The sequence below is a fragment of the Equus caballus genome, chromosome 9 (assembly GCF_041296265.1).
Source record: "Equus caballus isolate H_3958 breed thoroughbred chromosome 9, TB-T2T, whole genome shotgun sequence".
NCBI classification, from domain to species: domain Eukaryota; kingdom Metazoa; phylum Chordata; class Mammalia; order Perissodactyla; family Equidae; genus Equus; species Equus caballus.
In genome coordinates, this window is record NC_091692.1 from 56,268,635 (window position 1) to 56,556,992 (window position 288,358).

General features: G+C 38.3%; 4 protein-coding genes, 1 long non-coding RNA gene and 1 pseudogene across 37 annotated transcripts in view; 3 read left to right on the top strand and 3 right to left on the bottom strand.

The window, feature by feature from the left end:
* Nucleotides 1-200: 200 nt before the first annotated feature.
* On the bottom strand, nucleotides 201-26,966 carry LOC138915600 (uncharacterized). The gene is made up of 3 exons (XR_011421630.1): nucleotides 26,819-26,966; nucleotides 20,483-20,575; nucleotides 201-282 (listed from the first exon to the last, which is right to left on the bottom strand). It is a non-coding gene; the product is annotated as an uncharacterized lncRNA (long non-coding RNA).
* A 2,400-nt stretch (nucleotides 26,967-29,366) lies between these two features.
* On the bottom strand, nucleotides 29,367-36,907 carry LOC100058511 (large ribosomal subunit protein uL11 pseudogene; annotated as a pseudogene).
* Nucleotides 36,581-38,295, bottom strand: LOC111774978 (uncharacterized). 2 transcript variants are annotated; one of them, XM_023648704.2, is made up of 3 exons: nucleotides 37,145-38,295; nucleotides 36,851-36,921; nucleotides 36,581-36,739 (listed from the first exon to the last, which is right to left on the bottom strand). In XM_023648704.2, exon 1 carries the CDS (start codon nucleotides 38,293-38,295, stop codon nucleotides 37,573-37,575), a length of 723 nt encoding a protein of 240 aa, XP_023504472.2. In that variant the 3' UTR covers nucleotides 36,581-36,739; nucleotides 36,851-36,921; nucleotides 37,145-37,572. The 2 variants fall into 2 exon arrangements, with proteins under 2 accessions (XP_023504472.2, XP_023504471.2); XM_023648703.2 differs by having other exon boundaries at nucleotides 36,832-36,921.
* ESRP1 (epithelial splicing regulatory protein 1) lies at nucleotides 37,565-94,310 on the top strand. 17 transcript variants are annotated; one of them, XM_005613206.4, is made up of 16 exons: nucleotides 38,407-40,103; nucleotides 40,616-40,744; nucleotides 41,990-42,103; nucleotides 44,963-45,077; nucleotides 55,682-55,780; nucleotides 55,917-55,971; nucleotides 57,237-57,347; nucleotides 57,471-57,603; nucleotides 57,698-57,740; nucleotides 59,717-60,018; nucleotides 63,210-63,428; nucleotides 65,778-65,976; nucleotides 69,200-69,368; nucleotides 82,666-82,816; nucleotides 86,194-86,302; nucleotides 92,762-94,310. In XM_005613206.4, the coding sequence occupies exons 1-15, from the start codon at nucleotides 39,972-39,974 to the stop codon at nucleotides 86,266-86,268; spliced, it is 2,046 nt and encodes a 681-aa protein (XP_005613263.2). In that variant the 5' UTR covers nucleotides 38,407-39,971; the 3' UTR covers nucleotides 86,269-86,302; nucleotides 92,762-94,310. The 17 variants fall into 17 exon arrangements, with proteins under 17 accessions (XP_070078437.1, XP_005613263.2, XP_023504469.2 ...); XM_023648701.2 differs by having other exon boundaries at nucleotides 69,230-69,368; XM_001915021.6 differs by having other exon boundaries at nucleotides 65,778-65,964.
* A 7,296-nt stretch (nucleotides 94,311-101,606) lies between these two features.
* On the top strand, nucleotides 101,607-167,002 carry DPY19L4 (dpy-19 like 4). 14 transcript variants are annotated; one of them, XM_014728207.3, is made up of 19 exons: nucleotides 101,607-104,982; nucleotides 110,254-110,364; nucleotides 115,957-116,081; nucleotides 119,754-119,844; nucleotides 120,326-120,447; nucleotides 120,560-120,705; nucleotides 128,660-128,783; nucleotides 133,644-133,778; nucleotides 136,320-136,451; nucleotides 136,550-136,642; nucleotides 137,201-137,274; nucleotides 141,453-141,611; nucleotides 142,648-142,767; nucleotides 147,813-147,933; nucleotides 150,041-150,097; nucleotides 151,070-151,152; nucleotides 153,585-153,717; nucleotides 160,299-160,457; nucleotides 162,391-167,002. In XM_014728207.3, exons 1-19 carry the CDS (start codon nucleotides 104,967-104,969, stop codon nucleotides 162,553-162,555), a joined length of 2,166 nt encoding a protein of 721 aa, XP_014583693.2. In that variant the 5' UTR covers nucleotides 101,607-104,966; the 3' UTR covers nucleotides 162,556-167,002. The 14 variants fall into 14 exon arrangements, with proteins under 14 accessions (XP_014583693.2, XP_070078441.1, XP_070078440.1 ...); XM_070222347.1 differs by lacking the exons at nucleotides 101,607-104,982; nucleotides 128,660-128,783 and adding exons at nucleotides 105,904-105,980; nucleotides 107,161-107,318 and having other exon boundaries at nucleotides 133,646-133,778; XM_070222340.1 differs by lacking the exon at nucleotides 142,648-142,767.
* A 55,333-nt stretch (nucleotides 167,003-222,335) lies between these two features.
* The window catches only part of INTS8 (integrator complex subunit 8), a 66,361-nt gene continuing 338 nt past the window's right edge, over nucleotides 222,336-288,358 (top strand). Inside the window, exons 1-26 of one of the 3 annotated variants that reach the window (XM_023648705.2) lie at nucleotides 222,336-222,978; nucleotides 224,433-224,607; nucleotides 230,450-230,590; nucleotides 230,913-230,984; nucleotides 231,963-232,014; nucleotides 232,935-233,117; nucleotides 237,977-238,084; nucleotides 240,094-240,249; nucleotides 242,267-242,367; nucleotides 242,820-242,961; nucleotides 247,765-247,835; nucleotides 248,216-248,391; nucleotides 249,930-250,063; nucleotides 251,291-251,401; nucleotides 260,772-260,973; nucleotides 262,772-262,893; nucleotides 265,546-265,730; nucleotides 266,168-266,201; nucleotides 266,859-266,915; nucleotides 266,993-267,054; nucleotides 269,853-269,971; nucleotides 279,607-279,710; nucleotides 280,482-280,532; nucleotides 282,046-282,119; nucleotides 282,198-282,262; nucleotides 282,424-282,467. In XM_023648705.2, coding sequence (XP_023504473.2) covers nucleotides 222,579-222,978; nucleotides 224,433-224,607; nucleotides 230,450-230,590; nucleotides 230,913-230,984; nucleotides 231,963-232,014; nucleotides 232,935-233,117; nucleotides 237,977-238,084; nucleotides 240,094-240,249; nucleotides 242,267-242,367; nucleotides 242,820-242,961; nucleotides 247,765-247,835; nucleotides 248,216-248,391; nucleotides 249,930-250,063; nucleotides 251,291-251,401; nucleotides 260,772-260,973; nucleotides 262,772-262,893; nucleotides 265,546-265,730; nucleotides 266,168-266,201; nucleotides 266,859-266,915; nucleotides 266,993-267,054; nucleotides 269,853-269,971; nucleotides 279,607-279,710; nucleotides 280,482-280,532; nucleotides 282,046-282,119; nucleotides 282,198-282,262; nucleotides 282,424-282,467 — 3,141 coding nt within the window. In that variant the 5' untranslated portion in view covers nucleotides 222,336-222,578. Of the gene's footprint in view, nucleotides 224,034-224,432; nucleotides 224,608-230,449; nucleotides 230,591-230,912; nucleotides 230,985-231,962; nucleotides 232,015-232,934; nucleotides 233,118-237,976; nucleotides 238,085-240,093; nucleotides 240,250-242,266; nucleotides 242,368-242,819; nucleotides 242,962-247,764; nucleotides 247,836-248,215; nucleotides 248,392-249,929; nucleotides 250,064-251,290; nucleotides 251,402-260,771; nucleotides 260,974-262,771; nucleotides 262,894-265,545; nucleotides 265,731-266,167; nucleotides 266,202-266,858; nucleotides 266,916-266,992; nucleotides 267,055-269,852; nucleotides 269,972-279,606; nucleotides 279,711-280,481; nucleotides 280,533-282,045; nucleotides 282,120-282,197; nucleotides 282,263-282,423; nucleotides 282,468-288,358 lie in introns of all 3 variants that reach the window. The other 2 variants (XM_023648707.2, XM_070222352.1) reach the window with 2 other exon arrangements.

Genomic DNA, 288,358 nt, shown 5'->3' on the forward strand with positions numbered 1-288,358 from the left:
CTTTCAACCTTCCCATGTCCATGACTTGTCCAAGACTAGCCCACTTCTTTCACTAAACATTTCTGACCTCCCAAATGGACTCACTACATCCCTTTGTTCTTTTCTTACATGGTTATTGTAATTTGCCCTGAACTATTGGGGTTTATATACTTGTATTACCTCCTCAGTAGACTGAGAATTCTTTGGGGACGAGCCTGCAACTTACTTATTTTTGCATCCTCTAGAATATCTTGGCCAAAAAAATACTTGTTTTACATGCAATGTGATATTCCAGATTGGATCCTAGAACAGAAAAAGGAGATTAATCGAAAAATTAGTGAAATTCAAATAAATTCTGCAGTTTAGTAATGTACCAAGATGAATTTATTATTTTTGACAAATGTGTCAAGGTCATGTAAGATGTTAGCATTAGGGGAAGCTGGGTGAAGGATGTACAGGAACTCTCTATACCACCTTTGCAACTTTTCTGTAAATCTAAAATTATTCCAGAATAAAAGTTTATTTAAAGCCAAAAAAAACTTGATAGAACAAATTTAATTAAATAACCATCTAATAGTTTATCTAAATGTTTCCCCTCAAAAGATATTTATAATAAATTGTTAAATTCAAAAAGGAGGGGCCTGCCCGGTGGCGCAGTGGTTAAGTGCACCTGTTCCACTTCGGCAGCCCGGAGTTTGCCAGTTTGGATCTCGGGTGCGGACATGGCACCACTTGGCAAGCCATGCTGTGGCAGGTGTCCCACATATAAAGTAGAGGAAGATGGGTACGGATGTTAGCTCAGGGCCAGTCTTCCTCAGCAACAAGAGGAGGATTGGCAGCAGATGTTAGCTCAGGGCTAATCTTCCCCCCCAAAAAAAAATTCAAAAAGGAGCTTATAAAACAGTTATACATATTTTTATAGCTAGAGATATTAGATATAGATATAGAATTATTTCAAATAATTGAAAGGATATCCAACAAAATGTTATAGTTACCTGTCTTTGGACAATGGGATTATAAGTGATTTTTATTTCCTGGTTACTTTTATTTTCTAAATTTTCTATAATAAAACAGGTGTTATTTTGGCAATAAAAGTAAGAGTTTTTTTATAATTTAATATTCTTCAATATATTAACTCTAGAAAAGTCACATATTACAAACAGTTATAATGCACGGCTCTGAGCTTTTCCCAAAGCTCTGATTCTTATTTAATAGCTCTTTCTTGAAACTGCTCCACTTAATGACAGTATTTCCCACTCTAGAGAGGTTAGGGAAGACACATTTGATCTTCTCTAGGTCCTTAGAGTCAAAGCAGATACAGAGCTGGCTCAGAAAGCCCAAAGATGGCCCTCATGAGGAAAAAGTACTTTAGCGGAACCCAGTCTGGGATGGCCACAAACACCTACATTTTTTTGTGCGTAGTAAGATATCCATAACATAAAATTTACCATTGTAATCACTTTTGAGTAAACAATTCAGCGGCATTAAGTAAGTACATTAACGATGTGATGTAACCATCACCACTATCCATTTCCAGAACTTTTTCATCATCCCAAACAGAAACTTTATACTCATTAAGCACTACTTCTTCATATGTCCTTACCCCCAGGCCTTGGCAACCACCTTTCTTCTTTCTGTCTCCATGAACTGAACTACTCCGGGTACCTCATATAAGTGGAATCATACAATATTTGTCCCTTTGTGTCTGGTTTACTTCACTTAGCATAATGTTTTCAAGGTTTATCCATGTTGTAGCATGTGTCAGAATTTCATAACTTTTTATGGCTGAATAATATTCCATTGTGTATATACATACATACCCATATATGTATCACATTTTGTTTACCTATTCATCAGTTGATGGACACTTGGGTTGTTTCCACCTTTTGGCCATTGTGAATAATGCTACTATAACCACTGGTGTGCAAGTACCTGTTCAAGTCCCTGCATTTAATTCTTCTGGGTATATACCTAGAAGTGGAGTTGCTGGGTCATAGGGTAATTCTATGTTAACTTTTTGAGGAACTGCCAAACTGTTGTCTACAGTAGCTACACCATTTTACATTCCCACCAGCAATGCACACCCTTGCCAACACTTGTTATTTTCCTTTTTTTTAAATAATGTCACTCTACTGGGTGTGAGAGCCACCCACATATTGTATATCTTGTGTACCCTTAGCAAGCACACTACCAACAAACAATTATACTTGTTTATTAAGATTTGTCACACTAATTAACATTTGACCCAGGACAGTGGAAAACAAAGTATGCTATTTACTTTTCCACCCCTGGACACCTCCTAAACACTTTGTGTAGGAAAACAGGCATGGAACTAGATGGCTGTGGGAAAGCATGGCAAGTGAGGGAAGGAGGTGTTCTGAGGGAAATGCTAGAGAGGGCAAGCACAGAACCCAGAGGAAACCAAGCAAAGCCAAAGGACATGACAAAGAGCTAAAAGTAGAAAAAAGAGAAAAATTAAAGAGTTAAGATTAAAAGTTAAGAGTTAATGGGAGCAAGAGACCAAAAATTCAAATGAGATTTTACCCAAACAGAAATATCACCGTCACTCATCCAGACCAAACCTGCCTCCAGAAAAGCCAGTTTGGCAGCTTGGAAAGAGGATAGGGTAAAAGTCAAAGCTCCTGCTTTGAGAATTAAAAAACATATATGGACATGACCCTTTTATATTTTGGTCTTTTTTGGTTACCTTGCTAATCCCCACCCTGCTTTAAGCGATTTCTGAAATTAACCTGGGCATAGCATAGTCAAAATTATGCAGGTCTTTGCAGTGAAACTCCTTTCACTAGTTTTGAAAATAGATGTCTGGGTGTGTGCAATCAGGTGATTACCAAACTTGCATGTCTCAATCACCATTCTATCCCACAAAATTATTTTGTGGATCAACAACATACTTTACATTTTAAAAGATTATAAAAAGATTTTCACTTTCTATTTTTTGCTAGAATTCTTAGGTTTTAATAGAAGCCTATAATTTTTTTCTCTCTTTTTTTTTTTTTTTGCTTTTTCTCCCCAAATCCCCCCAGTACATAGCTGTGTATTTCAGTTGTGGGTCCTTCTAGTTGTGGCATGTGGGATGCCACCTCAACATGGCCTGATGAGTGGTGCCATGTCTGCGCCCAGGATCTGAACCGGCGAAAACCTGGGCCACCGAAGCAGAGCACACAAACTTAACCACTTGGCCATGGAGCTGGCCCCATAGAAGCCTTTATTTTAACTGTAAAGGATTAACCTTTAAGCTTCAAATAAAAAATTTTACAGTACATATAATATTTTTTGTTGTAAAAATTAACTCCTATTCCTAATGACTCATTTTCTCCATTTCACACCTGAACTTGGTGGTCTGAAAAGAGATTTTTATTTTTTAACCTTAAAATTAAAAATAACACTTGTGAAAAATATTCTTCCCGAAAAATGTTCTATAGTCTCTTGAAATGTTTGTCATTGAAAAACAACTTAATGAAAAATAGAAAAATTCTAAATGGAATCCTGATCTATTATACTATTCTCCCCAATTAATTCATTCTAAATGGATGCCTTTAGAAACCTTCAGGGAAAACCTAGTGTGCTCAGGGACATAATATAGGGGGTTTAGTAAGAGAAAATTTCCTTCTGAGTCAGCACTGGGACAATATTGTTTATACTTAAAATGACACATTAGGCATAAGCAGGAATCTCAGGCTGAAATTTTAAGGTGCCCAGTAAGCATTATCTCATCCATTACTATATGACATTTCAAGAACATATTTATTTACAACTCCTCCCTTTCTTAATCTCTGCTGAGGCACCTTTTATACCATCAACCAATTTCTCAATACCCGAGAATTAATCAAACACTGTTCATTGAGCCTCTTTTGTGAACATCACACTGGCAGGCATCCTGAAGGACGGAAATGAGGTAAAGCATAATTCTTGGTCCTTAGAGAACTGACTTTTTTAAAAAAGTATTTCACAAGAGCCATGTGGCCTGTGTTTGTGTACGTCTGTTTTGCCTTCAGTTATAATTAGGTATTTAAAAGCCTGTCTTTCCCAATAGAATCTACATGTAAATTCCTGAGCTCAGAAACAAAAATTGTCCAGGAAGTAGGTTTTATTCTTCCACAGATCCCTCACAGTGCAATAAATATTTGTTGAAATATATAAGTAGATGGGACACAACTTACAATATCATATGTTTCTATAGTTTATTAGTTAGTTTTAGGTACTCAGCACAAGATTTCCAATAGAAAGTTTTTAAATTGGTGATTTGATGACCAAACTGATAAAAATGGGAATTTAGTGACCAAACCCACAACACTGGAAGCCGAATTTTGCTACCAGATAGGTCTCCTTCTAGAATGTAAGGTGTAGAACAGGAGATGTGCCTGTCTTGGTCTATCAGTAAGGACGTTTTTGCTATGAGCACCAGTAATTAACTCTGGGGAAGCCTGTTGTGTAAAGGAAAGTTATCAAGGAAGCAGTGTGACAGAGGAACACAGAGTCTACTGTAAGAGCACGAGATGGAGAAAGGACATGAAAAGTCTCCAAGAGGTTGTTTCATTTAAGGTGAATCATAGAGAACACATTCCCAGGCAGACAAGAGGAGAGCAAACCATCCCAATGGAGGTGGCATGCAAAAGTGGGAAAGCAAGAGGTTATCTAAGACATCCAGTGAATGGCTGCAGTTTAGTACAGCAGGAAATAAAAATTTCAAGTATTCATTCATTGATTCACATTAAAATATTTATTGAGCACTTACTATGCACTAGTATAATGAATGCTGTCTTTTTAGCTACTAGGTATCCATTTTCTCTTCCCAGTATCATGTTATTTCCTTTCAAGAAATTACCTCATCCCCATTGGCCAGTTATATAGGACTTCATCAGGGGCCTTGTTCTCATTGCTAGAGAAGGACATAGCTATTACAATTGGACACTCCTTTCTTGAACTTTGCCCATCCAGAGACAGAAAATTGTTGAAGTTCATCCAGTTTGCTCACCTTACTGTTCTTATTGATGCAGTACTGTTCTCTCCACTTCTGTCTCCTATCTCTCAAGAACAGCCCTGGATCCTTCCTACTTCCAAATCTGGCCCTCTATCCTTCCCATTGGTTCTATAAGCTGATATCCCTCTTATAAATTCACTTTGGGTTAGGTTAATCAGAATCAGGCTTCCATTGTTAATAACAGAAGACTCTAACTGATGTAGCCCATCTCCATGTTAGAAAAGAGAATATAGTACTAAAAAAGATGTAGTTCTTATTCTGAAGAAGCACAATTTCCAGAATGAGGTGAGGGGAGTAGTGAGGATTATATAAACAAACATAATTGAGTTATGTAAAGGATATAAGGAGAGCAATCCTAAGTCTCTCTGGGAAAATCAAGGCAGGCTTCACAGAAGAGGAAGCTCCTGCTCAGTCTCCTGAAGGAGAGGTAGGATATTTATGGATATTTATGGATAAAGAAATGTGGAAGGGCATACCAAGAAAAGAGAACCATAAGCAGGAAGGAAAAATCATGGCTTATTTGGGGGAAATGCAAGTATATTTTAGAATGTGAAAATGTCACTGTATAGGATTCAAATATGTTTGGATTTTATCCTATAAACAGAGGCAAGTAATTCAAGAATTTTAGGTGCAGAATTGTATGATCTGATTTCTATTTTGAAGTATAATTCTGCAGACTCTTGAGGATAGAAAGACAGTAAGAGATGGGAAGGAGGAAGAAGTGTGAGAAGGAGGGGAGGGATGGAGAGGAGGGAAGAATTAGACTGGAAGGAGAAACTACAGAAACAAAAAGGTCTTTAGATGAGAGATGAAAAGAGCACAAACTCAAAAAATTGTAGTGGGAAGGACTAAGTCCAGAGATATTTCAAAAGAGAATTGACAGATTTGAAACCTGTTGGCTGTAGGAATTGAAGTAGAAGTGAGGGAGAGGTAGTATGGTGTAAGATGAAAGATAAATCACTGGGTAATTGGTAATAACTAAGATAAGGCAGGAGAGGAGCAGATTTGGGAAAAGATAATGTGTCACCTTCAGGAGGCCATGTCTGCAGGTCAGGTCTAGAGCTCAGGAAATATGGATTTGGAAGTTGTCATGAGCCAGTAATTAAAGGAATGGAAATAGATTAAATTGCCTGGGAGAGTATGTGAACGAGAAGGAAAGAAGAGGGCCCCAAATGGAAGCTTGACATGTAGCAAGTCTCCAAAGATGGCTCCAATGAACCATGCCTCCCACTATTCATGCCCTTGTGTAGTCCCCTCTCACATTGAGTCTGAGCTGGCAATGTCCTATATCTTGTATTGTGATGATGGCTACACAACTATACATATTTGTCAAAACTCATCAAATTGTATACCTAAAATAAGTGAATTTAATGTAAGTCAATTATACTTCAATAAACCTGAATTTTAAAAAAAATAAAGAAGAGGAATAAAACAAATGAGAAATTACATGGTATTCTATTTCCATTATCTCCAGTGTCCTTGAGAATCAGGAGTTTTAGTGATGAGAAAATAAGGCACAGATGTAATATATAAGGTTATGTAAAACTCTTATACTCCTGAATGTGAATTGAAAGTATCAGTATGACTCATGAAGTATTTTACCAAAAAAAGAAAGGAAGGAAGGGAGAAAGGAAAGGAGGGAGGAAGAAGAAAGAAAGAAAGAAAGAATGATAAACCCAATAGCGATTAATAACTCTAACAGCCAAATGTTGTCTTGAAATACCATTTCCCACTAAAAAGCAAAGCTTCCTAGGAAAAAAAAAGCTGATCCCAGGACTAAGGCAGGAAATGTGGAGATGATCCTGGGAAATCATGTCATACCAGAGAGAAAAAAAAAAATCTGTCAAATATTGATAGAGTCATGTTAAAAGATTTGGGAGGTAATTCGAAGAGGTTGCCACTGGCCGAAGATAGGACAGTTTGAGTATCAATAAAGATACAAATATGTTCAAATTCATGTTTCACAATAATATTAAAGAAAAATTTGGTCATCTTGGGACTCTTCTTGGGAACTAACTCTTTACAGTATTTTGAAAACTGGTGAATAAAGAGAAAGACTCAAGAAATTTATCTTGCCTTCCCTTGAATGTATCACTGTAGCCAGGGAAGATGGGGGAAGTTTCTCTGTATAGAAGCATTTCAACAATAAATGAAGAAGAGATGATAGAATTGGAATATCATCATTTTGCAACCCTTGATGAATTAAACCTCAGTGGCTGCTAGCAACACAAAAACAGAGCCACTTGGACACTATGTTCTTCTTGATGAAGAAGACAACACCACCTACAAAAGAGTCTTCCTCCCAAAATGTCAAACTTGAGTCTGATGAAGCCTCTAGGTTCAACTATCAATTTGCAGGACGTGCAGAGGGTAGGGGATAATGATAAATAACTACATAAAAATCCTGACTCTGGGAAATTCTATAGAACAAATGATCCAGTTTCTTCAACAAATAAATTGTGAAGGGGAAAAAACAGATAAAGGGCAATCTATAGATTTAGAGGTGTAAAAGACATATTTTACAGAAAAAAAATCACCTTCATGGAGGGTGATTACAAGAGTATTTGCCTTATAATAATTCACTAAGCTGTATGCTTGTTTTATGCTTTTAAAAAATATTTCTGTTATAACTTAAAAAGATTTTGGGTTTTAGATGGTACAGTAGAGGTATTTCCATCCCCATCTCCTAAAACAAAAGAACAATAAGAGAAACACACACATATGCCCTGAATTTTCCAAGCAGTGACCTTTATGGGACACTAAAAACATCACTAGAATAAATCTGAAATATTATACCTGTTAACTTGGGCTTCCACCTGACTCCTTACAGAACTGAACAGAAGAACACAGTATTTTTTGGAGAAATAAAAAGCCACGCCTTGCTAGAACTGGCCAATCTTGAGTGACTCATTTTGCAACCTGAATGTACAGTTTGTGCAATACAACTAAAAGATGAGCCTCCAGCCCCAAGACCTTCCAGCTGACAGTTTCCTGGAGTCTGGTGGTCACAACTGATGACATTCTCATACTGAATAAAGCATAGTATAGGGCTAGTCACTGAGGGTGTTATTTTATTATCCAAATTTTAAATAGTTTTGTATGTCTCCCAGAATGCAAAATGACACAATCACTTAGGAAAACTGGCAGTTTCTAACAAACTTAAATATATGCCCTACGACCCAGCAATTCTACTTCTAAATAACTTCCCAAGAGAAATTAATACATATGTCCATGAAAAGTGCTGTACACAAATGTTCATAGTAGCTTTATTCATAATGGCCTGAAAATATCTAGAAACAGTCTAAATGTCCATGAGTGGATAAACAATGGATATTTAGGGGAATAAATAAACAAATTATGGTATATCTATATGATGGAATACTATTCAGCATTAAAAGGGACTATTACATGCAACAACATGGATAAATCCCAAAAACATGCTGAGCGAAAGAAGTCAGACAAAAGAAATTACATATCATATAATTCCATTTATATGAAGTTCAACAATAGGAAAATCTAGTCTATTGTAATAGAAGTCAAATTGTGGTTATCTCTATTCTTCCCAGGAAGTTTTCTGGTTTAGAAAATTACACGCTATAAATCCTTTAGTTTGAGGAATTTATATTAACAGAAAACTAGTTTGTCTATACCCTCATTAAATAAATGTTGAACATTTAGAATATCTGCTAATTTGATGGGGTACCAGATTCTCAGTCCAGCCCTGGGGGTAACTGCCATCCCTGTCATGAACAAGGGACAGGAAGAAATAAAAGGGAATATACCATTGATGGGGTGAGGTGGAGAGAGTGACTTGTAGACAGAAACACCTTGGGCTTCAGCTTGCCGTGGAGAAAGCCAGTTCTCCTGAACCCCCTTGAGTTGAGAGATTCTCCAGCAATTGGGTCCTTCTGGAAATGAAAGCTGATGATGGAGAGAACTGCTCTAGAAAGAGCGAATGCTGTGATTCCCATCAGAGGTGTGTGTTTCTAGTTTCAGCTACTAGGGGGCAGAATTGCAACAGTAATGATGAAATGTTTCCAGAAATGCAGAAGTTGGAAGCAGAATTTAGGCATCTAGCTGGTAAAAAAGCAAGAAAAGGTACAGGCCAGAAAAGGCACAGGAAACATGGGCTCAGCAGAGCTGGTAGGTGGGAATGAGGTGTGGACACACCAAAAGCACAACGCTGAGGTGGCAGTAGGCTACTGCAAACTGCTGACATGCAAGGGCTCAACTGACCCCATAACCTGGCGTTGCCTCTGCCAAGGGACCAAGGTATCACTACCGCACACAAGAATCTATAAGCCTGGATGCTTAAACATCTACTAAAAAAGGAAGGGGGTCAACTAGAGAAGGACAGTTTTCTGAGGTAACCTCCCAGGAAAGTTGGAGGGGATCCAGAAGCAAGTACAGACAGAAAATGGGGGCGGCCCATAAAATAGAGACGATTTTTCAGGGGAGTGGTGAAGAAATTCTCCTCAGTCAGTAAATTGATTGAAATCTTACTAGCTTGCTTTTTCCCGATCTTAAAGATTTGAACCCAGTTCAAAGCAATGCCTAAGAAAAATGGAATACTTAGAGTACCTGTCAGTCATTTATACCATGGTGAATGAGTGATTTATTATTAAACAAATGCTAATTGAACATCTGCTTTGTGGAGCTAGAGCTTGCATTCTAGTGAGGCTGTACCAGCAATAAACAAGTAAACAAATACATACAAAAAATTGGGTTGGTTAAAAGGCAATGGAGAAAACAGAGAAAGAGAAAGAGAAAGAGAAAGAGAAAGACTGGGCAGGTTAAGTCTTCAGATAAGATGCTCAGGAGAAGTCTCTCTAAGGGTGATGCCCTCCAAGACCTAAATGATGAGGAGCCAGCAATGCAAAGATCTGTGGGAAGAACCTTCCAGGCAGACAGGACAGCAACATGAGTGTTCAGGGCTGTGTTGTTTAGACTTTGTAAGCTCTAAAATAAGGGGTTAGATTTTATTCTGTTTGCAATGAAAATTCATTAGAGAGTTTTAGGTAAGAGAGTGGTCTACCTCATTTACATAGTTAAGTTTTCTTTTTTTTTAGGTTTTATTCTTTCCTTTTTCTCCCCAAAGCCCAGCCACCCCCCCTTACATAGTTGTATATTTTTAGTTGTGGGTCCTCCTAGTTGTGACATGTGGGACACTGCCTCAGCATAGCTTGATGAACAGTGCCATGTCCGCGCCCAGGATCCGAACTGGCGAAACCCTGCTCCGCTTAAGCGGAATGCATGCAGAAACGTAACCACTCCGCCACGCCAGGGGCCGGGCCGTCATTTACATTTTTGATAGTGCTTGACGGAGCATCAGCACAAAGGAGGTAAAAATGGAAACAGAGAGACCAAATAGGGAGAAATTGCAATAGTTTCCCATGAGAGAGGATGTTGGCATGGACTAGAGAAATAGAGTTGAGAATTGGAAGGATTTTGACTATGTTTGGTAGGTGAATGAGGGAGGTAAGCGGAAGCACAGACGACAGCTAAATGTTTAGCTTGAACAACTCCATGGATGGTGGTGCTGTTAAATGAAATGAGGACTGCAGAACCAGCTGGTAGTGTGGGTGTGCGGGTGGGGCATCAAAAGGTTCTATTTTGGACGTGCTAAGTTTGAGATGCCTATTAGATATCCAATGGAGATATCAAACTACGCAGCTCTGGAAGAAGGGCAGGGGTGGAACTATAAACACAATTAACATATGGATAGTATTTAAAGCCATCCGCCTAAATGAGATCATCTAGGGACTGAGAGCAGAGGGGCAGAAAAGGGAGGGCAGCCAGAGCTCTAGGCATACACCTTGAGGAGTGAGGCAGGGGAGGTGCAGCTAGCAAAGGAGCTGAGAAAGAAGAATCTGAGAGGTAGGACAGCCCAACATCGCAGAAATCGAGTTGAAAGTATTTTAAGCTGAGAGGGTGTGCCACCATGACAAATGCTGCTGAGTTGTTGAGTAAACTGAGAAAGAGAAGTGATGATGACCTGGACAAAGATAGTTACAGAGAGTGAGGAGGCTGAAACCCCACTGGAAACCAGGTTTTGGTAAAAAAGAAAACTTGTGAAGACAGACCTTACAGGAGGAATATACAGAGATGTCAGCAAAAGTCCATCAGGGGGCACTGAAGACAAATCCTAAATAGAAGAGGTTCCCAACCTGGCTGAATGTTAGAATCACCCGGGGAAATTAAAAACAAAACAAGCTTCCTGGTCAGATCTACTGAATTAGTAGGAGTGGGAATTGGAATATATATATTTGTAAATTATTATTTTTATTATCATTAGTTTTGAATTTAGTTTTTACTAATGGAATCTATATTTTTTTAAAAGCTCCTCATGTAATCCTGATTTAGCTGATTAGAGTAGACAGTGAGCTGGGCGGAAATATTCCCACCAAAACAGAGTAAATACTTTCTCCTGGTTTGAAAAAAAAACGTTAATTCGTAGAACTTTCAAATTTTAAGTTTATCTCCCCTGAATTTTCTTTCAACCTTTAGAGCTTGCTATCACTTGTCTTCTGATGAACTTTAGAACACAAAATGAACATTTACAGAAAAACTCAGAGACAGGTAACCATGCTTAGATATCTAACTCTTTCTAATGGATATGTGTGCTCATGACTATGATTTCATACTGCACAGGAAGAATTAGAGGTAATTTTTTCTGCCATTGATATTGTTTTTTGTGCTGAATAGTGGAGTCATTTTTAGCAATGTTGACAGTGTTATGCAAATTACATGTAGACTTTTATGTACTCTGTCATCAGAACAGGTTTGAGAATGCTTGAAAAACGTCCTGAAAACTTCATGCTCTGTCTGTCTATCCCTCTCTCTCCCTCCTCCTACATCCTCCTCTCTCTCTTTCCTTCTGTCTCTCTCTCCGCACCCCTCACTCCCTCTCTCTGTAATTCTTTCTCCCTCTCTCTCTTCTTCTCTCTTTCATTCTCCCTCCCCACCCCCACCACCTCTGTCTAGGTAAGCAATTTCCTCAAGGGAGGCCTGACAGTTAAATCCCTGCCCCTTGAGCTTAGCTGGCTGGAAGAAAATCTCAAAATGGGAGTAATTTGATATGTCTGAAAGAAGCAGGAAAAACAAAATTTAAAACAGTAGCTTCCCTCAAACAGCCCATTATAGTAACTTAGTCTTACATGTGCACGTGACTTTACAGTTCACAATGCGTCATTATGTCTACGACTTCACTTGAACTTTATATCAATCTTGGGAGAAACTATGCTCTTATCAACTTCCCACTGTTTAAAACAAAACAAAGCAAAACATAACAAAAAACAGATGAATAAATGGAGGCTTAAAAGGGTTAAGACAATTTCCAGGGTCCTTCATGCAGAAAAGTACAAACATCTAAGCGATTTTGTTCATGATCACAGAGTGAAAAGGTGAATACACTCAGCAATGAAAAGGAACAAACTAGTGATACATGCAACAATTTGGATGACTCTTCAAGGAATTATACTGAGTGAAAAAACCCAACCCCAAAAGATTACATACTCTCTGATTCCATTTATATAAAATTTTTGACTTGACGAAATTGTAGAAACACAATACAATAGTGGTTGCCAAGGGGTTAGGTATGGTAGAAGGTGAGGCTGGAGGGAGGAGGGTGTGGTGATAATAAAGGAACACAAGGGATCTTTGTGGTGATGGAGCTGCTCAGTATCTACACTGTAATGGTGGACACATGAACCTTCACGTGCGATAAAAGTGCATAGATCTAGATATACATGCACACACAAATGAGTACAAGTAAAACTGGAGAAGTCTGATTAATGGATTACATCAATGTCAACCTCCTGGTTATGATATTGTACTATAGTTTTGCAAAATGTTACCATTGGGAAACACTGGGTAAAGGGTACACAGGATCTTTCTGTTTAATTTCTTACAACTACATATGAATCTATAATTATTGCAATAAAAACTTCAATTAAAAAAAAATGAATGAGTCAGAGCGTGTCTCTGGCTCCTGGTTCTTGCCTGTGTATTACTTCCCTTCCCAAAGGGTAATGGAATGAGATATGGCCTTGTTCTTGGAATCCCCAGTTTGACTCAATGCCCTTTGAGTGAGTGGGTTAGAGATTGAGGTATATCCATATTTGACCCTGATTATTAAATCAGGCAGAGAATTATTTCCCCAGAATAATTCAATTCCCAGAGGGTTTCCTATGTTGAGAGCCAGGGGAAACTAACTTCTATACTGAGCATCGCAACATTTTTATTTTCCTGAGCCAGCTATTCCAACACATAAACCCTGAGTTTTCCCTGATTCTTTGGGCTCGGCTACTGAAAGGGGACAGTATTAAGGGTGGGGGGGGGGGGGGAAGGGAACAGTAATAGAGCCTTAGATCTGTGGTGTGCGGCAGTTGGGTTGGGTGGGAACTCGACGGTGGGAAAGGAGATGTTCTCAGTGATTATGTGTGCAACACAACCAGAAACCGGGGGTCCACCTCTGACCAACAAGGTTGGTGCCGGTTGCTCATGCATTCCATGCCTCAGATTTGATTTGCCATTTTCCTTCTCTTCTCTTCCTGCCGCATAATTTTAGCTGCTTCTCTCTCCATCCCACCTTCTTTTCTGTCTCTTTCTCTTGATTTTTACTTTTCTTCTTTTTGTTGCATTTTTCTACTGTGATCACATTTTAATTAATACACAATTTAAAATATTATCCAAAAAAATTGCAAGAAAGTCCCTGAAGCCTAGTAAGGTCACAGGACTGCGAGTCTAGTCCAGAGCAGTCTCCACTATGAAATAGCTTCCTGATGCAGGTGTGCTTTGTCGGGGGTAAGAAAACCTGAGCTACAGTCTGGGGCTCCACCACCAACTTTCCACTTGACCTAGAGCAGTTTGTTTTCTCACCTACAAAACAAAAGAGATGGACTCAAAATTCCCTCTTTAAGTTTTGCCTGAGTCTAGAGAAACAAGCCTTTTTAGCCAGGAGTAGTGGGATGCTGAATAAAGACTGGTGAATCTAGGTGGAGAATGAGAAGTTAGAAGGTCAATTCAGTTGGAGCCTTTCCAGAGGCTAGATATTCTTAGGGACCAGGAGATTATGATCAAAGCATGTGCTCTCGGCCCAAGGATGTGCAGGACAACATTGTAATTACACTTAGGCCTCAATGGCAGGCAAGACCTTGTAGGCATTGGACCATAGAGATGGGGCGGTTAAGCAGGAAAGGAGGAGGGACCTGACTTGTGCATAATGACTGTCAAACTAGAAAAGGGAGGTGCTTTGTTTCACACATTTCGGCAAAGGTTTGGGTGGAGTGATTCAAACAGTGGCAAGGAGAGGGAAGAATTGACTGAGGCAAGGAGAAGGAAGAATTGACTGAGGGAAGAATAGAAAATGTAAATAGAGTCACTTATTGGAAAACATGGAAGAAAGAGAAATTGCTATTTCCAAGGCTGATTCCTGTGGACATAACAACCTCCACCCCCTAGGCGCTAACAATTAGGGTCAAAGTGGAGGAGTAATTCGTCATCCAGGATGGGGTAAACAAACATTTATTGTGCTCTTAGTCTGTACAGACACTATCATGGGTGTTATCTCATTTGATCTTCACAGCAACTCTACAAAGTATTAATATCTCCATTTTATACCTGAAGAAACTGATGCTCAGGGAGGTTAAGTCACAAAGTAGGACCTTAGGCAGAGCCAGCATTAAAGCTGGGTTAGTCTGCGTCCTAAGCCTAAGTTCTTCCACCAGGATTGCTGAATGCTTCTCTGTAGGTTCTTTTTAGCAATTGCTGAGCCACCACCTACAATGAAGTCTCTAGTCTCACCTTGCTACTGACCACGCTTGCTCATACACTAATGATAGTTCCAAGAGTGCTGTATATCTGGCAGTGGGTAGGGAGCTGCAGCCCAGATTTTGAGTCAGAAAATCCTGAGTTTGAATCCTGACTCTGCCAAATTAGTGCAGGTGGGCAAGATGCAAATCTTTATCTTAAGCCTCAATATTAATTTCTTTAAAGTAGGAATAATAATATGCTAAAGTCTTAGAGTTGTTGTGAGGATGATATGTAAATGTAAATAAGAAGCTCAATGTTGGCACATTTTAAGTGCTTAATAAATGATGGCCATGACATTATATTAGTGTGAATGTAAGCAATGGCTATCTTGGCTGCACACTGGAATCACCTGGGAAGCACTAACATCATGGCCGGGACTGGCTCCACTTCCAGAGATTCTGGTTTTATAGGTCTGTGGTGCAGTCAGGGTATGGGAGTTTTGCAAACTCTCCAGGTAATTCTATTGTGGTCCTCAAGACTCTTCAGAATCACTGGAGGGCTTGTTAAAACATAGTTCACTGGGCCCCATCCTCCAAGATTTCCAGCTTCCTTAATGAAAAATAGCATTTAAAAAAATTATTTTATTGAGGTCATATTAGTTTATAACACTGTTTCATTTCAGATGTACATTACTGTATATCAGTTTCTGTATAGACTGCATTGTGCTCACCACCAATAGTCTAGTTTTTAACCATCACCATGCATATGAGCCCTTTTAGTGCTTTCGCCCACTCCCTCACCCTCTTCCCCTCTAGTAACGACTAATCTGTTCTCTTTGTCCTTTTTTTAATCTTCCTCATATGAGTGAAATCATACAGTGTTTGTCTGTCTCTGTCTGGCTTATTTTGTTTAACATACTACCCTCAAATTCCATCCACATTGTTGCAAATGGGACGATTTTGTCTTTTTTATGACTGAGTAGTATTCCATTGCACATATATGCCACATCTTTATCTGTTCATCAGTTAATGGGCAGTTGGGTTGCTTCCACGTCTGGGCTATTGTGAATAATGCTGCAACAAACATAGGGGTGCATAAATCTCTTTGTGTTGTGGATTTCATGTTCTTTGAATAAATACCCAGTAGTGGGATAACTAGATCTTATGATAGTTCTAATTTTAATTTTTTGAGAAATCTCCATACTGTTTTCCATAGTGGCTGCACCAGTTTGCATTCCCAACAGCAGTGTATAACCATTCTCTTTTCTCCACATCCTTTCCAACACTTATTTCTTGTCTTGTTAATTATAGCCATTCTGAGGGGTGTGAGGTGATATCTTGTAATTTTGATTTACATTTCCCTAATAATTAGTGATATTGAACATCTTTTCATGTGCCTGTTGGCCATCCACATATCTTCTTTGGAAAAATGTCTGTTCATATGCTCTGCCCAGTTTTTGATTGGGTTTTTTGTTGTTGTTGAGTTGTATGAGTTCTTTATATATTTTGGAAATTAATCTCTTGTCAGATACATGATTTAAAAATATTTTTTTCCCAGTTGGTGGGTAGTCTTTTCTTTTTGTTCATGGTTTCCTTTGCCTTGCAGAAGCTTTTTAGTCTGATATAGTCCCATTTGTTTATTTTTTCTTTTGTTTCCTTTGCCTGAGTAGACATCATATTCAAAAAGATGCCACTAAGACTGATGCCAAACAGTGCACTGCCTATGTTTTCTCCTAGGAGTTTTATGGTTTCAAGTTTTACATTCAAATCTTTAATCCATTTTGAGTTAATTTTTGTGTATGGTGTAAGATAATGGTCTACTTTCATTCTTTGGCATGTGGCTGTCCAGTTTTCCCAACACCATTTATTGAAGAGATTTTCCTTTCTCCATTGTGTATTCTTGGCTCCTTTGTCGAAGATTAGCCGTCCATAGATGTGTGGTTTTATTTCTGGGCTTTCAATTCTGTTCCATTAATTTGTGTGTCTGTTTTTGTGCCATTACCATGCTGATTTGATTACTATAGCTTTGTAGTGTGTTTTGAAGTCAGGGGTTGTGATGCCTTCAGCTTTGTTCTTTTTTCTCAGGATTGCTTTGGCTATTCAGGGTCTTTTGTTGTTCCATATAAATTGTAGGACTCTTTGTTCTGTTTCCATGAAGAATGTCATTGGGATTCTGATTGGGATTGCACTGAATGTATAGATTGCTTTAGGTAATATGGACATTTTAACTGTGTTTATTCTTCCAACCCATGAGCATGGAATATCTTTCCATTTCTTGATGTCTTCCTCAATTTCTTTCCATAATGTCTTGTAGTTTTCAGTGTATAGGTCTTTCACTTCCTTGGTTAAGTTTATTCCTAGATATTTTATTCTTTTCATTGCAATTGTAAATAGGATTGTATCCTTGTCTTCTCTTTCTGCTAGTTCATTATTAGTGTATAGAAATGCAACTGATTGGGGCCGGCCCAGTGGTGCAGTGGTTAAGTTCACACATTCCACTTCGGCGGCCCAGGGTTTGCCAGTTTGGATCCAGGGTGAGGACATGGCACCACTTGGCAAAAAGCCATGCTTTTATACGTAGGCATCCCACGTATAAAGTAGAGGAAGATGGGCATGGATGGTAGCTCAGGGCCAGTCTTCCTCAGCAAAAAGAGGAGGATTGGCAGCAGATTTTAGCGCAAGGATAATCTTCCTCAAAGAAAAAAGAAATGAAACTGATCTTTGTAAGTTGATTTTGTACCTCACAACTTTGCTGTAGTTGTTGATTATTTCTAGTAGTTTTCTGGTGGATTCTTTATGGTTTTCTATATATAGGACGATGTCATCTGTAAACAGTGAGAGTTTTACTTCTTCCTTTCCAATTTAGATACCTTTTATTTCTTTTTTCTCACCTAATTGCTCTGGCCAAAACCTTCAGTACTATATTGAATAGGAGTGGTGAAGAGTGGGCACCTTTGTCCTGTTCCTGTTCTCATAGGGATGGCTTTCAGTTTTTCACTGTTATGTATGATGTTGGCTATGGGCTTGCCATATATGGCCTTTATTATGTTGCGGTTCTTTCCTTCTATATCCATTTTATTGAGAGTTTTTATCACAAATGGAGGTTGGATTTTGTCAAATGCTTTCTCTGCATCTATTGAGACAATCATGTGATTTTTAGTCCTCGTTTTGTTCATGTGGGGTATCACACTGATTGTCTTGCGGATGTTGAACCCTCCTGTGTCCCTGGTATAAATCCCACTTGATCATGGTGTGTGATCCTTTTAATGGATTGCTGTATTCGATTTGCCAATATTTTGTTGAGGGTTTTTGCATCTATGTTCCTCGGTGATATGGGCCTGTAATTCTCCTTCGTTGTAATGTCCTTGCCTGGTTTTGGTATCAGGGTGATGTTGGCGATCAGAATAAGTTAGGAAGCATTCCTTCTTCTTCAATTTTTTGGAATAGTTTGAGAAAGGTAGGTATTAAATCTGTGAATGTTTGGTAGAATTCTCCAGAGAAGCCATCTGGTCCTGGACTTTTGTTTTGGGGGAGGTTTTTGATTACTATCTCAATCTCTTTACTTGTGATTGATCTATTCATATTCTTTATTTCTTCTTGATTCAGTTTTGGAAGGTTGTATGATTCTAAGAATTTACTTATTTCTTCTAGGTTAGCCAATTTGTTGGCATATACTTTTTCATAGTATTCTCTTATAATCCTCTGTATTTCTGTGGTATCCATTGTAATTTCTCCTCTTTCATTTCTAACTTCATTTATTTGAGACTTCTCTCTTTCTTTCTTAGTGAGTCTGGCTAAGGGTTTGTCAATTTTGTTTATCTTCTCAAAGAACCAGGTCATAGTTTCATTGATCCTTTCTACTGTTTTTTGTTTGTTTGTTTGTTTCAATTTCATTTATTTCTGCCGTAATTTTTATTATTTCCCTCCTTCTGCTGACTTTGGGCTTTGTTTCTTCTTCTTTTTCTAGCTACTTTAGGCATAGTTTAAGATTACTTATTTAAGATTTTTCTTGTTTATTGAGGTGGGCCTGTATTGCTATGAATTTCCCTCTTAATACCACTTTTGCTGCATCCCATAAGAGTTGGTATTATATATTTTCATTTTCATTTGTCTCCAGGTACTTTTTTATTTCTCCTTTGATTTCTTCATTGATCTAATGGTTGTTCAGTAACATGTTGTTTAGTCTCCAGATATTTTTGACTTTACCAGCTTTTTTCTTGTAGTTGATTTCTAGTTTCATAGCATTGTGGTCAGAAAAGATGCTTCATATGATTTCAATCTTCCTATATTTATTGAGGCTTGCCTTGTTTCCCAACATATGGTCTATCTTTGAGAATGTTCCATGTGCACTTGAGAAGAAGTTTTTGGATGGAATGTTCTATATATATCTAGTAAATCCATCTGGTCTAGTATTTCATTTAATTTGACTGTTTCCTTGTCGACTCTGTCTGGATGATCTATCATTGATGATTACCATTGATGTAAGTGGGGTGCTGAAAACGTGATAGGGGTTCCTTTGTAGGTTATTTTCTTCTGCCTTGCTGCCCTTAATATTTTTTCTTTGTCATTGACTTTTGCCAGTTTTAATATTATATGCCTTGGAGAAGGTCTTTTTGCATTGATGTAATTAGGAGTTACAGTGGCTTCAAGTACTTGTAAGTCTAGTTCTTTCCCCAGGTATGGGAAGTTCTCAACTGTTATTTCTTTGAACAAGCTCCTTTCTCTCTTTTTTCTCCCTCTTGAATACCTATAATCCTTATGTTGCTTTTCCTAATTGAGTTGGATATATCTCAAAGAATTTCTTCATTTAAAAAAAAACTTTAGTTCTCTCTCCTCTTTCACCTGATGAATTTCTATATTTCTATCCTCTAAATCACTAATTCTGTCCTCCATAATATCAGCTCTATTTTTTTTATGGTTTCTAGATTATTTTTTATCTTATTAACTGTGTTCTTCATATCCAGAATTTCTGTTTGGTCTTCTTTTAGAGCTTCAATCTCTTTGGTAAAGTATTCCTTCTGCTCATTAATTTTATTCCTGAGCTCATTGGCTGTCTTTCTGAGTTTTCTCATAATTTGTTGAGTTTCTTTATGACAACCATTTTGAATTCTCTCTCATTTAGATTGTAAGTTTCTGTGATTTCAGGATTGGTTTCTGGAGACTTGTCATTTTCCTTCTACTCTGAAGTGTTATGTAGTTCTTCATGGCATTTCATGAATTGATCCTTTGCTGGTACATTTGTGGTAGTATCAGGTCACAGATTCCACCTGCCACTGCTAGGAGTTGGGCAGGAGCTGTGTTTTCTGATCCTGCCCTGTCTGCCGGAAGTTATGCCAGTAGGGCTGCTCTGTATTTGTGTGCTGGCCACAGCCACTTGGTGGGTCATGCACACACATGCAGGTGGGGCCTCTATGCTCCACTGGCAGGTCGCTTTCATGGCGGCAGAATCACTGTGCTAGGGACAGGACCAGCTGAGCTGCTAGGTGGGAGGGGCTCCTTTGTGGGGGCTGAGCTGCTGCCACTTGGTGGGGAGCATTCCCATGGGTAGGGCTAGTGTGGCCAAGTAGGCATTCCTGAGGGATAGGTTACCACTCAGAAAGCATTTGCATGCAAGCCAGGCTGCCCCTGCCTTCTCTTACAGTTGCACTAGCTGCTGTGTGAGGACCTGCAACCTGGATAGCTGTCACCAGGGATGCAGAGGGTTCTGCTCAGCTAGTTCCACTGCTTCCCAGGGATCCAGTTCACTCACCTTCAGCTGTATGGCTGCACAGATCTTTTAGGCATCCTGTTGTGCTGGGTAGGGAATCCTCTATTGGTTAATGAATGTCCACTTAGTTGTAACCTAGAGGGGAGAGACAAAGGGAATAACTCACTCTGCCATGATGCTGATGTCACCTCACCCTGAAAATAGCATTTTTATTGAATACCTGTTATGTGCTGGACATTATGCTAACTGCTCTATAGGTAGTTTATCTCGTTTAATCCTCACAACAACCCTATGATTATTTTTCATTTAATAGATAAGAAATTTGAGGCTCAGAGAGGTTAAGTGACTTGTTCCAGGTCCCACAGCTGCTAAATAGAGCCAGGTTGGGCTCCCAAGTGCACCCTCTTAATCAAGACCCCATAGGGCCTCTTGTCATTCTAATGTAGCTGTTCTCTGATCTTAGTTTGATCCTCCAGGCCTTGGCCTCTTTTTTTTTCCCAGTATCTCAGCCATCATCCTCCCCTCCTTCTCTCTCTATCCTCCAGCCACACCAAGGGTGGGGCCTGAGAATTTATGTTTCTGAAAAGTTCCCAAGGTGATGGTAATGCTGCTGGTCTGGGGATCACACTTTGAGAACCACTAGCCTAGAGGAAGTGGAGAAGGGATTGAAAGGTGAAAGAGCACTTGTTTTGGAATCCCACACCCAGGAATCATGTTTAGGTCTTGAGTGATTCAGAAACTATTTGCTTCTAAGAGCAGAACAGGGTTACAAGCCTGAGGTTCCTCACTGATTAAATGAGTTGGTTCAGAGTTGTTGGGAGATGTGGATAAAAAGCCTAGGATCTGGTAGGGGGTACTGAGTGGGCATCCGACATCTATTCTAGTATGTGATCAAAGGGCCACCTTTGCCCAAAGCCCCAATATATTTAGAAGAGGTAGTCCAATCAGGAAAGGAACATTCTTTCAAATTCTTTATACATTGCTAGACAAAAACTCCTGCCCTCAGTAAAACTTGTCCTCAGTGGCCCCATTCAGAGAGTCTCATACAGTGGCCTTCTCTCTCAAACTGCACAGTAAAGCATCAAGGGTTTACTCTATTATCACTCCCTGGAATATTTGCAATTTAAAAGAGATTTATGGGGAGTGTGAAATTAATCACAAAGAACTGAATTGCTATTAGATGGAACTATCTAAAACTAACAAATATGCCTTTCAATGTGGAGAGAGAGAGCTCAGTGAGAAACCACCAAACTGTACCACTGGGCAGGGTTCTTCCCTTTGCTCAGTTTCCTTGTTAACTCAAAAACACTGTTAGGGTTTGGAGAGGAGCTGACCCAGTCAGAGTAATGTTTTAGCAAGGTCACTAGGGGTGGGGGTGGGGGGTACAGGATGGAGTTAAGAGGGCAACTCTGGAGCCAGTGAGACGAGTTCGGAGGTTCTTGGAGTAGCTAAGATGAGCAACTAGAGGGCCTGAACCAGCCAAGAGGAAACAGGGATGGAGAAGAGGCACTGGGGATGAGATTTTAAGAAACAAGAATCTGTAAGGCCATGCGATATATTGAAAGTGAGGAGTGACAGAGAAGGAGAAAAGTCTGGCGTGATGCAGGATTCTACATAGTGCAGCTCAGAAGGGAGTTTAGAAGGATGAGTGGATTTACAAGTAGAGAAAATAGCAAGTTAGTTTGGGACATACGGAGCTTTTGTCATGTATTCAGAACAATTGAATGTAGGTGGCAAGTAGCTAACATTTATTGATCAAATATGATAGATACTGTGATCAGTGCTTTACAAACCTAATTTCTCAACTCTTTTGGAGGGTACTTTATTTTCAGATGAGACAAATAATTAATAGATAAGCTAAATAAATTGCCTAAAGTGGGTGGCAGAATTAGGATTGAAGCCCAGGTCTGAACTAGAGGATGTAAACATTGGGAGGAGAGGTCTACATTGAAGACCGGAGACTTGGGTATGTGTATATCAAAACATCACGTTGTATATCTTAAATATATATACTTGTCACTCATACCTCAATAAAGCTGGAAAAAATTAGAAATAACATTAATCTCATAAAATAAGTAAAATTGTAAAATATGTTGCCATCTTCTAAAAAAAAGTAATGTAATATAATATGAGGATTATGTAATATAATATAATATGAGGATTGTACAGTTTTTGAAAGTTTGGAAAAGCTTTCTAAGAATCTTTTGAGTCAAGTGACCATTTTTCCCTAAACAGAAATATCTTCATTGATTTTACCAATTTTAGTCACTGTAAAAAAAAAAAAGGACAATTGAAATGTTTTAAGTAAAAGTGAAGTCTTCAAATCTCACTCACTAGAGATAAACACTGTTACCAGTTTCATATACATCCTCCCAGCCTTTTTTTATTGGGTAATACACAGATACCTTTTATAACTTGTAATTTTATTTTATCAATAGAATTCTGGCATCACGTATGTCAATACATATAAAATTGTACTGTTTCTATGCCACATCAAATTTAGATAGTTTCTAAATTTTTTTATTCTCAAAAATTATCTCTGGTGAACAATCTCTTTTTTTTTGAACCATTCATATTTAAACACTTCTTTAGTAAAAATATCTAAAGTATAATTGCTGGATCAAATGGTAGCCACAAAAAAATCTTGATATTTCTAAATGGTATTCCAGAAAAGTTCTACTAGTTTACATTCCCAGAAATAGTGCATGAAATGGTGGCTTTTTTGTTGTTGTTCTATTAATCATTTGAAGTAAGCACCTACTTCTTTGTCTGCTGTGTTTGTCTTCATGGTTTCTCTTTGGCTACCTTGAATTTGGTATCTTTACACTACTAGACACAGTTATCCTCTTCCACTTCTTTAGCACATTTTATAAGCTTGTGGCTTAAAATAACATTCCTGTCATTTAAAAAAAATATGTTTGAGTTGTATCACCTTTTTTCTGTCTATGATTTTCTTAATTTGAATTTTCCTTTTATTTTATTAACTAAGCTGGTGGTTTCTCAATTTTTTCCTAAGCAGACTGTTGATTTGTCATCAATTATATAAAATAAAGACAAAAAATAGAAGTGATAAGCAAACCAATATGGTTCTTTAAAAATTAACAAAACTGGGGCCGTCCCCATGGCCAAGTGGTTAAGTTCATGTGCTCCACTTTGGTGGCCCAGGGTTTTGCTGGTTCAGATCCTGGGCACGGACAGGCCATGCTGAGGTGGCGTCCCACATGCCACAACTAGAAGGACCCACAACTAAAAATATACAACTATGTACTGGGGGGTTTTGGTGAGAAAAAGGAAAAAATAAAATCTTAAAAAAAATTAAAACTGATTCTTCAAATCCCTAATTTTACATAAAATATGGTAAAATGTTAACATATGACAGAACTGGATTGTAAAAAAAACAGTTTGTGTTTAAAATGTTAACATATGACAGAACTGGATTGTAAAAAAAACAGTTTGTGTTTTTTGTAGTCTTTAGACAGAGACTTAATTCATCACATTTCTTTTTTTATTATTTTTTTGAGGAAGATTAGCCTGAGCTAACATCTGCTGCCAATCCTCCTCTTTTCGCTGAGGAAGACCCACCCTGAGCTCACATCCGTGCCCATCTTCCTCTACTTTATATGTGGGACGCCTACCACAGCATGGCTTGCCAAGCAGTGCCATGTCCACACCCGGGATCTGAACTGGCGAATCCTGGGCTGCCAAAGCAGAACGTGCGCACTTAACGCTGCACCACTGGGCCCACCCTCATGTTTCTTTCTTAAAAATTTTTTTACTACTATAAGTATTTAATGGCAAAGATGTTTTCCTCTAATATTGAGTTAACAGCATCTGATATGTATCTTATATTTTAATTTTGGTTGTTTGGAAAACTGATGATATTGTGATCTAGATTTGCTTCATAACTTAGGTTTTATTTATTAGAATATATATGTTTATATACATATATATACACACACATACATATGCACATACATTTGTATATGAATTTATTTTAAAAGATATTGCATTAAAAACATTAAAAAAATTTTTGTCATTGTCTAAGAATGCCATATAAAGAAGTAATATCCTAAGGTATTAACTATGTGTAGCTGTCCTATAATACAGGATTAAATTATGTGAATCTTACAACTATGCTTGGAGAAAGTGTATTCCCCACATTGTACCAGTAAAATCTTTTCATCTGTAAAGTCTGCCATGAATGTTCCAGTTCTGTAATTTCTTTAATTCTTTCACTATTATGAGAGTGACATATTAACTTTTCAAATATACTCTACCATTATGGTTCCTGTCCATCTTTCACCCTGCCAGATTTCAAAATGGGTTTGGTGGCTCTGTGATTTGGCTCATCCAAGCAGTGGGAACCCTGTGCACAAAGAAAAAGAGGTGCCACTCCACACACCAGTGGGGTGACTGTTAGTGGTTTGGCGTGGCTGGATCACAGCAGCTGTAGGACCTGGAACAAGTCATTTAAGCTCTCTGAGGCTCAGATTTCTTATTTGCAAAATGAAAAATAATCATAGGGTTGTTATGAGGATTAAATGAGATATACCACCAGTAAAGCAGTTAGCATAATGTCTAGTACATAATAGTTGGTCAATAAAAATGTTATTCTCATTAAGGAAGCTGGAAAGCTTGGAGGATGTCTGAAAGATTTCAGATGTAGAATTATTCTTAAGTATAAGTAATTGTTTCCTACTCATAAGTAATTGTTCCCTAACTTTGTTTCTTAAGAATATTCTATATCATTACAGCACTTGCCCATTATAATGTATATTAATATTGTATTCTTTTTTTTAATTTTTTTTAAATTAAAAAAAAAATTTTCCTTTTTCTCCCCAAAGCCCCCTGGCACATAGTTGCATATTTCTAGTTGTGAGTCCTTCCAGCTGCAGCATGCGGGACACTGCCTCAGCACAGCCTCACGAGCAGTGCCACATCCGTGCCCAGGATCCGAACCCCGACACCCCTGCGGCTGAAGCAGAGTGAGTGGGAACCCAACCACTAGGTCACGCTGCCGGCCCCTCACATTGTATTCTGATTCTTTGTTTCCCTAATGTAGATTAGGCACTCTGAAAGCTGGGGTGGGGCCTCATTCTTGATTATGTTCTTACTACACAGGCGTTTTGTCACTCCCATAACATTTGTTGAATTGAATTTGGAAGTCGTTCCCACAGAGGCCGATAGCTGAGGTAAATGAGAAAGAACTCCAGGACAGAACCTTGTGTCAGGAACTGCACATATTGCTAGAGACTAAGTCTAAAGATTCGATTACTGTTCTGATTAACTGTGCGCTTACAAGTCTCACAGAAACATATTTTCACAATGTCCCCATCTGCTGGGTTCATTACTTTGCTCCTTGACAGCTGCCTGTTTATAAAATTGATAATAAGCACAGTGATGGTTTATCAAAAATTTAAAAAGAGCAAACCTAACAGTTCTCTGCTACTTTATTGTTTACACACAGACAGGGCAGCTGCCCCCGCCCCCACCCTGCCCCCTGCAGACCTCCCAGTCTCAGTAAGGGGTAATAGAAAAAGCAAGCCAGGAGAAGGAGCAGCTGGCTTCCTAAGCGGAGTTTGCTGCTTACTATACATGTGAGCTTGAAGGAATCCTTTAACCTACCCAACTTTCATTAGTCTTATCTGCAAAATGAAGATAATACTTGCCTTATCCTTTTTCTTTTTAATAGATTTGCGTATCAAACTTTTTTTTTAGTACTGAAAGCATTTAAGAGCAAAGAGGTTTTCCTCTAAATACTGAATTAACAACATCTGATATGTGAAATCCTTGAAAACGGCATAGTTCTATTCAAATACAAGATTGCATTCTCACACATTCATTAGAGTCTGGTTTTTAAGCTCTTTCTAGAACATTGCTACTAATAGTCCAATAGAAACACTTTGACTCAACACTGGATACCATGACATATACTGAGGGCACAGTTTACGTATTCAATGCCATATCCAGTGCCTGGCACGATACACGGCAAAAAGCAAGTGCTTGATAAATATCTGTTGGATGAATGAAGGAAGGAATGAAACTGGGCAGATAGGTGCAAACATTAGGTTCCTGGCTTTAGAGCTGTGTGAAAGTAGGGCAGAATAGTTATGTGAATGAGGCATGATGAACACCTTAGGCTTTTTATTTATTTATTTATTTATTTTTTGAGGAAGATTAGCCCTGCGCTAACATCGGCTGCCAATCCTCCTCTTTTTGCTGAGGAAGCCTGACCCTGAGCTAACATCTGTGCCCATCTTGCTCTACTTTATATGTGGGACGCCTAACACAGCATGGCTTGGCAAGCGCTGCTATGTCCACACCCGGGATCGGAACTGGCGAACCCCGTGCCATTGAAACAGAACGTGTTTACTTAACCGCTGCGCCACCAGGCTGGCCCCACACGTTAGGCTTTTAAAGCAGGATTTCCAGACTGGGCAGAGCTGGTTGTGGTAGCCAAAGATGAAACCACTTTCCTCCTGTTTTGTTCCAATTGGAGCAACTTCCCTGGTAGCTTTTGACTGAACTGAGGAGATAGGAAAAAGTGTAGGGGAGAGAGGTTGAATCAGCATTTTGTCTGAAAATATTTTTTGTTAGCAAACATCATCAATTAACAACATTTAACAACAATGAAGAATGAAACAAACTTCGTAGGTAGTACTGCCCTTACCACTTGCATCTGGACTACTTCCTCTCCGGTGTCTCCTAGCCAGATGGGAATGGCTGGCTGCTCAGACCCGGTGCTCTGCCTTCTCCACACCTCTGCTCAGCAGCCAATAGTCTTTCCTTCCAACTGCCTGTCAATGTCTTAAACTTCTTTCAAAGATTTCACTAAATTAATTACTGGATCAAGTAATTATTGTGTTCATTGAGTATCTACAATGTGTAAGGATGAAGAGAGTTCATGGTCTAATTCTAGTAAGAGGAGAAATACATAGAAACTCATAATATTACTGTTATATGATAGGTTCCTTTTTTATATAATAGCTTTATTGGCATATAATTCACACACCATAAAATTCATTCTTTCACAGTGTACAGTTCAGTGGTTTTCAGTATATCACAGAGTTGTAAAACCAACATCATTATCTAAATTTAGAACATTTCATCATCCCAAGAAGAAATCCCATGTTCCTTATCTGAAATTCCCCATTTCTCCCTCCCTTCCAGCCCCTGGCAACCACTAATCAACTTTCTCTCTATATAAACTTGCCTATTCTGGACATTTCATATAAATAGAATCATACAGTAGGTGGCCTTTTGTGTCTGGCTTCTTTCACTTAACATAATGTTTTCAAGTTTCACCCAGGTTGTAGCATGTATCAGTACTTCATTCCTTTTTATAGTTGAATAAAATTCCATGGTATGAATATACCACATTTTTTACATTTAGGTATACGATCCATTTGAGTTAATTTTTGTGTATAGTATACAGTATAGCTTCATTCTTTTGCATATGGCTATCTAGTTGTCCCCACACCATTTTTGAAAAGACTATTCTTTCCCTACTGAATAGTCTTGACATCCCTGTAGAAGATCAATTGACCATAAATTTAAGGATTTCTTTTTTGACTCTCAATTCTATTGATCTATGTTTATCCATAAACCAGTCCCACGCTGTCTTGATTACTATAGCTTTGTATTAAGCTTTGAAGTCAGGAAGTGAGAGTACTCAAAGTATTTTCTTCTTGTTCAAGATTGTTTTAACTATTCTAGTTCCTTGGCCTTCCCTCTGAATTGTAGGATCAGCCTGCCAGTTTCTGCAAAAAAGGCCACTAGGATTTTGATAGGGATTGCATTGAATCCACAGATCACTTCGAAGAGTATTTCCATCTTAACAACATTGAGTCTTCCAATCCATGAACATGAAATGTCTTTCCATTTATTTAGGTCTTCTCTAATTTCTTTCAACAATGTTTCATGGTTTTCAGCGTACTAATCTTGCACTTCTTTTGTTAAATTTATTCCTAATTATTTTATTCTTTATGATGCAATTGTAAATGGAATTGTTTTTTTAATTCCATTTTTGGATTTTTCATTGCTACTGTATAGAAATACAATTGATTTTTGTATATCAATCTTGTAGCCTGCAACCTTGTTGATAGTTTTTTAGTTCTAATATTTTCTTGTGCTAATTCCTTAGGATTTCTGTATACAATATCATGTCATCTGTGAATAGTTTTATTTCTTCCTTTTCCATCTGGATGCCTTTTATTTTTCGCAACTAATTTCCTGAGCTAAAACTTCCTGTATAGTGTTGAATAGAACTGGCAAGAACAGACATTCCTGTCTTGTTCCTGATCTTAGGGAGAAAGTATCCAGTCTTTCACCATTAAATATGAGGTTGGCTGTGGGTTTTTCATAGATGCTTTTTATCAGGTTGAGGAAGTTCCCTTCTATTCCTAGTTTTTGAGTGTTTTTCTATTATAAAAGTGTGGTGGATTTTGTCAAATGCTTTTTCTGTGTTAATTCAGACAATCATGTGAATCTAGTCCTTTATTCTATTAATATGATGTATTGCATTGATTTTTGCATGTTGATCCAACCTGGCATTCCTGGGATAAATTCCATTGATCAAGGTGTATAATCTATTTAATATGTTTCTGGATTCAACTTGCTTTATTTTCTTTCTTTTTTTTTTCTTTGGTTGTCAAGTGATCCTTTATTAAAGTATTTTCTGGGGCCAGCCCGCTGGCGCAGTGGTTAAGTTCGCACGTTCCGCTTCTTGGCAGCCCAGGGTTCACCAGTTTGGATCCTGGGTGCGGACATGGCACTGCTTGGCAAAAGCCACGCTGTGGTAGGCGTCCCACATATAAAGTAGAGGAAGATGGGCATGGATGTTAGCTCAGGGCCAGTCTTCCTCAGCAAAGAGAAGGACTGGCAGTAGTTAGCTCAGGGCTAATCTTCCTCAAAAAAAAAAAAAGTATTTTCCTTAGTGATTCTTAACTAGCTGGGTATTCCACTGCACCATTATTGATGTCATCTATGACAACATGAGGGTGTCAGCCAACAACATGGCAGCCCAGACTGGGCTGTCCCCCGGATCTCTTTAACAGTTCCAAGGAGTTCTCTGGCCAATGATCAGTACCACATCTGTCAGGCAATGCTGACAGTCTTATCAAACATGACATTTCCATTGTGCTTAATGTTTCTCTGCTTCTTCCTGTCTCTTGGCAGTTCCTTGAGGTCTTTGATGATCAGGGCAGAGGAGAAGGTACCACCTCAATCTGAGCCTGTTGGTTCTGGATGGTCAGTTTTGGTCTAATCCTCAGACCCTTCCAATTACTAGTTTCATTGGCATCACCAGGCTTTTTTGGAGACAGACTCAGGGGGTTGAACTTGGGGGCCAGGGTAGACGCGGCACCCACTTCCCCACTGGTGCAGCTCAGGTACATGACTTTGATGTCACTGGGGTTGAACTTAGGCGGCTTGGTGGAGGTGGCTGGTGTTGCATGAACCTGGATTCGGGACAACCAAAGGAATGTTGTACCTTGGCTACCTCCAAGCTGAAAGCCAAAAGCCCATTTGCTTTATTTTGTATATTCATAAGAGATATTGGTCTGTAGTTTTCTTTTCGTGTGATGTCTGTCGGGTTTTGGTATCAGGGTAATACCAGCCTCATAGAATGAGTTGGGAACGTGTTCCCTCCTCTTTTATTTTTTGGAAGTGTTTGTCAAGGGTTGGTGTCAATTCTTCTTTAATTATTTGGTGAAGCCATCTGGGCTGATAGGGTCTTAAATACTATATGATAGAAAGTGTGGACAGTTGTGAGAGGTTAGAGGAGCAAGTGACCAACTCTGTCTAAACGAGTAGGATGCTGGGAGAAGAGGAAACAGTAAGGCTGTCATTTATATGGCTGATATGTTAGGGGTAAGGAGAATGAGAGAAAAGGAGCTGGAAAGACAGGCTGGAGAGAGATAAGAAAGGACACTGAATGCCTGATCCAGCCCCTCACCACACATAATCTTCTACTTCTACGTGGTTGTTGTCATTTTTTTGAGGGCAGGGGAGGTAGGGAAGTTAGTTGAGGGTTTTATACCAAAGAAGAATAGAGCCACTGACTAAACCATGGGAGGAATCTTGCTAGCCAACTGTCAGTCAGTAGAGATCACACTTCAGGGTAAAGAATGTAGTTGAAGCCTGAGCGTTCAATAAGGAAGATGGAGAGCTGATAGGGTAGGTACAAGTTGGAGGAGGTAACAAAGCGAGGATAGAAATGGGATAGCCATATTGGTGACCCAGCAGTTCAGAAAAGCATTCCTGTACAGACCATCTGCTGTAGCATCCTTTTTATGCTTGTTCTGGGCCAAGGCCATGTTCTTTTTTTTTTTTTTTTTTTTGAGGAAGATTAGCCCTAACTGCTGCCAATCCTCCTCTTTTTGCTGAGGAAGACTGGCCCTGAGCTAATATCCATGCCCATCCTCCTCTACTTTATATGTGGGACACCTACCACAGCATGGCATGCCAAGCAGTGCCATGTCCGCACCTGGGATCTGAACTGGCGAACCCCAGGCTGCCAAAGCATAACGTACACACTTAACTGCGCCACTGGGCCGGCCCCTAAGGGCATGTTCTTAAGGCGTTCACACCACATCAGGCAGCCAAGTTCTTTGAGCTTTGCCTTTTATTGGATTTCAAGCTCCTCAACAGCAGAGATCATGTCCTGCATATCTGTGTCTTTTACAGAGAGATTTACCAAAATCAAAAGAATGTATCCATTAAAATTTCTTTGGACAGTTTTTAAAAAAAGAATGGCTCATCTAAATTCCACCTCCCACCTCCTGTCCCCCCACGAAAACTCTTCTAAATTCTCAATGTGTCATGTGGTAGCCCTAAAAGCAGACTCCAGGATAGCAAGAAGAGGTGTGTCAGCATCAGAGTCGGACATCCAAGTCCTCTTTCCATCCCCTAAGCTGCAAAGAAGATCTCTCAACCAGGATGTCTTTCTCCTACCAAAACTTTAACAAGAGACATCATTTTAATCAAAGCCAGCTACACAGGCACCTCCCAGTCCCATCTAGAAAGCCTGTCATATTCTCAGAGGGAGCACACGGTCTGGGTAGTCATGGACACAACAGGGGGAGAGCACTGGGCTGGGAGCCAGGAGACTTGAGCTCTGAGTAGAGTGCTGCCGCCAATTAGCTGTGTCACCTTGGTTAGGCAAGTCACTTAACTTCCTTGGCCTCTTGTGAAACAAAGGAATTGGACTAAAATTTACAAAAGTCTCTTCCAAATATGAAAACAGTAAGCTTTGATGACATATTTAATACATATTTTAACTACCATGCTATTTATAACTATTGTACAATGTTACCTCTTTAAGGGATCTCAAAAATACTTCATAAATTGTGGTTATCTTAAAACAAGCTAAGATATAAAATGCAGGTTATTTTATAAAATTTAAGCTGTAATACTGTTTTTGTGGTGTATTATTGGTCATATGTATGTCTTGTAGCCCAGCTCTCATAGGGAGAAATGTTTTACTCTGTGACAGTCTGCCCTATTTTAGTCTATTAATAAGATTTTCTAAAGTATAAAAGTGGTTCATGTTCAGTATAATGCAGTGGCTAAAAGCATAGTTTCTGGAGTCAGACTTCCTAGATATAAGTCCCAGCTCCGTCAGTGCCACCCATGTCATTGCTACCAAGTTATTCTTAATTGCCAGTTTCCTCAGTTTTAAAGTAAGGTAAAAAACTACTTTTACATCATTTGGCTGTTGTAAGAATTAAATGAGACAATACTTGCAAGGGCTTTGAATGGTGCTTGGTATATAGCGTCGATTCAATAAATAAAAACTATTTTATTATTGTTATTTATGTATGTAAAGAGAAAGATCTCCTTTCTGCTCTCCCCCCATCAACTCCGTGGACCCACTCCTCAGAGAGAATAAGTGCTAGTGGTCTTTTATGTTGCCTTTCAGAGTGATCTGATTCAAAATCTTGTTTGCAAAAATGGATTCTGATTAAAATCAGATTATTTCCTCTACCAGCTAAAGCAGGGATACAGATTTGGACAAGAAAGGGATGTCTATTACGGAGAGCAGTTCTTCTATTTCAGAAGTGTTTATTCTTCCCTCTAAGGCTGGCATAATTGGTGGATACCCTCTCCTAGCCCCTTCCCAAGCTCTGACATGAACGAGTTCCACTGGTTTTGAAAGTACACATAGGAGATTACAACAATGGGAATGAAAGCAGCCATAAAGTGACCATTAGTTGGGAGAGTCTAGAATTTTAAGAAATAAAACTCATTGCCTACTTGAAATAAATAATACAGGACAGTGTTTTAAGTATATAGTCTGTAGTGGTAATCACTGAGGGCTTAACTATCTGGGAAGCACCATAGATAGATTTAGATTTGAGCTAGAGTATGTATTTTATTCCATAGCTCCAATTCAGTTTGAGGAGGGAAGCAACAAGATTAAAGTAGGCTTTTATACTTAAAAAAAGGTAATTTTTAATATTAGTAAGTACATGTTATTTACAAATAAGGTGGTAATTACAAGAACAGAAAAGCAGCTGAAAGTGGATAGTAGCTGCCTCTGGGAAACAGGAATCAGAGTTCGGGGGAGGAGAGACAGGTGATTGTAGGTTTCTTTATTATAAATCATGTAGAACTATTAGATTTGTAAAGTGTGATAAATTTGTATTACTTTGATTTAAATAAATATAAATTAACTTTAAAAACAGAAGTGAATTTTAGAAAAATATTGATAATTGGTTTGATAATTGATCAATTGAGCACCAAATTAACAATTTTTGGAATTGGCTCCCAAATCCTGGTACATGATTTTCTCCAATGTGCAGTGGAATGAGACAAACTACAATGTGGCAAATGTTTAATAAAGCTGATCCATATAATATAAAAGTGTCCTTTTTTCTGAGATTAGTCTACCTTTCTTTTCAATGCTAAAATAGCCTTCTTTTATGAAATGAAAGAGACAGTAAATGGTAATTGGTTTTGTTTTGTTTTTACGTATCCTTCTTAGCAAAATTAGAGATTGAAATCCTTTCTATACCCTTCCCTCCTTTTTGGTTAAATTTTAAAGAACTGTGAAATCCAGTATTCCTAGAAACCACCAAATGGATGCATGGGAAAGGTTAGTATATACAATGGTAGGCAGTTGCAGCCATTGGAAAGATTCTATAGTTCTGTGCAAGAGGGGTCACCTGAGGAATGGAGGAGGAGTGATCCAAGCATGTTATCCCTGGGGAAAACTCCAAGGGACTTGGTGACCAACTGGACATTAGGAGAAGTCAAGGCGGATTCTTGAGATCTCACTTCTCCTGCTCAAGCATCTTCAATCTTTGGCCATTCCTCAGTTATTTCCACTGCCAAGTGCCTTCCCACCATGGACCTTTGCACATCTGCTGCTGAGAAGGTTCTTTCCGTATTCCTTACCTGTTCCTACCTCTTTGCTTATTTGACCTCTACGTGCAGATTTTAATTCACATGCCACTGCTCATTGAACTCTTCCTGATCTCCCTGGTGCTGTTCAGTACTCTTGTTGTGCAATCCCAGAGCACTGTGTAACGTTAGAACACTTATCACTGTTTGTATTGATACATTTGTTTTTGTGATTATCTGTGTCCCCTAATAAGGGCAAGGATCCATGCTTGTGTTTATTTCCTGTTGTGTTTCCAGTGCCTAACACCTTCCTTGCCTGGTACATACTATGGTGTCAATAAGTATTTTAGATAAAGACTGAATGTATCCATCAGTTCCAACACTTTGTATAGATTTTATAATCACTTAGAAATCTATACGTGAGAATGCAGTGACATGCAAATGGAAGAGATACAGGCTTATCATAAAAATTGTCTTCACTGTATCCAAATGACCGTTTCCACCAAGTATACTATCTCAACTTCATAACACTTTAAATACTTCAAACAGAAAGCATGGCTACAATTTCCTGGTCTTTTGGCAGAATAAGAAAATTGGTCCTTTATCAGCCAAATGGGTGAATGAGCAGGCACGCTACAGGAAAACAGGGGAACTTAGGAAATAGAAATAAGAGAAACAAAACTTCTTTTCCTTCTTAAAATCTTTCTTTAAACACTCACTCCTGTCAACCCATCCTGAGATGAAAGACAAGGTTTGCTGCAGTGCTCCCCTCTCTGACTGGATTTTGGGAGAGGCAGGGATGCACTCCTGAGCAAAGGGCATGAGGCCAGGAACAAGGAGGGAGGAATTCCTCAGGTGGCATTTCCCTGGATGCCCAGTTAAATCAGTTCTGTGGTCCCCAAGAAGAAGGCATATCTTGTGCAGATTCATGGAGCATTTCCATATGCGTAATTTTTCTGTGTATTTCCCCATGACATGGCAGTGAGTAAAGTCATGTTTAAATATTCCAGACTGCCTTGATGGTGTCTTTAGACTAAGCTAAGGTTGGAGGGTTACCAGCCTTTGTGGTTGTTGTCTGAAGAGAGCCCTCGTCACTTGGAGATGCCTCTTGAGTAGTAATCTTCCTGGTTCTCAGGTTTGTTATCTTTAAAGAAGACGCATCTTTACACACTTCCTCTCCCCTTAAAACCTATGAAGTGTACGTTATCATCATCCCCATTTTTACAGGTGAGAAACTGAGTCTTGTGAGGGTAAGGAACACGCCCAAGGCCACAAGGCAGCAAATGGCAGGGCCAATTATTAAACCCATACTTTTTCCACACAGACCATCTATAATAATTGCTATAATAAATGTTCAGACCAGTAATTTGGTTAAGTGTGTAATGCACAGAGTAATTCAGAGAAAATTATAATGTATTTAGTTATCCTGACCATCACTTCCCCCTACCTCTCCACTTCAGAGGTTGCACTTGTCCAAGGAGCATAAAACATGATGTCTTTTACAAGTGCACCTAATACAAATAACTAAGAAATACCAATGGTTGTGATAGCCTCAGAACAGGCTTTTAACTTTGGTTAGCATTTTTAAAAACTGAGATATAATTCACATACCATAATATTCACCCTTTTAAAATGTACACTTTAGTGGTTTTTAGTATATTCGTGTTTATGTGACCATCACCACTAATTCGGTACCATTTTCATACTTTGATTCACTTTTGAAGGCTCTTTTTTTACAGGTACAAGAGAACAACTGAGTATGTGCAAGCGAGAACTCCAAGAAAGATCTAGAGATCTCAAACAAAACTGGAGCCAGTAAAGGTAGTCCTGCTACCATAGTCTTAAAAAGGGAACTTCACGACAAATTAGAAGACATATAGGTACCATTGTGTCAACGGACAGGCCACAGAGGACACATTTGTCTTTTGTCCAGTTCAAGAGCTGCTCTCTAAAAGTGATGCGAGCAAAAGGATCCAAGGAAGGTAATGAAGATAAGTAAAGAGCAGGAAAGTAAGATTGACAAGGAAAGCTTTAAAGAACTTGCAGTAATTTAGTCTAGGAAAGTTAAGAACAACCTTAAAGTATATGAAAGGATTGTTATACAAAAAATGGTGACCTTTTGTTCTCCTTCTTTCACTAAGGAAAGGACAAATGGGTTCATTCTACAGTATGGAGGATTAGGTTAGCATAAAAAGTCACGAGACAGAGCTTTGTTAAACACCAAATGGTGGTGGCAGCAAAAAGTCCTCCGATACTTTTGGGACTGGCCCCAGACGGAGTGGTTAAGTTTGCTCCCTCAGCTTTGGCAGCCCAGGGTTTTGCCAGTTCGGATCCTGGGCGAGGACACGGCACCGCTCGTCAGGCCATGCTGAGGCGGCATCCCACATGCCACAACTTAGAAGGACCCACAACTAAAATATACAACTATGTACTGGGGGGATTTGGGAAGAAGAAGAAGAAGAAGAAGAAAAGATTGGCAATAGATATTAGCTCAGGTGCCAATCTTTAAAAAAAAGAAAAGTCCTCATGCTTTTAAAAAACTTTTTAAAAGGTGCAAAGAATAGTATAAAGAATTCCTTCACTCATATTCCCCAATGTTAACACTTTACCACATTTGCTTTATCATTTTCTCTGTCTATATACATATGTGTATATTTTGTCAGAATTGTAAGGGTAAGTTATAGACACAATTCTCATTTATCCCTAAATCCTGTGTACTTCCTAAAACAAAGGACATTTTTCCTGCTGAACCACAGTAATATTACAAAAATTGAGAAATTAAAACTGATATGATACTAATATTTAACCTGCAGATCTTATTCAAATTTCTCCTATTGTCCCAATAATGTCTCTTAAAGCAAAAAAATGTTTTCATCCAGGTTCCATGTTGCATTTAGTTGTGATGCCTCACAAGTTCCTTTATTCTGGAACAGTTCTTCAGTTGCCTTTCATGACCTTAATAGATTTAAGAATAGAAGCCAGTTATTTTGCAGCCTGTCCCTCAACTCTGGTCTCTGCTGTTTTTTAATAAAAAAAAAGGTTCTTACTTGTTTTGGGGAGTTTTACCTGAAGCCCACAGGTAGAATGAGCCACTCTTCTCAAGGTTCTTCCCAGGCACCTCATCCTGATTATTCTTACTGTATTAGAATAATTTACAGATCGTAGGATGGACAAGAAAACATTTTTTGTTATCAGAACAGATCTGCTTGTATTACATAGATTTTTTTTTCTCAGCATTCCTGCATTTTACGACAGTTTAATTTCTTTAACAAAAATAAGTTTGTCTGTTAAAGAATTAGCACCAACTCTTTTTAAACACTGAGACAAATTACCTGCAGACTCCCATTTTCAGAATCTCACCTTTGCGGTGATGAACTCTGCCCAGCTCAGGAGACAAAGAACTACAAAAATGGTTGGGTGTTACTCACTAAAATCATTCAACAAATATTTGTTGAATGCCTAGTATATTTCTGGCTCTGTTCCAAGCCCCGGGAATACATTAGAAAACAAAATAAAACAAAAAAATCCTGTCCGTGTAACCTAGTTAGGCAGATTAAACTTTAAATTTAAAAAAATCAGACACCAGGGATCCGACTTCCTTAAAAAAGAAAAGGCAAGCCTCTGTGAAAAGGGGGAGCTCTGAGATTCGATTCTAACACGGATGACGCTGCAGAATCCCTGGCAAACGCGCTCATAAAGTTCTCAGTTTATCCAAACGCGCTATACAAATGATTAATCCGAACACCAGGCGCCAAAAAGGACGGCGGGGCGCGACTTCCTGAGCTGTTCTAACCATTCGCAGCAACAGTCGCACGCCGGGCCTTGGGCCTCCGGGCAGCCGCCGCGCGCGCTCGGGGCCGCTCCGCGGGGCCACGCAGCGGGTCCCGCGTCCCTGCGAGGCGGCACTCCCTGGCCCAGGTAGGATAGAGCACCTGGGAACAGCGCACCGAAAAAGCCCCGCAGGGAGGTGGCTCAGGAGAACCGGCTCTCCGGGCTGCCTCACCCACTGCAATGCAATCTGGGTGGTTTTTCCAGGTCCCTCCCCGCCTCGATCCGCGCCCAGTCCCTGGCCCCGCGGCGCCTGTAGGCCCAGGAGGGTGGCTCCGAGATAGGGGGACTGGGGGCGGGGCGAGGTTGCTGCTGCGAGCCAACCAGGACGACGGGGGCCCTTTTGCGACCCTGCTCCCTGAAGTCCCAGAGCGAAAAGCACGCGCCGCTGAAACTCGAGCTGCAGACAAGGGTGGCACAGTGCACCTTCGAGCGCCCTTGCAGCGCTGCCTGGCCCCGGCAGAGCCCGGCCTCCGCCCGCTCTCGGGGGACGCAAGGTGCCACCTGCGCCGCGGGCGGCAGCGCCTCCGCCGGCACCATCTCCTGCGAAGGAGGAACTCGGCGGCGCCGGCCTCGGGCTCCTCAAACCCCTGCTCCCCTCCTTCCCTCAGCCTCAGCTCGTCCCCGCTAAGTCCGCGCTTCCTCCGGGTCCGAGAAGCGTCGTCTCCAGCTTCCCCTGACATGCATCCTGAAAGGTTCTCGGATGTGTCCCTGGAGTGGGTTACTGTAGCGATAGGCGTGTGTTGCCTAATTTCACATCATGAATATGCAGCGTTGGACACCTGGAGCCGGATTAGTAATACTTCAGAAGGAATTTTGTTCTCAAGAATAGAGCACTTTGAAATATAAAACTCGAGGAAACCACCTCTGGCGCTTTTCTCTCTGTCAACAGGCCCACCACATTGCCGTCCAACTGGTGGCTGGGGGTGATGGTGAGCGCACAAGCCTCGGCGCAGACCTAGCTGAGCAGAGTAGAGAGGCTGCTCGGCAACCTGGCCAAAAATCGACACATAAGTACAAAGGCAAAAGTATGAGTAGAGGGCGTGTGACTGGAGTGGGGAACTGAGGAAAAAGCTTGTTTACAAAAGCTTGATTTAGACAAACACCTACGCGGAGTAGATGCGTTTTATTTAGAGCTCAGGGCAAGTCAAGGGGAGTGGGTTCCCGCCCCGGAGGACGTACTAGTCTCGAACTAGCCCTCAGGACGAAACAGGACGTAGCAATTAAGGGAGTGGTTGCGAGAAAAGAGAGTGGGGTCCTCCTGCTGCTTCGCGCGCCGCAACTGCGTCTTTGGGCGTAACTTGGGCTGGGCATCCAGCCCCGGGCGTCTGGTTCGGCGGCGCGTCGGGGTTTCACTCCCCAAGGTGGGCAGCGCCTCCGGGTTTGGAGGAGCGTGCGCCCCGGCTCCCGCCCGGAGAGGGGGTGGGCCTGCAGGGTTTGGCCTGCTGTTTGCATTTAAAGGTGTGTTGGGCTCGGGAGCGGCTTTTCCGGTGCTTGGCAATTGCCCCCGTCACCTCCCCGAGGCCGTTGGCCAGTCCCTCCCTCCGTGGCTTGCTCTCTCGGGGCGCCGCGCCCTGGGCTGCTCCGCACCCCAGGCCTCGCCCCTTGCCTCCTTTCGCCTCCCCGCGCCAGGCCTTTTCGTTTGACCCTTTAGAACCTCCGGCCTCGTTCCCCACAGCCGGCATTTCTCCAAGCCCCCCACACCTATTGGTTACCTCCAAAGGGGTACCCCCCACAAGCGAGTCCAGCCGCCCCTTTACCCCTCACCCCTTTCCCTCTACCCACTACCCTCCGGGTGGCAACTGCTTCTCCCCCGCCCCTCGGGTCTCTTCCTCCTCCTTTCTCGCCCTCCCCTCTCCATTCATCCAGCCATTGTCTCCCGCCCCCTCCTCCCCTTTCCCCAAGCGGCCTCCTCCCCCACCGCTGCCACGTCGTGGTTTGAAGGAGCCAATGGGCCGGCGCCGCCAGGTGTCTCTTACCTGCACCACGTGGGGGAGGGGGAAGGGGCGGGCAGGTAGAGCCACATCCCAAAACAGAAAAGCTTTCAGCCATTGCACGCGCCTCCCGGGGGTGCAGCCCTGCTCCTTGCTTTTTGCATAGACGCACCGGCAATTGAATACAAAAAGGGCAGGCCTCCTTCGCCCTTCTTCCCACCCCCCTTCCTGCCCAGGGTGTGGAGCTCGGGCCAGGTGTGGGCTTAGGTGGTTGGTTACCGCCTTTTGCACTGGCGGTGAGGAGGGGGGGGTGGGCGTTCTTTCTTTTTCTCTTAGAAGAGGTTTTAGCACAGGTTTTCTCGTTCTCACTTCCACCCCACCTCGTCGCCTCCCGACCCCCCTTCTCCCCCTCCCCACCTATCGTCATGACGGCGTCTCCGGATTACTTGGTGGTGCTTTTTGGGATCACTGCTGGGGCCACCGGGGCCAAGCTGGGCTCGGATGAGAAGGAGCTGATCCTGCTGTTGTGGAAAGTGGTGGATCTGGCCAACAAGAAGGTATTTCTCCACGTTTCTGTCCGAACGATAGGAGTAGGGAAGGAAGTTTGTTGTAGAAGTTTGAGGAGTCGGTAAACAAGTGCTCTTGTTTGCCCACTTGTGAGGCTGGACCCGAGGCCTAGAGAATCCAGAGTAAAACCAAACTTGTTGGCCAAGCGCCTTGGAGCCATTTCAGTCCGTCGAAATCTGGCTCAGGTGGGGAGGCCGGGAGCAGCGGAGCCAGGTTTTCCGCCGGTCGCCGGACGCCCGGCGGAGCTGGGGTGGGATCCCTGGGGGCCTGGTGCCCACTTCCAGGGCCTTTCCGACCTGGTCGCGTGGGGGTGGGCCGGGGGCAGGACCGCGCCGACCTCCCGGCCGCCGGAGCCGCCGGTGACAAGTGAGCTTTGATTTTGCGGCCAGAACCCTTGAGAGGTGCGGGTCGCCCCAGAAGGGGAGCGAGGGAGGAAGGTGAAGATAGAGGCTCCCAAACTGATGAAAGGAGAAACTGACCCCTGCTGCTTTTCTCCCCGAAGGTGGGACAGTTGCACGAAGTACTAGTTAGACCGGATCAATTGGAGCTGACGGAGGATTGTAAAGAAGAAACTAAGATCGACATCGAAAGCTTGTCCTCGGCGCCGCAGCTGGACCAAGCCCTCCGACAGGTGACAGCCCTGGGCCGCGCCACGCACCCCCATCCAAGCCGCCCAGGCAGCCCTCAAGCCGGCCAGCCCTACCAGGCCCCACGCCCTCGCCGGGCGGTCCACGCGCGTCCTCGGGGAGGGTGGCCAGACGCCCGGCGGCGTGGGTGGAAACCCGGCCTGGAGGCTTGGGTGGACCTTTTGGGAAGAGGTGGCTGCTCCTCTTCGCCTCCTAACCCCCAGGGTCTTGGGCCAAAATTCGCTAGTTTTCGAGTTGCCTCCTGAGTCATTCTTGAGGCCAGAGAATCAGCCGAGTTTGAATCCTAGCGCCCCCATCCCCCGGCCCAGACCGCAGATGCGTCTGTGCTCTGCCGGGGTTTGGGTCTGTGACTCAGCCCTGGGGCAGGGGGCGCTGTGGCGTAGAGGAGCGGGCGGGCCCCGCGCTGAGGGCCAGAGCCGGGCCCAGTTTAGTGGGAATCCGAAGGTGCCTGCTTGGTTTCAGGCTTCTGAACTCCTAAAGGCTCGATTCCGGTGCCCTTCTTACTTCTTCAGTCGCCTTTGTCCTGGCGCCGGGGAGGGTTTGCAGGCCCGAACATGTAGGGCTTCTCTTTGGGTCACCGTGAAACTAGTGGAATCCCCTTGCTGGAATTGAGGTGACCTAAAAACCGGCTGCCCCAGGGTGCTGGCGGGTAGTGCATTGGGGATAGGGCGGGGCGCTAAACACCTATGCACAGGTGAGTGGCGCTCTCACGGCCCCTTCGCACACTTGGTGCGAATTGTAGGAGGAAGTATCATTTCTGGGTTGTGTTCTAGGAAACGTTACCAGACTTTCCAGAAGTCTATATACTCATTACCCACAATTGTTTATCAAAAACTGGTATCTTTCTTAAGCCTGGAATATCCAAACATTTAAAAAAAAAAAAAAGGCATCAAGAAATGATGTAATCTGAAGGCAACCTGCTGATGAAATGAGACCTGACTTAAAAGTCTTGAATGGATTTATCGCAAGAATAGAGGGGGAACAGAAGGAAGAATGCATTTACTAAGTTCTTCTGTATGTAAATTGCAGGTTGATTGGAAAGCTTCCCTGTCTAAAGGAAGCAAGCAGTTTGTGGCAACAGTCTCTCTTTCTAATGTTGCCCCCAACACCGGGATCCCCCTTCAAGGCAGTTAGTGCCATTTTCTCTGGTTACAGCTAAGTGGGGCCACTTTGCAGAGTTTGTAAATCCTACATTGGTTCTGTCCCTATGTGTGTCTTGTTCTTTTCAGTTTAACCAATCAGTGAGCAATGAACTGAATATTGGGGTAGGAACCTCCTTCTGTCTCTGTACTGATGGGCAGCTTCATGTCAGGCAAATCCTACATCCTGAGGCTTCTAAGAAGGTAAGAGTGCTGGCTTCTCAAAAAATGATTTGGGGTGCCTGCAGGCTTTTCTTAAAAAAATGGTTTATCCAAGTTTCTCTATTTTAAAAACATGCATATGCTGAGTTACTGTTTCATGGGTACATAATTTCAGTTTGAGAAGATGACAAAAGGATGGTTGTGATAGTTACACAACAATGAGAGTATACTTAATGCCACTTAACTGTATACTTTAAAATTGGTAAATACTGTGTTGTGTATATTTTACCACAATAAAAAATTCAAGACACTTTCATAGAGATGTCTGAGATTACAGTAATTTTATGGATATCCCTTGGTGACTTAATAAAAACAGTTTCTGTTTTTGTTTATGGCAAGTTTCTGAGATGCTCGACAGTCTCCCTTTTCCAAAGCATATTAGCTGACTTTTTGACACTTAAAGTAACTGCAAGTAGGTAGGAGAGAACTGTATTTTAATACATTGTAATATCCCTATGCATGTGGCAAATACTTTATCCTAGAAAGGACAGAGCAAAGAAAAAACTTCAATCAAACCTTTTTCATTGTAATTCTAATAATTTTATTGAAAAGCTTTGTGCTGTAAGCACAGAGTAAAGCACTGTACTGTAAAGTAAGACAACCGTGTAATTAGTGAAACAATTAGAGCTTGCTGTGCTGTGTCTGACTTAAAGTGAATGTCCAAACTGATTGAATCTGTGTCAAAATGATAGAGTCAGCTTATCTTTCTGATATGGAAAAGAGTATGGAACAAGAAAAATACAATCTTACTGTAGATATAATGTGATTTCTATCTCTAGGAAGAACACTGAGGTCTATGAGAAAATGGAGAGCATAGACAGCAGACCCAGTGTAGCCAATCATTGCTAATATAGTTGATCTTATCAACTTAATTAGTTTGAGCTGTAAATTTTTATTGTGGTAGACAGATACTGAACTTGAAAAGGTGGAAGTAAAATATTTTTGAGGAAACTGTGCGAGGCAAGTCTTATAATGAAGGGTTTAGACTGACAATTGACATCACAAGTAAGTGAGTAGTCGTGCAATTTTTCTTTGTTTTTACTCCAGTAGGGAAAAGGGAAGAAATGAGTTAAATGGATAGTGGCTATTTTAAAAGTTTGAAGGAGAAACTCAAGTTCCTATGTCACTCTTTTTTTTACAGCAACCTTAATACTTATTTGATTAAAAAAGTGGAGTAATTTTTGTTGATTAAATGCTAGGTCAATTGCTATACCCTTGATCGAGAAATAGATACATATAAGGATTTTTTTCCCCCTCAAACTCAAGAGGAGGGATACAACTTAATCCCTTCCCTATTGGGCTGGAGGAAAACGGCTGTTTTTGTTATTTTAGATGGACTGCTTTGGATATGGGAAAACCTCCAGAGAAAAACTGAGTTACTTCTACTAGGATTTGATAAAGAAAACTAAAACAATTTAGTATCATAAAACAATTTAGTACCATGATGAAAATAATTCATTAAAGAAAAATAGGGAAAATGGGAAAACATAAAACAATCCTGCCACTCAGAAAACAATATGTTGAAGTATTTTTCTCTGATATGAACATATTTGGATATATTCTTCCAAATTTTTGTAGAAAAGCCAAACTTTTACAAGGAGCAGTCGTGCTACATTAACCTTTTAGTGTACTTTATAATTTAATATAGCATCAATATCTTTTGTAAGCACTAAATAAAATATTTTAAATGGATATAGATATTTAAGCCAATATTTTATTGCTGGACTTGAGTTATTTTCATTATAAACAGCTTTTAAATGAGCTTTTTTGTAGGTAATCTTGAGGATTCATGATTCTTTTGGTAACTATTATGAAAACTGACCATGAGACAGTGATATCTGTTTCAAATATAGCATGAGCAGCTCACATCTAATAGAATCCATTAGAGGAAGTTTGGACAGAAAGAGACATTATTGCATAGGTGTTATGGGTCACAAACATTTAAAGGTATTCATTTCCTTGACATTCTAGTGTATAAATGGGTAGAAATTCCCAGTAAGTAAAAACAGACAATTTTGAAATTTTAAGAAAAATCTAAATTTAGTTTAAAAAAAATTAATCTTTGAAAGTTATTCATTGAGGGATTTTTTTTCAGGAAAGGAATGGAACACTAGTGTAATAAATTTCTCCAGTTGAGCTTTGTTTAATAACTATAAGAATGGTTCTGGTAGCTAAGAGCAGCAGGTAGCTATTTCTCCTTTGTCTCTGAGATTTGTAATATCTTCTTTTAAATCTAATTTGAGTTGTTAGATATGGCCAGAATATTGGTAAGGAAAACTAATGTAGGACTATAATTTAGCACAAAAATAATCCTGTTCAGGTAATCAGGAATTTACTTTCTTAATCTGACTTTAATACAGAAAATATGCATTATCAGAACCCAGTATTTAAAACTACTATGTTTTATAACTGAATCCTTTGTCCAGGTGTACACTGTAAACATATGGATCTGTATGAGCACAGAGAGGGCTAAGATTGCTGCCTGAAAATACAAGTAGTCTAAAATGATTATGGCTGGAAAAGAGTGAGTTTCATCAACCAGAAATATAAAATATAACAGCCCAAATGTATTATAGCTTTAGAAGTATTTTGAATGGAATGCATAATAGATCACAAGCATTATAATCCACTACCTTAAAATAAGATGAATTTTTTTCTGTGAGACTTGTATATAGGATATAATACTGTAACAAAATAAAGTCAATCTTACATTCGATTTAAAAAAAATTTTTTTTTATTTGTGGTAAAATATACTTACACTCAATTCTTAGGTTCCTAATTATTAGGAAAACACTGAACTAAATTCATCTAGTTAACAGTGTCTACCTTGTCCTTCCTCAGAATGTATTATTGCCTGAATGCTTCTATTCCTTTTTTGATCTTCGGAAAGAATTCAAGAAGTCTTGCCCTGGTTCACCAGATATGGATAAACTGGATGTTGCAGCGATGACAGAGTGTATCCTTTAAGTAATTACCCAAGAATCATTCAAAAAGGTAGCTCCAGAAAAAATGGCAATTTAAGAAACTTTAAAACATTTTTAACTTTGTCAGTGTATGAATGAAATTGGCCTGTTTAAAATTTGTCTACTAGGCTAGTAAGAACTAATAGTACAGTTATAGGCATCTTTCAAAGTAGTTATAATTTACTGAATTTGAATAGTGACTTAGATGGACTTAGAGATGAATTTTTGTGAGTTGAACACATCCAAAATAGAATTCAATTTCAGATTATGGGAGTGGTTTGTGGTGGTTTTTTTTTTGGTTGTTGATGAATTGAATGTGAAGACTCCTTTCTTTGCTGACTCCAGGGTTTCTTGTTCTCGATTATTTTGGTTTTAGGGTTTATTTTGGCTTCTTTTGAATGGATAAGAATTTTTTTAAGTAGTGGATATATGCTCTTCACAAATGGCTGTTCATTGATATCTCTTTTAATCTTTCCTGATGATAAAATGAAGTTGGGATTTTACCTCAAATTCTTTCATTACCAAGATAGTATATCTGATGCACTATGTGTTGTAAAAGTAAATTTTATAATCACAAATCATGTAGTCATGAATGACCCATCATCTTTCAACTAGTAAGTCTTTAAAGTTCTCACTAACAAGCAATCATGTGCTAACATATCAGATGTAACACTGAGTAGTAGAAGAATTAGGTGACTTGCCCAAAGCTGCTATAAGAATCGTCATGAAATCAGATTTAAGTTACTTCCAGGAATTGTGGGTTATAGATATTTATTCTTAAACTTTCTAGTTCTTTTTCCAAAGCTAAAGTCTGGTTTTTGTTTTATTTCAGAATTTCTCTTCGTGATTGGAAAAGGTGATTTACACATTTTTCCTAACCACTTGTAAGCAGATCAAATCCATTTTATTTGCCTTCTTCATAGAAGTAATTAGCTGGAATTTTGGTTTAGCTATTGGTTAGTTACTAGTTTAGCTCCCGATAGTGCTGGGAGAAGGGTGGACTGATCTCATTTTGAGGGAATTGTAAGAATTTCATTGGAATGTTGGGACAGCAGAAAAATTCTTACTATTTGTTTTGATGGTTTGAAAATTGTATTAGTTAGCTTGGGCTGCTGTAACAAATACCATGGACTTGTTGGCTTAAACAACAGGAATTTATTTTCTCACACTTCGGGAGTCTGGCAAGTCCAAGATGAAGGTGCCAGCGTGGTCAGATTCTGGTGAGGGCTCTTTGGCTTGCAGATGGCTACCTCCTTGCTGTGTCTCACATGTATCTTTCTTTTCCTCTCTTTATAAGGCCACAGGCTTAACAGATTAGAGCCCCTTCCTTATGGCTTCATTTAACCTTAATTGCCTCCTAAACACTCTATCTCCTGATACAGTCACATTAGGGTTACGGATTCAACATAAGAATTCTGGGGAGGGACAAAATTCAGTCCATAGCAAATGCTAAACTATTTGATGCCTTGGTACAAAATAGAAAACCAAAAAAATCAGCAAATAGTGGAGGGAATGTCTAGTAAGTTCTCTTAATTTAGAAAGACAGTTTGAGTGAAAGGCAGTATATTTTAAGAATTATTTATCCCTGATTATTCAGTTGCATCTTTTATAGCAAAGAAAATCTTTTCCTAGTGACTACAGGTCAGATACTAGGAGAAATTTCCATAGCTATAAATGGGATGTTTTTGTGTTCAGGTATTTTGGTTTTCTCAATGTTTTGACAGTTTAGAGAAAGCTTATTAAAAGTTTATCCTTTTTTTTTCTCCTTGATTTCTTCTTAAGAGCATCACAAATATAAGATTTTGGGTTATTAGTAAACATTTTCAATATGGTAACCTGGGCTTGCTCTATGCTGTATTATCTACATACTAGTATATAGTAAATTCTAAAATAAAAAGTTGCATTATCTGACCTTTAGGTGAACCGGTAGGATGTTAGATGCCAATTATTTTTTCTGTAATTCCTTTCAGTCCTAGCTTTTTAACTATTTGGTGGTGGTTCTTTTCCAAGTGCCATGGATATGAAAATCAGAAATACTTGACTACAGTAAACAGATGAATTGTGAATAAAGCTGAGTTGGGCGCCATTTCAGGCACATCACACCTGCAATTTGTGGAAGGATCTCATGGCTATTAAATAATTCATTTGTTGAAAAACTAGGGAATTTTGTATTTCTTAGAGCCAACCCTGATGGTCTAATGGTTAAAATCTGGTGTTCACTGCTTCGGCGGCCCAGGTTCATTTCCTGGTCATGGAACCACACCACCCATCTGTCTGTTGCCGTGCTGTGGTGGCAGCTTACATAGAACTAGAAGGACTTACAGCTGGGATATACAACCATCCACTGGGACTTTGGGGAGGGGAAAAAGAAGGAAGACTGGGAACAGATGTTAGCTCAGGGCGAATCTTTCCCTGAAAAGCAAAATTCATTATAGCCTAATTTCTTTGGCCTTAAACTGGAAAAGTCTTAGAGTTATAGTTTTATTGCCAATCAAAAAGTGGATTTTAATTTTAAATGTTTTTATTAATGTTAAATTTGCGTGTTTCCTTCCCATTTTATTACAGCTAAGAAACGTTATTAAGCTTTCCCAGCAGTGGTTTTTATTTTACATTGCTGCTATGATCATTTTATGACTCCTATTCAGAGGAATCATTATTTCCCTGACTGGGCAACCAAAACAATTCCTCAGATCAAAAGCAATCATATCAAATTTAACTATCAACTTGTCCTTATCTATGCAAAGAGTTTCTACAACGTCTGAACTGATGAGTTAATCCTTTTCTTGCAGACCACTAAACATATTCCTTTCTAATATGGAAATTACACTGAATTTGGAAAGATAAAGATGGTCAATACTACATCCATGATGGTTTTGCCAAGTAGATGGAGAGTCATTTGCTCCTAAGGGATTATCTGTTCCACCAGGTCAATTAGCAGGGGAGGGAAAGAGACTCTTGCCAATCTTTGGAAAGGAAGAAGTAAGAGAACGTGCAGCTTCACTTCCCTGGGAAAGTTACCTTCCTCCTCCAAGCCTCACTTTACCTCAGGTATTGCCAAAGAAAAGGTTTGTAAGCCATCAGGTGCTATGTAAATGAAAAAGTATGACCACTTTGGTAAAAGAAAGGGTTGAGGAAGTTCTTGAATGCAGTTCTGGTTCTTATTTTAGCACTTATTTCCCTCTTTTGTCCTTGTGTCAGTTCTGAAACCACTTCTGGTGTTAGTATTGGGCCTCTCTGGGTTATTCCAGTTGTAGTTTTGTTACCTGCCTTTGAAGTACGCAGTCCCAGCTGGAGAGAAGACCTCATTTAGCAGGTGAACTGTGGGTGGCATTTTGTAAGCTTTTTACTTAATCAGGTGAGGTGGTGAGGGTGTGATAAGGATTGGTGCCCTCTGTGGTTTTTTTGGTTTGAGGAAGAAATTTTCTTAGATCCCTAGCGGAAATTAATAGTAGCTGTCTCCTGCTGAAAGGACATTTTGATTGTGGGACTATTTGTATAAATGACTTCTTTTATCCATTTTTTTGAAAAAGCAACCCTATTCTCCCCCCACCCCCCAAGTTGGATAGAAGTACTTCCTGCTGGTTTCTTAACCTATTGTTTGTTAGCTTTGTTATTTGTGAACTGATTTATTCTCATTAATCAAGACCTCTGCCAGTGTGTTTACTTCACTTTGCCAAGCCTCTGCTAAAGTATGGCCTTGTAAGGAGAGCAGGTGAAAGAAGAGAACTGTCAATTGAGTGCTTACTATATATTGCATCAATAGCCTCACAACAGCCCAGTGGAGGAGGTGTCACTCCCTTTTTATAGCTGGGGAAACTGAGGCTTGGAGGTTTTGTCTTAAGTTAGTTGGAAGTGCCAGCATTTGAACCTGAGTCTATCTGATGCAAAAATCCTGCTTGTTAACTAGGGGGTAGTAGTCTAGAATTCATAAATAGCATTTGAGGGTGGGGTTGGCTATTTACATAGATTATCTCCCTTATAAACTTATAGTCTGTATTTCCTGAGCACATACTGGCTAAGCTATTCAGCAGGAAAGGGAATTTAATTTTGTAAAATTTCTATCCAGTTGTGTGGGATATTGCATCCATATGTGCTGTTTGACGTTATTAGCAAATGCCATTTCACTAGTGCAGCTTTCCATTGTCAGTAAAAAAAAATCACCAAACCACTCTTGTCTGTCCATCCAAGGGTTAGTTGGTGTGTGTGTGCGTGTTTCATCACATCTTGGTGGGGGTAAAGGATACGTGTGTGTGCACATGCACGTGCTACCAACAAAATGACTTTGGCCTGTTTCTCCCCTATCTTAAAGATGGATATAATAGCCTTAATAGCACAGTGGTTAAGAACGTGAGCTCTACAGTCAGATTTATTGGGGGTGAATTTACTGCACCTCTCGGCCTTAGTTTCCCCGTCTTAGAATGGGCGTGACTCTTGTAAGGAATAATGAGATAGTATATGCAGCCACTTAGCGAGTGCCTTTCCAATGTTGACTGTGACCCTTTGAACCTCACCAGGTTGTTGGGTGTCTCAGATGAAGAAAAACAGCTCCCAATGACTTTGAAAAGGACTTCCTTATTGAAAAGGACTTCCTTATTTAAACTATTTTACACTTAAAATTTTTTTAAACTGGATATAGATCTTTTAAAGCATCAGCTACACATCAATACAGGTAAACTTCAAGGTTAATTTTGCTTCTCCAATGGTAAAATATCACGAGCGTGGTTCATGCCTGTGCTTATTCTGGTTATTTGAATAGGCCCTTTGCAATCTCACAAACATTCATTGCCCTGCTTAAAAAGCTGAGGGAGGTGCTGAATCCTACTTGGTACTTTTCTGACTATGAAAGGGATTTTAAATAGCACTAAGTGTACAGTTAAGCTGGGTTAGTAGTTGACCTTGTTAGCTGGAGTGGGGAAGAAATTATCTTTGGCATCGCATTGGCATGATGGGAGCCAAATCGGCAAATACTCGGGTTTGTGGGTCAGTAATAAGGTAAGTGACAAAAAATACTGTATATTCTTGGCCAACACTCAGTCGTTATATTAATTTTGTGTGGTTTATTTTAATTATAAAATAAATTTGCTTTCAAAATGTGAGTTTTGGAATTTCAGGATAATTTGTTTTAGGGGGCTTTAAAAGATTTGTTATAATGATGTCTACCTTTCCTAATTTATTTCATATAAATGTTTTTTCTAAAGTAAAAAATTTTCATCTCTTGTTACATTAGCCCCGTCTTCCATCTTATTTCCTTGAGGGTATAACTGAGTTGTCATTTTTGTGCTTTGTCATAATAACACCTCCTGAAGTAGGGTGCGGGCCTCATGGCCCAGTGGTTAAGTTCCCATGCTCCGCTTTGGTGGCCCAGGGTTTCGTGGGTTCTGATCCTGGGCACTGGCATGGCACCACTCATCAGGCCATGCTGAGGTGGCGTCCCACACAGCACAACCAGAGGCGGTCACAACCAGAATATACAACAGTGTGCTAGGGGGCTTTGGGAAGAAGAAGAAAAAAAAGAAGATTGGCACCTGTGCTAACATCTGTTGCCAATCTTCAATTAAATAAATAAAGATAACTTCTAAAAATAATAATAATAATACCTCCTGAAGTAATATTTGTTAGGATGAGTCTCATTCTTTTCCTCTTGGAAAGAGTAAGCTTCTGTGGAATAAGAGTTAAAACTATGGTTTCAGATTCTTTTCCCGGCATTTTGTTAGTACTGGTATAAAAAAGTTTTTGTTGCCTTGACTCGTAGTTATTTTTTTACGGTGGCATCTTGATTTGCTTCTTTGGAAGCTCACTTTAAAATATAGCAGATTATTTGTAGAACCTATTTTTTAAACTATGCAACTCATTTAATGATAATCTATCACTTCTTTCCTTCACATAATTGTAGGAAATTCAGTCATAGGTATTTTATTTTAATATCTCTGTCAATATAGGCAATTGTGTTATAAATGGAGAAGTAAACAGAGGGAGAAGAAATAAACTTGCCGTCTGTGCAGCAAAAAGTGCCTGAGTTGGAATTTTGAATTGGGATGCAATTATAATGTAGTTAGCAAGGTATTTGTTATTTTAAATGTGTAATTCTCTTAAATAGAAACAAGATTTAGTCAAAAAAGATGTTATTTACAAGTGAAAATTGGGTGTTTTGCAATCAAATGTGTCCATTTTTAGGCAGTTGGAAAAGAACTTTTTTCAGTGGGTAGGCTAATATTGATGAACTTGTCAAGTTTCTCTCTGAATTCCTCCTTCAGCTGATATAAGCATGGGTTAAATCCTAAAGTCTGTTTCACTAAAGGTGGCACTTAGGAAGATGTTCCTCCTCTTCAAATACAGGCCGAGTGTCTGGACTTCTTGAAGCTCTGTATAAATGCAGCACTTTGCTCAATTGTACCTTGAAATGTTAGTATTGTTCCCACCATGTCTGGCTCTACCCTTCCTCATTTCCTCATGGCATCTCTCGTATGTATAAAGCTGGCTAAGCCTGTTCGTGCTGTTGTGGCTGCCTCAAGGGCAGAATGAGTAAGCTGCATGAAGAGCCATAAATCAGGAGGCACAGACTCATCTTTCCTTCTCTCAAGATCAGACGTACAGTAAATAATTCGATATATAATTATAAATTGATAGGGGAAAGAACTGGTACTAAAACTTTTTTCTCACTCATCTTTATTTGTTATTCATGTTAAGTTCTGGTAGCGGCTATGGTTTAAATGAATCTTCCAAAGAGAAGGGTGTGTGTGGAAGGGGGTGGTTTGGGCATGCAGGAGGTTGGGTGACTTTTGAAAGTTGTTAGGAGCTTAGAGCTGCTGATCTTGGTGTGTGATGACTTGAAGGGAAACTTGTTGGGACGTGTTTTGTGGAACCAAGTTAGTCAAATGTCCAGAACATATTCTTAATTAAAAAGTAGAATTCAGTAAAATAATATTTCTCTACAAATCTGTCTACAGAGACAAGTACTTTACATTTTGACTTTTGCTCTATCTCTTTTACTTAGTGTTGATATATGCATTTAGAAAGCTTCTCACTAAGTATTGCCCAAAACAAAACCAATTAAGTAACTTATCTTGCTGCTGGGAATTATGTACACACAGTCAAATCAAAGCTGTCTTAGAATTCCAGCTCCATTACCCACCAGCCAGGAGACTGGGTGAGTTACAGAACTTCTCTAAATCCTTGTTTCTTCATCTGTTTGGTTTTACGCTTAGCTACCTGGCAGGGCTATTGTGAAAACTGGAGGAAATAAATGATGTTTGGCACAAAATGGTGTTTAATAGATGTCTTCATTTATGTCAATGATCTTTAGAAGTGATAGGGGCTGTGGTAGATAGAGATCAGAGGAAGGTAGGGGCCTATGCTCAGGAAATGTATAATACAGCTAAGAAGAGAGTAATATATTATAGGAATAGTATCTACTTAACTCTTTTTCTTCTTCTTTTTTTTTTTTTTTTTTGAGGAAGATCAGCACTGAGCTAACATCAGCTGCCAATCCTCCTCTTTTTGCTGAGGAAGACTGGCCCTGAGCTAACATCCGTGCCCATCTTCCTCTACTTTATATGTGGGACGCCTGCCACAGCATGGCTTGCCAAGGGGTGCCATGTCTGCACCCAGGATCCGAACTGGCAAACCTCAGGCCGCCAAAGCGGAATGTGCAAACCCAACCGCTGTACCACCGGGCTGGCCCCAGTATCTACTTAACTCTTAAATTGATGGTTGTGGCCTAGAGCAGTTAGGGAAGGCTTTGGAGCTGGGCGGGAGTTACCCAGGATCTAATTTGGTTAGGGGATTAGGGAGATAAGAAGGCTTTTAGGGGAGTTACCTGAGCAAAGGTGAGAAGGCTAGATACCTCTTGTCACTTATGGAAGAGAAAAAGCAGTTGGTTTAAAAGGAATTAACTTTCCCACTCCTTTTCCTCTAAAGCTTACTTTTTCCCCAATATTTTGTTTTGGGATAGAAAGTTATGATGTGGCAAACTCTATTACTCTATCTCTATTACTCTAGGTTAGAGGTCAGCACACCTTTTCAGTAAAGGGTCAGACAGTCAAGATTTTAGGCTTTTGTGGCCCACAGGTGGTCTCTGCTCATATTCTTTTTACAATCCTTTAAAAAGGTAAAATCCATACTTTTCTCTGGGCTGCGCAAAAAGAGGCTGAGGATTCCTGCTGTGAGCATTTTTCTTCCATGTTCCCTAAGGGTGTGTGTATCTGTCTGTCTGCTGATTGGGGTTCTAACACAGCATCACATTGGTCCTTACGCAGTGTTGCCTTGGCCAATTTTCTTCAAAATCTCTGGCCAATAATGGTCTCTTACATGTAAATGTTTTCTCTGAAGGACTGATAGATGGTAGGAGGTGAAGTTGGAGCTATTGGGAACTGTTTGCTTACCCCAGTGGTTCTGAACCTGGAGTGGTTTTGCCCACCTGGGGACATATGGCAATGTCTAGAGACATTTTAATTATCGTAACTGTGTGGTAGGTAGAGGCCAGCATAGTATTAAAAATCCTATGGTACACAGGAACTGCCCCCCCAACCCCGCTGACAAAGAATTATCTACCCTACATGCCAATAGTGCCAAGGTTGAGAAACTGGCTTATACAATGAGATTGGTCTCCATTTCTTGGATCCTGTGCCACTGTAGGCCCTGACAAAACTCAAAGTGTTATTAGACTTGCAGGATTCCAGATGATTGTTCAGTCGCAGAGTTTGCATGATAAACTATGGCTAGTCACAGCTAATCTTAGTTCTGTAAGGATCCTGAAAGCACTGCCCGCACCCCGCCCCCCCCCCCCCCCCGAAAATTTAGCACAGTTGTCTTCATTTTAATGACCGCAATTGGTGGTCATTGCTCTGTTGCTTGAACATCTCTGGGATTGATTTTCTTATCCCTCAATAGGCACACATTTATTTCATCACTAGATGAGGTAGAGTGGGATTGTGGAGATAAAATTACTTACCGTTTTAGCTCTATGATTCTCCTATGAGTATACAAATAGGCATCTGGTGAGTTCAGATGTTTGAGTCATAAATGTGACCCTCCAAGTGTGATTATTGAGGGTTATGAAAGTTGGTCACCTGAGGGCTCTAGGAAGAAGGGAGAGGACATCACTTGTTAAATGCCTGCTTTGTGGCCTGGGCTTGTTTTACCTCATTTAATCTTCACAAGAAAGCCCAGGGAAGTAAAGGTTATCACAGCTTTGGCTTTACAGATAAGCTAAAGTTTAGTAGGGTTAAGTAATTTGCCAAGGAACATATGGCTGCATTTCTACACATAGTATAATTGAACTACAGAGGAATGTAGCTAGTTGAGGGAAAACACAAAAATTAATTTGCCTAGTGCAGTGGGAAAGCAAAGCAATGTCTCTTTACTGGAGAAAGGAAGGAGGAAGCTAGGAGATGAAACAAAGGGATTTTGAATTGACAATGGAAAAGGATATTACTCTTTGAATTAACTCTTCAGATGACTGGCTTTAATTCTTGGTGAGAGGGAGCTCTTTGAATTGTTTTAACATTGTATCCTCTGAGTTTGCAGTTAAATAGAACACAAGGACTTTTTCTTAATATCTGTCTTCATATTTTACCTTTATAAAATACCAGTGATAAAACTATAAAATAAGGCAAACATTCTAATAACCACCACTTAGATGGCTGTTTTCATTTTAAACTCAAGAAAAAATAGAGTCCTATAGTACTATCTGTTATATGCATTGTACTACATCACAAAATTCATGCAAATTTATACATAATACAAAGTATGACTATAGCACTGAAACATAAACATAAAGAAATTAAGCATTTCAATGACTGTTAGCTTCCTAAAGTAACTATTTTGACAAAGATACAAGCTTAGAGAGTTTGCAAATTTGTAAAACTTGATGAAAATCTCTTTTGGTTTCACACTCAAACCCAATTTGAGCCATGCATTTCTTAAAAGCCCCGTTTCGTGGCTTACCCAAACAGTGTACTCACTTGATCAAGAGCTACAGCAGCCAATGTTGGCTCTGACTGCTTGAATTCTTTCTACAAATTTACTCATAAAGGTCAAGCATTTGCTGCCATCCAAGATGGTTATACTGTGGGGCTCCAAAAACCTAGAAGGAAAGTTTGAGTAAAAGTGACATAGAAATAGTGTCGTCAGTAATCTGAGGCGTCTTAAACGTTTATTAGGCTAAAAGTAGCCATTTATACCTCATGGTCTTGACTGATGTAACCATATCTTTAGTCATCATGGTCATTGCCTTTTGTGTGCTGGGAAGATAGACAGAATGAAGGATTTTGTTAACTTTGTTGCATACTTCATGGTTTGAAACCAGAAAAAGTGCTCAGTATTCATGCATTTCCTACTACTCTGTAAACAGAAATTTGATTACTGGTAGTACTTCAGGATAGGGTTGATTGGCCATTTTACCCAAGAGGGCAATTGGAGACTTAGGAGGTGTGGGTGAATTCCCAACTGACGGGAAGCAGCCATTCTGAGATTTCAAACAATTGCCGATCTAGATGCATTTTACTTGTCATCTTTCTTGCTCCATGTGATTGTAATTTTGCCTTAGAAGCAATCTTATTTTACCTCCCCAAAATGTTTCCTTAACTTAATCTCCCAGATTTACATTTTGAGAAGAATAGCTCAGTTTCCCGGTATGGAGCCTCTCAAGTTGAAGATATGGGGAATATAATTTTAGCAATGATTTCAGAGCCTTATAGTAAGTATTGCTCTTGTAAAAACACAGACATAGAATTTGATCCTACCCTCTTCCCCTCACCTATACTTTTGAATTTCCTACCACAGCTTTGTCTCTCTAAAAGCTAAAATGATGACCTATATGTTCTCATTTTTAGACCACAAGTTTTCAGATCCTGAGAGAGTAAATTACAAATTTGAAAGTGGCACTTGGTAAGCACTCAACTACTATTCCATCTGAGCCCTTAGATTTGTTTTTATTCATATTGTGATATTTAACTCCCCTTATGTTTTAGTAACTTTACTAAACCTTTTGGCATCCATTTTTTAATATTGGGTTAATTTATAAAAGAAGAGTATATTTTAAAGTAAGCTTGGATGTTGGGATTAACATTTAATGAAATATCTGCATCCTTGGTCATTGTGGCCCTAGGTACATTATGTGTTCGCATCTGTGATTCTTATTTTAGCCTCTCTGAACTGTCCATCCTCTCACTGGAAAACTTCCAAAGGAAAAATCATAGGTTTTAAAAGAGTTCACAAGATTTTTACTGAGATAATTTTAAGTATGTTCTATCAGCATTGACTTTAAAGCAAAGGAAATAACTGAGGAGGAGTATGAAATGGTGGTATCTCTGTTTGTGATCACAGGGAGACCTGTTTCAGTTTGTGATTCACTGTAGTGAATTGCGTGAGATTGCCTGGTGCCTAAAGTGAATAGAATCATCTGACATCTTCGCTCATAGAGAGACTTTGAAGCCTATTTAGTTGTGGAGAAAGTGAGTCATTAGGAAAATGTCCTAGGAGTACTGGAAATATGAATATGGGAGGAATAAAACATCTAATGTAGTTAAGATATATAATAGATGATTTGCAAATGACTCATTAAGGTGTGGGGACTCCCAAGCATTTCCATAAACACTCTCTGAAGGCTCTCATGTTTGCTCCCCTGTTTAATAGGGGAGATAATTTAATGGCAGACTTCTGACCACGTGCTCACATTCCTGATGTGAGTTAATTGCCAGCTTTATACGGATCCTAAATTTTGCTGTCAAACTGGATTTAAACCCTACTTGTGTACTGGCTACCTCTGAGAGTGAATTTAAACCTATCATTCTTGGTTCTAGGAACTTACAGGCCATCAGGGTATTGGGAGACTTTGCTTCCTATGAATTGATCCTGGATCCTTTAGCATTTGTGGCAAGCAGGCAGCAACTTGATGGAGATAGATGGTTTGCTGGGTGAGCCAGCTGTGTTGGACCTGCATGGGCAGTCACCTTTCTATAGTAAACTGCCTAAAGAATTCTTTGAACTGTGACCAGATAATTTTTGAGGTTGTGAGGTAAATCAGGCAGTATTACAAGTCTGTCTGAACTCCAAATAAATAATACCTCATGTGTAAATAGGCAAATTGTCTTATTAGGGGGTCAGACTCACTAGTGTCAATCAGGCAACCTGAAGTTTTGCTTGATCCACAGCAGCAAGATGGAACTTATTGATGACAACACTGTAGTTCGGGCACGAGGTTTACCATGGCAGTCTTCGGATCAAGATATCGCAAGATTCTTCAAAGGACTCAATATTGCCAAGTTGGTTTTCTTTAGTCTTATTTTACTTAATAATCCCAAAGGGAGGATGGGTTCCCTATTATGTTTTGCTCACTGTATTTTTTTTCCCCTATGTCTATCCTATCTGTTCTATTCTTTTCAAAGGGGTGGTGCAGCACTTTGTCTCAATGCCCAGGGTCGAAGGAATGGAGAAGCTCTGGTTAGGTTTGTAAGTGAGGAGCACAGAGACCTAGCACTACAGAGGCACAAACATCACATGGGGACCCGGTACATTGAGGTATGTCCTCAAAACCTGAGACCCTTGATGTCTTGAATGAGTGTTAACATTAGAAGACTCAGAAACTGTATTTAATTTCTTTTTCTTTTCTTAGGTTTACAAAGCAACAGGTGAAGATTTTCTTAAAATTGCTGGTGGTGAGTACCTTTTATATAATGTGGCTATAAGAAGAATCTTAAATAAATAGGATCATGAATGGTTTTTATTTCTCAATGAAATGTAGGAATTGATTTTTTTTTTTTTTTAAATGGAAGGCAGAAATGTCCAATAGTATCAGTGAGTGTAATATATAACACTTGCCCTAAGGCTTGAGTCAATCAACTGTAGTTAAATAGCCATTAAAAATAGTACTATACAGAGGTGAAAGGGTCATATAAAGTTGTGCACAAAGGGAAAGAGTAGTTCTTGTAAGAAATTAAATAGTCTGAAAACTACTTTGAAACAGCCACACCAGAATACCTAGAGTTGTTGCATATGTGCTTCTAGTTTTTCTCTTAAACTTCCTTAACTCATCAGTGGCCAGGAAGATGGTAGTTTTCTGGCTTCTGATATTTTTGGATATGTAGTGTTTGCAGTAATATGGTCAGAAAGAAAGGGAACAGATATAGTCTTTGTCCAATTCTTGAGTGATTTGTAACTTTAAAACCTGAAAGTAACAGGTGCATAAAAAATATTAACTGGTCTTTCCGACAGATTTCTTTCTATACAGGTAATTACTTTTAAGTTTCTATTGCTTTGTTCATACTGCTTTGTAACTTCCTTTCTCCTTTTAGTTTATTATGAATATCTTCCTATATTACTCAGTTTTCAACACTGTATTACAAGTGTTAATTGCTATACAATGTTACATGTACCGTACATTTTTCTTAAACATCCCTGTTGGGCATTTAGCGCTTCTTTCCATCTCTTCACTCTAAGTATGTTGCAGTGAATAATTTTGTATCTCTGTATACGCCACTCGTTAGGATAAATCTCTAAAAGTAAGAGAGCTGAATCAAAGAATCTGTGTGGACCTTTTAAGAGGCTTTTGACACCTATTGCCAAAATATACTTAAATCCAGAGAATTTAAATGCGTTTAAATACAGAGGACGTTTGTATCCCTGCATTATATAACCCTGGTGAAAATCTCTCTGACTGTAGAACTTATAGTAAAAGCATCCTCTTTGCACAATTTGCTGGTATATTTCTATTCTGGTACTTATTTCTTTAGATAAACGAAGGCCTCCAAATTCAGAGCTTCAAGTTTCATAGTGTTTCCAAAGTTCCAAAGCAATGTTTGATATTGGTTGGGGATAAAGTATATTTGGATTTGCTATGGTTCTGAGGTTCCATGGTATGTAACATTGTAAACTGCAGATGGCAAAGTTAACTAATAACTCACATTAATGCCTGGGATTTCATGGTATGTGGGCAGTATGATAACAGTTTACTCTTAAGGGAAAATGTTACAGTGTATGAGTTTCAAGGATGTGCATATGAGTATTTGCTACATGGCAGTACTGTACAGAATGCTTTCTGTTTGGCAGAATGTTGATAAATGTTGAAACTGGTTGCCAAGTATGTTCATTATACTCTTCTCTTTGCTTGGGTATGTTTGAACTTTTATTTCTCAATAAAAAGTAAATCAGGAATATAATAACAAAAATCAGCAAAGTGCTTTATATGTAATAACTTATTTAATTATCATAATTTATGAGGTAGGTAATTTTACCCCCATTTTACAGATGAGGAAACTAAGACACAGAGGTTAAACTTGACTAAGATCATACTCTAGTAGCCAAGATTGGACCTAGGCGTTCTAGCTCCAGGACCTGTGCCCTTACCCACTGTGATTACTTACTGCCTCTCCATAAGAGGCATACAGTGGTTGAACCATGCTTTAATTATCTGACCACCTTTCTAAATCAAGAGAGGTGTTTTATGACAGTGGTGGGGGAAAGTTTCTAATTTATAGGAAGAGAATTCTGATTCCTGGGATGTTATGAATTCAGTGGGAGTGTGGGTTTTAATTATGAACTCAAGATGTTGCCAAGAATTTTACCATTTTAAATTTGGTAAAGTTGATATCTTAACCATTTCTCCCCATGCTTTCCTGATGTTTGTATTCCACAGGTACATCCAATGAAGTAGCCCAATTTCTCTCCAAAGAAAATCAAGTCATTGTCCGCATGCGGGGGCTCCCTTTCACAGCCACAGCTGATGAAGTGGTGGCCTTCTTTGGACAGCATTGCCCCATCACTGGGGGGAAGGAAGGCATCCTCTTTGTTACCTACCCAGACGGTAGACCAACAGGGGATGCTTTTGTCCTTTTTGCCTGTGAGGAATATGCACAGAATGCATTGAGGAAGCATAAGGACTTGTTGGGTAAAAGATACATTGAACTCTTCAGGAGCACAGCAGCTGAAGTTCAGCAGGTTGGTTTTTAAAAGAATGTTGATGGCTTTGCGTGAATTTCCTTTCTTTATTTCCGAGAACAATCCTACATTATTCACTGCATTAAAATAAAACTTGGAAGATACAAAAAGTGTAAATGCATGAAAAAAATCTCATTCTTAACCAAAAGATAGCCATTATTATCTTGTATACACACAGAAAAAATATTATGTGTTTTTATATAACTGGAATACTGCTATAGATATACTTTTATATTCTGTTTGAAAACTACATATCTTGAATGATTACCCATGTCTAAAAATTCATCTTTAAGTTAATATTAGGTCTCACAGAGTACATAATTTATTTACAAATTCCACTGTACATGTGGAGTTTTTGTCCTCCCGTATGAGAAATTTCTTGGGCTGGCCCTGTTGCCTAGTGGGTGAGTTCCATGTTCTCTGCTTCGGCGGCCTGGGTTTGGTTCCAGGGCACAGAGCTACACCATTCATCGGCGGCCATGCTGTGGCAGCAATCCACATACAAAAACAGAGGAAGATTAGCACAGATGTTAGCTTAGGGTGAATCTTCCTTAAGCAAAAAGGAAGACTGGCAACAGATGTTAACTGCAGGGCAAGTCATCATCAGCAAAAAGAAAAAAAAATTCTTGATAAACTTGCTTATAAAGTCTGTTTCTGATTGATTTCTTTAGCGCTGGCTAGAGGGGTGTGAGCTTTTAAGATTTTTAATGTCTTGCTAAATTTATTTCCCAAAATGATTGATCAGTTCCATATTGCTGGTGAAAATGTGAAGTACCCTTTCGTCCTGTTACTACCTTTCAGAACTCAGAGTTGTTTTTGAGGCACAATGGGAAAATTAGTTCCCCAGAATGTGCTAAGATCCAGGCATAAAACTGTTTTTAGGGTCTCAAGCCTTTTGACTGTTCTTGAGTTACTGGCTGAACATTCTTCTTCAAGGGTTAGTTCGTGTTTCCTTTTAACTGAGACCATGTAGACTGCTTCACATGGCTCTTCCAACTTACTCTGCTTGGATCCCATGGTAGAACAGAGTCACTTTTATGATTCCTTTGGTCTTTTTTTTTTTTTACAAGCACTAGGATACTGACTCTACTGTTATTTCTGTGAGTTCATAAAATGATTTTGCCTAGCTTCTGCAAACCCCATTTTATATTAATATTTAAAATAATTGCCCAAAGTTAAAAAGAACCTTTTGCCTTCTAGGTTACCAAAATTATTTTTTTTCTTTCAGAGATTGGCACCTGAGCTAACATCTGTTGCCAATCTTCTTCTTCTTCTTTTTCTTCTTCTTCTTCTCCCCAAAGCCCCAGAGTACATAGTTGTATATTCTAGTTGTAGGTCCTTATGGTTGTGCTATGTGGACGCCACCTCAGCATGGCTTGATGAGCAGTGCCACGTCCGCGCCTAGGATCTGAACCGGTGCAACCCCAGGATGCCGCAGCAGAGCACACTAACTTAACCACTCAGCCATGGGGCCGGCCCCCAAAATGATTTTTATATCTAGAATAAATATCGGTGAACTTTAAGTTAGTTATGCATTCTGTTGTATCAATGCTCTTGAACCCTAGACTCTGAATATATTTGCAGTTAAACAATTCTGTACCTTGTTGAAAATAAGTATCATAAATTCTGTATCTAAAATATGCTAAACATGCTTGAGGCTTTAAACGTTATATACATCTGTCCCAAACTAGAGGGGGAAAAAATGAGACTTTCTATCTTTAATCGGAAGAACAGTTTTTATGGAAATCATGGCCTAGAATGGACCACCTCAGGGCTTGGCTACTGTATATTGGTAGGTTTGGGTACAAGCAAATGCTGCCTCTTTATGGCTTTACCAAAAGGTGGTTTTGGGTATTGATGAGCTTCCTCTTCAGCGCCCATCCCTACTGACTTACTTAACAAATGTTGAAATGGTCATAGGCTATGCACTGTCTTCTTGTCATTATTAACAATCGTTTTGATCAATAACTATGGAACTGTAACTATTGCTCACCTCCTATTTGGCAGGTACTATAAGGTTCTTGACCATTTCCTCTCCCAAGTTTGTCTATAATCACATTTCTATTCGTGTTCATCCTCTAATGTTTGTGCTGTGTCTGGACAGTCTGTACAATTTTTAAAGGCCTTGCCTCTTTGTCATGAAATTTCTTTGGCTGTGTTGTCTTCTTTGATTTTCATCACCTTTTATTTAGATAGCAACTGGAGAGGGTGTGAGTGAGGAAATTAGGGTAAATTTTTGGGAGGGATTCAATTCTTGTGTATTTTCAGTTCATGGGATGATGAAGGCTACCGTGGTAAGTTGTTCAAAATACCTAGGGATGCTCTCCATGGTATTTGCACAAGGACCTCCTAGTAGTATGAACTAGGAGGCATGTCCTAAACTGAGACAAAAGTCGACAAGAACCTTGTAATACGAGTTTTGCCTGGGAGTAATCCTTTCTCCAAAATGTATCTGACCTCTCATCCATTCTCAAGATGGCTGAACTCCATGAATTTAAAAGATAGTCGAGATCCTCTGTCTTACAACTTTCTCAAATTCACGCAGAAACTAAGTAATTATTTTCATGGTAACTAAATAATTTTTTTCTCTTTTACATTCAGCCATTCTGTCTTGAGCTTTATATATCATTATACATGTGGCATTATATTTTAATATAACCCAGAGTCATTGTTTGACCTGTGGTTCCTTACTAGGTCATTCTCTTTCTTTGGATTTGGAGGAGGAATGTGAAGATGATATTAAGGGAAACACTGTACTTAGTGAAATGAAATCTAATAGATTGCTACAAAAGTCTACATTTTAACAATATGTCCAGATTTTTATGAAGGTGACGGACTTGAAGGATATTTGTCCCAAGGCAGATAGTGATGCATCTGTCTAGTAGACAAATCTTTAATCTAAGCACACTGTGTTGTGTGTGGTGTATGCCTCAGCATGCATTTGACAAAAGTGGGTATGATGCTTTCCAAGGTGAAAAGCATGAGTCCCTTTCTCTATGAGTGCTTCTAAACTTTAATATGCCTATGAATCACCTGGGGATCCTGTTAAAACGCAGATTCATATGGACTAGGTCTGGGGTGGAGCTGAGATCATGCATTTCTAACAGGCTCCCCAGTGATGCCAGTGCTGATCTGCAGACAGCATTGGAGGAGCAAGGCTCTAAATCACTTCTGTTTTGCTTTGAGTACAGGTGCTGAATCGATTCTCCTCGGCCCCTCTCATTCCACTTCCAACCCCTCCCATTATTCCAGTACTACCTCAGCAATTTGTGCCTCCTACAAATGTTAGAGACTGTATACGCCTTCGAGGTCTTCCCTACGCGGCCACAATTGAGGATATCCTGGACTTTCTGGGGGAGTTTTCCACAGACATTCGAACTCACGGGGTTCATATGGTATTGAATCACCAGGTAAGAAAGTTGCTTATTGGAAAACTGATTTGCTTATTCTTCTCAAAAACTCTTCCAATAAAAAAGTACAAATGTTCAGCAGTAGTATACTAAGTCTTAAAGGAAAGCTTTAGCTATAAATGCAATAGGTCTTTAGGATGAACTCCACAAAGAATGCTATCATTGGTATGGTATTCAAATTCAGCTCTGATTCTGTCATCACATATATCCATCAAATTATCAATAGCACCAGGTAGGAGACAAATACATTATCAGTCTAATACAACGTTTTACTGTTGCAACTACTGAACTCTGTAACTCGGCTGTTGTAGTGTAAAAGCAATCATTGACAATATATAAATCAATGAGCGTGTCTGTGTTCCAGAGTGTTTTGTATCCATAGACTGTTTAGAAATGCCTTATTCCATATATATATGTTAGGCATCAAATTACATTCAGTAGAGTACAAACTCAGTAAGGACTTGTATCTGCACTACCTGGAACACTATGTGATCATAACAGGCATTCAAATGTATTAATGAATTATCGTTGGGAAGCCTCTATCTAACCAAATTATTATGGTATGTAAGTATATATTCAAAGCATATTAAAAGTAGTTCCTGGGGCCAGCCTGGTGGCACTGTGGTTAAGTGCGCATGTTCTGCTTTGGTGGCCCGGGGCTCGCAGGTTTGGATCCCGGGTGTGGACATGGCACCGATTGGCAAGCCATCTTGTGGTAGGCGTCCCACATATAAAGTAGAGGAAGATGGGCATGGATGTTAGCTCAGGGCTAATGTTCCTCAAAAAAACAAACAAAAGTAGTTCCTGGCTTGATGTCTCTTGATTTTGGCTAAATAAAATTCATATTAGTTGCTGGACAATTTGCCAGTATTTTGTGCTATCACAAGCAGGATAGAGTTCTAAAAATCGGTAAACCAAGTAGTACTAACTAAAATTTTAGAACTCTTTATTAAAAGCAAAGTTGTATTAAGTTTTGAAAATAAGATGTTTTCTGAACATTATGGGTTGAATTAGGTTTGTATTGGAAATACAAAGTACATGCCACTGGGGACAAGGAATCAGAAAACATCCTGAGCCCCTGCTTGGTTTTCCACACCAGCACATGCTCGTTCTAACTCTTAAGTTAATAATAAGCTATGCAACTTTTATCTGACTAGGTACTCTCTCAGCATGCTTTACTGGTGGGAGTCCTTTCAAATAAAACTCCCCACAATTCAGCATCACCAGGGAATTGTTTGGTTTCTCTTTGAGTCACCATTTCTAATAACCTAGGGGCTATTATTACTCTTTGATTAACAACAGTAGACAGATTTGCCTCTCATTGACCCATGTGACCTGTTGACCTATTGTGATTGCACTTGGGAGGAATGCCTCTTTGATAATGGATGAGCTCTTAGCTGCCTCGAAGATGTTAGGTTTCCATCTTGGACTGGGTTTCCCTGGTATCCCTAATTTCCCTTGTATGTTAACTCTTATGGTAACTTGCATGGTAATAATTTGCACAAAACGATCCCCTAGAGACTTAAACCCATAAAATAAGAAAGGAGTCTTATAAGCTGGTTGTGTCTTTTTCTCCCTTATAAAATGTCCATGTTAAATAAATTTAAGCCATTCTGGTTCTGTGGAACAGAAATCTATCAGCTTGGTTTTAAATAGGGTTTTTTTAGTGAGCTATTAGTAACAGAGGAAATGTCTATAAACGCCTGTTTGACCAACGTTTAAGGTGGCAGTGCAAGGGAAGAGATGAGAGAAGGGCTTTCAAGCAAAGCTGGTGATATAGCTCTCACCAGCCTTTGCTGTGCTTTGCAGCTCCCAATTCCTTATCCCCCTTCCCTATGCCCAAGCCATGTCCAACTTAGGCTTTAGGGAATGGAGAAAGGGATGTTGCAGACCAGTGAGAGCCAAAAGAGAACACTGGTTTGTTCAGTTTCATGCAGGAGGATACATAAAGCTCTAATACTGGTTCTGTTACTAGCTTTTCTCAATCAAATAAGATTTAATCAGATTTTTCAGAAAGGAAAAACCCAATATACAGTGCTATACTTTGAAACCACAGTCACAAGGAGACCCTTTCAAAATTCCATAAATCTGATACTAATTAATAGAAACCAAAAAGGATCACTTTCAGCTATGAGCTCTCAAAACTGCTTCTTCAAAGTTTTGTGGGCCATTCTGGTGATTAGGTGATGAAATGCAAGTCAGATATCAGTAGATCATACTGTCACCCAGATTTTGTGGCTAAAATATCTATACTGTGGGTGATTGTCACTTTGCATGTTTTGTAAGTAACCATTTCCTTGTTGAAGGAGACAGTCTCCTTTTGTTTCTATTCTTCCCCCACACGCTCAGGGCCGCCCATCAGGAGATGCCTTTATCCAGATGAAGTCTGCCGACAGAGCATTTATGGCTGCACAGAAGTGTCATAAAAAAACCATGAAGGACAGATATGTTGAAGTCTTTCAGTGTTCAGCTGAGGAGATGAACTTTGTGTTAATGGGGGGCACTTTAAATCGAAATGGCTTATCCCCACCGCCATGTAAGTTACCATGTAAGTTTTTCTTGGGTCTTGGCGCTATTCTACGCTATATGCTGGTAGGTGCTTAAGCTGCTTTCATAACTTTCTGTGCCCCTGGTTCTTTCTGAGGCAGGCAAGGTGGTTACGGTTACATAAGGCTTTCCCATCTGAAATCGGTAGTATCTGGTAATCATTTAAGACCTTGGTTGTGGACACCCATAATTAGAGATGCTACAAATACCTCCTTTCAAATTATATTCTTGCTTTTCCAGTGATAAGCACTTGATTTCTGAAGCTTAGTGTCCTCAAGATAAGCACTGACTCTGGGAGGCAACCTGGCTATGTAGATATTTTAATACGCATTTAAAGGTAAAATAAATATGGCTGGATCTTTTTTTTTTCCTTTCTGTAGCACATTTAGCTTTTTAGAAGGGTGATTTGATGCCCATTTTACATTTTTCAATTTTTTGAGCATTAAGTATTTTTGGAAAGGATAACCTGGGGAGCACTTCTCTTGCTCTCCAGAATATCTGGAATGAGCAAGTTAGTAAAAAATACAAATGCGTAAATAAGTTAGCCAAAGTTTCCACTGGACCACAGGATCAGTGCTTAATTTCAAGCCATGCTCTTGCTCATTGGCACCTGGGTGCAAGCCATCTGGAATCCTGTTTGAGAGGAATAAGCCCTTTAGTTTGGAGACCAAGTTCTGGTTAGTGATTAAGGAATATTTGGGGATCTGATGTTTAAAACTTGAATCTTTTTGATGCAGTTTTCACTTTTGAATAAGACATACCTTGTTAGGAGGCATGTTTTGTGTGTTTAAAGACTGTAGCAACTGGAATACAGTCCAAAGATAACTGAGAAAGTAAACTGGATTATGTACTCGATTTCCAGAAAATGGGGAGTGTTAGGACATCACTTTCTAGTAAAGAGGAATCTATACCAATGTACCTATTTGATAAAGTATTATTCATAGAACATTCAGTGGGGCTTAATCCTTTTTATTCCTTGGAATTTCTAAATGCTAATAGTCCATTTATCTGCTGCTTGCTGTTGGTGAATATGTAAGAGTTGATCACTAATGACTGTCATGTTTTGCAAATTTATGATTAGGCTTAAGTGAATATCCTAAAGTCATCTTAGTCATATGCATTCTGCCCATAAAACACTGATAATGTCAGTGACTTCTACAGTTTCCTTTAATGAAAATCTATCAAGCACATTGAGATAGGGGAATTTCTCTATCATGTGTAACCCAAATTCTTCTGCTGGGATATCCTTTTTCTTCTCTCTCTTCCTGGGGGAAAACTGGTCATTACAGACTTTCTTCATAAGACTTCAGTTTCTTCCCCTTTCTTCTCACAAGTCCTAAAATAATAGAAAAAATTTAAAATGCATTTTTCAAAACATAAAAATAAATTTCTATATCCTTTAATACTTTCCAAAAATTTTAACTAAAATTTGGCTGCTTTTTATTTCAGTGGAAGAGATTACTCATTTAAAAAAAAAAAATCAGAATTCCAATTTATACATGCTAATATTACGCCTGTTCTACTGAACTTTCTTTCCTGCCAGCTCATTTTAGGTGATTGCCTATTTATACAGCAGCCAAAAAATTTACAGAAATTGCGGGATTTTGATCTAATCTGAAGGACTAAAGCAGTTAAAAGTAATTGGTTATTCCCCACTGAGGGGTTTATTAAATTTGGGAAAGAAATTCTGTTAAAGTCTCATTGTTTTGAAGTTTTAAACTTTAATTTGTTTATTTTTTAACTTTTTGAAAAAGTTAAAATTTTAAGGTCAACTCCATTTTTCTAATCTATGAATATGTAAGTCTGATTCTCTTCTAGGAATACTGGAATAGCTGTCCTTTCGTTTGAGGAATACTCAAATCTGAGCAGCCCAATCTGTTTAGTTATCAAAAATTTCTGCTTCTTTGTTTTGAGGCAGGACAGATTGACACTTTCTATATACGTGTCTTATTGGTGTGAAGGACTGTCGGATAATGAATTGTTTGATAGTTTTGAAAGCAGGATATAGGCACAGGCTTTATAATTTTCTATGTGACTTGGGAGCCTCGAATTGTCATTTGCCATTTTGTGGACTCTTTAAGGCCAGGGATCATAATTTAAAAGTTCATCTACATTTGGTATCTAACATGTAGCACAGTTTTTGGTGAATATGAAGGACCCAAATGTTGAATATAAGATCAATATGTTGGTCTTTGGTGTTAGTACTCAATTCCATTGACATAGAAACTCATAAGAAGAGCAAAAGACAATAGAGATTTTCATGTGAAAAGTTATCCTTTGGTCCTCTGGTATTTGCAAAATATGTTAGGTAGTTCTAAGTGTGAAAATTAAAGTCAGGGACCCCAAATTCGGGCAACCTCTCAGTTATCTCTTCTGTTGGGTACAGATGGCCTGGATAGTTGTGTTCATCCCACATGTTAAAGCTGGTGACCAGCAACTGGTCTGACTTAAGTGTGTTATTGGGCCTGGAAGAAGTTGAGTAGCCAGAAGACAAAGGAATTTCATCTTTTCTATTTTCTTTTCAACCTGAGTTGAGTTTTTATCAGTTGACTCTCAGGGAGACTTATACATATATTAATTTGGGTTATTTTTCAGGTTAGATTTTTTTTTTTTAACGCGTGTGAAGATGTAGATTAGCTTCAAAGCCCATCTTCTGGATTGCCTTTAGGTGAAAATAATGCAGAGTTAATATCCTTTTGGGTCAGTTCACTTTGGCACAATCTATGCTTTGGTATAATACATAGTACTGGCAAATAGCATTTTATAGCCTTTTTCATTTTATGTTGTACTGTGGAGTAGATAGCAAGATGGAATAGCAGCATGGCTCTCAACAACAAAAAAAAGAGAACCCAGCTTTTGGTTTAAAGTTACACTAAATGTCAGTCCCATGTTTCTTTCCTCAAAGGGTTAGTTTACGGTACCTGGCACTCAAGATTCGGGGAAAAAAATCACATGTCATGAAATGGTTGAGAAGGCTTGAAAGTCTACTCGATGTTGGTTTTTCCAAATTTCAGAGTAAAAACGTTTCTTTAGGTTGATGGAGTGTGAGAGATGAGATTACTTCTAAGTGATATCTAATCAAAAGGAGGTTGCTTGGGATGATATAAGGAACTGATTTCTTTCTTCAAAATGTGCATATGGAATGGTGACCTTACAGCTTTAGTGCCAGCACATGTGTCAGCTGTTACAAATGTGTCTCAAAGTCTCTCTCTTTGCTTATTTAGGCCTGTCTCCTCCTTCCTACACATTTCCAGCTCCTGCAGCAGTTATTCCTACCGAAGCTGCCATTTATCAGCCCTCTGTGCTTTTGAATCCACGAGCACTGCAGCCCTCCACAGCGTACTACCCAGCGGGCACTCAGCTCTTCATGAACTACACAGCATACTATCCTAGGTAAGGCTCTGATGGAGGGGGAATGAGGGACAGAAACAAAAGACTCCCTTGATGGCCAGTGCCTGAGTTCACAAAAGAACACTGTCGGCCACATTGAAGGTTAGCAAGGCAGGTAACAGCCTCTGGTCGTATCTGTGACCAAGAAAGTTGTTTCAAGACAAACTGAAATAAGTTTATTTTTTAACCATGTAGTATTGACAGCATGATCTTTTAGGTTACCTATGTATACAACTTTCCTTTTTTCCTTTTCCTATCTTAGGGCCATTAGTGAGTAGCACAGTAATCACTGTAATAGGATGGCAGTATCATGTGAATGAATTATAAAATAGGAAAATACGTAACGAGAATAATTATATTTTTAAGTAGCATGAATTCATATGTCAAGCCACAATAAATGCAAATTGTTGTTTTAAATTTTACAGGGCTTGTATTCTTTCCCCTCTAAATCTTAACAAACAAGTCCAGAATGAGATTATTCAATATATTTTTAATCTGATTCTTTTGAGTTGTGCTCAATTTCTGGGAGGCAGCAGGGTATAATGGAGAGAAAGTTATCAGTGTGGACTTAGGAGACCTGAGTTTTAGTTTCATCTCTTCTTCTAACTGGGACAAGTCACTTAACCTTTCTGGCTCTTATAAAATAATGGGAGTGGGGGGCCAGCCCCATGGCCAAGTGGTTAAGCTCTTGCGCTCTGCTTCAGCAGCCCGAGGTTTCATCAGTTCAGATCCTGGGTGTGGATCTAGCACCACTCGTCAAGCCATACGGAGGTGGCATCCCATATGCCACAACTACAATATACAATTATGTGCTGGGGGGCTTTGGGGAGAAGAAGGAAAAATTAAATCTAAACAAAACCTTTAATAAAATGATGGGATTGGTCAAGTTTTTGGAGTCCTTTCAGGTCTGAATGCCTGTGATTCTAACTTGGATATATAATGACTTCTCGTTCTCAATTTTCTTTTCAAAAAATTTTTAAAAAACTTTATTTAGGGGCTGGCCCCATGCCTGAGTGGTTAAAGTTCGGCATGCTCTCCTTCAGTGGCCTGGATTTACAGATCCCGGGCACGGACCTACTCCACTCATCAGTCATGCTGTGGAAGCATCCCACCTACAAAGTAGAGGAAAACTGCCACAGATGTTAGCTCAGGGCTAATATTCCTCAAGCAAAAAAAGAGGATTAGTAACGTATGTTAGCTCAGGGCAAATCTTCCTAATCCAAAAAAAAAGCAAAAAAACTTTTTAGCAAGTAACCAGTCACTTTATTAAAATAAGATTTTACTTTGGCACAAGCAATATTGCTCAAAATTTTAAAAATTATACCAGGCCTTATTTTTTCTTCTCAAGCTTATTTAGACTAAATCTTTTGAGTACATCCAATATGTAAGTGAAGTTTTTGATAAGTGGCCTGGAACTAACCTATCTGATCCCTACAGTTGCTGTGCCACATTGTTATTTTCTTCTCTCTCCATCTATAGTTTTCCATTAGGGATAAAGAACTTTGGAATCACAGCAATGAAGTTTGTAGCCACTGTTAATTACATTTGTTTATTTTTTTAGGAATTTTTAAAACACTGATTAATGCTATTGGAGATATTCTTTATTCTACTGGGGAACAAGAATAGGGAGAAAGCCATGATAATCCTCAGCATGAGTAATTGTTCATGGTTGAGTGCCACGTCAGGCACCTAGCCCAATCCCAATCTGTCACCTTCTCTGGATTCTGTAAACAATCACTTGCAGGTAGTGGATTCTGGTTATAAGAGCAATCTTTGTCTACCTTTCTTACACTATCAGAATGTCAGGAATGGAATGCACTGTGCCACTGGAAGCCTGGTGCACTTTCTCTTGCCTACAATACATTTGCAGTGTATCCGGTTTCACCATTGACTTGCTATCTGGACAGTGTTAAAAGAAGGGATCTCTTAGAAATAGTTTCCCATCACAGTGAGATGGGAACTCATGTCTTGAATCGAAGCCCCAAAGGCAGGAGAACCTGACATTTGTGGTTTAATGATTCCTGTAACTTTGGGCTCCTGACTGTACTTAATTTTTTTCTACTAGTAGTTTTAAAGTTTGTAATGTCCCCTTTGTTGAGTCTAGGAGTGTAGAAGTGTAGTGGGTAAAATTAGGCTCCCATTTTACACACCTCCAAGTCCAGTAGTAATCGCTGTTGGCAGTTTAGTAACACGCATATGTGTCTGCTTCTAAATAATGTGGCGTACTTAACATGTACTGCCCCCCTTGTTCTTTTATTTTTTTTTGTAACTTGCCAGCATGTCATTGACTTCTTCCCTAAGGAATATTTATATATTTACCTTACTCTTCTAACTTCCACATGATGTCCCAACAGTGAAAATACATCATAACTTAACAATTCCTTTATTTTTAGACAACTCATTTCATTTTTCTCTATTAAGTAAAGCTCATATTCATCTTTAAATACTTATATTTCTGGTCAAATACCATATGATCTCATTCAGAAATAGAAGATAACAACAAACACACACGTAGAGACAGAGATTGGTTTGTTGGCTACCAGAGGGGCAGGGCGGAGGGGGGGGGGGGGGGGAAAGGGGTGATTAGGCACATGTGTGTGGTGATGGATGTTGAACATCACATCACCTGCACAGAAATCAAAATACATGATATATACCTGAAATTTATATAATGCTATAAACCAATGTTACTGTAATAAAAAAAAATGAATAATCTATTTCAAGCTGAAAAATAATGCTTATATTTCTGTAGGATGATTTTACAGAAGTGGAATTTTTAAATCGAAGGTCATGTGCATTATATTTAAATTGATGCTTCCAAATAACCTCTGATTTGTTTCATTAATGTACATTTCCCTAATTCTAGTGAAATTACCCACACAAATGCATAAAAGTGTTCAAACATGGCACCATGCTGTTATACTGTAAAATCTGGAATAATTTAAAAAACAAATTCCAAAAACAATAAAAAGATTTTATGCTTTTGGCAGAACACCGTTAATCTCTAACCGCACATGACTATGTGTCTTTTGAGGCTATTGGAAAACTGTTATGTAAATATTCAAGGATATTGTGGCCTATTCTTTGATAAGTAGGAAAGGCTGAGATACCATACTTTAGGCTAAAAAAAGATACTAAATCAGAGGCTTTGGAGTTTGTCTCTTTTTAAATTAAAATTTTTTAATTCCCTCCACTTTTTAAATGAAATATGTCAGTTTGACTTCATATTAATGCAATGTGTTCATTAATTTAAAACATCAAGATGTTAACGTGTTTTGCAGATTTCTGAAACCATGTCCTTCAAAAAAAGTGATTGGTTCTAACTGTTCTTAACTTTCGATTTAACTGAACAAACTGTTATTTAGTACCTGTGTGTGTGCGCCATATTGGGAATAGTAGGATTAATAGGACCCGGACACTTTCTGGTCCCAAGTAGCTGACAGAGTTCGTCTCTGCGAAGTCAGTGACTTCAAAGGACTCCTTCAGCTAGGTGGCATTTGTCCTTATTTATTTCCTCTAACTTGTTATATTTGAAAATTTGGAGATAAATTCTATAGTGGGCATTGCTCCGAGAATATAGTATCTTTCATCATTAAGGATTTAGGTTACTTGAGGAACATTTAAGGAGAAAATGTGAACCAAAGAATTGGTTTTCATTTGTTGTTAGATGAGTTTTTAGCATTCTAGAGGAGTAGGTGTGACAACAGCATGTTGAAGAGCAAGTTCCTCAAGTGGTTCTGTTTTCTGCTTATGGACCTTTTTTTCCTTTCCTCTCTTGGGAGAAGATTTCAGTTACCCAGTATCCCAGAGCATAGCCTAGGATACAAAAGAATTAGAAGAGGCTCTCTGTTCATGCCCACCTGCTCATCACTCAAAACTCTGTTATATCACACCCTTTCTCTCCCATTACATAAAGCCCTCCCTTTTATTCTGATCTCTTATTTTTCTCAGAAAAGAATATTCTCCCTTGCATCAGAGCTGTAGCACAGTTGAGAAGCATGCTGATTCTTCAATTAAATGTCATCTAATTTAAGGAAAGAGGGACTAACGTAAATGCCTTGTATGCATCACCTCACCTTTTGTAGGACACTAGACATTAACAAGTAACATGACATTGAACCAAAAAAGATGGCAAGGGATATTTGACTTTCTTCATGAGTAATGCGTCATTTGCATGCCTATTTGAAAGGTTTATGGTGGGGGGAAATTCTTTTTGCCTTGGGATAACCATTTCTTGTAAAATCAGCTTATTTCTACCTAAGCAATGAATATGAGTATTTAGTAATATTGAGGCCTTCTGCAGTGTTTGCTTTGTTGTATAATGTTGTATTTTATTCTGGAATTCTTTGCACTTAAACCACAAGGATACTAAGCCTCTGAGAGATGCCAGCATTTCTTATTTTGAACACTTTGCTTTCTAGTTCAAGTTTACTTTTTCTATTTGTGTTTTTAATAAGTATAGGTATGCTTATCTTTAATAAGATATGTTCACATGCAGTTATAACAAATAGTACAGAGAGATCCCATATACAATTACCTAGTTTCTCCCAATAGTAACATTTGGCAACCAGCTTACTTTCTAATTTACCTGTTGAAAGTTTCCTAATAGGACTAAGAAAAAATATATCCTTAGTATGGGGTTATATTCGTCTTGGTTAAAATTTTTTTTACAACTTAGTACCACAAATGCAAACTGGAATTCAGCATACAATGAAATGATACTAGAATATTGTGATAATGCAATATCAAGCATTATATTATTGTAATTCAATTGTAATATTGTAGTAATGAAGAAGAGTCAGATAAGTTTTGTTGGTGGGGATGATTGTCACTCAGTTTTTCAGTTGGGATGATATTTCTAAATGATGTAACCAAGAAGAACTGCTGTGGGCAATTCGGTCTTTCCTGTCAGTCAGTGAGAAATCAGCATAGCTTCCATAGAGGACATAGTCACTTGCTAGTCTAAGGACCTTATTCATATAATGAGCAGTTCCAGGAATTAAAATGAAAAAATGCCTAAAATTCTTCTTCGCATTGCAGAAAATTATCAAGCGCAGCAAACCTCAAGGAAAAATAATCACTCAAACACCTTATAACATTATGATATTATGATATAACATATAATATGTATCATTTTATATTATGTTATATATATTACCATTATATATATTATTATCTTGTATATATAATATATATTATGATATTAACAATATCAATATTTTGCCAGTATTGTTTCATTTATTTCCACTGTTTACCCTACAACACTCCTACTCCCAGAACATTTTAAAGCACAAGACCTAGAGATCATTTCTTTCACCTGCTATTATTTATGTGCCAAATGTATCTTTAAATTAAGCACCTTATTCTTAAAGCATTAATGACTTTAGTTAAAGCAGGAGAACTTAATAAAACATGTGTCCAACCTTGATAAACAAAATAACCCTACTTTGCCTCTATTGCCCCATTTAAACATGTCCTTTGTCTGTCTTTACGAGATTACACTAAAGGAAGCCTAAAGGAAGAATTGAGATTTGTCTGTGACTTTTGTTCAACAATGCAAATTAATGACTTTTGACTTTGATTTTCTTTACCGTATGTTGTGTCTTTTAAAATACCTCATTTTTTGGTCTTTTTAATTTCACCAAAAGCAAAATGGCTTTATTAGGAAACATTTTCCATTGAAGTTTGAAATAATTAATAAACAGTCTCTGAAAAGACAGCCAATAATAACCAAGAAGTGGGAAAACAGTTGCTTCCAGAGAGAGGTTCCGATTTGTAAAGGTAAATGGTGTAATGGAGTCGTGCTACTTGCTCTGTATTTGCACCTTGCCATGTTGTCTCTATTCTTATTAAAAAATAAGACAAAAATGCATTTCAAAAACAGTGACCCAAAAATACCTTCAAAAGTAATTTTTGTAAATGAGCCCCTCTGGAAATTGTCTTCTTTTGTATCTTTCCCAAGGAGAAAGATGTCCATGGATCACAGTGTGTTTTGCTTGCTTTCTTCATCTAGATTTTTTTTATCAAGACACTACGTTTTTTTCCTAAACATGTAAGAGGATCAGCTATGCTATTATTTTGTACCTTGAGCAACAAGATTACTTTCAAAATAATTTCTAGTATAGGATTCAGTTTTCAAATTAGAAGTTGGTCTTTATCAGGGCTATCTTTGTTTTGAGTAAGCAGTCTACTATGTTTTTGGAGCATATTATAACTGTAGTAGAGGGTTACTTTTTATAATCTTTGACATAACTGGAGTAAATTTAAGTTTAGCTACCAAACTGTTCTGAAAGTACATAAATTTGCTGACTGTTTAGGTGAAATAGATCCTTGAAAGATTTCTTTATTTGTTCCTATGTGTTTTTATATTTGTTGGCTACTTAAACTTTCTACAAGAGATAGATGCACGTATGTAGAGAAGCTTGTCTGGCCTTTAAAAAGCTAACAGAAATCCAGGATCCAGATGTAGTAATCAGTCTGTGGGCAGCTGCAATATTCACAAAGAATGCTAAGTTAACCTTGAGATTGTTGATGTCAGATGAAAACTTAAAGTTCAAAAATTTCCTCCGTGAAAGTTGACTCCAGCCTTCACACTTGCCAGGAATGAAACAATATTTCTCCTTTTACTTCCAAAATATATGGTCTTTGCAACGCTAGAAGTTTTAGTGAATGTTAGTACAAAGCCTCTGTGCAGCAATTTTACAAGGCATTGGAAATAGATTTCTTTCTGCAGGACTTCTCAGAGTGCTTCCTATGTTAATGTGTTGTGACTCATCCAGAGGGAAGAATACAGTTCTCTGATCTTCTTTCACTTAACCTAATTCTCTAACAGGATAAACTTTGATCTTCTCTTCTATAGAGAAATGTGACAAGTCCTCAAATTATGAATATGATAACATTGTGTTACCAATGTTTAGTAATTTCTAATTATTAAGTAAATGAAGAAGGGTATGATGAACTTAGTTTTCAATAGTGTGTATTATGAGTGTTTAGATATGGTAGGTATCATGGCCCCCAGTATTTTCATATACCTTTCCTTGTTCTACAAAGAATTTTGTCACACTTATTAGGATGTGTTGAATATTATAAAATTAGATGAGATAAATTAGGATCTGGGAAAATATAGGATAGGAAGAAACATTTGGATAGTCTGGCAACAGAAAATTAGACAATTAAATTAATAATTGGCATAACAGTCATGGCCTCTGCCCAGGTAGTCAGACAAAAGGAAACTTAAATTGCAAAACTCATAACTTCAAAGGAAAGGAAGTCATAACTTCTCAGCGAAATAGTTTTTCTCTACATTGGGTTTGAAAATTTTTACCTAAATATGTAGAGAGGACACGGAGCGCTGCAGTGGAGGAAATCGTCATCAACTTTATAATACATTCAGTCACTTGTTTCGTTCAGCAGTTTCTTAACGTGATCTCAGTGCAACTTGCTGAAGGAGCCTCAGCAGTAATGTCTTCACGGCTGTGATGCTCTGGCGGTTTTCTGAGTGTAAAGCTTTAGAAAAGCCCCTCTCGTGCTATTTACTGTTTCCTTCATTTCCTCCCACCTCCCCTCAGTTCTTTGTTCAGGCAACCCCAACGGGCTTTCTCATCAGCTCACGTACACTCCCCTGGTTGGTTTACTTGAAGTGATACAATCTCTTCAACACTGTGGGACTTTTGGATTCAGTGTTAAATTGACTTGTTCATTTGGCCCTAACCCTTTGGTTCCTTTGTAGTCCTATCAATTTGTGAACTTTTGTAGCATTTGAGTAGAAGTTACATTATTGACATCATGCACACCTGAGACGTTGATAAATACTGGTACTTGAGAATCTGAAACCTAACTAAAGATATTAATGGAAGTGAGAACCCAAAACAGTGACTAACAATTGAACATAAAGATTAGGACGAGCTACTGATGTGGCCTGGTTTTGATGGGCAGCTCTCTTTTATTCTCTTATTTGGAGTGAGGATAGAAAATTTCCTGTTTGAATTCCTTATCTATCTCTAAACCACTGCCATAAAGCACACACATGATTTTTATGTTATCCTTATTCTGTGGTGTCAGAAAAATCCATACATACTTTGAAGCTATTCTTGTGTTTAAAGTTGTATCCCTTATCCTATAACATACGGCACTCACTAACATTCCTTAAACTACGTGCAATCTGAAAAAGACTAAGGTTTTCTGATAACTGAGTAATGTATTTTTCATGAAAAGCATTACATTTCTCAAACATTGACTGTAAATTGATGGTTAACTGAATTGAATTAGTTCAAAAGTTAATTTTGAGATTTGGTTTTTAGGTTTTTAAAACAATTTTATTGAGGTAATTTACATACCATACCATTAACCCAATTTAAGTATACAATTCATTGGTTCTTAGTGTATTTACAGAGTTGTGTTGCTAATTTTAGAATAATTTTACAGTCTAATTTTTGGATAATTAACAATCTAATTTTAGAATAATCATCACCCCAAAAAGAAACCTGGTGCCCGTTAGTAGCAACTCCTATTTGCCTCACTTTTACCCCCTTCATTTTCCCCTCCCCCATCCCTAAACAACTACCAATTTATTTTCTGGTTCTATTGATTTGCCTGTTCTGGATGTTTCATATAAATGAAATCACATTTCATTTATGGTCTTTTTTTCCTCTGCATTTCCTCCCCAGATCCCCCCCCCGGTACATAGTTGTGTATTTTTAGTTGTGGGTCCTTCTAGTTGTAGCATGTGGGACGCCACCTCAGTGTGGCCTGGCGAGCAGTGCCATGTCTGCGCCCAGGATCTGAACCAGCGAAACCCTGGGCCGCCAAAGCGGAGCACATGAACTTAACCACTCGGCCATGGGGCCAGTCCCTGTATATGGTCTTTTGTGACTGGTTTCTTACATTTAGCATGTTTTTGAAGTTCATTCAGGTTGTAGCATGTATCAGTACTTCGTTCCTTTTTATGACTAAATAATATTCCATCATAAGGATGTACCACATTTAGTTTATCATCCATTCATCAGTTGTTTGACATTTGGAATTGTTTATACATTTTAGCTATTAAGAATAATGCTGCTGTGCACATTTGTGTTTCAAGTCTTTGTACGGACATAGATTTTCACTTTTCTTGGGTAGGGTATGTATGTAGGAGTGAAATTGCTGCATCATGTGGTAACTGTTTAACCTTTGAGAAACAGCCAAAGTGTTTTCCAAAGGGGCCTCAGCATTTTACATTCCCACTAGCAGTGTATAAGAGAAAGTTCCAATTTCTCTACATTCTTTCCAACTCTTACTCTTTTATTTTAACCATCATTGTGGGTGTGGATTTGCTATTTAATTATGGTTTTGATTGGCATTTCCTTAATGACTATTGATTTTGAGCATCTTTATATGTGCTTATTAGCCATTTGTATATTTTCTTTGGAGCCATGTTTATTCCAGTTCTTTGCACACTTTTAAATTGGGTTATTTTTCTTATTTTCAGTTGTCAAATTTCTTTATACTTTCTAGATATGAGACCATGTAGGATATGATTTACAAATATTTTCTCCCAGTCTGTGGAATATCTTCATTTTCTTGATGGTGTCCTTTAAAGCACAAAAGTTTCACATCTTGATCAAGTCCAATTTATTTGTTTTTTCTTACTTAGACTTTTGGTCTCATGTATAACATGAGGTCATGAAGCTTTACTGCTATATATTCTTGTGAGAGTTTTGGCTTTTACATTTAGGTATATTATTCAATTTGAGGTTTTTGTATAGTGTGTGGTAGGGGTCTAAATTCATCCTTTTGCATGTGGCTATTCTGTTGTTCCAGCACCATTTATTGAAAAAACAGTTCTTTCTTCATCAAATTGTCTCGGAACTCTTGTCAAAAATCAATTGACCATAGGGGCCGGTCCCATGGCATAGTGGTTAAGTTCGCGCACTATGGTTCAGCAGCCTTGTATTCATGGGTTTGCATCTCGGGTGTGGACCTATACACCACTCATCAAGTCATGCTGTGGCAGCATCCCACATACGAAATAGAGGCAGATTGGCATGGATGTTAGCTCAGGGCCAGTCTTCCTCACCAGGAAAAAAAAAATTGAATTGACCATAAATGTAAGGGTTTATTTCTGGCCTTTCAATTCTATTCCATTGATGTGTATGCCTATATGACTACCTTTATGTAAGTACCACACTATCTTGATTACTACAGTGTTGTAGTAAGTTTTGAACTTAGGAAGTATAAAAGTCCTCTTACTTTGTTCTTTTTCAAGAGAGTTTGCCTGAGTCCTTTGCATTCCATACATGTTTTAGGTTCAGCTTTGTTAATTTCTTCAAAGAAGCCTGTTGAAATTTGATAGTTATTGCACTGAATCTGTAGATCAATTTGGAAATGCCATTTTAGCAATATTATGTCATCTTTATGAACATGGGCTAGCTTTCCATTTATTTACATGATTTTTTTTTTAAACAATGGTTAGTAGTTTTCAGTGTACAAGTTTTGCTCTTCTTTTGTTAAATTTTTTCCTAAGTATTCTAATCTTTTTGATGCTATTGTGACTGGAATTGCTTTCTTAATTTCATTTTTTAATTGTTCATTGTAGTGTATAGAAATGCAATTGACTTATTTTGTGTATTCATCTTGTATCTTGTAACTTTGCTAACCTAGTTTATTCTAGTAGTTTTTTAGTAAATTCTGATTTTCTGCATATAAGTGTACCTTGTCTTTATCCTATCGTTTTATTCTATAAATTATTTTACTGATTCTTTTTTCAATAATCTGTGAAAGAATGTGGAATTTAGGTAGATAGAAAATTCTTATTCTCATGCCCTGTTAGGTAGATAATAGATTATTATTATTATTTTCTTTTCTAAAGATTGGCACCTGAGCTAACAACTGTTGCGGATCTTTTTTTTTCCCTGCTTTTTCTCCCCAAACCCCCCCAGTACATAGTTGTATATTTTAGTTGTGGGTCCTTCTAGTTGTGGTATGTGGGATGCTGCCTCAACATGGTCTAATGAGCGGTGCCTTGTCCACACCCAGGATCCCAACCAGTGAAACCCTGGGCCACCGAAGCGGAGCACTTGAACTTAACCACTCGAACTTAACCACTCGGCCATGGGGCCGGCCCCGATAATAGATTATTTAATTTTCCTTAAGATGCCTTGTATACAACAAGTAACCATAGTGCAAAAAATAAAGATGTGAATCCAAGTTGTGTTGTGTTTAGGCTTCATCAGAATAGGTGCTACCTTACAGATGCTGAATGTAATTGTCATTTATAACCTTAGATTTCTAGTTGGATAACTTTTATCTTGCTATTATTTTATCTTGGTTGTATTTTGAAGGCACTAGACACCTAGATTTATAGGAGATCTTTATCAAAAGGAATAGAATATGCCAGGACAGAGTCATGGAAGTAAGTTGTATGTTTTGGAAATTATCTGACTTTCTTATCCAGTTTGGAAAGTCTGAATAACTCATAATGAAATACATGAAGATGTCTTGAAGGTCTTTGAGAATTAGAGTTAGTTATCTATCAGGTTTTTTGTTTGTTTGTTTTTTGGGGTTTTTTTGCTGAGGAAGACAGAGGAACATCCACTGTCAATCTTCCTCTTTTTTGTATGTGAGCCACCACCACAGCATGACCACTGACAGATGAGTGGTGTTCTATCAGGCATTTGACAGAGCAAATACAGTCTTTGAATGATGATTATATAGGGGGAAGCACTGAACTAGAAGTTGAGAAATCTGGCTGGTTCTTCTGGTTTGGTGAAGAGCTAACTGGTTGTGTGAAATTATTTAACTCTTAGTTTCTGTTTCCACCTCAGGGAAAAATGAGGTGGTGTGGCTGAATGATGGCTAAAGTCCTAAAGTTCTGCATTCCCTCTGTCTCTGCTCTCACAGTTGCACACAGATTGACATTTAGTGTCTAAATAGGCTCTCCATACAGAGAGTTGAAAATCTCGCTAAATGACTCAATATGCAAATAAGTTGAAGATCACTGCTTTAGAGGCTTAAAAGGTTAAGGGCAGCTTGATGTCAAGTAATATTTTCAGATTCCCATATTTTAAAAATGATGAAATAGAATGATGGTTATGGATATAGCAAGAGTGAGATAGCATAAATTTTATGGTTTATAGAGTAATTTGATATGTTAAATCATTGAATCCGAAGAACATTCTGTGAAACTGGGAAGGTGCTATCATCTCCATTTAGCAAATGGTGAAATAGAGATAAGAGAAATTAAGTGACTTGCTCAATGTAACTGTGCTAATAAAAAATGGAAGTTGGGACTAGATGCACATCTGGTACCCTTCTTTCTATTAACCCATTAGTTAGGATTATGTAAGATAGACAATCGCAATGATTTTTTAGTCCCTTCCAGTATGTGTTTACTTGTCTTTGAAATGCAATAATTACCTACTCAGAAAGATTTATAATCATTAATAATTTAAGGCTGTGGGTTTTTTATTACTCTTTAAGCTAATGACTTCTTTAAAAAATTTCCCTATATGTATTTTCAATTTTCACAACTAGCCACCAATTGTGGTAGAAAACAGATTGGGTGGAGGACAGGGTGAAACTAAATGAACAATATGGTTAACAACTTGAGTTGCCACGTAAAGAATAATTAGGTGTTCACTTGGCTTGTGCTCCTTGGAGGTAATTACTGCAGATGCACTAAGAGAACCCATGCATCAATTTCCCCTCGTGTTACTTGTGATTGATTTAATTTGTTATGCATCCCTTTCGATTTTCACCTCCCCTCTGTTTTTTCTGTTTCTTTCAGTCAGGTTGGAAGAAATAACTCTTGAGCACTATTATACCTTGCTGTAGTATTGTGCTGTACATTTGCTGTATATGGGTAGAACAGACTATTTTTTGGAGCTGTCACTTTGGATACTTTTGGTCTCTGTGGCTAAGGTCCCTATCAGTCCTTTGTATTCATGCCTTTTTATGCCTTAGTATTCCTGATAACTAGCCAGTTAATCGTCAATGAGCTGGGCTTCGGAAGTGGTGCTGTGTGGTTGAATGACTGTGAAGTCTTAATTTTTTCCTTCCTTTCCCTTTAAGAATCTCAGAACTGGATCTTTGGGGAAGCACTGCTTTTAACTCTACAGTAACCCTTCTACCTTTCAACCTTTGGCTTTTGTGGAAATGTGGGACAGAACAGCTATGGTGTTCTTACCTGTCTTGGAAGAAGACTCTGAGAAGTCTAAGAACGATCACCCTGAGAAAGTCTATTTCCTTAAGTAACTAATGTTTTTAGAGTAAATATTCGACATTGTCTGTTTCTATTGGTTCACTGTGCTTTTTCTCCCTTTAGCCCCCCAGGTTCGCCCAATAGTCTTGGCTACTTCCCTACAGCTGCTAATCTTAGCGGTGTCCCTCCACAGCCTGGCACGGTGGTCAGAATGCAGGGCCTGGCCTACAATACTGGAGTTAAGGAAATTCTTAACTTCTTCCAAGGTTACCAGGTCAGTAGCTTGAAGAAGAAAAATACTCAGTGCCCGTATCACTTTAGCTGATTTGCCTGAAGAATGCAGCCAGGAAAGAAGCAGAACTTCTGAAACTCATGTGTGTACCTGTGCTAATAGATTTGCTTATGGAGGCAAAAAGAACCAGAGTGAAAGTCGGGGGGACTAGTGTGAGTGCTAACTTCAAACTCATCCCTTTGACAAGATTAGGGCTTTTCCATGCTGTTCTAATTGTTTCAACTTAATCTGTTGGTGCTTTTTTTTTTTCTTTTAAATTGGAGTATTTTGGGAAAGCTCTTTAGGGCATAGAGCAGTGTGGGTCTTTTCATCTGGAATACAATTGGCTAAGAAGTTTTCCTCAAAGTCAAATTCTTGACTAACAAAAAAAGTACTTAAACATGGAGCTTAAGTTGGGTAGTTAAAAAGTGGTCAGAGGCCTCCCTGCCTAACCTGGAAAAAACAAAAGAGACTCGATGAATCTTTAGACTAGACGGTAACTCCTTCAAATGAGCCCTAGGGTAGTCAGCCTTTTATGATGATCTCCTGTTAGTTTTCATGAAATTCCTATTTATTCTTGTCAGGTTTTTTCCCACTGCCTGTGTCCATCAGTTAAGTTTTCTGGCTTACAGAATGAGGTGTTTCTTGGCGAGAGCTCTTTGTGAGCAAAATCTCCTCCCTGCCGTCTCATCGGAGCAGATGCCTTTGCTTCCTCAAATCACATAGTTACCTAGAGCCTGAACGCCTTCTTTTCTGCAATGTCTAAAAATCAGTACCTTGCAGCAAAAATTGTCTTTCCTCTTGGAGCTGAACCTTGCTTGAGTTTAGAGTTGAGAAGTGTTTATAGACATAATCATCAAATCCTAAAATCGCCTTTGAGCAGCTTTCTAAGAGTTGTGCCTACGGAGGCTGTTTCATTATTAGAATGGGTTTACAAGCCTGATATCCGTGAATCATGGAGGATTCTGGATCTCCGATAATTATCTCAGTAGGGATGCCCCAAACCTACCAAGTTACCAAAATGGTCTTACAGGCTTTTAACGTACAAAGGATATTTTCTGACAAATGAAGAAAATCTATGACTCTTAGCGAAAAACTGACTGAAAGTGGGCAAAAGTTATCTCTTGTTACTGCCTAGCTTAGCACATTCTCACTGGAAGTAAGATTTTTTTCAGAGATTAGCAGATACTTTGCTCTTCTTAAACAATTATGCTGCCTATTGGAAGCCCTTGCAGGGGTAAAAAAGTTACTTTCCAAACTTCATATCTGATTCGTTAGATTATGAAAGGAATAGAGAATGTTACTGAAGGAAATGTTGCTTAATCTCCTGGAGAAAACATTTGAATTTTATATTTTCTCCATTGTTTTACAATTCTAGAAAGTACAAAGTTTTAGGTTTCAGTGGTCAGCTGAATTAATTTTATTTGTTTTGATTAATCAACTTTTAAATTCACACTGAATAGAATTAAGCAGTTATACACATAAGTTGATGATGAGATTAAGCAAAACTCTTATGAAGAGTGTCATGGCTGGCTTTTGTGGGTATTTATTCTGCCACAAAGGAGTAATACCCGTTATTTCTAGATTCATGGCTACAAGATTGACATGCTTCAAAATTGAGATAAGCCACTACAGACTGAAGTTATTTTATCTTTCTAGTATTTTCTAGGGAATCAATTCAATGTTGGAGTAGAGTCATCTGGTATAATCAGAAGCACAAAGATTGTGCAAAATTATTTACTCTCAAGGCATTTGGCCTGCATTTCTGAAGTGCTTGGAATTTTTGAACTGGATCAATGAATTCGGATTACATAAGAACCTCAATTATCCAATGCCATATATCAAATTATTCCAATATCTGTCTTCAGTAATTTGAGCTTTAAGGTAGTTACAGTGTACACATTCAAAGTCTTTTGTATCTAACCCAATTTCAAATCTCTCTAAAGCTCATGTTTAAAGCTCATATTTTCTACTATCTTTAGGAACACATGCTTTCTTATTTATTTTTTTTTCTGTTCTCACTTATTTTGGTAATAGCCAGTAGTTATGGGATTCCAGGTTCTTCAGGTATAGGTTTGTCATAAGACAAAATCAGTGGATGACTTGTTTTAAAACTGTGTTCTCGTGAGTGTAATCTGTGCTTGTCTTTACCTATGGTGTATTTATCACTGTTACTGGTCTAATGGGAGGATCTCATTTGATATCCAGTTATTTATGATTAATTTTACATAATAATATTTTATTTGTATAATTAAGCAAATTCTTGGTAATAATTGATTGACCTAAGTCTCTCGATGGTTTCTGATTATGTCTTTTTAAGAATATATGTATCCTGATGTAATAATGGTGTATATCATGCTCTATAAACATTATATTTAAATACAATTTTTGGATGTATGTTTCCTGTACCCTCAGCAAAATTCCTTCCATAAAACAACTCGAACTTAATTTTTCCATGCTTCATTTGGGGTTGGGAAAGGGTAAAGCTGGAAAGGGCAAGGATTTTCAAAAGGGAAAGAATTCTGACGGCCAAAGCAAGATGCAGGACATGGGCTCTGCTATCAAATCTGCAATCTTATAAAGTTAAAGTAATTGAGTTAGGCCCATTTTGATAAATGAGATTAATAGAATGAGGATGGAATTTATGAGGACAAACTACCATGAAAATATTTGCTAATGAGAATGTCATTCTGGTCATGAAAGTAAACCTGTATCTATGCTCTGATTTATGAGCCTCTTATTCTGAAATGAACTCTCAGATATCCTTATATATTTCCTGTAACTTTTTCATTTGCTCTTTGCATTACTCTTTACTGTCAGTGGCTTTGCATTTTCAGTAGTGCTAGTTTTTGTCTCTCCTCAAAGGATGGACTTTAATCATCATCTCTTGGGGCCTCTCACTGCTAAGATTTTTACTTGCCATCCTACTAAGAGAATTAGATTGATATTACAGATACATTTAATACTATTTAAAGTTCGCAGAGTTGTTTGGAGATATTGGGCTTCCTGTACAATACCTTGCAAATAGTTGGTGCTCAAATATTTGCTATCTAGTCACAACTGTGGGTGGTATGGAAAGTGTACTGTTAGCAAGATCTGAAGTGTTTAGTGGTGTTTATTGTGGTATGGTGTTCTTTTTTTTATCCATATGGTCAATCTAACTTCCCTCCTAGAGGGGACTTTTTATGGTATTTAGATATTTTAAGAAATGAAGATTTGGGGTTAACATTTATGTGTATGGCTCCTACCAGTGTTAACTTGTTTCCTACCATCTAAATGTCCTATAATACTGTGGGTAGATCTATTCAGTTAAAATACTAACCATCCATAGTGACAGTTTGTCCATCTTTTGATCCTTTTTGTTTTAACTTGCATTTTAGTATGCAACCGAGGATGGACTTGTACACACAAATGACCAGGCCAGGACTCTACCCAAAGAATGGGTTTGTATTTAAGGGCCCCAGCAGTTAGACCATCTCAGAAAAGAAGGTAAGGCTCCATGATGTGAAAGTTAAATTATGAAGGGCCAAACAAATAGAGGCAAAGAATCTGAAAGTTCTTTTAGGACTTATTTTAGGAGTCAGGTGAGAGATTCCCTCTTTCTTTTAGTGTGATGTAAGAGTGTCAGAAATCCTGGAAGGAATGGAGACTGGAATTCAGGTTGTTGTCTAAGTAGATAGTATCTAAGCAATCTTTATGGATGATAGTTGTATGTAATTTTGGGGTAAGGGAAAAATTTCCATTTGGAAATTCACTTGCTCTATCTCATGTGGAATACTACAGGGTGGGTATGCTTTGTTTTGTTTTTTTAAATTGAGGTTAAAAAAAATCATGTGACATAAAAGTAATCATTTTAAAGTATGTAATTCGGTGGTATTATGTTTACAACATTGTGCAACTACTATTTCTATCTAGTTCCAAAATATTTTCATCACTCCAAAAGAAAATCCCATGCTCATTAAGCTGTAGCTCCCTGTTTTCCTTCCTGATAGACCCTGGCAACCGATCTTCTTGTCTATATGGATTTACCTATTCTGGATATTTCATATAAATGGAATCATACCATATATGATCTTTTGTGACTGGCTTCTTTCACTTCACATGTTTTTGAGGTTTATCCATGTTGTAGCATGTATCAGTATTTCATTCTTTTTCATGGCTGAATAATTCAATATTCCATTGTATGGATATGCAACATTTTGTTTATTCATTTATCCATTGATGGGTGTTTGGGTTGTTTCCATCTTCTAGCTATTGCACACAGTGTAGACATGAACATTTATGTACAAATATTTGAGTACCTGTCTTTTTTTTGTTTTTGAGGGTTTTTTGTAAGAAAGATTGGCCCTGAGCTAACGTATGTGCCAATCTTCTCTATTTTATGTGGGATGATGCCACAGTGTGGCTTGACAAGCGGTGCTAGTTCCGTGCCTGGGATCTGAAACTGTGAACCCTGGGCCCCAAAACAGAGTGTGAGAATTCAACCACTATGCCACCGGACTGGGCCCTTGAGTACCTGTTTTTAATTCTCTAGGGTGTATATCTACGAGTAGAATCACTGAGTTGTATGACAATTCTACTGAGATGGGTATACTTTTTTCCGCAGTTTCTTTTCTAAAAAAATTGGGGTAAAATACACATAACATAAAATTTGCCATTTTAACCATTTTTAAGTGTATAGTTTAGTGGCATTAAGTACATGCACATTGTTACACACCTGTCACCACCATCTAGCTCTAGAATTTCTTCATCTTCTTAAATTGAAACTCTGTATACATTAAACCATAAATCTCCATTTCCCTCTTCTCCCAGACCCTAGCAATCACCATTCTACTTTCTGTTTCTATGCATTTGACTATTCTAGGTACCTCAAAAGTGGAATAACACAATATTTGTCCTTTCATGACTGACATTTCACCTAGTATAATGTTTTTAAGGTTCATCTGGGTATGCTTTTAAAGGTGCTTCATTCCAAAATGATGGTGAGCATTTTGTTGCATGTCTTTCTCCTCTTCTAAAACTAAATCTAGAGGGAAGGAAAACTGATAGTTTTTGAAAATAGGTTTTTTTCTTTCTATCTCATAACCTTTTCTTAAAGGATATTGGCATTCTGTGTGAGCCTCCCCAAGAGATGGAGTTGTAAGGACATGGTCAGGAATTGATGTGGCTTATTTCTTCATTTTTTCTTGTTAGATTTGCTGAAGTTGGTATGCTGGCGTGTCATTTTCAAATACCGTTTTCATGGCTGAGGAGCCTGTGGGCTTCAACCATATGGGTTTCTAAATTGGATACAGGGTTGCTAAGTAAAGTGTTGTCCTTGAGAAATGGCAATTGGTGTCTTAGCCTCTCATTCTGAAGATGTAGAAACCCCAGGTCTGGATTGGAAGCGATGATTCTCTGCCATTTTCAGTGAGGTTTCAAGATATCTTGGTATGGGGCTGGCCCAGTGGCGCAGCGGTTAAGTACACACGTTCCGCTTTGGTGGCCCGTGGTTCACTGGTTCGGATCCTTGGTGAGGACATGGCACTGCTTGGCACACCATGCTGTGTTTAAAGTAGAGGAAGATGGGTACGGATGTTAGCTCAGAGCCAGTCTTCCTCAGCAAAGAGAGGAGGATTGGCAGCAGTTAGCTCAGGGCTAATCTTCCTCAAAAAAAAAAAAAAGATATCTTGGTACTAGCAGAGAGCATCTTGTCCAGACACTTTGCAGTGGGAATCGAGTCTTTTCTTCTTTAGTTCATAGTGGTGAGAGCACATTGTTTTAGCCTGTTGGTGTTCTTTATAGTCCACACTTTGTCTTTCCAAATGTCCTTTATTCAACCCCTTAATGATGTCTATGAATTTGATAAGCATACTATCTATATTGTAAAATGAGTATATTGAATAAGAAATGACTAGAAATGTACCCTTTTGTCATTTCATTAGAAATGTCCTAAATTGAATATAACCATTGCTCGATACCTCTAATTCTATCTTATGTTTATATATTTGGGGTCATGCTAGAATAACAAATCAGGTACTTTGTTAAAATCCTGGTGATTGCATTTTCTTATTCTAATAACATCAGATTAATCTACCTTTATATTGAGAATTTTTAAAAATTCACATTGAGTACTGTGTGAAATATTTGGCATAAGTTATTTAATTATCGCAACAACCCTAGGAAGTAAGGATCATAAAAGTATTGTGTGCTCATTGTAAAGAATTTGGAACATATAGACAGGTACAAAGAAATCACTAATAATCCCACTATCCAGAAATAACCACAATGACTATTTCCTTTCAGCTTCTTTTTTTGTATGCCCTCATACAATGTTGGACCTTGTTTCTTTCCCCTTAACCTTATGTTGTGACTATATGTTGATACAGTTTTCTCCTCAGCCATATTGATACCAAATTCATCATCACCAGTCATCTTTTACACCCATAGAGCAGCTTGTGCTCTTAAAGCACTTTTATATCTACAGTCTCATTTGAGTCTCACCAGAGCCCTGTGAGGCATCTGGGTGGGCACCCATGGCTTCATTTGACAGATGAGGAAATGAAAGCTGGAGAGGTTAGACAACTTTCACAGAGTAATATAGCTAATGACCAAGCTGACCAAAAGACTGTAACTTCTAGCTTCGGTCTTGGTGGTCTTTTCTGATGACCAAATAAGAGCATGGCAGAGTAAGTTCTTGTAGTGGGCTGAATGGTGGCCCCCAATATATGTCCACATCCTAATCCCTGGGACCTGTGACTATTATCTTACCTAGCAAAAGATGTAAATTAAGGATCTTGAGAGGAGGAGTGTATCCTGGATTATCTGGGTAGACCCTAAATGTGATTGTAGAGAGGCAGAGGGGGATCAGACAGACATGTATAGGAGAGGAGGAGGCAGTGTGACCATGGAGGCAGAGATTGGCGTGATGCGGACACAAACCAAGGAACACCTGCAGCCACCAGGAGCTGGAAGAGGCAAAGAACAGATTGTTCCCTAGAGCCACCAGAGAGTGTACAGCCTGGCTGACACCTTGATTTTTGACTTCTGGCCTCCAGAATCATAAGAGAATAAATTTCTGTTGTTGTTAGTCACCAAATTTGTAGTAATTTGTTACAGCAGCCATAGGAAACTAATATAGTGCTCTAAAAACTGAATGAAAGAATGATGTTGTCGCTGGTTATAGAATCAGATAAAGGTAGCCAAAGCCCATGATAAGGTAAAGAAGGCATACTCTTCTGTCTGCTCGTGTAGTCTTGTCCTCTCAACCTCACTGACATTTGTTGACTGCCCGCAGGAATTACTGTAGACATGCCTCTTTTGTCATATAAGACCCCTGACAGAGAGCTCACAAGCCATTGAAGGTGCCCAAGGGGCCCTCCAGGGAAGGAGGTTTGATGGCTGACTGGAAAAAATGCCTCCTCAGATGGCGAGAATTTGTTTGTTTTTCCCCAGCTTTTGTTGCTTTTTGCCGTTACTGTTGTTTTTTAAAGCTCAAAGTCTTGTACTCCTAGGGTCTTAAATGGGCAGGGTCAGCTCATAAATTTAAATCTGTCCACAAGTGCTTGGATATGACTATTTTCAGACGTATGGAGAAGGCATGTCTTTAAGATGACATTTTCCTGCTCTATAAAATGGCCATAAAATCACTTCTACATATGTGACTTAACATTTTTAGGGGGTGAGATTCAGGTGGATTAGTGAGTATAAAGCAGTTTTATGAGCTATAAAGATATATATACACACGCACACACACAAATAACTATTTTGTTGTGGTGATTGCAATAATCATTACAAAACCACTGCCCCTGTAATTCAAGGTATCTTTTGGAGAATAAACAGCTTTCAAAATTAGACAAAATTTCTCTCTCTTCCTCTTCCAGCTAATATTTATAATAGTGGGCAAGAACAGCTAAATGAATGCTGATGGTATTGATTTAAATAACCAAAAGGCCGTCAAACTTTCTTTGATTGAAGAATCTGAGTTACGGGTTTTATTTTATCTTTTATATAAGGAAGAAGAAACTGTTCCTCTTCTTAAGAAATCTCACAAATGATTATACTTTTCAGAAAAGAGATGTCAAAATTACTATAAGGAAATAAAATATTACAACCATTCAGAGTTGCAGCCTTTTTAAGGGTTTAGATTCATCACATAGGCCATAACACCGGTTGGTGAAATCTAGACATCTTATAAGACTTTTGTGTATGTACTACTTTTCATGACAGTTTAGTGCAAAATAAAACTATATATTTTAACGCAGATCTTACTAGAAAGGAAAGAGTCATGAACGATTGCAGTCGTAACTTCAAAATTGTCTTTGCATAATAGTGTTTACTTTTCTGCAGGTAAAGAATAGGAAACATTTTCTCCTTATCCTAGGTTTGTTTGGGTTTTTTTAGCTAGCAGCTAGGAGTCTGCAGTTTTAACTGCTAAACACTAAGACTCCGTTGGATACACTCAAATTGAAAAGCAGGTTAAACTTTTAATTTCTTCCATCCTTTCCCACATTTTTACAGAATATGAAGGTATAATTTTCAGCATCTACAGTGGTTGCCTACTGGAATAATAAATAATAATATGGGCTGGGAATGGGAAAGGTGGCATTTCATTGACTCTGATAACAGACAGGACCAGGGTTGACTGATTTGGCTGGATCCAAGGGCTCACTCTCAGCCGGACTCTCTCCATGACATGCCCCCAGCAACTCTTGGCTTATACCCTTCCATTTTAAGTCCAGAAGCAAGGCAGGAATTGAGTTTCACTGGCCTGGCTTAAGTCTATCTCTGAAACCACTATGGCCAGGGACATACAGAGCTCTAATTAGCAATGTCTAGGTCACTTATTGGGTTCAGTGATAAAGTTACCTCTTTATGGCCTTGAGACTGGGTGAGGGGGCAGTTATTTAAGGAAAATTCAGGTGCTATTGCCAAAATAACAGTAATTCATTTGGGGCAATAGTGTTGTTGGGTCATTGATAGAGATTTTCTTATCTGTATTTAGTATCCAAGGAGAAGCTTTCAGCACACAGTATTTTAAGTTGTGTTAAATTATGGTCACTTTGTAAACTGCATTTCAAAAATGAATTCTAACAAATATTTCTCTTTTTTAAATACCTGATTCTAAATTTGTACCAATTTTAGAATCTGTCATTAAAGCAAATCTAATCTTTACCACAATTTCAAACTGGTCATATGAACAAGACTGAATCTCAAAAGCTGTTTTCATTTCTATCTTTATTTCTGTTTTTCATTTACATGTGAAAGTATGCACAATGTCTAGTTAAAGTTTTCATTTTAAAGATTTTGGTATATAAGTGAAATAGCACAGTGGAATCAATCTGCATTCAAATTCTGGATCTGCCAATTATTGGCTTAATTGCTCTGTGCCTCAGTTCCCACATCTGTAAAATGGGGATAACATAGTAATGGGGTGGTCAGGAGGATGAAATAATCCACATAAAGGTTGCTTATCAACTAGTCACTGTCATGTTTGCTGTCATGTCATTCCCCAGTGCTGCTTATTGATTCAAATATTTTTGTTTGAAATTTCATGTATTAGAATTTAATTTTTAAAGTTTGTCTTAATGGTTTTATTTTTAAAATGATATTGAGCCTCTGATATCAGAAGAATGCTGTGATAAGTTGGGGGCCCAGACTAAGGAATGAATAAAATAGTCTCCACAAAGGAGTCAAGTGGGGAGGTGAAAACATACACATTATTCCACACATGATAATGCAAAGGGTAGGGAGTTATGGAAATGCCAATTATCACATAAACTTCACTCAGCAGCACTGTACTCCCTGAGTATTTGGCATGTAAATGCAAACTATATCTCTGTAAAATAAAGATTTGGACTACTTTAAGGCTTTTTTAGACCTTTAGGAATTCAAAATAATTTTTTTAATGGTTGCTAAGAATTGAAAAATTTAGAGACTATAATATTTCCTTTTATTCATTTTTTTCAGTGTTTGAAAGATGTATGGTGATCCTGAAACCATCAGATGTAAGACAGCTTCTGGCAACTTCAGAGGAAGTTTGTCTACACTCAGGCTGCAGTATTTTTAGCAAACATGATTGGACAGTGGGCCTATGCTCTATCTTTTGGTGGAGTGAAAAATTTGAGCCAGTGAAGCCAAATCCTTATAGCAAGCAGTATGACTGGCTCCTTGCTGATTGCAAATAGGCATTTAAAATGTGAATTTGAAATCGGATATCTCCATTACTTCCAGCTAACATGGCATCATAGGTGTTTCCTAAGTTTTAAGTCTTGGAAAAAAAAGAATACTCCACCAATGTCCGCCGTCTCCACGAGGAACTCTGTAATGGAAACTTCACTTTTGTGTGTTCCCACTCTTCTCTCTCCATCTCCCTATCTTCTGCACAGTCATGCCCTCTTACTAAATAATTCAAGAATAGGGTCTTGGAAAACTTAAATCACAAACTTAAAAGAAATAAAACTAATATTTTCCCAGTCTCTTGGCCATCATGATGTCTTATAGTCAAAAATCAATAAATGTTTCTTAAAACACCTTGGGATTAAGTAGAAGAAATAGCACACCCATTACAAAACATACATAGTTAAGAAATTGGATCTTTCTTCTCAGCAGGTACCACTTGTAAATAAGAATGAATTAGGGGCCAAAATGCAAAACCAAAAATGAAGCAGCTACATGTAGTTAGTAATTTCTAGTTTGAACATAAGTGAATATTGTGGCTTCATGTGTATTATTTTATATTGTACTTTTCCTATTATCGATGGTTTGGACTTTAATAAGAGAAATTCCATAGTTTTTAATATCACAAAAATCAGACTATTTGAACAGTGTATTCTAGAAAGCAATATACTAACTGAACTGAAGTAAATGCTTGTATATATTAAGATAACCTTAAACCTTTTTCTCTAATGCCTTAACTGTCAAATAATTAAAACTTTTAAAAGCATAGGATTATACTCAGCATGCTAGACTGAGAAGTAAACACTGATGTGATTAGAGCAGGTACTGTTGCTGTCAGTGTTTAGCACTATGTGTTTAGCTGTGTTTATGCTATGAAAGTGCAATATTAGACACTAGCTAGCTAGTACTGCTGCCTCATGTAACTCCAAAGAGGAAAACAGGATTTGATCAACTAAGTGCACATGTTTCTTTAAGTTACTCATTGTCCTTTGCTTGGATGCAATGCCATGCAGATTTATGTGGCTGCTATTTTTATTTACTTTACATTACTTTCATTAACACCTTGAATGGAGACCCAAACATTCCCTCTTCAGCTGACCAGCAATGGCCCTTCAACTACAGTAGGAAAAATAAAAATAAAACAAAAACTATTGTGTGTGGAAATTGGTTATAACTGGCACTTAAGATCAGAAAAAAGTTCTTTATACTTGATGCCTTAAAATGCTGTCTGACCAAAGCTCTGAAAGACTTTACGATAGGCAGTAAGACTTGCTGCAGTACTACTGAGTTTTTGTAGAATTGTTACATTTGATAATAAAACTCACCTGTTTAACCTCAATGTTTGCGTTCTTTTTTGTTAGTAGGAGAAGTTGTGGTAATGGTGGAAGGGTGTGGTAAGCCATCTTTTCCGTAGGTGGTAAGGTTTTTCCTAAGCTTTCCATAGGTATTTGTAAAAGCTATCAATGATAAACGTGCTCCAGAGACCAGTTCACACAACTATCCTTAGAGCATAAATCATTGACTTTGATTTTGAAACTCTTAACAATTATGGTAGTCATAGATATTAATATTTGTCCTTGCATCTTATTACTGGAGTTCTATTTGCTTGACAGTTTGGAAAATTTAAGCCACGTAAATCTAATAAGATCTACAACTTGCGTGTTTCTGTATCCCATACGCTCCTCCTCTATTCTGATTACTCTGTCTTTGCTGATACCAAGTTTTCCAATATTCTCTAATCAAAATTCTATCCATTCCTTAGGGCCATCGTTAAGTCTTGCTTAACTTCTACCATTTCAGAGCTATATTTATTGTCAGTATCACTTGACCTATATACTCTTGTTATAGAGCTCAAGTGTATCAATTCCAAATTTAGAATATAACCTCAAGGGCAGGAAGTATATCTCTATTTCCCTCATTTCTAGCAAATTCTGTCGACTGAATATGCCCTTGTTAAGCATTCATTGAAGTTTAGTTCACCTGGGGAGGTTTTTCAGTCCTAGTCCTTACCAATATCATTTACAAAAATGGAGCAACTGCTTTCAGGTTTGTACTTCAGCTTTGGGTTTCTCTGGCCATTATCTGCAAGGAGGCAGCAGAGTTCTCTAAGCAAGCAGAGATTCTGACCATGGTCCTCTTTGCTTTGATGTCTCTGGCAGGCATTTGATGTTGCCCAGGCTCATCCCTGCCTTCAGCAAAAACAGAGTTGCCTGGGCTAAACTGGTTTCCCTATTTACCTCCCTGAAATAGTACCCCGTGTAGCTGCTCTCCTCCTGGCAGAAAAGAAAATGGGTAGTTAGGAGGATGTGGAATTGAGTAAGGCTGAGGGGGGTAAAAAGGGAGAAAGAGTAAAGAGGACCAAAATACACAAAAGATCTTAAAAAGCCCATCTCTTAGGTTTATAGTTAATAACATAATTTCTGTTCTCCCTGCTTTCTCCAGCTCTTTGGGGGGAAAAAAAGTCTTTTAAAAACTTATAGAGGGGGCTGGCCCCGTGCACTCCTCTTCAGTGGCCTGGGGTTTCGTGGGTTCAGATCCCAGGTGCCGACATGGCACTGCTCATCAGGCCACGCTGGGGTGGCATCCCACATGGGACAACGAGGGGCATTTAAAACTAGAGTAAACAACTATGTACTGGGGGGCTTTGGGGAGAATTTATAAAAAGTAGATAGAGTAATATAATGAACCAAGTTTCAACAATTATGAACTCCAGGCCAATTTTGCTTTATGTTTCTTCCCACTTTCCCCCCTGTTGAATTATTTTGAAGCAAATTCTTTGGGTCAAGTTAAAAATGGAGCTCTAGCTACAACAAAACAACCGCTGAGATCATGTATGCCCAACAATAATAAGCATTGTATTGGTTAAATGAATCTTCACAACAACCTATTACAGTAGGTACTACTATTATTCTATAGAGTAGGAAACTGAAACATAGGTTAAGTAAAAGCTGCTCGTGGTTGCACAAAGTAAAGGAAGGGATCTGGAAGATAAAATAAGAGACCAGTTGATGTGATTAGTGTTCTCATAGTTGCTTTATCTGCTGTGGTTCTTTTCTTTGCATTGCACAAATGTAGTTCATTGTTTACATTGTCACAGAGTGGGACTTCATAGTGTTCCTGCCTTTTTACCCTATTGTCAGTGTGCCATTAATTCAGCAGCTGAATTATTCAGCAGCTGCATATTATTGCTGTTCTAAAAGTGAATGTTGAGGGGCTGGCCCAGTGGCGCAGCAATTAAGTTCCCATATTCCACTTCTTGGCGGCCCAGGGTTTGCCCGTTCAGATCCTGGGTGCGGACATGGCACCACTTGGCATGCCATGCTGTGCAGGTGTCCCACATATAAAGTAGAGGAAGATGGGCAGGGATGTTAGCTCAGGGCCAGGCTTCCTCAGCAAAAAGAGGAAGACTGGCAGTAGTTAGCTCAGGGCTAATCTTCCTCAAAAATAAAAAAAAATGTAAATATAAAAGTGAATGTTGCTAAATGGGTAGCAAAGTTGCTGGTTACAGACTCAAATTTGTGTTTTATAACTGAAACCCGTGTGATAGTAGAGTTAAACACTAGAAACACATTTAAAAAAATCAATGTGGAATTCTCAGCTTGTTCTGGTTCCCAGCCTCCTTTGTGATTCATCTTCCCCTACCTGATGGTGTTTCTCATGGTTACTTCCTCAGGTGCCTTCTCCATCTATTCGTTCTCCGGGCAAACTCAGTCATTTACTCCCACACCCCTCTGTGGAGCTACAGACATCTTTACCCAACAATATAACAGACATTTCCATTAGGACTTCTCTCTAGACATTTCAAATTCAACACGCTTAAAATAGAACTTAGCTTTCTGTGTCCAAAAACCTGCTGCTCCTTGCGTTCTTTTTACTTCAGGAAGCAGCAGCATATACTGCTGGGTGTTAAGGTTAAGAAAGCCTTTTTTGGGGCAGCTCGTGGCCGAGTGGTTAAGTCTGCGTGCTCCGCTGCGGCGGCCCAGGGTTTTGCTGGTTCTGATCCTGGGCGCGGACATGGCACTGCTCATCAAGCCATGCTGAGGTGGCTTCCCACGTGCCACAGCTAGAAGGACTCACAAGTAAAAATACACAACTATGTGCCAGGGCGCTTTGGTGAGAAAAAGGAAAAAGAAAAATCTTTAAAAGAAAGTCTTTAAAAGTTTTTTTAAATTGAGATCATAATAGTTTGTAAGATTGTGAAATTTCAGTTGTACATTATTATTTGTCACCAAATCTGTGCCCCTTTACCTGTTATGCCCACCCCCCAACCCCTTTCCTCTCTGGTAACCATTAATCTGTTCTCTTTGTCCATGTGTTTGTTTATCTTCCACATATGAGTGAAATCATACGGTGTTTGTCTTTCTCTGTCTGGCTTATTTCACTTAATATAATACCCTTAAGGGCCATCCATGTTGTTGCAAATGGGACAATTTTGTCTTTTTTATGGCTGAGTAGTATTCCATTGTATTTGTATACCACATCTTCTTTATCCACTCATCAGTCCATGGGCACCTGGGTTGCTTCCATGTCTTGGCTGTTGTGAATAGTGCTGCAATGAACATAGGGGTGCATGTGTCTCTGAATTGTTGATTTCTAGTTGTTTGGATAAATACCCAGTAGTGGGATAGCTGGGTCATAAGGTATTTCTACTTTTAAATTTTTGAAAAATCTCCATACTGTTTTCCATAGAGGCTGCACCAGTTTGCATTCCCACCAGCAGTGTATGAGGGTTCCCTTTCCTTCACATCCTCTCCAATGTTTGTTATTTTTTGTCTTGGCGATTATAGCCATTCTAACAGGTGTAAGGTAATATCTCAATGTAGTTTTGATTTGCACAGAATGCTTTTTTCTTAAAAAAAAAAAAAAAACCTTTTAAAAACACATCTGATGGGGCTGGCCCCGTGGCCAAGTGGTTAAGTTAGCGCGCTCCGCTGCAGGCGGCCCAGTGCTTCGTTGGTTTGAATCCTGGGCGAGGACATGGCACTGCTCATCAAGCCATGCTGAGGCAGTGTCCCGCATGCCACAACTAGAAGGACCCACAACGAAGAATATACAACTATGTACCGGGGAGCTTTGGGGAGAAAAAGGAAAAAATAAAATCTTTAAAAAAAAAACCACATCTGATTACGTGTTTTTTTTTTAAAACCTCTTTTGAGGTATGCGTGAAATACAAAAAGGTGTACATATTTAATGTGTACAGCTTGATGAGTTTGGAGGTAAGTCTACACCAGTGAAACCATCACCACCATCAATGCCACAAACATCCATCACCTCCCCAAATTTCCTCCTGCCCTCTTTGCTTCTTTGTGTATGTGTGATAAGAACACAATGTGATTATGGGTTCTTAAAGGTTCCCATTTGCTACAGGAAACACCTGTATGACTGCATGATATTGCATGAGCTGACTCCTGCCTACCTCTTGAGCTTCTTTCAAGGCACTCTCCCTTTCATGTTCTACTCTTTATTGTACATTTTCTAGTTTTTTGCAGGAGTGATGGGCTTTAGTCTTTGTTTCTTCTGCCTGAAATAACTTTTTTTCTGTTATTCCTCTCTTCACTGCTTAACTGCTACTCAGAAATCTTATTTTCTGTGGAAGAGCTTTTCTGACTCACTAGACTCAGTGAGATCTCCCTGTAATTGGCTATAACTTCCATCACAGCAGTGTATGTCTTCTTTCCCACTGGATCCTTAGAAGCTAGCCAGTGCTTGGGATATACACAATAAATATTTGTTGAACAAATAAATTTATGGTCATTCCTGCAGGGAAAACTAATGTGATTCTATATAGTTTTCTCTTTCTTTTTTCCTTTTTATCCCCAAAGCCCCCTGGTACATACTTGTATATTCTTCGTTGTGGGTCCTTCTAGTTGTGGCATGTGGGACACCGCCTCAGCGTGGTTTGATGAGTGATGAGCGGTGCCAAGTCCGTGCCCAGGATTCGAACCAATGAAACACTGGGCCGCCTGCAGCAGAGTGCGAGAACTTAACCACTCGGCCACGGGGCCAGCCCCTGTATAGTTTTCTTTTAAGAATTTTTATGAATTCAAATGTTGCTAAACAGCAAAAACTGTTTTTCTTTAGCACCATTTAAAAAAAAAGTTTAAAATGTTAGTATTAATCCAGTTATTAATGGTATGCTTTTTACATTGAAGTAAAAATTCAATTCATCCAAAGAGAGTTTGGTATGAAATTTACCTAAATAGGATGATATCGGCTGCTTCTGCCATCTACTGGACACGTACTAGTACTGGCTATTCAGGGTCCTATTCTCAGCCAGAGTGGTTATCCAGGATTCCAAAACGATTTTAAAATTACGTCATAATTGGTGAATTTTTTTTTTTTACTGTATAAAAAGATAAAAAGTGTCGTGGCAATTTCCCTGTTACACCTAAATTATTACGGTGGTAAGCCATACTTTTGGTGGGAAACATTTTTTTCCCAAAAAATCATTGTGCTCTTTTGGTTTTAAGATACCTAGAATTTGGAAGTGGGGTTAGTCCTCAACATGGCAGGTCTAAATATGCCTGGTAAGTCATCTTCACTGGCTGGTCGACTGAGAAACTGTTCAGAAGCAGCTCCAGACTGCACTAGACCCGCCAAGGTCTTGACCGAGCCTTTTGCAGGGTGGGAAAATAGCAGAAGCAAGTTCATGCATCAGGACTTTAGGAATGGCAGCTGCTTTTCTGAATTAATGCAACTGAGGTACTCAGAGGCCGTGTGCTATCTAACTGCCTTCACTCTATTAGAAGAAAGAATTCAATTTGTTATTTACATGTGCCCAGAAAGCTTGAGAGTAATCGATGATAGATGGCTTCTAATAGGGCAGTCTCAAGTCATAAATAGGATTGACAGAGTTAGTAAAAACAAATAAAAAACCAAACCAAACCAAAAACAGCATACTCAATCAAATGGGAATTTCAGATAAACAACAAATAATTTTTGTTTTAAAGATTTTATTTTTTTCCTTTTTCTCCCCAAAGCCCCCAGGTACATAGCTGTATATTCTTCGTTGTGGGTCCTTCTAGTTGTGGCATGTGGGACGCCACCTCAGCGTGGTTTGATGAGCAGTGCCATGTCCTCGCCCAGGATTCGAACCAACGAAACACTGGGCCGCCTGCAGTGGAGCACGCGAACTTAACCACTCGGCCACGGGGCCAGCCCCTACAAATAATTTTGGTTTAAGTATGGCCCAAATATTGAATGGGACATATGCTAAATGTCCCGTATTTTATCTGGCAACTCTAATATAATTCAATTCAACTCAATTTCACAAATATTTAGAGGGCTTACTATCTGAAAGAAGAGAGGAAGAAATCTTGGTACAAAGTTGGCAAACTTTGTCTACTAAAATAGAAGCTTTGGGGCCAGTCCCATGGCATAGTGGTTAAGTTTGGCATGCTCCACTTTGGCAGCTTAGGTTCACTGGTTCAGATCTTTGGTGCAGACCTACACCACTTGTTAGCCATGCTGTGGCAGCAACCCAAATATAAAGTGGAGGAAGATTGGCACAGCTGTTGGCTCTGGGCTGATCTTTCTCAAGCAAAAAAAAGAAAAAGAGGAAGATTAGCAACAGATGTTAGCACAGGGCTACTCTTCCTCAACAAAAAGATTAATAAATAAAATATAATAGAAGCTTTGCCTGGGAAAATCTCAACAATAGGCCACCTGGTAACAATAATTCTTTGCTTAATTGATGAGTATTATTTCATATGCCATTTGGTCAGAAATCTCTTCCTGGAGGAGTTTTAACTCTAGAAAAAAACTGTACTTTAGAAAATATCCTAAGATGTTTAATATGTTCAATTTAAAAATGTTTAAATAGAATACACATTGTTTAATATATCCCACTTGGGAGAATTATATAGTCCCAGTTTGACTCTGCTGGTTTGTAAGATTGTAGCTCTCCCAGTCAGTGGAAAAGAAAGACAGCAGACCCTTATGATGAGTGATAACGGGCAAATGTATTCACGAGGCACCAAAGTACAGCATCAAACAATGAGGAACAAATGTGGCCTGCTTGAGAAACAGCTGCAGGAGGAACTGACAATATACCCCGTTATCTCCTCTTGTTACATAAAAGGCATAGGGAAAAAAAACCAAACATTGATCCATGGTCACAAGAGAACTAGTGACAAACTGAGACAAAACAACTTCAACTCAAAGGACAGTTCTCATGGATAGTGCAAAATATACAACTTAGGTTGGTCTTCTAAGCCACACCTACAGCTAATACTATTATCAACAATTTCTAATTCCCAAAATAACTGTCTATAATGTATTTCTTTTTTTCCTGAGGAAAATTTCCCTGAGCTAACATCTATGCCAATCTTCCTCTATTTTGTATGTGGGTCACCGCCACAGCACAGCCACTGACAAGTGGTGTAGGTCTGTGCCCAGGATCCAAACCCATGAACCTGGGCTGCCAAAGTGGAGCACGCCAAACTTAACCACTAGGCCATGGGGCCAGCCCCTACAATGTATTTTCAAAGAGAAGAAAGCATGGAGTTAAAACAAGACCAAAATACAAGCCAGGATATAACGGTGGTATGGGTGTTTGGTGTTTTTGAAGATGAACTGATCACATTTGGTTCAGACTTCACAAAGGAGATTTGAAAATAATATAAAGATGTCAACCAATGGATAGTCAAGATTTTATTACTGTCAACAAATAAGAGGCATAAACTGCAAGAGAAGCAAAAAGTTTGAGGTCTCAAGAACTGCAATTTGGGAGATACAGATTTGAGTAGAAACTCAAATGTGCTCTGATTAAAGGAGAGGGACTCAGAGTTTTTATGAAAAAAGGGAGGAAGATGAGGTAAATTTTATTAAGGGAAATTTCATTGGTGCTGGATGAGGTAAGGCTAGGTTTCTACTTCATAGATTGGCTTGAGATTTGGTCATCAGGCAAAAGGTTAGACTTGTACTTCATTGATTGGTTAGAAATTCAATTGTCAGCACTCCAGTTTTATCAGTCCTTACAAACAAGCTATTCTTATCTTTACTGACTTGGAATGTTGGTGGTTTGGTCCAGTTTGGGAGACAAAGAAAACAAGACATGCAAGGCAATTCCTCTGAAATCGCTTCTCCAGCTCTATTTTAGTACGGATCCATTCATGTCATCTTTTACATTACATAATAAAGATGAAACAAAATTCCATATCTTTAATAGAAAGCTGAACTGATACAAAGATTTCATGCTAATTATTCTGTTACTGCTAATAGGATGAAGCATTTGACAGAAGAATGTTTTTGACATAGCTTTCGCTTGTATTTTTCTTGGTTTCAAGTAGGTAAGTCCACAGGGGCTTTTGTTTCATATTCTCATATTCTGGCAGTGCGTTGTGCCTGGCACATAGAAAGCACAAGAGTAATTTCAAGAAAGAAATCTCAGGAATCATCTTCATCATTTATCATATCCAATTTGTCCTTAGGCTCTGTAGTATTTACCTCCAGCACCTTTTGAATCCATTCTCTTTGAACATTTTTCTTTCCATCGCGTTAAGCCAAGCCTTTATTTTTTACTACAATAGCTTCCTAATCTACATTTCCTAAAGACTTAACTTCTTAAAACAAAGAATATTTCATATCACTTTCTAAAACTATCCATTGCCTACAGAAGCAGTCCTCAAATTTTTAGAGGTGGCCGAAAATCACTTTGTTCTTTGAGAGTAAATTGCAAATAAAAGACCATTTGAGAAATGAGGTGTTTAAGATTAGTCAAGGTGTGGCAAAGGGTAATGAAATGACGTTTCAAATTTTGGTCTGGAAACTAGAAGCCCATAGTTTGCAATGGCAAAATAGTTAATAGAGTTACCACTGGAAGTTGTCTCAGGACCACGTGTCCACTAGATATGTGCATTACCATCTGGAAGCACTTTAGATTCTTTTTTGGATGTAGCACACATTTTGAATCAAAAATGGTCAGTTTGTCAAAATGCAAAACTACACCGGTTCAAGGATAGAATGATCCACTCTTATCATCCTTATGTGGAGGTTTTAGGGTTTGTCTTCCTTAAGCAAATAGACAGCCAGTTATTTCTTTAGCGAAATGGGTTTACTCCTCCTGATCAGCAAAGAACCACAATTGAGGACCTGCCACCATAAGCAGCCACGTCTGGGTCCCCAGCAGCAAGGCGAGAAGAAACTCTTTATAGAGAGGAAGAAGAAGTTGAGAGAACTGTTGTAAACAGAGAGTCCATTGGAGGAATTGAGAGTTCCAAGTGTGGTGGCTTTCCATGGGCTGAGTTGTGACAGTCTCTTATTGGCTGAGCTTCTTGGCTCATCAAAGAGGAAATCTTCCTACTTCCCGGCTAGGCTCTGCTATGGAGGTAAGGCATCAGAGCTCCTCCTTTTGGCCTCCAGACTCCATTTTAAAGAGGTTTCTGTTTATGAATTTACACAGGTTGAAGGGAAGAATGTTTCTACTAAGGAACAAAATCACGATTCCACTGATTTCTGTCTAAAGATTGAATATCTCTTTTCTATGTCCATTTCATTTTAAGAAGCTATTTCTTCTCTCCACTACTGTATAGAGCAGGCAAATATAAATTATAAAATTAAGTTCATCAGTCACCTTGAGGTGATCATGAAGGAACTATAGGAGGAATGGATATCACCTCCAGACCCTTAACTTGGAAAACAGTTGTCCTCAGTGGCCACTGTGTTGTTCTCCCATGAGGTGGAGCTCTTGAGGTGCAGCTCACCTGATAAACAGGTCACTCTGGTATCTGCTGTCCATGTACATGGGCCCTCTCATATCTTGCAGTTTTCAAGGTCAGTACATTCTGTTCTCTCTCTGCTTTGGCCCAGGTCTTTTGTGGTTCACTGGTACCCTCCATGGTGTTTCTAATTCCTAGTCCGGTGTTGTTTGACAGCAAGACAAACTTACAGGCAATCAAAGGCTTAAAAACAGTTCGTGGAACTGTTTTTGCACAGCGTTGAAAATTGGTAGCTTCTCCCCGAATATCCTAACTTGATAAAGGTGCTATTAGGAGAATCTTGCTCCCTGCTAAGAATGGGACATCCGTAATTACGCCATGACTTCAGTGAGTTCTTGTGCTTTCTTCTCTCACTCTAAAATGGGCATTTGTCAGTTCCTAAATGTACTTCTAAGTGCTGTTGGGGGAAAGGTTCTAGTATTTGTTGGAGAATGCCAGATATAGTAAAAGTGAAGACACAAACAGTATAACAAGTTAAAATTATGTTCCCTTGCTGTGGAATATGTAAATACATCCCGCCCCCCGCACGGGTCACAATATTACTGTCTTTTAAAATAATTTCATGAAATGCAAATGTGTTTGTTTAACCAGTTTGGGTGGTTGAAAACACTAAGTTCCAAGTACAAGTTTCTTTCCCATAATGGTCGTGGCCCACTAAACCAAAGTGCCAGCCCAGAGTGTTCTGTCGCGCTCTGAAATCACCCCGAGACGGCAGGCACCGCTAGGAGTTCGGAGCCCTGGATTCCAGTTCGGAAGGGGAGGTTAGCGTTGTGACTCACACCTCGCCGGACCTCAGTTTCCTCTCTGTAAAATGAGGCGGGTGTAGTGGCTGAAGGTGGAAGGTGTAACTGATGATATTCTCCGACTCCCTGAGTCGAATCACAGAAGTCCCGGAAAGCACTGTCGGGCTCCCACCTTTCTTGTAAGGACCGGCGAGAAGCAGGCCTGCCGCGGGACCCACGGGTCTCTCTCTCCCCAGGCGAGCTGGTGGGGGACTTCCGGCGTGGGCGGCGCCACCGACGCCAAGTCGCCCTCCTGCCTGCGCAGGCTCGGGCGCCCCAGCGAAACGCTCCGGCCGCCCTCTGCTCCCGGCACTCTGGTTCCCCGGCCGCCCAGGGGGACGCAGTTGGCGGCGACACCGGAGATGGGCGGGTCAGGAAGTGGGGGCGCGGCGGCCAGGAACGGGCCTGGGGCAGCGGAGGGGTTCCGCAACGCGGAGGGCAGGAGACTCCGGGCCGCTGGGGAGCGGGAGGGGCGACCCGGCCTCCGCGGAGACCATGGCGGAGGAAGAAGGTGATTGCCCCGCGGTCTCGCGCGCCAACTGTCGCCGGAGGTCTCGGGAAAGGGGCAGGGGCGCGAGGGGCCCGGAGGCCCGGGCGGGTGGCTGCGGCCCCGCGCGGAGGGCGGGAAAGAGCGGGGCGGCGGGGGGAGGTTTGCGGCGAAATTCACAGGGAGCCGAGTGGGTAGCCCGAAGTTTCATTGACCAAGCGGGAAGCAAAGGTGGAGCTTAAAGTTCGAAATCGGGTAGGAAGAGAAAAAGCTGTGGGTTGAGAGGGAGGGCTAAGACCAGATGATTGATCGGGTGGGGGACATGGTTTGGGTTAGAAGGTGTAGGGACTGAGTGCATATTAGAAAGTGATAGTCTTTAACCAGATGCCCCTCATTGAGCGCGCTCCTTAAAGGTCTGTGGATTCCGACAGATACAGTCACCAGGTGAGAGGAGCCGCGCGCCCAGGGTGTAAAGAGGGGCTTGGGATAGACATGGTAAGGTGAATTGGGAGGGGATGAACAAGCGGAAACTGATGACGGCCAAGTTCTCTTAAACGTTAGGGGGAGAAGGCCTTGGGCGAAGGGGTGTAAGTAGTTTTGGAGGATCAGGAGGCCAGGAGTGTTTGAGGGTGAAAGTGGGTGGGCTGGGAAACCTGTCCATGCTCCTTCAGAGCCAATGCCAAGAAAATTAATTCATTCGGCAGTATTTATTCATAGAAAATGGTAGATATGAGAGAGAAATGGGGAGTTGGGAGGAACTTAGCTACTGATAGATACAGTATTATAGGAAACGTTCATGGCATAGTAACTTCATGATACCCGTACTAGTTTCAGGAACAGGAATACAGGATGGTGCCATTTGGTTGAGCAGTTAGATTTTTTCATTCTGGTGGAAAGCATGACTTTTTACTTGATTGAGTGGAGTTGTGAATGTGGTCTATTTAGATTTAAGCCTTACTGAACCAAGAATGCAAGGGAGACTTTCAAGAATTTAGTGGAAAGTGATTTTAAAAAAATTAATGGTAAGAAGTGTGGCTGCTCTGTGACTTGCTGCTCTGCCCCTGCGCTCATGCTTGCTTCATATTTGCTTCCTCTTCCTTGAGTTTTCAGTGTTAAAACTGATCTAAATTTGAGACACTCTACCTAAAAGCGGCTTCAAAGCCAAAGCTGTTTGTAGTTGGTAAGGAAGAATGTAATTCCATTTGTTGCCTTGGTTTTATCTTGGTTGTAGTATATTATTTTAAACGTTGCTTGATGTTTTTTCCTTTTCTGACTAATTGCAAATCTATGGGGTTAGGTTGATAAGCTAGCTTGTATGTTTCCATGAGCACTTTTGTGCTTCAGTTAAAGCACGAAAAAATTTAATACCACTGTGCTAAAAGTCTTTAATATTATACATAGTGCAAAATGAGAAATTGTTTTAGGAGATTATAGTTAACACCCAATTAAAAGATGTAATGTGGAACCAGTTAAAAATACCATAAAGTTTTATGAAATTTGCTTCTGTGATATAAAGTGAAAAATGGTTTTTGGTTGTACAATTATAGATCATCCAAAGCAATGAAATATATCTTATATGGAACAATTAATGGGTTGCAGTTTTGTTAAAATATAGTTTCATGCTTTTTTTTTTTTTTTTTTTTTGCTGAGGAGGACTGGCCCTGAGCTAACATCTGTTGCCAGTCTTCCTCTTTTTTGCTTGAAGAAGATTCTCCCTGAGCTAACATCTGTGCCAGTCTTCCTCTATTTTGTATGTGAGTCTCCACCTCAGCATGGCTGTTGACAGGTGGTGTAGATCCACATCTGGGAACTGAGCTGGGCTGCTGAAGCAGAGTGTGCCAAACTTAAGCATTAGGCCACAGGGCTGGCCCAAACAAATTTTTTAATTCCATAAACATTTGGGAGCTTCCTGTGTTAGATACTGGGATATAATAGTCAACAGTGAATGAGTCAGTTCTCATCATGATGCTGATGCTAGTAATGATATTTGTAGCAAGCATGTCTGTGTGCCAGGCGTTATTCTGAGTGCTTTACATTTACTTGGCACTCTGCTTTTTTTCAAAACACATGCTATCTTGTATTCAGTGTATTAAAATGAGACTGAATAGTCTATTTTACTTGTATCCTGATGTTCTCTGTATCCCTTTTTGCTTATCATTCACATTTCCACTTGGATCCTCTTTGTCTCACTTTTTCTCTAAGTAAATACTCTTTGGGAATCTCGTCTTCTAAAAAGGTCTTCCTTGATGCTATGGAGGGTCAGGGTGTTTATATTTATGCTTCCTGAAAGAAATGTTAGAGCAAAGAAAGAAGTGACAACTTTGAGAAGAGCTGTATTAACTTCACTTGGAAATTGCTAGGTATGGTCTGCATGGACATTTGCAAGCCTGTTTGTAGCCTGACTAACAATCTCATGTGATGATCACTGGTCCGGAGACTGAAATAGCAGGTTATTTTTGTAGCTATGTTATGTTCATTTAGTTTGACTTTTTCTTTACAATGCTAAAGATATAGGATAGTGAAACAGAAACTTGAATGCTGTTCCAGAGCTTTCCTATCGAAATTAGTAATCTAGCTTGTCCACCGCTTTGGCCTTCACTGCTTATCCACGTAGACAGAGAGTCCTGACTTTGTTTATCAGTTGTGAAGTTTAAGATCAATAAAGGAAATGAGGTGAAATTTGCATCCGTGTTTTGTTTCTTGGTGACAGGCAAAAAACTAATTTTGGGGACAAGATTGAAGAAATTGGCCAAAATGAATACTGTATTTCCCAAGGTGTACTTTTTTGCTCCCACAGTTTAATGCCACTGAAATGGGCATGTCTTAAATTCAGTGTATGAATTTAATATAGTAGTGTTTTTTTTCCCTAAAGAACTGTTATTAAATAGTATCTTAAAATGTGTGGCATCTTAAAATCAAGAAAATATTACAAATCCTTTATAGATTATTTATTTGTATGGTCCTTTGTCATTGCTAATATAAATTCTTGAGAGATGACTTAAGATTTGTATACTCCATAAATTATTTGGGGATCTGTGCAAAATTTTTGTGTAAATTGTACTTTTATAAATAAAATCCATTTATATGCACAGAGAACACTTTATTAAAGTCCCTGTAAAGTGATTCATTTTATAAAGAAATTTTTTAAAAAGAAAAATGATAGCTTTTTATAAAGAACACTTTTTATGTGAATATTCCCTTCCCAATTTATCTTTATCTTAAATGTGTGCTTTTAGACTCTAATAAAAGAGACCTATCTAACCCAGTGGTCACATACATTTGTTAACTACCTCAATAAATCTATTAACTTGATTGCTAAAATTATCCAAGTCATTCTTTTCTTTTTTTTTTTTTTGAGGAAGATTAGCCCTGAGCTAACTACTGCCAGTCCTCCTCTTTTTGCTGAGGAAGGCTGGCCCTGAGCTAACATCGTGCTCATCTTCCTCTACTTTATACGTGGGACGCCTACCACAGCATGGCGTGCCAAGCGGTGCCATGTCCGCACCTGGGATCCGAACTGGCGAACCCCGGGCCACCGAGAAGCCGAACGTGCGCACTTAACCGCTGCCCACCAGGCTGGACCCCCAAGTCATTTTTTTCAAAAATCCAATTCTATTCATGTTTAATCATGCATGTGTAACTATTTTTTTTTTTTAAGATTTTATTTTTCCTTTGTCTCCCCAAAGACCCCTGGTACATAGTTGTGTATTTTCAGTTGTGGGTCCTTCTAGTTGTGGTGTGTGGGATGCCTCCTCAGCATGGCCTGATGAGGAGTGCCATGTCCGTGCTCAGGATCCCAACTGGTGAAACCCTGGGCCACTGAAGGGGATCGTGGAAACTTAACCACTCGGCCACGGGGCCAGCCCCGCATGTGTAACTATTAAGTACTCTTCTTGTGGTTATATTTTTTTGTTTGTGTTCTTTTTTAATAAAATTAAAAATAATAACTTGTATCTGAAGACTTTATTTGGCTTTACATAAATCTTCGTTCTTGTTGACAGCTTCTAATTTTTTCTTTAACCCATAGCAGGGGAAAATTAAAAGAGCATCATGAAGAAAGAATATAATAATATTTATTAGTTGACCCAGATTTGCATGCAAAAATACTTAAAATCTACAGTATGGCTTTTCTAATAACAACGTCATTTTCTAATGTATTCTTTGGCTTCACTAGTTAACATGACTATGAAATAAATGATAGTATAGAAATGGTTAAAAATTAGGCTAGTCAGACTGAATCCACTAAACGTACAGTAGTTTTATTCTCACTAGGCCAGCGTTTAAAAATATTTTTGCAAGCATGAATTTCCTTTCAAGCTATTTAAAAATATTTATTGTATTCATTTTGCACAGTAAAGTTAGAGAACCATCCATTTGATCATCAGTAACAGTAGCTGATTCCCTTCTCCTCTTTTGACTCTTCTTTTTAGGCTGATATTTCATAGACTAAAGTCATTACTAAGAGAAAAGAAAAAATCTCTCCTCTGCTTCTGTAAGGAGGAGATAAATTCTTGTACCACCTTATAAACTTGACAGGACATTGTGTACCTGCATGACAGTCATAGTCTACCCCATAAGATAATTAATTCTAGAGAGGAAAAGTAGTTAAGTTGAATATAGTAAATTCCTATTTAATTTGGAATTTAGTTTACTTGTATTGAGGTACTTTCTGTATTACATTTTTTTTATCGGATATAGAAAGGGTATCTAATATTGGGGAATTTTCTGAGAGCTTCCCAAATATAGGGATATTTATAGATTCAGCTTATCTTCTAATATGTAAATCTATGATTGTTGAACGGTAATGATACCATGGCATTGTGAAATTCTACAGAACTTTCAGGATTATTAAAAAACTGAAGTATAGTTTTATGACTAATGTATTTTATTATATTGTGATTTTTAAAAAATTGTTAATCCATGAATGATACATATGATATTCTCAGGTAATGAAGATAATAAGCTAATTTATTAAATAATACTTTGTCCCCCGATAATTCTGGAAAAGAGTTTACTTATTTTGGGATAGTTTGAAAATAACATTGTCTCAGGAGAAGAGCTCGTTGGTTTATCAGTAGGACTCTGAAAGCACTGGTTGGAGGTTTAGCCTATATTGTCTTTGTCTGTAGGAAAGACAGTTTTGTAGGAAGTGCTAAAATAATTATGAAAAAATTATCTTTGGTACTAATTGGTCTCCATGTTACTTTTGTCTTAGTATAATAAAAGTTAATCATTTTGGGATACAGACAGAATAATTTGGTACACACGCTGCAATAACTTCTCAAATATTTTAAGGAGCAGTTATAGAACTACGCCAAAGAAAAAAGCCAAAGTCTTCGGAAAATAAAGAATCTGCCAAAGAAGAGAAAATCAATGACACTCCAATTCCTGAAAGAGCTCCAAAATGTAAGTTAGATAGATTTGGAGTTTTTGTGCTACTACAAAAATAGTTATGCTAGGTAATATATTTTATATTAATGTTTTAAATGAGTAAACATATTTTGTGATTAAGTATGTGGTGCTATTGGTCAACTTTCATTAGGTTTTGCTGTAGGAAAATCCCTAAATCTCACTGGCTTACAACAAACATTTATTTCTGATTAACATTACATGTTGTGGCTACAGGTTGGCTGATGTAGCTTCATGTGTCATAAAGCAACAACCCCTATTTGGGACATGCTTTCTTGTGGCAGAGGAAAAGAGCAGGAGAGCAGGCAGAATCAGGCATTGCCTCCTAAAGTTTCTGCTGAATTGACACACTGTCACTTGTACGCACATCGTGTTGACCAAAGCAAGGCGTATAATCAATCTACACATGGGATGGAGAAGTATACTCTTACTACAGGGAAGTATTGTAAGTCACATGGTAGTGGGCAGGGATGAGTAATCTTTCTATAGGAAAGGAAACAAAACTTGGGAATAATAATAACAGTCTACCACATTCTGTCCTTTTGGTCATAAATATTTACTTCTCTCCCTCAGACAAAATATACTTGCTACCTCCCCCACCCCAAGGAAGATGCCCAGTTTTATCCAGTCATGGCATCAGTCTTGAAGCCCAAGGTTTTTTTTATCTACGTGAGGGATAGCTATGACTCATTCTGATCCATTCTGATCGTTTTAGTTCTGACTTATGAACTAAAAAGACAAGTTATCTGCTCTGTGTCACGGGAGCCCGAGACCACCCCCATCTTTTCAGATTAGCTAGAAGGACTTGCAGGTCTCACAATATAGTTGTATTCACAGCTATGATTTATTACAGTGAACAGTGTAAAAATCAGCAAAGGGAAAAGGCCTGTGGATTGAAGTTCACAAGAAACTAGGCAAAGCTTCCAAGATTCCTCTCCCAGTGGATTCACACAGGACGTGCTTTATTCCTTCAGCATCAAATTGTGACATTTGTTGTTTTGTCTACCAAGGAAGCTATAGTGACTCTGCTTAGGGTTTTTATTGGCAGCTGGTCATGTGCACTCTGCCTACCACATACCAAAATTCTAGACTCCCAAAAGGAAAGCAGTCAACATGAACCACATTGTCTGTACAAGCAAGTTAGGTACAGTAAGCTACTCTTATCAGTTAGAGAATGGTGGGAACCCTCGTGCAAACCAAGTTCCCAGATGCCAGCCAAGAGCAAGAAAGAGCAGAAAGGCAAGCAGGCCTTTCTTAACAAATCAGTTGCAGGCCTGCTATGCTAACTCTTTTTTCTGCATATGCCTCCTCTCCCATTGTACATTGTTGGACAGGGACAGGATAACCAAAATAAATGCTTCCATTCAGAAAGAGGAAGAGTGAGAGACATACATTAGCCACTGGTCCATAGCAATTCTGAAATCTGACTAGATAAATATGCAGTCTCCTTACTCTGGGGTAGAGAATGTTTCTTGATTAGGCCCCAGTTGTTTGCCTTTGGAGTAGCTTCCTAGTTCATTGTTCATGGTCCTTGGCTCCACCCTCTGGAGATCCTTCCTTTTCCATATTCTTCTAAACCATATCTGAAGATGGCTTTGGAGAATATGCCATCTTTAGGAGCTGAACAGCTTTCTCAAATTGCTTCCTGCCCATAGAGAGATGAGGGCCCATTTATGTATGTTTGCTCAAATAAGATAACACATTGGGGTCATCTACAGACCTAGTTCAGGGGCTAGCAGCAAGAAAACGTTTTGGAAGCTGGAAAAATAATAATCCGTATTGTACAGTCACAAAACATTTTATGAAACTATTTCCTGTGAATAGTTGCAATTTTAATTTTTTTTTTTAAGATTGGCACCTGAGCTAACACCATTGCCAATCTTTTTTTTTTTTTCTTTTCCCCAAAGCCCCCCAGTACATAGTTGAATATTCTAGTTGTAGATCCTTCTGGTTGTGGTATGTGGGATGCCACCTCAGCATGGCCTGATGAGCAGTGCCGTGTCCGTGCCCAGGATCTGAACCAGTGAAACCCTGGGCCGCTGAAGCAGAGCATGGGAACGTAACCACTCGGCCACGGGGCCAGCCCCATTAATACTAATTTTTTATTATTTTACGTAACAAGATTACAAAACAGAATGTTCACTAGAGTGACTTAGTTATCAGCTGCATTTGATAACAGGAAAGAACTGAATTTAGGACAGAATTGGCCTATTTGCAAGCAGGAATGAAGAGGGAGATAGAGAATCCTAAACTTATGAGACTTGTTGAAGTTAGAACTATTTATTTTTTTCAACCAGTAAAAAATAAAATAAATACTTTGAGTAACAAAGGCTGATTAAGATGAATCCTCAGAGCAATGACCAAATCAAAGGGCAAGGCTGTCAGCATGGTTTGTAAAAATGTGTGAATGGATCAAGGTAGTTGCTGGTAAGTCCTTTCAGCTGGACAAAGTTCTCAGGGAAAAGAGACAAAGGGTGCAGTCCCACAGAAGCTTGATAAGCTCAAAATACATGTAATTAAATCTTTGAGAGAGGCATATCTAGAAGAAAAAGTTGTGAGTGTAGTTGTTAGAATGTGCAGCTGACTGGAATCAATTAGGTAAAAGCCAACAAAATTGTTCTTTCCTTTGCAAAACTGAGTGATTGAATTTTAAAAAATTAATGTATAATTAACATATAATAAAATGCACAGAATCTTGTGTTTATTTAAATAAGTTTTAACACTTGAATACAGCTGAAATAGGATACAAAATGTTTCCCAGACAGCTCCTTTGTATGGTTTCCAGAAAGTAGATTTGCCTTGTACCCCCTAAGACAACTACTCTTCTGATATTTTTCAATATTGACTGTTTAACTTTACATGCGTTAGAATTCCATATAAATGGAATCATACAACATGTATGCCTTTGTATCTGGATTCTTTCACTTAGCTCAGTATGTTGTCCTTTGAAAATATGATCATTTGAGATTCATGGTGCTATAAGTATTTAACCCTTCTCTTCTTGTTGAGTAGTTTCTAGTATTTAGTTATTATGAATAAGGCTGCTATGAATATACTTGTACACATCTTTTTGTGGACATTGTTTTTATTTCTCTTAGGTAAGCACCTAGGAGAATTGTTGGCTGAGCTTTTGAGAGATTTTATTGTTCCCTTTTATTGTTCCCAAATGTTTGCCCTCTCAATTAAAAGTGGATTATATATCACTTCCCACTGGCGTGTGATTTGGGTGCCTCTTCCCTTGCCTATTGTCAGGCTTACCATGTGACTTACCTGGGCCAGTGGAATGAGTGGAAGAAGCAGTGTACTAGTTCTGACCAGAAACTTATAGAGGCGTTGTATGCTTCTGCCTGTTCTCCTTTTCTTTGCCTCTCATGAGAAGAGCATGTCCCAAACAGGGACTGATCACAATCTGGAACTCTGAAGAAGGTATATGGAGAAGAGCCACAGCTAATCTGAAGTTTAGAATTGGGTGGAGAGTTTCCCACAAGTAACATGAGTGAGAAATAAACCTTGTTTTGTTAAGCCACTGATAGTTTGAGGCCACTTTTTTATCACAGCAAAGCTGACTAATAGAGTGGTCATTTAAAACATTTTGGAAAATACAATATAAAAAAGATAATAAACAATCCAGAGATTACTATAAAATAGTATTTTCTCCCTAATTGCAAAAATTATTTCAGGGTAGAAAATGTAGGACATAGAGAAAAGTATAATAAAAATAAGATGTATGAATAATTCCAGTAGATATATTACTCTTAAAATTTTGGCAAGTATTGCTTTCAGTGTACTTACATTTTTCTTTTTCTTCTTTCTCTTATGTAGGGTTCTTTTTTTTTCTTTTTTTGTGTGCATGATTAACATTTTACAAGTGAAGGGGTAACACAGATAACACAGAAGTTATCTGATTAGGCTGGTTTATGACTAATATAACTTAATTAAAAGTCAGGTCCTTTATTTTTCAGTTTTCCAATTCAAATGATAATTTTTTAAGACAATAATTTCCAAAGCCTAGAGTTGTTTATTTTCTCCAAAATATATGCACTAATACCAAACGCTGATAGCTTGATTCCATCTTTGACTCTTTACAAACAAACTTTCAAAAACAAAATATTTAGTATTAAGGCAAGGCATTTATATATAGGATTTGGTTGAATATATTTTTTATAATAGCCTCTGATAATTAGGATTAATTTGCCATTATCTAAGACTTAATGAAAAAAAAACAGGAATAGATACGTTTAGAAACTTTGAAGCACTTTTGTCAAACTGCCACCATAGATAAGTTTTCTTATTTGTTTTTTGTAGTTCATATCACGTGAACATTGCTTTAATTAACTATCATAGATTTTTGCAAGTACGCTGCCGTAGCTCAATGGTGGTAGCTAAGATCACTTGCTATGTACCAGGCCAAATGCTTTCTACATGCTATTGGAAACAGTAATTTTAAAGCAATTGCATCATACTCATGCTAATATTTCCTTTATTGGGTAGTGTTTTTCAAGCATTTTGAATATAATTCTTATTAATTTAGTGATATCTAACTAATTAGTCTATTTAATATCTCTACTATGCTATGCAGACTAATATTTATTAAATAATGTTTTGAAAATAGCCAAGATTTTAGGTTAGCTAAACTAGTAAATCAACAATTTGATTTTTATGCATCTGTCAGTAGTTCAGTAATACAACACAGGGCTTTTGCCCCTTAGACCTCTGCTCATGTACTTAATCTTAATAGCTCTGCAGGACTAAATCGTCCTGTGTGTAGAAAATCCAAATGTTTTTTATGTTATTTCATCAAGTAGTTACATATACGTAACAGTTGTATATGGTGTTTTAAATACATAATCATCAAAAGTCATTGAATTGTACACTTTAACTGGCTGTAATTTATGGTAGGTAAATTATTCCTCAGTAAAGAAAAAAATTCCTTGATAAGGAGAAAATCTCAACAGTAATTTGAATTAACCTGTATTTTTTCTTTAGATATTTGGTAGTACGTTCCTTTTATTCCTTTTTTTAAATCAATAGACTTTAATTTTAAAAACGATTTTTGATTTATAGAACTGAACAGATAGGACAGAGTTCCTATGTTACCACCCCCCTACAGATTTCCCTATTATTAACATTTTATGTTAGTATAGTACATTTGTTATAATTAATGAACCAATACTGATACATTATTTTTAACTAAAGTCTATGCTTTATTCAGACTTCCTTAGTTTTTCTCTGATGTCCTTTGTCTGTTCCAGGATCCCATCCAGGAGACCACATTACAGTTGGTCATCATGTCTCCTTAGGCTCCTCTTGGCTGTGAGGAGTTTCTCAGGCTTTCCTTGTTTTTGATGACCTTGACAGTTTTGAGGAGTCCTGGTCAGGTGTATTGTGGGATGCCCCTCTATTGGAATTGGTCTGCTGTTTTTCTCATGATTAGACTGGGGTTATGGGTTTTGGAGAGGAAGACCACAGAGTTAGTCATTTTCATCACATTGTGTTAAGAGTACATACTACTTTTTGGTTACTTTTTCCTTTTTAATAAAAGTCCATAAATATCATCTACATCTGATTACTTTTAATGTGCTTTTTCAGATGTATTATTTCAGCGCTTTGCAAAGATTTTCATTGGCTGTCTTGCAGCAGTTACTAGTGGTATGATGTATGCTCTCTATTTATCAGCTTACCATGAACGGAAATTCTGGTTTTCCAACAGGCAGGTAAGGAGAAAGAATTTTGAGCATGTGAAAGTTGTTTTAGTATATATTTAAGTAATATGTTTTCCGATGAGCCAAAATATATGTGTGATCAGTATAAGGGCTCTCTTATTTACAGCCGTTAGAAACAAAATGGTATAGAAGTTGTTTTGAGAGCACAGTCGCAGTATCAACCTTGAAAAATTTAATAGAATGTATTTCAAATCCATAGAATAGAGACTATGAGGATGCTTTTCTTTGTGCAATTAATTTATCAGGGACTTTTTTTTTCCTGACTTTTCTTTTTTCCTGCTTTTTCTCCCCAAATCCCCCAGTACATAGTTGTGCTATGTGGGACACCACCTCAGCATGGCCAAAGTGAGCGTGCAAACTTAACCACTTGGCCACCCGGCCGGCCCCTATCAGGCACTTTTGATGACAGTGAAATGTTGTGGAATTGAGGCAGCTTTTTAGTAGTTTTGGTAGTTTACATTTCAGAAACAATCTGTGGAAGTTTCAGCATGAGAATAGATTTTCGATTACATAATTGAATGTTTTGGGGGTTTGAAAATGATTAACAGGCATAACAGTATTTATTAAGATGTTGCCACATAGTAGTATGTTTAATGTTTGGTTTTAAAGATTTTATTTTTCCTTTTTTTCCCAAAGCCCCCTGGTACATAGTTGTGTATTTTTAGTTGTGGGTCCTTCTGGTTGTGGCATGTGGGACACCACCTCAGTGTGGCTTGATGAGCAGCACCATGTGTGCGCCCAGGATCCAAACCAGCGAAACCCTGGGCCGCCAAAATGGAGATGAACTTAACCACTCGGCTGGCCCCTAATGTTTGGTTTTAAATCATGTATATTCCACAGACTCTTTAATCACTATAATTATATTCATAATTCATTTGGCCTTTGAATAAGTTTGTTTTCAGACTTAGCTTCACAATCAGATATAATAGGCAATGGTAAAGTTCACAGTGTTGCCACTTGCCACTAAGGGTTTTCTTTTCTCAGCCCAAACTACTGTTGTTCTTATTTTTGAGCAAGTAGTCAAGCTGACTAAATGTTTCTAAGCCCTTAATATACCTGACAACACCAAAACGTGTAACTGAATAATTACTTACCTGTTTCGATTTGACAAAAGCTGTTACTGGAGCATATCCTGTTTCCTTGAATATGTTATGCAGGTTAACTATTAGTAGTTCTCAACACTGGATGTATGATAGAATCATCTGGGGAGCTTTCAAAAAATAACCTCCCTCACAGATTCTTTTTGTTTTTTCTTTTTTTTTATTGAGTTAATGATAGGTTACAATCTTGTGACATTTCAGTTGTACATTAATGTTTGTCATTCGTGTTGTAGGTGCACCACTTCACCCTTTGTGCCCACCCCCACACCCCACCTTTCCCCTGGTATCCACTAAACTGTTCTCTTAGTCCACATTTTTAAGTTTTTCATATGAGTGGAGTCATACACAGATTATCCTTCTCTAGCTGGCTTATTTCACTTAACAAAATTCCCTCAAGGTCCATCCATGTTATTGCAAATGGAATGATTTTGTTCTGTTTTGCATCTGTCCCTCACAGATTCTTAGGTGGGGGTCTACGGAGTACCTGGGATCAGTATTGCACAGAATATTTCCAGGCAACTTCTGTTGTATAGGCAGAATTGAGAACAACCAAAGATTTGAAAATACAGAAGGCATTCATCAAGAACCTTGTTTTTCAAAGCATTGTATATGAGCCAAGAACATTGGCATCATCTGGGAACTTTTTCAGAATTGCAGATTCTCAGGTCCCATTTTAGAATCAGAATATACATGTTAATAAGATCTCTAGGAGTTTCATGTGCACATTAAATTTTGAGAAGTGCTGATTAAGAGTTTACATCTTTGGGGCTGGCCTTGTGGCACAATGGGTGGGTTCGAACATTCCGCTTCAGCGGCCCAGGGTTTGCTGGTACGGATCCTGGGTGGGAACCTGCACACCGCTTTTCATGCCATGCTGTGGCAGGCGTTACACATATAAAGTAGAGGAAGATGGGCACGATGTTAGCTCAGGGCCAGTCTTCCTCAGCAAAAAGAGGAGGATTGACAACAGATGTTAGCTCAGGGCTAATCTTCCTGAAAAAAAAAACCAACAATTTACATCTTTGAAATCTTAGAAAAAAACAAATGTTTCCATTAATAAAATCATTTTAAGAAAATTTATTTAGATTAATAAGCTCTAAATGAGAAAAATAGGGTTCACTGGTCAAATAAATCTGGAAATGACTTCCTCTTGGAGATTCACAGTGCGTAATGTATACTGAAACTCTGAAAAGTCTTGCAATAAAGAAACCCTTCTTCAATCCAGCCTTTTACATAACTTATTTAATTATACTTTAACTTTCTTCAATCCAGCCTTTTACATAACTTATTTAATTATAGAACTTTTTTTAGGTAATACTCATTTATATCTTAGGAAGTTCTGTTGATCAAACTTTGGGGAAACTGCTCTGATAACCTTGTTTTTGTGTTAATTGATAAATATGCGTGAAAATAAATGAATTTCATTTAAAAATATAGATTTATGAAAGCTTGATTCACAGTGAAAAGCACAAGGTTTTTCAATGTCTTGACTACCTGTATTGTTGGTTCTGTATATCCTAATATTAAGATTTGCTTATATTTCTGGAAGTTCATTTGAAAAGCACTGATTAGGTATCTGCTGCTCTTGAAAAGTACTAATTAAGGGCTTGCTTTTCTGGATACATAGGGAAGTGGAATTGCAATAGAAAATTCTACTTTTGGGGGCTGGCCTGGTGGCACAGCAGTTAAGTTTGCTGGTTCAGATCCCAGGTGCAGACATGGCACCACTTGTCAAGCCATGCTGTGGCAGGTGTCCCACATATAAAGTGGAGGAAGATGGGCACGGATGTAGCTCAGGGCCAGTCTTCCTCAGCAAAAAGAGGAGGATTGGCAGCAGATGTTAGCTGAGGGCTAATCTTCCTCGAAAAAAAATACTACTTTCTTCTTAAACTTTTTGTTATGGAGTTCTAACACCTCAACCATCATTTTTTATTACCTGCCTTACTGTTCTTGTTGTCCTTAGGGCATTTCTTTTCCTTTTCCTTCTAGATTTTCCTTATACAGGAAAACCTGTTTCCTAAATCTTGTTTCCTTATAAGTCATAGGTAAATTACTTAGGAGTTACAATCCATTTTATTTATTTATTGTTTTTTTTGCAGGGGAAAACTCAGCCTAAGCTAACATATGTTACCAGTCTTCTCCTTTTTCTTCCTTTTTTCCCCCCAGATCCCCAGTACATAGTTGTGTATAGTTGTAAGTTCTTCTAGTTCTTCTTTGTGAGCCTCCACCACAGCCTGGCTACTGACAGAAGAGTGGGGTGGTTCTGCGCCCAGGACAGAACCCAGGCCACCAAAGCAGAGTGTGTTGAACTTTAACCGTTGACTATCAAGGCTGGCTCTACAATCCATTTTAAACCTTAGGTGTTTTATTAAAATGATTGTCAGATTATTGAAAAAGTTTAACCTCATTAATTTAGGCACTAGTGATTAAAGGAAAGTTCAAACGTATCTTTGAATAAAAGGATAAATAAATAGTATTAATCTAGAAGATGAGGAGAGAGAAGGAAGAATGCAGTTGAAATTTAGCACACTGCTATTTAAGTAATCATTTCATTTTCTTTTAGGAGCTGGAACGGGAAATCACATTTCAAGGTGACAGTGCCATTTATTACTCTTATTATAAAGATATGTTAAAGGCACCTTCGTTTGAAAGAGGTATGATAGCCACATTCGTATTTTTTCTTCTTTTTCTCCCCAGAGCCCCCCAGTACCTAGTTGTATATCATAGCTGTGGTCCTGCTGTCTGTGCTCTGTGGGACGCCGCCTCAGCATGACTTGATGAGCAGTGCCATGTCCACAGCCACGATTTGAACTGGCGAACCCTGGGCCACTGAAGCAGAGCTTGCAAACTTAACCACTTGCCCACAGGGCTGGCCCCCACATTTGTATTTTTAATAACAATATTTTTCTAAAATAAAACTGATCTTTTGGGAGCCCATGATTGAGGAGATTTGTCTCAGAATATAGGTATTGTTTTTTCTTGTACTTAATAAAAAAATTGGAAAAATGAGGCACAGAATATTATATCTTGAGATCTTTCTTGATAATGATTTAAAATATTTAATGACCTGAATGACATGTTTAATTATTATAAAAGCAGGATAAATAATCTGGAGAAAAATCTTTCTGTCTTTAGGTGTTTATGAACTGACACACAATAACAAAACTGTATCTCTGAAGACTATAAATGCAGTGCAGCAAATGTCTCTCTATCCAGAACTTATTGCCAGCGTTTTGTATCAAGCAACTGGTAGCAATGTATGTGTTTTTCTTTTGACTTTAATATTTATTTATTCACATATTTATGAATCCTCAAAATTATTTAATGTCATCCTATTATCTCCTCTCTCTCTTTTTTTCTTCCCATTAGGAGATTATTGAGCCAGTGTATTTCTATATTGGCATTGTTTTTGGATTGCAAGGAATATATGTTACTGCTTTATTTGTTACAAGTTGGCTTATGAGTGGAACATGGCTAGCAGGAATGCTAACGGTTGCATGGTTCATTATTAACAGGTAAGAAAGATATTTTTAATTAAGTTTTACAATGTTTTGTGGCTTTTGTATTCAGTTCTAAAAATAACCCCCCTTCCCCCACCCAGTATTCCACACCCTAAACCACATCTGTGACTATGGTGAGGTATCATTCCTGTGATTATGTTATATGGCACAGTTGACCTTAATGTAGGAAAATTAGATGGTGGGGCTGATCTAATCGTGTGAGCCCTTAAAAGTGGAGAGCCTTCTCCAACTGGTGCAGGAGGGGAAGTCAGAGATACTCAAAGCATGAGAAGGATTTACTGTGCCGTTACTGGATTGAAATGAGGAGGAAATGAATTCTGCCAACAGCCAGTGAGCTTGTAAAAGGACTGCAGGCCCCCAGATGAGAACTGCAGCCCTGGCTGATGCTTTGCTTTTAGCTTAGGGAGACCCTGAGCAGACAGTCCACCCAGCTGTGCTGTGTTTGTGAGCTAATAAATTTGTGTTGTTTTAAGCCACTACATTTGTGGTCATTTGTCATGCAACAATTGAAAAATATTACACCCATCTTGTCTCTCTTTTTGCAGATGTAGCAACATTATCATATATGAATAAACCTCCTTTCCTCTTTTATTTAACATTGATGACATAGCTTCATGAATAGAAGGAAGAGGCATCAGATACATCATTAAGTTAACTACCACAGACAAGGATTCTGTGTTAATCTATGACAGTGTGCTTTGAATTAATAAACCCGTCCCTTTTGGTGACCAGAGCAGCCTCAGTTCTTTAATAGCAAGTAAATGGAGAGTAGGAGTGGGGCTTCTTTGAAATGGAGGGCTAATTTGAGACATGTCAAAAATTTTCTTGTCATTGGTCAGTTTCAAAAAGTTATTTTTTGAATGATGAATATTCTCCTTCCTCTCCATAGCACTTTTTTGCCTAAAACACTTAACATGATTAAATTTTTTAAAATAAAATTTTTCTTCTGTTACACATTTCTTTCTACAATTTCCAAATGAAAAATATGATACCCTTAAGTTATTGAGATTCAGCATTAAGGGCTGTATCTCTTGTTGGGCTTTGTTTATATTGAGTCACATGCTGGCAACAATTTTATATAAAGGATTTTTTAAGTTTTCCTTAGAAGTTTTCGAATATAGCTATCCAGGTTTATGGGTTAAGTGTATTTCTTCTTATAAATACAGGGATGAACCAAACTTTATTATTACAAAAGCAATGGATGTATGTTGTAGAAAATTAAAACCAGCAACAATAAAATAATAACTTCACATTTCCACCACCTAGAGATCACTCAGCATTTTTTAGACCTTGGTGCCTATTCTTTTGGATCTTTTTCTATGTGAATGTCTGTGTGTATGTGTATGCGTGTATGTATTTGTATATGTATTTTTTTTGCCAAAATGTGGTGTATTGCACATGCTGTTTTTTGTGCTGTTTTCTTTATTTGCCAGTCTCTGCCTTTCCATTTTGACAACTTTTTATCTTATCTAATACTCAATCCATATTTTCCTCTGTTGACCCTAAAATAGCCTATTTAGCTGGTTTATCCAAACCAGTATTTAATTCAAGACCACATATTGCATCTGATTATTATATTCCCTAATTCTCTTTAACTATAACGTTGTCCTTTTTTTATGACAACGGTTTGTTGAAGGGACTGAGTCAGTTGTCCTACAGAATGTCCCGCTGTATGAATTTCTCTTGTTGCTTCTTTGTGGTGTCATCTACCTTTTTCCTCTATTTCTTGTGTTTCTATAAGTTGGAAGTTGTATCTAAAAGCTTAATGGGTTCAAGATAAGCAACTCTGGTTTGAGTACATCAATGATAATATGTTTTCATGTTCTATGCCATTAGAAGTTACGTGGTATTTATTTGGCCTACCCCTAGTGAAGCTGAGACGTACTGCTCGTTTGAGGGGTGATGGTCTGATCTCTCCATTGAATAGTTGTGTTTTCCTCTTTTGACTAGAAAATAATCTGTGTGGTGTTTTGGGGCACCCAATGAATGTCCTTTTCCCTGATAACCATTTACCTAACAGTTGTAACTCCAGTTGATAATCTTTGCTGAAATTAATAATTTCATTAGGGTTTATAAAATTATATTTTTCTATTTTCAATAGCTACATTCTTCATTCTTCAAGAGTATAATTTTTCTTTAGCCAGGGTTCTTTGTTTATCTTTAAATTCACCTACTATTAGAAAGTCAGGACAAATGCTTAATTTCACTTTAATTACCAATTTTCAAGTAAGATTGTTTTAATAGTTGTCTCAGATAGTGATAGAAAACTTTGTCGTGTGTTCTCTTTTTTAATATCTTTCTCTACTTAATGGATTTTCATTGATTTAGTAGGACTAAATCCTTTACCATCATTATTCTTTTTGTTGCTCAAATTGTCACAATTTTGGTCAATAGGAATCCTTTCAGGCTGGCTTCTGAGTTCTTTTGACACAAATTCATTCATCTTTGAAAGCTTTCTTGTTTTCTGGCTCATCAGGCTCACCTTGTATATTCTCTGAAAGATTTGGAATTAGCCGTTTCTCTATGGAGCTTTGGTTCCTTTTAGTATAGAATAGTATTAAAGAATTGGTATGGATGCTGAGGGCGGCTAAGATGATTTCTTATTATGTCAGAAAGTGCCTGTTAGAGAATATTTTAAGTTGACATAATACTTTTCTAAAATTCTGTTGGGATTCATTGTTGGAAATTTAATAGGACACTCAGAGAATGTTATTTTAGTACTTATAGACTAGGTCTTGCTTTTGAGAGTGAAATGGTATTTAGTATAAAACAAGCATTATTTTATAATGCATCACTTGATTATGTGATGTATTAGTTATTGCTGCATAACAAGTCACCCCAAAACTTAACAACTGAAAACCATAGATGTTATCTCAAACAATTTCTGAAGGTCAGGAATCCAGAGTGGCTTAGCTGGGTGGTTCTGGTTCAGGGCTTCTTATGAGGTTACAGTCAAGAGTTGGTTGGGGCTACAGACGTCTAAAAGCTTGATGGCCCTGGACCATTTACTTCCAATCTCACTCACGTGGCTGTTTACAAGAAGCCTTGGTTCCTTGCTGGTTTTTGACCTAGAAGGCCTGAGTTTCTTATCACTCTCCATAGGGCTGCTCGCATCTTGGCTGCTGGCTTCCTTTATAGTGAGTGATCCGAGAGTGTAGAGTGAGTGCCATAGTAGAAGCCAGATATATTTTAGGACCTAATCTCAGAAATGATATTACATCGCTCCGCCGTATTCTGTTGGTCACAGACTAACTGTAGTGCAGTGTAGGAAGTGACTACAGAGGGTGTTAATGCCAGGAGGCAGGGATCATTGTGGACCATCTTGGAGGCTGACTACCACATGCAATGAACTTTTGATACTCATTCCGTTTAATCCCCAGACTTTTCTTTGTCAGAAATTCAAAGAGGAAGCCCAGGCAACTTTTCCCTGTAAAAATAACAGTGTTAAAGAATAATAAGACCTTCTGTCAAATAGAATATTTTAGAGATCTTAGTGAGAATTGTGAGTAAATTGCCTTATTTAATGACAAAGTATATCCTAGGTAGCTGGAGTAAGAATTAGAAAAATTAACCTGATGTATTCTGCTAAAATGCATCTTTTGGCAATTGAAACATTCTTAGCAAGCAGTTTTTTTCATGTGTGTATTTTGCATTTTGATATCTTAAACTGCAAAATATATTTTAATGCTGTGAAAGAATATGCTCTCCTTTTTATTCATCAGCTTTAGAATTTATATATGATTGCCTAGAAAAGTATAAAAATATATTAGTCATTCCATTACATTATGATTATTAGTAGTGTTCTTAATGGTATTTTGTGTTACTTATTACTTAACATCAGAGAGAGAAAGCAGAATAATAACATAGCTCCTGTTTGTTCAAACTGAAGGATGTAGGCATACAGAAAATTCAAGAAAATTTCAGGAAACAGCACTGTACAGACAGTAGTGGAGGGAAAAATCAGAGGCAAATGATTCCTTTAGAACAGACTTATTAGCAAAATGGGCTAACCTGAGCCTAGGCTTCACATATAAACAATACAGAAATTGCTCTTGGCCCCCACTGATCTTCTCATCTACAAATAAATACCTGAGTATCACTTTCACTGGAAACATCTTTGTATTTGAAGAGCAAAGAAAATATCTGATTAAAAGTCTATATTAAATTTAATCTTTGGCAAAAAAGAAAAGAGACTGTGTACACTGATAATCATAAAGAGGTAAGATGCAAGGAATGCACATGTCCCAGATGTACAAGTAACAGAAAGTAAGGGTAACCATGATGCTGGTTCTGTTCTGATCATATTGGTATACTCAGGATGCTCGTGGAAGTGTGAGTTTTTTCAATTTTAGGTGCTAGTTTTTTCCAGGAATTCCATTTTATTCCAAGGAAGTAATCCCGAAAAGAAGGAAAGAGTTCACTACTTGAACTTATTTATTATAGTATTAGTATTTGTAATAATATGAAAAATTAATTGACCTAAATAGAGAGTGGTTAGACGAGGGGCCGGCCCCGTGCCCGAGTGGTTAAGTTCATGCGCTCCACTGCCATGGCCCAGGGTTTTGCCGGTTCGGATCCTGGGCGCAGACATGGCACCGCTCATCAGGCCATGTTGAGGTTGCGTCCCACATGCCACAACTAGAGGGACCTGCAACTAATATATACAAGTATGTACGGGGGAGGTTTGGGGAGATAAAGCAGGAAAAAAACAAAGAAGATTGGCAACGGTTGTTACCTCAGGTGCCAATCTTTAAAAAAAAATAGAGAGAGCGGTTAGGTAAGTTGTACTACATCAATACAAGGGAACATGCAGCCATTAGGTAGTGTATTGTGTAGGTGTTTTTCAACTTTCACACATTGTACATTGATGTGCCAAACTGTCTTACATATGTAATCTAACTCAGTGTTTCACAAACTTCAGCTATATATGCTTAAAACTTAATTCTCATGGGTTCTGTGTGTTGACTTAATTTGAATTATATTGCTACTTAAATATAAAACATAAAATAGGTAAAGCTCCTCATGCTTAAAAGCACTTATGTTACTATTGAAATCAATATAGTAATGAAATAACAAAACAGTAAAATATTAACTGAAAATATTAATTTAATGTGAAAAATTATGTTCTCCTGAAGCCAAAGTTCTACTCTCAGCTTAAGTATGGTGCCAGTCCAGCAGATTCTTTTGAGTATGACAAACCTACACAGCTGAGTCCCATGAGATGACTCAGTTCTCATCGTGTTACTCTGTTCAGTCCACTCTGAAATCTTTTTTTACCATAGTGATCAGGACATCATTTTGTTTTTGTTTGGCAATACATCATTTAGTATTAAGACCATCTCATACTTTCTGATTAGCCCAAGCCAATTGAAGTAGTACTATGTTACCAACCAGATTGTTAACACAAACATGGAAAGTGAGTCCTGAAATCTTTCGGCCATAGTAAGTTACAAGGTAGTCATCCAGGTGATCCAGACTATGCTTATATTATGGTGTGTTTAAAATTAAAACACAAAATTAAACTCAGAGCTTGCTGATCTCTGTGAATGTATCTGCAGGTCTATGAACCCCAATGGATTTAACTAATTATTAGTTTGAACTGCTGGTTTATGCTGCTATCTGCTAGACTGCCACTGTGGAGAAAAAGTGGGTCTTATTTGATTTTGTCACATCCCTCTGTTAGCCTTCTGGTTCTCACTACCATCAAGGATGGCGAGGGGAAGAGAGTGAGTAGCACAGGTGTTCAGTAGCAGAAGGTAGCAATGAGGAGGTTTGTCCAGGTATAGAGAAGAACTGGCAGAGATCCTGCTCAGTTTGTGCTGCAGTAACTCGAAGAGGAGGATCCCTTTATCCCTTCTCCAAACAGTGTTTCTGGTGCAGTTTTAAAGATTTCACTGCACTAATCAGTGAGTTGGGTAGAGGTGGTGAGTGAACCTTTAGAATGGGGATTGCCAGGTTCAGTTTCCCAATTCTGGGCTGATGGAGTGGTTGGCACAGTTCTGAATTGAGAATAGACATCCTCTCCTTCCTCCCCACTGCCTATCTTAACGACATGTGAATCTCTTTTTTTGTCTTTTAGGAAGTTAACTTTTGCAACAGTTTTTCAGAAATAGTATTGTATGATAATAGCTAGCCTTTAGAGTACATGATGTTCAATAAATGGTATTAGAACAACTAAATGTGGAAAATAAATACTTATTGTGCACATACTAAAATAAATTCCAAATGGATTAAAGAAGTCAAAGTAAACAGTGAAACCAAAGATTACTATACAAAAGCATTGGTTCATATATTTTAAAACTGTAATAGGTAAAGTTGAAAACAATTTAAACATATAACAATAGGAAATTGGTTAGATTATGATAGATCTATACAATGGTGTGCCATAACCATTCAATGTTCTTGAAGTATATTTATTGGCATATATATTATGGAAAGATGCTCATAATACGTTGTTAAGTAAAAAATAGTTTGTTAGAAAATTGTGAAAGGGCTAAGCTCTAATACTGTTCAGTAGGTTCTAGACACTGTGCTAAGTTCTTAATAGCTTTTATTTCATTTGATCTTCACATATGATCCTGTTTTTAATATATATATATTCAATTACGTATACATTCATAGGTTTTCTTCTAATACTTTGTAACAGTTTTATTGAGGTATAATTGATGTAAAATAAGATGTACATATTTAGAGTGTACCATTCAGTCAATTTAGGCATTTAGACACATTCGTGAAACCATCAACAAAATTAATATAAACATCTATCACCCCCAAAAGTTTCCTTGTGCCCGTTGGGAATCCTTCCCTCTTTCCTCTTCTTACCCCACTTCTAGTTCTGTCCCACTGTCCCCAGGAAACCAATGATCTGTTTTCTGTCACTAAACATGAGTTTGCATTTTCTAGAATTCTATAAAATGTGGTCATGTAGCATGTACTTTTTGGTCTGGCTTTTTGTCACTCAGCATAATTATTTTGAGATTCAGGCATGTTGGATATATCAGTAGTTCATTCCTTTCTTTTGCTAAATAGTATCCTATATTATGGCTGTACCACAATTTGAATTAAATTGTATGCAAGCATGTCCATCTCCATTACTTAGAAGAGTTATGCAGCAATTTTCAGAAAGTTTTTAAAGCAATAGCACCTTTGTTTCTTGTGTGGAAAATAGCCATTGAGTGTACAAGATCCAAATTTAATGGTTGTTGGAAAGGTAGTCCCATTGTAGTTTGAGGATATGCACTGGAGACAGCAGGCTCTCCATGAAAGTGGATTGAGGAGACTCTTAGGAGGAGCCTAGGAAGACATTCTGTATTTGTGATTCTGGGACTTATCAAAGATCTCTAGATATATCACAGAAAGGACTACTGTAATGTTAATTCTGGGCAACCTGCTGATTGAAAAGACTTACCTGGGTGTTAGAAGATATGCATTGTAATCCTAGATTATGCCATCTACTAGCTATATGACTTGATTAAGTCACATCACCTCTCTGAGCTTCATATTCCTTATATGAGGGGGGTAAGGACTTTGGATCTGCCAGTCCTGCTAATCATGTAGTGTACATTGTCCTCTGGAGAAGGTTAGCCACCTCATTAAGGGAAGGAGAGTGCGAGCTGAACTCAGTGTACTCTGCAACAAGCTGTGTGCTGTAGCCTGAGGCTGTGTCTGCCCAGAACAGGGATGCCTTTTTCAAATTCTCACAGAGGCCCATCTATTCATCAAGCAGTGCGCAGCAGCTCTGAGTCTTCCTGGGTGGGAGGTAAGAGGGGGCCCGTGAGACACTATTAATTTGCTCACAGACGCTGTATATGCAGTGGTGGCTCTGTCTATGCCTGTCTCACAGGATTGTTATGGAGAACAATGAGATATGTGTGAAAGTGCTTTGAAAAGTACAGTGTTACAAATACAATGTCTTGCTATTTTGCTGTTCATCTGTGGTTTATTTTAGGGTAGATACAACAAGAATTGAATACTCCATTCCTTTAAGAGAAAACTGGGCACTACCATATTTTGCATGTCAAGTTGCTGCACTTACAGGCTATTTAAAAAGCAACTTAAATACTTATGGAGAGGTAAGATACAAATTTATTTGTCACAATGAATTCTGATGTATTGCAAATGTGGTACATAATTTTAAAGCTAACCATATTAAGAGTTATGTTCAAGGAAGCCTAGTAACTATATAATAAAGGATATAGTTAAGTAGTCTTGTTACAGCACTGGTACTCTGTAATCTGACAGTTAATTATTTCTAAGTGAAAGGAGATGTTACATTGTTTTAATGCAGTAACTTGACAAATATATGAAGAATATCTTATTTTGAAAATTCTCATAATTTTGCCATTTCTATCACTTCTGAAACACTGATGGCCTTTAGTCATCATAAGTTAAAGAAATATTAATGAAGATGTAAGAAGTGACTACAGTAACAGCAGTGTTAACTTTTCTGGTAGCACTGCATATTTTCTGTTTACCCTTATGTTTTCTGTGACTGAGGTATGGGTAGGTTAGTGAGTTTCAGGAGACTGTCCCATATAGTTTAGATTCTTACTTTTTTTGTTGTTGGTGTTGCCATAAACCCTTTTGGCAATCAGATGAAGCTTACAGACTCTGTCTCAGAATAATTATTTTAAATGCATAACATAAAATAAATGCAATTATAAAGACAACCAGTTATATTGAAGTTGACTGAAATGTAGAAATCCTTTGAGAGTCTGCCTATCTTGGGTTAAGAATTCCTGGCTGGAAAAAGAGACGATAGGGACCAAGGAAAGGCTTCTATTAAAACTAGTTGGCTAGGAAATAAGATGCACTTATGTTCCTTTTTGAAATCTCTGAAAAATATACTGTTCTCTCCTCCTTTCAGTGATGACAACTGTCCCAAGCATAGCAAACTTTTTATTTCGTTTTTTATAATTCTAGGTTTCCTTTTTTATGTAAAATAACATGAACACATTCCAGATTTGTAGTTTTCCTTCTGTTGTGTTTGTATAAAGAGCTTTCTGAGCAAGAATATTTTCTGCAATAGTCAGGGAGTCTATGATGAGTGTTCTCCTGTTAGATTATGCAGCCTTCTTCAAGAGAAGGATAGTTCTTCAATTTTTGAATAAAGGATTTAATATAGCAAAATGAACTGCCTAAGCTTCTTTGTATTTACCATTATTTTGAACTAAAATGGAATTTTTGTTCCCTAAGAAAGGTTTAATCAAGTATCTTTTTAATAAAATTATTATTTTTTATTTTAAAAGAAGGAATTTTGGAAAAGGTAGTGTCGAGTGTAAAATTATTTTTTCCCTTCTATACCACATTTGATATTTTTGTGAGTATCTTTTTTCATTGCTATGTTATGTATTTATTCTTTGTAATTTTTTTTAAAGATTTTATTTTCCCTTTTTTCCCCAAAGCTCCCCAGTACATAGTTGTATATTTTTAGTTGTGGGTCCTTCTAGTTGTCTAATTTTTTTATTCTAACTTTTTTTTTAGTTAAAAAAGTAATACATACACCTTACACATATGGTAAAAAACAAAAAGTTCAGTCAGTGCCAGTGGATATATAGTGAAAATGTATTTCCTTCCAGTTCACTATTATTTACCAATGACACTGTATTTTTTGAAGGGATCCAAGAATAGCTATACTCTTATTTTAGGTCACATTTTGTTTCTCATTTTTTAAATTTACTACAGTTATTTTTCTCTATTTTGAAAGTACTCCATAACATCCTCCCTCATTCCCTTCCTCTCTCCTTCTCTTTCTTTCTTTCTTAATATTAAGGTAAAGGGGAAAAATTAGATTTATCAGTTACTTGATTATTTATAACTAGCCACTCATCTGGTACTCAAGAGTACACAAAAAGAGCAAAATATCTATATGCAAATATTAAAAGAGTGACAGTATTAAAGATTCTATGAAACATACAGCAGGAAAAAAAAAAGCTAAGTATAGTGTATTCTTAACCCTTCAGCCTAACAACTCACTTTTTAAAAAAGCAAAACTGCCCAATTCTTCAATCATATTCACCTCCCTTGACCCCATCCTGCATACTCACGTTTGTGTATGTGTGTGCTCTGTGTTGAAATCTAAAGAAGATCTGTACCTGAATTAATAGTATTGTATCAAGGTCAGTTTCCTGGTTTTGACAATGTATTATGGTCATGTAAGATATTGTCATTGGGAGAAAACGGATGAGGGGTTACGTGGGAATTCTCTATACAACTTCCTGTGAATCTTAAAGTAATTGAAACTGGGGCCGGCCCCATGGCCGAGTGGTTAAGTTTGTGCGCTCTGCTTTAGCGGCCCAGGGTTTCACCAGTTTGGATCCTGGGAGCAGACATGGCACTGTTCATCAGGCCATGTCGAGGTGGCGTCTCACATGCCACAACTAGAAGGACCCACAACGAAAAAGAAAATATACAACTATATATTGGGGGGATTTGGGGAGAAAAAGCAGAGGAAACAAAAAAGAAGATTGGCAACAGTTGTTAGCTCAGGTGCCAATCTTTAAAATATTTAAAAAGGTAATTGAAACTAATTTATGTGTTTTTCACTCTAAGTTTTTTATGTGCACTCCTTTTTTGGGAGGAGTGGTATATATTTGTGTGAATTTTTATCACATGTAGATTCAAATAACCATCACTATAATCAAGATATAGAACTATTCCATTACTACAAAGAAACTCCCATATGTTACCCCTTAATGGTCACAACTTTCCCCTACCCTAGCCTCTGGCAACCACTGATCTGTTCTCTATCACTGTAATTTTATCACTTTAGAAGCTTATATAAATGGAATTATATAGTGGATTATGCTTCAAGATTGGGTTTTTCGTTCAGCCTAATATCCTCATCCTCCATTGGAGTTGTTGCATGTATCAGTAGGTTGCTCCTTTTCATTGCTGAGTAGTATTCCAGCAATGTGTATATTTTAACCACATATTTTGTACTATGCTTCCCATTCTAGGGGCTGTATCTCTTGGTCCCAGTTGGATCCAGATATCCCAGCTCAAATCTTTTGTGCAGTTATCTGGAGCCATCCAGAGATATCTGTGGTTGATTACTGAAACCCATTTAGTACATTACTTAAGTAATATGTATAAAAGAGTCCACAGTAAAGGCATAGTTGAAAATGAAGTGATCAAGGTAAGGGGTAGACAAGAGTACACAGAATTTTGAGAATGTTCAGAGAAAGGAAACACTTAGCTAATTGACCAGATTGTGTTTCGTATATGTTTATGTTGTTTTCATTCCATGTTCTTAGAGTAGTTTGAGAATAAACCTTTGGGATTAACAGTTTGTTTCATTATATTGTAGCTTTTCTCCAGTATCCCCAAAGTATCTCCAAATGGCCAGTAAGTTTATTAGGCTGGATCTAGATCTGAGCCTTCATTGATTTCTGGAACTGGTTTCTCTGGAAATGATGGTTTCAGGCCTGGTTGTTACAGTTCTGGTTGCTCCACGCTGGAAGGTTTCCTGATGCGTTCTCTTAGAGCTATGGTGCTAGGAAGAGCAGAAGCTTATGTGTTCTTTTGGTGCTGAGCCCTTCTGGGCCTTGCAGTTGCTATTCTTTGACCAACTGGTAGAATTTTTCCATCGCTTAAATTTTGTTCTTTGGTCTTAATCTTATTCAGGATGCTGGAAAATTTTTATATCTGCTGATGGCCTGAGTTATTTCTGACTCTGGAATTTATCATTGAGTGTAGTCAGCTGAGTCTGAAAGATTTAGTTTTAGAGAACACGATTCTTAGGTTTCTTGACTTGACTCTCATCATCATTGTCCTTAACTGTTCTTATTAGCACAAAATCATTTGCCATCCTGGCTGGTGGAGGAATTGGGAATACAAATGTAACTCCCTGGAGGAAGTAGAGACTTGTTAGAAATATGCTAAGGGACAGTGGCTTTGTCACAGACTTGGTTTCTCACTGAGGGATCATGTGGGAGGTGACATTTGGAAGGACACTACCAGGGCTGGCCCAGTAGTGTGGTGGTTAAGTTCGTGTGCTCTGCTTTGGCGGCCCAGGATTCAAAGGTTCAGATCCCGAGCGCAGACCTATACACCACTCATCAAGCCATGCTGTGGCAGGCATCCCATATACAAAATAGAGGAGGGTTGGCAGAGGTGTTAGCTCAGGGCAATCTTCCTCACCAAAAAAAAGGACAGGACTCATTTTATCCAGGCATATTTCAGGTAAGACAATGAAATCCTTGTATTTAGTTCTTTAGCAGAGGAATACAGCTGAGAGTTTTATTTGGTTGATGGTACAGGCACTCGCGAAAAGTAAGGCCACACTTTTGCTGAGAGGAAATGAAAAAAGTTATGGACTTTTTTCCATGGGCCATGAAATAGGCTGAGCTGTAAACAGATAAATTAAATAGAAGCTCTTAGGAAAATATGAAGCAACTTGGAAGTGAAAATATTTTCTAGGGCAAAAGGAGTTACTTTTACAATAACAAAAGCCCACCAGCAAAGTCTAGTAAAGGCTACCATTTTCTTTTATTTTTTTTATTGCAGTAACATTGGATTATAACATTGTGTAACTTTCAGATGTACAACATAATATATTTTGAATTCTGTGTAGATTACATCATGTTTACCACCCAAAGAAGGCTATCATTTTCTTATATTTTTTACTTTACCTCTTTGGGGATGAAAGAAAATTGCACTGAATTTCTTTTTCCCTTTCCCTTCTTGAAATTCTCAATATGGTGTTGAACTCTGAAGAACAAGTGGTTGATTTCTCTCTAGAGTGCTTTATTTAAGATCTGTTGTTCATGTAAGTATTTACTAATAATTGTGTGTTTTAAAAACAAAGTTTCAAGAATTATGTAGCTTAAAGATGAAGCAATAGTAGAGCCGCCACTTTGAGGTAATAGCTTTATGAATTTTTCTAGTGATAAAGCTATTGATGTTTAGTTTCTTTCTTTTCTTTTCCCTAGAGGTTTTGCTACTTATTGATGAGTGCCTCAACTTACACCTTTATGATGATGTGGGAATACAGCCACTATCTCTTGTTTCTTCAAGCAATATCTCTATTCCTGCTAGATAGTTTTTCACTAGAGCAAAGTGACAAGGTATTATGGCATCTTGAAATTGTGATTTAAAGCCGGAGAATAAATGTTTTTATAGCATTGTATCTTAAAACCATTTAGCTTTTAAGCTTTATTTGAAAATGTTTGAATAAGTTCTGATTTATACCTCTATTCAAAAGATTGCTAAACTCATTCTCCTCTAGCCCTTTCAGAAGCAGTTTGAAATTCCTTTAGACATGGTCTGCTTAACCAAAGTCACCCTGTGCTTCCTCTCCAATTCTAGCCGCTTCTCCTTCCCTTTCTGTTCCTTTTAGGAAAAAAAGTGAAATATAGAACATGTACAAAAGAGTAAATATATGCTGTATAGACAGTGTGTAGAATAAAATTTGACCACCAAGCCATGAAGTGGAGGCTTTGAATACCCCAGAAGCCCCTCTCTAACTCTTCCCCAGTCAAATCCTGCTTTCTCTCCCACAGAGGCTAACTGTCCTGAATCTCATTAATCCTTTCCTTCCTTTTCTTTGTAGTTTTTAACTATCTATGTATTCCTAAAAAATATGTTGTAAATAATGTATTGTTTAATTTTCCTGATTTGCTTTTGAGATTCATCCACGGTGATGTGCAGAGCTACATTTCATTCATTTTTTTGTATTTATGCATTCTATTGTTGATGGACACTTCAGTTTTTTCTAGTTTATTGTTCGTATGCTGCTGTAAGAATTCTTACACGGTCACCTGGCACATAAGTGCAAGATCTCTCTAGAGGATATGCTTCCTAGTGGAATTACCAGGCAAAAGATATGTGCATGTTCAGCCTAACTGGATACCAAGGCTTTCTCCAGAATGGAGGTTATAAATTATATCAATTTGTACTCCTGCTGGTCGTGGTTAAAGGTTCCCATCGACGTTTGGTTCCTTCTGTTTCTTTATCTTTTTATTTTTTGCCCTTTCTTATCTTTCTTTATTTATAAACATTTATTAAGTATTTGTGTTGTCTCACCCAGAAATTTGGGGATCTTCTTGCGCTTCTCTATCTTTTCTTTATCTCATATACTCAGATGGTCCAGAATCCTGATGAGTACCAACGTTTAGCTTATTTGAATAGAGAGAATTTAATATAGAGTCATTAACCAAGTATAAAGGCGTTCACTTGTTCATTGAAAGGGTAATAAGAACCTGAAAGTATCATGGAGATAGCAAGTGTAGGAAGCAGCTACCACCCCTAGTGCTGAAGGAACAAAGGAAGAATTTGGAATTATTAAAACTTAGAAACTTAGAGGAGGGACCCCGTGGAGGTGAGACTCAGACTTTTGAGGAGGGACTTCTGCTCAGCTTTGCTGGTGTCTCTGACTGAACTAGAAAGAAGGGCCCTGTGAAAATGGGATCCAGACCTCTGAGAGTCCAGAGTCCCAGATGGGACTCTGGCCAACTGCTCTTGGGGTCTCTGGGGTAAGAGGATGTAATAAAGCTGGTTCTTCAAGTGTTGGAAAAACTTCAGCTCCATTCAGCAGCTTCAGCAGGAAGAAATTGCTCTGTTGGAGTGAAGCAGCACCTTAGTGATGCTCACAGGAACTGCAAGCGGACAGGAAGCGATAAGTTCTCCTTTTTCCTCCAACCTTGTAATCTCTCTCTAGCATTTCGTATTGACAGAGCTTAATAGAGAGCCGACTGGAGGAGTAGAAATGTAGATTGTGGATTCCCAGCCCCAGCATTACAAAGCAGGGGATAGAGGGACAAATTTGGAGCTAAGAGACAGTTACTCAAGACCTGTAGAACCAGCATCCAAAATCAAGAAATAGCACATTATCAGCGCCCAGGAGATCCTCTTGTGCCCTCTCCCAGTCCTTGCTTCAGCCTCCCAACAGTAAGGTATCTTTTTTGAATGGCTCTGTCCTCTTAGGGATTTTTTTCCTTCTGTTTTTTGGTTTTTATTTTTTTACTTTTAACACTCTGCCCTTTATTTTTCCCCCCTAACTAATGCCTATATTTGTCTTAGTTTTCCCTTTCTAAAAGGGATTAATTTTGTGGTAGGTTAAATTATTATACTGTTGAATTTTAGAAAAGAAATCTACTAAGACATATAAATTTTCTGGGAGATCTTCTATTAGGACATTGAATTTAACTTTTTTATCCTTACTGTGAAATGGACCAAATGCAAAGTTACTTTTCTCTGGTGCTACACTTCGTGGCAGCACATTTTCACTGGGTAGGATTTGGGAACTGCTGCTAAAGATTATGATCTTTGATCTATGTGGTTGCTGTTGCATAGATGGACTTAATAATGGGGTAAGCCAAGTGAAATTAAGTGAGAGCCTCGGACTAAACAAGTTTCTTCCAGTCTGACTTAGGCGTCCATGGTTTTAAAACTTTTAGCTTTGTTAGTGAGAGTTCTTTTTAAGGAGAAAGTGATAAATTCATTACATACCAAACATTAAAAATACAAATCGAACATTTGCACAGTACTTTCCTAAATTATAATAGCACATTTACTTTATAATTGTAGTCAAATCTATTCTAAAACTAATGAAAATATGTACAATAAAGTTCATTTTATTCTCATTCATTTTGTTTTTGTCCCAACAGGTTCATGAAGTTTATAAAATCTATATATTTTCTCTCTTTCTGGGATATTTACTGCAGTTTGAGAACTCAGCATTGTTGGTGTCCCCTTTGTTAAGTTTAGTGGTAGCCTTAATGCTTGCTAAGTGCCTTCAGGTAATTAGAATTGCCTTTTTGTCATTCTTGTGATTAATTTTTAAATTGTTAGTCTTTTATACTTCACTTTTTTGTTCGTATGATTTTTCCCCCCACAGGTGAAGAAAGGAACTTTTATAGCTAAAATAATGAAAGTGATTAATTTTTACTTGGTGTGTACTTTAACAGTGACATTGAATATTATAATGAAGGTAAGTAACTCTGTGTGAGGTTCATGTAGCAGAGCAAATTGAGTAATGAAATTATACTGGACTAAATTTTCATCAGAGTAATGAGATAGCAAGGCAATAGAGTTGGTACAGTAAAACTTTGAGTTGAACAATGATCATACTTAGTATATTAGGTGAGAAAATAGGATTCTGATTATTTTCTTGATACACTTAAAAAAAGAAATACACTTTTTTTCACTTAATTAAAAATGTCATCATTACCCAATTAACATTAAATGATATAGGGATAAATTAAGATGAATAAAAGGTGTTCAGAAGAGTGGGTGAGTTCTTTAATCCAGGTGGGAAAAGGTTGAAATCTTCTTACTACCTCATAAGTTTTTCCTTAACTATAAGGTAACATGATTGACTTATGCCAATAAATCTTTTTGTTTTGTAGTCACACCACGTATTATTATTTATTTCATATTTTTTGTTCTGTAGTCTTGCTGTATTTTCTGTTTCTAGTATTGGACAAAAGCATATTCCTGTAAGCATGGCTAATAGTTCTTTTTTGTAACTAGCATTCTTCTCCTCTAGATGTTTGTCCCACACAAAGAACATGGGCATATGCTGAAATTCCTTGAAGTAAAATTTGGACTAAATATGACTAAGTAAGTTTTAGATTATGTAAGATTACCTAACTCTATACCACTTAGAAGATAAAGAGCAAAAATAATCAATGGAGAGAGTATGTTCCTAATTACATACCACTTAGAAAATAAATGATTTGGGGTACTATAATATGTAGAAGAAATACAACATTAATATTTTTTCCATTTAAAAATATCTCATTCGGGGGCTGGCCCCGTGGCCGAGTGGTTAAGTTGCCATGCTCCGCTGCAGGCGGCCCAGTGTTTCGTTGGTTCGAATCCTGGGCGCGGACATGGCACTGCTCATCAAAGCTACGCTGAGACAGCGTCCCACATGCCACAACTAGAAGGACCCACAACGAAGAATATACAACTATGTACTGGGGGCTTTGGGGAGAAAAAGGAAATAAAATAAAATCTTAAAAAAAAAAAATCTTAAAAAAAAAATATCTCATTTAGGTCTTTTGTAAAGTACATATACTTATGCCTCAGTAGCATCATAATATTTTGAGGCTACTTTCTCCCTTGATGAGGAATAATGATACAATCTAAGGTCAATAAATTTAAAATGACTAAAGAACCAAGGTAATTTTAATGACTACACCAGCAAAATGCTTGCATTAAAAAAGTTGGGGCTGGCCCCATGGCCAAGTGGTTAAGTTCACACACTCCCCTGCAGGCGGCCCAGTGTTTCGTTGGTTCGAATCCTGGGCGTGGACATGGCACTGCTCATCAAACCACGCTGAGGCAGCGTCCCACATGCCACAACTAGAAGGACCCACAACGAAGAATATACAACTATGTACTGGGGAGCTTTGGGGAGAAAAAGGAAAAAAATAAAATCTTAAAAAAAAAAAAAAAGTTGACGGGGGCAGGGGGGATGTGGTGAAGTGGGCCAGCGTGGTTGCATGGCCTGGTTGCATAGTGGTTAAGTTCATGCGCTCTGCTTTCGCGGCCTGGGGTTCATGGGTTTGGATCCTGTGTGCGGACCTATGCACCGCTCATCAAGCCATGCTGTGGCAGTATCCCACATACAAAATAGAGGAAGACTAGCACAGATTTAGTCCAACAATAATGTTCCTCACACACAAAAAAAACTTTGCGGGCATAAAAAGGGGGTGGGCAATAAGATGTTTATTGCAGAGCAAAGAATCTCATCTTGGGGTCATAATAGTGGACTGGACCAGAAGCTGACTTTTTAAATTCAAAAATAGTGTTGGTGCCCTTTTTTTTGGTTTGTTTATTAAATCCATTTTTAAAATCTAAAAGGAAATTATTTTATGTACTGATAGATCACTTGCATGACAGAAAATATGTATTTTCCTACACATTTCTCTAGTTCATATAATATACCTTAGAACCTTATTGTCATTTGCTCTGATTACATGGGATTGTAGATACTGTGCATGGAATTTCATGTTGTGATATATCACAGTTAGCAAGTAAAGTGTTTCACATGGTTTAAACACTGGAGGAATTTTCTGAAGTAAAAATCGTGTATGGATATCTACTAAGATAAAAGGATCCTTTAGGAGGTCTTGTGCTCCATAAGGGTAGGGACCATGTCGTTTTTAGGTTTATAGATAGGCCTGACACATAGCAGGCAATTAGTCAAAGTTGGTTGTAGATTGACTAGCTTTTCCACTGACTTTCCCTTTGACTTTGGAAGAATCTAGAATGAGCCTATGATTAAGGGTGGCTTTTGCCCAGTACTTCTTCAGTTCATGTAATGTAGCACCCCTTTGTTCAGCATGTCAGGTATTTGCTTCACAAGGTAACACATTAGGTGTTTTAAAAATAAGACGTGGTCCCTGTCCTTAAGAATATTGCCATCTCATTAGATAGGGTTTATACAGATAACGGCATGGGCAGTATAAACAGTAAATGCCTTATGCTCAAATGTGCCCATTGGATGTTAGGATTTGTAGTTCACCAGAATTTCAGGGAAGTCTGAGACAGACCTTCAAGAACCACTAAAGAAATATTAATAAATATTTATTGGATATGCAGGGTTATAGGCCAGGCACTCTGGGGAATACAGAATGACTCCAGTCTAACACAAGACAGATTGCTTTAAGCACTATAATAGAAGGATAAGTAAAGTGCCATGGGAATATGAGGAAGGAAAGATTGAGACTGGGGGATTATGGAAAGAATGCTTCTTTAATTAGGATTTGAATTGGAGCTTATAGAATTAGTAACTTTAATCGCTTCTCGGCCTTTTGGCTAAGATCAAGTGTAGAATTAGAAACATTAATAGGCAGATAAAAAAAGAGTTGCATTCATCATAGGTACAAGATATTTTGATGCCAGCCTTTTTGATACAAAACTGTATTGTTGTTTGACCCATTGTGAAACTCTGACCTTTTATTCTAAACCCAGTGATTTGTGAGGCAGACGTTCTTGAGCCATCCATGAGCACTCCTGAACTCACTCCATCTCTTACCTTCTGCCCCAGGCCTAGGGATTAAGGTTACAAAGGAGTTTGGAGATGGATTGGGAGTGAGAATGCAGATAAAACTACACATAACTGGGAGTCTTGTTGATCCTGCAGTGGTCCCTTGGTATCTGCAGGGGAATTGTTCCAGTACCCCTTGGTTACCAAAATCCACAGATGCTCGTCTCTTCTAAAATGGCATAGTATTTGCATATGACCTTTGCACATCCTCCTGTATACTTTCTCATCTCTAGATCACTTATAATACTTAATACAATGTAAATGCTATGTAAATAGTTGTTATACTGTATTGATTAGGGAATAATGATAAGAAAAAAAGTTGGTACATGTTTAGTACAGATGCACCCATTGTAGGCGATCCATGGTTGGGTGAATCCAAGGTTGAGTGAACCTTTGGATGCAGAACCCGCAGGGCCGACTATATTTAGCTCAGGGTCAAAAAAAAGTTTATCCTGATTCTTATAGCTTGAAAGGTTTACATCTCATATTTTATGATTTCTGTCTTAACAGTTAGATATCTCTTTTTTAAATGTTTTTGTTGTTTTTATTTTGTTTTGTTGAGGAAGATTGGCCCTGAGCTAACATCTGTTGCCAGTCTTCTCTTTCTGCTTGAGGAAGATTGTCGCTGAGCTAATGTCTGTGCCAGTCTTCCTCTATTTTGTATGTGGGATGCTGCCACAGCATGGCTTGACGACTGGTGTGTGGATCTGCACCTGGGATCCAAACTGGTGAACCCTAGGGCCCCGAAACAGAGCACGTGAACTTGACCACTATGCCACTGGGCTGGCCCCTAGATATCTCTTTTTATTTATTTATTTATTTATTTTTTTGAGGAAGATTAGCCCTGAGCTAACATCTGCCACCAATCCTCCTCTTTTTGCTGAGGAAGATTGGCTCTGAGCTAACATCCACACCCAACTTCCTCTACTTTATATGTGGGTCACCTACCACAGCATGGCTTGACAAGAGGTACATAGGTCCGCACCTGGGATCTGAACCGGCAAACTCCAGGCTGCTGAAGCGTAACGTGTAAACTTAACTTCTGTGCCAAGGGCTGGCCCCTAGATATCTCTTTTTAAAATGGGTCCTAGTTGGGTTACATTTATCAATATAAAGCAGGGCTGTCCAATAAAAATATAATGTGAGCCAAAGATGTAATTTTCTAGCCACATTAAAAAAATTAAAAAGAAACAAGTGAATTTAATTTTAGTAATACATTTTATTTAATCTGATGTATCAAACATTATATTAATGTGTAAACAATATGGAAATTATTAATGAGTTATTTTATATTCTTTTTTCCCCATTCTTTTTAATCTTTGAAATTTGGGATGTGTTTTGTACTTAAAGTGCATCTCCATTTGCATTGGCCACAGTTCTAGTGGTCACATGGAGCTAGGAGCTACCATACTGGACCGTGTAGATGTGGAGGTTGGACAGCTGAATTTTTTGTTGTCTTCCAGACAAAAATAGAAAGTGAAACTTCTTTAAAACTGATTGGGTCCTAGAGATGGTCGTGGTACTTGATAATAAAAAGCAGCAGGTTTACATTTTTGGGGCAGTTTGTTGAGAAGGGTTACTAATGCTATTATTTTCATACCTTTAGTACCTTGTTGTAATAAATAAATGGATTTAGGAAATGTGTTTTGTTTGTCTTAGTTTTTACTGAGATAAAAAACACTTTTATGTTCAGTAATTGAAACACTTTTGGTTTTAATATCACGCTTCTTGTCTCGTACAGGAACTTTACGATGAACTGGCTCCTGTGTCAAGAATCTCTGCAGGCGCCGTCTCGAGCTTTCTTTTTGCGGCTGACACAGTCCTCTGTGCTACCTTTCTATACTTTAGTGTTAATCATTTGTTTTTTTTCTATGCTACAAGTTATTTTTAGGAGAATTAAGTAAGTACTTATGAGAATCAATCACATTACTAACTGATATATTATGGAAATATATAAAATACTTATTTTACTATCCTTCCAATATTTGTGTATTTGTTTTAGGGCTTCTAATCTCATTCTCTCTTCATAAATATGTAAAATATCATTATTAAGTTAACCAGATAAATTTCAAATTTAAGCTTATGCATCTAAATATGTTGGGGCCGGCCCAGTGGTGCAGTGGTTAAGTTCACATGTTCAGATTTCAGGACTCACTTTCCATGTTTGTGTTAACAATCTGGTGGCCTGGGGTTCACCAGTTTGGTTCCTGGGTGTGGACATGGACCCGCTTGGCATGCCATGCTATGGTAGGCATCCCACATATAAAGTAGAGGAGGATGGGCACGGATGTTAGCTCAGGGCCAGTCTTCCTCAGCAAAAAAAGAGGAGGATTGGTAGCAGTTAGCTCAGGGCTAATCTTCCTCAAAAAATAAATAAATAAATAACTATGTAATGTCTAGGTTTAATTAAGAGTAATATTTAAATCATCAGTTAAACTTTTATAGACATATTGACTAATTTTTTACTTTTTACAAATTTTTACTTAATGTAAGAATAATTGCTTCTATTTAATTTAAATGAAGCTAGTAGTATAAATGATTGTAAATTATAAAATTTGACTATTTTTAAGTATTTTTATCATATTTGAAAGGAGGTTGTATGTAATATCTTAATTTTGAGAACTTAGTTATTCAAATTATGATTTAGCTATATTGACTTAGCAATCAATAGTTGAATGATAATTGACCTTGGCAAAGAAACCTAAAAATCTTTTTCATTGTATTTCCTGAACTTTCATATTTGGCCTTCTCTGATCAGTTGTCTTCAATTCTAAAAGCTCTTTTCAAGGACTTGGGGATGGATAAGTTAGGTATTTGACTAGAAAAATATAATTTCACATTTTAAGAATCACCTGTATTTCTTTTTAGGAAGAAATTTGGGCTTTTCAAATACATATTTTTGAAGTAGTAAAAAAAAACACATTTTCTTTCTGTAGTGGTAAGTCCCTGAAAGAAACTGTTACTCTTGAAGATGGACGAATTGGAGAAAGGCCAGAAATAATTTATCACGTGATTCACACTATTTTATTGGGCTCTCTTGCAATGGTTATAGAAGGGTGAGTGAACTTTATCTGATCCATTTGTTTTTACAAAGAATTGTCCTTTGTATTGGTATTAAGTGGATACTTTCAAGAATATATTTAGTAAAAACTCCAAATCTGCTTTATAAAAACTCAAAATCTACAAACTTTCTTACTCTAATTAGAATTTACAAAGATGTTTATAGTACAACGAATTGACGTTTACATATTCATTTCATTCATTTGTTCAGAAACTATTGAATGTCTTTCAAGGGCCAGGCATTGTACTAGGTGCTGGAGGTACCGCAGTGAACAAAATTGGACACAGTCTCTAACCTTCTATGACTTATGACCTAATGGAGGTGACACATGTTAACCACACAAAAATAAAATTATGACTTTGATAAGTGAAGGAGAGGTAAATGGTGCTGTGAGAGTAAGGGTTTGATAAATGATACCCTTTTCTTTGAAGTTTGGACTCAGATGAGGAATAAGACATAGGAGTAAGTCAGCTGGAGAGGAAAATAACTTTGGTTCTGATAAAAGTTGCATTGGAGAACACTTCTTCATGTGCGCCAAAAGGGCTTTTAATATCTTTCACCTCCAAATGAGCTTATTGCTCCCACCTCAGGCTTTGCCTCTTGAATGGGCAGAGCATTGGGAAGCCTGCTGCACCTATATACGCTCACTCAGCAGAAGGAAGACACAAAATATAGAAGCCTGGAAGTGTTTGAGCTGTGTGTGCCCAGTTCTTTCTCTCACACTCACAGATCTCATAAATCACTGCAAGAGCAGGAGCTATTAAGGCTCTGAAGGAGAGGGATGGGAGTGGAAGTAGGAAGAGGTAAAGAATATTGATCTAGTATGAGGTTTCTGAAGTTAAATTCTCTTTAATTATGACTATAGATACTGAATCACCATAATTTTAGCAGTTCCTGTGGTGCTTTTCCCAACAGAAAGCATAGCTATTTTGACAGATTAATTTTTTACAGATCTCTTGAAATACTGTTTATACACATCACTACTTCAAAATTAGTCATTATTAGACCTGTGTTTCATGTTCTAAGGAAGTACAAATATTGCTGTATTACAAATTTATTTTCATTATTTTATATAAATATTTCAACATAATTGGTTTCCTTTGTAAGCCCGTATATTTTATTTTATGCCTTTAAAAATGTTTTCTTATAGGGGGTCCATAGACTTTATCAGACTGCCAAACTCATGACTAGTGGGAATCCCTTTATGGAAACGTGAAACGAGAGTAGTGGTTGAGTCTAACAGTTAGCATTCCATAATGCCTAATAAGTAGGATGAAGAAATGTGTTAAACCATTAATATTATAAGTGATTCATGTTTTGAGTCTCGTCGCCTTGTAATAGTAGAATTTTGAAGCATGGTTTACCTTTTTTCCCCCTTTACTTTGTCAGTTTTATTTCTCTCTGCAAAAGAACCTTTTATCATTCCCATCATTTTTAATTATTGGATCTGCCATTTTAAATTCAAGATCCTTTTTTGAATGTCCAATCTGCATTATTCTATCATTTGTCCCTAATTCTTTAATTTACTCTCTAGACCTATAAAAGCATAATCGCCTGTTCATGCAGATAAGATGCATGGTCACCTAGTAGATGCCAGGCTCTCGACTAGGTAGGCAGTAGTGATTAAAGGGTATAAAATCTAGGGGCCCACCCCAGGGCCGAGTGGTTAAGTTTGCGCGCTTCTCTTTGGCGGGCCAGGGTTTTGCTGGTTCAGGTCCTGGGCACAGACATGGCACCAGTGGTCAGGCCACATTGAGGCGGCATCCCACATGCCACAACTAGAAAGACCCACAACTGAAAATACACAGCTCTGTACTGGGGGGATTTGGGGAGAAAAAAGCAGGAAAAAAAAGAGTATAAAATCTCTTTCTTTTCAAAGGCTTCCTATTCTAGATAAGTAAACCAAGAGTTAGTGCAAAATAAAGTACTATGGGAAAGGTATACATAGGGTCCTTTGGTCAGCTAGAAGAGATGTGCTAACTCAGTTGTGGAGGGTGGGTAGGGGAAGTCAGTTTAAGGAAGATTTCCTAAATGGGGCGACAGTCTTGAGAGATAAATAAAGATTGGCCAGGCTGTCGGTTTTCTCGTGTGCCTCTGTGTGTGTGTGTGTGTGTGTGTGTGTGTGTGTGTGTGTGTGTGATAATCTGGGTAGGGGCCGGCCCCATGGCAGAGTGGTTAAGTTCACTCGCCCTGCTTCGGCGGCCCATGGTTTCACCAGTTCGGATCCTGGGCGCGGACATGGCACCACTTATCAGTCCATGCTGAGGTGGCGTCCCACGTGCCGCAACTAGAAGGACCCACAACTAAAATATATAAATATGTACTGGGGGGGGATTTGGGGAGAAAAAGCAGGAAAAAAAAAGATTGGCAACAGTTGTTAGCTCAGATGCCAATCTTTTTTAAAAAAAAAAAATCTGGGTAGAAGAAGTGTTCTTTTGGAACTAATAGTATGCAATCAGTATGAGGGAAGTAGCAAGGGCTATGTCTGGAAACATAAGCAAGGATCAGATCAGATTTTTTAAGCAGAAATTTGACATGATCAGATATGCTTTTTAGTAAGATCTCTCTGGCAGCAGTGATTAAGAAAGGTTTGAGAAAAATAAGGTTAGAGGAAGATAAACCAGTTAAGAAAGTGTCACAATAGAATCTAGAAGCAAGGAACAGTGGAGATGGAGGAAAGGGGCCAAAACGAAAATTTTGGGGAACTGGAAACTGAATAAGTAGTAGTGCAGACTGTGGTGGAGGGACGCTGGCAAGAGTTGCAGCTCAGAAGCCAAAGGGGGAATTATTAAGCTCCTTAAAACTTAAGTTAATTTTAAGTCCTAGAAAAGGGTGCAGTTGTACCAGGAGGGAGAAACGTGTGCATTATGGGATGGAAACACTGATTGTTCTGCAAACTCTGGCTGAAACATTAGTCATATTTAGGGAAGTAGTAGGAGAAGAAACTGAAAAGGTAAGTCGAGGCCATATTTTAGAGGGTCCTGAAAACATTTAGATTAGTTTTCATTTATTTCAGTAGGCACTGGGGAGCCAATAAAGATTTTTGAACAGAAAATGTCTTTATCATAGTTATGTTTGAGGAAGATTCATCTGGCATTTGGTGGAATTGGAGGAGAGTCTACAGGAAGAGGTGTTAATTAGCAAGCCATTGCAGTAAAATGGTAAGGAAGGGATGGATAGAGAGAAATCAGTGGACTTGGTGCAATGGTCTAATGTCTAGAGCAGGGGGTTTGTGTTCCAGGGGATGTTATATACATATAATTCAATGTGAATGGTGTCTCCTAGCTATAAACCAGACTCTAGTATTGATTCTGCTGATTGGAAGAATAGGTTGATATTTTCAAAAATGGGGAAGTTAGGAGGAAATACTGGTTGACCAGAGGAAACTAATGCAGTTCCTGTGTCTTAGCAACGTGTATTCTGTATATGTCCACTATTTCTCTCAAGGCCCAAGTCAGTAAGCATTTTTTTAAAACTTTCAATAAGTACATTCTTCTCAAATTGGTCATTTTGCTTTCACGTAACCCTAGACTGTAAATCAAATTTTTATACCTATTTTCTAATTGTTTCCCAAATGTTCAGTTTTATTCCATCGTGATAAAGATCTCCTTGAGGTCTGTAGCCATGTCTTATTTTTATTTTTTCCTCTCCAGTACTTTGGTCAGCCTGCAGTGTATGATCAATAAATGTTTATTAGATGAATGAATATTACTTTATTTTCCCCATTCCATAGCTTTGCTGTTTTATAAAACCATAATAGTTCACATTTATACTCTGTCCTTAGATTCTTCTAGTTTCCTTTGAGTTTGACATCAAGAAATGTCATGAAAGGATCTTGTTCTCCTTAGTGTTAATTACAAAAGTTATCTCCTGGGGGCCATCCCTATAGCCAAGTGGTTAAGTTCACGTGCTCTGCTTCGGTGGCCCAGGGTTACCCTGGTTTGGATCCTGGGCACAGACCTGGCACTGCTCGTCAGGCCGTGCTGAGGCAGCATCCCACATAGCACAACCAGAAGGACCTACAGGCAGAGTATAGAACTATGTACTGGGGGGCTTTGGGGAGAAGAAGAAGAAAAAAAGAAAAGAGAGGATTGGCAACAGATGTTACCTCAGGTGCCAATCTTTAAAAAAAAACAAAAAAGTTATCTCCTGAAATGTTTTTCCTTGATAATCTGTAAGAAGCAATGACATCTGTAAATTTTTCTAAATTCTTCCTCTTTTACCATCACCTAGGATGATGGGTTCCTTTTGTTTCCTCTACAACTTAGAACATAAAGTAATGTGCTGTCTTCTATTTGCACAAGTTCATTTTTCTGTACACCTGGATTTATAATCTTTTTAGGAGCCCTAAGTTTTTAGCCCTTGTTTTTTAAAAATTAATCTCAAAAGTAATCATGGAGATTATAACAAACTATGAAGTGAAAAATGAAAATCCTTCCATCCCATTCCTCAGAGGTCACCACTGTTAGCAATATATTTCCAGATATTATTTTTGACTGTACTGTATATATCTACATTTTTTTTAAAATCACCAAAAAAAAGGGTAACAGTATACACGAAATTTCGCATTTTGCTTTTTTGTTTTTCATAATTTATTTAATTAATACCTATTGAAAGACAGTTTCTAATTTTTTTGCTATTAAAACAACATGCTGCAATTAAAACCCTTGTATGTGTTTGTGTGTTTCTTTATGAACTTAGGCCAATGTATCTTTAGGCTAGATTGCTAGAGATGGGGTTGCCTTGGAGTATTTAAAATTTTTATAGGTTCTGCCAAATTGCCTTCTGAAAAGGTATAACAGTTAACATTCTCTCCAAGAGTGTAATTTTACTGCACTCTCATCTATATTAAAGCTCTTATTTCATCTTCAGTTTAGTCTTCTTGATTATTTAGGAAATGAATAACAATCTGCTGCTGAAAATTAGAGGCTGAGCTTTTTCATTCTTCCCTAACATTGTGGTAGGAAAGAACTCAGAAAAGAGAAATCAGGTAATGATGGTCATAGGATATCTCCTATGTGCCTCCTTTTGTCTTTCCAGCTTGAAATACCTCTGGACTCCGTACGTGTGCATGTTGGCAGCATTTGGTGTATGTTCTCCTGAACTTTGGATGACACTTTTCAAGTGGCTTCGATTACGAACTGTACACCCAGTGTTATTGGTGAGTCGTTATTTTCTGTTAAGTACTTGTTTCTCTTACAATTATGTAAATGGAAATCACATTGAATACAATTGAAATAGCATGACTATATGACTTAGAGGCAGAAAAAGAGATCTTGTGAAAAAATTTTTTTTTCTGATTATAAAAGTAATGCATTTGAATGCTGACAGCTTAAAAAATAAAAGGTAAAAATAAAGGGAATCAGTACTGTGAGAGGCTGTCAAGAATTCATTTTTATGGTATCTTTCTTGGTTTGATTTAAAACTATGATATGTTTTCAATGTGAATAGAACATTTTCACTGTGCCTGCTATGTGCAATGTGCTTCAAATACAAAGATAAGTAAAACTTGATTAATTTCATCAAGTAGATTACAGTGTCCTGGTCGTAAAAACAATAAGAAGTATTAATGGCGCTGGCCCCATGGCTGAGTGGTTGAGTTCGCGGGCTCCACTTCGGTGGCCCAGGGTTTCACCGGTTCGGATCCTGGGTGCAGACATGGCACCACTCATCAGGCCATGCTGAGGCAGTCCCCCACATGCCACAACTAGAAAGACCCACAACTGAAAATACACAACTATGTGCTGGGGGGATTTGGGGAGAAAAAGCAGAAAAAAGTAAAAGAAAAGAAAAAAGAAGATTGGCAACAGTTGTTAGCTCAGGTGCCAAAAAAAAAAGTATTGATAGCGTGCTCTTGGAACACAGAGAAGGGCTATTAATTCAGCTTTTTTAGGGATTCAAAGAATACTCTCTAAACTGAGATTTGAAAGATGGTGAGTTATTAGACAAATGACGGGGAAAGAAAAGGTATTCATGGTAGAAGGAATAAACACAGGTCAGCAAAGAACATGATGTAATCAAACAAAGAAAACAGAGGCAAAGAAAAAGGATGATATATTTAGTTTTGTTGGCATATAAAATGTGAGGTGAGGTTTGGTCAAGAAATGAGACTGGAGAAGTTGAGGAGGGTAAGGTCATAAGGCGTCTGAGTTCATGCCAAGGCATAGGGAGGCATTGAGATATTTCTGTGGGGGTGTGAGAGAGTCAGACTTACCGTTTCCTCTCAGCTCACCTTTAGTTCTGTGAAGGACAGGTGTAAGGGTGAAAGACTCAAGCTAGGAAAGAGGCTGTCACCCAGGTACAAGCCACGGTGGATGGAAGTGATAAAAGCTTCTGTTTATTGAGTGCTCACCATGCTTCAGGTACTCTTTGAAGCATTTCACATACTATTTAACGCTTACAAAGACCCTATTGGCTAAATTTTATTATCTGTATGTTATGGACAAAGAAACTAAAGCTAGAACTGGTTAAATAAATTGCCTGAGATCACGTAGCTTATTATAAGAGTAGAAACCATGATTCACTCAGGTTTTTCTGACTCCAAAGCCCATTCAACTAATATTATGCTATAGTTATAGTTAAAAAAAAAATAATTAGAAAAGATTAATGAGACTTGGTGCTTGATTAAGTATGGGAGAGTGAGGAAGAGGGAGAAATCATAGATGTTTCCTAGGTTTCTGGTTTGTATGACTATGCATCATGGCGTCACCCACAGACATGGACAACAGGAAGAAGAACAGATATTAGCAGGAAGATAATGAATGATTATCTTTAATAATAGTCATGTATTTTGCAAATCTTTTTCCAGAGAAATTTAAACATTCTTATTTTAGCATTCTAGTATATTGATATATATTAGCTATTTTTCCTGTGTTAATTCATTATCTTTTTGTTGCTGCTGTTATTAGCTTTTTAGGTAGCAGTTCAGTGTTCTCTGTAAGCCTTTCATAACTTAAATTCCTGGCAAAATTGTCAAATATTAATTTGCTATTTGAAATATTACTGAGTGTTACCTTTTTTATATCCTACTTTAAATTTATACAGTAAACATGTATGTCTCACTCTGCCTTCAGCATAGTGTGTCTTTAATTCATTAGTCTTCACCTGTCTCACTCTGTGAACTGGGTTCTGTGCTGACTTCAATTTCTCTGAAACTGAAATTTTTATAACTGTAAGAATCTGTGATTGGGCATAAAGTCAGTGTCTAGTACCTCTAAATACATTCTGAAATGTATTTATCCATAACCATTTTTGTTTTAATATTTTAGGCTCTTATTTTGAGCATGGCTGTGCCCACTATAATAGGTCTCAGCTTATGGAAAGAGGTAAGAAAATCAGATTTTTATATCATTAAAATGTACTTTATCTACAAGGTAGTGATAAATTTATATGTATGTGCAGTATACTTAAATTGAGACACTATTCTAACAAAATAAAGTGTAATATTCTTAGGAACTTTTCTATTTTATCATTAGGAACATGATAGAAGAGCTAAAACATTTTTAGAATGCCATCTGATGCAATCTGCCATAGTCTAATGCTGTTATTAATTCAGTTTATAATTGGCAAAAGAAATTGCTAAATAAATAAATGTTAATATTAAAAAGCATTTTGGCTTGGGGCCAGCCTGGTGGCATATTGGTTAAGTTCGTGCACTCTACTTCAGTGGCCTGGGGTTTGCTAGTTCAAATCCCAGGCACAGACCTGTATACCGCATATCAAGCCATGCTGTGGTGGCATCGCACGTACAGAATAGAGGAACATTGGCATAGATGTTAGTTCAGTGACAGTCTTCCTCAAGCAAAAAGAGGAGGATTGGCAACAGATGTTAGCTCAGGGCCAATCTTCCTCACCAAAAAATAAAAAAATTATTTTGGCAACTCCAAAATTTAAATATTTATAAAATAATATAAATTCTTTGGCTTATCATAATATAGCATGGAACTATTTGCCAATAAATCTGTGAATTATTTGACCTGGAATTTATTTATTTATTTTTAGTATGTATGTGAATGAAAGATACAGCTGCTGATTAATTGTTCAGTAATGATAAAATTATTTATTGAGTCTAGGCAGTAAATTAACTGTAAAACAGATTATTTAGAATATTTGGCCCTAGAAGAATGAGCAGGTTACTGAAAGTTAGTAAAGAGATCCATAGCATTTTTTCCGTAAGGACAGAGTTGTAGTATTGTTTGTCTTAAGGTGGTCTCTTAGTCTTTTGAAATACTCTGGAACAGTTTTAAGCTTTCTAGCTACTTATACACACTTTTTGGGGATTTTGTTTTTCATTTTAGTTTTTTCCAAGATTAATGACAGAATTAACGGAACTACAAGAATTTTATGACCCAGATACAGTGGAACTTATGACCTGGATAAAGTAAGAATTGAACTGCCCAAGACTTGCTAAGCTATTAATTATTCTTTGCATGCTATCTAATAGATTCAGGGGAAATAATAAATTAATGCTTTTCCAAATTCTTCTCATAAAACTCAGGAATTTTACCCTGTGTTTTTAGGGATATTTAGTTTTTGATTGGATTTATAATTCTAATTTTCTAATTGAACTCTTCTCCATTTAAAATATAGCATGAATAATTTTGAGATTTGAGACTCTCTTCGTCAAACACCTAGAAATGTGGAATAAAAAGGAACAAATATCCTTTTATTTAAATAGTCAGGAGGATGCCTCTTTTGCCCTGGGTTGGAGGTGGATGAGTGGTAGATTGCTAATCTCAGTAACCAAGGTTAATTTTTTAGATTAATTTTAATACCCACACAGCTTTTAATGCCCTCGCAGGACAGGAGATGTGGTCTTGGGCTTATGGGAGCAGGGAATTGTAATTGAGACACCTTTTCCCCTCCTGCAACACACACATATATAACTAAGGAGCCCTTGAAGGGCTACACCATCAGTGAAAGGACAGACTAGCAAAATATCCATCAAGGGTTAAGAAACCATGTCTTTCCTTGGTCTCAGTTCTTGGTGCAAAAAAAAGTCTCTCCTCTGAATTTCTAGCAGTGGTTCTGAATTCACATGAGGTTGTAGTTTGAAATTTCACTTATCTAATCTAGGAAACCCCAAATCAAGAAGTTATCATAAAAAGTGGTCTGGACTGCCTGAATATCCTCAACCCAGGCTACACAGGATTCCACAAATATAGTTTCATGAAGATGAGCTCTAAGATTACAAAACACTTGAGGAAACAGTCCAACACAGCAAGAATCAGATGTCATTTGTGATGAACAGCACAATTAGACCTCTAGCAATTTCTGATAATAAAATTTGTGTCAGTTAGTTTTTGCTACATAGGAGACAACCACAAAACTTTTAATGGCTTACAAATAATAAACATTTGTTATTTTGCACCACTTTGAGGGTCAGCTGAGTGGGGGCAGTGGGGAGGATTCTTCTGGTCTGGGCCAGCTCAGCTGAGACTGGATAGCTTGGCATAGCTTCCCACATGTCTAAGGTTAGGTAGGTGTCAGCTGAGGGGTGAAATTGACTTGGCAACCTGCCTCTCATCATCCAGCCCAGGTTAGCCTGGGCTTGTTCACAAGGTTGCGGTTGTAGAGTTCCCAAGAACAGCAAGAGAGGCTAAGTCTCAATTTCAAACCTGTTTTACATCTCACATGATGTTTGCTGTTGTTCTGTTGGCCAAAACAAGGCACATGACCAGGGCCAGAGTTCCTTCCAAGAGCATAGCTATAGGGAGAAGAGTCATTACAGCCATTTTTGTGATCAGTCTACTGCATGGATAGAGACTATGAAATAACTCATTGAAAGTTGTTAAAGACATAGAAGAAGAAACTAAACCATGAAAGAGGAGTCGAAACACTATCAACAAGGGCCGGGAAAATAAGACAAAAGGTGTTTCTAGAAACGAGGAATAGGTTTATAGAATAGGTATATAGAAATGAGAATAGGTCCTATTATAAGATCTTGTTACATAATGACCCCCCTCATATGTATAAAAATTGTTTTTTAGATCACCCTTAACCATTGCCTGTTAATACTTTTTGGGAACTGTATTTACCATTGTGGAACACTGACTGTGTAGCTTTGTGTTGTCATTAACAAAAGAGGGAGTTACATCTGTGTGTGTGATTTACCACAATATTCTCAGAAGCAGAACATTGGACATTTACATCAGACAATGGACATTTATGTTACTGGAGTGTAATTATTCTGTTTGATGTTTGTTTCCCCATTAGTGGGTACTCTTTGAGGACAATGGCTGTGTACCATCTTTTTATTTCCAGAGCTTGGCACTATCTCTAGCACATAGCAGGTGGATCCTGAATGTTGAATACAGGGAGTGAATAAATAAGTGAAGGCGTTAGAGCAGCCCTTTGGGGCCTGCTTCTAGGTTTCCTAGTCTTCTAAGTGGCATCCATCTGGGACTTTGGGTCATGGCTCAAAGTATCACCATTGAGTTGACCATACTAATATAAAATAATATATTCCTGTCACTATATCCCATTACCCTGCATTATTTTTTAATAGCGTTATTACCACCTGACCTGCATGTTTGTTGTCCTCCCTGTGCTCCCTCTCAAGATTAGGGATCTTGTCTCCACTGCGCCTTTTAAAAAAATTTCTGTATCTTCAGCCTTCACAATAATTCCTTGCACATAATATGTGCTCAGTTTTTTTTAATGAATCCATAAATGAAATGAAATGAAAGCTGACATTGAAACTTAAGTGTACAATATATTGTAAGTTTCCTGGTATTTCAGAGTTGATATAAGTCAGTGACCTAAATAGTATACTTACCTTTTCAGTGTGTAAAACTTTATGGTTCTTTGCAGAAGGCAAGCTCCGGTTGCAGCTGTGTTTGCAGGGAGTCCACAGTTAATGGGTGCAATTAAATTATGCACTGGATGGATGGTAACAAGCTTGCCTCTTTACAATGATGACGATCTTCTCAAGAGAAATGAAAATGTAAGGCATTTTAGATTAACATTTGAATCTTTTTTATATCACTCTTTAGTATAGTTATGTAAATGATGCATATGTTCCTGGTTAGCTAGGAAAATCCAACCAATTTTAGAAGAGTTAATCAACTTTAATTTTTAAAAACCTGTATAGTACATTTAACTAAGAGGAGAGCCAAAATCAAAATAGTAAGTTCCTTGTTTTATGAGTAGTATTGATATGTTTCTAGGAGAAACACTTAATTTTCCACAAAGTTTCAAGGGAACTGATATGTAATATTTCACAAAGAGAAACATTCTTCTGAAAATACCATTGTTCTTGATCGAATTATTGAAGGAAGGCTGTTAATGTCTTGATACACTTTGTATTTCTAAGCTAAAATTCTATTTCCCTGTGATTTATTTTTCAATATGGGCTGTTATAAATAACTCAGTATAACATTAGAATGGTATCTAATTACTTGTTGTTCAGAGAATATATTATTTTGAATGTTTGATATGGGTTTAAATGGTAACTCCATATATGGAGGCAATGACCAACTGAACCTGAGTTCCAAATATTCTGTTTTTCAATTTGGGAGAATTTCATAGAGCTTTTAAGTATACTCTAAGCTAAGGAAGAAGTATAGCAATATAGAAGTTAGTCTCTAGTCTAGAGGTTAGACCCTAAAAATGCAGACTCTGAAATTAGAGTATCTGGACTCAATAACTGCCTCTGCCACATACTAGCTTTGTGACCTCGTGTAAGTTTTTTATTTTTTTTTTTGGATTCCCACGCCTTTTTTTTTATTGAGGTATAAGTAACTTATAACGTTTTATTAGTTTCGGTGTACAATGTAATGATTTGATATTTGTATATATTGCAAAATGATCACCACCGTAAGTCTGGTTAACGCCCATTACCGTAAGTTGTTACAATTTTTTTTTCTTGTGATAACTTTAAGATCTACTGTCTTAGCAACTTTCAAGTATACAATACAGTATTATTAATTGTATTGACCATGCCATACACCATCCCCTGACTCATTTATTTTGTAACTGGAAATTTGTACCTTTTGACTCCTTTCATCCATTTTGCCCACTCCCTACCCCTCCCCCGACATCTCTGGCAACCACCAATCTATTCTCTGTATCTGTGGGCTCGGTGTTTTTGTTTTGTTTTGTTTTGTTTTCAGATTCCACATGTAAGTGAGATCATATGGTATTTGTCTTTCTCTGTCTGACTTATTTCATTTAGCATAATGCCCTCAAAGTCTGTCCATGTTGTCACAAATGGCAAGACTTCATTCTTTTTTAATGGCTGAATAATATTCCATTGTTTATATGTATCACATTTTCTTTATCTCTTCATCCATTGGTGGACAATTAGGTCGTTTCCATGTCTTGGCTATTGTAAATAATGCTACAATGAACATGGGAGTGCAGATACCTTTTCGAATTAGTGTTTTCATTTTCTTCCTATAGATACCCAGAAGTGGAATTGCTGGATCATATGGCACTTCTCTTTTTAATTTTTTGAAGAACCTTCATACTGTTTTCCATAGTGGCTGCACCAATTTACATTCCCACCAACAGTGCATGAGGGTTCCCTTGTCTCCACATCCTCACCAAACTTGTTATTTCTTGCTTTTTTGATGATAGCCATTCTAACAGGTGTGAAGTGGTATCTCGTTGTGGTTTTTCTTTTTTTTTTTTGAGGAAGATTAGCCCTGAGCTAACTACTGCCAATCCTCCTCTTTTTGCTGAGGAAGCCTGGCCCTGAGCTAACATCCATGCTCATCTTCCTCTACTTTATATGTGGGACGCCTACCACAGCATGGCTTTTGCCAAGTGGTGCCATGTTTGCACCCGGGATCCGAACCAGCGAACCCTGGGCCACTGAGAAGCAGAACGTGCAAACTTAACCGCTGCACCACCAGGCCGCCCCCTCCTTGTGGTTTTGATTTGCATTTCCTTGATAATTAGTGATGTTGAGCTTCTTTACATGTACCTGTTAGCCATCTGTATGTCTTCTTTGCAAAAATGTCTATTCAGATTCTCTGCCCATTTAAAAAAAAATTTTTATAGTGGTCTAAATAGTTTATAACATTGTGAAATTTCAGTTGTACATTATATTTGTCAAACACCATGTAAATGTGCCCCTGCATCCCTTGTGCCACCCTCCTCTGCCTTTCCCCTGGTAACCACTAAATTGTTCTCTTTGTCCGTAAGTTTGTTTCTCTTCCACGTGTGAGTGAGATCATGTAGTGTTTGTCTTTCTCTGTCTGCCTCATTTCACTTAACATGATGCCCTCAAGGACCATCCATGTGGTTGCGAATGGGACAATTATGTCTTTTTTTATGGCTGAGTAGTATTTCATTGTATACATATGCCACATCTTTATCCAATTATCAGTTCTTGGGCACTTAGGTTGCTTCCATGTCTTGGCTATTATGACTAATGCTGCAATGAACATAGGGGTGCATAAGTCTCTTTCTATTGTTGATTTCAATGTCTTTGGATAAATATCCAGCAGTGGGATAGCTGGGTCATATGGTATTTCTAAGTTTTTCGAGAAATCTCTCTTCTGTTTTCCATAGTGGCTGCACCAGTTTGCATTCCCACCAGCAGTGTATGAAGGTTCCCTTTTCTCCACAGCCTCTCCAACACTTGTTATTTCTTGTCTTGGTGATTATAGCCATTCTGTCAGGCGTAAGATGATATCTAAGTGTAGTTTTGATTTGCTTCTCCCTGATGATTAGTGATGTTGAGCATCTTTTTATGTACCCATTGGCCATCTGTATATCTTCTTTGGGAAAATGTCTGTTCATATCCTCTGCCCTCTTTTTGATTAAGTTGTTTTTCTTTTTGTTGTTGAGTCAATACCATACTGTTTTAATTGCAATAGCTTTGTAGTACAGCTTGAAATCAGGGAGCATGATGCCTCCAGCTTTGTTCTCCTTTCTCAAGATTGCTCTGATTATTTAGGGTCTTTTGTGGCTCCATACAAATTTTAGGATTGTTTGTTCTATTTCTGTGAAAAATGACATTGGAATTTTGATAGGGATTGCATTGAATCTGTAGATTGCTTTGGGTAGTATGGACATTTTAATAACATTAATTCTTCCAATCCATGAGAATGAATATCTTCCCATTTATTTGTGTTGTCTTCAATTTCTTTAATTTTGAGCAAATTTCTGAATCTGAAATAATAATAGTTCTCACCTCCCAGTTGTGAAAATTAAACAAGATAATGCACTATGCCTGAAACATAGTCAAATTTAAGTGTTAGCTGTTATTATGTACTATTAAATTGTAATTGTAGGTGCACACACATATACATATCAGCATACAAAGTACAAAGAGGGGTTCAAAAGCAGGAGCAATCAATTCTGCCTACAAAAATCCGAGTCTTCATAAAGGGCATTCCCTTGATCTGGGCTTCGAAGAACGAGTAGAAACTTGTTTGGGAAGAGAATACATATGATTCTAGGCTGAAAAAGTAACATGAATCATGAAATTTGTATGGCCATGACTAGAAAACAAAATGAGGCCAATTCTGAAGGACCTGGAAGGTCATGCTGAAAAGTTTAGACTTGCCTTTGAGGCATTTTGGAGTCATCAAAGATCTTTAATAAGCCTGGGAGTGTGGAATGCTTAGATCTGTTTGAGAGAGTTAATTTTGGTCATAGCGGAAAGAAGAGATTGAAGCAGGGGAGAGTCAGAGATGGGGAGGTCTACCTGGGAGTGATTTGGCTGAGAGACAGCAGCTGCCTCTCATTAGCATTTGCTGTACCTGATTTGAAAAGCTGTTGTCGCTTGGACTGCATGTGTATAGCATAGTTCTGAGCTTATTTTTTGTGGATTTAAACCAACTATCTCTGACAAGCCTTTGTTTCCTTTGTTGTCTTTTGATTAGTCATTTTCATAATATAGAATTTCAGAATCACATATAATTAGGTCAGAGTTCTAATTAAATTTAAACATTTTAGAGTTTTATGTGACTTGGCTATGAGAGTAGGAACCGTGTTTTTTCCCCAAACCTTTGTCTTTCTCTATAGTATCTAGTACATAGCAAGTACTGAATAAATTTCTTGTGAAATTAAAATTCAGATTGAACTCCACAAATGAGACCATATAATTTGAATAAGACATTATCTATAATTCATAACATGTGACTAATCTTTGTATAATATCCTGGCCATTGATTCTCAAACCTGGGATAATTATGCTCCCAGGGGACATTTGGCAGTGTCTGGAGACATTTTTGATTGTTCCAACGGGAGGAGGGGTTTTACAGTCTAGTGGGTAGAGACCAGGAATACTGCTAAACATCCAACGATGCACAGAACAGCCTCCCTTCTGTCCCCACAAAGAATTATCTGTCCCAGGGGCCAGCCCCGTGGCCGAGTGGTTAAGTTCGCGCGCTCCGCTGCGGCGGCCCAGGGTTCAGATCCTGGGCGCAGACACGGCACCGCTCATCAGGCCACGTTGAGGCGGCGTCCCACATCCCACAACTAGAACGACCTGCAACTAAGATATACAACTATGTACGAGGGGTTTGGGGAGATAAAGCAGGAAAAAAAAAAAAAAGATTAGCAACAGTTGTTAGCTCAGGTGCCAATCTTTAAAAAAAAAAGAATTATCTGTCCCAAAATGTCAACAGTGCTGAGGTTGAGGTACCCTGCCTTAGTCTATAGTAATGTTATTGCGATTGCACAGAAGTGTTTTTTTTTAATTAAGGTTATGAAAGTTAACATCCTTGTGAAATTACAGTTTTACATCATTATTTGTCATGTTGTAGGTACACCACTTCACCCGTAGTGCCCTCCCCCCACCCCCTTTTTCCCTGGCAACCACCGATCAGTTCTCTTTGTCCGTATGTTAACTACCACCTATGAGTGGAGTCATACAGAGTTCGTCTGTGTCTGTCTGGCTTATTTCACTCAACATAATACCCTCAAGGTCTATCCATGTTGTTGTGAAGCATAGAAGTGTTTTTAATGCCCCAAGGGTATGTTACAGTTCCCAAAACTTAAAAATAAATAAAAATGTATGTAAAAAACTATAAATAAATATAGGCTGGATAGAATAAAACCGTTCTTCTTGACACTTATTTAGCAAAGTGAAATGAATGAGAAACTTCTTGATTTATTAGCATTCTGTGTACCACAGAATGTTCAAGCGAGTATCTCTAGCATGTCAGTGGACATTGGACATAAAGGTGCTGGATAGACAGCAACCATAACATGGAGTAGGTGGCCACTAATATTCAGCAAATAGACTGGGATTGTGTCCAATCTAGATTTCAAGTCTCAGTATTTAGGACAAATAGTATGTGGTACTTTTTGGCTTAACATTTGTGATTTCATTATTTTCTGAAGGGTAACAAGAGCTAGTCCAGTGTTAGCATTTCAGAAAAACTGAAAAACATTATCTAATAACATTCAGAGCTTATTATCTAATAAGGTCAGCAAAATTGTGATGAAAAAACAACACAATAAAGACTTGAGTTTTAAGCATCCTGGCTTATTCAGTATTTTGTGACAGTGGTCAAATTATTTTTAACCTTGCTGACTTTATCTCATGTATAAAATGAACATAAAATACTCTGATATACGGTAATAAAAAAGATTAAAGGAACTATTATAGCTCAGTAATAAAAAACCAATTGAAAAATGGGCAAAGGCCATTTACAACATGGATGAATCTTGAGGGCATTATGCTAAGTGAAATATGTCAGAGACAGACAAATGTGGTATGGTATCACTTATATGTGGAATCTAAAAAAGCTGAACTCAAAGAAACAGAGTGATGGTTACTAGGGGCTGAAGGGTGGGGGAAATGGAGAGATGTTGGTTAAAGGGTACAAACATCCCTTGTTGACTATAGTTAATAAGACAGTATTTTATACTTGAAAGTTGCTAGGGGAGTAGATCTGAAATGTTCTCACCATTTAAAACAAAATGGTGATTATGTGACATGATGCAGGTGTTAGCTAAGGTTAGGGTGGTAATCATTTTGCAATATATAAGTCTATTAAAGCAACACATTGTATACCTTAAACTTAGACAATGTTCTTGCCAGTTATATCTCAGTAAAGCTGGGGGGGAAAATGGGCAAAGGACTTGAATGGACACTTCTCCAAAGAAGATGGACAAATGGCCAATAGCATATGAATATAAGCTTCCTAAGGGCAGGAATCAAGTCTTAGTGAATATCTTTATTTTCCACAGATGGTACTCAGTATTAAGAACATAGTACGGGCCAGCCCCGTGGCCGAGTGGTTAAGTTCGCACACTGCACTTCGGCTGCCCGGGGTTTTGCCGGTTTGGATCCTGGGTGCAGACATGGCACCGCTCGTCAGGCCCTGCTGAGGCGGCGTCCCACATGCCGCAACCAGGACCCACAACTAAAATATACAACTGTGTACTGGGGGGATTTGGGGAGGAAAAGCAGGGAAAAAAAAAAAAGATTGGCAACAGTTGTTAGCTCAGGTGCCAATCTTAAAAAAAATAAAACAACATAGTAGATGCTCATTGTATAGTTTTGATTCACAGAAGTTTTAAATGTCTTTTGAAATTACTGTTTTAATTATATTCTTTCAGATCTATCAAATCTATTCAAAACGATCTGCTGAGGATATTTATAAAATACTGACATCCTACAAGACTAATTACCTAATTGTAGAGGATGCTATCTGCAATGAGGTGGGAACCACGAGAGGCTGTAGGGTTAAAGATTTATTAGACATTGCAAATGGCCACGTAAGTAACCATTTAGAAAGTTAAATCTTTTTGAGAAAACTAACTTTATTTAAACTTGTAATTTTCAAACTTTACTTTTGGAACTTAACTAAGAATATAATTAAAAGATATCAGTGGGGGAGTTTGTTAAAAGTAGTTTGAAGTATTTTTCCAATGTAGTATTTTTGAAGTATTTTTCAAAAGAAAAGTTGGATATTTTTGCAAAAATAATAGTTTTAAATATAATTTTTCCTTATTCATTGCCTGTACTTGTGCATATTCAACATTTATAAGCAAAAGATGGCATAATTTGACTTGAATGATGATTGTAACTCATGATAATCTCAAGAGCAGTTGCATTGTCATGTTTTAGGTTGAGAAATGTTTTATAATTTGATACATGGCTAGAAAAATTGTTTACTAAATTATCACTGTCCTGTATATTGAGTCCCTGTTAGTCACAAAAATTAGTGTATTCAGAGCCACTTTAGTTGTTCAGACTTAGCTCTATCTTAATTTTTCATTGATTTCCAGTATTTTACAAGCTTTCTTACTTGTCAGCCTGCAGTGTATGTACGGTATATCTGGCAGCTAAGAAGACTGACAGGGAGGTTTGTATATCTGGTAATCAGTGTTGTCTGCAATGGGTACCTTTGCTCCTGGGAAAGTTGGGGGTGGAGGACTTTAGGGAAAGTTTAGTAGGGCATTCTAAGTTGGAGCGGCATATTCTCTTCAGGTTGCAGCCAAGATTTTTGTCTGCTCCTTCCTAAATAGCTCTTTGCCTTATCATCCCAGGCCAGTTGGAGGTGAGAAATTAGTTTTTATAATTTCCATGTTTCTCTTTCTTCATGGCCCCTTAATCTCGTAATATAAACGTATTCTATTTTCTGCTGAATGTATTTTGAATTTTCTCTGTTGGCACTTGATGTCTGTGATCTTTGGCTTAATTGGTGACAAAATGAAATTTCATTAAACATCAGGTATTCAGTAATTACTACTCTATTGGTTCCTATCTGGAGCCTTTTTATTCTGCTCTTAGCTACCTTTTTGCTCCATTTTGAAGATCAGGTTACTTCTTTCATGTAATGCCAGGCACAAGGACTTAAAGCTAATCCGTTCTTTTAAAGTTGGCTCTCTGACATCTTTCCTAGACATTGGAGTAATATTTAGTGTTTTATTATAGAAAAACCTTCAAGCTAGCTAAGCTGTCTTAGTGAATATCATTAAAGTGAGAATGTAAAGATTTGCACTGAATAAATCGTGAAAACTTACTTGCTTGCTAGATAATTGTGAGTCATTTCTACACAAAAGGAGAAGAGTTTGAATATACATTAAGAATAGAATGTTCGGGGCTGGCCCTGTTGCCAAGTGGTTAAGTTAGCATGCTCTACTTTGGCGGCCCAGGGTTTCACCGGTTCGGATCCTGGGGGTGGACATGGCACTGCTCATCAGGCCATGCTGAAGCGGCATCCCACATAGGACCTACAACTAGAATATACAACTGTGTACTAGGGGGCTTTGGGGAGAAGAAGAAGAAGAAGGAAAAAAAATGGACAACAGATGTTAGCTCAGGTGCCAATCTTTAAAAAAAAAAAAAAATATAATATGTTCATTTCTCAGCCTTGGTAGGCTGCATGATAAGATTCTTCACAGGAATGATAATGGACTATGGAGATACAGCCCTCTAAATTTTAGAGTTAAATCTTTAAAAAATTGGCAACACTTTGTACTGGTTTCTCAATCTCAATGGGAACCTCAAGAGTCTAGTTGACGTGACTCTTATGAAGAGGCTTCTATTTGCTTAACAATGTGAGATGTTTGCTAAACAATGTAAGATAGTCCATGTTGAGTAATAATATGTGTTTTCATATAAATATAATCATTTATACATTGATTGCATTTCTCCTGTAAGTTTATTAAGCTTTTTAATACTATGTTTCATATCTTTTGATAGGTGGTTTGTGAAGAAGGTGACAAGTTAACCTACTCAAAATATGGGCGATTTTGTCATGAGGTCAAAATTAACTATTCTCCATATGTGAATTATTTCACTAGAGTATATTGGAACAGGTCTTATTTTGTATATAAAATCAACACTGTGATATCCTTTCAGTCTTGAAAAACAGCAGAGTCTTCATTTCAAAGACTTATACCACCTGCAGCAAAATGCGATTTTCTTCAACCTCTGTGGCATCTTTGGAAATCAGAGTATGGACATTTGAAATGTTACTGCTGCTTTTCTCCTGCTCTTAACTGGATCCAGAGTTCTGTGAGGAACAGAAGAGCGAGCATCACTGTCCTTTGGGAAAGTGTCAAATCTACCACTCTGCAGTAGTCCAGCTGGGTGTTTTCCTTATTGTTACGTGGTCTGTCAAGATTTTACCTTCTAAACCATTGTAAAATTTTCCTCATAAATCTTCATTCTATCAGAACATTTATCTTGAATTTTAATATGTTCAAGGTCAGAGTATATCTCTTAAACATAGCATTTAATAAATTCTTAATGTGATATAATTTTAGATTAGAAGAAAAGAATTCTTACAACTCAAGGTAGTTTCTGAAGATACTTCATGGGTTATAATAGAATTGAAATATTACAATAAAAAACTAATTTAAATGTTAGCTGAAAATATGTGGCATTTAAATTAAAATGAAAATTAGATAAAGGAAAGTGCTTTTAAGGATATTCATAAAGATATACCCAGGTTTTCCATGATATTGCTGTCATCGTCTGCTGCTTATATAAATGAGCCCTTTCTTAGTACTATATGGTGCATGATATTGCGTTTTATTATTTTATGACTATTAAGTGGTTAGCTTTTTTTGCTTATGCTCATAAATTTGATACCAACTTAATCATGATAAAACAATAACTATTGTTATCTATATATTTTTTAAAACAGACATTTAAAAGAATGCCGTTCAGGTTTTTAAAAAATATGGATAGAGGGTATATAATCTATTCACATGTTTTCTACTCAAGGTTAAGTAAAAAATTAAATCTTTTATCAGAATAAGAATATGTACACTAAAATGAGCAACAGTTTCTGGAGATATGTGCAGATGCTGTTAAATATACCTCTGCATACAGTTATATTTATTATAAAACACAAGTGCTATTATTTATGAAACTGTTATATAGTCGTCGAAATTGAGACAAAATGACAATTATAATAAATTTCACAGCACAGTTTCACAATCTAAATGCCATGTTCCTTTAAGTTAAATGTTTTCATATTTTTAATCATTTATTAAAAGAAATTTTAAAATGATTAATTTGACCTTATAAAGAGATCCAGGATAGATGTATCATTTTAATAAGATGGGATGCATGTTTAGTTTTAGTCTATACATTTGTTTAATGAACAAGTTTTCAAAATTTTCACTTATTAGAGTGCTATAAAAATTAGTTTCATTACTCTAAATTACTACATTAAAGGGAGCAACTTGCATTATCTTTATTTTCTGTAATATATATACCTATTTTAAAAGTACAAAACCACATGCATTCTTAGACTAGTCTAGGATGCTTTGCTTTTTGGAATTTTAAGATTGTTGAATGGAGGTGTCATATCTGGTGCATTAGTTTTATTGGTTCTCATTTCATGCTTTTGTATAATTTTTAACAATTAAGATCACTACAGGCAGGGTATTTCAGGTTCTCTGTACATCTTAATAGTGAGTCACTAGTATTTAGCTTCAACACTTATGAAAATATTACCACAGTTACCTAAGTACACAGTGAATAGTCACATGGTAATACTGTGATTAGAGCATGGAAAACGATGTAATTGAAAAGTCCGTTTCCCTATTTTGAAAAGAAAAATAGAACAACCTCCTTTCCATGTAACATGAAATATTTAATTGAATTTTTATTGATTTACGTTATGATCAGATATGCTGAATTAGTTTTGATTATTGTTTGTTTTGGGGGGGGTTGTTTTTGACATAGTAGTTTCTTTTGCTTCTGTCAACTTATTTCTTTTTTTTTTTTTTAAAGATTTTATTTTTCCTTTTTCTCCCCAAAGCCCTCCAGTACATAGTTGTGTATTTTTAGTTGTGGGTCCTTCTAGTTGTGGCACGTGGGACGCCACCTCAGCGTGGCCTGGTGAGCGGTGCCATGTCCGCGCCCAGGATCCCAACCAGCCAAACCCTGGGCCGCGGAAGCGGAGTGCGTGAACTTAACCGCTGGGCCCTGGGACCAGCCCTCAACTTATTTCTTAAATAAAATAGATTTAGAGAAGGCTTTCATTGATTTTTTAAATCATGAATTTTTCATTCAGCATCAGTTGAAAAGGAAAGTGTGATCTTTATTATAGAAATAATAATATTAGATGTGAGAGAGAAGCTTATTTGCTTCTATTTTAGTTCTAGTTAAAACAATAGTACTAGAAAGCTTTGAGTGAGGAGCATTTAATTAATTCCCTTACTTTTTCATAGAGTAACAAATGATTAAGAATTGTGCAAGGAATTCCATTTGGGTAACTTATGCTGGTTATGTAGGACAATAAAGATCTGCTCTGAAAGGAGCCAAGTTTATGATTTTTGGGTAGAAGGATTTCTCAAGAAATAGAAAATGTACTTTGCCCTTGATGTTGCAAAACCATTGAATTAAGTGCCTTAACTTCTTTATTTCAAACTTTACTTTTTATTTTCCAAAAAATATTATCCATTTCTTTCTTTCCATGAGAATACTTTTGTAACGTTTTCCTCATCATTAAGCACAGAGAGAGAATCCTCACTAGGCTACTTTTACTGTTAACTTTAATTCATTAGTAAGCGAGCGTTCAGGGTAGCAATGGGATTTCTAGCCTGCTAAGTTAATTTATCTAGCTTCCCAAATGCCAAACAATCCAACAAATAAAACTTAATTGATAAAGTATATGATATTGACTGCTGGTTTATATTTTTTCTAACTTTGGCATCTGCATCTTGGTGCTTTTTTTTAGACTGGTAGGGTTTTACAACCTAGGCAGTATGTATTGTACATCAGAACTTTTTTCTTCATTGCTTTGTTTGTATATAGACAGCATGTTTTTTCAGGATATTAACCCAAATCGTTGATGGCCTCAGTGTTATGGCACGCTTCTGTACAGTCCAGATGGATTTAAGGAAAAGCAGAACTGGAGGTCAGTGTGTTTGTTACATGTCAGGGCTGAAAAATATGCTTTACAAAAAAATTACTGATTTCTTGAAGGGCACATGGAATAGCCATTTTATTAAACTTTCGTTTTTGAGAAATTCCTTGTAGTCTTTTTCTATTTTTGAACTGTAAAACATTTTGATGCCTTTAATGGATAAAAGCAGCACCTCTCTGTCAAATCAGTGGAGTTTCTAAAAGTTGTATGTAAGTCGATTTTTTTGTTAAGTTTATTTTAAATGCATGAATATTTAAAGGGCACATATTATGAATTAGTCTGTGTATTGAAGAACCTTTTGTAAAGTACTTTCTGACTTACATCTCAGTGTATTCTCTCCATTTGTCCAGTTTTTAAAATATAGTCTCTATTGTTGCTATTTGCTAATATTTTTAGATCCCAGTATGTATTAAATTTACAGCTCTGAAAAGTTACAAGTAACATTTAAAAATTTCTTATTGAAATAATAGCTCATTAGTAAGTTTTTGAATGTGTAGGGTTAACACTTTAAATAAAATTAGACGTGAAAAATGCAAAGGCATGTATTTGACTCAACTATTTTCTGTCCCTTAAGGTTTCTAACCATTATACTTACTGGTTTTCCATAATAAAAAAGGGCATTTTGGAACCAGATTTGCTGAATTTAGCATAAAGACATCTTTCAATCATTTCTGTTTATAAGTCTCATATTTTACAGCATTTTTTTTTTTTAAGATTGGCACCTGAGCTAACAACTGTTGCCAATCTTGTTTATTTTTTTCACTTTCTGCTTTTCCTCCCCAAATCCCTCCAGCACACAGTTGTATATATTTCAGTTGTGGGTCCATCTAGTTGTGGCACATGGGATGCTGCCTCAACGTGGCCTGATGAGCGGTGCCATGTCCGTGCCCAGGATCCAAACCAGCGAAACCCTGGGCCGCAGTAGCGGAGCACAAGAACTTAACCACTCAGCCACGGGGCCGGCCCCTGTTTTATAGCATTTTAATCTTGACGTATATAATCCTATGTGCAGTTCTGTAAGAGATACACTGAACATCTGACCACTGTATTTAATGGAATAATAGTATCAGAAAGAAACATGCATTCCAGACATATAGTTTGAAATATCTCATAACCAACCTTTCATATTTTAATAGCTTTGTACAGCCATTTAACAAGGACAAATACAATTGCTTCATATCATATCTATGACAATGTATATTTAGATTAAATGCATTCCTTCTGTAACTAAGGTTCTATCTTTGCAAAAGAATAAAAGTTAATTTCAATAAATATTAATAATTATTAATCCTTTAAGAGAGTTGGGTTGTAAACTAGTTTACTTAAGATTTTGTAACATTAAATGTACTTTTATCAAGAATGAAATGATTTATTTCACGCTTAATTACACTCCTTTTGTTTCCATAATAAAACTTTTTAGAATTTTAAGTTGTCTTTTATTTATATATGAACCTTTTTTGTTACACTTTATTGAGACAATTCAAATACCGTACAATTCACCAATTAAAAGTGTACAATTCAACAGTTTTTAGTATGTGCACAGAGTTGTGCAATTATCATCACAATTAATTTTAGAACCTTTTCATCACCCCAAAAAGAAACCCCATACCTTTTAGCTGTTACCCCCATCCACTCCATTCTCAAGCAACTCCTATTAATATACTTTCTGTCTCTGTATTTGTATATTCTGGACATTTCATATAAGTGGAATCATATACTATGTGACTATAATTATTCACATATATGTGACTAGCTTCTTTCGTATAACATTTTCAACATTCATTCATGTTGTTGCGTATACCTTTTTTTATTGCCAAGTAATATTCTATTGTATGGATATACCACATTTTGTTTATCTATTCATTCGTGGACATTTGGTTTGTTTCTACTTTTTGGCTATTATGAATAATGCTGCTATGAATGTTTTTGGTGGATATATGTTTTCATTTTTCTTGACTGTATGTCTCCTTTGTCTAGGAGTAGAATTTCTGGATCATACGATTACTATGATAACTGAGGCACTGCTAGACTGGTTTTCAAAGTGACTTACTGTGTTACAATCTCCAACAATGTATGAGTTTTCCCGTTTTTCCACATCGTCACCAACACTTGCTATTACCTTCTTGATTATAGTCACCATAGTGGGTGTGATGTGGTATATCATTGTGGTTTTAATCATCATCATGGCTAATGCTGTTGAGCATCTTGTCATGTGCTTACTGGCCATTTGTGTATCTTCTTTGAAGTAATGTTTATTTAAATTCACAAAGGAACTGACTTTCTTTGAAAACTGTTCATTTCCTGTTTCGTTATTACTTTGGCTTGGCCCATTTCTAAATCCAGATCATGGCATCTTTTCAGCTTCAACTCCCATTATTAATCATCTTGACCTCTTATTATTTCAATTTGCTGAGAGGGAATCTGGCCCAGCTTGAGTTTTTGGACTAGGCCATTGGCCATGTCTAATAACAATAAACTTACTGAGAATTTACTTTGTACTAGACACTATGCCGTCTGCTTTGACATAATTCTTTTAATCTTTTAACGCTATAATTAGTGTTATTATGCCCATTTTACAAATAATAGTTATGCAACAAGTAAATGTTGTAACTGATATTTAAAGCTAGGATTACTCTTTTGGTTAGCTTCTGCCATTTTTCCTGGTCTTATGGAAACGGGGGGGTCGAGGAGATCGAGACCTCTTTGGCAGAACTGAGCCGCAACTTCAGCCAGAAGCGGCTCTAGATCATACTCAGCTGTGTAAGCTTTGTTCAAAAAAAAAACAAAAAACAAAAAACAGAAGCCAAGAGACCACGCGATAGCTGCTGACTTGAGACTCAGTGCCGCAGTTCTAGAGCCTTCATGCCGAGAGGGGGCTGCACAGTGCACCAAAGGGCGCCCTGCCTGGGATCTCTGCTATTGCAGCAAAGAAGGTCACACCCTGGAATGCGTCCCCCGGTAGGTGGACTGCGTTGAGACCATGTCTCCAGGGTCGGTTCCGCTGGGAAGCATCCTGACCCTGACGAGTATTTAGAGGAGAATACTGCTTGGCACCAATTAATGGAAACCGAGTTGACAAACGGAAGGGAAGCCCGCGCCGGTCCCCAGCGAAAACACCTGCAGTCGCGCGGTCGCCAACTGCTGGAGAAGCGAATGGAGGCTGGGCGGGGCCCTACGCCAACCGCGGGGAATGGATTGGGCGGAGTCATCCCGTAGCACCTGGGAGCTCCGCATACCCAGTGGCAGACTGCTGCTCTTGTCTGACGTCCCCGGACTACGGTCCTTGAGTTGCCGCGGCTTCTCTGCCTGCTTCTGCCCATGGGGACTGGAGGAAGCGAGAGAGAAAGCCTTGGGGGCGGGGTCCGCCGCGGGTAGGCAGCCCGCGGTATCCTGGAGTCCTGTGGATGATGCTCGCGCCCTTTCTTTGGGTCTCGCCCAGGGAAGACAAAGTTCGCACGCGTTGTTTCTGATTTTATGGGGCGGATGCAAGTAGCCAGAAGTTTAGGTCATAGCTACAAATACAAGGAGAGTGAAGCGCCCGGTCTCCCCCCGGGCCCGGGCACTCTGCGGTGCTCATTCTGCCCGAGGGGTCAGGGACTCTTTTGTATGCGCTCATTCATTGTGACCCTCTCCTTGCCTCTCCTGGTAAAGTTACTCTTCTCTGAGACTAACTCCACTATAGATACTTAGAACTGCAGGGGCGACGGAGGGTCGAGGGGGATGAGGTCTTGATTCTCGTAAATTAGCGTTCCTGACATTTTCTAAGTGTGGGCATCGGGGAGATTTGGCGTGTACTTGGGAGCCCGTAACCACCTGGCGAAGAGTTCAAGGCGCCCTGATGAGAATAAGAGGCAAACCTGGGCAAGATGCAGCCTAAAGGTAGGTCGAAGCAAAGTGTAGTCGTAGAGTGTTGAGAGAGGGCGCCCCTGCCAGGGGGAAGGTCTGTCTGCCAGCTCTCTTATTGCGCCTTGCTGCAAGGTCCGGAGTCAGACTTTGAGATGCCTGAAGTCACACTACTTTGGAGAGCTGTCATTGCAGTGTATTCTCTTCTCTCAGGACACCATGAGGTAAATGCTGCCTTGCCCACTAATTCAGGCTAACAGTAGCTGCGTCGACGCGGCAATTCTAATTGCGTGATTTTTAAAGGTTCCCAAGGTATTTGCCTGAGAACTGCAGTGTGTGGAGATACTGTTGAGCATCATGTCATATTCATAGGCTTACAGTGTGGCCAGGGTGGGTGGGTAGCCAGTGTTGAGAAGTTGCCTGAAGTCTCATTCAATCAGTCAATGTTTATGGAGCACCAGTTGTATGCCAGGAGCCTGTTTCTGGGGCGCAGGGCATGCTGCCCCAAAATATCCCACAATGGCATATTGATTATTTAGGCCGCTCCAAAATATCCTACAATGGTATGTTGATTATTTTGAACTAAAGTTACTTGTGGGGCCAGCCCCCTGCCACAGTGTTTAAGTTTGGCCTGCTTAGCTTTGGCTGCTCATTTTGCAAGTTTGGATCCCAGGTGCAGACCTACACCACTCGTCAGCCATGCTGTGGCAGCAACCTACATACAAAGTGGTATAAGATTACCACAGATGTTAGCTCAGGGCGGATCTTCCTCAGGAAAAAAAAAAGTTACTGAAGAAACAGCCAATGCAAAAATGGCGTTTTGACCCTCTTCTTTCTGTTCTCCCTGAAAGCAGGAACTAAGTCTCCCTCTGAAAGTCTCTGAAAAAGGAGGACGTCTACAGTTAACAGCAATGTAGCAACGTCCATTTCCTCTTTTGATGTTGTGCTGCAGCTCTATGAGATGTCTCCACTGGGAGAAGCTGGGTGAAGGGTACAGGGGAATCTTTGTATTATTTTTGCAACTTACTGTGAGTCTATTGTTATTTCAAGACTTAAGGTGTTCTTCCTGCATCCTTATTATTGATAGTTTTGCTTCTTTAGAAAGCTTAATTTCTCCGTTGTCCATTTGGGGAAGGCGGAGCACAGAGGATCTAAGTGGGGTTATGTTTCTTTCTTTCTGGACAAGCGACATGCTCGTCTGACTTCCACTGTGTTTGTTTTCTCAGATTCTTAGTTCTAAGTGCTAAATATGCAGAGGTTTACAGCTGCAAGGGTAAGCTTAATGCACACACTTAGCTCTTCACATGAGCTGTGACCAGAAGAAATTGTTTCACGGTTTAGGAAACTCAGCCTCCAGTATTGTCAGCACCTGAGTTTGAGGTCACAGCTTGGATTATCCACATGGGTTTAAGGAAGGAAGTCAGGTTATGTAACCTTTAGGGTCAGATTGTGGGTTTGGGTGTTTCTTTAAAAATCTCAGGAAATGGCTTTTTAAAAAATTGTGTGGAAGTGGGCACACTGCTTCTAATTCCATATGCACTTACAGTGAAAGAAAAATAATGCTGGGTGTTGACTGTTTCTGGTTGCTCTCTTTAGGGATGACTCCCGTTGCAGTAATAACAACAATGTTAGCACACATGCAATTGATTGAGCTGTGTGCAGCCAGCACTGTCTGCTTCATGTGCTTAATCTCCTTGAATCCTTCCAACAGTCCTGAGGTAGATGGTTTTAGGAGAGGGGAGATACTTTCCCCAGGATCGTGGATCCCTACCACCTTCCTCTCCAACACATACCCTATTATCTGGGTACTTTCTCTTTTGCTTCTCTTGTGAGAAAATGATTTCCAAGGAGTTTAACTTGTGGTCAAAGCTTAGTTTTAAAAAAACTAACTTTTTTGAAGGGAGCGACAACAGCCAATATTTTTCCTAGAGTATTACAGCTGGCTGTTGAAGTGTGCTGCTAGAAGGTCTCCTTTCCTGGTACTATCATGCTTCTATCTGAGTGAGCCTTAGGAAACACTTTGTGTGGAGGGACTGATTTTTGGGAAATTTGTTTTTTATCCCTTATTTCCCCCTTTCCAGTCTCCCATTTGAGCAGGCAGCAGGATGCATGATGCATTCTTTGGTGGGGTGGGGAGGCCACTGGGAGATTCTCCCAGTCAGGTAGATGCTTGCTTTGTGCCAGGTCTGGAGAAGGGCAGAGCCTCTCCTGGCTGAATGGAACATTGGTGGGGACATCCTGCTTGGCACAGATGCCACAGAGCCAAGAGCTCATGTGGGCTGGAATGAGAGAGACTTTGGCATCACGTTAAGACCCAAAGCTTGGATCTCATCAAGATGGTGGCATAGGCAGACTCTGAACTCACCTCCTCCCACAAACACAACCAGGTTACAATTATTCTTGGAAAAACTACCTTGGAGAGAAAACTGAAAACTGAATAAAAAGAACCCCCACAACAAGGGACAGTCCTGCCTGAGGCAGAAGAGGCAGAAATTCCTTCTGGAGAGAAAAGAGCCACCTTTGTGAGAGGCAGAGCTTCACAGCCTGCCAGGCAGGAGCTACCTTAAGGTATGCAGCACTCCCTGGAGAACTGGGGACCTGAGCAGGGGCACATTACTGCTATAAGCACCCTTGAGACTCAGCACAACTGAGACGAATGTCCAACTCTCTGGCTTCACTGGCTATTAACTACAATGGGGGAATACCCCCAAGAAAAGCTATTGGACAAAAGCCAGAAAAACCTGGCTCATAAAGGGCCTACACACAAACTCACGTCTCAGAGAGCAACCTAACATCACCAAAAAGAAAGCTGCACAGTCATTTGGTGAAAAGAGACTCACCTGGTAGGCTCTGGATGCATCTCAGTGAGAAGTGAGACCTCTCCAGAGACTGAGACATTGGTGGCCACCATTGTTGTGACGTAGTACAGGTGTGCTGATACAGACCCTGGAAGATGCCATTGATGCTCTTCTTCTGGCCTGATAACCCAGGGATCTGCCACACCCACTAGAGCACAGATTTAATCCAGTTCAGCCAGGGCAGGCAGCCTGCCCTAGAGACCAGCCCCACGCAACAGCAAGCCCTCAGGCTACTTTTAGCCTGCAGAGACTGGGTGCCTTTATCCTTTACAGGCAGGCGAGTGTGTCTGCCTCTGTGGGGCAGGACCTGTGTGAGGACCAGGTGAAGAGTGGGAGGTGTTGTTGGAGAGGTGGGGGCCCCTGCAGTGGGGCAACTTGGTATGTTCCAGCAGGTCAGGAAGTGTGCATGGACCAGGGCTATGTTGATGGTGTGTGTGGACCTGTGGGGGGGTGGGGTTTATTGGTGGCAGAAGACCTGTGCTTCACAAACAGCCACAAAGAAGATTGGCCCCACCTTCCAAAGCCTGAAACAGTTGGGTGCTCACATGCCCAGGGCCAGCCCCACTCAGCTGCACTCCTAAAAGAGCTGACAACAGCCTTGTAGGCCTGAGGCCTATCACAACTGTAAGCCCCTGAGCCTAACAACTAGCTGCACTAGGTACCTACTCAATTAATAGGAAAACTGCAACAGGAGTGTGCTAGTAGGCCTTGTAGCCCATGGTGCTGGGGTTCCCCAAACCTGATTTACAAACAGCCAGCCAGTGAGGGAAAGTCTATGCTGGACCCCTGGGTACCTGCAGTAAAAGCAATCTTGCAACAGCAGAAAGACACAAGTAGCCCATACAGGGGTCACTTCTGGATCATTTGGACTGGTGACGAGAGGGAAGCACACTGCTGGGCCTCAAAAGGCATGTCTTACATAAGGCCACTTCTCCAAGATCAGAAGACATACATCATCTAATACATACATATAACACAGAGAAAGAAGCATAATGAGGAGGCAAAAGAATACATTCCAAGTAAGGGAATAGGACAAAACCCCAGAAAAAGAATTAAATGAAACAGAAATAAGCAATCTACCTGTCAAAGAGTTCAAACAAAAACTCATAAGGATGCTCACTGATATTGGGAGAAGACTGGATGAACACAGTGAGAACATCAACAAAGAATTGGAAAATATAAAAAAGAACCAATCAGAAATGAAGAATACAATACTGGAAATGAAAAATTCACTAGAGGGACTCAATAGCAGAGTATATGATACAGAAGAATGGATCAGCAAGCTGGAAGAAAGAGTAGAGGAAATCACTCAAGCTGAACAGATAAAAGAAAAAAGAATTAGACAGAATGAGAACAGTCTAAGGGAACTCTGGGACAATATCAAGCACACTAACATTCATATTATAGGTGTCCCAGAAGGAGAAGAGAGAGACAAAGGGACAGAGAATCTATCTGAAGAAATAACAGCTGAAAACTTTCCTAACCTAAGGAAGGAAACAGAAATCCAAGTACAGGAAGCACAGAGAGCACCAAACAAGATGAACACCAAGAGGACCACACCAAGACACATTATAATTAAAATGTCCAAAATTAAAGATAAAGAGAGAATCCTAAAAGCAACAAGAGAAAGGCAACAAGTGACATAGGAAAGCTCATAAGGCTATCAGCAGACTTCTCAGCCAAAATCCTACAGGCTAGAAGAGAGTGGCATGACATATTTAAAGTGCTGAAAGGAAAAAACCTACAGCCAACAATACTCTATCCAGCAAGGTTATCATTCAGAATGTAAAGAGAGATAAAGAGCTTCCCAGACAAGCAAAAATTAATGGAGTTTATTACCAAGAAACCAGTGCTACAAGAAATGTTGAAGTGGCTTATTTAAGTGGAAAAGAGAAGACCACAAATAAGGATAAGAAAACTATCAAAAAAAAAAAAAACAGGCAATAAAATCACTAGTAAAGTCAAAAATGCAGTAAAGGTGGCAGATCAACTACCTATGAAGATAATATGTAGGGTAAAGGAGAAAAGTACTAAAATTACCTATTTCAATGATAAGAGGGTAATGGATAGACACACACAAAACAAGAGATGAGGTATGATTTCAAAAACGTAAAATATGGGAGGAGGGGAGTAAAAGAGTAGAGCTTTTAGAAAGAGGTCAAACTAAAGAGACTACCAACTCAATATAGATTGCTATATACGTAGAATATTATATAGGAACCTCGTGGTAATCACAAATCAGAAACCTATAATAAGTAAACAAATAAGTAAGAGGGGAAAAAAAATCAAATATATTACTAAAGAAAGCCATCAAACCACAAGGGAAGAGAACAAGAGAAGATGAAAGGAACAGAAAAGAAGTACTAAAACACCCAGAAAAGAAAGTAACAAAATGGCAATAAAGACATTTTTATCAATAGCTACTTTAAATGTCAATGGACTAAATGCTCCAATCAAAAGAAATAGGGTGGCCAATTGGATAAAACATAGGAGATTCATATATGCTGCATACAAGAGACACACTTCAGACCTAAAGACACTCACAAACTGAAAGTGAAAGGATGGGAAAAGATACTCCATGCAAATGGCAAAGGAAAGAAAGCTGGAGTTGCAATACTTATATCAGACAAAATAGACTTTAAAACAAAAACTATAACAAGAGACAAAGAAGGGTACTACATAATGATAAAGGGAACAATCCAACAAGAGGACATAACACTTGTAAAATATCTATGCACCCCACATAGGAGCACCTAAATATGTAAAGCAATTATTAACAGACATAAGAGGAGAAATAGACAGTAACACAATAATAGTAGGGGACTTAAACACTCCACTTACACCAATGGATAGATCATCCAAACAGAAGATCAATAAGGAAACATTGGCCTTAAATGACATATTAGATCAGATGGACTAAGTAGATATATGTAGAACATTCCATCCAAAAACCACAGAATACACATTCTTTTCAAATGCCCATGGAACATTCTCCAGGATTGATCACATACTAGGCCACAAAACAAGTCTCAATAAATTTAAGACGATCAAAATAATGCCAAGCATCTTTTCTGACCACAAAGGTATGAGAAATCAACTACAGGAAGAAAATCAGAAAAGCCACAAAAAGGTGGAGATTAAAGAAAATGCTACTGAACAACAACTGGGTCAATGAAGAAATCAAAGGAGAAATCAAAAAATACCTGGAAACAAATGAAAATGAAAATATGACATGCCAAAATCTATGGGATATATCAAACGTGGTTCTAAGAGGGAAGTTTATAGCAATTTAGGCCTACATCAACAAACAAGAAAAATCCCAAATAAACAATCTAACAGTGCACCTAAAGGAACTGGAAAAAGAAGGACAAACAAAGCCCCACACCAGCAGAAGGAAGGAAATGACAAATGTCAGAGCAGAAATAAATGAAATAGAGACCAAAAAAAAGTAGAAAAACTTATTGAAACCAAGAACCGGTTCTTTGAAAAGATAAACAAAATGAGAAACCTTTAGCTAGACTCACCAAGAAAAAAAGAGAGAAGGCTCAAATAAATAAAATCAGAACTGAAAGAGGAGAAATTACAATGGACACCTCAGAAATACAAAAGGTTAGAAGAGAATACTATGAAAAGCTATACCCAATAAATTGGATAATCTAGAAGAAATAGATAAATTCTTAGAACCATACAACCTTCCAAAACTGGATTACGAAGATATAGAGAATTTGAATAGACCGATCACCAGTAGGGAGATTGAAACAGTAATCAAAATCCTCCCCAAAAATAAAAGTCCGGGACTAGATGGCTTCCCTGGTGAATTCTACCAAACATTCAAGGAAGACTTAATATCTATGCTTCTCAAAATGTTCCGAAACATTGAAGAGGACGAGGGGCTTCCTAACTCATTCTGTGAAGCTAACATTATCCTGGTAACAAAACCAGACAAGGACAACACAAAAAAAGAAAATTACAGGCCAATTTCACTGATGAACACCGATGCAAAAATCCTCAACAAAATACTAGCAAATCGAATACAACAATACAGTAAAAAGATCATACATCATGATCAAGTGGGTTTTATTCCAAGGGTGCAGGGATGGTTCAACATCAGCAAATCAATCAACATGATACACCACATTAACAAAATGAAGAATAAGATCACATGATCATCTCAATAGATGCAGAGAAAGCATTTGACAAGATACAGCATCCATTTATGATAAAAACTCTAAAATGGGTATAGAAGGAAAATACCTCAACATAATAAAGCCCATATACGACAAACCCATGGCTAATATCATCCTCAATGGAGAAAACCTGAAAGCTATCCCTCTAAGAACAGGAAACAGACCAGGATGCCCACTCTCACCACTCTTATTTAACATAGTATTGGAAGTCCTAGCCAGAGCAATCAGGCAAGAAAAAGAAATAAAAGGGATCCAAATTGGAAAAGAAGAAGTGAAACTGTCACTATTTGCAGATGACATGATTTTATACATAGAAAACCCTAAAGAATCCACTAAAATTTCAGAAATAATAAATGAATACAGTCAAGTCACAGGGTACAAAATCAGCATACAAAAATCAGTTGCATTTCTATACACTAACAATGAAGTAGCAGAAAGAGAAATTAAGAATACAATCCCATTTACAACTGCAACAAAAAGAATAAAATACCTAGGAATAAACTTAATCAAAGAGGTGAAAGATCTGTACACTGATAACTATAAAACATTGTTGAAAGAAATTGAAGAAGACACAAAGAAATGGAAAGATATTCCATGCTCTTGGATTAGAAGAATTAACCTAGTTAAAATGTCCATACTTCCTAAAGCAATCTATAGATTCAATGCAATCCTGATCAAAATTCCAACAACATTTTTCACAGAAATAGAACCAAGAATCCTAAAATTTATATGGAACAACAAAAGACCCCAAATAGCCAAAGGAATCCTGAGGAAAAAGAACTAAGCTGGAGGTATCACACTCCCTGATTTCAAAATATACTACAAAGATATAGTAACCAAAACAGCACGGTACTGGCACAAAAACACACAGATCAATGGAACAGAACCAAGAGGCCAGAAATAAAGCCACACATCTATGAACAGCTAATTTTTGAGAAGGGAGCCAAGAGCATACAATGGAGAAAAGAGAGTCTCTTCAAAAAGTGTTGTTGGGAAAACGGGACAGCCACATGTAAAAGAATGAAAGTAGACCATTGTCTTACACCATGCAGAAAAATCAACTCGAAATGGATTAAAGACTTGAATGTAAGAGCTTAAACCATGTAACTTCTAGAAGAAAACATAGGCAGCACACTCTTCAACATCAGTCTTAGCAGCATATTTTCAAGTACCATGTCTGACTGGGCAAGGGAAACAAAAGAAAAAAATGAACAAATGGGACTACGTTAAACTAAAAAGCTTCTGCACAGCAAAAGAAACCACCAACAAAACGAAAAGACAACGTAACAACTGGGAGAAGATATTTGCAAATCATATATCGGATAAGGGGTTAATATCCAAAACATACAAAGAACTCATACATATCAACAACAAAAAACCCAACCACCCAATTAAAAAATGGGCAAAAAATAGGCACATGAAAAGATGCTCATCATCACTGATCATCAGGGAAATGCAAATCAAAACTACACTAAGATATCAGCTTACACCCATTAGAATGGCAAAAATAACCAAAACAAAAAGTAACAAACATTGGAGAGGTTGTGGACAAAAAGGAACCATTATACACTGTTGGTGGGAATGCAAACTGGTGCAGCCACTATGGAAAACAGTATGGAGATTTCTCAAAAAATTTAAAATAGAAATACCGTATGACCCAGCGATCCCACTACTGGTCTGTGAAAGAAAACCATCATTAATGTAATAGAATAAGTGCAGGATTCTATACAAGTGTAATGGTAAGGAGAGGCGCATGACCTAATTAGGACAGAAAAGGGTCACTGAGGAAGGAGCTTTGGAGCTGAGATCTGAAAGGTGAGTAGGACCTCCTGACAGGGGAGCTTCCTCTATTTCTGGTGCATTTTTTTTTGTTCTGGCCTTTAAAAGGAAGCAGTTACCTGCACCCAGACAGCATTTGGATTTATGGTTTGATGCTGGTATTTGTAAATGATAACCAATAACCATGACTAGCTGGTATGGGAAAGAAGGCCTTTGGTGCCATTTCACTCTCCCTGAATGCTCTGTAGGAGTTGAACCCTGATACAACTGTGGTCTGAGAATCTGGATGTTTTAGTTTAGGGTAGGTTTATGTGAAGTCAAGAATTTCCTGGGGCTCGCCCCATGGCCAAGTGGTTAAGTTCGCACGGTCCACGGCGGCCGAGGGGTTGGCTTGTTTGGATCCTGGGCATGGACCTAGTGCCACTCATCAGGCCATGCTGAGGTGGCGTCTCACACAGCAGAGCCAGAAGGAGCTACGACTAGAAAATACAGCTATGTACTGGGGGGCTCTGGGGAGAAGAAGAAGAAAAAAAAGAGATTGACAACAGATGTTAGCTTAGGGCCAGTCTTTAAAAAACAAAAAAGAATTTCCTTCCACTATACCTTTATAATTTGCAGTTCTGATCTTATTTTTTAAAAACCCAAACTGTTGATCAAGTTAAAATATAAATAAAAAGGAAACATTTTGTTTCTTCCTCTTCTCTGTTACTAGAAAGCAACGAGTTGTGAGTTGGTACACCAAGGCTCCCTGCTAATGTGGGAATTCAGTGTAACCCAGGACTGCTGGGGCACGTGCTTAGCAGAGATCACCTATATCACAGTTCTGGGAGAAGAATTTGGAGGCTGGATTTTATTAGTCTTGTGAAAGACAACAGATAAATTAGTGTGGGAGTGGGAGTTTCCATCCCTTTCAGAAGGTGATGGAAGAAAAGTGCAGAGCTCCTTCTCACCACAGGAGAGAACCTATTCTGAGAGCTGTTTTCTCCTATGTAGATTTCTATCTTACTAACGCTATGTGATGTATATGAACGGATTTATTTAACAGAGTTAAAGGTCAGGACCCTTGGACTGCAAGTGACAAAAACTGAGCTTAAGTTAGCTTGAGCAAAAATGAAATCTATTTGTTTTTGTAACAGGGAATTCTGAAATGGAGATGGCTGCAGGAAAATTTGGATCCAGAGGTTCCACCAGTGTTTTCAGGATTTCTCCACCCTTCTTCCATTTCTCAGTCTGTTACCTCTGCCTGGCTTCATGCTCAGTCAGGCTTTCTCCACATCACAGCAAAGTGTCTACTGGTAGCTCCCAATTCCAGAGAAGGAGGGAACATCTTTCCTAAGAACCCCTGCAAAAGTCCAGGAGAATACGGTGCTTGGCCAGGCCCAGGCAATTGCTTCCCCCTATACTGGTGTCAGAAGGAAAAAGGCTGAATTTATAAACAGTAAGTCACTTTCCAGACTTAGGGATTTTACAGACTTTTGCATTTAAAAGTATATATTTGGGGGATTGACATTGGATTGCCAACTTTTTATTTTGATACACAAGGACACTATAAAAGATAACTATTGTCTGTTATCAACATCATTTTGTAAGAGAAAAGAATATTTTAACTCTGAAAAAAGAAAAATATATAATATCAAGAGTTTTAAAAATTAATATCTTCCATGTCTTTTTAAACATGCTCACACTTTCCTCTATCTTCTTGAACATATGGACTATAATTATAACAACTGTTTCAATGTCCTTGTCTATTAATTCTATCATCTGTGTCATTTCTGGTTTGTTTCTATTGATTGTTTTTTCTCCTCATCATGGGAGGCATTTTCCTACTGGTTTGGATGCCTGGTGATTGCTGACTGGTTGCCATATCCCCCAGCTGAGGCTGATCCACACGGACAACACGGCCCGTCAAGTTCTCTTTGGAATAGACTGAAAAAACTATGAAGTAAGTAACATATAAAGAAAATAAATTTGAATTTTTAAATCCTACCCAGTTTGAGAAGTATCGTTATTTTTTACCATTTTAATAATTTTAAGGATATAGTTCAGTGACATTAAGTACATTTACATTATTATGCAAGAAATACAATTTTAAGAGTAGCAAAGCCCTTTATTTTATATGACCATAAAAATTCAAATGTAAGATTTAAGCAAAAGACACAAATAATAAAAGTACAACTCGGTTTTAATTTATAGCCACTGTAAGTAACAAGGAAAAGAGACACCAGGACAGAGAGCATAATCAAAAAAAGAAGAAAAAAAAAGGGAAAGGGAGACAGAGGGTTGGAGAGAGGGAGAACTGACCTAGCTGGGAAGGTGAAGGAGGGTGCTGAAGCGTATATTAGATGAGATTGTTGACACAAAATAACCAATAACCATTCTATATAGAAAAGGGATAAGGTGAGTTTTTCTTGAGCCAGACTGAGAATTATAATTCAGGAAGGCAGTTGCCACAAAGGAAGAAAGCATTCTAGAAAAGCAAGGTTTTCAGTACAGTTTTATACATTTTTAGAACAAAGAATAGTCATTAAACATGCCTAGGATACCTATTCTTCAAAGTTTCAAAGAGATGTTCAATTGCAAATTAGCAAGTCAACATGACTCTGATGTCCAGGAAAGGGAATTTATGTTCAGGAGTACTAATATGGGCATTACTGATATTGGTAGGCTTGGGAGGGAAGTATGCATTCTTATCTTTAAAAAGTGCGTTTGAGATAATATTTAACACCTTCTTTACTTTAATGGTTAAGCAGATGTACAATGTATGTTTGATAGGCCATAAGTCAGGGTTCTCTAGTTCAAGCCAAACCGGTTTGCACCACAATAGCTACCCCATACCTCAATATGTGAAAATCTCTTGTCAAGATCCAGCACTGGTTCTCCAAGTTGGCTGCACATTGGAATTACCTGGGGAATTTTTGAAAATACCAATGGCTCAGGAGCTTGGAAGTCACCATTTTGTCCTAACCACAAGTAAAAAGCTGAATAAGCTGAAAAATCAACAACACTTCTTCTTAGATCCATCAGGGAAGTGAGGTCACAAAGCAAACTGCTGCTCCCCAAATTGGAGAGACCGACAGGCCAGGTGTAGGGGCACTAGCCTACGTGCCCTTTAAAACCATGTGTCCTTGAGTCTCATTGTCTGGACTACATGCCAGCACTTATGATGATAACAGCCCTGGGCTTGGCCAACCCAGCTGTTTTCTCGTAGAATAGGTTGCACAAATACCCTCGCGGTGTGAGGGAACACAGAGGCCTTCCAGGGGGCTCTGGTCCTTTGAATGCAGGTCCTACAGGGAGAGTCCGCATTGGCAAACATGCAGCCTTTCTTCCCCTGCCTGCTTAAGCAAGCTTCTCTCAGGGTGCAGTAGCAGCAGGCATGTCTGTGTCCAGTCAGCCACCACTGGACCTTCCCTGTAAGTAGCTCCCCAGTAAACCCATATGTCTTGTTTGCTGTCTCTGGGTCTTTAGTCTTTCAGCAACCTGTCCCACACTGCTCACCTAGCTAGGCATGTGGTGGAACACCAGGCAAATACAGAGAATCACAGCTTACCAAGCAGAACCTCAAGAGGTGAAACCTCACCCAGGAACCAGTGCAGGGGTAGGACAATCTCAACTATAATTGGTAAATTGCTGGAAGCTCAGAGTGGACAACTCTGAGAATCCAAATCTTCAGGTGGACCCAGCCATGAGGGCCCCCCACACTTTTCTGAGTTTTACCTCCAGGAGCTCGATGAGGTTCCTGCAGTAAATATCAGAGAAAAATTCCCTTGGCCTTTTGGCAAAGAGAGGGGAAAAGAAACCATTTTGAAATATGACAGAGCACTCTGTTCTTTACAAGCTCTCCCTTCAGGAGAAACTATTTAACACGAGTTTAACAGCTGGGCTTTATCAAGCCTAACTGACCTGGGAGAAAATTACCCAGCCCCAGCTCACTCTAGCCATCCTGTCCCACCTAAGTAGGGGAAAAGTGAGACGCACTTGTGAAGGTCATGGTCCAGAGGCACAGGCTCACTAAAAGACTGAGACCTAATCATAGACTACAGAATGCTTCTCCTCCCCCACACCTCACCACCACATTGCTAAAGGCCTATTTACAGCAATTCCTTTTACCGAGTAGATTATGTCTGCCTATCAAGAAAAAATTATAAGATGTACTAAAAGGCAAACAATACAATTCGAAGAGACAGAGCAAGCATCAGAACCAGACATAGCAGGGGTGTTGGAATTATCTGACCAGGAAGTTAAAACAATTACGATTAGTATGCTAAGGGCTCTAATGGATAAAGTAGACAGCATGTAAGAACAGATGAGCAATGTAAGCAGAGAGATTGAAATCCTAAGACAGAACCAAAAGAAATGCTAGAGATCAAAAACACTGAAACAGAAATGAAGAATGCTTTTGATGGGCTTATTAGTTGACTGGACGTGGCTAAGGAAAGAATCACTGATCTTGAGAATATGTCAACTGAAACCTCCAAAATAAACAAAGAATTTTTAAAATAGCAATAAGAAAACAAACTACCCGATTAAAAAATGGACCAAAGATCTTAACAGACACTTCACCAAAGAAGATATACAGATGGCAAATAAATATATGAAAAGATGTTTCACATCATATGTCGTCAGAGAAATGCAAATTAAAGCAACAATGAGATACCACTAAACGCCTATTAGAATGGTCTAAAACTGGAACACTGAAAATACCAAATGCTGAGGAAGATGTGGAGCAACGGGAACTCTCATTCATTGCTGGTGGGAATGGCACGGTCATTTTGGAAGACAGTTTGGCAGTTTCTTATGTAACTAAACACTCTTACCATACGATAACTTCTATCAACAAAGAGTTAAAAACTTACGTCCACACAAAACCTTCGCAGAGCAGCTTTATTCATAATCGCCAAAACTTGGAAGCAATGAAGATGTCCTTCAGTAGGTGAATTGCTGTATAAACTGTGGTGTGTCCAGACAATGGAATATTATTCAGTTCTAAAAAGAAATAGGCTGTCAAGCCATGAAAAGGTATGGAGGAACTTTAAATGTGTATTACTAAATACAAGAAGCCAATCTGAAAAGGCTGCATACTATATGATTCCAACTATGGGACATCCTGGAAAAGGCAAAACTATGGAGACAGTGAAATGACCAGTGGTTGCCAGGGTCTGGGGGTGAGAAATGGGGAAGGATGGATAGGCAGAGCACAGAGGATTTTTAGGGCTGTAAAACTTCTCCGTATAATACTTTAATGATGAAAGCATGTCATTATACATTTGTCCAAACCCATAGAAGGTACAACACCAAGAAAGAACCCTAATGTAAACTATGTACTTTGGATGATAATAATGTGTCATTATAGGTTCATTGATTGTAACCAATGTACCACTATGGTGGGGGATGTTGATAATGGGGAAGTCTATGCATGTATCAGAGCAGGAGGTATATGGGAAATCTCTGTACCTTCTTAATTTTTCTGTGAACCAAAAACTGCTCTAAAAGAAATAAAGTCTAAAAAAAAATACTGACTGAGATTTTGAATTAATTGACCTGAGGATTAGGAGTTATAAAAGCTCCCCAGGTCATTCTAACGTGCATCAAAATTTGAGACCCACTGCTGTAATATATACATCAGAATCACCTGGAGTGTTTGTTCCACCACAGCTCGTTGGGTTTCATGCTCAAATTTTCTGATTCAGTAGGTCTGGGGTGGAGCCTGAAAATTTGCGTTTCTAGCAAGTTCTCAGGTGATGCTAATGATGCTGGTCCAGGATCAAAGCTTTGAGAACTACTGTGTTAGAGTGATGCCAGTTAGCTATTTTTTCTACCCAGTTGCTTCTACCTTCCACACCAGCCCTCTGACAACTAGCAGATGACTCTTTTCATTGAGTTGTATCTAAACAGGCAGAGTACATTCAGTTTAGGAAAGCTGAGTTGTGAATAGGGTTTCTGTTTCAAAGTAGGGAGAAAAATTAGGAAATGACATTGGAAACACTTTTTCTCATTTATTTCTCATAATTTGAGTGGAAATGTTGGGTAATGCTGGGATAGTGGAAGGAATGAAATGAGAAGGCACCACTCTCCCTTTGAGTTGGTCAGTCCAGGAGCCAACTGCATCACACAGAGATTTTCTCTTAAATTGCATTCTTCAGGGAACACAGACTGACTTCTGCCCTACTGAACACATCCTATAGTTTCAACATTCCATGGTAACAAGAGTAGGGGATGGTGCAGCGCTATATCCAATCACTTGGGTAACATGGCTGTGTTTCCATGGTGCCCATTTCAGTGTCATCTGAAACATTTCAGCGATGCTCGAGAGAAATTCCTTTCTTTAAATCTAAAATGACTTTTTGCTAGAGAACAAAGTTGTGGAGTTAAAGTGTGTTTTATTAGTTTGCTCATTTGTTTTTATCAGGTCTGTCAAAATGCTTGCAGGGAGTCAAAACTCAAGAGACCGGTGTTAAGTGTATTAGGCCAAGAGGAGAAGTTGTAAGACCAGTTTTCTGGTAGAATACAATAATGCTGAGAAACAGCCTTTGTGTAGTTTTATATCAACACAAATTTATTTCATCAAGTTTTCATTTTCCTCTCCAGGAAAACTAAAAATCAAATTAACATGACTTGTATTTGTTACCGATGTTTATGTAATGAATTACCCCAAAACTTAGTGTGTTAAGAAAATAAACATTACCTCATAGTTTCTGTGGGTCAGGAATTTGATAGTGGCTTAGCTGGCCGTTTGTGGTTCAGGATCTCACAGAGTTTCTATCAGGATGTTGGCAGGGACTGCAGTCATGTAAGGCTTGACTGGGACAGAAGGATCTTCTTCCCAAATGGCTCACTCAGGTAACTGTTTGGCAAAGGCCTCAGTTCCTCTCCACATGAGTGTTTTCTAGGGACTGCTTGAGTGTTGTCAAAATTGACTATAGTGGAACCGTTTTAAAATAGAGTCAGAGCTGCCTTTCCAGAGAAACTGCCTTGATGTCTTGAAACTTGAACTGGGCCAAACCTTTGGACTGGGCCAAAATGGCAACTGTTTTACAAGCAATTGTTTGAGAAGTCAGCAGGGGAATGGACATCCTGTTCACAAACACTGAAGATTGTGGACTTTCTGAAGATAGAATCAATAGTCAATCAATGTTTAGCCAAGACTTGTTCCTTGCCTCTAACTCCAATTAAAATTCTTTGTAATACAACCTCCCTTCTTTGCCTTTAAAAGCCCCTAATTTTCACTCTTTAGTGGGATACTATTTGGATTTCTACCTGAATCTGTGCTCCCTGAGTTGCAGTTCTTGAGACCCCAGATAAGCTTTCTGCTTCTCTTGCAGTATATGCCTCTTATTTGTTGACAGCATCCTCCACTACATGCCCAGCCCTGATTCTCGGAGGGAAGTCTGAGTCCCTGGTTCTCCAGAGGAGAGTTGAGGTGCTGTGGCCAAAGAAGTTCAGTGGCTATGGGACATCAAAAACAACCAATGCTTGGGGCGGGCCCAGTGGTGTTGTTGTTGAGTTTGTACACTCCACTTTGGCAGCCCCAGGTTCGCCGGTTTGGATCCCAGGTGCAGATCTACATGCCGCTCGTCAAGCCATGCTGTGGTGGTGTTCCACATATACAGTAGAGGAATATTGGCATGGATGTTAGCTCAAGAAAAATCTTCCTTACCAAAAAAAAAAAAAAGCAACAAATGCTCATGCCAGTCTTTATCTTTGTACTGCAGGCATCTAGCGTAGCAGGTAGCACATTGTAGAAATTCAGGAAATTTTTTTTGAGCTACCCTTTGAGAGACCAAATCTGGAGGAGATAAGTAAACACACCTTTTAAATACAGTGTAGTAAGTACTCTGATAGAGGAGACTGTGGAAGCACAGGGTGGGGCATGACACAGGCCAGTGGGGAGAGGATCAGAAGAGGCCATATCTGAGCTGAGTCTTAAGGACATCCTCATGGTAGTGACATGTGCTCCAGCAAAGGGGCTGTGAGGATGAGAAAGGATGGCACCAATGGGAAGCTGCAGGTGGGTCCACATGGCTGGATCAGGGTATAACAAGTAGAGAACGTGGCAAGACCAGAAATCAAAGAGATGGACCAGATCTGACGGGCCTTGCATGCCCCACTGGGGACTTTGGATTTTATCCTCAGGGAGATTCAAAGTGATCTGAATAATACCAGAGAAAGATCCTATGGCAGCAGAATGCTGGCTGGATTCAAGGAGAGTGGGGATGTGTGAAAATGAAGGAAGGTGGACCAGTGAGCTGGTCATTGAAGCAATTAGGTCACATAGAATAAGGGCTTTAACTGAGGCAGAGGTAGCAGCACTGGGGATGCAGACAAGGGACAAGAATAGAGAATGAGTAGAGAAGAAAATCTGTCTAGTTTGGTGTGGCAGATTCTGCTAATTGTCTCCCAACTCCCATTCTTTCCTCCTTCCTTTAAAATAGAATAATACCTCTGAGTATTTTACCTAGGCACTCAGAATCATGACTACATTGCATGTATCTTTTTGAATTAGTAAGTTCATATTTTTTTGATAAATACCCATTAGTGGGATAGCTGGATCATACAATATTTCTATTTTTAACTTTTTGAGAAATCTGCATACTGTTTTCCATAGTGGCTGCACCCGTTTACATTCCCACCAGCAGTGTTTAAGGGTTCACTTTTCTCCACATCCTCTCCATCACTTGTTATTTCTTGTCTTGTTAATTATATTCTGACGGGTGTGAGGTGATATCTCATTATAGTATTGATTTGCATTTCCCTAATAATTGGTGATGTTGAACATCTTCTCATGTGCCTGGTGGCTATCTGTATATCTTCTTTGGAAAAATGTGTTCATATCCTCCGCCCATTTTTTGATCAGTTCTTCATTTTGTTGTTGTTGAGTTGTATGAGTTCTTTGTATATTTTGGAAACTAACCCCTAGTTGGATATGTGATTTGCAGACATTTTCTCCCGGTTGGTGGGTTGTCTTTTTGTTTTGTTGATGATTTCCTTAGCCATGTAGAAGCTTTTTAGTCTCATGTAGTCCTATTCATTTATATTTTCTTTTGTTTCCCTTGCCTGAGTAGACATGGTATTCAAAAAGAGACTGCTAAGGGGCTGGCCCTATGGCCTGGTTGGGCGTGCTCCACTTCAACAGCCTGGATTCACAGGTTCAGATCCCAGGTACGGACCTACACCACTCATCAGCCCCACTGTGGTGGCAACCCACGTATAAATTAAGGAAGATTAGCACAGATGATAGCTAAGGGCTAACATCTAAGAGGAAGATTGGGGGCCAGCCCTGTGGCCAAGTGGTTAAAGTTCTGCGTGCTCACTTTGACGGCCCAGGTTTGCAGGTTTGGATCCTGGTTGTGGACCTACTCCACTTGTCAGCCATGTTGTGGAGGCATTCCACATGCAAAGTAGAGGAAGACTGGCACAGATGTTAGCTCAGGGCTAATCTTCCTCAAGCAAAAAAGAGAGGAGGGTTGGCAACAGATGTTATCTCAGTGCAAATCTTCCTTACCAAAAAAACAAAAAAGTTTGGCAACAGATGTTAGTTCAGGGCTAATATTCCTCAGCAAAAAAATAAAAATAAAAAGGTACTGCTAGGACCAATGTCAAAGAGTGTACTGCCTATGTTTTCTTCTAGAAGTTTTATGGTTTCAGGTCTTACACATAAGTCTTTACTCCATTTTGAGTTAATTTTTGTGTACGGTGTGAGCTAATAGACTACTTTCATTCTTTTGCATGTGGCTCTCCAGTTTTCCCAACACCATTTATTAAAGAGACTTTCCTTTCTCCACTGTATGTTCTTGGTTTCTTTGTTGAAGATTAGCTGTCTGTAGATGTGTGGTTTTATTTCTGGCCTCTCAATTCTGTTCCTTGAGCTGTGTGTCTGTTTTTCTGCCAGTACCATGCTGTTTTGATTACTATAGCTTTGAAGCATATTCTGAATTTTGGGAGTGTGATACCTCCAATTTTGTTCTTTTCTCTCAGGATTACTTCGGCTGTTTGGGGTCTTTTGTTGTTCCATATAAATTTTAGGATTCTTTGTTCTATTTCTGTGAAGAATGTCTTTGGGATTCTGATTGGGATTGCATTTAATCTGTAGATTACTTTAGATTACTTTAAAATGTGGACATTTTAGCTATGTTTATTCTCCAATCCATGAGCATGGAATATTTTTCCATTTCTTTACATTTTATTCAATTTCTTTCATCAATGACACAATTTTCAGTATATAGGTTTTTTTCACCTCCTTGGTTAAATTCATTCTCAGGTATTTTATTCTTTTTGTTGCAATTGTAAATTGGATTGTATTCTTGAGTTCTCTTTCTGCTAGTTCATTATTAGTGTATAGAAATGCAACTGACTTTCGTATGTTGATTTTTGTACCCTGCAAATTTACTGTATTTTTAAATTATTTCTAATAGTTTTTTGGTAGATTCTTTAGGGTTTTCTATACATAGAATCATGTCATCCACAAATAGTGAGTTTCATTTCTTCCTTTCCAATTTGGATGCCTTTTATTTCTTTTCCTTACCTAATTGCTCTAGCTAAAACTTCCAGTTCTATGTTGAATAAGAATGGTGAGAGTGGGCATCCTTGTCTTGTTCCTCTTCTTGGAGGAATAGCTTTCACTTTTTTGCTGTTGAGTAATGATGTTGGCTGTGGGTTTGTCATATATGGCCTTTATTATGTTGAATTACTTTCCTTCTACATCCGCTTTATTGAGAGATTTTATCATAGATGGATATTGGATCTTGTCAAATGGCTTTCTATGTCTATTGAGATGATCATGGGATTTTTATTCTTCATTTTGTTAGTGTAGTGTAGTACATTGATTGATTGGTGGATGTTGAACCACCCCTGCATCCCTAGAATAAATCCCACTTGATCATGGTGTATGATTTTTTTGATGTATTGTTGTATGTGATTTGCTAATATTTTATTGAGGACTTTTGCATCTCTGTTCATCTCAGCAATATTGGCCTGTAAATTTCCGTTTTTGTGTTGTCCTTGTCTGGTTTTGGTATCAGGGTGATGTTGGCCTCATAAAATGAATTAGGAAGTGTGCTGTCCCCTTCAATTTTTCAGAAGAGTTTGAGAAGAATAGGCGTTAAATTATCTTTGAATATTGATAGAATTCATCGGAGAAGCCATGTGATCCTGGACTTCTGTTTGTTTGGGAGGTTTTTGATTAGTATTTCAATCTCTTTACTTGTGATTGGTCTATTCAGATTCTCTATTTCTTCTTGATTTAGTTTTGGGAGGTTGTATGATTCTAGAAATTTATCCATTTCTTCTGGATTATCCAATTTGATGGTGTATAGCTTTTCATAGTATTCTCTTATAACCCTTTGTATTTCTGTGGTATCTGTTGTTATTTTTCCTCTTTCATCTTTGATTTTATTTATTTGAACCTTCTCTCTTTCTTTCTTAGTGAGTCTGGCTGAAGGTTTGTCAATTTTGTTTATCTTCTCAAAGAACCAGCTCTTAGTTTCACTAATCCGTTCTGTTGTATTTTTAGTCTCTATTTCATTTATTTTTACTCTGATTTTTATTATTTCCTTCCTTCTACTGACTTGGGCTTTGTTTGTTCTTTTTTTTTCCTAGTTCTTTTAGATATAGTGTTAGATCGTTTATGTGAGATTTTTCTTGTTTCTTAAGGTAGGACTGTATTGCTTTAGAATTCCCCCTTAGTACCACTTTTGCTGCATCCTATAAGTTTTCTTATGTTGTGTTTTCATTTGCATTTGTCTCCAGGTATTTTTTTATTTCTCCATTGATCCAATAGTTGTTCAGTAGCATGCTGCTTAGTCTCCACATATTTGTGAATTTCCAGCTTTTTCTTGTAATTGATTTCTAGTTTCATACCATTGTGGTCGGAAAAGATGCTTGATATGATTTCAAACTTCTTAAATTTATTGAAGCTTGCTTTGTTTTCCAACATATGGTCTATCTTTGAAAATGTTGCATGGGTACTTGAGAAGAATGTGTATTCTATGTTTTGGGATGGAATGTTCTCTATATATCTATTAAGTCCATCTAGCCTAGTGTTGCATTTAAGGCCACTATTTTCTTGTTGACTTTCTATCTGGATGACCTATTCATTGATATAAGTGGGATGTTAAATTCCCTTACTATTATTGTGTTGCTGTTAGTGTATTCCTTTAGTTCTGTTAATAGTTGCTTTATATACTTTGGTGCTCCTGTATTAGGTGTACCAAATATATAGGTTATGTATTAATAAGTATTATGTCTTCTTGGTGGAATGTCTCTTTTTTCATTATATAACGTCCATCTTTGTCTCGTTATCTTGTTTGTCTTGAAGTCTGTTTTGTCTAATATAAGTACGGCTCTACCCACTTTCTTTCAGTTGTCATTTGCGTGGAGTATCGTCTTGCATCCCTACACTCTGAGTCTGTTTGTCTTTAGAGCTGAGATGTGTTTCCTGGAGGCAGCATGTTTTTACGTCTTGTTTTTTAATCCTTCCAGCCACTCTGTGTCTTTTGATTGGTGAATTCAATCTATTTACATTTAGAGTGATTATTGATATGTGAGGGCTTAATACTGCCATTTTATCTTTTGTGTTCTGGTTGTGCTATATTTCCATTGTTTCTTTTTCATTGTATTTCCATCAGCCATTTCAGTTTGGTGGTTTTCTGTGGTGTTTTTCTCAATTTTCTCTTTGTTTATGATTTGTGACTGCTCTGATTTTTTGTTTTGTGTTTATTATGAGGTTTGTATAAAAGATCTCATAGATGAGATTGTCCTTTTTCTGATAGTCTCTTATCTCCATTAGCCTTTGCTGGTTCTGTCCTTTTCCTCTTTCCCATCTCTGTTCTTGTTGTCAGAAACTATCCTTTTTTTGTGTTGTGAATTTGCGATCAAATCGAAGTAATTGTTTTTGATGCTTTCTTTCCCTTTATCCTTTATGTTATAATTAAGTGTTTACTAACCTATTCTGATATAGAGCTGCAATTTTCTGATTCTGTCTGTCTATTTATCACCTTGTAAAACTTTGCCTTTTTGTTTCAGGTATGAGGGCTCCATTCAACATTTCTTGTAAGGCAGATCTAGTGGCCATGAACTCCCTCAGCTTTTGTTTGTTTAGGAAAGCTTTATTTCTCATCATATCTGAAGGATAATTTTCACTGATAGCTTTTGTCTTTCAGCATTTTGAATATATGATTCCATTCTCTCCTAGCCTGTAGGGTTTTGTTGAGAAATCTCCTGAAAGCCTGATGGGGGTTCCTCTGTAGATTATTTCCTTCTTTCTGGCTTCCCTTAATATTCTTTCTTTGCCTTTGACTTTTAACAGTTTTAATATTATATGCTTTGGAGAATATCTTTTTGCATTGATGTAATTAGGAGTTCTTGGCTTCATATACTTGTATGTTCAGTTCTTTCCCCAGGTTTGGGAAGTTCTCAGCTATTAATTCTTTGAATAACGTCTCTGTTCCTTTCTCCCTCTCTTCTCCTTCTAGGATACCTACGATCCTTATGTTATTTTTCCTAATTGAGTGAGATATTTCTTAATTTTTTAAAAAACCTTAGTTCTATTTCTTCCTCCACCTGAAATATTTCTACCTTTCAGCTCACTAATTCTCTCTTCTATATGGTCTACTCTATTCTTAATGCTTTATACATTATTTTTCAGCTCCTTAATCGTGTTCTTCATCTCCAGAATTACTGGGGGTTTTTTAGAGTTTCAGTCTCCTTGGTGAATTACTCCTGTTCATTAATTTTATTCCTAAGCTCATTGAACTGCCTTTCTGAGCTTTCTTGTAACTCATTGAGTTTCTTCATGGCAGCTATTTTGAATTCTTTATCAGTTAGATTGTAATCTTCTGTGACTTCAAGTCTGGTTTCTGGAGAGTTGTCATTTTCTTTCTGTTCTTCTGTGTTATTATAGTTCTTCATTGTATGTGATGAATTCATCCTCTGATGGTGCATTTGCTGTAGTAGCCACCTTTTTAATTTGAGTACAGCTTTGGTTACTTTGGTCTGAGCTCTTCTGGTTGTATGTGAGAGCATGGGCTTCCTACCCTCCACTGTCTCTGCTAGAGGTGTTGTCAGCTTGTGCCAATGGTGCCTCTGAGGTTGCTGGTGCCTTGCTGCTTACAATGTTGCTGCAGTCTCAGGTGTTGCCATCAGGGTAACCAGGCTGTATCCACTTCTGCTGCTTCCAGAGCTGCCTGGCTCTCATGTACCTCCTCTGGCTCTCCATGGGCTTGGATGCTGCTGCTCCATGCACCACCTATGCTGCTGCTCTGGGGTTGTCTGGGGATGTTGGCTGCACCACTGCCAGAGGTGTGGGATTTACAGGTGTCACTGTCACTGTTGGGGGCCCAGGACCTCAGGGACTTATATGTAGCTCCTTTTGCTAGTGGAACCAGTGTCAGGGGTGCCACCACTGGGGACTAGGTCACAGGTTCTCCTATGATTCCTAAAGCCTTTGGTTGCAAGTTCCACCTGCTACCACTGGCAGCAGGCAGAGGCTAAGCAGAGAGAGGTTGTTGTTGCTTCTCACTCAAACAGCCTCTGATCTCTGGCACTAGCAAGTTTGTTTTGAAAACTCAGGTCAGGGCACCCCACCCCAGCTGGGAAAATCTGAGTTTTGTATACTGTCCCCACTGTTGAAAAGACGGGGCCACTTCCAGGGAAGGGGGAGAGGGCATGCATGCCAGATGTGCTGGGGGAGGGACAGGGACCAAGCTTCACCTGCTGTTTTGGCTCCCACAGTCTTTGTTCACAGGCAGGGACACTGGATCCACTGGGTAATGGGCAGGGACCAAGCCGTGTCTGTTGTTTCCACCCCTGCAGAGTCTGCTTGCAGTTATGAGTGCCAGTGTGAGGATCCACACCTGGACAGCTGCTACCAGGGAGTGAGGAGGGAGGAGGCACCTCTCCTAGTTCCACTGCCCCTCGGGAGTCCAGTCCACCCCCCTTCAGATATACAGATGCATGGATCTTTAGGCATCCTGTTGTGCTGTGTAGGGAGTCCTCTGTTGGTCAACAGATAGCTGATTGGTTGTAACTCAGAGGGAAGAGACAAATAGAATAACTCACTCTACCATGAGGCTGACATCACTCTCCATCCCTCTTTCTGCTAGCTGGAAGGTGAACATGATGGTTGGAGATGAAGCAGCCATCCTGCACCATGAGGTGAATACCACATGCTGAGGACAGGAGAGTTAGAAAGACAAAAGGAGCCTGGGTCTCTGACAAATTACCTCTGGGCTTCTTTCCTACGAGAGATAAATGAATTTCTGTGTTGATTGATTCTTGTTGTTTTTGGATTTTCTGTCACTCACGGCTGAACTTACTCCTAATTAATAAACCTGGGAAGGACCCACATCATTTATCCATCTGAATTCCTATCTTTAGACAAAACTTCTTGACACCATTTTAAATAGAGACAAATCTGCTGTTTTAAAATATTTGAGAGGGAATTTTCATATGAAATCTCTTATTCTTTCCACTGTTGATTTTTTTTAAAGATTTTATTTTTTTCCTTTTTCTCCCCAAAGCCCCCCGGTACATAGTTGTATATTCTTCGTTGTGGGTCCTTCTAGTTGTGGCATGTGGGACACTGCCTCAGTGTGGTTTGATGAGCAGTGTCATCTCCGCCCCCAGGATTCAAACCAACGAAACACTGGACCGCCTACAGCGGAGCACACGAATTTAACCACTCGGCCACGGGGCCAGCCCCTCCACTGTTGATTTTTAACAAGTGTTTGATGTAAAGTACTTAATATAGTGCCTGGCACGTGGTCAGTGTAATTTAAATGGTCAGTGTAAATGAAATCACTATCTGGAAGAGATATCTTCACCCCTACGTTCATTGCAGCATTATTCACAATAGCCAAGACATGGAAACAGTCAAAGTGTTCATCATATGGTATATATGTGTGTGAGTGTGTGTGTGTGCGTGCGTGTGTGTGTACACACACACTATCGAATATTATTCAGCCATAAAAAAGAAGGAAATCCTGCCATTTTTCACAGCATGAATGGACCCTGAGGACGCTATGCTAAGTGGAATAAGTCAGACAAAGAAAGACAAATACTGTATGATCTTACTTATGTGGAATCTAAAAAAGTCAAACTCATAGGAACAGAGAGTGGAATGGTGGTTGCCAGGGACCGAGGGGTGGGGGAAATAAGGAAATGTTGGCCAAAGGGTACAAACTTTCAGTTAGAAGTTAGAAGATGAAGAAGTTCTGGGGATCTAATGTACAGCATAGACTGTAGTTAACGAAGCTGTATTGTATACTTGAAATTTGCTAAGAGGGTAAATCTCAAATGTGCTTGCCATTCACACAAAAGGTAACTATGTGTGCTGATAAATGTGTTAACTAACTTTATTGTGGTAAGCATTTCACAATATATACATGTATCAAATCATCACATTGTGCACTTTAAGTATATACAATTTTATTTGTCAATTATACCTCAATAAGTCTGGATGTATGTATGTAACTGAGAAGAACCCACAGAAAATAAACGTATATGTATTTTGCATTCCCAAGACTCTTCTATTACACTGTCTCTAAATATTAATTAAATGTTTTGTTTTCAAAAATAAAACACTGTGAAAACTGCTAAAGAATAGGAAAGTGGTGATTAGCACCTATGATTTCACAACTATACTCATCCTTGTTAAGTCTGTGGAGATGGTTTATCCCAGGGTCTGACTTCTTCTTGAAGGGGGTGAAGGATAATTTAAAGTGATTGGCCCCCGCAGCACCATTGTCACAATTGACTACTGCTTTCCTGGAACTAGGAGTGTGTGTTGGCATCCAGGCCACTGACAAGCACAGCAGCAGAGGCCTGATTCCATCCACCTCCACCTTGGTGGGTTCCAGGCCTCCTCAGCTTGTGAATGTGACTTACAGTGTGTTTGTTCCAGACAGCACACTAGTGATGGAGATGTAACTGTAGCAGTCAAGGTCCTAGCAGGAAAGAGATGGCACACTCAAATAGTTAATTGAAGAGAGGTGTGGGCAGCCATAAGGGATACACAGAGGAAGGGGAAGTACCAGGGCTGCCACTGATAGCCCTGAAGAGGCAAGGAGAGAGGGATGGGTGGAGGGGTGTTATCGGAATCTGGGGAGAACTGCAGCCTGGAAGAGGCGCCACTGGACAGGAGCCACTGCCCAAAGTGAGGCACCACTAGAAGGGAGTGCAGTGGGCATGGGCCGGGAATGAGTATTTGACCTCTCTCCCTTTTCTTCTCTCCCTCCTGCCAGGGCCTCCCACTGGCTTAATCCAACTGGAAGCCAAAGACAATGGGACTCCAATTATATAGTCCATAGAAATCAGCCTCTTGAGGTGCTGGGTTGGACAGAGAAGAGTGGAGAATGAATCTTCAGGGTCAGATAGAAAATAGCTCTGCGAGTGAAAGCCAGAGTTCAAAATGAGTGCTAAGTTTTTAGTAAGCAGAATGAAGTCATTCGATAGTTTCAGGAAACAGTCTAATGTTGCATCCGAGTTCAGAGTACATCCAGATAATTATTTATTTCTATTTTCAAGATGTGGCATGTTGAATAACTTTATTTTTAAATTTTCAAATGTCTTTTTAATATAAATAACTCACTTTAGTAAAATCAAGGGCTTTGAAATGAGACATCGGTTTGAATCCTGGCTCCATCATTTCCTAGCCATGTGACCTTGGGAAAGCTGGACCCAGGGAAAGCCTCCTGGAGACCCCTTGCCAGGCCTCAAGGAAGGAAAATAATTGACCTTTTAGGAAAGTATGAATGTTTAGTTTTTGCATATAACTTTAGGATATATTCTCCATAGCTTTTTGCTGAGCAGGGTTTGCCCTGAGCTAACATCTGCGCCAATCTTCTTCTATTTTGTACGTGGGACACCTGCCACAGCATGGCCACTGATGAGTGGTGTAGGTCTGTGCCCAGGAACCAAACTCGGTCTGCCGAAGCAGAGCATGCTGAACTTAACCAACTGGGCAATGCAGCCAGCCTCCCTTTTGTTAATGACTAGCTCTCATATTCATGATGAATGTCTCACTATATTGTGGCTTGGAGTTATGAGAGAAGGGATTCATTTTGAACAGAGGTACTTAGTGAATTATCCTTTTAGGGCTCGTTTAAAACACTTCTCTTCCTTATTTTCTCACAGCTGTAGTTCCAGACTGTGCCTCTGATTCCAACTCAGAATGTACACGTCATTGAGAATGCTGATTTCTCCATCTCTGCCCTGGGGCAACATCAGTTCTCTCGGGCGGCTGGACTTTAAGAGAGTGAGTCACATGTATGAGTCTGTTGTCTTAGTGATAGACAAGGAGCACACTGCACAGACAGGCACTGATTTCATCTAGTTCTATGTGGCCAATAGGGACAATGAAGTGCTGCCTTTTCTCAGGCAGTGTGAGTTATGTTCACGACCCTGTGCTGTTGCTATGTAACCTGCTCCTTTACCTAAGAAAATCCACTTAATTCCTATGAGAAGTCAATGAAACTTAGAGCACCACTTGGAAGAGGGATATTGGCTTGAGAAATGCCAGAAATTAGCTCAATACTGTGGATTATCTCTCAGATCCCAGTTACGAGTGTGGGGTCCTTGAACACAAGGGGTCCTCAAGGTGGTGTTGTGGTGGTGGTCATGGGGTGGGGGCATGTATGGAGCACAGAAGCTCTGGAGCCAGCAGGCGCCTAGGCAGAGTCAACAAGAGGCATATTGTATTCATCCATGGTGTCTCATTTCAGTCTTTCTTCTACAATCTGATTCAAATTTCCTGCACTTGTCATGTTTTCTCTCCTATTTTTAAGCACGCTTGCATTGTGTATAATTCTATTATCTAATATTTATTTAACGCTCTATAGTCACAGAGCACTGGTGATTTTCTTTTTCAATTATTTCTTGCTGCATATTAAGTGCCAAATCAGCTTCTGCCATGCGTTAGCAGGTGGCCCCTGACACCTGCTAAATGCTTCTCTATCCGGCTCATGATGGTCGTTGCTAGTTCTGATGGGTTGAATTCATCTGAACTTCTCTCAATCCTAACCCAGGTCACTGAGAATATAGTTGGAATACTTATACTTGCAGGTTTTTTTTTTTACATTTTACATGCAAAGTTACATTTTACATATAAAGTTATATACTTTATACTATATCGCAGTTCATCTTTTATACATTTAAGTGATAGTTTTATTTATTCTAGTGAATGCCGAAAGAGTGCAGTTCAACAAATTCTGCTGAGAAAATGCTCTAGATGCTATGTCTCGTGTTTACAAATAGTTGAATAAGGAGACTTTTATATTGTACGTTTTACAACAAGGTTCACTTTAGGGGAGAAGCTGGAGCACGTTCACGAGAAGCAGGAACAGGTTGTTTCACATTTGCTTCTAGGCTGAGATGCCACGATGCTGAACATCTGAAGTCGGTGGTTTAGCAACACCCTGGGCTTTGGGCGGCCCTGGATGATTGTCTATGTCACCTAATGGTGGACCTGCCTTTGTTAGCTAGTTCTTTCTGTAATTAAATAGTAGAGATTGAAAGCAATCCATGATCAGTATAGGAAAACAGGAAAATAGAGAAACCTATAAAGAAAAAAGTACAAAATTTCAGGTGGATGAAGATTTTTGGGAAGAAACCATTTAAATGCAAACACACACACACACCCCTCACCTTAAGGTTAATTGAGATCTTGATTTATTTAGCTGTGAACACATAATCTCACCAATGACACTGTGCCAAGCACAGTGTGACCAGACCCAAGTGGCTAAATTTCCTTTTGTACCATAGTCATCTCTGGGCCTTCCCCACTCTACGAGAGAACCTACCTAACCGTGTAGTCGCTAACACTGGTGGAAACATTTACAAGCCCTGGCCTTTCCTGGTTCATGAACCAGGCTCAGTATCAGCAGGGTCACAACCTCCTCTGGGGAAAAAGCAGATTCACTGCACATGTCTCAGAAAAGCATCTCTGCCAGCTGCTTCCTGGAGTCCTGGAAAGCCATATAATCACCCACTGTTGCATCCCCCTGTGCAAAGGTAGCCACTATTTTGAGTTGTTTGGTACATTTGGGATATTTCCTTCCTGCCTCTTCAGAATGTATGCGTATTTTGAATTTTAACAAAATTAGGATCATTCTCTGCATACTTTTTTGGTCCTGCTTTTTTGTTTTGTATTTTATCATGAGCATTTTTCTATGATATAAAATATTCTTCAAAAGCACAAATTTTAATAGCTATGCAATGTTTCATCTTGTAGTGAAAAACACTGCTTTAACTATTCCCCTACTGTAGGACATTGTGATTATTTCATTTATTTTCTTACTATTTCTTTTGCTTTTATAACTCTCACTGTGATAGCATATCTATACCTAAATCTAGAATCATCTCTTTATGATAAATTCCTAGATACAGAATGACTGGGATAAAAAGAGTATGATTGCTTTTCAAGATTTTAACACATACCGTCAAATTGCTTCTCATAAAGGTTGTAACAATTATAAGTTTTGTGGGCAATTTTCAACATTTCAGAAAGCCTAAAGAAAATCATAAATTCATCATAACTAACAAAAATGGTCTTTTTTTCCCCTTGGACTGGATTTCTATCAACTCAACAGAGTAACAGCACCTGCTCCATAGTAGGTGCTTGTATTAGTCAAGGTTCTCTAGAGAAACAGAACTAGTAGACTATATATGTATGTACGTATTTATGTGTATACATATACATACACACACATATATATGTTATATGTGTATTACCTGTGTATACATATATGTAGGTAGACAGACAGAGAGAGAGAGAGAGATTTATTATAGGGATTGGCTCATGCAGTTATGGAGGCTGAGAGGTCCCAAGATCTCCAGTACTGAAGGCATAAGTTCCAGGTTGAGCTGAAGGCCTGAGAAGACCCGTGCCCCAGCTCAAAGACTGTCAGGCAAAGTGAGTGAGTTCTCTCTTGCTCAGCCTTTTCTTGTATTGAGGCCTTATATGTTTTGGATGGGGCCCACCCACAGTGGGGAGGGCGATCTGCTTTACTCGGTTTACTCAAATGTTAATCTCACCCAGAAACAGCCTCACAGACACACCCAGAATGTTTAACCATGTATCTGGGCACCCTGGTGGCCCAGTCAAGTTGATTCATAAAATTAACCAACCAAAAGTGCTCAATACTTGCTTTTCTTCCCCCTTTCCCTAGGTAAATCTTTCAAAATATGAGATCCACAGAAGGAAAAATGAAGGCCTTGGTGGTGACAAGATTTTTCTCCACTGCCTTAGACTCAAGGAGTTCCCTCTTGTTATTTGAGGAATTTTCCAATGTGACACCTGAAATATCTATGAACATGTTTCTCTAAGATTTTGTCTCTACTGGAAAAAAAATATTGTCTATAGTTCATTGAAAAGATCAGGTTATGCTATAAAATATTATATCGCTCTTGGTTGTAGACAACAGAATCCAGTCTAGTTTAATTGGAAAGAGGTTTATTCTAGAGTAGTAGTCACCTTAGAGAATTTTTTTAAAAAAAGATTTAGGGGCCAGCCCGGTGTCCAACCGGTTAAGTTCACATGCTCTGCTTTGGCGGCCCAGGGTTTCACCTGTTCAGATCTTGGTAGCGGACATGGCACCTCTCATCAGCCATGCTGAGGTGGCGTCCCACATAGCAGAACTAGAAGGACCTACAACTAGAATAAACAACTATGTACTGGGGGGCTTTTGGGAGAAGAAGATAAAATAAGATTGGCAACAGATGTTAGCTCAGGTGCCAATCTTAAAAAAAAAAGATTTAATTTTTTTAAGAGCAGTTTTAGGGTCACAGCAAAATTGAGAGAAAGGTAGAGAGATTTTCTATATACCCCCTGCCCCACACACATGCATAACCTTCCCCATTATCAACATCCCCCACCACAATAGTACATTTGTTACAGCTGATAAACCTACATTGATATGTCATTATCACCAAAAGTCCCTAGCTTACATTAGGTTTCACTCTTGGTGTTGTACATTCTATGAGCTTGGACAAATGTATAATGACATGTGTCCATCATTATGGTACCATGCAGAGTAGTTTTACAGCCCTAAAAATCCTCTGTGCTCTGCCTATTCATCCTTTCTCCTTCATCTCTAAACCTTAGCAACCACTGATCTGTTTTACTCTCTCCATAGTTTTCCTTTTTCAGGATGTCATATAGTTGGAATCATCCAGTATGTAGCCTTTTCAGATTGGCTTCTTTCATTTAGCAAAATGCCTTTAAGGTTCTTCCACGTCTTTTCATGGTTTGACAGCTTATTTCTTTTTAGTGCTGAATAATATTCCATTGTCTGGATGTACCACAGTCACCTACTGAAGGACATTTTGGTTGCTTCCAAGTTTTGGCAATTATGAATAAAGCTGCTGTAAACATCTTTGTGCAGGTTTTGTGTACATCAGTTTTCAATTTCTTGTTGAAAGAAGTTATTGTGTGGTAAGTTATGTTTAATTTTGTAAGAAATCACCAAACTGTTTTCCAAAGTGGCTGTACAATTCCGCATTCCTACCAGCAGTGAATGAGAGTTCCTGTCACTCCACATCCTCACCAGCATTTGGTGGTGTCACTCTTCCAGATTTTGGCTAATCCAATAGGTGTATAAAAGTATCTCATTGTTGTTTTATTTTGCATTTCCCTGGTTATATATGATGGGAAGCATCTTTTCATATGCTTATTTGCCTCTGTACATCTTCCTTGGTGAGATGTCTGTTAAGGTCTTTGGCCCATTTTTTAATCAGGTTGTTTATTTCTTCTTGTTTAATTTTAAGTATTCTTTGTATATTTTGGACAACAGTTCTTTATCAGATACATCTTTTGCAAATATTTTCTCCAGTCTGTGGCTTGTCTTCTCATTCTCGAAATTGTCTTTTGTAGAACAGTTTTTAATTTTAATGAAGTCCAGCTCATCAATTATTTCATGGATCATGCCCTTTGTATTTTATCTAAAAAGTCATCTCCATACCCAACATCACCTAGATATTCTCCTGTGTTATCTTCTAGAAGTTTTATAGTTTTGTGTTTTACATTTATGTATATGATCCATTTTGAGTTAAATTTTGTGGAAGCGTAAGGTCTACATCTAGCTTCAATTTTTTGCATGTGGATATCCAGTTGTTCCAGCACCATTTGTTGAAAAGACTATCTTTGCTCCATTGTATTGCTTTTGATCCTTTGCCAAAGATCAATTGACTTTATTTATGTAGGTCTATTTCTGGATTCTCTAGTCTGTTCTTTTACACTGTCTTGCTTACTGTAGCTTTATAGCCTTAAAATTTTTCAGGAAGACTGAAAACAAGATAGCCAGGAGAAACAACCACCACACCATGGTAGTGTTCTAGAATAAACCCTTCCGCTTCTGCTTGGAACTTAGATCACAATGCAGAGCCCTAGATGGGAGTCTGGAAAATGTAAATTTTAGCTTTTCTACAGAAAAGAAGCCACTGAAGGTCACTGGGATGAGAGACTGTAAATGCCACAAAGATGATCCAATTTTTAGAAAGAATTATACACATAGATGAATGGAAAAAAGACTGGAAGGATATATGAGCTTTCCTCTTTTTAAATTTTAATTTTTTTAAGTTTCAGTCTTATTGAGGTATAATTAACAAATAAAATTATAAGATATTTAAAGTGTACATCAGGGTGATTTGATATACATGTACATTGTGAAAGGTATTCTCCCCGTTAGTTAATTAACACATCCATCACCTCACACATTTATCTTTTTTGTGCATGTGAGAAAATACTCAAGTTCTATTCTCGACAAATTTCAACAATATAATACAGAGTTTTCAACTATAGTTACTATGCTATACATTAGATCCTCAGACCTTATTCATCTTATAGCTATTTACCAATCTCTATTTCCCCTGCCTTTCCTTGCTTTTTATGGTTCTGAGATGCACTGACATCAGTTACCATGGTTTAGTTAAATAATGCCAATCCGCCAATAATACAGATAAAATTTCAATTACCATGATATATTAACTGTAAGTAATTATATAAAGTACACACTTCACTGCCAGCTCTTTAGTCCACAAGCCACTATGTAAATAACAGATAATATCACGATCAGTGACCAATCATGTCAGTTCCTTCAAAGTCTGTCTGTGATTGGTCACTGCACATCTGTTATTCAGTTCACACACAGACAGCAAAGCATGTAGTGATGTTGACTCCTTGTTTCCCAGTGATAAACCCATGTGACATTTTACAGAAACGGTAGTTGGAAGAGAGACTTGGTCAAAAAAGATACAACTATAGCAAAGAAAAAAAGCAATAATGTTTGAACGAAATTTGAACCAAATGTAAACAAAGTTAAAAAATAAATACCTGACCATGGGAATGGCAACACTGCCACTGTTAGAGACTCTAGATATGCAGTCAAAGGAACTTCGTGAAAGTATTGATATAAATGAGGAAAGTTTGCAACAAAAAAGATGAAAATGTCCCACAGGAGGTCACACCCTATAAAAATATTAACAGCATTTTTGCAGAAATTGACGAGCTGATTCTAAAATTTATACAAACATTAAAGGGAACTAGAAAATACAAAATCATTTGGGAAAAGAACAAAGTATGGTAGTTGTGATATGAAAGAAGGATGAATATAATTGGATGTGCTTGTAGCAAGATATACTTTGTTATTGTTTTAATAAGCAAGGGACTGTTAATGTATAGGTATTTATTTTCTTCTCCTATTAAGTCTGTGACTGTCATGTGTAGTTATATACTCTTTCTATTAATCAAGAAGAGTATGAGGAAATATAGAAATTCAACGATTCATTTTAAAATGCACATTTCTCACATTTTAACAACTCTAAAAGTGGGATGCGTCTTATAATAGATGATGTCATAGATTTGGTGATATAGAATAGTCCCAGAAAACAGCAGAAACAGGAACCACTGATCAGCACATGTGATCACACATGAAAAGCAGTGTTCCAAGATCGTAGGTCAGCCAATGTCCTCAAGAGGGCGCTAAGTGCAATGAATTGAGTCCATCTCCCAAGAGAGGAAATCTGTACAAACCATAGTAAGATATTATTGCAGCACAAACAAATTTGCAGTAATTCAAGAGTCAGAACAATGTACCCAGGATGGTGAATGATCAAAGTTTGTTGTAAACTGTTCATTCCAAGAAAAGATATGTTTGCATAAGGAAAGAGAGGAGAGAAGAGGGAAGGCGGGGGGAGAGGAAGAAAGAAAGAAAAAAAAAGTGTTGTGTACATACATATATAAATACACATCCTATGAGAAAGGCATGAGCTTAAAAATCTTATAACAAACAAAGGTCAAGCATACAAATGAGCCCAGACAGATGATTGCAGCTTCCATTTGAATCACCTAAGGAAAGGCAACTAGTCTGGGGTCCCATCCCCAAACTTTTGACCTCAGGGGGTCAGAGATGATCCTCTTTCTTTTCCTTCTCTGTGCTCAGATTTCTGTTACCCCAAGGAGGCATGGAAATAAGTATTTCTATAACCTCAGCAAGGCAGCAACACAGATATAGTAACTCTAGGAAGATATTTGAACAAATAAATATTTTTAAAAATGAAGAAATTATTAGACCAATGGTATTAATATTTTAGAATAGATTTAAATATAAGGAATAATACATTTTGTTATTGTTTTATGTTTCCAACTCTTTCTAAAGCATTTGAATCAGTCATACTAAATTTGTTAATTGTAGTTCATATTGTTTAAGATATTAAATTGTAATGAATATTTAAGAAAACTTGGTTTTCAAAAATGTTTACTAGAGGGGCTGGCCTGGTGGCGCAGTGATTAAGTGCGCATGTTCCGCTTCTCAGCGGCCCAGGGTTTCCTGGTTCGGATCCCGGGTATGGACACGGCACCACTTGGCAAAAAGCCGTGCTGTGGTAGGCATCCCACATATAAGGTAGAGGAAGATGGGCATGGATGTTAGCTCAGGGCCAGTCTTCCTCAGCAAAAAGAGGAGGATTGGCAGCAGATGTTAGCTCAGGGCTAATCTTCCTCAAAAACAAAAGTTTACTAGATATACAGATTTAATTACTTCAGCAATAAACAAACTACAAATAGTAAATGCTCCTCTCCAAGCACAAGAAATCCTTGGATGGTATAGCATCTTACTCACAAATACATGGAGGGCATTAGTACTGTACATAGCACCTTGGACCAAAAGATACTACAGAAGCAGCCTGTATGTGACATGCATTGGAATATGAAGCCACCTTAAATCCTTGTAGGAACAAGGTGGAGGGATGAATGAATGAACATTGGAAATTGTATGCATCAGTAGTCACACAAGATGAGTGAGTTTTTATAAATTGTAAAATCCCAGCCAGAATCATTTTTCTAAAAATCACAAATTCGCAAAGGAATGCAGCCTATAATCGTAAGTTAGCTCAATTCATTGTTGAGACTAATTGATTCCTGTCCTCACAAAAAAACTCATGATGGTGTTTGAACATTCTTCTTTCCTTTAGTTATAAAACGTTTCTCTGAGAAGATGCTGGTCCTAATATCTTCGTGGCTACTGTCCACGCTATGGTCCTGACAGCAGTGGCATTATATGAAATTGCAGGAGGAAATGAAGAGAGGAATTTTGATCTAGAGAGTCAGAAAGGCAGGGAAAAGGGCTTAAGAATGAGGGCAGAAGACAGTCATACCCATCATTTTTTTTTGAGCCTGATAATAACTCTATAAAAGTCATGGTTGTCCTCATTTTAGAAATGACAAAACAGGTTCAGAGAAATTAAGTGATTTCCATAGCTATGCCAGAATTGAAACCAGAATTGAATTTCTGGCTTCTTTCTAATTTAATATTTTCTTCTCTGTACCATTCCATGTGGAAAACTCAGAATTTAGCTTGAGTCTAGACAAAGGCTCCCATGAGGAGCCTTGTTAGATATTTTTGGAATGGCCTCCCCCATGAAAATTTAATACCACAGACATACTGTATATCTGTCTATGAACTGAATGTCCATTGTGCTTTGTACATAAAAAGAGAATTTTGCACCCCTCCAAGAAAGAGTGTTCACCCCTTTGGAGCTGATCACCGCCTTTTGAGAATGCTTGGTTTAAAGAGCTGGGGTATCTCAGTCTTTTCCATTTTGTCAATTTAGGGGAGAAGGTGAACGCTGCCGGTTTATTAAGGAGACACAAGGACTCCCTGGGCGAGGCTGCTGGGTCATACTCCACACCCTAGGAAGCACAGTTTAAAATCACTTAATTTCTTTTAAGAGGCAGATTATGAGACATAAATTATCCTCAGCCATGGATAACTTCACTGACCAGCAAGGAAATATATCTTTCTCCTTCTATGGTAAAATTGTGACTTCCAATGTGAATTTTTTCTTGGTCCAAAGTTAAGCATTCTAGTACTTTCTAGGACATTCTATGGGAATTTCATTGCCATAATGTTAACATCACCTAGTTAAGTTGATTGTATTAGCATTTTGAAACTGAAATCATATTGTGGCAATAAAATGAGCCGCCTTTAGTTGGAAAGCAGACTCGTGAAAGCAAAGGATGTCTTACCATCCTCAGAAAGGCCATGCCTTTTTGTTGGTTGGACACTTTGCCCAGGGGTGTATGATGAAATGCTGCATTGTACAATGAATGCCTTGTGGAAATGGATAATGGAAATATCACAGGCACAAAGCATCCTTGTGACTCTGTGATGTGTGTCCCACGGTGGGAACTAGCAACAATGAGGTATGCTAAACTTTTAGGGATGGTAAAGAACAGAGCCCATCATGAGCATGGAAAGAAAGGAATCTGAGGACTAGAAACTCTGGGCAGGCAACAGACCCGGTAACAGGCCTGAAACGGATACTAAAAAAAATTTTCAGGCAGTTAGCCACTCTCTCTTGTAGGAGCTAAACCTGGTTTCTTATCTCTGCTTCTTTTCAAATGGCTGCTCCATTCTCTTCTCTCAGTACACCCACTTCCTCTGCTTACCAATGACTGCTTCTAGCCCCTAGTCCTCATGATCTGCCAGGTCCAGTGCCCACCACAAGCTAGCATTAATCTCTGGGCCCCTTAGTTCATCTAATGAAGGCGTGTGGCAGAAGTCATACACTGCCAGTCAGTTAAGGGATGCCTGCCTTGGAGTCAGGTGACTATCCCTGGCTCTCTCAGGAGCCCTTGGGAGGCAGCAACACCTGAACTGTCAGAGTAGGGTACGGCAGGGCCTCACAAATGACCTGCTTCTACCCTCAGCACAGATGAAATCACCAAAACAGCAAGTGATTTATTCCTAGTTAGAGCCAAGAGCTGGGTTCCCTACATGTCTGCAAAAGGGATGTGGCTCTTGGTGACAGGTAGTACTGTTGGGTAGGCATCATTCCAGCAGCCAGGTTTCACTAGAGACCTGTGACAGTCTGGTGACTCCTAATCTCAAGTCCTTGTGTTTTTCTCTCATAATATAGATTGCACACATGTTTTACAGCTAAATGGCAAACATTTGCCTCTGAACAGTAAGAATTTGGAGTTTGCCATGGCTGTGGGCAGACAAGGGCATGACAGCTGTTGCAACTTCTCAGCCTGCCACACCAGGTCCTCTCACAGCCCTCTTTGCTGGGTGGATTTGCGGAGAAAGCGTGAGTGCAGGTGAGCAGAGCATCCTTCTTTCCTGCCTCGCTGCTAACCTTACCTGCAGACAGAGGTGCTATGGCTCGCAAAGAAGTATATGAAGGCACTGTGTCAGTTCTGGTTTTGCTGAAATGACAAACTGAATTACTTTTCTTTTACAGAGGTCCTTTATGGATTTTGTTGTTTATTGGGTACAGTGAACTTCAAGCTCATTAAATGTGGCTGAGAGTTCCTTTCACGTAAGTTCTAGAACAGCGCTTCTTGAACCACCTGTGGTGAAGAACCAGTTTTTTGTTTTGTGTTCTAATTTGCAATCCACTATGGACTGATATGTGGTCCTGTCATTTAGGTCTACTTCGAAGCATACACTGCATGTTGAACTCGCCATCCAGGTTCTGTAGCACCCAAACACTTCTACACGAGCTCAATTAGCTGGGGCCACTGATCACGGGCTTGAAGGTCAGGACAATGTCAAATTGCTATAAGCATTTCCAAACTCATGCTTTCAATTCCAGAACTTAGCTCAACTCAGGCTGGTAACAAGCAATTTGTGGGCCGACACCAGGCTTCAGACCACACTTTAAATATCTCTGTTCTTTGATTTTGAGTGTATGTGGTCTGAAAGCAGGTTATTTAAAGCAATCACGTTATTTGCTGCCACATTCTCGTTTGTTCTAATTCTGAGATTGTGTGGATAAGACTTTGGAAACTCAGGTTGTGCCATAATACTGAATGAAGTCAACTGCTTGCTAAGAGCTGAGCTTCTGCCTTAGTTCCTTATGATTCTTTAACAGCATGAGGAAATAGAGAGTAAATGTGGCCTGTGGTGCCCTGGGTTGGTAATGTTAATATGATGATATTCTTCTAGCTACTGAGAAGGTCAGTAAAGTTCCGGGGTCCACTTCTAAAACTACACCTTGAATTTCTGTCCTATCTGTATGCCGAGGGATGTTTGTGCTTTAAAGCCTTTTGTGTAATAGTAGAGCACCTGGAAGTAAAAACAAAAAGAAAGGCTAAAATGAAAGTTCCCATGACTTCTCGTTCTCCAGATACTCAGCTGACAGAATGGAAGTGACAGACCACTAGTCAGTCAGAAGGGCTGTGCCCCTTCTCCCCATGAAACCTGGAAATGCAGAAATGGAGGTACCTGTCAGGCCCAGTCCCCAACCAGGTGTGCCACTGGAGAAAGTGTTATAAAGGAAGGCGGCGTGAGGTTGGCCAGGTGAAAGCAGAAAGACCTCGGGGACTCAGCTCTGGCTCCATCGTGGCAGTCAGCATGTGCCTGTTCTTTTTCTTAGGTAAATAAGGTGACTGCATTCAGTTATCCATTCAGCTAGGAATTACTTATGGGTAATACAAAGACAGATGTTTGCGACATGGACACTTGCTGGTTGTAAAACCTAGAACATAACAGTGAATTGCAAGTAACTTAGGAGCAGTTTAGTAATGCTGGGGGTCAGATAAAGGAGAGATGAAGTAAGGTTTGTAGTTCTGGTTTACAGGAATGCATTTGCATGCACATGAAATGTAGGTGCTAAATGTTCAATAAAACAATGTATTTAGTTAGCAAATTTTGGGGGGTACAGGGACTTAATAAATTAATAAATCCTGCTCCTCCCCAGACCACCCCCAAGAGCTTAGATTCTAGCAGGGAAGTTAGATTCTGTTAAGTAAGTAATTGCAAGGAGGTGAGATGAGTGCAAGGATGGGGATGCACGGTACCACGGCAGCATATAACGGGGCGCCTACCTGGTCAAGGAGTCAGAGAGAGTAAATACAGGTATAGGGAAGTAAAGTTTGATAGCTATAGGACTCACTCATTCTCTCTCGAAAGATCTGTTTTTGGAAGTCCCTATGAAAACATGATTCATTTGGGTGTACCAGGATAACTTATATAAGGAACAGATTGCTTTCACTCATAAGCCCCACGTCGTATTCCTTCTTCCACACTGGCAGTATCAGGAATCTCACACTTCTGGTAGATATGGATGCGACCTGCAAAATGCCACAAGATGGCAGTGTAATTATTAGCATAGTTCCCTACTCTCCAAAATACTTGAATGAAGTTTTAAATTATCTGTTCATAATTGAATTGTATTGCATTTGCTTTTAAAAAAAACCTCAAATAAATCAACTGAATTCAAATGTGCTCTTATTTATGTGATTCTCAGAGGCTCTTTATGAAATAAATCTTTAGCTTTAGAGTGCATAATAGCAATAATATCTCCATGCATTTTTTTTATTGTGACTCTAGTTTCCTATACGGTATAGTGAGTGGAGGATGCCCAGATTTCAGAAGGGAAGGGTTTATAATCTACCTGAAGAACAAGAATGCTGGGAGGATGTAAGGGAAAATATTTTAAACTATCATGAAGAAGGAAGAGAATGACTAGGCACTGCTGTTTATTATCAACATAAAACCGAAACTTCTACTTGAATAATTGGTGAACCTTGAAAGGTGCTCTGTAATTACATAATTATCATTGTAAAAATGTTTGCTTGAATTTCACTTATTCTTATTATATTACTAAATCTGGTACCATCTCATTTGTGAATTTTTCCTTGACCTAAAGTTAAGTACTCTAGTTCCTTTCAGGCCCTGTGACATCTTTCAGACCATTTGATTAATTAATAAGTAACTACAACCTTCCCTTCCCATCTTCCTTTTCCTTCTCATCTTCCTTCTCCAGGTGGAGATGTCAGCATCCAGCATCCAAGCAACTGGGGGCAAAGTGGGGCGTTGTTGCACAGGGGATATGCCTGGCGTTAGGGTTTGCCCAGAATGGGGAACTGGGGATGGGGGTTGGGTTGATGGGATGTAGGACTTTCACTCTCGAAACTGGGACAGTCCTGCCCAAACCAAGATGAGTTGCTCACCCTACTGGTGTCCAAGAAAGCAGGTGGTCCAGGGAGGGGTTGCAGAGAGAGGAGGGTGGAGGAAGTATAGTAAAATATTAACAACAGAGACATCTGGGTGAAGGGGATGTAAGAGTTTTTTATACTATTCTTGCAACTTTTCTGTGGACTTACTACTATTTAAAAAACGAAAAACCGACAGCAGGATATCTCCTTGATGAAGTAGAATAGTAAGTTTAGGCTCTGGGATCAGATAAAATAGGGACTCAAATCCCTATTCTACTGCTTACTAGGTGTGTGATCCTGCGCAAGTCACTTAACTCCTCTGAGACTCAGTTTCCTCATCTACGAAAGGGGCACAGTACTGTTAATAGTACCTACCTACTGTAGGGTTGTTATGACGCTTAAATGAGATGGTGTGTAAAATATTCGGCACAGTTCCTGGTTCATAAATGATAAATAAGTATTATATTAGCTATTAATTTTAATGCAGAAACGGGTTATATTCCCTTCTGCCAAATTTAGGAGCAGCAAATGATTCTACATTGGTAGAACTGTCCAAGCGTAAAGGAGCACGTGAGTTAAACAGATGTTAAGACAGAAAGCAGAAACAGCCCGTGAAGAGGGACCACGCTTTCAGAAACTTAGAACAATTGCTTAGCCCCTTTTTTAAAAAAACTATTTAGAATAGGCACTATCATCATTAGCGCCTGTAAGTTGCAATGAAGGAATTTGTGCTTAAGTATAATTCCTCTGGCATGTAATTTTATTTGGACAAGTAAGATTCTGATGTAAAATACCTCATCTTTGGAAACAAGCAGCTCACACAGATGACTGCAAACGCGCCATCAGGAGCAGCCCTACGGAAAGCGCGCCATTTTGGGTACTTGCAGCACATTGCATCTCTTTCTGTTTTTCAATGTGGTGAAGTACTTCCAAGAAAAGTTTTAGTTGGAACATTAAATCAATTTAAATACAATATATTGTCTAACTGTCATTTAGAGTTATCAAGTGGAAGGTGGTCCATTCTAATGAAGCCCAAATTAGGGCCCAAATCCTGGCTTCACCAGGATTGTTTGCTGGGAGACTTTGGGGAAGTTCCTTAACTTCTCTGATCCTCACTTTTTTCAGCTGTAAGATGCTGTCATAATACCTACTTTGTAAGATACTATCAGGATTAAATGAGAAAAGGAGAGTAAAGCACTTGTTATGAGTCATGAGATATAACAAACGCTCCATAATAGTTTGTTTCTGCAAGCCCATAACATTTTTCATTATGAAAATCTCATTTTCATTATTTCATTTCATTTTGAGGAGATATTATGGACTGTAAAAATATCAGTACATTTTACATTCTTAAGAATAATGTCTTTTGTATAAATTTTTTTATTTGAGAACTTAAAAACATTTAGAGAAGTACATAAAAATAATACAATAGACACCTGTTCTCACCATCCAGCCAGAATTGACAAATGTTAACATTTTGTCATATTCAGCTGAAATCCTTTATATAAAAATAAGTAAATAAATATTTATATATAATGTAACATATTATTAATAAGTTATAAATATTATATACAAATATTACAGACAAACTTGCAGTACCTGTGACCCCTCCCTCACTTCTCCACCCACGGCCCCCAGCGGGCTCCTGTCCTATCCCCTTCTGGAAAGATGTTGCTGTGCATACCTCAATAAAGTAGTTTCCCAGACTTTTTCATTTCAGGACCCCATTACATTCTTCAAAATTATTAAGTACCCCAAAGAGCCTTTGTTTTTGTGAGTTATAGCTCTCAATAGTTACCATATTAAGAATTGAAACCGAGGGGGCTGGCCCCACGGTGTAGTGTTAAGTCTGGCGTGCTCTGCTTTGGTGGGCTCGGATCCCAGGTGCGGACCACTTGTCAGCCACGCTGTGGCAGCATCCCACATACAAAATAGAGGAAGACTGGCACAGATGTGAGCTCAGGGTAAATCTTCCTCAACAACAACAAAAAGAATCAAAAAGGAGAAATTTTTAAAACATTCAGTTCATTTAAAAATAGGAATGACAAGCCAATTATATGTTAACATATAATTTTTACGCAATTCTTTCATTAAAAAATTTAATGAGAAGAATGACATTGTTTTACATTTTTGCAAATCTCTTTCATGTATGACTCATAGAAAGTGGAGTCTCATATCTATTTCTATATTCAAACTGTTACAATATGTTCTTTTGGTTGAAATACATGAAGACAAGCTTGCCTTACAGAGATATGTAGGGGAAAAGGGAGAATTCCTCCCCGCTTTTCCCTAAGGTTCTTACGTCTGGTCAAATAATTAAAAAGGCAGGTTAGCAGGAGAAAATCAAACAAAGTTTAATAACATGTATACATGGGAGAAACCCAAGAAAAACTGAGTAACTCGGCCATCTGGCCAAAGCTGTCAGCTTAAATATCTTCAGCTAAAGGCACGGTGGATGTTGGGGGTAGTGGTTTGGGATTTCGGAGGGAAGGAAGATAATTTTCATGGAGATGGAAATGCAAATGTTTGTTAAAGTTCCACTAGGCCAAAAATGGGTTTGTTGGTGTCTTTCTATCACACCTATTTTACATTATACTATATCTATCATATGGTATTAACTCCTTCCTGGAATAGGCCTTCTATATAAAATTCTTTTACGCAGCTTGGGGGAAAGTCAAATGTTCTTCCTGAGTCTTCTGAGCCTTTATTGTCTTCAGCTCACAATAATCCACATACCAGAGTGGCGCATCTTGGGGCAGCCTGCCCTGAACCCCATCAGTTATATTGTAGAAAACAGAGTATTTTAAGAGCCTTTTCAGATAATTGCGGATTTTCTTTCTTGATACTATACCAAAACCTGGGAAAGGGTGTTTTTTTAAAGGTTGGTTGCAATTTGAAATCTGCAATCATATCAATTAATTTTTCAAATTCTATTCTATTAAAATCCATTGGTCTGTCTTAAAATTCGATTGGATCTTTTACCTATACGTTACAAAAATGTTGATTGGTTTTCTGAGTGTTGACGCAAATAGTCAACAAAGAAAGGGTGCTATTTAATGAGCTGAGGACGAGCCCGGAAGTGCTATCTCCACCAGGGAAGAAAGCACTCTGGGGGAAACATGGTTTCCAGCATGGTTATATACTCTTTCAGAACAAACAACATACGTCAAGCGTGACAGGAATATAATTCTTTTTTCCAGAGTCACAAGATGTTTTGCTACAGTTTAGCACATACACAGCAGGTGAACTTGACCTTCATTTTCTGGGAAGAAAAGCTTGTCTTCAAAGTGGTACTGCTATCAGCATCGGAGAAAGGAAGACATTCATCGCTATCTTTAAAGAGTGCATTCTTTGCTTTGGGAAAATGTTTGAAGTAGATGTACAATGTACATTTGGTGGGCCATAAGTCAGGCTGCTCTGGGAAAAACAAGTTTTAGACCAAATTAGATTGAAACCAGAATGGCTTCCCTATATACCTCAATATGTGAAAAGTTCTCATTATTCTTATTATTTTCATCATGAGTTATGATGACTATCCAAAAGTTGACACATTTTATTATAGAATATCAAAAAAACTATTTACTAATATCACACCTATCTCATCGGCAAAGTCTTTAAACATTGGGAAACTGTCAAGTTCACAGTTTTCTAAAATTCTAATTTTTACTTGAAAACTCAAATTTGATCATTGACCACAAATACTGTCAGTTTTTCAGTAAGTGACAGGCTCACTTTGTTCATTTTCAAGAAAATATCTGCCAAGTACCCAAATCTGAATAACCATAATTAGTATGTCCTCATTCTTTCTAGTAAAAATTACGTTCATGAAAAAGCTGCTAGTTCAGTTCACAAATAAATATAAAGAAATTTAAATAAATCTAAAGAAAATGTGAAAGAGCTCTATATTACAAAAACTGCAAGTCATTGCTGAGAGATACTACAGAAGATTTAAATAAATGGAAAGATATGACATGTTTGTGGATTGGAAAACTCAATATTAAGATATCAATCTTTCCCAAATTTTTCTATACCTTCAGTGTATTTTTACTCAAAATCCCAGGAGGATTATTTTTGTCAATAAATAATCAGTTTAGAATAATTTTTTCAGCTTATTCTAAAAGTTGCACGGAAATGTAAAGGACCTAGAGTAGTCAAGAAAACGAAAAAGATGAACATCTTAAAGAAAATGAACAAAAGTGGAAGACATACTCCCAGACGCTGACTTACTGAAACTACATTAAAAACAGTGGGTATTGGTCCAAGGATTGACAAATAGCCAACGGAAACAGAGTAGAAAATCTAGATTAAAGAGCCATACATGAACATTCATCTAGTTTCTGACAAAGTTACCACTGCAATCTAGCGGGGGGGGGGGGGAGATAGTATTTCCAATAAATGATATAGAAACAAAATGAATCTTGACCTATATACAAAAAAAAATTGAGAATGGATTGTAGATCTACATATGAAAGGTAAAACAAAGTTTCTAGAAGAAAGCATAGGAAATGTTACTTTCATGACCTTGGGTAGGCAAAGATTTCTCAAAGGAAAAGGTTGATGAATTGGACTTTATTAAAATTGAGATTGTTACTGCCCAAGGTGGAGGTCGTCTGCCTGCCACAAGACACGCCAATAGTCAAGAGGCAAGATGGTAGGAGAGAAAGGGTTTTCTTACAGCTGGCTAGCAAGGGGGGAGATGGCCGACTAATGTTGAAAAGAACCATCTTAGAGAACAAAGACTACAGGCCAGTTATATAGAGGGCTGGTCTCCGGGTTGGGGAGGCATCTGGTCTTAGTTCCAGATAATCTGTTGTTTTACTGCTATGCATCAGACCGCAGCAATGCCCTATACCCAGATCTTTCAGTTGTCATTGAGGACGGCTATCAGCATAGACCCTGCCCAGGGGGGCATCACATTCTTAAGGAACTCAAAAGAACAAAGCTATCAGTTTAGCGCAGCTGGGAGGGGCCATAAAATCTACAGAGCATGTCTATCTCCTGGAGGGTGCATATCCAGCTGGGTTAATTAATCAGAGGCCATTCAAAGTTACAATATGATTTCTTTTCTACAATATGGCTTCCTTTATGTCAACCTTGTGCTGAGCTGGTATCAAGATGTATATATGTTCCTACATGCAGATCTAGTTTGTTCCTTTTGAGATGTTTGAATATAACACAATTTAGTTATTCACTCCCTTATTGCTGAATAGTTGTGATTTGCAGCTTTTGGCTAATGCAAACAATGCTGCAACACCCCCCCCCCCCTTAAAGTCTCCTTATATATGTTTCTTTAGATATAAATCTACAAGATATAAACCTGCAAGAGTTTCTCTAGATATAAACCTACATGTGGAATTGCTGCCTTTGGGAGTACAGGTATATACATTTTTCAGTTTTATCTAGATCCTGCCACATTGTTCTCTAAAGTAGCTGTTTTAGTTTATACGCCCACCAATTTGTCTGAAGGTTCCCATTTCCCTGTTTTCTTGGAAATGCTTGATATTTCAGCCAATGTGATGGATGACACATGCTGTTCAATTGTTTTAATTTGAATTTCATTGATCATTGCAGAGCTTGAATACTTTTTTCAATGTTTATCTGCAGTTCAGATATCTTCTTCTGTAGATGGCATTTTCCTGACCTCTGCCCAGTTTTCTATTGGGCTAGGTTTTCTGGTTGCTGTTATTAGAGGCATGTAGTGCACGGGTAAGATTTCAGGCTCTGAAGTCGTGTTGCCTAAGTTTATCCTTATCATCTGGTACTTAATAGCTGTGTGACTTTGGGAAAATTTTTAAACTCTTTCTATGGCTGTTTTATCATCTGACAATGAAGATAATAATGAAACCTACCTCATAGGGCTTGAATGAGATAATAAGCATGTTATAGACTGAATATTTACATCCCCTTCAAATTCATATGTTGAAACTGCCACCCAATGTGATGGAAGTAGTAGGTGGGGCCTTTAGGAAGCAATTAGGATTAGATGAGGTCATAAGAGTAGAGCCTTCAGGAATGGAATTAGTTCCCTTATAAGAATCTCAAGAGAATTTTCTCCCTTTTTGCTTGCCAAGTGAGGATACAATGAGAAGTTGGCAGTCTGCGACCCAGAAGAGGACTCTCACTAGAACTCAACTATGCTGGCACTCTGATCTTGGACTTCTAGCCTACAGAACTGTGAGAAATAAATTTCTGTTGTATGCATGCCACCCAATCTATGGTACTTTGTATAGCAGCCTGAACTAAGACAATGCATAAAGAGCTTAAATCAGTGCCCACAGTGAGTGTTTGCTAGTGCTATTAGCTATTATTTTTCTGTATACAGACTTAAGATTTTTTTACTTTAAGATGGTGTAAGAGTGGTATGCATTAAGTAGAAACGGTACTTTGAATTTTGAAGTTTGATCATTTCCCGAGTTAGCATTGTACATACAATACTCCCGTGATGCTGGGCAGTGGCATGGAGCCACTGTTCCCAGTCAGACATTCAATCACAACCGATACACTGACAACCATTCTGCACCCATACAACCATTCTGTTTTTCACTTCCAGTACAGTATTCAAAAACTTAGATAAGATATTCAACACTTCATTTTAAAATAGGCTTTGAGTTAGATGATTTTACCCAGCTTTAGGCTAAACTAAGCGTTCTGAGCAAGTTTAAGATACGCCAGGCTGAGCTATGATGTTCGGTAGGTTAGGTGTATTAAATGCATTTTTGACTTACATTATTTTCAACTTAACAATGGGTTTCTCAGGACGTAACCCTATCACAAGCCAAGGAAGATCTGTACTAATCATCTGTCCTAATATCTTTTTGTGAATAGCATACCTTACTTTTTTAAACGGCTTTATTGAGATATTGATATACATAATTTTCATTCTATAAAATTCACCCACTTTAAGTATATGATTCAATGGTTTTTTGCATATTTACGGAGTTGTGTAACCTCATTACAGCCTAATTTTAAAACAGTTCCATCACTCCCAAAAGAAACCCAAAACCCTTTAGCCGTCACCACCTCTCCACAGTCCCTGCCTGGCACACTATGTTCTTGCTGCTTCTGGACATTTCATATAAATGGAATCAATATGTGATTGTAGTTTCTGGCTTCTTTCACCAAGCATAATGTTTTTTTCCATTTTGTAGCATGGATCAGCACTGCAATCCTTTCTACTGATGAGTAGTATTGCATGGATCTAATAGGTTGAATTGTAGCCTCAAAAAGGTATGTCCACATCCTAATCCCTGGGACCTGTGAATGTGACCTTATTTGGAAAAAGGGTCTTTGCATATGTAATAAGTTAAGGATCTTGACATGAAGAGGTCATCTTGGATTATCTGTGGGAGGGCCCTAAATCAAGGGAAGCGGCCTTAGAAGAGATACTTAGGAAAGATCTGACAGAGAGAAGGCAATGAGAAGATGGAAGCAGAGATCTGGAGTAATGTGGCACAAGCCAAAGAATGCCAAGGAATGGCAACAGCCACCAGAAGTTGTAAGAGACAAGGACTGGATTCTCTCCTGGAGCCTCTGGAGGGAGTGTGGCCCTGCTGAAGCCTCTGCAACTATAGGAGAATAAATTTCTGTTGTTTTAAACCACCAAATTTGTGGTAATTTGTTACAGCAGCCATGTGAAACTAATACAATGGATATACTATATTTTGTTTTATCCATTTTCCAGTTAAACGACGCTTGGGTTGTTTCCACTTTTTGGCTTTTGCCAATAATGCAGCTATAAACATTCATGCACAAATCTTTTTTTTTTTTTTTTAAAGATTGGCACCTGGCTAACAACTGTTGCCAATCTTCCTTTTTTCTTTTTTTTTCAAAGATTGGCACCTGGGCTAACAACTGTTGCCAATCTTTTTTTTTTTCCTCTGCTTTTATCTCCCCAAACCCTCCCTGTACACAGTTGTATATCCTAGTTGCATGTCCTTCTAGTTGTGGGATGTGGGACGCCGCCTCAACGCAGCCTGACGAGCAAGCAGTGCCATGTCCGTGCCCAGGATCCGAACCCTGGGCCGCCGCAGCGGAGCACACGAACTTAACCACTCGGCCACAGAGCCGACCCCTCATGCACAAATCTCTGTGGAGACATGTTTTCATTTCTCTGGATAGACACCTAGAAGGGGACTGTTGAGTCATCTGGTAAGTCTATGTTTAACATTTTCAGAAACTACCATACTGTTTTTCCAATGTGGCCGCGCCATTTTACAGGTCTGCAGGTTCTAATTTCTCCACATCCTGACCAACACTTACTGTCTTTTTTATTATTATTATTATAGTCACTTTACTGGGTGTGAAGCAGCATCTCACGCAGTTTTGATTTGCCTTTTGTTTAATGACTAATGATGTTGAGTATCTGTTCATGTGACTATTGGCCATTTGTTTATCCTCTTTGAAGAACTGTATATTCTAATCCTTTATCCCTTTTTCAGTTGGGTTGTCATTATTTTGCTTAGTTCTAAGAGTTGTCTATATATTCTGGATGTGATTCCCGTATCAGGTTTGCAAATATTTTCTCCAAGTCTGTGGGTTCTCTTTTCACTTTCCTGATGGTATCTTTGGAAGTGTATTACTTTCTAAATGGAAATATAGTCCCTCCTTTGCTGTTTCAGAAAGGCTTTGACATACACAAGTTAAAGAAGCTTCTGTTTTTGAACATTCTAGGGACATCTTTCGAGAACACTCACACCAGGCTTGCCATACAGTGAGAGAGAGAAGTATGCTGCTGACAGGAGCCAAACACCTCAAACCTGGGAAAGCAAACTAGGCCACAGCTGGGATTCCAGACTTCACAGAATACATGCCTTGCATCAGAGCAAAGCAGGTGGTGATTTGCAAGGCCTTCTCATGGACGCATTCCAGGGGTTTACTGCTTAGAGGGACAAGGGCCCCTGGCTGGCAGCCTGAGTTCATGAGATTCCTCCAGTGTTGATGAAGACTTAACTATGACTGCCTCCAAGAGTAGGGCTCTAAGTTTGATAAACTTAAATACCTTTGTGAACTTTCAAGTACCCACTCTGAAGAGGGCAGTTCAACTTGTAGCACTTTTTTTGTTACTACCTTTAGCATTTTTATGGTGGGACATTTTTGAGTCTCAATAAAGTACCCATAGGCTTATTGAAACTGCATAATGTTGTCATTGTGTTAGATGGTAGTGGAATCGTGAACTCATCCTTAGTTTTAAAAAAACCCTCATTTTTATAGGTAACGCATATTTAAGTGTTAAAACGTAAAGTGCTGACTTCTTAAACCTTAATGACATACAGGATTATTACAGTCTTTTGAACATATTTATTTGTATGGGCCACAATGAATAGCTATGAATTTCATGTACTCTGATATTTCTTATTGACTTTGTGATTTCTCCTTCTTGTTACCAGTGGGCAGATTTTTTTAAATTCTTGTATTTGAGAACCATCTTGTCATAATATTACATTAGTAGCTAATGAAAGTGATTCTCTGTTACTCGTTAGCTGCCTTAACTAATGTAAGGAAGCTCCTCTAATTGGGGTTTACCTGAGCACATTTTGGATTGCTCTGGCTTTAACTCTGCCTTTGTTATTAAACCTCTATCTGAAGATTTGGGGAGGGAGACCTTCACAATCATCACATATTTCTTCTTTTCTTATTTCCTTCTTTCCATTTGTCTATTCTTTCCTTTTTCTTTCAGTGTAGGGAACTTGTATAGATGAGGTAAAGATACTATTAAAGGGAGAAGATTCATGGGCATAGGCAAAACGTCACGGCCAAAGTCATGCAGGAAGGTTGTGGTTCCCTAGAGAAAGAGCCCTTATTTCAGAGAAAATAGAAGCCATCAGAAGGGAACCCTAAACTACCCACCAGCTGAGCTAAAAACTCTCCTGAGTCCAGATGCATCCTTTCTTCCTTTCTTGCTATTCCAGTGGAAGACACATCCCTTCAATCAAGAGCCAGTCCTGCATCAGTGCATCTCTTACGCCTTCACAGATGGTCTCCTCACACTTCTGTGTCTTCAACTTTTCCCTCTCGACTGTATCTTTACCATCAATATCTAAACATGTTCAGATCTTTCTTATTAAACAAGAAAAATAAGAAAATGAAGAGAAAAAATCCCCCTTAATCCCACCTCCACTCTTTACATGCTCCAATCCATTCTTTATACAGGACAGAGTAATCTGTTAAAAGATCAAAATGATCGTCATTTCCCTCCTTCAAACCTTCCAATGACTTTGCAATATTCCGCAATAAGATTCCGAATCCTAACCATGATGTAGAAGCTCTGCAGAATTAACTCTTCTCCTTCTACTCCTCCTTGTCTTCTCTCTTCTCCCCCACTCATGGGGCTCCAGTGTACATGTCTCCTATCCATTTTTTTTCTTTTGAGGAAGATTAGCCCTGAGCTAACTGCTGCCAATCCCCCTCTTTTTGCTGAGGAAGACTGGCCCTGAGCTAACATCTGTGCCCATCTTCCTCCACTTTTTTTATATGTGGGACGCCTACCACAGCATGGTTTGCCAAGCAGTGCCATGTCCGCACCTGGGATCTGAACCGGCGAACCTCGGGCCGCCGAAGTGGAACGTACGCACTTAACCACTGCGCGACCAGGCCGGCCCCTCTCCTATCTGTTTTTCGAACTTGCTGAAACATTTTCACTCTACCCTTCCCTAACCTGTTCTCAATGTTGCAGCTTTAACAGACTTCAAAAAACAAGTCTAAAATCTCAACATGGCATATTGGCTTTAGAGAACGTAGCCAACCTCTGACCTCCCTTTCTTTCCCCACCACCATTCTACTCCTTTCTGTCCATAATCCGGTTGAATTAGAATTATTTTGATTCCTCTAACATGCCAGGTTTTATCCTACTTCAGGCCTCTATGTAAATGCTGTAAATTCTGCTTTGAATGCTTCCCCTCCAACACACTCTGACCTCAGCAGCTCCTCCTGCCCTCCTTACCTTAGGTGACTTCTACTCACTTTTCAGATTTCTGCTTAACATGTCCACACTCATCAATTCCATGCTCCTTCACTCCCCAAACCAGGTTGTCTCTTTGCTAAATGTAACGTCCTGTGCTTTCTCTTTGTAAGGACTTAGCAACTTTGGGGTTCAGATATAATGACTGGCTTTCTCATTACACTGTGAGCTCTGGGAGGACTGGGACCATGTCTGCTGTCTTATTTACCACTGGAGCCTTAGCTTCTAGCACACTGCCTAGCACAGAGTAGCCATTCTAAACATTTGTTGATTAATGTGTTCTTCTAATACCCAATATGTAAAAAAGATAAGCTATAGTTGAAATACGGGGTGGTCAGCCCAGAACCCAGTGCACACACACCCCTCCAGACACACACACACACACACACACACACACACACGACACACAGCTTTTTTTCCCTCTAAAAGGGCTCCAAAGAACCCCTCAGGCTCTAAAGAGCAGTGTTTGGGAATCATGTATTACACTGATAAATGAAGGCCTAAATCCATAAAACACCAATAGGGAGATTAAATAGTTATTTTCATGGAAGATTTGGCATGTTTTATTCACCAGTTAGGCATAGAAAGCTTAGAGGAGAAAGGATGGCTCCCATGTTTCTGACTCCAGTGACAGGGTGGATGACCTGTGTCTCCACCCTTTATCAGTAGAGGGAATAGCTAAGGGACAGGTTTACAATTCATGTTAAAAATGTCGGGTATACACCACCCTCAAGGTGTCAAAACAGAAATGTCCCATGGGCACTGTATGTACAATAGGTGTGCACAGGAGATAGAACTGCGGGAGCGCAGGGAGTGACCCTGGGATGGTTTTTACAGTGAGAGGAGGACTAAGAACAGGAGCCTAGGAAATACCAACATGAAGGAGAGAGAGAGAGGAAGCGCAGAGCCCAGAAAGAGGACTGTGCAGGAAGAGAACAACACATTCGATTTACTTGCACTTGTGGAGGGGCTATTTCCATTTATTTTTCCTAAAACTTTTCAAAGCCTTCCCTCTTCATTCTGGAGAAGATCATAAGCCATCAATCTTATCCTCTCCATCCAGTGTTGGAAGGAATCTGGGTACAGTGCAAAGATCACCAGAAGCCCTGGCTCAGCCTCTCGTTTGTTAGAGGACCTTGGGCAAATGATGACTCTGGAATCTTAGTTTCTTCATTGGTTAAAAGGTGTTCAATAAGGTTGTTTATAGGAGAAAACTAGAATCAGGTTTACGAAAATAATTTGCAAATCGAAAGACACCATATGATATGATATTAGTTAACATTTATAGATGTTTCTAGGTGTCAGGCTCGGTTTTAAAAGCTTATTTGTATCATCTCATTAACCTGTATTATCCCAAGCTCTGCCTTTAATTCTCTTATCAACCCTAAGGTTAGGCACTATTATTATTCCTACTTTACAAATGAGAAAACTAAGGTTCAGAGAGGTTAAGTAGCTTAATCGAGAGTTTACACTCTTCAATACAGAAGGTGTACACTATCTATGAATAGACTTTTTTCTATTTAAATCGTTTGTTAATTAAAAAACACAAGAACATTACAGAATGGAGGTGAATGGAAAATGGGGTCAACAATATCTCTAGCGAGGATATCAAGAGGCGCTAAATATGGAGAGGAAGTCCTGAGAAGCAGCAGAAAGGCTGTCAACCGTTGAGGAAGAAGAAGCGGGGCGGACACGTGGTGCCCAAGACAGTGGCGCGCTTCCACGGAGAGGACCCAGGTGTCAGGAAATCTCAGAAATGGAAATGGGGAAACAAAGCACCGAAGACAAACTTTTCTTTGGTCACGGTTTGAACCTGTAGTGTTGACTGTCTTTTACCAAAACATCGAGGCCCGTGGCAACCGTGGATGAGGCTGTTTCATCTCCTAGCTGGCAATCTCCCAGGAAGTGGAAAACCCACCTGCGACCCAGCTTCCCCGAGCCGTCTCTCATGGCAACCGGGAGGAGGTGTTGGTCCCGCCCTCTTTCTCTCCAACTCGAACAACGGTTGGCCCGGAGGCGTGACGGAGGCGCGGGGAGGCGTGTCCAGGAGCCCCGGCTCGGGCCGCGCCGCGCCGCCATTTTGGGTTGTGTGGGTTTCCGGGACGCCTGGAGCGCGGCTTCGCTCCCGGAGGTTCCGCCGATCGCAAGCTTGGGCCCGCGTCCGAGTGTCAGGTTGGAGCCAGGAGGCGTCCCTGGGGGTAGCGGCGGCGGGGGCAGGATGAGCGCGGAGGCGGCGGACCGGGAGGCGGCCACCTCCAGCCGGCCCTGTACCCCGCCGCAGACCTGCTGGTTCGAGTTCTTGCTGGAGGAGTCGCTGTTGGAGAAACATCTGCGCAAGCCGTGCCCGGGTAGGCGCGGCGCCTGCAGCCCGGGGAAGCGGGACACGGCCACCGGGGATGCCAGCTGGGCTTCTTCGACCCGGAGCCTTCTCAGCCAGCCACGAGGCTGCGGCCCAGGAGGCGCGCACCGGAGCCCAGCTCTGGCCCGGCCCTCTCGCTATGCATTAAGCATCTAGTGCGGGGGCATCGTCGTGGGGGGCGGGGGCAGGCAAAGAAAAGCTCAAAACAAAGGCCCTTTCTCCCCCCGCCCGCGTACTGTTTGCGGTGTTAGCAGCTGCGAGGTGGTCTTGTGATTACTTGGGTTGGGGAGGCTAGCTCGAATCTTCCTCTTTACACAACCCCGGGCTGTGATCAGTTTGGGCGTTTAGAGAGAAATCAGCTGTTCTGGTGCTGATCCTGATGCTGGTTAGTTATAGCTTAGATTCTTGTTTAACTGTTTTGTTCCTCAACGAGGGGATTTTACTAACTTTTAATTATATACTGCAAAGTTGGGCTGTAAGTTGAGAAAATCTTTGAAAGCAGGAAATGCTATACAATTGCAAGAGGGTTATTGTATAATGGTGATTAATATTCCAGTGCTATTAGGGAAGGAGGAAAAACTCCAGGCATTTCTGGAAAGAGATACTGGCTTGAAAAGGTAAGTTCTTTGAATAGCGTTTTGCTGATGAAGTTCGAATCTAGCTGTGGCTTGTTTGATCTAATAGACTGGCCATAACTGAAGGAGACTACCGTGCGAGGTGTTAGTATAGTCTTCTTGGGCCGTTTACCACCTGTATTACTTTTTTTGATTAGTTGCTTTTTTCCCCCTTTTGCTAAGGAAGATTCGTCCTGAGCTAACAACCGTTCTAGTCTTCCTCTATTTTTTAGTATGTGGGCCACCACCACAGCATGGCCACTAATAGGGATGTAGATCTGCACCGAGAACCCAACTGGCGGCAGGAGCCATTGATGCTGAGCTTAACCACTAGGCTGCAGACATTTGTTGAGTGCTCTTTGGGTGCCAGGCGCTGTGCTTAATGCTTCACATCTATCTCATTTAATTGTCTTCATAATGTTCCTGTGAGGTAGGTGGTGGCATCTTCTGTTGTGCATTGACAGAAACAGGTGCAGAGAGATAACTTGATGCAGATCCCACTAATGAAGTGTTAAAATAGTAATCCTAAAGACTGCGTTTCTTTTCTCTAATTGACATTGGTTATTTGCTCAACTGAGAATCTGCAACCGTTCTGTTCTTCCCTGTGAAGTGCTTTCTTCTGTAGGAATCTCTCATCCCTTCCTCCTTACTGCCCTTCCTGATCTTCCCCTTTAATCTCAAGCACACTTCTTGTAAATCATATTCCTTAGTCATTATAACTACACAGCTGTTTGCATTCCTTTTGTGGCCAAAAACCATTACAGTGAATCCTTTTGCATCTTCATAATTAAAACTTAAATCTAAGTATTTATTTTCTTTTAAATCCTAGATCCTGCGCCAGTTCAACTTATAGTTCAGTTTTTGGAACAAGCTTCCAAACCTTCAGTTAATGAACAAAACCAGGTTCAACCTCCACCTGATAACAAGAGAAATCGTATTTTAAAGCTACTTGCTCTTAAAGTTGCTGCCCATTTGAAGTGGGACTTAGACATATTAGAGAAAAGGTATGTGAGATATAAATGAAATTTATCTTGAAGTAGTGTTTAGATATTTATTTCTATATATACTTTTACGATATCTGCTTTTAAAATTATTTTTCTGTATATTCTTGGTAAAATGTGCAAATATTTTTCAAAAGGTGTAAGAAAATATTGGCATGTTAGACGAATTTAAATCGCCTTTTAAAGTATAAACGATGTTTTCAATAATGAAGCAGTTTATTTTTTTGATGTGATAACCAGAGAAAATTCACATCTAAACAGTTTTAAATATTTCAGTGTACTTTTACATATCTGAAGAAAATGAAAAAAGTAATGATGGATGGTACATAATATTATAGATGATTTGCTATTGAATAATTCAATTAATTTTACTGGTTGTAAATCAATCACTATCTCCCAAAACTAATAAAATATCTTATTAGAGTCATTGCTTATTTGTTTACTAAATTGTTTCAAGGCTATGCTCAGAAAATGATTTGTTTCATCTCCTTCCCCTCACTATTTAAAAAGAAATATCTTAGGGCTGGCCCAGGGGCCGAGTGGTTGGGTTCACGTGCTCCACTTCGGTGGCCCAGGGTTTCTCGGGTTTGGGTCCTGGGCATGGACGTGGCACCACTCGTCAAGCCATGCTGAGGTGGCGTCCCATGTAGCACAGCCAGAGGCACTCACAACCAGAATATACAACTATGTACTGGGGGGCTTTGGGGAGAAGAGGAAGGAAAAAAAAATTAAAAGGAAATACCTTACAGAAAATTTGGAACAATTTAGAAAATGGTAAGTAATAGAGGAGAGGAGAGAAGTTTTTTTTTTTTTCTTACAAAGTGAAAGAAATTACCTTTAACTTTTTATTGACATTATGATAGTTTACAACCTTGTGAAAATTCACTTGTACATTATTCTTTGTCACTCATGTTGTAGGTGCACCCCTTCACCCTTCACTTCACTGCCATCCCCTTTCCCCTGGTAGCCACTAATCTATTGTCTTTGTCTATATGTTTAACTTCCACATATGAGTGGAGTCATACAGAGATTGTCTTTCTCTCTCTGGCTTATTTCACTTAACATAATACCCTCAAGGTCCATCCATGTTGTGAATGGGACGATTTTATCCATTTTTATGACTGAGTAGTATTCCATTATATATCTATACACCGTATCTTCTTTATCCAGTCATCAGCTGATGGGCACTTAGGTTGCTTCCACATCTTGGCTATTGTAAATAATGCTGCAGTGAACATAGGGGTGCATCGGACTTTTGGAATTGCTGATTTCAAGTTCTTTGGATAGATACCCGGTAGTGGGATGGCTGGGTCATATGGTATTTCTATTTTTAATTTTTTGAGAAATCTCCATACTGTTTTCCATAGTGGCTGCACCAGTTTGCATTCCCACCAGCAGTGTATGAGGGTTCCTTTTTCTCCACAGCCTCTCCAACTTTTGTTACTTTTTGTTTTGGTTATTTTTGCCATTCTAATGGGTGTAAGCTGATGTCTTAGTGTAGTTTTGATGTGCATTTCCCTGATGATCAGTGATGATGAACATCTTTTCATGTGCCTACTGGCCATCCATATATCTTTGGAGAAATGTCTGTTCATGTCTCCTGCCCATTTTTTGATTGGATTGTTTGATTTTTTTTTGTTGTTAAGTTGTGTGAGTTCTTTATATATTATGCAGATTAACGGTTTGTCAGATATATGACTTGGCAAATATTTTTTCCCAGTTAGTGGGTTGTTTTTGGGTTTCAATCCTGTTTTCCCTTGCCTTGAAGAAGCTCTTTAGTCTGATGAAGTCCCATTTGTTTATTCTTTCTGTTGCTTCTCTTGTCTGAGAAGACATGGTGTCTGTCCAAAAAGATCCTTTTAATACTGATGTCAAAGTGTGTGCTGCCTATATTTTCTTCTAGAAGCCTTATGGTTTCAGGTCTTACCTTTAGGTCTTTGATCCATTTTGAGTTTATTTTTGTGAATGGTGAAAAAGAATGGTCAATTTTCATTCTTTTACATGTGGCTGTCCAGTTTTCCTAGCACCATTTGTTGAAAAGACTTTCTTTTCTCCATTGTATGTCCTCAGCTCCTTTGTCGAAGGTTAGCTGTCCATAGATGTGTGGTTTTATTTCTGGGCTTTCAATTCTGTTCCATTGATCTGTGCACCTGTTTTTGTACCAGTACCATGCTGTTTTGATTACTGTAGCTTTGTAGTATGTTTTGAAGTCAGGGATTGTTCTTTTTTCTCAGTATTGCTTTAGCAATTTGGGGTCTTTTGCTGCCCCATATGAAGTTTAGGATTCTTTGTTCAATTTCTGTAAAGAATGTCATTGGAATTCTGATTGGGATTGTGTCAAATCTGTAGATTGCTTTAGGTAGTATGAACATTTTAACTATGTTTATTCTTCCAATCCATGTACATGGAATGTCTTTCCATTTCTTTATGTCGTCATCAGATTCTTTCAGGAAAGTCTTGTGGTTTTCATTGTATAGGTCTTTCACTTCCTTGGTTAAATTTACCCCAAGGTTATTTATTCTTTTTATTGGGATTGTGAATGGTATTGTGTTCTTGAGTTCTTTTTCTGTTAGTTCGTTATGAGAGTATAGAAACGCTACTGATTTGTGTAAATTGATCCTATGCCCTGCAACTTTGCTGTAGTTGTTGATTATTTCTAAAAGTTTTCCAGTGGATTCTTTGGGGTTTTCTATGTATAAGATCATGTCATCTGCAAACAGCAAGAGTTTCACTTCTTCCCTCCCTATTTGGATTCCTTTTATTCCTTTCTCTTGCCTAACTGCTCTGGTCAAAACCTCCAGTACTGTGTTGAATAAGAGTGGTGATAGAGGGCATCCTTGTCTTGTTCCTGTTTTCAGGAGGATGGTGCTCAATTTTTGCCCATTGAGTATGATGTTGGCTGTGGGTTTGTCATATATGGCCTTTTTTATGTTAAGGTAATTTCCTTCTATCCCCATTTTGTTCAGAGTTTTTATCATAAATGGCTGTTGGATCTTGTCAAATGCCTTCTCTGCATCTATTGAGATGATCATGTGGTCTTTATTCCTCAGTTTGTTGATGTGGTGTATCACGTTGATTGATTTGCGGATGTTGAACCATCCCTGTGTCCCTGGTATGAATCCCACTTGATTGTGATGTGTGATCCTTTTGACATATTGCTGAATTCAGGTTGCCAAAATTTTGTTGAGAATTTTTGCATCTATGTTCATCAGCAATATTGGCCTGTAGTTTTCCTTTTTTGTGCTGTCCTTGTCAGGTTTTGGTATCAGAGTGGTGTTGGCCTCGTAGAATGTGTTAGGAAGTGTTCCATCCTCCCTAATTTTTTGGAATAGCTTGAAAAGGATAGGTATTAAATCCTCCCTGAAAGTTTGGTAGAATTCCCCAGGAAAGCCATCTGGTCCTGGGGTTTTAATCTTTGGGATGCTTTTGATTGCTGTTTCAGTCTCTTTCCTTGTGATTGGTCTATTCAGATTGTCTGTTTCTTCTTGACTCAGCTTTGGGAGGTTGTAAGAGTCTAAGAATTTATCCATTTCCTCTAGATTATCCATTTTGTTGGCATATAGTTTTTCATAGTATTCTCTTATAATCCATTGTATTTCTGCAGAGTCTGTTGTTATTTCTCCTCTTTCATTTCTAATTTTGTTTATTTGAGCTTTCTCTCTTTTTTTCTTTGTAAGTCTGGCTAGGGGTTTGTCAATTTTATTTATCTTCTCAAAGAACCAGCTCTTTGTTTCATTGATCCTTTCTACTGCCTTTTTTGTTTCCATAGCATTTATCTCTGCTCTGATTTGTATTATTTCTCTCCTTCTGCTGACTTTGGGCTTTGTTTGTTGTTCTTTTTCTAATTCAGTTAGGTGTCACTTGAGATCACTTATTTGGGGTTTTTATTGTTAAGGTGTGCCTGTATTGCAATGAATTTCCCTCTTAATACAGCTTTTGCTGCATCCCATATGAGTTGGTATGGCATGTTACCATTTTCATTTGTCTCCAGATGTTTTTTGATTTCTTCTTTAATTTCTTGAATGATCCATTGCCTGTTCAATAGCATATTGTTTAGTCTCCACATCCTTGTGCCTTTCTCAGCTTTTTTCTTGTAATTAATTTCTAGCTTCATAGCATTATGATTGGAGAAGGTACTTCTTCTTATTTGAATTTTTTAAAATTTGTAGAGGCTTGTCTTGTTTCCCAGCATATGGTCTATCCTTGAGAATGTTCCATGCATGCTTGAGAAGAATGTGTATTCTGCTGTTTTTGGATGCAGTGTTCTATATATGTCTATTAAGTCCAACTGTTTTGGCTTTTCATTTAATTCCACTGTTTCCTTGTTGTTTTTCTGTCTGGATGATCTGTCCAATGATGTGAGCAGGGTGTTGAGGTCCCCTACTATTATTGTGTTATTTTTGATATCTTCTTTTGGGTTTGTTAATAGTTGCTTTATGAACTTTGGTGCTCCTGTGTTGGGTGTATAGGTACTTATAAGCGTTATTTCTTCTTGATGGAGTGTCCCTTTGATCATTATATATTGCCCCTCTTTGTCGGGGAGAAGTATTTTTAACATTTTTGGGTAAATTTTGTTTTCTCCCTATATTTTTAAACAAAATGTGATCCCTTTATACTGTTTTGATTTATTTCTTTCTTTTCTCTTTTTTTCAAATAACAGAATATCATGGACATTTCCCCGTTTTATTTTTTGGAGATAATTCCATCATATGGATTATTTATTAACTGTGTCTCCATTGGCAATCATTCAGTTTGTTTCTGGTATTTCACTTTTATAAATCACAGACCCTTAATTATTTCCGTCCTTAAATTTTATTTGTATTTTTCATTATATCCTTAGTATAGATTATTGAATTGGTGGGTCAGGTGGTATAAAGATTTTTAAGGCACATGGTGCATATTGCCAGATTGCATTCCAAAAGTTGTATTAGCTTATACTCTCACTAGTAGTATTTAAACACTTTTTTCACCACCCATTCTCCAGCCTTAAATATTAGAATTTTTTAAAAAAGTATTCTTTAATCTGAGGGGGAACCTATCCATAAAAGACTAAAGAGGCATATGAACAGATAGCAACGTGGACACAAAAGTATGATATATATGATACAGCTGGAAAATTGAACACTGGATGTTTGATGACGATAAACAATTGAAAAATTTTTAGATGTGAAATTAATACTGTGAATATGTTAAGAGTTAATTGTTTGGAGGTCCATTCTGAAACGGTTATGGAAGAAATGATTTAATGTTGGAAATTTACAGCATTATGGGAAGGAAATAAGTAATTGAGAGTAGAGGTGAAACGAGGTTGGGCATCAGTTGATAATTGTTGAAGCTGAATGGTGGGCACATGGGGGTTTATTATGTTATTCTGTCTACTTTTATAAATATTTAAATTATTTTCATAATAGAAGTTTTAAAAATCTTTTTTTTTTTTGAGGAAGATTAGCCCTGAGCTAACTACTGCCAATCCTCCTCTTTTTTGCTGAGGAAAACTGGCCCTGAGCTAACATCATGCCCAACTTCCTCTCCTTTATATGTGGGATGCCTACCACAGCATGTTGTGCCAAGCGGTGCCATGTCCGCACCTGGGATCTGAACTGGCGGACCCCAGGCTGCTGAGAAGCGGAACATGCGAACTTAACTGCTGTGCCACCGGGCCAGGCCCCTAAAACTCTTACAACATTTAATATTTTCGTAGAAGTTAAGACAGATTAATAAAATCGCCCTGAAGATTTAGTCTTTTAACAGTATAATTATTTTCAGTGAAGTTACTAAATTGTGGATTTTGTGCTTCTCATGAGTCTAACATGCAGACATGTACCTTTTGCTTCTTCCTTTTAAGTTTGTCTGTTCCAGTATTGAATATGCTACTGAATGAACTGCTGTGCATCAGTAAAGTTCCTCCTGGGACAAAGCACGTAGACATGGATCTGGCCGCTTTACCTCCAACCACTGCCATGGCTATACTTCTCTACAATCGATGGTAAATTTTTTCTTACACCTAAAATGAGTTGCGCAGTCTCTGTTTCATTGCAAGAGGGCTTTCAGAGGTATGCTTTTAAGGGGCACCTTAGATGCCAGAAGTCTCTCAGAGGATTTGGGGAACTGGGAGTCTGATGGTGGAGAAAATTTATGACTGCATAGATGAAAAGATTATGATAAAAACGTGGATGATTTGCAAAGTTTTCATTATTTGTCAAAACTTCAGATAATTTATAAAATAAATCTTCTAAGGAGTCTTGAAAAAAATAATTGAAGTGATGTTTATAATGTATTCAGTTTTCCTTTTCTTGTCTTTTCTTCAGGGCAATTAGGACAATTGTTCAAAGTAGTTTTCCTGTCAAACAGGCAAAACCTGGACCTCCTCAGTTAAGTGTGTAAGTTGGCAGATATGACCCTTACTTGGCACTTTTTTCCATCAGAATTTTAAAAAAATTTTGCAAGTTTTTAATAACCCCTGGTACACAAGGAGTAGAGCAGAAATTGGAGGGCAGACAGCCTGCCTGAAGGTGGAGTTGTTAGAAGGGTGAACAAGTCACGTAGTGCTCTGCGTGTCTAGAGTAGAGAGCTGTGAAAAGGAAGGCGAGCGCCTTGTGCATTGTGCCTTCTATGTTCAGTGTGAGCTGACTGACCTGCTCTAAAGTACTAAGATTTTTTTTCATTTAGTTAAATTTACTTGAAGAAATATTTGTTCTGTATGTGAGAAAATTGTTTTAATATATGTACATGTTAGTTTAGAGTACAAAAGTTTGATCGCATCTAGAGTTTTAAACCTAATTCTTAAATTCCAGTTAGCAGTTTACCCAAATTTGGAGCTAGAGCACATAGTTTTTAACTTGATATAAATGAGCTTTTGCTGTCACTAAGTTTTACTCTTAAATTGAGGGGTTTGTTTTGATTCATTTTCCTAAGGAAGATTCGCCTTGAGGTAACATCTGCTGCCAATCCTCCTCTTTTTTTGCTTGAGGAAGATTGGCCCTGAGCTAACATCTGTGCTGATCTTCCTCCATTTTGTATGTGGGACACCACCACAGCATGGCTGACGAGTGGAGTAGGCCTATACTTGGGATCCGAACCCAAGAACCCAGGCTGCCAAAGTGGAGCAGGTGGAACTTGAATCACTCCAACATGGGGCCAGCCCTGGGTTTTTTTTTTTTTTTAGTGCAAAGCAAATGAGAAAATAATGGTAAATAAATGAGCCTCATCATAATTGAGTATTTTTTTAAGCATGAAAAGAAGTAGCATTAAAAACTTTGTTTAAATTCACCTTTACTTTTAAGAATGATGGTCTTAAGTTTTGAATTTTCAGTCTTTCATGTGACATTTGATATTCTCTTCAATCATTTCTTCTTTAGTATGAATCAGATGCAACAGGAGAAAGAGCTAACAGAAAATATTTTGAAAGTGGTGAGTACTGGCATCAGCTGCGCTCCAGCCTTTCTGGGACAGCATCTAGAGTGTGCATAGATGCCTCTTTAATCTTAGGTGTTTGAAAGTTGGAAAGATCGAGATGCAGTGATGTTTAGGTTTTTACTATTAGAACATAGCTTGGTAATATTCTGAATTGCACAGATTTTCAGTGTTAATGAGAGAGTGCTTTATCACCAGTTCTGTTGTCGAATATTTCATGTTACTTTAGCAGATATGAGAAACCACTCTTATAGGTTATATCTTTATATGCCTTTATATTTTCTGAAAATTCTACAATAAACGTATTATATTTTACAATTACTTTTATAGTCAGAAAGATACAGCAGTTGTTTCTGAATTAATCTCGTTAATATAAAAGTAGGAATGTGGAAATTTCTGTAATTTAAAAATGATCTCTGAATTATTTGTTTAACACCTACAGTGTGCCAGAGATACCATGTAAAGTGCCGAGGGTGGGAGAGGAGAGGGAAGATAAGAAACAAGCTGTATCTTTATAAAGCCAGTAGGCTGTAGTATTTTGAACAGGGAGGCAGAAAACCTGCATTGTTTTGTTTTTGTTATGTAGTGCCTATTAAAATGGCTGGCCCACTGAAGCATATAAACGTTTCTTGAATAAATCAGTGAAACAGTGTAAGTCTTTAAAGTGTTTTTCTTCATTAACTTTTCTGTAGAAAAAAAGATGTCAATCTTTTCCGATTTATGTTTCCCAATTTTTAATAGGAACTTAGTCTTTTTTTAAATTTAAAATAACTTTATTTCAACAAATGTAATTGCACTCCTTCTGTTAAAAATTAGCTATTAAGTATCCTGCAAATGTATTTTGATCAATACTTTTTGTGTTTAATAATTTGCTGCCATTTTTATATTTTAATAATTTGTTTATTGAATTTTTTTAGCTAAAAGAACAAGCTTCTGATTCTATTTTGGTACTAGAAGCAGCCCTTACATTAAACAAAGATCTGTATGTCCACACGATGAGAACACTGGATTTGTTGGCCATGGAACCAGGCGTGGTAAATGGAGAAACTGAGAGTTCTCCTGCTGGACTGAAGATCAGAACTGAGGAGATGCAATGCCAGGTATTATTTCAGTATTTAATCAGTGCATAGCAAATTTTTGGAAAATTTTATATGAGATCATTCTGCTACTTTTTTTTAAAGATTAGCACCTGAGCTAACGTCTGTTGCCAATCTTCCTTTTTTTTCTTCTTTTCCCCAAAGCCTCCCATTACACAGTTGTATATTCTGGTTGTGAGTGCTTCTGGCTGTGCTGTGTGGGACGAAACCTCAGCATGGCCTGATGAGCGGTGTCGTGTCCGTGCCCAGAATCCAAACCAGCGAAACCCTGGGCCTCCAGAGTGGAGCGTGCAAACGTAACCACTTGACCAGCCTCCTCCACTATTTTTAATTAGAATTTATTTTTGCCTTTGTCTCTGATTTTGACTTAAAATGCTGTTAAAACTTTGTTTGCTTTGTATTTAATCTGTAAATTTTATAAGACTTCACTTTAAATTTTTCTAAAATGGAAGGGAAATTTCATTTCATCTGTTGTCTCTGAAATAGTTTCCCAGTTGTATTTAGGAGACAGAATTTAATTACTGAGAATGTGGTGAGTGTGCAACTGATCTATGCTTCATTCAGATCATTAGAAATCTAATCAGACCAAAAAAAATTAATATTTTGTTAGACTTTGAAAAATGTGGTCTCCTAGACAAAATACCTAGTTTTTTAGGGATTTTAAGATTGTTTACTCTCAGGGGCTGACCCTGTGGCTGAGTGGCTAAGTTCACGTGCTCCGCTTCCTCGGCCTGGGGTCTGCTGGTTCAGATCCTGGGCGTGGACCTAGCACCGCTCACCAGGCCATGCTGAGGCGGCATCCCACACAGCACAATCCCACATAGCACAACCAGAAGGACCTACAATTAGAATATGCAACTATGTACTGGGAGGCTTTGGGGAGAAAAAGAAAAAAAATATTGGCAATAGATGTTAGCTTAGGTCCAGTCTTTAAAAAAACAAAGATTGCTCTCTGTAGCTCTGGACCCTAGTTCCTTTGACAGCTTTTTAGTTGATGTTTGTTATTAGATAGTGCTTTATGTATTCATGTCTTCTTTTTCCCTGCTGGATTGTAAACTCCTTGAGGTCTTTTTTTTTTTTTTTTTTTTTGAGGAAGATTAGCCCTGAGCTAACTACTGCCAATCCTCCTTGTTTTGCTGAGGAAGACTGGCCCTGAGCTCTATCCATGCCCGTCTTCCTCTACTTTATATGTGGGATGCCTGCCACAGCATGGCTTTTTGCCAAGCGGTGCCATGTCCACACCTGGGATCCAAACCCTTGAACCCCAGGCCGCCAAGAAGTGGAATGTGCGAACTTAACTGCTGCGCCACCAGGCCGGCCCCTCCTTGAGGTCTTTTTTTATGTGTATTTTGCATCTTCCTCCTTTTCTAGCACATAATCTTGAGTATGATAGAAATTCTTAAGTATTCAATGATGGCCTAAAGAGAGCCACTAGAATAGTGCCTGTTGTGTTTGTATTCTCTTTCCTTCCTTGTGTGAGTTGACATGACTTATTTAATCACCATTCCTGAAAGGGGCAGAAGTAGCTGTGACAGAGGGTTGGGAAGTATCTTTTCACATTAACTGGTTGCAGAGTTGAAGGTAATCATTTTTTCTTTTTTTAAAGATTTTATTTTTCCTTTTTCTCCCCAAAGCCTCCCGGTACATTGTTGTGTATTTTTAGTTGTGGGTCCTTCTAGTTGTGGCATGTGGGATGCTGCCTCAGTGTGGCCTGATGAGCGGTGCCGTGTCTGCACCCAGGATTCGAACCAGCAAAACCACAGGCCGCTGCAGCGGAGCGTACAGGGCCAGCCCCTAATCATTTTTTCAAGACCTAATGAGGGGGAGGTTACAGTAGGAGTAATGAGGCATTGACACTTGGTAGCGTCTTTAAATCATTAATGAAGCTTGCATATAGGAGGGTTTCTGGTACTGTCATATTGTATAATCACTGAGAGTCTGTTTAAAAGTTATCGGTAACAGTTCTTATTTTCACAGTATGGATGACACAATCTCAAAAACAAAACACAGCTCTTGGGGCCGGCCCGGTGATGCAGCAGTTAAGTGTGCATGTTCTGCTTTGGCAGCCCAGGGTTCACCGGTTTGGATCCTAGGTGCAGACATGGCACCACTTGGCAAGCTATGCTGTGGCAGGCGTCCCACATATAAAGTAGAGGATGATGGGCACGGATGCTAGCTCAGGGCCAGTTTTCCTTGGCAAAAAGAGGAGGATTGGTGGCAGATGTTAGCTCAGGGCTAATCTTCCTCAAAAAAAAAAAACACCAAAAAAACCCCACAACTCTTAAGAAACACCTGGATGTCCTAGGTAAACTTGATCAATATTTTTTTACATATCTGAGTCATAATTCCTGTTTTGTAATGGCAAATCAGTAGTAATACTCATTTCCTGGCATGTTAATATTTAAAGGGCATTCTTTGTGTTACTTAAATTTATCTGACTCAGAAAAAACCGTTTAAGTTTTCTCTCAATAAAACCAAAAGTATTATTGTCCTTCAGGGCAGCTTCATTATCAGGTGTTTTTTTTTTTTTTAACCTATTAGCCACCTCTTAACTATAAAATTTAAACTTGTTTTGTTGTTTTCTTTTTTTTAAAGATTTTATTTTTCGTTTTCTCCCCAAGGCCCCCTGGTACATAGTTGTATATATATATGTTTTTTAGTTGTGGGTTCTTCTAGTTGTGGCATGTGGGATGCTGCCTTAGCATTGCTTGATGAACGGTGCCATGTCCGCGCCGAGGATCCAAACCGGCGAAACCCTGGGCCGCCGAAGTGGAGCACGTGAACTTAACCAGTTGGCCATGCGGCCGGCCCCTAAACTTGTTTTAATGACTAGTCAGTTAGAATAGTAATACTTGAAAATGTCTCTTTGATATCTTGTCCTCTGTCTTTGCCTGGAGAGGGGAATTACATGTAACTATAAATGTATGCATATGTGTGTGTGTGCGTGCATGTGTATAAAATCTGTATGTGTATTATATATCCTATATAATGGTATATATACACATACACACTCTTGTTTTTTTTTTTAACTTTTTTAACACCCTTTTACTCCAGATGAGAGAAAGCTTTCTAGAAGGAAAATCAGCCAAACATTTAGTGTAGACTGGATAGTGCAAAGCAGTATTCTAGGGGCCAGCCCAGTGGTGTAGCGGTTAAGTTTGCACACTCCGCTTTGGTGACCCACTGTTCGCTGGTTCGGATCTCAGGGGTGGACCTAGACACTGCTCATCAAGCCGTGCTATGGCGGTGTCTCACATGCAAAAGAGAGGAACATTGGCACAGATGTTAGCTTAGGGACAGTCTTCCTCAAGCAAAAGAGGAAGATTGGCAACAGATGTTAGCTCAGGGCCAAGCTTCCTCACCAAAAAAAAAAAGCCCCAAAAAAACTATTCTAGAGGCTGAGAAGAATTAATCTTGATATGTTGGACTGGACAGACTAGTACCTATAATGCATATCAGTAAAGAGTAGTTCCCTAGTGAGTACCAGCGACCGTTAGAGCTTAGGAGTTTAGCAGAGGAGTAAGTATCTGTTGGCTAAGGTTGATTTGATGTAAATGGAAATAAGGCTGGTGGAACGAAGTTCGTTTCTTGGATCTGATATGAATGGGAAATTGAGGAGATGAGTGTGAATGAAATGGAGGAGAATAGAGAAGTTTGGAGAGGGAAGTTAGTCCAGATTCCGAGATACTTGAAGATCAGGCCAAGGGATTTGAACTTTCTCCTACTCGAGGGAATAATTTGAAGACTTTTTAGGAAAGTCAGATCAAGAAGACTGATCTGTCAGCCATGTGTAGAATAAACTTGACGGGATAATAATAGCCTAGGGATCTGGGTTCAAGCCTGGGCTCTGACAGTACTTGGTTATATGCTTTTAAGTAGACATGTTGCTTTCTGGGCCTTAGTATTCTTGTCTGTAAAATAGCCCATTTGAGCTAAATGATCTGAGTCTTTGAGTTGTGCATTTGAGGAATGTAGGCATCAATTTAAGAAAGTTCTTAGAGGCATATACAAATTCTTTTGGAAAAAGACAGCTGGAAATGTACTAATTTTATAGTCACTAATTCAAATTTCTCAACATTTTACTCCGGCCAGCCCTGTTACCGTAGACATTTGCCCCCACCTGCTTTGGAGAGACCCCCCGGCCCCTGCCGTGTCTGTTCCCTTCTTCTGTGTTAGAGAATTCCCTGCCTTCTTAGAATTGATGGGAGACAGAGCCTGCTTCTATCATAGAACTGAAAACTCCTAATACTGGCTTTCTCTAGCCTTATCCTGCTTGAGGGCAAGCTTGTCACATAGGTGTGACAAACAGGTACGTTTAGTTTAGACTGAATCAGGAGCTAGTAAGTCAATGAAGTGAGGATGATAGAGAATCCATTGTGATGGTGAGTAGCAGCAAGAGTGACAGTGAAGTCTAGTTTCCTGGGACAGCCTGAGCAGGAGTGTGGCTGCTGCTGTCAGTGTCTAGTGCTTGCTGGTGGCTGCGGGTGATAGGAGCCGTGGAGTCTGGGCTTGCAGTGTCTGCAGTGGTATCTCACTAGAGCAGTTTTGGCTGTTGTCCTGGCTGCTTGTTTCCCTCCCCTCTTGTTTTCCAAGTCTGATTCTTTGGCCTTCCCAGTAATTCTCTAGGCCCCCTGAAATCTTAGCAGTAAATATTTGCTGCTTAAGTAAGTCAGAGTTGGTTTCTGTTGCTTGTGACCAAGAACATCTAGACTCAGTGAACATTGTTTCACTGCTTATTGTGATATCTTTTTTCCCCTATACATATACCTGTGTTTTGCTGAGATAAAGATAATTTTGAATTTTGTCAGCTCTTTAAAAAGTTCATGAAAAATTAAGCATGTTGGTATTCATTACCATTTCAGGTATGTTATGATTTGGGCACTGCATACTTCCAGCAAGGCTCTGCAAATTCAGCTATCTATGAAAAGGCCAGAGAAAAATTTTTTAGAACCAAAGAACTAATTTCAGAGGTAAGTATAGTTGTAACAGGCATCTAAACAGTCCTTTAGAAGATTTATGTATTTTTTGGCTTTAATTTTTCTCATGATTAAAAAAAATAAGTGTTTATTGTAGTAACTTTGGGAAATTCAAAAAAGTACTGAAAACATTTAAAAAAAATGTATAGGGGCCGAACTGGTGGTTAAGCAGCAGTTAAGTTTGCACATTCCACTTCTCAGTGGCCCGGGGTTCACCGGTTCGGGTCCCGGGGGCAGACATGGCACCGCTTGGCAAAAGCCATGCTGTGGTAGGTGTCCCACGTATAAAGTAGAGGAAGATGGGCATGGATGTTAGCTCAAGCCAGTCTTCCTCAGCAAAACAAGGAGGATTGGCAGTAGTTAGCTCAGGGCTAATCTTCCTCAAAAAAAAAAATCTATAATACCACTGCCTGGAAATAACCCCTTTTGCCATTTTAACTTATTTTCTTCCAATTTTTATTCTTTCTGTATGTTTTTGTACAGTTAAGCTTTTACTATGTATACTATTTTGTATCTTGCTTAAATCTTTGAATAGACATTTTGAATGTATTCTGTTATATAGGGATATATATAGATATCCCTAATGTTTGGGCATTTAGGTTGTTCAGTGTTTTTATTTATTATAAAGCTGCAATATTTGTATCTCCAAGCATAAATTTTTGTTCTAATTTTGGGTACTTTCAAGTTAAAGTCCTGTGAGTAGAATTACCATGTCAGTGGTTATTAATTTTAGAAAGGCTGTGATATATAAAACCAAATTGCTTTCCAGGTACTTTTCTCTCAGGGTGCTCCAATCAGCAGGGAGTTTTCTTTTTGAATTGCTAATATGATGGGTGAAATATAGTATCTTTAAAAAATTTGCATTTCCTTGATTCCGAGTAAGGGTAAACTTCTTCATGTGCTTATTATTTACATTTTTCTTTCTGCGATTCAGACAACTGAATTTTAAAGTGTATTGCTAGGTTTTTGTGTCCCTGGTGCCTAGAAAAATTCCCACTTCAATTTCTCCTTTCCTCACGAGAGAAATTGATTAAATGTGCTGGAGATTTATTTTAAATGTTTTCTAGATCCATTGGGAATCCCCATATTACTTTATCCAGGGAACTGATCAGTCTTCTAATTTCATGGCATTTCAGATATAGTAATTTAAAACTTTAATTTTTTTTTTTTTTTCAAGGCAAGATGTTTAAAGATTTTATTTTTTTTTCCTTCTTCTCCCCAAAGACCCCCGGTACATAGTTGTATATTCTTCGTTGTGGGTCCTTCTAGTTGTGGCATGTGGGACGCTGCCTCAGCGTGGGTTAATGAGCAGTGCCATGTCTGCGCCCAGGATTCGAACCAACGAAACACTGGGCCGCCTGCAGCAGAGCGTGTGAACTTAACCACTCGGCCACGGGGCCAGCCCCTAAAACTTCAATTTTTTTAAAAAAATTCTTCTGTTTTGGTAGAAACATTCCCATTCTTTCCATTTGAGTGAAGATTGAGTTTTCTTTGCTCTCTCCCTTTAAATATCTGCCAAGTGTATGTATTTTTCAGTATTTTAAGCTTGTTTTTAACGGTGTTCACTCTTTGTGACTCAGTGTATTAATTGTCATATCTTAGAGTGATAATGTCTGCCTTTTGTATGATGGCCTGAAAACTCTAAACCAGGAGTCAGCAAACTTTTTTTTATAAAGGGCCAGATAGTATTTTAGGCTTTGTGGGTGATATGGAGTTTCTATTGCATATTCTCATTTGTTGTCTTCTTAGTTTTTTTTAGCTTTACAGCCCTAAGAATTGTTCTTAGCTCAAGGGCTGTACGGCAGACCAGCCACAGCCTGGATTTGGCCCATGAGCAATAGTTTGCTGACTCCTGTTCTAAACCTTTAATCTTTTTGTTATGTTTCCTCCAGCCCTGAATTTTCCATTAGTGTTTTCTTGGGCTGTTAAAATGCACTGTGTGTGCGCTAGACTATTGTTTCTATTACATTGATGGATAACGGTATATACCTCTTACTTTACAGATAGGTTCATTATCTCTTCATTGTACCATAGATGAGAAGCGGTTAGCTGGCTATTGTCAAGCATGTAATGTTCTTGTACCTTCTTCTGATAGTACCTCTCAACAGTTGACTCCATATAGTCAAGTCCATATTTGTTTGAGATCTGGCAACTATCAGGTAAGATGTATGATGGGCTTGCAATAGTATAGTTGAAAAGCTTTGGAAGCCAGAAGAACTGAGTTCAAATCCTGGCACCACCAGTTGTGTCATTTGGGGGAAGTCAAACTGTCAGATTGGCCAATAAAATAGTGGTAATAATGAGCCCATTTCATAGGCTTCTTATGAGAACCAAGTGAGAAGTTACAGTTTATAAACTCTTAAGGCAAAGCACTATGTAACTGTTCATTTCTTATCATTGATATTATCCTTTCTTGAAGGTACAGTTTGTCCATTTTAAGTAAATTTTGTAAGAAACTCTGTAAGCACAGCTTTCAACTTTTAAAATTATAAGTAGAGAATTTTTAGTTTTATGGAGCCTGCAAGTGTTCCGATTTGAAAGTGTGGCCTTGTCGCCCACCCTTGCTGGCCACTGCCAGTATTGAGGCTGAGGAGAAAGTGAGCAGAGCGGTTTTGGTAGTTTTGGATGGTCTGTTACAGTGCCCACTTTGCCACTGAGCCTGGTCGTCATCTTAGTTTGACTCATGAAGAGGGCTTGAATGAGTCTGTTGAGATTTTTATTGTCCCCTCTGGGTATACATCTTTAGTTTTTCATTGAAATCACTGGTAATTAGGATTTGTACTTTTAAAATCTTTATTGGAAACTTTCAGTGTAGAAAGTGAACAGTGCCTTCATGTTATTCAAGATGGGACTCATGACATAATAAAGCTCTACTCTGCCTTTACTCTTGTCTCCAGATGGGCTTCTAGCCCAGTTCATTCTTCTCAACTAGAGTTAATTTTTTTCATAGAAAGTAGAAGAAGGGAGGTAGCACTTCCTCCCCATACCTCTGGCCCTTTTTTCAAATTCTTTTTTTGCCCTAGGAAAGAAAATTAGGCTTCCTTGAGGATGGATTACAGATGCAAACGAATGTATTAAAGACTAGAGATCTTTCAGTTATACATCCCTATGTCTTGTGGAGGGTGGGCATCATTTTTCATAAGATGTAGAATCTTTAAGAAGCTCACCAGAGTGGTAAGACCTGTGCAAACACGACCTTAGAAATATTACTCATAGGTCGACGCATGTTACTGTGCATATAATAAAGTGCAAGAATGTGTGAGTCAGGAATTAGTGTAATGGGTAGGTAGGAAGAGGAAAATAGCGATTTTGTTGGAACTCTGAAATTTATCACTTCGGTTATGCAGGATTATCTTAGAAATCGTATTCAACTTTTTATTTGAATAGGGTTCTCTTTCTGTGAACTCTGTATTTGGTGCTGAACAAGCACTTGTCGAACAGCTGTAACAAATGTGTCTTCTCCCATCTGGGGAGTGGCTCTCTTGCCCTGTGCAGCCCTGCCTTGCTTCTGTTGCTACGGAGGTGAAACAGTGGTGAAACAAAGCTCTTTAGTTTTGAAACCACTTTGATCAGTACTTTTGTGGTAGCAGCTGATGAGCTTTAACTGTCTCCAGGAATCCTGTTCCCCGTCTCCCCATGCTGTCACCCCTCTCTCCTCCTCTTCCGTTGCTTGAGAAAGCTGAGAAGTCTGTTTGTAATAATGTTCTGTGTATTTTCTGTGATTCACTAAATAATATCTTTTAAACCATTTAAATTTGTTAGAATAGTTTCTTAGTGTATGTTTTTTTCCAGCTGAACTATTTTAAAGTGTTATATTTGTCATATTTTAAAAAGTTGCTTGTATTAACCTGTGTTTAAAGTGGATGAGAAAATATTTTCAAACTTCTTTCTAATAACATGGCTGACTTGCCTCTTATTGATTGATTCTTCCCTTCCCTTTCATTTTTAGTCCATGATCTTCAATTTAAAGAAAGGTGGGGTTATTTAATTTTAAAATTTTGGAAAGAGAAGATTTTCCTAGTAAGATATTTTTATGATTTTCTTCAACTTGTATTTTCCATTATACAAAGACTTTTTAAAAACAATTTTTAATTTTCTGTTTTTTGGAAAAGACTTTTTAAAAATAAACTTCACCCTGATTTTTGAAATGGATGCAATTTCATGCCTGTCTTCCAGGAAGTTATAAAGATTTTCATTGAAGATAACTTAACCTTCAGTTTACCTGTCCAGTTCCGGCAGTCAGTACTAAGAGAACTCTTCCAGAAAGCTCAACAGGGGTAAGTAAGTAAATTGAAGAATTTCTTTTTGATTTTTGAGTAAAAGAGCAAGTATGCATTTTGGGTTTATCAAAAACACACCTCCAAATGACCTAATAAGTCTGTGACACAGTCCTGTCACTTTTGTTAGGACATGGGAAATTGACATAGCCGGAGGAGCCAGCATACCCGTCATCTGATCCGTTTTAAAAGTGCATGGGGAAAAAGAATTCTACACAGCAGAATTCGAGTCTGTTACCTAATCTGTAACTACATTGTCCCTTGATAAATTCAAAACCTTTCTGTTCTGCCTTTTTTATCCCTGACTTGAGTATTTACTGGTGTGCCTAAATATCCTAAAATATTACCTATCGAGAGTAAATGGCTCATTCTTGTGAATTTACTTTTGTAATATATACCTTTCTTTTATTAAAAAAAAAATATATTAGTGGATCTACTTTTGTGTTCTACAGAAGTGAAGCTCTAGATGAAATCTGTTTTAAAGTCTGTGCCTGTAACACAGTCCGTGATATATTGGAAGGCAGAACAATTAGTGTTCAATTTAACCAGCTATTTCTCACACCTAATAAAGAGAAAATCGACTTTCTTCTTGAGGTGAGACATTTTCTCTCCTTCTGATTGGTAGTTTTGGTTTAAGCTTACCAATGACCTCTTAGTTGCCGCCTCCAGTGCCCTTTTTCCTGTCTCTGTCTGTCTGACCTCCTGGCTGGTCGTTGATGCTGCTGACGGGCTGTGCTCTCCACCTTGTCCTCTGCTAGAGCGCTTTTCTAGCTCTCCGAGTTCCTTCTCACACCCTCACTTGGATTCTCCTTGGTCTTTCATTGACCTCTCTTTTACTTTCCCTTTAATGTATTTGTTTACAAAAGTTTTATCCTTGGTGCACTCATCTTCTCGTATCATTTTTATTCTCATTCAAAGCTTCAGTCATCTGTTCAGTCACCTCTTTACTTAAAACTCCCCAATCCTGCCTCTGGCCTCTCATGTGAGCACCAGAATATGCTTCTACTGGATGTTTCTGCCTCTTTCTCGAACGATCTTAATGCAGTAGACTTTGAGAGAAGTACATAAAGCACAGTTAATACCACTTAGTTCCAGAAATATAACATTGCTAACGGTCTAGAAGTCCTTCTTGTGCTCTTTCTCAAACCCTCTCTCCCTTCCCTGAGGAAACTGCTGTCCTGCCTTTTGTGATAATCTTTTCCTTGCTTTTCTTTACAGTTGTATCACCTTTGTATGCACCCTGAAAGAGTATTCTTTAATTCGCCTCTTGTGAACTTCATGTAAATGAAATCATACAAAATACATTCATTTTCTTTCACTAAACATATTTGAGGGATATCTTTTCAAGTTATTGCCTACAGATAGAGTTTTTTTTCCATTGATGTGTAGGGTGTTATTACGTGACCATATATGTATAACGTGACCACATATATATAATATACGTGACCATGTCACAATTCATCCATTCTTATCATAGACATTTGCATTGTTTACAGTTTATGGCTATTGTGCTGCTTGGAACGTAACTGTACATATATAGTGATGCACACATGTACCATTTGTCTATGTTATGTACCTAGAGAAAGTGTATCTGCAGTATTACTTCATAATATCAAAGTGTTTGTGCTGCCAGCATGTGTGAGAGTTCTCATTGGTTAATCCTTGCCAGCCCTTGGTATTTTCAGATTTGCCTGTCAGATCATTGTATAGTGGTATCTCATTGAGGTTTTAATTTCCATTTACCTGTTACTGAGGAATTCACAACTTTTCATTTACTTTTTTGCTCATATAGATTTCGTCTTTTGAGGTACCTGTTGCTAGTGGTATGCCTTGGTTTTCTGTTGGGTTGTCAATGTTTGTTTTTTTTTCACAGGAGTTTTTTTGTAGGAGATCTTTATATATTCTGTCCTTTACCAATTTTAAATATTGCAGGTATCTTCTCTGAGTTTGACTTCTCTTTTAACTTTCTTTTTAGTGTTTTTAAAACTGTTAATTTTAATATAATAAAATTTATCAATCTTTTCCATAAAGGAAAAGATTAGTGATTTCTGTCTTGTTTAAGAAAGATTTTCCTATCCTGAGATCATGATGATAGTTTTATATTTTATCTTCCAAAAGCTTTATAGGTTAGCCTTCCTTTCACATTTGGGTCTTTAATCCATCTACAATTGATTTTTGTGTATCACATGAAGTAGGGGGTCTCATGTCACTTCTTTTCCTCTATATGACTGTCCATTTCTTCCAGTACCATTTATTGAAAGATCCATCTTTATCTGCCAATCATCACTGCTACCTCTGTTGCACGCCAAGTGTCCATCCTTCTCGGGGCCTGTTTCTGGGACTCTATTCTGTACCACTTTTCTATTTGTCCTTACGTCAGTATCCCTGTGTCTTGATATCATCTAGAGCACTAACCTTGCTTTTCAAAGTTGTATTGGTTATGCTTGTCCTTTGCACCATCTTCTAAACACACAGATAAGCCCAGTGGATTTTTGTTTGGCATTACATGACATTTAAAAACTAATTTGAGAAGAATTAGTATCTTTACAATATTGAGTCTTCTAATCCCTGAATTGGTACAGCTCTTGATTGATTTAGGCATTCTTTAATGTCCCTCAGAGCTTTATAATTTTTCCATAGAAGTTTTTATTTTCTATATGCACTTGAAAATAGATTATGCATTGGTATAGAGGAACACTTGAACTTTGTATAATGATTTTGTTTTCAGCTACTTTGCTAAACTCTTAACAATTCTGTTAGTTCATCTGTAAGTTCATTTGTTTTTCTAAATGGTCTTCATCTATAAATAATGCATTTTGGTATTTTCCTTCTCTAACCTTTTCATTTTTATTTCTTTTTCCTTGTTCTTTTTGTGCTGACAGTGACCTCTCCCGTACAGTGTTCAGTAGAAGGGGCTGCTGGGCTTCTTGGTCTCATTCTCAGTCTCAGAGGAAAAGCCTGTACTGTTTCACCATAGTTAGAGTGATGTTTATTGTAGGGTTTTCTTGTAGCCACTCTTGATCTGATTAAGGAAGTTTCCATGTATCCTTAGTTCACTAAGGGCTCTTTTTTTTTAAATCATGAATGATTTTCAGATTTTATTGATTACTTTTTTATACTATGATGAGCACATAATTTAATTTGTCTCTTCTAATCTGTTAATGTGGTGAAGTATATTAATTAATTTTTAAATGCTAAACCAGCTTCACTTGTCTGGATAAACACAATAGGTTGTGATCTTTTTTCCTTTTACTTGCAATGTAATCGACATATAACGTTGTATTAGTTTATGTGTCTTTCATGATCTTTTTTTAATATACGTTACTGGATTCGGTTTGCTGGTATTTTAAGATTTTTTACATTCATGTGTGAGATTGATGCATCTATTTTTTTCTTTTTTGTATCAAGGTCTTGCTTGCATCATAAATAAATTGGGGTCTGTATCACTTTTCTTGCCTGGAAAAGTTTGTATAAAAATGGACTCATTGCTTCTTTCAGTGTTTGCTGGAATTTACCCATGAAGTATTTGGGCCTGGAGATTTTTTTTGTGGGAAGACTTTTGGTATTAATTCAATTTCATCATGATTTTAGAGTTATTCTTTTTTGTTGATTAGTTTTAAGAAACTTTCTAAGAATTTGTCCACTTCATCTAAATTTTTAAGTTTGTTAGTATTAAAGCTTTTTATTTTTTAGTGCTTATAGCATCTCTAAAGATGTCCTTTATTTCATGGTTTTAATTTTTTAAAAAATGAAGTGAATTCACATAACATACCTGTTACGTTGCTTATCGGAAGTTAACACTTGTTCTATGACATATATACAGTGCATCTCTATTTGAATAAATAATTTATTATGAAAGGACACGCAAGAATTACTTATAAGATCTTATGTATGGCAGCAAACTTAATATTTATTTGTACAGTGGAGCAAAATTATTATAATGTAAATATATTATACATACTCCAAGATGCTCAGATGTCATATATACTAATAGAGTAACCTGTTCCTCTGAGCATAGTACTTTTAAAATTCTGTTTCTGAGCAGGTAATTGGTAATTTAAAAATGGTAATTTTAAAATACTGTTACTCTTTTTTATCTTTTAATAACAGCTTCATTGAGGTATAATTCACATAGCATGCAGTTCACTAATTTAAAGTGATTTTTGTTTGTTCATAGAGTTGTTGCAGTCATCACCTCAGTCGGTTTTAGAACATTTTCATTCCTTCATCCCCTGCAACAAACCCTTTTGTCCATTAGCAATCATCCCCCATTTTCCCTTAATCCCCTCAACCCCAGGCAACTACTCATCTATTTGTTGTCTATAGATTTGCCTATTCTAGACATTTCATATAAATGAAATCATAAAATATGTGGTCCTCTGTAACTGGCTTCTTTTCACGGTTCATCCATGTGACAGCATGTATTAGTACTCCAGTCTTTTTTTTTTTTTTTTTTTTTGGTGAGGAAGATTGGCCCAGAGCTAACATCCGTGCCAGTCTTCCTCTATTTTTTGTATGAGATGCCACCACAGCATGACTTGATGAGCAGTACTTAGGTCTGCACCCAGGATCCGAACCCACAAACCTAACCACCACGTCATTGGGCTGGCCTCAGTACTTCATTCCTTTTTGTGACTGAATAATGTTCCATCAAATGGGTATACTATTGAGTATCTGTTTTGTGTGTACGTTCATCAGTTGATGGACTTTAGGATTGTTTTGACTTTTTGGCTATTATGAATAATGATGCTATAAACATTCTGTAATTCTTTTCATCAACATAGTTGAGATTATTTGACAATTTCTTGAGGTTAGGGACTTTTATATTAATTATGTTTTGTTTTGACTTCTTGTAAGTAATGTGAAGGAAGGAATCCTAATTTAGTGAATAAACACAGAATAAATGGTATGAGAATATTATTTGTAGATAACTAATATATCCATAACTAGTTTCTGTTACTGTTTTCATTGTTTATTTTTTAAACCTTGGTTACCTTCTTAACCATTGGTTCCGTATACTTTAGCTATTATTGATCATTCTTTTCAACTATCTGAGATGTATCTTCTCAGTTTTCTAACAGGAGCTACTGATTCTTAAAGTTTATCACCCCATATAATCTGGCAACACGCTTTATAAATTCTGGGAGAGCTCTTTAGTATTCTGAATAGATTATTCTTTACTACATATAAATACCTGCAATTATTGATATGGTCGCCTTCCACTCCCCAGAATGCATTCTTATTCTTTGGTCTCATCTCTTAAATTACTTAACCAAATCTGTGATTGATATATGTTGAAAAAGGAAAATTCAGTTGTTTTTGAATCTAAACTTTTCAAATGGTAGTATATATTTTTTAAAGTACCCATATTCAGTTAAAAATTACTCATATTCTTAGGTATGTTCAAGATCAATAAATTTAGAAAAAGCTTCAGATTCTTTGAAAGGAAACATGGCTGCTTTTCTAAAGTAAGTGCCTTTTTTTTTTTCTTAACTGTGAACTTAGTCTTGTGAGAAAAGTATCTCTTACTGCTTTTTGGATTTGTCACGCATATTTTATAACCAGGCTGTAACTGGTACTTGAGAACAGTTATGATTAAATTTAGATTTGTGCAGCCACATAAAACTTAAGATTATATCAGTTACTCTTTTTGTATGTTGTGACATTGGTTCTTATTTAAAATTGTGATGTCAAAGAGAAATTTTTAAATCTATTTCAAAATATCATTGTGTAATTTATGAAATGGTGGCTTTTTGAATGTTTTATTAATAAAAATTGGTTGATACGCTTGTTTTCCCTAAAGTAAATTATACACATTTTTGTTTCACAATATTTCTTACTGATCTAGGAATGTGTGTCTGGGGTTGGAAGATCTACAGTATGTTTTCATGATTTCTTCACATGAGCTTTTCATTACATTGTTGAAAGATGAAGAACAGAAACTACTTATTGACCAGATGAGGAAGAGATGCCCTAGAGTAAATCTGTGCATTAAACCTGTGACCTCATTTTATGATATCCCAGGTTAGTTCTCTAGTCTGCTGGCTAAAATGTTGGCGCATTTTACTCCTCTGTTATATTTGCTCCCCAGTCTATTTGATGATACCATCTGTTTGTTGTAGTTTATACTTATTTGGTAATTAATAGAAATTTACCTGTCTTCAGTAGTCATGTTTTTGTCAAGCAGTTAAGTGCTGTGACTCTGCTAACTCCACGGTTAATGGAGATGGAGGCCCGGCGACATGAAAGATTGTAGCTGGGGAAATGGACCAAGGCAGCTTTGCTGCTATGTTCTTGAAGGTGCAAAATAAGGGGAGGGGGAGGGGAGTGGTAAAGAATGCTGAGAACAGAAGAAAGGCACAGGCTTTCATGCATTTCAGCCTCTATCACTATGATGCTGTCTGCTGGCTAAGCATTAAAGCTTTGGCAACATTGCCATTTTTGCCCTGTTTGATGGTTTTCGTACATCTTTGCTCTTTTTAAATGTAAGTAGAAAATACAGCGCTCGTTAATAAGAAACATAAGCTTCAAACCATAAGTTGGTTTAAGAAAAAAGCAAAATTTCTTAGCTGCTTTAATCCTCACTAGATTTAAACTGGTTGACTGTCCAGTTGTAAAGGAAGACAATAACAAAAACACATAAAATGCTGGAAATGCATCATTTGAAAACTATATCTGAAAGCTGAGTTGTGATTAGGGATTTTAATCATTTCTTAGTTCTCTGCTAAGGCAGTACCTACTCTTCTGCCTTCAAAAAAATATGCGTTCTTAATGTTTATTACTCAAAATTAACATTTTATACTTGCTTTGGTTAACACGTTACATCAGGCTGGCCCCATGGCCAAATGGTTAAAGTTCCACATGCTCTACTTCAGCGGCCTGGGTTCATGGGTTTGGATCCTAGGAGTAGGCCTGCATCACTCGCCAGCCATGCAAAATACCTACAAAATAGAGAAGATTGGTGCAGATCTTAGCTCAGGGCTAATCTTCCTCAGCAAAAAAAAAAAAAAAAAAAAAAAAAAGGAGCCTGTCTATATAAGTTAAATTTTTCGATATGTCCCACATAGTTCTTTCTGTGAACCAGTTATTGACTTTTCTTTGTTTATATTTTCATTGTGTATTTATTAAATGCAGATATAATACACATTGTTAGATTTTCTATATGATAAAGTTAACACATCGTTTACAGTTATGTTGAATCACTTCTCAAGATAAAAGCTTCTTTTAGATATTTAGAAATATACACATTTATCTCAAATTATCATTCTCATAGGATTGTGTACACCTTTGAATTAAATCATTATTTGCTTATTTTTTTTTTCCCCTGCTTTTTCCTTCCCAAATACCCCCAGTACATCGTTGTATATTTTAGTTGTGGATCCTTCTACTTGTGGCATTGGGACGCCGTCTTAACATGACCTAATGAGTGGTGCCATGTCCACACCCAGGATCCGAACCCTGGGCTGCTGGAGTGGAATGCACAAACTTAACCATGCGGCCATAGGGTCGGCCCCCCTGAATTAAATCATTATTGAAATAGAAATCCCTTCTTCCTTTCTTAGCCTCAGCAAGTGTCAACATTGGCCAATTGGAGCATCAGTTGATATTATCAGTGGATCCCTGGAGGATTCGACAGATTTTAATTGAATTACATGGTATGACTTCAGAGCGCCAGTTCTGGACAGTGTCTAATAAGGTAAAAAACCCCCTGTCAGGAACAGATAAGAAAATTACCCTTATTTCTGCTGTAATTTAATAGAAGAGTTTTTCCCTGACCTTTTTGAGAATAAAGACTGTTTTTGTCAGCAATTTTAGAATCTTCTCATGACAGTAATTGCACTTTGAACATTCATTGACAGAGAAAATACACAGTGCCAAAAAAGATTCTATTAAATCAGTAACCTCTAAAAATAAGTTTATATTCTATTTATTTTCGCAGCATCTACATACATTTTAAATATAATTGTAAGTATATGTATAAGGCATATTGATGCAGTCTGTAGCTAGTACTTGCTATGTGCTTATGGAGTATTTTTGCTTTTGTTTTTTAATACTCTCTTGAAGTCTAAAGCCTACAGCTTGGAACCAATTCATTAAAACTTCTCTATAGGACATTTTTGGCTTTAGATAGTCTTTTAAAAAAGCTCAGCTAATGTTATTTACCTGTTTCTGAGGTTATCTGTTTAAAAGCTTTCCTACATGGAAAGAGCAAATGAAAATAGCTTTTAAAACACCATTTCAGTGGAATGTAGCTAGAGATACAAAAGAAATGGCCCACAGATCCAGAGAAATTAAAGTAATATGGCAGTGCTTCTAACTAACTGCGTATTCATCCTCTACTGAAAATGTAGTAAGAAGTTAGCCAGAAATTCATGTGTATTTATGGGATGTGAACATGCAAGTGCAGTGAAATGAAAAATTGCTCTGAACGTTAGTTGGGCTTTTTTAGTATTGATATTGTTATTACTGTTCATTTTTATGCATGAGGAAGTATAACATAATAGTTAAGAGAAGGAGTTCTAAAACTGAGTTTGAATCCTAGCTCCATACTCACTAGTTGTATAATCTTGGACTAGTTAATGTCTGTGTGCCTCAGTTTTCTCATCTGTAAAATGGGGAGAATTGTACCTACTTCACAGTGATGTTGTGAGGATCACGAGTTAATACGTATAAACTCCTAGGTTTTTTTCCTCTCGTTTTTTTCAGAAGTCAACTTCAGAAAGTTCCAATCCAGTTAGTTAGTTATTAGTGGTTCATTATAGTGGATGTTTTATTTTGATTAGCATTTCATTGTGGCTGTCATTTTCCTTTCTCTTTAAAAATGACCTTTCAGTGATTTTTTAATGTGATTGAAGATTATTGAACGATTCTTACCTAGATTTGGCTTTCTCTGTGTGTATTTATATATTTTTATTTCTTCTAGTGGGAAGTACCTTCTGTCTATAGTGGTGTTATCCTGGGAATTAAAGACAGTTTAACAAGAGATTTGGTTTACATTCTCATGGCCAAAGGTTTACACTGCAGTACTGTTAAGGTGAGTAAATGTGTACATCACCTGCTGGTTAAGAATGTACTTTATTAATTTGAGCATGAAAGCCAGGAATCAGAATGTTATATTTTCTTTTTTTTTTTTTAATTGAGTTCATATTAGTTTACTTCGTTGTGAAATTTCAGTTGTACATATTTCTTGTCTGTCACCACGTAAGTGCTCCTCTTCACCCCCTGTGCCCACCCCCCAACCCCATTCCCCTGGTAAGCACTGAACTGTTTTCTTAGTCCATGTGTTTGTTTATATTCCACATATGAGTGAAATCATATGGTGTTTGTCTTTCTCTGTCTGGCTTATTTCATTTAGCATAATTCCCTCCAGGTCCATCCATGTTGTTGCAGATGGGATGATTTCGTCTTTTTTTATGGCTGAGTAGTATTCCTGTGTGTGTGTGTGTGTGTACACACACACATATACCACATCTTCTTTATCCAATCATTGATAGGTGGGCACTTAGGTTGCTTCCATGTCTTGGCTATTGTGAATAGTGCTGCAGTGAACATAGGGGTGCATGTATTACTTTGGATTATTGATTTCAAATTGTTTGGTTACGCACCCAGTAGTGGGGTAGCTGGGTGTTATGGTATTTCTATTTTTAGCTTTTTGAGGAATCTCCGTACTGTTTTCCATAGTGGCTGCATCAGTTTGCATTCCCACCAGCACTGTATGAGGGTTCCCTTCTCTCCACACCCTCTCCAACATTGGTTATTTTTAGTCTTAGTGATTATAGCTGTTTTAACGGATTAAGGTGCTATCTTAGTGTTGTTTTGATTTGCATTTCCCTGATGGTTAGTGATGTTGAACATCTTTTCATGTGTTTATTGGCCATCTGTATATCTTCTTTGGAAAAATGTGTGTTCATATCCTCTGCCCATTTTTTGATTGGGCTGTTTGTTTTTTTGTTTAGTTGTGTGAGTTCCTTATGTATTATGGAGATTAACCCCTTGTCAGTTATATGATTTGCAAATATTTTCTCCCAATTGGTGGGTTGTCTTTTTATTTTCATCCTAATTTCTTTTGCTTTGCCAGGAGCTCTTTATTCTGATGATGTCCCACTTGTTTATTTTTCTTTTGTTTCCTTTGTCTGAGAAGACATGGTATTCAAAAAGATCCTTTTAAGCTCGATGTCCAGGAGTGTACTACCTCTATTATCTTCCACGATTTTTATGGTTTCAGGACGTATCTTCAAGTCTTTGATCCATTTTGAGTTTATTTTTGCATGATGTGAGATAATGGTCTCCTTTCATTCTTTTGCACGTGGTTGTCCAGATTTCCCAACACCGTTTATTGAAGAGACTTATCTTTTCTCCATTGTATGTTCTTGGCACCTTCGTCCAAGAGTAGCTCTCTGTAGAGGTGCGGTATTTCTCAGCTTGCTGTTCTGTTCCATTGATCTGTGTGTATGTTTTTTTACCAGTACCATGCTGTTTTGATTACTGTGGCTTTGTGTAGTACATTTTGAAGTCAGGGATTGTGATACCTCCAGCTTTGTTCTTTCTTCTCAGGATTGCTTTACCAATTTTGAGTCTTTGGTTGCCCCATATGAATTTTAGGATTCTTTGTTCTATTTCCATGAAGAATGTCATTGGGATTCTGATTGGGATTGCATGGAATCTGTAGATTGCTTTGGGTAGTATGGACATTTTAACTATGTTTATTCTTTCAGTCCATGTGCATGGAATCTCTTTCCATCTCTTTATGTCATCATCCATTTCTTTCAATAATGTCTTATAGTTTTCATTGTGTAAGTCCTTCACCTCTTTGGTTAAATTTATTCATAGATATTTTATTCTTTTTGTTGTGATTGTAAATAGAATTGTATTCTTGAGTTCTGTTTCTGTAAGTTTGTTATTAGAGTATAGAAATGCAACTGATTTTTGTAAGGTGATTTTGTACCCCGCAACTTTACTGTAGTTGTGGCTTATTCCTAATGGTTTTCTGATGGATTCTTTGGGGTTTTCTACATATAAGATCATGTTGTCTGCAAACACTGAGAGTTTCACTTCTTCACTCCCTATTTGGATTCCTTTTATTCCTTTCTCTTGCCTAATTGCTCTGGCCAAAACCTCCAGTACTATGTTGAATGAGTGGTGATAAGGGGCATCCTTGTCTTGTTCCTGTTCTCAGAGGGATGGCACTCAGTTTTTCCCCACTGAGTATGATGTTGGCTGTGGGTTTTTCATATATGGCCTTTATTATGTTGAGGTACTTTCCTTCTATCCCCATTTTGTTAAGAGTTTTTATCATAAATGGCTGTTGGATCTTGTCACATGCTTTCTCTGCATCTTTTGAGATGATCATGTGGTTTTTATTCCTCCCTTTGTTAATGTGGTGTATCACATTGATTGATTTGCAGATGTTGAACCATCCCTGTGTCCCTGGTATAAATCCCACGTGATCATGATGTGTGATCCCTTTGATGTATTGGTGTATTCAGTTTGCCAGTATTTTGTTGAGGAGTTTTGCAGCTATGTTTATCAGCGATATTGACCTGTAACTTTCCTTTTTTGTGTTGTCCTTGTCAGGCTTTGGTATCAGAGTGATGTTGGCCTCGTAGAATGTGTTAGGAAGCATTCCATCTTCCATAATTTTTTGGAATAGCTTGAAAAAGATAGATATTAAATCCTCACTGAAAGTTTGGTAGAATTCTCCAGGGAAGCCATCTGGTCCTGGGGTTTTATTCTTTGGGTTGCTATCGATTGCTGTTTCAATCTCTTTCCTTGTGATTGGTCTGCTCAGATTGTCTGTTTCTTCTTGACTCAGCTTTGGGAGGTTGTAAGAGTCTAAGATTAGTGTATCCATTTCCTGTAGATTGTCCATTTTGTTGGCATATAGCTTTCATAGTATTCTCTTATAACCTTTTGTGTTTCTGTGGTATCCATTGTTAATTTCTCCTCTCTCATTTCTAATTTTGTTTATCTGAGCTTTCTCTTTTTTTTCTTTGTAAGTCTGGCTAGGGGTTTGTCAGTTTTATTTATCTTCTCAACAGACCAGCTCTTTGTTTCACTGATCCTTTCTACTGCCTTTTTGGTTTCAATTACATTTATTTCTCCTCTGATTTGTATTATTTCTCTCATTCTGCTGACTTTGGGCTTTGTTTGTTCTGCTTTTTCTCATTCAGTTAGGTGTAGGTGTAGTTTGGGATTGCTTATTTGGGATTTTTCTTGTTTGTTAACGTGAGCCTGTGTTGTGATGAATTTCCCTATTAATATGGCTTTTGCTGCATCTCATATGAGTTGGTATGGTATGTTTTCATTTTCATTTGTCTCCAGATGTTTTTTGATTTCTCCTTTAATTTCTTCAATGATCCATTGGTTGTTCAGTATCATGTTGTTTAGTCTCCACATCTTTGTCCTGTTTTCAGCTTTTTTCTTGTAATTAATTTCTAGCTTCATAGCATTGTGATGGAGAAGATGCTTGTTATTATTTCAGTCTTCTTAGATTTATTGAGGCTTGCCTTGTTTCCCAACATATGGTCTATCCTTGAGAATGTTCTGTGCACACTTCAGAAGAATATGTATTCTGCTGTTTTTGGATGGAGTGTTCTATATATGTCTGTTAAGTCCAACTGGTCTAGCTTTTCATTTAATTCCACTATTTCCTTGTTGATTTTCTCTCTGGATGGTCTATCCATTGATGCGAGTAGAGTGTTGAGGTCCCCTACTATTATTGTGTTGTTATTAATATCTTCTTTTAGGTATGTTAATAGTTGCTTTATGTACTTTGGTGCTCCCCTCTTGGGTGCATAGGTATTTATAAGTGTTATGTCTTCTTGGTAGAGTGTCCATTTGATCATTGTATACTGCCCCTCTTTGTCTCTCTTTACCTGTCTTATCTTGAGGTCTACTCTAAGTATTGCGACTCCTGCCTTCTTTTGTTTGCCACTAATTGGAGTATTGTCTTCCATCCCATCACTCTGAGCCTGTGTTTATCGTTGGAGATGAGATGTGTTTCCTGGAGGAAGCATATTGTTGTGTCCTGTTCTTTAATCCATTTTACCACCTGTGCCTTTTTATTGGAAAATTCAGTCCGTTTACATTTGGGGTGAGTGATTATTGATATATGAGGGCTTAATGCTGCCATTTTAACACTCGTTTTCTGCTTCTCCTGCATTTCCTTTGTTTCTCATCCTGTGTATTTTGGTCTACCAGTTGAGTTATGTAGTTTTTTATGTTGTGTTTCTTTGTTTTCTCTTTATTATTTGTGTCTCTCTTCTGCTTTTTTGTTTAGTGGTTACCATGAGGTTTGTATTCAAAATCTTGTGGATAAGATAATACATTTTCTGATGGCCTCTTTATTTCCTTAGGTTAAGCTGATTTAGTCTCTTTCCTCTTCCCCTCCTAAGTTGTTTTTCTCAGGTCTTATTCCATCTTGTTTTGTGAGTTTTTGGTTAAAATGACAAGATTATCTTTGTTTTTGGTGTTTTCCTTGGCTTTATCTTTAATGCTGTACTTGAGTATTTGCTAACCTTTTCTGATGTATAGCTACAATTTTCTGATTTTTGTCTACCTGTTTATCTCCTTACTCTGTGCTTTGTAATCGCTTTCTCCTTTTTTTTTTTTTTTTTTTTTAAAGGTAGGGCCTTCTTGAGGATTTTTTATGGGGAGGGTGGTGTCTCATGGCTATGAACTCCCTTAGCTTTTGTTTATCTGGGAAAGTTATTATTTCTCCATCATATCTGAAGGATATTTTCACTGGATACAGTATTCTTGGCTGAAAGTTTTTGTCCTTCAGAGATTTGAATATGTCATTCCGGTCTCTCCTATCCTCTAACGTTTCTCCAGAGAAATCTGCTGAAAGCCAGATAGGGGTTCCTTTGTAGGTTATTTTCTTCTGCCTTGCTGCCCTTAGTATTTTTTCTTTCTCATTGCCTTTTCCAGTTTCACTACTATATGCCTTTCAGTAGGTCTTTTTACATTGACTTATTTAGGAGATCTGGTAGCCTCTTCCATATGGATTTCCGTCTCCTACCCCAGGTTTGGGAATTTCTCTGCTATTATTTCTTTGAACAAGCTTTCTGCTGCATTTTACTCTTCTCCTTCTTGAATACCTATAATTCTTATGTTGCAATTCCTAATTGAGTTAGATATTTCTCAGAGACTTTCTTCATTTCTTTTTAGTTTTAGTTCTCTCTCCTCCTCTATCTGGAGCATTTCAATGTGTCTATCCTCGATTATGCTGATTTACTCCTCTATGATGTCTGCTCGAGCAGTCACGGAATCCATGTTCTGTTTTATCTCATCCATTGTGTCTTTCATTACCAATATATTTTATTGGTTCTTCTTTATAGTTTTAATCTCTTTTGTGAAGTAGCTCCTGAACTCATTGAATTGTTTCTCTACATTCTCTTTTAATTTGTTGAGTTTTTTGATGAGAGTTATTTTGAATTATCTGTCATTTAGATTACATATTTCTTTGTCCTCAGGACTGATATCTGGGTACTTGTCATTTTCTCTCGGGTCTGGAGATTTAATGTAATTTTTGATACTGCTAGAGGATGTGGCTCTGTTTTGCGCATCGTGGTAATATTTGGCCACAGTTACTGCCTGTCACCATGGGATGGAGGTCAAGAGTCACATATTCTGAACCCTCTGGGTTTCCACAAGATCCCAGGCACTGGAGGTGGGGGTGGGGGGTTCTTTCTTCTGCATGCTCTTGGGGTTTTCTCGTTCTGTGCTTGCTATCTGCTGTCCTGGGTGTTGGCTTGATGAGGTCACCACCCACAATATCTTTCGCCCCATAGAAGGCCTCTCTCTAGGCTGTGAGGGCACTTGGTGATCTTCGACATTCCCAGGAACAAACGTCCCCTCCCCCCTTTCTTGGAGGCTGCCTGTGGTCCCAGATGGCAGACTTTTGGGGAGGGAGTGAAGGTTTCTCTTACCCCTTCCACCTCCTCCAAGTGGGGCCCCATCCTCTCTGTCCTCCATCGTATGGCTGCGTGGGTCTCTCAGACGTCTTTTGTGTTATGTTTGGATGTCCTCTGTTGGTGTGTGGATGTTTCTTTCATTGTATGGTGGAGGAGAGAGATCGCTGGGGGAACTCACTCCTCCATGAAGCTGCTATCTCTCTCCAGAATGTTATGTTTTCTTGATCTTAAAATCGTAATCATGGCCTAGTGGTTAAATTTGGTGTGCTCTGCTTTGGTGGCCCAGGTTCCGTTCCCAGGGGTGAACCTACACCACTCGTCGGCAGCCATGCTGTGGTGGCGACCCACATACAAAATAGAGGAAGAGTTTCACAGATGTTAGCTCAGGGTGAATCTTCCTCAGCAAAAAAACCCCCAAAAAATCATAATCATAGGCCTAAAAGGGTATTTGCAAAGGTGTTTTAGTTTGTTCTTTTTCCTGTACCAAAATGGCCTTTGACATATAGATACTGCTCTAGCCATTTTTAAAAATCTAGAGAACTTGAAAAATTACTTGTATCCTCTAGGATTTAGTTAGTGAAGAATGTGTTCCAAGGTATAAAAACAAAACAAAATCCCTTGAAAATTACTTCTGTAGTTGATTTTGCTTCAGGAGTTTGCAGTCTGCTTGAGAAGTTGAGATGTAAGTGAAATGTCAAATGATATAAGAGAGTGTAATTGCACAACTAATAATTCTACAGGGAGGTTAAAGATAGCACTTAGCAGGCAGAAATCCTGAGGTGTTTAAATAGTTTAGCTAGGTAAAGAGGATGTTACCATGAGGAAAAGCTCAAAGGTAAGAAACAGGATGGTATACAACGATACTGGAAGCAGTATGCCAGCGTTGGAGTATCATTTGTTATGTGAGGTGAAAAAGGTGATGAGGTGAGGTGGGGTGGTAAGACCAAGCCTGTAAACACAGCTGTGAGCTTTGTTAAGGTGGCTGGTTTTCTAGACCAGCAGCCTTCTTACTAGAAGTCCAAGAAGTGGATATAGTTTTAAGGGAAGCAGTTCTCAGCTTTTCTCCTCCTGTTTGTACTTTTTCCTAAAATTGATGTACCTGAAAACACCCTTACAGTTGACGTGTCATGTTGTTTCTCCATTGCCATTCCATTGTCTTTTCACATTTATCCTTCCCAGCTTATTTTAAAAAGAGGAAGGAGGAGCCTTACTTTAGCTTTATAGTAAGTTTCAAAACCAAATGCTGTTAAGTCCTCTAATTTTGTTGTACTTCAAAATCATTTTGGTTATTCTAGGTCCTTTGCTTTTTCATATAAATTTTAGAATCAGCTTTTTAATGTCTATAAAAAAGCCTGGTGGAATTTTGATTAAGATTGCAGTGTTTAGGGAAGAACTGATATCTTAATATTCAGTCTTTCAATCCATGAACATAGTGTATCTATTTATTTATGTCTCTAATTTATCTCATTAATGTTTTGTAATTTTCAGCGTACAAATCTTACATGTATTTTGTTAGATTTATCTCTAAAGGCATGTATGTTTTAAAATAGAAACAAAATTTAATTATTCAGGAAGTCAGTATTTGCTCTTCGCTTTAGCTTTTGCTAAAAAAATTATACTTCTCAACTTAAAAATTTATATAGGGAAGCGAATGCTTATGTAAAAGTGTTTTAAGAGGGAAGTGAGCAAAGAATCTTTTGAAGACAGTGCTCTAAACCAGCAGTATTGGCGACATTTGGGAACTTGTTAGAAGTGCAAATTGTTGAGTCCTACCCTAGAACCACTGAATCCAAAACAGGGCATGGGGCCTACTAGTCTGTTTTAATAAGCCTTGTAGGTAATTTTTATGCATGGTAAAGTTTGAGAACTGCTATTTTAGACCAACAGTGTCCAGTGGAAATACCATGCAAACGACATATGTAATTTATAATTTTCTGGTAGCCACATTTTTAGAAGTACAAAAAAGGTGAAATCAACTTTAGTGTATTTTAACCCAGTATATCTAAACTGTCATTTCAACATGTAATCAATATAAAAATTGAGATATTTTCCTTTTACAGTATCTCCCAGTTTGGACTGGTCACAATCATGTGTTCAGTAGCTGCGTGTAGCTGGGAGCCCCCATACTGGACAATACAGCTCTAGATAATTGTGAGCTATTGAGAAGTTTATAATAGGGGGCATGTTGTCAGCAGCTTTGCTTTTTCCACCCCTAAAATAACTAACATTTTTTGGGCATAGAGACTACTCTGTGGTTTTCATATACATTTATTCTTCATGGAAAAATTGTGTGGAAGTTGTTAATCTCAGTTTTATAGGTGAGAAATCAGAGACTCAAAGGTATTAAATTGTTCAAGGTCAGACAGCTAGTAAGTGACACAAGTGTTAGAAAGGATAGAGAGAAAAGAATATATAGAGAAATAGGAAGTAAAATCTGGAATTGATTGCTAACTGATTTGCAGTGGACAGCAAGAGAGAGAAAAGAACTGAGAATGATGCTCAGGTTTTTGCATTGGATGTCAGAGAACAGGTGGGAGTGCCAGCAAGTGGATGTGCAGAAAAACATTTTTGGAGGTCAGATTATAAGTTCGTTTTTACAGTATTTAATTTGAGCCTGAAATTGGAAACATGAGGCTGAAGCTTGGGGAATGGTCTGGGCTGGAGATAAAGATTTGGGAGTCGTCAGAGATCACCCAGAGAAATAAACAGAGAGCCTAGAGGTGCAACATTGGCTCCAAGAAAGAGTGGCATGATGAGTACGAGGAGTCATAATAGCCAAGGGAAATAGAGACTGTCAAGAAAAAGGGAGTGGGCAGCAGCGGGATGTAGCTGCTAAGTCACGTAAGATAACCAAAAAGTATTCATTAGATTGGAAAATTAGAAGGTCTTTGGTTAGTGAGAGACATTTCTTCATCATGATAGGGGTCGAAGCCGGACTGTGGGAGTGAAGGAGACATGTGGAGGGAGAGGGAGGGAGTAAAGACTGCTCTTTGGAAAAATTAGGAGGTGTGTAGGAAAGGGCTTGGATTGCAGCTGATTTATTATCCAATTATGTAGGTGAATAGGGTTGCGTGCAAAGATTTTAGAATGTGAAACCTTGTTGAAGAGTGTAACGTCTAATTCTGAGTATCTTAGTTGGGGAAGAGTGCTTCTCAGAATTTTACAGCTGTATAATATATGTATATAATATGCGTAATTTGTATAAAAACTTATTTTTGTTATTTTATGATTTTTGTAAAACTTGTTTAGTATTAGAACATGTATTTTATATTGATTATTAGATGTTTTTTAAAAATTACAAAAGAATTAAGTATTTATTGGAATAAATCAACAAAACAGATGATAAAGACAAAGATAATCTAGACTCACTCTCCGAGATAATGAGTGTTAACCATTTAAGTTAACCCTCCTGTTTGCCCTGTCCTCATGAAGACATGTTTGACTGCAGAGGGAAGGTGATGCAGGCTGTCCTGTGCTTTCTTCTTGTAGGACTTTTCCCACGCTAAACAGCTGTTTGCTGCGTGTTTGGAGTTGGTAACAGAGTTCTCACCAAAGCTTCGTCAGGTCATGCTGAATGAGATGCTGCTTTTGGATATTCATACACACGAAGCTGGAACAGGGCAGTCAGGAGAGAGACCTCCTTCTGATCTGATTAGTAGGGTGCGGGGATATCTGGAAATGAGGCTTCCTGGTAAGACTGTTTCACAAGCCAAATTTCAGAAATTCAATACTCAAATAATTGTGGGGGAAAATCTAAAAGAACATTTACTGGACTTTTTATCATCTATAAAAAAGTTATTTCTCTCCTAAACCAGTTCAGATGTGGAGTTCACTTGAGAACATTGGGGAAAATGTGGGGAACTATTCATTTCCTAGGATTGCATAACAAACTAGGTGATTTAAAACAACAGAAATTTATTCTCTCTCACTTCTGGAGACTGGCCGTCTGCAATCAAGGTGCCTGCAGGGCCGTGCTCCCTCTGAAGCCACTGGGGAAGAGTCCTTCCTTGCCTTTCCCTAGCTTCAGATTGGCTCCCAGCAATCTTTGGGGTTCTTTAGCCTCTAGCTGCATCACTTCAGTCTCTGCCTCCTTTTTTACATGGCATTCTCCTGTGTGTGTGTGTGTTCTCATCATCTTATAAGAGCACCAATCATTGGATTCAGGGTCTGGCCGTAATTCATTATGACCTCTTCTTAACTAAGTACATCTGCAAAGACCCTATTTCCAAGTAAGGTCATGTTCTGAGGTTTCAAGTAGACATGAGTTTTGAGGGGACACAGTTCAACATACTACAGAAATTATATTGCAATTTTGAGATATTCTGTTGAAAGAATCAAAATGTCCTTGAAGGTACAGGTTGAAGGCTTATTTCCTTATTATCACTATAGAAAGCCCTCAAAATGGTTGCAAGTGGGTCAGGAACTCACTTGTGGTCACTTTAAGAACAGACCTTGTGTGTCCAATTCTTTTTTTTTTTTTTTTATGATTTTATTTTTTTCCTTTTTCTTCCCAAAGCCCCCCGGTACATAGTTGTATATTCTTCGTTGTGAGTCCTTCTAGTTGTGGCATGTGGGATGCTGCCTCAGCGTGTCTTGATGAGCAGTGCCATGTCTGCGCCCAGGATTCAAACCGGTGAAACCCTGGGCCACTGAAGCAGAGTGCAGGAACTTAACCACTCGGCCACTGGGCCGGTCCTCAGTCCTTTTAGAAAGACTGGAAAATACAGGTCCTCGAGAAGTTTAATAGCTCTCCCATTTTAAGTCTTACCATTGTTATTTGATGTTCATTAGGATTTCTTTTTCTTTTTGCTAAAGTGCATTAAAACCTGAATATTATATTCTTTGAGCTACAAAAATTCACAACATATTTAGTATTAATGTGTATTTCTTAATTATTTCAAAGGAAATAATGTTCAAAACAATTCTGAGTGTTTTTTTTTATTTTTAATTTAAAATTTTCTGGTACAGTATTTTTTGAAAGAGTGAATGACTTGTCTCTTTTGAATATTTATTACATTTTAATCAGAAAAAATGATTTAAAATGATATATTAAGTCAATTTGTTACGGTTTTATTGTACAGCTTACCTGTTTTTGTGCTCTAAGTGTGCTAAAAATTTATACCATGTTATTTTTTACTTGTTTTTTTAGTGTGTTTATTCCCTGCTCATTTGAAGTATAAATTTCTAGAGGACAGGCACCAGCTGTTATGCTTCCACAGTTGAATGTTGGGCATCTCGAGTATTATTAGATGATTTTGTTGCTTAATAGTGGGGACCATGGTAGTTTGTTGTTGGGAAACCTTAATCTTTCTAGAGAAAAGTATAAAATGTTAGTATTTTTATATTTTCTTATCTGTTATTATTGTTTTTAATTTGTTCAGCTGAAATCTGAGCAGATATTTGCTTTTTGAAATTTCATGTTTATTTTAGTGTTAGGTTATTTTAATGTTATGCTGGTAACTCCAGCTGTTTTCTTCTTTGCTTTTCAGATATTCCTCTTCGTCAGGTTATTGCTGAGGAGTGTGTTGCTTTTCTGTTAAACTGGAGGGAAAATGAATACCTTACACTGCAAGTTCCTGCATTTCTGCTTCAGAGTAATCCCTATGTAAAGGTACTTCCTGTTTAATCTAAATAAAAACATTATTAGGATGGAATTATTGTACCTGTTTCTTTAGATCTATACTACTTAGGGAGCTTGTCAGTTTCTATGCTACAATGTAAGACTGGACAAATGCTTGTTGGTTTGTAGTTAAAAGTATAGTTTTTGATAATTCAGGAACTTGAGTTTGCCATCCCTGATATTTCTTTGTGATACCCTGTGGTTCATGAGAATGCAAGCAAAAATTTAGTCAACAGCAACAACATTTTGGTATAATCCTAAACTAGTGAGAGGTGAGTCAGCTTTTCTTGCTTTGATTGATAAACTCTAGTTTTAAGCTGTATTCCCACCGTATACCTGAGTGTGAACTGGTGGAGCTGTCAGGGGTGCATGTCCACCCATTTTCCATTTGAACACCTTGCCCTTCTGTAGAATCTGTTTACTTCTCTGAGATTGATGTGCGTGATTCTTTATTTTTGATGAGGAAGATTTGCCCTGAGCTAGCATCTGTGCCAGTCTTCCTGTTTGTATGTGGGTCGCTGCCACAGCGTGGCTAACAACTGCTAGGTCCACGCCCGGGATCCAAATGTGCAAACCCGGGCTGCCAAAGCTGAGCATGCCAAACTTAACCACTCTGCCATGGGACCATCCTCCCCACCTGAGGCAGAGTCACCCTGAGCTAACATTTGTTGCCAATCTTCCTCTTTTTTTTTTTTTTTGGGTCTGAGAAAGATTAGCCCTGAGTTAAAATCTCTGCCAGTCCTCTTGTATTTTGTTTGTGGGTCACTGCCACAGAATGGCTGACGAGTGGTGTGGGTCCATGCCTGGGGTTTGAACCTGCAAACCTGGGCCACTGAAGTGGAGTGTGCTGAACTTAACCACTATGCCATGGGGCCAGCCCCTGAAAACTCTTACTTTTAAGTAAATTTATTTAATGTAGTGATCTTCAACTTAAGTATATGATCCTGACGACAGAAAATTAATTTGAGACAAGGAGCTGTAATGGCCCTGTGTTGTACTCCAGTAAATAGCTGCATATATTGCAGTCCTAGTGGTCAGAGAATATGTGCAGTAGGCAGGCAGGGTGAAATGTTCTGCTAGACCATGGATCTTGATTGCCGTTCACCCAGCATAGCTAGGGTTTTTACATCATTTTCACTAGCTTTAAGAAGCACCAGTATTCTTGTAAATTTTCTTAGGTGTGATCATGGAGTTGTGGTTATGTAGGTGAATGTCCTTGTCTTTAGAAGATGCGTATTTGAAGTATTTAGGGTGAAAAGTCATGTCTGCAACTTTAATATAGTTTAACAAACAACATATGTAGATAGATATATAAAGCAAGTATGGCAGAATATTCACAATAAGTCAAGAATAAAGGTATTTATTTAACTATTCTTTCAATTTTTCTGTGTGAAATTTTTTATTGCAAAAAAATTGGGGGAAAAATCACCAATTTTCATCTTTTTCATAATCCTACCTCAAAGAAACCACCTTAAGCAGTGAGACATCATTAGGAGCATTTTCTGGGTCCAGTTAGGGAACTGAGTTTTCTTGATAGGCTTGAAATTATTCTTGCCACTTCATCCCCTAAAAGACCAATGATATGTAAGATTTATTAAGAAGAAAGGATAGAGGGCACCTCTCTTGCTTTGAAATTATAAAAGGAGAGAAGTGCTGACTTTGGCATAAGGCTGTTTGTTTCCTCTGTGTTTTGGGCCTGTCTTCACTCTACCTTTTGCTTTCAGCCCTTCCACTCGATTTCTGGGTCCTTCGGGCTGCCTTTGTTCAGATTAATCACTCTCAGGAATCTGTCCTTCCTTGATCCTACCCCTCCTGTCAGCAGTTTCTCCGTCTCCAGTTGCTACAGTTTTTCTTAGAGAAAAGTTGCTCTAAATCTTGTTTCCTTATTCTGCCAACTTCAGTTTCCGTATTTTTTCCATCATTTTTCATTAATTTTTTTTTTTTTTTTTTATTTTGTGGAAGACCAGCCCTGAGCTAACATCTGCCAACTCTCCTCTTTTTGCTGAGGAAGGTTGGCCCTGAGCTGAGGTCTGTGCCCTTCTTCCTCTGTTTTATATGTGGGTCCCTGCCACAGCCTGGCTTAGTAAGTGTTGTGTGGGTCCCTGCCCAGGATCCGAACTGGCGAACCCCGGGTCACTGAAGCAGAGTGCGTGAACTTAATTAAAAATTTTTTTTAATGATTAAAGTATGTGTGTATGAAATGTAAGTATTATTTAATCTCATCCCTGAGCTTTTACCACAGTTGACATTGTGGTGTATACCTTCTATTACACGCTTTTTTTAAAGTGGGATCACACTGTGTATATTTAGCAACTTTTTTTTACTTAAGAAATCACATAGCTCTTTGCATTGTCTTTTTTTTCCATCAGACTGTACTTTTGTTCTCATTAGACTGTTTAGAAACGATGAGGTTTATAATATAATGAAACCAGAGCATCCTCTGCCCCAGTCAGATTGAGATCTGTCAGTAGACGAGGAGCTCTAAATTCCTTAGTGGTTGAAGAGAAAGCACAGCATAAAATGACTGTGCTTGGTATGTTTGAGCGATTATCTATCTTTCAGGTGTGCCTTAATAATACAACTAAGACATTTGACATTACAGATTATCTTTTCTGTATTTTCTGTTTGTTTTTCATGTTATAGCTTGGACAGCTTTTAGCAGCTACATGCAAAGAACTTCCAGGCCCTAAAGAAAGTAGACGGACGGCTAAAGACCTTTGGGAAGTAGTTGTTCAGATCTGTAGTGTGTCCAGTCAACACAAACGAGGAAGTGATGGCAGAGTTAGTTTAATAAAGCAGAGAGAATCTACGTTAGGTATAATGTATCGGTATGTTTCTATCCATTTGTCTTTTGAGTTACTTATTTTTTATTCTGTTGGTACTATTTCGAGAGCATCTGCTGTTATCCTTGTGCATCATAAAGATAGACAGTATAAGAATTCTCTGGTGCTGATCTCTGATGGACTTGTCTGACATGGACAGTTTTGGAAATAACTTCTGTTTATGTGTTATTTTAAGAGATTATCTATTAATCATTTAATATAATCAGTCGACAGTGTCTATGGTTGCATGGTCCTGAAGATGTTACATATGATTCAAACAGGAAAGAAATTTTATTAGGTTAGTATGACAATAGAATATTATACTCTTTTATATATGCAGAACTGGAGCGTTAGGGATAAACCTCCACCTGTAGTTTACTTTCTTGATTTTATTTTTAATTTCTGATACTAAATTTATTTACATACAAAATTTTTTTTTGTAGGAGTGAACTGCTTTCTTTTATCAAAAAATTACGGGTAAGTTTTATTAAAACTTGCTCTAATTACTATTGCTGACTTTTTTAGAATATGACTAAAAAATATTGAACGCTTAAATGTTGATTATTTAAGTGATCTATTAATGTGCCTGTTATCTTCAGTGATCATTTTTGAGGATGAGATAGTCTGTTTGAAGAAGTTTATTTTGCGTTTACCTTACCATGTTTTAGTGAATAGCACAGGTATTTTTTAAATTGTAAAAAAGTCTTCATAGTGGGCTAGATGTGTGAGGCTTAGCTTTAATTTTTGTTTGATAGGGTTAATGTCACATTTATTTACTAGACATAACCTAGACTCTATCCTTTAAATATTAAGGAATAGTAAGTCAATTTTTTAGAGGTAGCTGGAATTACTAGTTGGAGAGAGATCTATTAACTCAATTTCAAAAGTCATGTGAGGACTTGAGCACCATACTAGACACCAAAATGTGGTAGTTTTTGTGTAAATTGTGTGCTGTGATTTCTTTCATGAGATTAAAAATAAAGTTGTTCTTTAGTATATTCTAAACTAAAGTAGATGGTAAATTTCAAAAGGGTAAGACTCTTTTGAAAGAAAATACTTGATATTCCCGAGGTTAATGGGAGAAATATTAAAATATATATAATATTTAAGGATTCCATGTTTTCTTTCTCATAGGAACCATTGGTTTTGACTATTATTTTGTCACTCTTTGTGAAACTTCACAATGTTCGGGTCAGTATTTCATAATTTCATTTTTAAAAAGTCTTTAAAAGAAATTTCCTTTTAAATCACTTTTTTTTTTTTTTAAGGAGGACATTGTGAATGATATTACAGCTGAACACATTTCTATTTGGCCATCCTCCATTCCCAAGTAAGAAGTATTATAACTTATATTTTACTAAATTATTTATGTATTTATAAACCATCCTGACTGATAGAGTTAACCTTGAATAATTTGATTAAAAGGCTGTATACAATCTGTTGGGATTCTACAGCGAAATTTGTGTTTCTCTATTACAGTAAGTATCTTCCTAAAAATTAAGGCTAAAGCATAGTTCTAAGAGCTGAGGTGCACTAGCCTTAGGTAGAACAGACCTCTGCATAGTCCTGATGACTTGTCAGTGGATAGAATTAGAAAATTGAGGCTAATGAAAGAATGACTTTCTATCAGGTTTCCAGCGTCTTATCTCTTTTACAAGTATTTATTTGAAAATTATTTGTTTTTTTTTAAATAATTCTTTGTAGATCCCTTCTAACACTGTGCTTATCAGAGGCTCCCAACCCCTTTTAGCTGCCTTAAGAAGTTCTTTAGGGGCAGGCCCCATGGCCAAGTGGTTAAGTTTGCGTGCTCTGCGTCGGTGGCCTGAGCTTTTGCTGGTTCGGATCCTGGGCATGGCCTTAGCACCACTCATCAAGCCATGCTGAGGTGGCATCCCACATAGCAGAAGTAAAAGGACCTACAACCAGGATATACAACTATGTACTGGGGGGGGTGCTTTGGGGAGAAGAAGGAAAAAAAAAAATTGGCAACAGATGTTAGCTCCTGACCAATCTTAAAAAAAATTACTGTAAGAAATTTTCCCTCTTACTTTCGTCACCTGAGAATCACAATAAGATGATGGGAGAAGTTTTTTAGAGGAGAAGAAAATGTTCTTTTTTCTAGAAGAAGAAACTCTTTATATTTTTCTCTTCCCACACATAGCAACTTTACAGACACGAGTTCATTTGTTTCCTTACAAAAGTTACTTTTCCTTCCCTCCCTCACCCCCCAGTCTGTAGTCTTATTTTGTGCCTGAAGGGCAGATCTAGCCCTTGTTGCTCTTAGTGGCATCTTGGAAGAAGAAAAGATTTTAGTAGGTAGGTAAGCAGGCAATAGAATGAGGGTAATCTGCTTCCATCTTAATCTTCGAGATTGGAAGGAGTTCTTTATCTCAGATAAGGATTTGGAGGGTCAAAAGTGGGTGAGTGACCCATCCCTCCACTGACTTAGGCTTGTTTCCCAGCGGAGCACTGTGCTTCATGAAGCAAATTTGCACGCTCCACAGCACTCCAACTGCGGATTGTTATAGAACATTTGGTATATTACATAGCAGGCCAAGAATCAGGTAGGGATCATTTTGCCTTTTTAATTGATGGTTGTAACACCTCTTGGGTGTTACTTTTTGGGTCTAAGTTTACTGTAAACTAATGATTGATTTTCAGTGTGTGATTATAAATGAGGCGAGAGAATGGTTTACTGTAGAGGCTCTGAGCCAGACTCCTACGGTTTCAGTCTCAGCCTCTCTAGTTAGCAGTCTAATGGCCTTGGGTAAGTTGCTTTCTGTGCCAGTGTCCTCATCTGTAAAATGGATATAAGAAAATAGTACCTACCTCCAAATTGTGAGGATTAAATAAGTTAATACATTTTCTAAGCTAGATGTTTAGAATAAGCACATTTTAGGCTTATCTGTTATCTTCATGATAAAATTAATGTAAATTGACCCAGAGAAAATAAAATGTGACTAAATGTTTGACCACATAAAGTATTTCTCTTGAGCAAGAGTCTTTACTGAGTCCAAAAATAGCGTGAGAATGGCATGGTTTGAGTATTACTATTTAAAATTGATTTGTTTGATATGTAGATAGAATTTTTAGACTTAGTATCATTTTGTAAATTTCTATAAAGTATAATCGTAAACCAGTTTAACTCATGTAGTTGTAAATAAGTAATTGGGTATTTGCTGCTAATACCACAGTTCCTCTCCTGCTGTACTGGGAGCAGAAATGAGTTACTCCAACCCCTCAGGGCAACAGAAGTACTTTGTCAAAAGTTTACCTAGTAAATGGTAGAGCCAGGACTTGAATCTCTTGTGTGTCTGAATCCAAAGCCTGTGTTCTCTCCCACTGTGCCTTACTGCTGCCAGGAGGTAGGTGCTATCAGCTGTGTTTCTTGGGTCCTGGCCTGGCTTGGATCCTTACAGTTCCATCTTCTAATTCTGTGTCTTAAGACTTCCAAGTTTAACCAGCCTCAGAGCAGATGGCCATGCTCCCTACCCTTTGTGTGATTCTTTATTGCTACCAAAGCACTGAAGTGGTACACCTGGCACAGCTAGCCCCCAACGCTGTGAGGGCCAGCGAGGCTTCTAATCCAGGGGAGTCGGTTACTCTTACAAGAAGCCACAAGGTGGATTTCAGGCAGTATTGTTAGTGTTTGAGCCCTTGATTTTTGTCACTTCTTCTAGATAACACAATTAAAAGATCATTTGGGGAAATTTTGTGAGTCTGTCTCTCTAATTTTGTTGCTCGTAAATGGTGCATAAAAAGCAGAGATAGGGTTTTATCCTACCACTGGTATGTGGTTTGTATTGTAAAATATTTAAAGATTTTTTTTTAGAATAGTCCAGCTTCTTTGGCATTTTGGGGAAAAAAAGGAAACAAAAATGAAATTGTTTTTAACCCTTACAGAAAGTTAGCTTATCACACTTTCTCAGACTTCGTTGTCTTTTTTTTTTTTTCAGACTTCATTGTTTTGATAGTTTTCATATATTTACTCCTAATAACGTTTAGCATTATATTTATGGTCACCAAAATTTTGGCTAAGTCTTTTTGGTTTTGTCTTTAATAAACGTGTGTATGGCATTTGCGGTTGACTGTTGAAATAGAGATGACTTCTGGTTGTCTTCCCTGTAGCCTCCAGTCAGTGGACTTTGAAGCTGTGGCGATCACGGTGAAAGAGCTGGTCCGGTATGCCCTTGCTATAAATCCAGGCAACCACTCCTGGCTGCTCATCCAGGCAGATAGTTATTTTGGTGAGTGAGAAACCTGGCTCCTTCGTCTTTTGTTTTGTAGCACTTTTAGAAGTGAAAATAAATACATTACACATTGTATTACAATACTTTATTAAACTTCCGTCTTGTTTTTGACATTATCTAAATTCTTCCTAGATAAAATTGAGAGTAAGACTATAATTGTTATATACATAATTTTTCTTTGTAGAGCTTTTTCTGTGTAGATGCTTTTAATTTTCTGTTGACTACCTTTTTGTTTTCTAAAAATAGTGAATGTTCATCTCATAAGTTGGTAAAACATTCTTAAGAAAAAAGGTTAAAGTTTAGTTTGCAGAATTGCTATTTAAAGGTTCCAAAATCTGTCTAGGCACTCTGAATAATGACTTGTGTTCTTGCAAATAGATTCCTAATTCTCCCCCATTATATGTGATAGATTTTCCAACTTGATGTGAGATTTCCAATATTTCTGTTGCTTTACAGGTCAAATAAAATTTCTGACTGGTATCATTTCAGGATCAGTTTTTTTAGGAGTTGATTTTTTTTTTCAAGTGATTCTCTTTTTCAAATTTTATTTATAATTTTTATTTTTAATTATGGTAAAATACATATAACATAAAATTTGCCATCTTAACCATTTTGTTTTTTCAAGATTGGCACCTGAGCAAACATCTGTTGCCACTTTTTTTTCATCTTCATCTTCTTCTCCCCAAAGCCCCCTAGCACATAGTTGTATATCCTAGTTGTGATGTCTCTGGTTGTGCTATATGGGATGCAGCCTCAGCATGGCCTGAGGAGAGGTGCCATGTCCGTGCCCAGGATCCAGACCAGCAAAACCCTGGGCAGCTGAAGCGGAGTACACGACTTTAACCACTTGGCCACAGCCCGGCCCCCCCATCTTAACCTTTTGTTTTTTTAATTTAATTTTTATTGAGTTAATGATAGGTTACAATCCTGTGAAATTTCACTTGTACATTATTGTTTGTCAGTTGTGTTGTAAGTGCACCGCTTCACCCTTTGTGCCCACCCCCGACCCCATCTTTCCCCTGGTAGCCACTAATCTGTTCTCTTTGTCTACATTTAAAATTCTTCATATGAGTGGAGTCATAGAGAGATTGTCCTTCTCTATCTGGCTTATTTCACGTAACATAATTCCCTCAAAGTCCATCCATGTTGTTGCAAATGGGACGATTTTGTTCTTTTTTATGGCTGAGTAGTATTCCATTGTGTATATATACCACATCTTCTTTATCCAATCATCAGTTGATGGGCACTTAGTTTGTTTCCACATCTTGGCTATTGTAAATAATGCTGCAGTGAACATAGGGGTGCATGGGACTTTTGGAATTGCTGACTTCAAGCTCTGTGGATAGATACCCAGTAGTGGGATAGCTGGATCGTATGCTAGTTCTATTTTTAATTTTTTGAGAAATCTCCATACTGTTTTCCATAGTGGCTGCACCAGTTTGCATTCCCACCAGCAGTGTATGAGGGTTCCTTTTTCTTCACAACCTCTCCAACATTTGTTGCTGTTAGTTTTAGTTATTTTTGTCATTCTAATGGGTGTAAGGTGATATCTTAGTGTAGTTTTGATTCGCATTTCCCTGATGATCAGTGATGATGAGCATCTTTTCATGTGCCTATTGGCCATCCGTGTATCTTCTTTGGAGAAATGTTGGTTCATGTCTCCTGCCCATTTTTTGATTGGGTTGTTTGATTTTTCATTGTTGAGTTGTGTGAGTTCTTTATATATTATGGATATTAAGCCTTTGTTGGATGTATGACTTGCAAATATTTTTTCCCAGTTAGTGGGTTGTTTTTTTTGTTTCAATCCTATTTTCCTTTGCCTTGAAGAAGCTCTTTAGTCTGATGAAGTCCCATTTGTTTATTCTTTCTATTGTTTCCCTTGTCTGAGAAGACATAGTGTCTGAAAAGATCCTTTTAATACTGGTGTCAAAGAGTGTACTACCTACATTTTCCGCTAGAAGCCTTATGGTTTCAGGTCTAATCTTTAGGTCTGTGATCCATTTTGAGTTTATTTTGGTGAATGGTGAAGAACAATGGTCAATTTTCATTCTCTTACATGTGGCTGTCCAGTTTTCCTAGCACCATTTGTTGAAAAGACTTTCTTTTCTCCATTGTATGTCCTCAGCTCCTTGGTCGAAGATTAGCTGTCCGTAGATGTGTGGTTTTATTTCTGGGCTTTCAATTCTGTTCCATTGATCTGTGCACCTGTTTTTGTACCAGTACCATGCTGTGTTGATTACTGTAGCTTTGTAGTATGTTTTGAAGTCAGGGATTGTGATGCCTCCAGCTTTGTTCTTTTTTCTCAGGATTGCTTTAGCAATTCGGGGTCTTTTGTTGCCCCATATGAATTTTAGGATTCTTTGTTCTATTTCTGTAAAGAATGTCATTGGGATTCTGATTGGGATGGTGTTGAATCTGTAGATTGCTTTAGGTAGAATGGACATTTTAACTGTTTATTCTTCTAATCCATGTGCATGGGATGTCTTTCCATCTCTTTATGTTGTCATCCATTTCTTTCAGAAAAGCCTTGTAATTTCGTTGTATAGGTCTTTCATTTCCTTAGTTAAATTCATCCCGAGGTATTTTATTCTTTTTGTTGGGATTGTGAATGGTATTGTCCTTTTTCTTTGAGTTCTTTTTCTGTTAGTTTGTTATTAGAGTGTAGAAATGCTGCTGATTTATGTAAATTGATTTTATACCCTGTGACTTTGCTGTAGTTGTTGATTATTTCTAAAAGTTTTCCAATGGATTCTTTGGGGTTTTCTATATATAAGATCATGTCGTCTGCAAACAGCGAGAATTTCACTTCTTCCCTCCCTATTTGGATTCCTTTTATTCCTTTTTTTTGCCTAATTGCTCTGGCTGAAACCTCCAGTACTGTTAAATAAGAGTGGTGATAGAGGGCATTCTTGTCTTGTTCCTGTTTTCAGGGGGATGGCACTCAACTTTGCCTGTTGAGTATGATGTTGGCTGTGGGTTTGTCATATATAGCCTTTATTATGTTGAGGTAGTTCTCTTCTATGCCCATTTTGTTCAGAGTTTTTATCATAAATGCTTTCTCTGCATCTATTGAGATGATCATGTGGATTTTATTCCTCAGTTTGTTGATGTGGTTGATCAGATTGATTGATTTGCGGATGTTGAACCATCCCTGTGTCCCTGGTATGAATCCCACTTGATCATGATGTATGATCCTTTTGATGAATTGCTGAATTTGGGTTGCCAAAATTTTGTTAAGAATTTTTGCATCTGTGTTCATGAGCAATATTGGCCTGTAGTTTTTTTTTTCGTGCTCTCTTTGTCAGGCTTTGGTATCAGTGTGATGGTGGCCTCGTAGAATGTGTTAGGAAGTGTTCCATCCCTAATTTTTTGGAATAGCTTGGAAAGGATAGGTATTAAATCCTCCCTGAAAGTTTGGTAGAATTCCCCAGGAAAGCCATCTGGTCCTGGGGTTTTATTCTTTGGGATGCTTTTGATTGCTGTTTCAATCTCTTTCCTTGTGATTGGTCTGTTCAAATTGTCTGCTTCTTCTTGACTAAGCTTTGGGAGATTATAGGAGTCCAAGAATTTATCCATTTCCTCTAGGTTATCTATTTTGCTGGCATATAGTTTTTTGTAGTATTCTCTTCTAATCCATTGTATTTCTGCAGAGTCTGTTGTTATTTCTCCTCTTTCATTTCTGATTTTGTTTATTTGAGCTTTCCCTCTTTTTTTCTTAGTAAGTCTGGCTAGGGGTTTGTCAGTTTTATTTATCTTCTCAAAGAACCAGCTCTTGGTTTCATTGATCCTTTCTACTGCCTTTTTTGTTTCAATAGCATTTATTTCTGCTCTGATTTTTATTATTTCTTTCCTTCTGCTGACTTTGGGCTTTGTTCTTCTATCTCTAATTCTGTTAGTTGTAGTTTAACATTGCTTATTTGGGAGTTTTCTTGTTAAGATGTGCTGGTATTGCGATGAATTTTCCTCTTAATACAGCTTTTGCTGCATCCCATATGAGTTGGTATGGCATGTTATCATTTTCATTTGTCTCCAGGTATTTTTTGATTTCTTCTTTAATTTCTTCAATCATGCGTTGGTTGTTCAATAGCATATTGTTTAGTCTCCACATCCTTGTGCCTTTCTCAGCTTTTTTCTTATAATTGATTTCTAGCTTTATAGCATTGTGATCAGAGAAGATGCTTGTTATTATTTCAATTTTTTGAAATTTGTAGAGGCTTGCCTTGTTTCCCAACATATCGTCTATCCTTGAGAATGTTCCATGTGCACTTGAGAAGAATGTGTATTCTGCTGTATTTGGATGGAGTGTTCTATATATGTCTATGAAGTCCAACTGTTTTAGCTTTTTGTTTAGCTCCACTGTTTCCTTGTTGATTTTCTGTTTGGATGATCTGTCCCTGGATGTGAGTGGGGTGTTGAGATCCCCTCTTATTATTCTGTTATTTTTGATATCTTCCTTTAGGTTTGTTAATAGTTGCTTTATGAACTTTGGTGCTCCTGTGTTGGGTCCATAGATATTTATAAGCGTTATTTCTTCTTGATGAAGTTTCCCTTTGATCATTATATATTGGCCCTCTATGTCTCTCTTTACCTGTCTTATCTTGAAGTCTGTTTTGTCTGATATAAGTATTGCGACACCTGCATTCTTTTGTTTGCTATTAGTTTGGAGTACTGTCTTCCACCCCTTCACTCTGAGCCTGCGTTTGTCCTTGGAGCTGAGGGGTGTTTCCTGGAGGCCACAAATTGTTGGATCTTGTTCTTTAATCCATTTTGCCACTGTGTGTCTTTTTATTGGAGAGTTCAATCCGTTTACATTGAGGGTGATTATTGACGCATGAGGGCTTAATGCTGTCATTCTGTCGCTTGTTTTCTGGTTTTCCTGCATTTCCTTTGTTTCTCATCCTGTGTGTTTTAGCCTACCCATTGACTTCTGCATTTTATTATGCTGGGTATCTTAGATTTTTCCTTATTTATGTTTTGTGTCTCTGTTCTGTTTTTTAGTTTAGTGGCTACCCTGAAGTTTGTATTCAAAATCTCGGTATAACATAGTCCATTTTCTGGTGGTCTCTTACTTCCTTAGCCTAGCCTGTTTCAGTCCCTTTCCTCCTCCCCTCCTAAATTATTATCTTCATCTCTTATTCCAACTTGTGTTGTGAGTTTGTGGTTAGAGTGATAAGATTGTCTTTGCTTTGGTGATTTACTTCCCTTTATCCTCATGCTATAGTCGAATATTTGCTATCCTATTCTATCTATTTGTCTCCGTACTCTGTGTTTTGTGACCCCTTTCTACCTTTTTTCCTTTTCTCAGGTGTGAGAACCTCCTTGAGGATTTCTTGTAGTGGAGGTCTTGTGGCCACAAAGTCCCTTAGCTTTTGTTTGTCTGGAAAAGACTTAATTTCTCCCTCATATCTGAAGGATATTTTTGCTGGATATAGTATTCTTGGCTGAAGATTTTTATCCTTTAAAGTTTTGTATTCATCATTCCAGTCTCTCCTAGCTTGTAAGGTTTCTATAGAGAAATCCCCTGAAAGTCTGATAGGGGTTCCTTTGTAGGTTATTTTCTTCCGCCTTTCTGCCCTGAGTATTCTTTCTTTGTCATTCATTTTTGCCATTTTTACTACTATATGCCTTGCAGTAGGTCTTTTTACATTGACAGATCTAGGAGATCTGAAAGCTTCCTCCACACACATTTCTCTCTCAATCCCTAGATTTGGGAAGTTCTCTTCTGTTACTTCGTTAAGCATGCTTTCTGTTCCATTTTCCCTTTCGTCGCCCTCAGGAATTCCGATAATTCTTAAGTTGCACTTTTTCATTGCGTCAGCTAGTTCTCAGAGATTTTCTTCGGTTTTTTAAATTCTTAGTTCTCTTTCATTGTCTGTCTGGAGCCGTTCAGCCTGTCTGTCTTCGAATATGCTAATTTGCTCCTCTCTGGTGTCTACATGGGCATTCAGGGAATCCATATTCTGTTTTATTTGATCCATTGTACTTTTCATCTCAAGTATTTCTGATTGATTCTTCTTTATAGTTTCAATCTCTTTTGTGAAGTAACTCCAGAACTTGTTGACTTGTTTCTCTCTATTTCCCTTTCCCTCATTGAGTTTTTTGATGATAGCTACCCTGAATTCATTGTCACTTAGCTTACCTATTTCCAAGTCCTCAGGCCATAATTCTGTGTTTTAATTGTTTTCCTTCTGATCTGGAGCTTTTATAAATTGCTGAATGGTGGAGCAGCAGTTTTTGCATGATGCTGTTTTTTGGTTGCAGTTACAGCCTGGCACCGCTAGATGGGGGTTGAGAGCCACGCATTCTGAGCCCTCTGACTTCAGCTGTGATTGCAGCGCGCAGCACGGAGCATGGGTTGGGAGAGAAGGGGCACTTTCTCTTGCCTGCCAACCTGGATTCCGATCAGCCCTCCCTCTCTGGTTTCCGTGGCCCCTGGCTTGATGGGGTTTCCCCAGGCGAAGGCTTTCCCCAGTTAGAGGGTTTCTGCTGCACTGGTCTGTGGGAGACCTGGACAATCCTGCAGATGCACGGCCCCCCCCCCCCCCACACACACACCTTTCCTCACCCGCGGTAGTGATCCCCAGTCTCTAGGGGAGGCAGCAAAGTTCTCTCCTAACCCCATTCCAGTTCCTCCAAGGGAAGCTGCAGCCTCTGCCCTCCATTGTTTGGCTGCTGTGTGTCTCTCACAATTTCTGTTATTAGGATTTTTTCTTTTTGGTTGGAATGCAGTTGGTGCTTTTGGTTGTATTTTGGAGGGGAGAGAGTCCTGGGTGAGCTCACTCTGCCATGTCGCTGATGTCACTCCTCATCTTAACTATTTTTAAGTATACAGTTCAGTGGTGTGAAGCATATTTACATTGTTGTGCATCCAGTCTCCAAAATTCTTATCTTGTAAAACTGAAACTCTGTACCCATTAAACAACAGCTCCCCATTTCCTCCTCCAGCCCCTTGCAACAACCATTCTACTTTCTCTATGAATCTGACTACTCCTGGTACCTCATATAAGTACAATTAGACAGTATTTGTCTTTTTCTGATTGGCTGTTTCACTGAAGGTTTATCCATGTTGTAGTATGTGTCAGAATTTCTTTCCCTTTTAAGGCTGAATAGTATTACTTCGATAACATTGTGAAATTTCAGTTGTACATTATTTGTCAATCACCATATAAATGTGCCCCTTCACTCCCTGTGCCCACCCTCCAACCCCCTTCCTCTCTGGTAACCACTAAACTGTTCTCTTTGTCCATGTGTTTATCTTCCGCATGTGAGAGAAATCATATAGTGGTTGTCTTTCTATGTCTGGCTTATTTCGCTTGACATAATGCCTTCAAGGTCCATCCTTGTTGTTGCGAATGGGAGTATTTTGTCATTTTTTTATGGCTGAGTAGTATTCCGTTGTGTATATTCACCACATCATCTTTATCCATTCATCAGTCCTCAGGCACTTGGGTTGCTTCCATGTCTTGGCTGTTGTGAATAATGCTGCAATGAACATAGGGGTGCTCAGGTCTCTTTGTATTGTTGATTTCAAGTTCTTTGGATAAATACCCAGTAGTGGGATAGCTGGGTCACATGGTATTTCTATTTTTAATTTTTGAGAAATCTCCATACTGTTTTCCATAGAGACTGCAACAGTTTGCAATCCTACCAGCAGTGTATGACGGCTCCCTTTTCTCCACAACTTCTCCAATATCTATTTTTTGTCTTGGGGATAATAGCCATTCTAATGGGTGTAAGGTGATGTCTTAGGGTAGTTTTGATTTGCGTTTCCCTCATAATTAGTGATGTTGAACATCTTTTCATGTGCCTGTCGGCCATCTGTATATCTTCTTTGGAAAAATGTCTGTTCATATCCTCTGTCCATTTTTTGATCACGTTATTTGTTCTTTTGTTGTTTAGTTGTGTGAGTTCTGTGTATTTTTTGGAGATTAACCCCTTGTTGGATATATGATTTGCAAATATTTTCTCCCAGTTGGTAAATTGTCTTTTCGTTTTGATCCTGGTTTCCTTTGTCTTGCAGAAGCTCTTTAGTCTGATGAAGTCCCACTCGTTTATTTTTTCTTTTGTTTCCCTTGTCCGAGTACTCATGGTATTCAAAAAGATCCTTCTAAGACCAATGTCAAAGAATGTACTGCATATATTTTCTTCTAGGAGTTTTATAGTTTCATGTCTTACCTTCAACTGTTTAATCCATTGTCAGTTAATTTTTGTGTATGGTGAAAGATAATTGTCTTTCTTTTGCATGTGGCTGTCCAGTTGTCCCAGCACCATTTGTTGAAGAGGGTTTCCTTTCTCCATTGTGTGTTCTTGGCTCCTTTGTCAAAGATTAGCTGTCCGTAGATGTGTGGTTTTATTTCTGGGCTTTCAATTCTGTTCCATTGATCTGTGTGCCTGTTTTTGTACCAGTACCATGCTGTTTTGATTACTGGAGCTTTGTAGTATATTTTGAAGTCAGGGATTGTGATGCCTCCAGCTTTGTTCTTTTTTTTCAGGATTGCTTTAGCCTTTCGGAGTCTTTTGTTGCCTCATGAGTGTTAGGACTCTTATTTTTGTTTCTGTGAAGAATGTCATTGGCATTCTGATTGGGATTGCACTGAACTGAATCTGTAGATTACTTTAGGTAGTATGGACATTTTAGCTATAGTTATTCTTCCAACTTATGTGCGTGGAATATCTTTCTATTTTTTTATGTCATCATTGATTTCTTTCAGCGATGTCTTATGGTTTTCATTGCATAGGTCTTTCATCACCTTGGTTAAATTTATTGCTAGATATTTTCTTCTTTTTGTTGCAATTGTAAGTTGGATTGTATTCTTAAATTCTCTTTCTGTTAGCTCATTATTAGAGTATAGAAATGCAACTTATTTTGTAAATTGATTTTGTGGCCTGCAACTTTACTGTAGTTGTTATTTCTATTAGTTTTCTGATGACTTCTTTAGGGTTTTCTATATATGAAATCATGTCGTCTGCAAACAGAGTTTCACTTCTTCATTGCCTATTTGGATTAGGAGTTGATTTTTTTAAAGAGAAAGTTCAAAATATGAGAGTAGAGAGAATAGTGTAATGAATCACATCTGTCTGCCACCCAGCTTTAACAGTAATCAGCTTGTAGCCAGTCTCATTTCATCTGTACACTCACCTACATCATCCTGCTCTCTCCTGGATTATTTTTGAAGCTAGCAATTGCCTATTCTAATGCTCATTTTCACCCCAGCCCCAAAAGAATTTATCATCAAGGTCTTAATATCTATATTCAGGTTATAATTACTGATTTTAAACTATGTCAGAAAATAAACATACATTTGTAGTATGGGCATTTGGAAATTAAATACCTCTAAATACTTAATTCTGCACCAGTAAGTTTGACAGGACATATGAGCTAAATTTTTGACTAACCAGTTTTAGAAGACAAAAAAATCTATTATATTACTTCTTTAAAGTGGTTAAAAAAATATAGAGAGTCAATTTTTGTCAGTGTTGTTCTGGTTAAGTGTTATACCTAGATCTGTGGTTTTAACATGCCTTTGTGGAGTCCTGAAGTAACTCCTGACTCTTCACAAAGGAGCCCCTGTCTGTTTTCCAACCGTTAGATCTAATGACAGGTAACTCTCTCTGTCTGTCTTCTACTTTAGCAGCAAATCAGTATTCGGCCGCTCTTCACTATTACCTCCAGGCTGGAGCTGTGTGTTCAGATTTCTTTAATAAGACTGTGCCCCCTGATGTTTACACAGACCAGGTAAGTTGTCTCTGTGGGCTTGCTTCCTTCTTGTCTATCTTTAAATGTTGTTATTCTTGGGCTCCTTTTTTGGGTGAATTTATTCATTTCCATGTATGTCATGGTAACTCCCAAATGGGTTGCTCTGGACCAGATTGTTTTCCGTATTTCCAGTGCCTGGAGATCATTGCTGCTTGATTTCCCAAAAACACCTCCAACTCATCCTCTCTAAAACTGCTATCAGCGTCTTACTTTACCAGTCTCTCCTCCTGATGACCTTCCCCAGCATGCACACGCACAAAAATACCCCCACCAAAATACCAAACTCCTTTTGTTTAACCATTTGAGTTGACCAAGCTCAGATTCTGAGTGTCATCCTCTTTTCTTTACTTACCCTCTCACCAGCATTCGGTCAGCCTTCAAGGTATGTTGAGTCTACCTCCAAAATCTCAAATTTTGTTCATTTCCTTTTGATATACATTGCACTTTCCTCTGGTTTAGGCCCCCAATATCACAATTTAATAAATTGCTTTTTTTCAGTGCTTATAATAAATGACTTTTGAAATAAGATTGTAAAGTTTTTAGTAACTAGTTTTTTTTAAAGAAATTTTATTTTTTAGAATACTTTTAGATTCACAGCAAAATTGAGTGAAAAATACAGAGTTCTCATACATCCTGTCCCCCTACACATGTACAACCTTCCCCATTATTGACATCCCACATCAGAGTGGTACATTTCTCACAACTGATGTTAAGTAGTTTTTGAAAATAATCAGAATTTTGTTTTTGTAGGTTATAAAACGAATGATAAAGTGCTGTTCTTTGCTGAATTGCCACACACAGGTTAGATAATATTATGATGTTGGTTTATTTTCACGTATATTAGAATTTATAATAAAGATAAAGCATTGAACTGGGAAGTAGCTTTTATTTTCCATATCATAGTTGCTTAAATTTATGGTTTAAGAATTTGGCATAGTCTTTAGATTTTTCTTAATAGTTTATAGAATTTTAACTATAATGAAAGTATGAATTAGAAAACATTGGTCTTTGAATCTTCTAATTGGAGAAGAAGCATTCTCATGTACATTTTCTTAGATTTGAGAAGATGTGTACGTTAGTCATTAGGGAAATGCAAATCAACACCACAATGAGATACTACTTCGTACTCACTAGGATGGCTGTAATTGAAAGGCAGACAGTAAAAAGTGTTGAAGATGTGGAGAAATTGGAACCCTATATAAAATGGGGCAACCTCTTTGGAAAACAGTTTGGCAGCTTCTCAAAAAGTTAAACATAGAATTACCATATGACTCAGCAGTTCCTCCTAGGTATATAACCAAGAAAATTGAAACATGTCCATAGAAAAGTTTGTCCATGAATGTTCATACATCATTATTCATAATAGCCAAATAGTGGAAACAACCCAAATGTTCATCAGCTGATGAATGGATAAACAAAATTTGGTATATCCCTACAATGCAATATTATTCAGCCATAAAAAAGGAATGAGGTACTGATGCATGCTACAAGATGAATCTTGGAAGTATTTTGTTGAGTGGAAAAAGCCAGATACAAAAAGCCTTGTATGATTCTGTTCACATGAAATGTCCAGAATGGGCAACTCTATAGAGTCTAGAGTCAGAGTGTAGATTAGGGCCAGAGACTGGGGGGAGAAGCAATGGAGAGTAACTGCTAATGTGTACAGTTTTTGTGGGGGGTGGGAAGAGGAGGAAAATGTTTTGGAATTAGATAGTGGAGATGGTTGTACAACTTTCTGAGTAAACTAAACATCCTTGAATTGTGCACTCTAAAAGGGTGAATATTATGATATGTGAATTACATTAGTTAAAAAAAATTAAAAATATTTTTTAGAGAGATCAGCATTAAGACCTACAAACCTGATTGAAATGGATCTGCTTTCTATGTTAAGCAGACTGGCAGTGCAAATTTTGCCAAAATGAGCTTCTGTACTGGCCAGCTGTGAAAGGTTGAATTGCATGTTCTGTATGTCCTTGAATGTCATGACACTTTTTTTTGGCAGCTTTTTATTCCCTTCAATTTTCTGACCAGGCTTTTTGCCAGCTTCTTACTCAAATAAAGCTCTAAAAATTTATGAGTTAGGTCACTGATGAAGAAAATATTGGGCAGATGGACACTTGTGTAAAGTCTTTCATAATTAAAATTGGAGCAAATCTGTAAATAGGAGCTGATCCACTCAGCATGATCTGCAAGTCCTCTTAAATAATATATTCTTGATATAAGAATTATTAAAAATTACCCCTTCAAAACCAGGAGAATCATTGTTGACACTAGTTACATGAAACCATTTTCAAATCTGTCTTTGTTTATGTAGGTGGCAATTTTATGTCAGTTCCTCAGAGAAATTGACTACAAAACGGCTTTTAAATCACTGCAGGAACAAAACAGGTATGAATGATTTTTAAAATAAAATGAAGTTAAAATTTTTCTGCTTAAGAAAGAGGAAGTAACAATTCAATTTTTCAGTCATGATGCTATGGACTCCTACTATGACTACATATGGGATGTTACCATTTTGGAATACTTGACTTGTATCCTTTCATCTACATACATGATATTAGAACAGTTCATTTCTATAAATGAAGGAAGTATTTAATATTGTGTATTTTCTAAATCAAAACTGGAAAATAGTTCAGATTCTATCGTGGTATTTAATAGTATCAGATTTATTAATCTTAACTGCTGCACTCAGATCTTCATCATAAAAGAGGAGAAACAGACAAAAGACAAATTGCGGTAAGTTACCTTATGCCTTTCTTCGGTGATATATTTAATTTCTCTAATATTAAACCACTGTTAAGATTTGGACCAACACAAAAAAGATTTTCTGTGCCTAGTTACTGCCAGAATTTGGTTATCAGTATTTACTTCTTAAAAGATGCTATTTTGATAATAGGAGCTTTTACATCTAGTTTGTTTACATTAAAATGTTAGATCATGTCATCTCTGCTCCAAACCTTTAAGTTGTTTCCCACCTCACACAACGTCAAAGTCTTTACCATGGCTTACAAGGCCGCATATGACCTCTGGGTTGCTATCCGACTTTCCTCCTTGCTAACTCCTGCTACACCCATACCTCTACTGTTCTTTGAACGTGCTCAGAACATTCACTACTGAAGGGCCTTTGAAATTTTCTCTTCCAGGAATATTCTCTAATGTCCCTCAGGTCTCTCCTTAAATGTCACCTTCTTAGTAATCATTCTTTCCTATCTTATAAAATAATAGTGTCTCTCCTCATTTTCCTTCCAATACTCTTATTCTCATTTCTCTTTTAAAATTTTTCTCCATAGCACTTCTGACATACTATATATTTACTTATTTATTGGCTATTTCCCTATGTGAGTAGGGACTTGGTTTTGTCATAGCTTATACCTAGAATGGTGCCTGGCACATAATAGATGCTCTGTAGCTACTGAATAGATGAATCATTTATTTAAATTTGATTTATAAGCTAAAACACTATAAATTTTATGGCCATTTTTACTTGCCTAAATTTGTTGCATCATTATCACCATAGATATTTTTTTCTTTGCTCTTTCACTCATGTTAAAAGTATACAGGCACGCCTTGGAAATAATTGTAGATTCAGTTCCAGACCACCTCAGTAAAGCAGATGTCGCAGTAGAGCAAGTTACATGAATTTTTTGGTTTCCCAGTGCATATAAAAGTTATGTTTACACTATAGTGTAGTCTGTTAACAGTACAGTAACATTATGTCTAAAAAACAATGTACATACCTTAATTTAAAAATGCTTTATTGCTAAAAAGTGCTAACTATCATCTGAGCATTCAGCAAGTCATAATCTTTTGCTGGTGGAGGGTCTTGCCTTGATGTTGAAGGCTGCTGACTGATCAGGGGGGTGGTTACTGAAGGTTAGGGTGGCTTTGGCAATTTCTTAATATAAGGCAACACTGAATTTTGATTGACTTCAACAATTAAAGCATTGATTGACTCTTCCTTTCACAAATGATTTCTCTGTAACATGCAATGCTATCTGATAGCATTTTACTCATGGTAGAACTTCTTTCAGAATAGACGTTAGTCCTCTCAAACCCTGCCAATGTTTTATCAACTAAGTTTATGTAATATTCTAAGTCTTTGGTTGTCATTTCAACAATCTTCACAGCATCTTCAGCGGGAGTAGATTCCATCTCAGGAAACCACTTTGTTTGCTCATTCATAAGAAGCAGCTCCTCAACCATCAGAGTTTTATCCTGAGATTGCAGTAATTCAGTCACATCCTTAGGTTCTAACTCTAGTTCTCTTGCTGTTTCCACCACATCTGTAGTTACTTCCTCCACTGACATCTTGAACCCCTCAGTCATCCATGAGGGTTGGAATCAACTTCTTCCAAACTCCTGTTAATGTTGATACTTTGACCTTTTCCCATGAATCACGAATATTCTTAATGGCATCTAGAATGGTGAATCCTTTCAGAAGGTTTTCCATTGACTTTGCCCAGATCCATCAGAGGAATCACTATCTATGGCAGCTGTAGCCTTACAAAATGTATTTCTTAAATAGTAAAGACCTGAAAGTTAAAATTACTCCTGGATCCATGAGCTGCAGAATGGATGTTGTGTTAGCAGTCATGAAAATGACAGTAGTCTTGTTATACATCTCCCTCAGAGCTCTTGGGTGACGGGCTCGTGAGCTCCGTCAGAGCTCAGGTGCATTGTCAATGCGCGGTAATATTTTGAAAGGAATCTTTTTTTCTGAGCAGTAGGTCTCAACAGTGGGTTTAAAATATTCAGTAAACCATATTGTAAATAGATGTGTTATCATCTAGCCTTTGTTGTTCCATTTATAGAGCACAGGCAGAGTAGATTTAGCTTATTCTTAAGGAACGTAGGATTTTTGAAATGGTGAATGAGCACTGGCTTCAACTTAAAATTTTGTCACCAGATGCATTACCCCCTAACAAGAGATTCAGCCCGTCCTTTGGAGCTTTGAAGCCAGGCATTGACTTCTCCTCTCTACCTATGAAAGTCCTGGATGGAACCTTCTTCCTGTATAAGGCTGTTTTGTCTACATTGAAAATCTGTTGTTCAGTGTAGCCACACTAATAGTCTTAGCTAGATCTTCTGGGTAACTTGCTGCAGCTTCTATACCAGCTCTTGCTGCTTCACCCTGTACTTTTATGTTGTGGAGATGGCTTCTTTCCTTAAACCGCATGAAGCAACCATCCCTGCTAGCTTCAAACTTTTCTTCTGCAGCTGCCCCACCTCTCTCAGCCTTTGTAGAGTTGAAGAGAGTTAAGGCCTTGCTCTGGATTAGGCTTTGGCTTAAGGGTATGTGGTGGCCGGTTTGATTTTCTATCCAGACCACTGAAACTTTCTCCATATCAGCAATAAGGCTCTTTTGCTTTCTTGTTCGTGTGTTCACTGGAGTAGCACTTTTAGTCTCCTTCAAGAACTTTTCCTTTGCATTCACAACTTGGCTAACTGTTTGGCACAAGAGGCCTAACTTTCAGCCTGTCAGCTTTCAACACGTCTTCCTCACTAAGCTTTAATCATTTCTAGCTTTAGTGAGAGACGTGCAATTCTTCCTTTCACTTGAAGACATAGAGGCCATTGCAGGGTTATTGACTGGCCTAATTTTAATATTGTTTTGTCTCAGTGAGTAGGGGGGCCTGAGGAGGAGGAGAGAGCCGGGGGAACAGCCAATCACTGGAGCAGTCAGCACAGACACAACATTTATCGATTGAGTTTGCCACCTCATATGGTTGTGGTTTGTGGCACCCCAAAACAACTACAATAGAGTAACATCAAAGATCACTGATCACAGATCACTATAACAAATATAGTAATAATGAAAAGGTTAGAAATATTGTGAGAATTACCAAAATGTGACATAGAGACGTGAAGCGAGCGAATGTTATTGGGAAAATTGGCGCCAATAGACTTGCTTGATGCAGGGTTGCCACAAACCTTCAATTTGCGAAAAACACAGTATCTGTGATGCACAATAAAGCAGAGTGCAATAAAATGAAGTATTGCCTGTATGCTGTTTATGAAGTGTTATGTAAAGCTTTATACTTGGACTAAATTGTACAGCCATTATTTAGAGGAAACAATGATGACAGCATCTTTTTAACAAAACGAAAAAGAACATGAAGCCAGCGCCACTTGATTGGAGGCTACTCATTCTTCCATTTCCAATTTATCCAGGGCTGGAAGGCAATACTGACATTTTCCCAGGTCCTTGATGCTATTTCCAAACCTTTGTATCATTTTTTAAACCCTTTCTCCTTAGAAGCTTATACCAAGGAGACTGCCTACCTCTCTACTAGCTCATTTACCCACCCTCCTGGTTATTCCTCTACATGCATCAAAAAATGTGATCAACTTTTCCAAGACCCCTAGCTTTACAGGTTCCATTATCACCTTTACTCTGCGTCAGCCACCCCTCCCCATAGCCATGCCTCACTGTCAGTCAGAATTGTTCTACATAAGATCTCTGCCAGTAAACTATACCTCTCTTACTTCCTAGCTCCCATGTTCTTTGTGATCAGTGAGATGTTTGAGTTCATGACCAGTTTTTCCCCAGTCTGTCAGCCTCTCTGCAACTTTGCTTCCTGCCCCACTTACCTCAAATGCAGCAAATACTAGTCAGTGCACTCCCAGAGATACTGATTCAGCCAGTCTGAAATGAGGCCCTGGAATCCAATTTTTAAGTTTCCCAGCTAGTTCTGATGACAAACCAGATTTGGGAACTTCTGCTATCTATGGTTGACTGTTGAAACTACTCTGATCAATATTTTTAGCATCTTTGCTTTTTTGTCCTTCACCTCACCTGGAAAAGTCCCAACCCTGAATCAGTTAAAAAATTTGTTTTCCTGAGCCACTGAGTCCTGTCGGAGAAAATCCTACAACCGTATAAACTCGTGCCACTACCAAACCCTGGTCTCCAACCTTGGCCAGCCCCTCATGTCGTATTTTACCTGCCAGTAGTCAGTGGTCTACATTCTTTTCAGGGACTGTTTTAGACTTTCCCCTTGTTATGCCTACCGTCCTCTCTCCCTTTTCCATTTTCATCTTCCTTGCCTATGGTTAGAATAGACCAGAATGAAGACTGACCAGCTCCTATTCTCATGGAACTTATTAGTCTTGGGAATTGTGGCCCTGTGAGTGCCAGCTTCAAATTGGGTCCAAGTCCCTGCTTTCCACCGTTAATATAATCTACAGCTGCACTCATTGTTAAGCCCACTCCTTTAGTCAATAAAAGGTTATGCTTGCTATTCCTTGAAGGCAAGTTTGTGTGCTTTTGATTCTGTCCCTTCAGACCTTTTAATTAGTTATCTCCTCTCCTATATTGTCAACCTCTCCCATAGCATATAAACTACTTTATTCTTAACAAAAACTTTTCTTGACTGCTTCTACCACCTTCTCATCCCTTCTCTACCTAGTTTTTTGAAGCTCTTCGACCCAATGCAGTGACATCTGCCATCACCACTCCTAACCTCTTCTCTGATGGGTCACTAAATGCCAAGGCCAGTGGATGCTTTTCAGTTCTTATCCTGTTGCTTATATCTCCTTCCTTACTGAAATTCTTTATTCCTTTAGCTTCCCTGACATCATTTTTACTCAATTATTTTCCCTTACTGTTCTGCCTTTTCTTTTTTTTTTTTTTAAAGATTTTATTTTTTCCTTTTTCTCCCCAAAGCCCCCCGGTACATAGTTGTGTATTCTTCGTTGTGGGTTCCTCTAGTTGTGGCATGTGGGACGCTGCCTCAGCGTGGTCTGACGAGCAGTGCCATGTCCGCACCCAGGATTCGAACCGACGAAACACTGGGCCGCCTGCAGCGGAGTGCGCGAACTTAACCACTCGGCCACGGGGCCAGCCCCTGTTCTGCCTTTTCTTTGTGGGTATCTCCCTCTGTCTACCCCTTAAAACTTGGTTTTCACAATAAGTTAGTCCTTGGTTTATTTTCTGGTTGCCCAACATTCTCCCAAGATCATCTCATCCACTCATACTTTTGACTACTACTCACATAGGGTGTATCATTTCTCTCAAATATCTGGCACCTTACAACTTCTGTCTTATACCTTGGACTTCTATAGCTAGGTTTGAAATAACTATTTATACCCCACTACCAGGTCTTTCCACTTGGATTCACTTATGCTGAAATGGCATCATTCAGCAATTCCTATTACTCCCCTAACCTGACGATCAGTTTTTGAAGTCTTATGTCCCTTGAAGTTACATACCAGAGTAGTCTTTGTTTTTAAAGAAGTTCTTTTTTTAATTTTTTTTTTTTCAATCTAAAGATAATTCTAAGGTCCTAAAATATGCTCTCACAAAACACTCCAGGGCAAAATACTACTATGGATTTTTAGTAGGCTGAGGTATTTCTTTCTAATCATGAAAGAAGTGAGTCACTATATGATGATACAGAGCTGAGCAACTGGCTATTTTTGCACATTAAAAAAGTGAAGCACTGAAAAATGAATTTGGATTTTTCAAACTGTTTTGTAGGAGCCTTAACTATAACAATGTGTCATGTGTCAAATTATAATGTAGAATTTATTTACTGGAATTTACTTAATGTTGCTGAAGATAATTTCATAAACTGGTTCAGCAATTGATCTTTTCCTTAGGAGTGGTGTTAGTTAGTCTTTATGTT

Coding starts and splice junctions, on each gene's coding strand:
- LOC111774978 (XM_023648704.2), bottom strand. CDS start 38,295: ATGTCAGGGGAAGCTGGAGACGACGCTTCTCGGACCCGGAGGAAGCGC.
- ESRP1 (XM_005613206.4), top strand. CDS start 39,972: ATGACGGCGTCTCCGGATTACTTGGTGGTGCTTTTTGGGATCACTGCT. Junction 40,104..40,615: donor TGGATCTGGCCAACAAGAAG/GTATTTCTCCAC, acceptor TTCTCCCCGAAG/GTGGGACAGTTGCACGAAGT. Junction 42,104..44,962: donor ATCCTGAGGCTTCTAAGAAG/GTAAGAGTGCTG, acceptor GTCCTTCCTCAG/AATGTATTATTGCCTGAATG.
- DPY19L4 (XM_014728207.3), top strand. Junction 116,082..119,753: donor TCTGGTTTTCCAACAGGCAG/GTAAGGAGAAAG, acceptor ATTTTCTTTTAG/GAGCTGGAACGGGAAATCAC. Junction 141,612..142,647: donor GTTATTTTTAGGAGAATTAA/GTAAGTACTTAT, acceptor TTCTTTCTGTAG/TGGTAAGTCCCTGAAAGAAA.